Source organism: Rhipicephalus microplus, chromosome 9, assembly GCF_043290135.1.
Source record: "Rhipicephalus microplus isolate Deutch F79 chromosome 9, USDA_Rmic, whole genome shotgun sequence".
Taxonomy (NCBI): Eukaryota; Metazoa; Arthropoda; class Arachnida; order Ixodida; family Ixodidae; genus Rhipicephalus; species Rhipicephalus microplus.
Genome location: NC_134708.1, coordinates 3379823 through 3668180, shown reverse-complemented (window position 1 = coordinate 3668180; position 288358 = coordinate 3379823). Strand labels below are relative to the sequence as shown.

At 46.0% G+C, this 288358-nt stretch overlaps 6 protein-coding genes, 1 long non-coding RNA gene and 1 pseudogene across 9 annotated transcripts in view; 5 read left to right on the top strand and 3 right to left on the bottom strand.

The window, feature by feature from the left end:
* The window catches only part of LOC119163335 (transforming growth factor-beta-induced protein ig-h3), a 42088-nt gene extending 30288 nt beyond the window's left edge, over window positions 1-11800 (top strand). Inside the window, exons 7-11 of the mRNA XM_037415314.2 lie at window positions 3395-3686; window positions 7122-7471; window positions 9865-10134; window positions 10204-10438; window positions 11401-11800. Coding sequence (XP_037271211.2) covers window positions 3395-3686; window positions 7122-7471; window positions 9865-10134; window positions 10204-10438; window positions 11401-11663 — 1410 coding nt within the window. The 3' untranslated portion in view covers window positions 11664-11800. The remainder of the gene's footprint in view (window positions 1-3394; window positions 3687-7121; window positions 7472-9864; window positions 10135-10203; window positions 10439-11400) is intronic.
* A 125-nt stretch (window positions 11801-11925) lies between these two features.
* Window positions 11926-28274, top strand: LOC142771491 (uncharacterized). The gene is made up of 3 exons (XM_075872991.1): window positions 11926-14052; window positions 18881-19148; window positions 28131-28274. Exons 1-3 carry the CDS (start codon window positions 13983-13985, stop codon window positions 28249-28251), a joined length of 459 nt encoding a protein of 152 aa, XP_075729106.1. The 5' UTR covers window positions 11926-13982; the 3' UTR covers window positions 28252-28274.
* A 4530-nt stretch (window positions 28275-32804) lies between these two features.
* Window positions 32805-116975, bottom strand: LOC119164818 (chorion peroxidase-like). Its single transcript, XM_075872990.1, has 14 exons — window positions 116821-116975; window positions 100753-100891; window positions 96270-96484; window positions 95375-95572; window positions 88657-88812; window positions 87540-87641; window positions 86796-86909; window positions 70750-70885; window positions 69779-69988; window positions 67909-68037; window positions 52395-52613; window positions 38937-39106; window positions 34394-34496; window positions 32805-32932 (listed from the first exon to the last, which is right to left on the bottom strand). The coding sequence occupies exons 1-14, from the start codon at window positions 116840-116842 to the stop codon at window positions 32875-32877; spliced, it is 1971 nt and encodes a 656-aa protein (XP_075729105.1). The 5' UTR covers window positions 116843-116975; the 3' UTR covers window positions 32805-32874.
* Window positions 116976-133103: 16128 nt separating this feature from the next.
* LOC142772355 (U2 spliceosomal RNA) lies at window positions 133104-133285 on the top strand (annotated as a pseudogene).
* Window positions 133286-137485: 4200 nt separating this feature from the next.
* Window positions 137486-150538, top strand: LOC119163334 (uncharacterized). Its single transcript, XR_005108697.2, has 2 exons — window positions 137486-139171; window positions 150407-150538. It is a non-coding gene; the product is annotated as an uncharacterized LOC119163334 (long non-coding RNA).
* Window positions 150307-207727, bottom strand: LOC119163333 (putative phytanoyl-CoA dioxygenase). 3 transcript variants are annotated; one of them, XM_037415312.2, is made up of 10 exons: window positions 207466-207727; window positions 197072-197167; window positions 184188-184282; window positions 179133-179296; window positions 173630-173792; window positions 162415-162496; window positions 160703-160884; window positions 156383-156538; window positions 154947-155081; window positions 150307-152465 (listed from the first exon to the last, which is right to left on the bottom strand). In XM_037415312.2, the coding sequence occupies exons 2-10, from the start codon at window positions 197121-197123 to the stop codon at window positions 152412-152414; spliced, it is 1083 nt and encodes a 360-aa protein (XP_037271209.2). In that variant the 5' UTR covers window positions 197124-197167; window positions 207466-207727; the 3' UTR covers window positions 150307-152411. The 3 variants fall into 3 exon arrangements, with proteins under 3 accessions (XP_037271209.2, XP_075729104.1, XP_037271210.2); XM_075872989.1 differs by lacking the exon at window positions 197072-197167 and adding an exon at window positions 189596-189777; XM_037415313.2 differs by lacking the exon at window positions 197072-197167 and having other exon boundaries at window positions 207466-207720.
* A 4504-nt stretch (window positions 207728-212231) lies between these two features.
* Window positions 212232-215051, top strand: Sec63 (translocation protein Sec63). The gene has a single exon (XM_037415310.2). The coding sequence runs from the start codon at window positions 212293-212295 to the stop codon at window positions 214594-214596; it is 2304 nt and encodes a 767-aa protein (XP_037271207.2). The 5' UTR covers window positions 212232-212292; the 3' UTR covers window positions 214597-215051.
* Window positions 215052-220956: 5905 nt separating this feature from the next.
* LOC119163331 (protein SHQ1 homolog) lies at window positions 220957-285896 on the bottom strand. The gene is made up of 14 exons (XM_075874269.1): window positions 285550-285896; window positions 285388-285455; window positions 279298-279362; window positions 276677-276802; window positions 276171-276316; window positions 275918-276030; window positions 257661-257758; window positions 252445-252557; window positions 247857-248120; window positions 247492-247545; window positions 241080-241203; window positions 240549-240669; window positions 230407-230446; window positions 220957-227472 (listed from the first exon to the last, which is right to left on the bottom strand). Exons 1-14 carry the CDS (start codon window positions 285622-285624, stop codon window positions 227005-227007), a joined length of 1875 nt encoding a protein of 624 aa, XP_075730384.1. The 5' UTR covers window positions 285625-285896; the 3' UTR covers window positions 220957-227004.
* Window positions 285897-288358: the final 2462 nt, after the last annotated feature.

Sequence of the window (288358 nt, the reverse complement as noted above, 5' to 3'; positions counted from 1 at the left end):
GCACGTTAACCGGCACCAGACTACTTTGATCGTCGTCGATAACATCGCAACATGAAAGATGCGTCTGGATAGCAGTCAAGCCCGAGGGCACAGGTTCGATTCTTGCCGACACCAGTCGTAAAAACGAAATGCAATAATACCTGTATGTGGAACCCCAGAAATCACCTTAATCGCCCGTTGTCCGAGTGAGCCAGTAACTGCTGGTTGGATCATTGTCATCGACTGTAAATACATACGCTCACGTGCTTTACAAACCACTTCGCTCACTTCAAGTGATTTAAAGCAAGCAATGCATCCTTTTACCCAATAATAATAGAAACAAAATGTAGGTGTATAGGTCGTTATGCTTGCTTCAAAATTCTTTGTATTTGCGTAAGATCTGCTGTTTTACCTAAAGCACCCTTTAGGAGCAAAGGGTGCTATGCCTTATTGGAACATCTGTAACCTTTTTGACTCAGTGCCAGCTGATAGTTCTGTCTGTCTGTCTGTCTGTCTGTCCTTTTTTAATGCGAGTAAAAACCGAAGTAAAAACTGACTCTGGTAATATAAATGCGAGAGCCTCAAGCAAAACCGATACTTGTAATTTCAATTGATAGCCCCGAGAAAAACTGACACTCGTAATTTGAATGCGAGAACTCCGAGAAAGACTGACACTCTCATTTAAATGCGAGAGCCTCACGACAGACTGACACCATTAATTTAAAAGTGATAGCCTCGAGAAAGATTGACACTGGTATATTAATTGCGAGAGCCTCGAGAAAAGCTGACACTGGTATAATAATTGCTCGTGATATAATAATCATGAGCGTAGCACGTAGTCATGTTGTTACATCACACGCATGTCATGATTATCATGTCTGGATGTGTCATCATGTCTGGATGTGTCGCGTTGCGTAATACCGAGTTTGGTACATGTGAAGCTAGCGAAACGGCCGCGAGAGCGTCATAAGCGTAGCGTGTAGTCATGTTGCTACATGACACGCATCTCATGTTTATCATGTTTGCACCAGTATCATACTTTCGTCATCCATTCACGTCCCGTAATACCAAAGTTGGTATAAGTGAAGCAAGCATAAAGGCCGCGAGCGCATTATGAGCGTGGCATGTAGTCATGTTGTTACATGACACGCATGTCATGATTTTCATGTTAGGGTTCGTCGCTTGTGTTTGCCATGCCATCATGCCATACCATACCAGTTTTGCAACATGCCATGTGAACGAGACCACCGCAAGAGCTGCAGGACCATGAAATATAAATCGTGACATTCATGACATACACGTCGTGATTTTCATGTTATGACTAGTCAAATATGTTCTTCAGACAGTCAAATTATGCCATACCAAGTTTGGTATCGATACTATTATCGAAACGGCCAGGAGAGTTAAAAGTCGTAGGCGGCTAAATAGATGAATAGATAGACGGATAGATACGCTCAAAGCCGCCGAAATTCGCTAAAGAATGCTCCACATTTAAAAACTGACAATATTTTTTAAATACGAGAACCTTAAGAAAAAGCTAGGTTTGCCACAAAGACGAAGCAATGAATGTGATAGCAACAAATTGGAATGTCACGTGAAGAAAGGCAAGCAGATTGAAACGTGCCCCGCGTTGCTCACGCGAAAAGGTGTCTCAGTTTTTACTTCGCTGTGTCTGAAAAGTGCGCCTTTTTCGAAAACGGAGACTAACCATACAACAGAATTGTTTCGGTGAAAGTCCAAGGCGCATCATTTTCCCCACTGCGAGATAAACGCGAGCATGCGTGGGCTTCCACCCTCTCTCCTATGCGCTGGGCAAATTACAAGTTGGAGATGAAAGCGCGCGCCGCCGCGTCGCGACAATCTGGCGACGCGCGCTCATCGCGCCATCTCTCTTGTGATGCTGAAAATGCGATAGTTCCCCCGAGATGGGCATCGCCAGCGGTAAATGGTAGATATTTTCTTGCCGTTTGAACGTCGAATGAGGTGCTCCTTTGCATCTCGGTGTAACGCCTCTCACTCACAAGCAAGAGCTCGGGCGTTCGATTCCACGCGCCGGAGTTGGATAATTCGATAGCAGGTGCGGATGGACAGACAACCGATTGACAGTTTACCGATAAAACCCCCCGACGCTTCGCTCCACTCATCATCATTCACTCCACGGATATGCTGTGATTTTTTCTTTCTCTCGTTTTCATATATATAGATACGTATACATATACGGTGAATGAGCCCCGCCGCGGTGGTCTAGTGTCTAAGGTACTCGGCTGCTGATCCGCAGGTCGCGGGTTCGATTCCCGGCTGCGGCGGCTGCATTTCCGATGGAGGCGGAAATGTTGTAGGCCCGTGTACTCAGATTTGGGTGCACGTTAAAGAACCCCAGGTGGTCGAAATTTCCGGAGCCGTCCACTTCGGCGTCTCTCATAATCAAATGGTGGTTTTTGGACGTTAAACCCCACAAATCAATCAATATACGGTGAATGACTTCGACGCCGATGCTGGCGGCAAATGCCAGCCGAGAGTGTCCATATAATTGTTATCGCAATAAAACTGACATCGGCAGCGTTGAACTGATGAATGCAAGGAATCATTGTTATAGTCTCAGAAATCCAAGCCAAGCATTCTGCGTGGCAATCAAGTATACTACCACATAGCCACGCCAGGTATATGAACTGCTTTAGAAATAGAGCCTATGCAGTTGTAATGTTTGTGAAACGTCAATTGTGCTTGCAGTGCTGGCTGTACAATTTCATAAACATTACATATATCCTCCTATGATACAGCTGTCAAGGTGGGTCGACATATATTGTAGTTAAGAACCATCCACTGAAGTTATTTAGCGGTGTTGAGGTCTACCATCCTCTCGATATCTGCCTACAGCTTCTAGTGTTGCTAATACCCATGTAGTTGTAAGCAACTGGTTATTTACAAACAGTTGTTTCGTCTGCTTAAAGTGTGTTTGTCCACGCATTTAATGGCACATCGTATTGCCGTGCACAATAAAACAACTACAGCCTCCCATCCGCATGCTTTGCATAGCATCGATTCCCAAGGTATCTGCTGAACTTTTTTTTTTCAAATTTGTTTAATGTGCGAATCTCCACCAGAACTGAACGGCGTGTGATGATATCATCGTTATACGCGCCAGATGGTCTGTGTATGACTGTATTGTGCTTTCATGTGGTGCTTTATGATACGTTTGCTTGTATGGTTGGACACACATGTGTGCCTTCTATGGTGATGTAATTCCTGACTGCCATATTCCTTTTTTTTCTGTTTAGAAACCCCCCTTTTTGTCTTGGTTCGCGAAAATGCCCCTTTCTAAGAGTGTAAGGCTTATAGGCGCGGGAAAGCTCTATAATCATTGATAGAATGGATCGAGTCAACAACGCTGTCTTCTCTCGGCATGTGTGTGCAGCTGATGACCGCCAACTGCGTGCCCATCGTGTCGGCCAACAACCCAGCGACCAGTGGCGTGGTGCACGTAGTGGACGAGACCCTTCCATCGCCCAACCGCACCCTGTACGAGATCGTGTCCGAAGACCCTCGCTTCAGCACGCTGCGCTCGCTCCTCTCCGTGGGCGACCTCGAGGAGACCCTGAAGGACCCCCAGGGACACTTGACCCTGTTGGCGCCCAGCGACGAAGCCTTCGCCAAGGTGCACAAAGACACGCTGGCCAAGTGGAAGAGTGGCGACGCCTGCATCGCCAGTGAGTATTGTCTCGTCCTCAACCGCGGCGGGCAGCCCCCACCGTGATTTCTGTCTGCACCACTCGCACGAACTCCGAGTCCGAGCGAAGCTGCAAAGCATCCTTTGTCTCTCCCTCCGCGCCCCTCCCGCTTAAGCACCAACCAGTATAAAAACTCCTTTCACTGGAAGAAGAAATAAGAAGAAGTAAAACACAGAATCAAGTTTAATATTTGGCAAATAAAACTCGTAAAAATTACACCATTTCTCGCTAAAGGGAACCATGGGTAGATGGGAAGCTGCGGGCACTAACGCTTACACTGGCGGCGGCATTGCCCAGAAAACCTGGGGAGGCTGAAAGCACGCCGTGATGGACAGACGTGTTTCGTACTGGAACATGCCAATCGCTAATAATTGACAATGAGAGACTTCGATTTCACAGAGAGACCCGCAGTCCACTTTTAGTACGAGCACGCCGCGAATTTGTATTGTTCAACAACGCACATATAACTCTCCCACTAGCACTACATTGGAGGCGCGGTGTAAGATTCAAAGTGTTTGTACCTGACACCGTGCCCCGGGCGCACGCCTCTGCACGGCCGGAGACGCACACTCCACGTGCAGTGGAATAGCCTCGGGTTCTGCATCGTCGACACGCGTTGCTCAAACATATCTAACAAGAGTTGTTAATCACGTGCTTCTTTTCGCGCGTCTTCCATTTGGTGTGTGGGATGCCGTGTCGATAGGACGTATCCCAGCATAACGACGTGGTAGCAGCAGCGGGGCGAGCGTGCCGACGCTGCGCTCGAAAAGACGAGTGATAAAACCGAGCTTGGCTTTTATCGCCACCAGTGGTGACGCAAGCCTTCGGTGAAGCTGCGATGGTGCTGTCGGAAGCGAGTTGCAGCAAGTGGCCGTGTCACGCCCGGCTAACCAGTGACGGAGGCTGCGCAGGTTTGCGCGCGGTGGTCACCACAGGTGCAACTATCGAGCTGCTCTTCATTCTTTGTGCATTGAACTTTTTGCTATTGCATTTTCCCGCCGGGGTGGTTATAGTGGCTGAGGCGGGCCCCGGAAACTCGGTGCTAGTTTCGGTTTCAAAGAACATGCACGCTCGTAGCGGTTGCCGGGCATCCTAAGATCTTCTTGAATGGAGTGAGGTGGATGTGAATGTTCGTATTTTTTTTTTTGCTTTCACAAGTTTTTGCAAATTAAAAAATCAAAACACCTTTAAAGATCTTCTCTTTTGTTTATATGTCTTTTTTATCATTTCTTGTTTTGTGAATTTTAAATCAGGCGAAGCGCGGAAGGAGACTGGCTTGCGTTCCTAGCGCTTGTCTCCGCTCCTTCTTGCCCCTCGCTCAGCGATATTAAAGGTTGGATCGCGCTCGGTTATCTCTCTCTGCGGGCGCGTCAACTACGGGAAAGATAGACAGTAGGTTGTGGCGGGCAGGGAAGCCACAGTAAGCTGCGCCGAACAAGTCAACCATGCATTCGTCGAAGACGGCTCAATCGAGCAGCACATGTTTTGCGCGGCACTGCGGTGTGCTAACTAGGGAATTTCTACTTCCGCGAAGGTTTTTCAGCATTTCCTACAGGCACCTGGTGAACACCTCAACTTCGGGTGAGCACAAGAATAAGAGCAGGTATTGATTCTGCATGAGTAAATACGAGTAAACTCGGTTCTCGGCAAGCCTATCTCGACTGACAAAACTACAGTGTCGCTTGACTAATTGGTGAAGACTGCAGCCTAGCTCCTGTCGGGAAAATGCGTTTATTGAAAGGCTTAAATTTGAGTAGGCTTGGCTAGATAGTTTTACTTTCGTTTACTTTCGGCGTGTAGTTCAATTGATGTCAAGTAATTATAGGCTGCTTCCTACTCGTGAAATTCTTGTAGCCGCGTTCAGAAAATTTGTCAGACTTTACTTCCAATAGTATCTCTCAAGTGTACGTGATGGACTAAATGCTTCTAAAGATTATTATAGAGAATGTTGATGAAGCCAACGTTTTGACAAGTGAACTTTCCTTCGGCAACGCTGTTCTCTGATGAAGGCAAGTGAACTTGCCGAAACACTGTTTCCAGCGACGTTCCTTCTCGAAGAACGTCTGATCGCTTCGTGCCTTTGAACTTCAGTCTCATTTGGTAATCGAGTTATGTAAGAAAGCTATATACGCGCGCAGTCGTAACAGACGTGATCCAGTCAAATATGACGTGTCTTACTTGCTATTGATAATTCTGGCATTGGCTCGGATATTCTGTGTTCAACGCTTGCTCATTAAATACATATGTCAATTGTGAATTAAAGATGCATTCATAAATTCACATTCACTCTACGTGTATCTGTTTTTTAAATACAAAACGTGGAATAAGGAGTTCACTTTATTTGTGCCGGTTGAGTTTATTCTTACCGAGGAATCAGTAAGCTCAACGTTCCCGTCTTTAGAAAACACGAACAAAACAAAGAACAAAGAAAAATAAAATCAACGAAATTTCATGAATGGCCCAAGCGGACCTGAAAGAAGGCACGAGCAAATTCCGCTTGCATGCGAAGTGGGAAATGTGGGCTTCAGCGGCAACGATCCTCCTCTCGATTTTTCGTTCCTTTCCCTATACTTGGCGACCTCATCAGTGACGCCACTATTTATTTTTAGTAGGATGCCCGTCAACCGCCAGTGGTGCATGCGGCGCTCCCACTGCCAAGAGCGAATACATGGGAGGTGTAGGGAGTTTCCGCCCCTGGCTGACGTATTCGGCCGCTGTTCGAATCCCGGCTGCGGCGGCTGCATTTTCGATGGAGGCGGAAATGCTGTAGGCCGTATGCTCAAATTTGGGTGCGTGTTAAAGAAACCCAGGTGTTGGACAATTCCGGAGCCCTCCACTACGGCGTCTCTCATAATCGCATGGTGGTTTTGGGACGTTAAACTGCACATACAAATCTACCATTGCTTCGCCGTTACGACGAAACTGAGTTTGTTGTTTAAGACCCCTGGCCCTTGCTGCTTGTACTTTCGAGATTTGCTTATCATGCCGACTTCGTAAGTGAACCAACTCCCTAAACCGTCTACGATAATTTTTTAACATTTCAAGTTAACGTGCACATCGTATTCAAAATGCCGTCGCGATCAACAATTCCGAACATGGGAGTGCCACGGCCGGCTCACAAGTTTCGAGAAACCGTCCTGGCCATCTCCTCTCTGCTTCTTTCGGTAGTGTTCGTGCCTCGTGTGTTGGCCGTGACTTGATCGTGCATTTCATCTACAGGCCTCTTTGTCCGCTCGCTGACTCAAACAGGAGCAGAGACAATGAAGGAAAGAGCGAGGTTCTCATTTGTATCATCAAATGCTCCGCTATTTTGGCACCGTTTCGAAAAACTCTCATGGCTACGCGTTTGTTTTAGAGCCACGCACCGTACTAAATTTCGAGCTCGCTTAGGGGTATTTTTATCACTATACGCAGAGCTTCTTCGGGGCCACTTGCTGAGCCACGTGATCTGCACCACCGCCGTGCCCGGGTCGGCGCGGGTGCGCAGCGTCAATGGCGACGCGGTGACGCTGAGCCGTGATGGTGACCGGCTGCTGGCCGACGGCAGCCCCGTGTCAGTGCGCGACCTGATGGCCACCAACGGGGTGCTGCACGTGCTCGACCACATTCTCATGTCACAGGACAGCAAGCCGCTCATGCAGACGCTGCGAGACGCCAAGATGAACGACCTGGTGCACCTAATCGAGACGGCCAACCTGACCGAGTCGTTCGAGGCGCTCGACAACTTCACCTTCTTCGCGCCGTCCGAGGAAGCTCTCAAGCAGGTGAGTACCAAGTAGGTGAAAGGGCGCCGGGCTGTCGTCATTTGGCCTAATTACGCGCCAAATAGAGGTCCCTCTTCTTCTTTTTCGAGCGCCTTGATGATTATTACCAAAATAGGAGAACAAAAAGAAACCAAGTGCGAAATGAAGAAAAATAACCAGATTAAGAAGAGAAACAAAGTCTGCCCAGCTTCCTTCTGACTTTAGGTATTTTTTTGTTTCGTATGAGAGAAAACCAACAGATAAAAATGCAAGGAAAGCATAGCTTACATTATCTGTCGTTTCTTGATTGCAGTGTAATGATTTGTGCCCAAGTTGAAAGGAATTGAAGTAGATGAAAAATCCACTTTCCGTGGGTGGGATCCTAACGCACAACCTTCGAATTACGCGAATAGGTCACTTCAAGTAGACGAGCTGCCACTTCTGGCGTGCCCGTGACGCCCTCTGGCAAGAAGGGTTTTACTAGGCCACGAGTGGCACTGCCTAACACTGCCAGGTATTGAGCGCTCATAAGTACCCTATATAACTTTCACTGATTACGGGAAGGAATTGCATTCGGTCCAGATAATTAGCAGTCATTCAGGCACTACAGAATCAGATCATCGACGAAGCCCACTGTAAGAAACCCACAGTGGATGTAATGCATAGTTCCCATAGTTCTTCATAAGGAAAGCGATAGAATCCCAATAAAGAAAGGTGTAAGGCAGGAAGACGATGTCTCTAATGCTATTCACCGCGTGTTTGCAGGAGGTCTTCAGTGCCCTAAATTGAAAAGAGTTTAGGATAAGAGTCGATGGCGAGTATTTTAGTAACCTGCGATTTGGAGAATTGATGAGTGACTCAGGGAAAGAGTCTAGGCTCATGATTACTGAACTGGACATGGAAAGCAGAAGAGTAGGTATGAAAATTAGTATGCATAAAACTTACGTGCAACAGTCTCGGTAGACAACAACGCTTTGCGATAGGTGGTGAGACGCTGCAAGTTGTAAACTAACATGTCTACGTAGGACAGGTAGTAACCGTGCAGCTGCACCATGAGTGAGATAACTAGAAGAATAAGAATGGGGTAAATCGCATTCGCCAAGCATTCTCAAATCGTGAAGGATAATCTACCCTTGATTCTTAAAAAAAGTATATAACTTTGGTGTCGGGGTTTCGGTTCCGATTTGGAAACCAGTTGTTTGACCCGCCAGAGGGCGTTGTACATATGTATTTAATAGCATGCTTGGGTACATAAAGGAGCCCTGCTTGGCTACCGGCTGCTGCGTACCTCATGTCGGCCGGCGCTTCAGCGTCGTGCCCTGTGTTCTCCGTGCAGCGCGTCCACCGCACGATACAAACCGGAACCGAAACCCCGACACCACATCAATAACAGCTGCACGTTGCCTGTACTTACCCGTGGAGCAGAAACCTAGTGGCTTACAAAGAGGTTTCAGATTAAATTGAGGATGACACAGTGAGGGATGGCAAGGAAGATGATAGGTGTAACCTTTAGGAGAAAGCAGAGGGGGTCGGGGAACGAGCGGGCGTTAAGGGTATTACATATTAAGTCAAGCGGAAGAAATGGACATGAGCCGGCCACGTAGTGCGTAGACAGCTGCATAACCGCTGGTCATTAAGGGTAATTGACTGGATTCTAAGAAAAGACAAACGCATGAGATTGAGACAGAAAATAACGTGAGCATATGAGATAACGAAGTTTGGAGGTAAATCGTGGCAGCAGAAAGCACATGACCGGGTTTGTTGTTGGAACATCAAAGAGGCCTTTGTCCTGGAGTGGGCGTAGTTAGGCTGATGATGATGATGGTGGTGGCCATGAAGTATCCTACAAAAAGTGTTGTAGTGAATGCGAAAGAGAACAGACACAGCGCCTGTGTGCCAGGCCGGCTGTTCTTATTCTGCTCTCTTTTCTGCTTCGCGCTAGTCGATCTCGGGACAGTCCCAAAGCGCCGCTCTTGTTTCTTACTCTGCCGTGACTGTGACGTAGCAAGGTGAGCTGTGGAATTGTTTCTGGCAGGCGACACTGGCTCTGCCTTCTTCTGCACGCCATGATGTTTCTTGAATAGGTGCAGGAGACTCTTAAAGAAACTAAGAGCTTGCACAAAAGTAGAAGCTACGACGGAGCACCCTCGGTCGTTGGTTTAAGACATCGGATGGTAAATGGAAGATTGTGACTTCGAATTGCACCCATTAAAAGGCTGATTTTTTGTCCACTTTAGCACCTTTAAACTTAAGTAGGTGTCGTTAGGCTATACGATGAAGAGCCCACAAATGTCCCCTAAGGTTTTCTTGCCCTAATTGAGAATCATTTTCATTGGTTGCGTATAATTAAGGAGATAAGGTCGTCTGACCCTAGCAGAGTCCCATAATGGTCACAGAGCTGTTCTTTGCGGCAGGTGTCCTTGACCGAGTGGGAGGACCTGAAGAAGAGTGAGCGGCTGGCCGAGACCCTGCGCTACCACACCGTGCCGGGCCAGATGCTCTCCCCTCGGAGCTTCTTTAACAACATGCTGGTTGGCACCGCCCTGGGCGAGGAGCGCCCAATCCGGCTTAATATTTTCCCGCGCCTCTTCTCCTTCGAGCGGCCCACCGTGACGGCGCAGTGCGCCCGCCTGCTCAGCGCTTCCAGCCCCGTCTGCGGAGGGGCCGTCTACGTCGTCGACAAGGTGAGCTCAGCTCGCACTCTGTTACGCGCAGAGCACCGACAAACGAGAGGAATCCCTCCACTTCTGCAGGTTATGCGGCCGCCGGCCGGCAGCGTGCTGGAGCTGATCGAGTCTGACCCGGAAGTAAGCACGTTCGCGCGGCTGGTCCGCGAGACCGGCATGTCCGAGCAGCTTCGCTCCAACGCGGGTCCCTTCACGGTGCTGGCGCCAACGGACAGCGCGTTTGCGCGGCTGCCTCGGGGAACACTGGACTCTCTGCAGCCGGAACAGGTTCAGGCTCTGGTCAAGCAGCACATCCTGCCAGGTGGGTGCCCGTTCTTCCACCATATCTATGTTCACCCAAGTGGATTCTGACCTCATTTTCATAATACTAACGAACACGTACTAGGACTACACAGAAAGACAAAATAGCTAGCACACAATTTTTTCAAGTACTTGACAGCTACTAGTGCACAATGGCTAAAGAAACGCAGGACATCTACTATTACAAGGACTATAAAGATAGACACGGTACACAGCACACAGGGACAATAGCAGAGACTGACGGGACAACAGCTAACGCAAGACGATCACACAGAAAGACACAGGACAGTAGGCAGTGTACAAATACAGTGATTGCAGAGACAGACAAGATAACTGCTAGTGGACGAGGATAACAGAAAGTGACAAAGGGCAGCTGCTAGCACACAAGTGCTACAGAGACACAGAACAGCCACTAGTGCGCATAGAGAGATGCAAGACAATAGCTAAAGCACAAGTACAATGACTACAGAGAAACACAGGACAACCTCTAGCACAGAAATACTACAGAGAAAGATACAGGACAGCCACTAGCCCACAAGTACTACAGAGAAAGACTCGGGTCAATAAGTAACACTAGTACAAGTACTACTGAGAAACACGCGGCATAACCTGTAGTGCACAAGGACTACAGAGAAAGACACAGGACAGCCTGTAGCACCGAAGGACTACAGAGAAAGACACAGGGCAACCTGTAGGGCACAAGGAGTACACAGAAAGGCACATGACCACCTGTAGCGCACAAGGACTACAGAAAAACCCACAGGACAACCGCTAGCGCACAATGACTACCGAAACAGACGGGACAACCGCTAGAGCATAAGGGCTACTTAGAAAGACGCAAGACAACAGCTAGTGTAGGACAGTGACAACAAGATAACCGATAAGCACAAGTGAAATGGCAGCATGCAGTGAGTGCCAACTAACCCAGGTAAATGCACTTTCTGGCCCTACCTTTTTACGCAGAGACTGCGTGCTCCAGTGGTGTGGGCCACAGCGGTTTCCTGAGTCGGCTGGAGTACCGCAACCTGGACGGCACTGCCGTGCCGACCCAGCGCAGCCTGCGTGGCAACGTCTACTTCGGAGGCGCTCGCGTATCGCGTCCTGACCTCGCCGCCCGCAATGGTCTCGTGCACCACGTGGAGCGCGTGCTGAGCATGCGCACTGCCGACGAAGACACCGGCTTCAACTTCGGCTTCGACTTGCACCCTTTCTTCCGCTCGCTTTAGAACTGGGTTGTGTGCATGGCTGTAGAATGGCAGCCTCCCTCGCTATTGTAGCGGATTATTTATCTGCTGGTCTCAGTGTGATCCTCCCACCGAGTGTAGATTGTTTCTTTTGGTATGAATAAACATTTTTTTGTTACTGTTCTGCCCATTGTTGCTTTTTTGTCCGCTTGTTTACAAGCCGTCGGAGCCTCAGGGATGAGATTTTTGCTTAAGACATGCAGTAGCAACCTGCACGACGCTGAATCTACTGCATCCAAAGTCTATCGCAGAGGCCGAGAGTGTCAACCTAAACAATGTCGACTGTGTTGGGAAATTTGCTTTTGGTCAACCCTGATCGACCCCATGGTTTCTTACGGTCTCTCCAATTGCCTCAAAATATCGAAATTCGACAAGATGATCCCAATCCTCATCATTTCTTGTGCGGTTTATTTTGTAGGACATCCTGTGTAACCTGAGCTATCAGTGGCTGGAACAGAAGCCTCTGCAGAGATCAATGTGGTGGGCGCATGCGCCATGGTATCGTGAAAGAATGCGTGGAAGTCTTGGCTCACGCAAAGGATTGTGGTCTGCGTTGACCTCCGGTTCGAGATGCTGTACGGGAATTCTCCAGTTTGTCGCGCTTTCTGCCGTGTTCCTCCCAGCACTCGCGGTGCCTGTTTCTCACAAATTCCTGCATAATACTTTTGAGAACTATGCAGTTTAGTTGAACAAAAAAAAGTGTGGTCACTACGAGATAGTTATAAAAGTGTGGGTGGTCATTTCTTCAAGTAATATGAACATACGGAAATGCTTGTTGTTTTGCCGCAAATGGTGTCATCATGCATGTTTTGTCACACACAACGATTTTCTGGACATCACAGCATCACGAAATACCGATTCATTTGTTTTCATGTGGCTTACCCGTAAAATTTATGTTTTTGTGTTACAAAGACACCATCTCTGATTTGATATAGTGAATGGCTATAGTAAACTCTGAAAACAAAATGTTCTCGTGCTCTTATGACTTTTTGACGCCTTTCCATTTTCCTTTACGCGAGATGTCGTTCCTTTATGCGCTCGAACAACGCGTTTGAATAAATGCGAAATGCTCCGCATGCAAAATCCATAACAGAGCCTATCGGCACTTCACGCTTGCAAGTTCCATGATATCGTGAACAGGGGGGCCCGTGTGCCTTTTACGCGATGAGTGGTTTTCATAAATTTGACAGAGTACGCGTACTTGTGTTGTCATCGAACGTCATCTGGCAGCATGTGCCCATATATATGTGTGACTTAGTCATTGTTTGTGCTCAGAAATACTAAATCGAGATGGTCCGAGGAACTATGAGTGCATGTTTCAAAGCATAATCGCATTGTGTTCGAAAACCACCTCTTACCGTTCTGAGTCCACTTCAACTTCGTTCTATGAAATGCGTGAAATATCGTCTATTCTCTCGCAAATAACAACGAGAACCTACTAACCTGACAAGGGCTAACGAACGCGCCGCAGAATTGCTCGTGTTTCCTTCCCGATAACAATGCGCCGCAGTCTCCTTGAAGCAGCGAAAAGCCTCGAACTGGAAGCACCGTAGCAGACGACACGCCGTTTTGTTGCCCGCTGGAGGTTAGGTTAGGTTAGGTTAGGTCTTGGTGCACACGAATTCATGACACTACGCCGATACAGTATTCTTCTTATATGAGCTAGTGAAAATATATTACGACCTCTTTGTGGGTTTTTTCAAATGGCAACGTTAGCTGACAATTTCTTGAAACTCGCTCAACGCCTTCCCGTTCCAACCTTATTCGTTGTCCTGGCCCTTGCGGGACTGCGTTTAGTGACTGCAGTGACGTAAATTGTGGAAAAGAGTTGCTAAGCCCCCCCCCCCCCCCCTGTGCTCACGTCAAATGGGGAAACCTCTTGTAATTTGTACTTCAAACTCATACATCTGAATGGCCTGGCTGATAAATATATCATGTTCAACTTCATCTCTTTTCTTTTTCGAGTGTACCGGTGTTCAGTGGCCCCAGCCGAGGGAGAATATTGAAATTGCAGCTGCAGCTCCGTCGGTTCCAAAGAAGCGTCAACAAAATACTGTCACGTGAGCTTGGTGCCCAAGTTTTTTTTTTTTTTTTTGAGGTAGATTTCAAGGCTTGGTATTAATTTTTCATGTGGATTGAAAAATCCTACGTTATGGCCGCCATAGCAAGATGCGATTTATTCACGCCACTGGTCACGGTGCAAACAACAGAATGACTCATTAAGCACCACGAGCCACTGGTGGCCGAGGAAGAGGAAAACGTCAGCGTGAGGCACGATCGAGTGAGGCGCCCGAGTCGCCGATGCTGGCTGGAAAGATGCTTCTGGCCGTCCTCTTGTCCGCGGCCTTTGCGACGGCCACGGCGCACAACAGTGAGTGTCGTTTGATAAAGCTCTGTTTGCGCGCAGACATCGCTCTTTGTAACCGCTTGCGTAAAGAGACCTTTCGCTACAGTTGGAATATATTTTACTGGTAGCCGTCACAACAGCCTCGTGCTGAAAGTGACGCCAACGCTAAAAAAGGAAAGCGGCAGGCTTTCTTCGGAGCATTCGTCGACAATCGTGAACCAGCGTGCGCTTATAACCACAGATCTCTGCTTGTGCCGCGCGTTAGTCGCTTTTTTTTTTTTTTACCGTTGCAAAATGGTTTTGACATGTGCGAGTTTGGACATTCTGAAAGAGTTGCCATATTGTAATCGCAGCTGGTGTATCGTAACTGCGGAGCAGAAACCTGCAGGATTACAAGAAGGGTTCCACCCTTATTGTGGATGATGCAGAGAACAACTAAAAGAAAAATGATAGGGGCAATCTCAGGAGATGAGAAGAAAGCAGATCTTGGTCATGAAACGAAATGTGTTAATTGATAAAATTATGTTGAAATAAAGAGAAAGACATGGGCAAGGCACGCTGGTCATTAAAGCGGCCACACTTTTTGGGCATGGTCAGAAAGCGTGCGGTAGCCCAGGCTGAACACGTGTGCCAAATATTATCGCGCAGCACGTGGTTCGAATCAAGAATATATTCTCAAACAGCTAGAAATCTCTTTTGCTTCTCTCGAAAAATTACGGTGCAGGCTCAAAATCACTACGTACCATGCCTAGTGTCAGCCATCGACTCATTTGAACACGTATAGGTGCCTAGTGCCGCGGTAGACCCCCAGAAGGCGCTCAATCTCACTGAAGCTGCGCATTCGTAGAAAATATTGGCCCCGTATCTGCATGTTTCACTGCAAGTATCGTCGAAAGACGATGGTCTTGAGAGGGCGAACAAAACATTTATTTGGTGCTCTGTGCGAGAAAGTCGGTGTACTGCCCCGCCGCGGTGGTCTAGTGGCTAAGGTACTCGGCTGCTGACCCGCAGGTCGCGGGTTCAAATCCCGGCTGCGGCGGCTGCATTTCCGATGGAGGCGGAAATGTTGTAGGCCCGTTGTGCTCAGATTTGGGTGCACGTTAAAGAACCCCAGGTGGTCAAAATTTCCGGAGCCCTCCACTACGGCGTCTCTCATAATCATATGGTGGTTTTGGGACGTTAAACCCCACATATCAATCAAAGTCGGTGTACTGTATTCTGAAGGCGCTGCGTTATTTTGCAGCGAAGGCGAACGAGTGCATCGAGGCACGTGAGGCACGAGCGCTATCTGGCAGTTATCTTCCAAAACAAAGGAAGGCATACGCGCCTGTCTCGGAGGCGATATGGTGTAGAACCCAAAGCGTCGGGCAGGTTCCACCACCATGTCGCTTTAGAAAAGCGTTGGACACTTGCCTTTTTGTGCGTTGAGTTGCATCGTCAGCGCAGCGCGATAAATGCTATGGTCCTCACTTATGTACATGCCTTCTCTAGTATAAAGACACGCATAGAAAATATTGACGTTTTTTTATTGTGCATCAGATATGCGCAAAAATGGCTTTTTAATGGACCATCGCTCAAGTATGAACGCTGAAACTTGAGCAATATTGGTGGCCGCGGCGAATGGGGTTCGATTTTGATCACTTGAAGTATCGCTTCGGTGGACCAACAGACAAACGTACAGACAAACCAAAATTTTTGCGTCGAAGTAGCCCACGAAAGATTATCGTTTTTAAAAAACAACGAAGCGATCGAGGTCAGGAGGCGTGCGTAGCGAATTTTCTTCCCCCGTGCCATTCCCCCTGCTTTCGTAGGAACGAGAGGAGAATGCGAATGCAGTCTGCGACAAATCTCCACCCGACTCCGCTCGAACCGTGCGGATTCTGAAAATTCTTGTGGGCGTGAATACGTGAGCTAATAAGTTCGTTTAGTGAATCCCTTGCCTATAGCTACTTAGAAACGTCTTTAAGGGCAATTGACCGCATTGTACGAGAAGGCGATCGCCTGAGAGGAAAACAAAGTTAGGTTGGCAGATGAGATTAAGAGGTTTGCTGGTATAACGTGGCAGCAGCAGGCACAGGAACGAGTTGATTAGAGGAACATGGAAGCCTTGTTTTGCTTAGCAGGCTGATTATGATGATCACAATGACGTGTAACGTCGTACTCTTTGGCTCTGTCGAGGTGGAATTACGTCGTAGACACAATATTGAGAACCAACAGATAATGATGCCAACAGAAGTATAGGGGGTGTTTTCAGAAGTAAATGCAATATAAATGTGAAGAAAGAAAAATAGGCGAAAATAGATCTTGCCACCTGCAAGATCCAAAGCTGTGACCCTCGAAGGTCAGAAGCTCGCATCTTGCGGGTGGCAAGATATCTTTCCGTCCACTTTTTATTCTTCCCATTTAAATTAAGATTACTTCTAATAACACCCCCTATACTTCTCTTGGAATCATTGTCTGTTGGTTTTCATTAATATTGTGTCTAGCAAAGAAAACAAGCCCTTTGATTTACATCACTTTTCTTAATTGAAGTTTTTTATTTTTATTTATATCCTCAAAGGTTCCATATAGCACCTGCATGAGGGGTGGGCGACATAATTAGGCGGTATCAAAAATAATGGTTAAGATACAGCAGAGTAAGCTTCTTGTATGGTATTCTTGAGGCGCGCAGAATCACGGATGCCTCTTCCGTAAGGCCATTACAGTCTCGGGCGGTGCGCAAGAAGAATGACTGCTGAAATGATGTGATGTAAGCATGTGGCGGAATCACAATGTTTGGATGACTTGTGCGATGACTTCAATGGACTGGTCGGATGAGCTGGTTGTCACGTGTGGCTGAATGAAAGAACTTGTGGAAAAGACGTGCAATGTGAAAACGAAGAGCGAGGGTAGGAACTAGGATGCTTCAACTGATGTTTTAAAACATCCTGGAATAACGGGAGTAATCTGAAGCAATGAATTTGGCTGCTTGGTTCTGGACAGACTGCAGAATTATAACATGGTTATGTTGGTGGGGGTTAAGGACGGCACATGCATATTCAAGTTTAGACCTGACAATGACGATAAAAGCGAGTAGTTTAACAGAAGGTGGTGCCATGAAAATATTACGGCGTATGTAACGAAGGACACGGTTAGCGGAGGGAGCTATGTGGTCACCCCTTCATAGGTCGCTCGAAAAAAATGGCACCTAGGTATTTGATCGAGTTGGTAGCAGCTGTTGTTGATGGAGTAAGTAGCCGGTGTGTAGTTTCGATGACAATGATAAAAAATGTTTTATTCGCATTGAGTGACATCAACAATGGTGCTACACCACTGCTCAATGCGTTGATGCTGTAGGGAAGGGGTAAAGGACACAATCAAAGGCCAATGTTAGATTCAACTTATGTCGTTGATCAAGAATAAGGGAGGCCCAAGGACGGGGCACGCCAGACAGGGAGAGGTTGGAGGAAATGCTATTATCAAATTGTTTGCCATTTGTGCTTTCATTTGTTGAAAACATGCTGGTGAAGGCTTATAAGTTTAGTAGGAGGCGAGAACGGGGCACCTTGTCAAAGACGTTTTTGAAATCTAGAAGCAGTGTATCGACTGGGATCTATGTGAAGGTGAATGTCATGCAGGGTAATGTTAGTTAAGGGACCTTCACGAAAGTCATCTTGGTTTGTGCAAAAAAAAAAAAACTTTAAGATGCTAAAAAGCTGGCAACATGAGAGATTACGTGTTCCACTATCTTAGAACAAAGACTAGTGAGGCAGATGGGGTGGTAGTTACCTGCAGATAAGCGTTCGTCCTTCTTCGAGACCGGGGGATCTTCCCAATTCGCAAGTCTAATGAACACTTGAAAAACGATGGATAGTATAGAACCACAGACATGTTTGTTATATTTATTATTTTGACCGTGATGCCAACAATACCACACATTTTTTTGTTCATTACATTACTAATTTCATTTGAGGTCAACTCAGTCTCCGGCACTGAGGAAAAAGCAAAATGCGGACATTCAGGAAGTTCGCCGCTAGCTTAGTACTAACGGAACAAAATGTGGAGTTGAATACAGATGGAACGTCGCAATCGGCATTAGGGTATCCAGAACTGTCACAAAAAGAAAGCGTAGTTCCATCGTCCGGTTTCATTGTTTTCCATAAGCGGCGTGGGTTGTCTCTATGCATGTTAGGTAGGGTGGTTGAGAAAAAATTTCTTTGCTACTAATGCCATGTATTTTTTTGCCTATCCTTCTATACTTGTCCTAGGCTAGTTGAGAGTTCGACTGCCTGGCAGAATGAAACTGTCGCCTTTTTATTTTTTATACGTTCTAGACTGGCATTATACCAGGGAGAACGAGATCTTTCACATATTGTGATTGTTGGAATGTAAGGCTTGACCAAGTCCTGCATCTTGGACTTAAATATAGCCCAATTACATTCGGTGGATTGTTGATCGTAAGTTGGGGAAAATTCGCTCTAAAAGGCTGCTAAGTCGTTGTTCATAGCGACATAGTCGACTCTGTCATAAAGAGTCAGTAATTTCTCCGATTTCTGGCTTTTGTTAGTCACGTTATAGGGGAGCGTAGTGTGAATCTTGGTGTGATCAGTGTGATCAATAATATAAGAAAGAAAAGAAAAGCTACCAGGATGTGGCGTAAGCAGAAGGTCAATAATGTTGCTTGAATGTCCAATTGTGCGGGTAGGTTAAGTGACAAACTATGGTAGACCGAACGTGTGTAAGAATTCATTGGATACATTATCTGTGTTTTGACCGGCGGACAACTTGGACCAGTCAATGGGGGGGGGGGTATTGAAAATCACCAAAAAGCAGGCTGTGTCATGAAAATCAGTCGGTGCTTGATGCGCTGCAGCGTTCGTGTGCCTGCCGAAGCCGGTCAAGTTCGACACGTGCACCAGCATCCGGCTGCTGAGTCCGTGCCAGACGGACCAGGACTGCGACACGCGCGTCTGCTGCAAGGATTGGTGCGGCAACTACTGCGCCTTCAAGCAGCGTAGCTTCGCTGTGGCCAAGCCGCCCCCGGTGGACGAAGATGCGCCGCCTACCGACGACGACAGCGACGGTCGTCGCGGAGATGAGGAGCCGCCGCGCCGCAACAACGCCCGCAGGCGATACAAGAAGTGAGCGACCTATTGATGTCTCTCGTGCTAGGAAAACAGGTCGTGGCTGTGTAAATATTCCGAAGCTTGGCTATTGCAATGCCTCGTCATGGCTCGTATGTTTCACACGCGTGGCTGCATTCGTCTAGTGGCATGTTCTTACGCATATGTCATCGGTCACTCGTATTTCGGGTGCATGATGTGGTGAAGACGGACGACATTCTTTTGTTACCTCCCACTATGTAACCGGCACGCTCTTTCTGGAAATGCACAGCAGGAGTATCCACAGGATGTGGCATGTCTGCAGAACGCCAGCTGACTTCAGTGGCTGAAATGTCTAACCTGTTTATTGTGATGGTGTTACAATTAAGAATATTGTTACGGTAAAGAATGTGCACCAACATCCAAGAATTTCACGAACACGCGGAGCCACGTAACATTATAGAATCATCCCGAACATGTTAGTGACGATGTCGTATGCTACTTGAGCGCTACATGAACTGGAGTGATATAATTAAGAAACTGCATGATTAAGAACAGTTGCACCTGAAACTAGTTCGTCGAGCCTATTGGGATAAAATGAACGCAGACCATAAATGGGCACACAAAAGCAGAACGTTTCAGTGTCCGCATGAGAGCCTCGTTCTCAATGAAAAATGAATGTGCAAATACAGTTCGACTATGTATATTTTAAAATGGGGCTATGAATTGTCAGAGAGTCAAGATATAGCCCGGAAGTCCAGTTCCTTTCCCTTTGTTTTCGTTAATTTTACCCTATACGTGTCTATTTGTAGCCAGTTGCTTCTGCGTGTTCGGCCAGCGCTTTCAGCGAAACCTTCTTTCTTACACCATAAATGTATCGCTTTGCTGAAGCTCATTTTTTCTCGCCACGGTAACTTTTACCACAGCCTGTGCCACCACCATCCTCCTCCCCGGGCGTGTATATCCAACCACGTGGGTCTGCGTAGCCAGGGGTGGCACCACAGAACACATAATGGCACACCGAGCCCCCTCCTCCCAAATTTTCCTATGGCATAACGGTCACCCGCACCTGCCTGCCTGGCCCCTAATCAAGGTGGTGCCCCATCCGAAAAAAAAAAAAATTTGTCAACGTGCCTGCCGTCCGCCACTTCAGCTCACGGGGTTCTTTGCTCATAGTTTGTAGAATGAACTCATAGCCACTGTCACTTACTCTCAATGTTTTTTTGGTCTACAGGCGGAAACAGGGTCAGCTTCGAAAAATGATTCGTCTCCGAAGAGCTGCAGCGATATACCACACAGCTTGTGAATGAAACTAAAAAACAAAAACCTGAACACTGTCAATTACACTGAAACATGAAATTGCCGTTGAGATCACAGTATACGCAAAACCTCGCGGCATGCTTAAGGGCGCAAAAGGATACGGCTGGCTTATCGCATTTTTAAATCACGATTTTGTAGAAGCTCTAGAACCGAACCAATCATTCATAATTTCCACCATGTTTGGCTAGGTGGCGATCAAAATGTGCAACGTGTGACCACCATAGAAATTTCGCGCAATAAATATCAGGGGCGTGCCACAGAGAATAGTAACAAATCTGAATGAAGCACACGAGTGCGTGATTCTCGGGTTTGCCAGCAATCATTTATCAGAAAGGTTGCCGCTGTAAGAATGCTGTGTTGCTTCCCACAAAGTGTACGCCCGCTTAAGCTCTGCTTCGTAGGGTTCTGTGTGCTAAACATAAGCTTAATTTTTGCATCCTTGTCATGTGAACCACGGCCCGTCTTTAGATGCAAACCTACGATGAATTAGGTAGCGTGGTTGCTCGCGTTTCTATAAGCAAAAATAACTCTCTTTGCTACCCATTTGATGCTTCGATGCGACATAGAATGAGTCGTTACCTTTCACAAAAGCAGCGCGCTCGGCCCCCGCGGTTTTCATACGGGTGGCCACAGCAGACGGCCCTGGCAGTCGGGCATCATGAGAAGCGTAAACCTTTTCCGGAAAAGTTCTTTACCACTTTATACAGTCAGTGAAGAAGCTGCTGCAGTAATTTAGTGATTTTATTGAGGGAAGTGGAATATAATAATAATAATAATAATAATAATAATAATAATAATAATAATAATAATAATAATTAAAAAACGGAGACGCGGCTGCGGCCTGTGCGCGAGGGGACGGCGGAGCAATCCAACCACGTACGTCAGAGGGATGCCTCCGCGTGGTGGCGCCACGGTATGTCCTCGCGCCTCCTGAGGGTTAGTGGTGGATTACACTTTATAATAAGGAACTGAGACAGTCAGAACTGTTATTTGAGACCAGATAGGAGCGTAGGCCTAGCCAGCGAAAGCAGCGACAACGACCGGGCCGAGCGTCTCGTGCTTAGCACCGACGATGTGTTTGCCGAGCTATGGATGACCCACTTCTTGTTCATTACATCCGGCTTATCTCCCTCGCAAGATACCGTCCTCCTCTCGCAGATCAAAGATTTTGTGCGCGAAGAAGTTGCCCGCCAACTCTCGCTCATCTACAGCCTACCGGGGCGCAGTGCACCGTTTAGCCCCACACTACGGACTATTATACAAGACCAAGTGTTTGAGGTCCTTCCCCCGCAGCTCGCGCCACCAGTCAATGTACCATTGACGTACGCCGAAGCAGCAGCACGACCTCGACCACAGACGTTCCGAGCGCCGCTTCCACTGCCTGCTCCTGTTTATACCGTCCAGCCGCCACGACCTCCAGTCCACCGAGTCCCCAATTCGTGGCGCACTGCCGACAACCGACCGATCTGCTTTTCGAGTGGTCTACCCTGACACGTCGCACGTCTGTGCCGCCGCCGCCCACTCCACTCACGTGGAAACCCACGTTCATATTGTAACGAATGTGGCAGCCTCACAACAAGGATGTTCTATTTACACGGTTTATTAAGGGCGAACTTGTGCCCAAAGTGAACGACGCACAGCAATCAAGAAGATCCGATAGTCGGTAGTCCTCGTGAGCCTCTGCCTCGAGCACCCTCGTTCTCTTCTTCTTCACGCGCGTTGGCTGTTCGGCGCAGTACCGTGAGCATGCAGGGCCGGCTCGTGCATTGCGGCTGGCTTCGTCGCTCGTAGTCGTGCCGTTAGCGGTTCTCTGGTTCCTGACGTCCGCGTTGCGCGGAGCAATGGTAATTTCCTGCGGCAATATCAGTACGACCACACACACGTGCGCTCCGTACACTCCAGACCCCGAATGGCACCCTCCTCGACCAAGCCACCGACCAGCTTCTGATCGCCGATCTCCTTCTCCACGTCGTCGCTCAGTCTCACCGATGTGCCGACGCCCCCTCTACAATCGACGCGGAAAACTAAATGACGCAGTTCCCGAGGCAAGAACTGCGTCCTCGTCGCAAAGCACAATCCCTCTTCGTTCACCGCCGAATGTAATTGATGCCATTCTTGAAGGTGTACCTGTACTTGCCCTTATTGATACTGGTGCCACCATTTCTGTCATTGCCGAAAAAGTTTGCCGAGCTAGGCATGACCCACTACTTCTTCATTACACATTCATGATTTGAGAATGCTTGCTGCATGTGATCCGCCCCGTCCTTATTCGTCTAGTTATTTCACTTTCATGGTTCTCTTCCACTGTTACTACCTGTCCTAAGAAGACTTATTCCTTTACAACTTCCAGCATCTCTCCACCTATCGCAAAGTGCTGTTTTCTGCTGAGACTGTTGCACATTATTTTAGTTTTGTGCATATTTATTTTCAGGCCTGCCTTGTGCGTCCAGTTCTGTAATCATGAGCTGTATTTTCCCCCCTGAGTTACTCAAGGCCATGCAATCAACGAATACCAAGTTATATGACGCTTTCCATACACTCTTATCTATAACTATAGGGTCCTGAAAACCTCCTGTAAACACGCGGTGAATACCATTGGAAAGATCGCGTCTACCTGCCTTACGCCCTTCTTTATTGGTATTCTGTCCCTTTCTTTATGGAGAACTATAGTGGCTGTGGATCCAGTGTAAATTTCTTCCAGTATCGTTTATGTAGGGTTCTTCATTGTCCTGATACCGTAGTGCCTGCATTTCTGCTGATCTTTCGACTGAGCCAAATGCCTTCTCGTAATCTACGAAAGCTATCTATAGGGGTTGGTTGTATTCCGCATATTTCTCTACTACCTGATTGATAGTATGAGTATGGTCTATTGTAGAGTAGCCAGTGCGAAGTCCTGCTTGGTCCTTTGGTTGATTTAACTTTAATAACGCCTTAACTAAATTAGCTATTATTTTTGTAAATAGTTTGCAGAGAACGGACAGTAAGCTGATCGGCCTTTAATATTCAAGTCCTTGACGTTTTCTTTCTCATAGATGATGTTGGCATTATTTCATGATTATGGTACCCTTCCTGTCAAGAGACACTTCGTATATAAGGTAGCCAGTTTTTCTAACACCATTTCTTCACCATCTTTGAGGAGGTCCGTCGTTACCTTATCCTCACCAGCGGCTGTGCTTATTTGTATTTGTTTTAGAGCTTTCTCTACTTCTCCTGTCGTTACTAGTAGGATGTCAAATTCCTCTGGACTTTTATTGTTTCTCACGATATTGTCCTGTTGTTTTGGATTCCGTACAGTTCTCAGTAAAACTCCTCCGCCACCTCGACTATCCTACCAATATTGATTATGACCTTGCCTTCCTTCTTCCTTAATTCATACATATGATTTTCGCCTATGCAAAAGTTTGCCTTTGGAGCTTTCAGGTTTCTGCCGCTTTTTACAACCTGCTCAATTCTCTCCATGTTATGCCTTCTGACGCCGGGTACCTTACGTCGATTGATTAACTTGGAAAGCTCCACTAGCTCTATTTTGTCGGTTGGATTTGAGGCTTTCATGGTTTGTCGTCCCTTGATAAGATTTTTTTGTCTCCTGAAATAGTTTGCCACTGTCCTCTTTAGTGACAGTACCTCCGACTCCCATTGCACACTCTTTGATGATACTAGTACGATTATCGTTCATTCGGTCAACGCTAACGTTACTTCGTTTAGTGCCTCGAATCTATTCTGGAGCGACTTAGAATCCCTCTACTTTCACTCTCAGTGCTAGTTCATTCATTGGCTTGTTGCGTATCAGTTTTAAGTGCGAAGCATTTCTTAGCAAACATCGGCGACTTTGAGCGTATCTATCTATCTATCTATCTATCTATCTATCTATCTATCTATCTATCTATCTATCTATCTATCTATCTATCTATCTATCTATCTATCTATCTATCTATCTATCTATCTATCCGCTTAAGTTTGGGAGCTCTCGTGGTCACCCCCTTAACTTGGCGTGAACCAAAATTAGCATGGAAGGGTAACATGGTTTGACGAATGTGATACGCTGGTCGAGACATGAATAATGTCACAATCCCGCCGCGTACGTCGTCAAACACTTCCCGACACTTCCCGCCAGATAGTGGCACATACTCACGGGCGGGTATGTGCCGCTGGTAAGCGGGTATGTGCCACAGGTGATGGACATCCCAGGAGCGACCCAGGAGGATACCCAGGAGCGACCAGAAAACAGATGGGCAAATTTAACGCGTGAGCGTTAACCAATACCTGACATCGGTAGCATCGACCCAACGAAAGCATAGAATAAATGTCAGTGCTAAGAACAACCGGACATAAGCAGCATTGGCCACCCGACGAATGCAAATAATAAATTTCTGGGTCCCAGTAGGAATCGAACCCAAGCATTCTGCGTGGCATTCACGCATTCTACCAAAGAACTACGCCCGGTCTCGGAACTACTTTTCAAATAGACATTGATCTTCGTGAAACGTCAATAGTGGTTACAGTGCTGCCTGCCCAATTTTATAGACATTACATATGTACCTTTTTCATGAAGCCGTCACGTCGGGTTAACGTCAGTCGTGGTGAGGCGCCATGTGCTGAAATTGATTTATGTAGCAGTGTCAAGGGCCAGCGTATTCGTGAGCATCAGCGCTTCATATAGCAGCTTCTGGTGTCGCTAAAACACATTTCCAGCTGACATCGTTGTGCAAGTGGAAAACTGGTTATATGAACATGTCCAACTCTTCAACATATGTCTCTGCGTGCAACATCTGTACATATATTTAGCGCCATGTCATCACGTGTCGCTCAATAGAAGAAAAATGCTACCACGGCCCCCTTTTCTCCACGTGCTTCGCATAAAGTTGATTCTCATATACGTGGGATCTGCCAAATTTTTGTGTTGTTCGTTTGTATTGTAATATATTCTATCTAAATGATTAGCTTTCCTACGCGAACGACTTTTAATTCATCAAGCTTACTGAATTTATTTCTCACGACCCAACCAGATAAAGTTTCGTCCGTTTCTAGTCCGAACAGCTTCAGTGATCATGCCGTCATTCATGCCACTTTTCAATGCAACTTGCCCAATCCAAAAAAAGTAAAAAAGACGATAACCCTATACAACAAAGCAGATTATCAAGGAATGAATGATGAACTAGCTTCCTTTTCCGATTGGTTCCTCGTGGATTTTTCCAAACGTTCTGTTGACGAGAACTGGGAGCTCTTCAAAAACAAAATGCAACAATTAATAAACATGTACATCCCCACAGTTACCATCACAGAACAGCCTACTTCGCCATGGTACAATAATACTTTGAAACGACTTAGCAACAAAAGGAAAAGACAATTTCGGTCAGCCAAAAAATCAAAATCCAGTAACGCTTGGGAAAAATATCGTGAGACTGAAAAACTTTACGCATCCATGATCTCGGACGCTAAGCGGACGTTCTTCTCGTCAACCCTACCAGACATGCTACGCACAAGCCCCAAAAAGTTCTGGAACACTATCAACCCAACCCATGCTAAACCCATTTCTTTACTAGATGAAGATAATATTCCAATCCCGGAGTTCAAGGTCGCCGAAACACTAAACTCCACGTTTTGCTCAGTGTTTACTGATGAACCTGACGATGCATTTTCATGTGTTCCCGATGTATCTCCATGTGTGCCGTCCCATGATTGCCCTGCTATGCCCAGTGTCGTTTTCGAACCAAATGGCATCATACAAGCCATTGATTCCTTAAAAGTGACGTCATCAGCTGGTATTGATTGTATAAATTCTAAAGTTTTAAAAAATACCAAACATCTCTGTGCTGTCATATTGTCGCACATCTTCCAGCAATCACTGTCATCTGGAGTGGTGCCACGGGACTGGAAGGTTGGCAAGGTCATTCCGATACCCAAAAAAGGTCCGTCATCCTCACCTTCAAACTACCGGCCCATATCACTAACATGCGTGTGCTGTAAAATAATGGAACATATAATTTATTCTCAAACAGTCAAATTCCTGATCTCTGTAAACTTTTTCCATCCCAGTCAGCACGGATTTCAGAAAGGCCTCTCCTGTGACACACAACTAGCGCTCTTTATTAACGACATCAGCTCAAGTATAGATCAGAATGTTCCTGTAGATGCCCTTTTCCTAGATTTTGAAAAAGCTTTCGATAAAGTACCCCATAAACGCCTTTTTTTAAAACTTTCCCGCTTAAACATTGACCCAACAGTTCTAGAATGGATACGAAATTTTTTGTCAAACCGGGAACAGTTCGTTTACTCCAACCAGACATCATCTACCATGCGTCCTGTCCTTTCAGGTGTACCTCAGGGTACGGTGCTCGGTCCCCTTCTATTTTTAATTTATGTTAACGACCTACCTAGCAATATATCGTCCCAAATCCGTCTATTCGCTGACGATTGCGTGATTTATCGTCCTATTAACTGCCCTAATGACTCCCAGATCCTTCAAAATGATCTAATAACTATAGAAACCTGGTGCAAAAAATGGCTCATGACTTTGAACATTAGGAAAACCTCCGTCATCTCTTTTCATCGCAGGAAATCTCACCCGGCTACTTCATACTTTTTTTCTGGTTGCGAAATATCCCTGGTGAATTCCTACAAATATTTAGGTATAAACATTACGCCAGATCTTACTTGGTCCTCCCCCATAACAAACATTTCTAACGAAGCAAACAAAGTCCTTGGTTACCTAAGAAGAAATTTACGACTTGCACCCCCTTCTGTTAAACTTTTAGCATATCAAACACTAGTCCGTCCAAAGCTTGAATACGCTTGTGCCGTCTGGGATCCCCACCAACCTAATCTATCCAAAACATTAGAATCTGTCCAAAATAGAGCATCTAGGTTTATATATTCCGATTACTCGCGCCACACAAGCGTTACTAACTTAAAGATTAAAGCACATCTTCCCAGCCTTGAACTGCGACGCAAAGTCGCTAGATTAGCTCTTTTTCATAAATTTTTTCACTCACTGTCCGACGCATCTGTTATCATGCCCGCGCATCGCATATCTTCCCGCACTAACCACAACAACCCAGTTTACCCTGTGCATGCCCGTACAACTGCTCACCTTCGGTCATTCTTCGTTCAGACAGCGAAGGATTGGAATGACCTTCCGTCCCACGTCGTGCGCCACACTCCAGCCCCATTCTTTTCAAAGCGCACATGGAAGAAACCCTGTATTGCCCACCCCTCATGTAACACCCCTCCCTGGGGTTTTTGAGGTATAATAAATAAATAAATAAATAAATAAATAAATATTGATCTTAGCACCCCGTGTGAAGTTTAACCGGAAATAAAAAAAAAATCGGCGTGACTCAGTGGGAGAATACTGGTATGGCATGCCGCGAACCCGGGTTTGAACAACAGTGCTGTTTTTTTTATTTACTGAATGTTTTTTTCTCATTTCGTGCGATAGTGCTTGCGGACACCAGCGGCTGCGGACAACAATGGCGCCGCGCAGGACCCTTGTTGTGATCTCATAACAGCTCTCGCTGTTAAAGAGGTTGGTAAGTAGAGGGGGGAGGGCTGCGCGAAAAATTTCGGGAAAAATTTTGCCCCCCCCCCCTCTCCTGGCTACGCCACTGTACTGTGAACGCGGTACTTTCCGCGGCAGATGACTTTGGTATTAAACGAAGCATTGACGAAAGAAATCATCAATCCGACGTGTTTTTTGTGCAGTCGTGGGGGCCGGCGTCGCCGTCGCTTGGACGCTGCGGACCCCGAGAGCCCGGTGATGCATGGACCCGGTTTGGACGACGCAGGCCAGCCCGCGCACGAGTACTTCGACGTTAGGAAATAAAGACCTGCTTAGCACAAAGGGAAGACTGCATCTCTCTTGCGAATACCTCGCTGGCGTGTAGAACACGTTTTGCGAACGCCCCGAACTCTGTATTTCCGCTAACTCGAAACTGCGGAGGAAGATGGCTGGCTTCTTCGCAGGGAAGCACTTTTTTTTGCTTTAAGGCGCTTTTAACGTCGTGTCTGATTATTTTAAAATTGAATGTTCTATATGTACTGTACAATTAACGCCAGCATTGTTATCGGCCGTTTCGGCGTCATTGCAAAACGTTCGTCTAAAATCTCAAACAAAAGCTGGGGATCCTTAAAGGACCAGATTTGGAAACTCGAGATGCTTGTGTTGTTTGATAGTCCGACACGCGGGGCCACTTCTGACCGATTATTAGTGGCGAGCGTCATCCAGAAGATTTTTTAATGTGGTTTTGAAGTAAGGGTGCGTGCGTCTCCGATTATTCGGGTACAATCTGTGGTTTCACGTAGATAGGGGATCCCCTTGTGACATTGCAGAGGTCAAGAACATTTGCGGGGCGCGCAAATGCTGGCACCCGGCGAGGCATTCGCCACCCTTCTGTTGTCGGCTGCGCTCGGGGTGGTTTGGTCGGTTACGCCAGGAATACTTTTCTTTTAAAGACGATAGTCTTTCTTCGGGCCCTTCGACGCAAAACATTTGGTCTGTCTGTCTGTCTGTCTGTCTGTCTGTCTGTCTGTCTGTCTGTCTGTCTGTCTGTCTGTCTGTCTGTCTGTCTGTCTGTCTGTCTGTCTGTCTGTCTGTCTGTCTGTCCACCCTTAACGATACCTTAAACGGTACCACAGTGACCAAATGATACTCCAAACAGCCGACCCCATCCACAGCATCCACCAATATTGCTCAAGGTTCAGCGTTCATACTTCTGCGATTGTAAATTAAAAAGCAATTATTGCGCTTATCTGAAGCACCATAACAACACGTCAATATTATGTATGTGCACTTTTTTTTCTACAAAAGGCATACATAAGTGATTTTAAGGATCGTAGCAATGCTGCGCTGGCCATGCAACGCTTGCACAAAACGGCAAGTGTTTCCAACGGTTTGCTAAGACTACACGGTGCACGGTGGCACCTACCGGTCGCCTTGCGTTCTACACCTTATCACCTCAGAGATTGGCGCGCCCCGTTTTCCGGGATAACTGCCAGGCATAGACCACCGCGGCGGGGCTCTATTACCTGGTTGATAGTATGAATGTGGCCGATTGTTGAGTGGCCTGTTCGAAATCCTGCTTGTTCCTTTGGTTGATTGAAGTCTAATGTTGTAATTCTGTTAGCAATTACCGTTGCAAATAGCTTTTATACTACGGAAAGCAAGCTGATCGGCCTGTAATTCTTCAAGTCTTTGTCATCTCCTATCTTATGTATTAGGATGATGTTAGCATTCTTCCAATATTCCGGTACTCTTCCCGTCAGGAGACACCTCATAAACAGGGTGGCTAGTTTTTATAACACAATCTGTCCTCCATCTTTCAGCAGATCTGATGTCACCTGATCCTCACCAGCTTTGCCTCTTTGCATGCTGTCCAAGGCTTTTCTGACTGCTTCTATTATTACTGGTGGGGTGTCGTCCGGGTTACTGCTAGTTCTAATATTAAGGTCGACGTTGTGCTGGCTACTGTACAGATCTTTGTAAAACTGATCCGCTGATTTTACTATCCTATCCATATTAGTAGTTACTTTGCCTTCCTTCTCCCCAAGTTCATACATCTGGTTTTTGCCTATTCCAAGTTTTCTCCTCACTGCTTTGACGCTTCCTCCGTTCTTCAGAGCGTTGAATTCTCTCCATGTTATACATTGTTACATTGGATACATTATGCTGATTAATCAACTTCGAAAGCTGATCACCTAATCAAAAAAGCTAATCACCTACTACATAATCACAAACAATATTTATGCCTTCAACCTCTTACTTCACGCCCCACCACGGTGGTTTAATGGCTAAGGTACTCGGATGCTGACCCGCAGGTCGCGGAATCGAATCCAAGCTGCGGTGGCTGCATTTGATGGAGATGAAACTTCTGTGGGCCCGGGTGCTCAGATTCGAATGCACGTTAAAGATTCACAGGTTGTCCGAATTTCCTGAGCCCTCCACTACGGCGTCTCCCCTAATCATATGGTGGTTTTTGGAGGTTAAAGCCCACCTATCAATCAATATCAACCTCTTCCTTTACGCAGACCACAAAAATCGAGCCTTATCGTTGAATAATAGGCTGCATAATGTTTAGTTAAACCATCTTATCTAGCCATGGCAGTAGCCGAGATGTTGTGATCGTTTCATAATCGGGACGGTGGTGGTTCGAATCCTGCAGTCAGCCTCATCGTTTGCTCTGATCCTGTGTGTGTTGTTTTCGTGCGTCATTTGTGCGCGATCAGTGCTCTGCACGTTTCTATCTGGTTGAGGTTTCTTTTACGAAAAAAAACACCCACCATAATTTCACAAGCACTTTAGGGGGCCGGGATTCGGTGTGTCGTCTAACGCTGCGATCGCGGGCTGTGGTCGTCGCTTTGGCGGACTCACGCGAAACCACGCAAAGCACTGTCAGCATAGCGAGGTGGAGTCCTCCTCTTCTTCGAGTGTCTTGATGATTGTAAGTGCATTCACCACAACACACAGCACGCATCAATACTGAAAGCAAGCGAGAAATGAAGGAAGAAGCAAACAGAAAAAAAACGGAAAAGGAAAGATAAAAATGGGGCAAGGAAGGCTCCGCACTTTCCTGCCACCAGGGCGAAACTGCCTCAAAACACCGAATAATAATATGGCACATTAATAGAGACGTGTTCGAAAAGCTGCATCTACACTCAAGTGGCAGGATATAAAGCATTTGGAAGAAAAGTGGCCATTTGCAAACTCGGTCTGCTACACAGAGAATCCTATTTTTTAACGATGGCTATTTGTGAACCGGATGGCGATGTAAATCAGGAGTATCACTCAATTGTTAGTGCGAATACGTCTCACCGGCTGTCAACACAGGTGAGCTCCTTTTCCCGACTACGGGTCCCGTCTTACTAATCATCATCATCATCAGCCTGACTACATTCACTGCAGGACAAAAGCCTCTCCCATGTTCCGCCAGTTAAGCCAGTCCTGTGCTTGTTGCTGCCAATTTATACCCGCAAACTTCCTAATCTCATCTGCCCACCTAACCCTCTGTATCCGCCTAACCCGCTTCCCTTCTCTGGGAATCCAGTTAGTTACCCTTAACGACCAGTGGTTAACCTGTCTACGCGCTACATGCCCGGCCCATGTCCATTTCTTCTTCTTCTTGATTTCAGCTATGATATCCTTAACCCCCGTTTGTTCCCTAATCCACTCTACTCTCTTTTTGTTTCTTAAGGCTACATCTACCATTTTTCTTTCTATTGCTCGCTGCGTCGTCCTCAATTTAAGCTGAACCCTCTTTGTAAGTCTCCAGGTTTCTGCTCCGTAGCTAAGTACCGGCAAGATACAGCTGTTATATACCTTCCTCTTGAGGGATAGTGGCAATCTGCCTGTCATAATTTGAGAGTGCTTGCCAAATGTGTTCGAAGCACTGCTCTTTTCCGAGGTTGTTGTACATTACTTTCGTTTTCTGCAGACTAATTTTAAGACCCACCTTTCTGCTCTCCTTGTATAACTCCGTAACCATGAGTTGCAATTCGTCCCCTGAGTTACTCAGCAATGCAATGTCATCGGCGAAGCGCAGGTTACTGAGGTATTCTCCATTAACTCTTATCCCTAACTGTTCCCATTCTAGGCTTCTGAAAAACCTCGTGTAAGCATGCGGTAAATAGCATTGAGGAGATTGTGTCCCCCTGCCTTACACCCTTCTTGATTGGTATAATGTTGCTTTCTTTATGAAGCACTATGGTAGCAGTTGATCCTCTGTAGATTTCTTCTAGGATGTTTATATATACTTGATCGACGCCCTGATACCGCAGTGTCTGCATGGCGGCTGTTATTTCTACTGTATCAAACGCTTTCTCGTAATCTATGAAGGCTATGCATAGTGGTTGCTTATATTTTGAGAATTTCTCTATTACCTGATTGATTGTATGAATCTGGTCGATTGTTGAGTAGCCTGGTCGAAATCCTGCTTGTTTCTTTGGTTGATTGAATTCTAATGTTGTAATTCTGTTAGCAATTACCTTTGTAAATAGGTTCTATACTACAGAGAGCATGCTGATCGACCTGTAAAATCTTCAAGTCCTCGTCATCTCCTTTCTTACGCATTATGATGATGTTAGCATTCTTCCAAGATTCTGGTACTTTTCCCGTCAGGAGACACCTCGTAAACAGGGTGGCCAGTTTTTATAACACAATCTGTCCTCCATCTTTCAGCAGATCTGATGTCACCTGATCCTCACCATCAGCTTTGCCTCTTTGCATGCTCTCCAGAGCTTTTCTGACTTCTTCTATCATTACTGGTGGGGTGTCATCTGGGTTACTGCTAGTTCTTATAGTATTAGGGTCGTGGTTGTCCCGGCTACTGTACAGATCTCTGTAAAACTCCTCGCTATTTTAACTATCCTATCCATACTTACTAATAACCGTTTTCAAAACGTTTATTCCATCATATAATACAACTGGTCGTGTACGTTTCTATTATTGAAGTTTTTACGCCCATAATGCGTAGTTCGTGTCTCGGAGGAAAAAACACGCCGTCTCCTGGTTTCTGAAAAAAAAAATGTCACGATTACTGCAATGGGACTTTTTTTAAAGAGTTACTGTATATGCTACCTTTAGCTACCTAAAGGTAGCATATACAGTAACTCTATTTTCCTAGTCCGAACAGCACACCAAGTGGAGGTCGCCGAAATCAAGACTGAAGGCTCTCGGACTCCGAATTGTCCGCCGCATGCCGGTATAGCCAATCTCGGAGGCCTCAATTTGCGCCTGTTTTTCGGGCCAACATTTGCATGTTTGTGGCGCCAGATGTCGCTTGGTCGTCGCGTTTCAGCCACCAAAAATTATGGCGCGTGCGCACACTACCTACCCGGAAAAGGCCTTCTAACTGAAACAAGCTGACAGCTTCACTCATTCCTCGTGGTTGATGAAACAAGTGAACCCCGCTTTGAGCACAACTTTCCTTAGAAGAGACCACGCGGGATGCACCTATTAAGATTGAAAGAAACACATTCGACAGCGAGACACGAGCAATGCACCGCAGTTTAGGCTCATTCACAGCTGCTGCTGGAACCCTTTGTCGCTGGCGACCAAAAAGTGACTCGTGAGGGCCGGTTCACGCTAGCCGCAAGCATGCCCTGACGGCGCGGCGCCGCCTTCAGGACAACTGTTCAAAGAGCACGGCAAGCTTCGCCGGCGAGGCATTTCAGCCTCTGGCAAACATGGCTGCCCTTCCGAATGCAGTCGTCGATAACCTCGAATCTATCAAGCAGCCGCTGGGCGCTCTGTAGTTCGTAAGCTCCGAACTGATGTCCCCATTCGCTTTATGCTAATGTCCTTTAGCTTCGAAAACTCAGTACTCGAATCGATTCGGCAGCGTATTCGAGAGCCATACTCCAATATTTGACGTAGGCTTAAGCAAGCCTTCGCAAATTTCAGAGGGCATACATTACACGTTTGTCAGTTGTTGCTAAGGCTGTTAGCTGGCGCCACTTGTTCATAAGCCTTCATTGGGAACGTCATATTGAATTGTTGTAAGCGGTTTAACTATCGGACAGGCTAAAATACTCCATTCACTGCTGGAACGTAGTCTGGGAACAATACGTACGACATAGCGTGAAAACCACGGAGCAAGAATGGGTCTCGGACGGATTTTTTTCGAATGGCAAAGAACGCCAGATGCGCGCGAAGTAAACAGCCGCGCACGAGAGCGTCAAACGGCGAAGCATGCTTGCGTGAACCGGCCCTGACGCACCCGTCGCCGCACCAAATGCGCGGCTGCCCCTCGGATACTAAGCCTTGTTTCTGCACATCTGATTGGTTCGGTGGCAGTTGAGGATGGTGCAACTGTAGCTTTTCGACCAAAGTGTCCATTTGCGACTAACTTGGTCAAGCTAAATGTGCTTGTCGCAGGTGTGAATACACTATCAGCGCTACAGCGGTTGAAACAAACCTCAGCGTTTATGAAGCCATTGTAACACTCGAACAAGACACGTCGAGTGCCACTCACCCAACACCACTAGGTCGAAACACGTTCGGAGGGACCCAGGACACGCCCGTATTCTCGCAGATGATCTTTGCGAAGGTGATTTGTCGTATCTCATCCAGTTGCCCTGTGTTGATAAGACAGAAATACAAAGTTGTCCTAGTTAGATCTCTATGAAAAATCACTCCTGGTTTGTTGACTGCTTCATTACACCTCTAAGCGGCTCAGGCTGTGAAAAACGCCGTTCTTGAGTGTCCTCAACAATTGCGACAGTGAGGTTTGCGCGCTCTGACATATAGCACACAAGTCGTCATAAAATTTCGCCTCCATCGAAACGCGACTACCCCGATCGAATGCGCACCTAACACGCAAACCGCTATACATGCGTAATACCACAAGGCGGAGGTATGGAACATTGACATCCGCCCTTCCATAACCAAAGGAAATATACAGCGCCGCATAGGCGATCATCCTAATTTCGATACCCGCACCAGGAAGACTGTTTTGTCAATTAGAAAGCTTTACTGTATGAGAAACATGGGTGCATTTATTTGTATCGTGGCCCATTGCCACTTTTTCTTTTCATTTGTTGCACCGTGCTTGTCGCACACTGATTGATTGATTGATATGTGGGGTTTAACGTCCCAAAACCACTATATGATTATGAGAGACGCCGTAGTGGATGGCTCCGCAAATTTAGACCACCTGGGGTTCTTTAACGTGCACCCAAATCTGAGCACACGAGCCTACACTGTCGCACACTTTACCACCCGTGTTAACAACTGTAGTTAGTAATGATAGCGTTAGTGACAAATTGCTAAAATTTGCGCAGCCTTTACTAATAGTGCCCCCTGCAGCTTCAAAATCTTGGAAGCGCTGTGAAAGATAATGCCATACAACTTTATGAAAGTGAGCAGCTGTCAACCACGGCGCCGGTGTTAAATCCCTTCAACTTAAACGCAAAATGAATTCATACGGCCGAAGTGATATTGCAGGTTAATATTAGACACATATTAGAACGTATTTGTCAAGTAGCTTGCTATACAGAAGTATACGACATAATAGAGATATAATACAATCATAATGCCAGAGAAGCTATTAGCAGAGTTTGCAGAGCGTAATAATTTACGGATCTCGAATACTTTCTTCAGAAAACGGGCTAACCGTAAGTGGACGTGGCGAAGCCCTAACGGCGAAACTACAAATGAAATAGACTTCATTCTGTGTGCACACCCAGGCATAGTACAAGATGTAGACGTAGTTAGAAAGATCCGCCCCGCCGCGGTGGTCTAGTAGCTAAGGTACTCGGCTGCTGACCCGCAGGTCGCCGGATAGAATTCCGGCTGCGAATTTTCGATCAAGGTGAAAATGCTATAGGCCCGTGGGCTCAGATTTGGGTGCACGTTAAAGAGCCCCAGGTGGTCGAAATTTCCGGAGCCCTCCACTACGGCGTCTCTCATAATCATATGGTTTTCTTGGGACGCCAAACCCCGTATTTTTTTCTTTTTTAGTTGGCAAGATCCGATGCAGTCACCATAGAATGGTTAGAGCTCGTATTCACCTGGATTTTAAAAAGCAAAGTCAAAAACTGATACGCAAGTAAGTAATTAATGAACTAGCGGTGAGATCGAAAATGCAGAGAGTCAGAGTTTAGCTTCCGAACATTTTCGAGGCACTAAACGAGGTAACCGAAGTTAGCGTTGACACAATGAACGATAATCTTTCTAGAATCATCAAATTGTGTGCAATGGAAGTCGTAAGTACAGCCACTGAACAGGCCACTGGCAAACTATCTCAAGAGACGAAGAATCTTATTAAGACAGGACAAACCATGAAAGCCTCAAACGCAACCGAACAAATTAGAGCTGGTGGAGCTTTCGAAGTTAATCAGTAGACGTAAGGTAGCTGGTTGAGAAGGTATAAGATGGAGAGAATTGAACAGGCTGTAAAAAGTTGCAGAAAACTATAAGCTGCAAAGGCATACTTGCGCATTTGCAAAGATCGCATGCATGAATTAAGGAACAAGGAAGGCGATGTGATAACCAATATGGATAGAATAGTCCAGGTGGCGGAGGAGTTCTACAGAGAGCTGTACGGAATCCAAAACAACAGGATAATATTGTGAGAAACAGTAATAGTACAGAGGAATTTGACATCCTACTAGTAACGACCGGAGAAGTAGAGAAAGCTCTAGAATAAATGCAAAGAGGCAAAGCCGCTGGTGAGAATAAGGTAACAACGGTCCTCCTGAAAGATGGCGGAGAAATTGTGATAAAAAAATTAGCCACCTTATATACGAAGTATCGCTTGACTGGAAGGGTACCATAATCTTGGAATAACGTGAACATCATCTTAGTTCATAAGAAAAGACGCCAAGGACTTGAAAAATTACACGCCTACCAGATTATAGTCCTTTCTCTACAAACTATTTACGGATATAATAGCTAATCTAATTAAGGCGATATTAGAGTTCAATCAACCAAAGGACTAAGCAGGATTTAATACCGTCTACTCCACAATAAACCATATTCCTATATACTGTCAATCAGGCAATAGAGAAATGCGCAGAATACAACCAACCCCTATAAATAGCCATCATAGATTACGAGAAGGCGTATGACTCAGTCGAGACCATAGTGCCTGCAATAATGCAGGCACTACGGAATCAGGGGCATCGAAGGACCCGACATAAATATACTGGAATAAATCTACAGTGGATCCACAGCCACCATAGTTGTCCATGAAGAAAGTGACAGAACCCCAATAAAGAAGGGTGTAAGACAGGGAGGCACGACCTCTCCAATGTTACTTACCGCGTGTTTACAGGAGGTTTTCAGTACCCTAGATTGGGGAGAGTTATGGATAAGAGTTAAGGAAGAGTGTCTTAGTAACATGCAATTTTATGATGACATTGCCTTGATGAGTAACTCAGGGGTCGAATTACAGTTCATGATTACAGAACTAGACACGGAAAACAGAAACCTATGTTTGAAAATAAATATGCACAAAACATGAGTATTGGGCTACAGTTTCGGCAGAAAACAGCACTTTGCGATAGGTGGAGAGACGCTGAAAGTTGTGAAGGAATATGTCTACTTAGAACAGGCAGTAACCGCGGATCCAAACCACGAGAGTGAAATAACTAGAAGATTAAAGACGAGGTGGCTCACATTTGGCAAGCATTCGCAAATCATAAGTGTTTATCCACCACTAACCCCCCCCCCCCCCCCCGTGTAAGATATATAACAGCTGCATCTTGACACTACTTACTTATACGGAGCAGACGCCTGGAGGCTTACAAAGAGGGTTCACCTTAAATTGACGGCGCAGCGGGCGATGTAAAATAAAAAGATAGGTGTAACCTTACGAGACGAGAGGAGAGAACAATGGGTCACGGAACAAACCAGGGTTAAGGGTATCGTAGTAGAAATGAAGAAGAAGAAATAGACATGGGCCGGGAACGTAGTGTGTAGGCAGGGTAAACGCTGGTCATTAAGGGCAACTGACTGGATTTCCTGAAAAGGCGGGTACAGAAAGCTAGATTAGCTGATGAGATTTAAAAAGTTTGCTGTTATAACGTGGCAACAGAATGCACAAGACGGGGTTGATTGGCGGATCATGAGACAGGCGTTTGCTCTGCAGTTGGCGTATAGTCAGGGTGGTGATGGTAACAATCTGACAAGTAATTTCGGCGCATTTCACAGGTGCTGGCGTAGATATGCATTCAAAGATATCCGTTGTCTATAACGTGTCTTAGCACTAAGGAGCTGCCTGTCAGAGTGACGGTGACAAACTTTCTGTATGTCTTAACAAGGATTTCGCCAACTTATTTCACAGTTTTCACCGTGTTATTCTAAATGTGGGCGCTGTTTGCACATGGAGGATTTTCGGATTTTCACAGTGAAGCTGTTCCGCTGACACTACCATCATCCTGAATGGGCACACACTTTCCTCTTCTTCTTAATTTTCTGCTTGATGCAATATTTTCTTGATGATAGAACGAGCAAGAAACAAGGAAATAGATGATGAAAGACACGAGAGAAAGACAACTTCTTTCCGCGTTTTACTTTAAGCGATTTCGTTGCAAAGCATAGTACGGACCCCATATTGCTGCAAAGTTTGCAAAGTTGCCCACACATTTAGCACTGCGCCTTGGCATGAGTGCATGCACACCAATGCACCACGTATCAATAACGCTACCATACAATGCAGATATGGTATAATCAAGCATCAAGGGAGATAGTGGAGATATTCAGTGTTGCGAGGCTAGAAGAAAAGTGAGTTCTTTTTTGCTGTTTCTTTGCGCTGCTTGGGAAAGAAGATTCGTTTCAGTCACATGTGACCATGTGTTGTTTTACGTGCGCAGTTGAAGAATTTTGATCAGTTGGCGCAAATAGAAGGTTTTTTGGGTGAATGCTTTCTGAAAATAAAGCAAATTTTAGGTTGGACTCGTATTTGTGTTGCTTTTCCTAGGCCCAGTGTTTTTATTATTTTTTGTGCAAGTTCGTTAACATGGTAACTCTACTGAGTCGTCAACATGAAGGCGTGAAACACTGGAGTTGTGTACCTGAGGTAAGCGATCCGGCCTGCAATGCGTGCTCGTAGTAAAAGCGGTCGCCGTATTTGAGCCTCTGGAACATGTGGCCCAGAATGCAGGAGAACGTGGGACCCACTATTCCGCCCGGCACCGGGAACTCCGATATGCCGGCGCTGAAGAGGTCCACGTCCCGGACGTCTCTGCGAACGAAGGGAGGCTCGACCTGAGCGCTGGCGTGAAAAAACACTTAAAAGGCGGCTCCGGAAAACACCGCCATCGTGGCGTCTTGCAATGAATTTATCCCCAAAAACAACGCCCCTGATTCACGACGTGCCTCCAGGTCTCGCCAAATCACTTGACTCGTGCGACATGCAAGTCCTCAAAGGCTGTTCACACTAAATAAAGGAGTAACGTTTCTTGTATCAGTAAATTTCTCTTTGATAACAGCTGAAACATCGCGCTTGTCGCGAGAAGACGCTCGGAAAGTTACAAAATGGCCACAAGGATATGCTGGTGGCGACGCCATTTTTAATTTCCGGCACTGAACATCACGTCATCAATTTTGACGGTGTCTACGTAGTTTCTAATCAGTAAAAATTAACTAACTCTCAGGAGGCCATAGATTTGACATGCCAACATTACGAAAACTTTGTTGAGCCATTGGTGCGACATGCGAAAAGTACACTTGGAAGTCCACGACATGGAGCGCCTCGAAATTTAAAAAATTCGGCAGATCCCATGTACATGGATATCGACGTTATGCGAAGCATGCGAAGGGAAGGTGACCATGTTACAACTTCCTTTATTGAGCGACGCGTCATGAAATGACGCTTAATATATGTAGAAATGTTGCACGCATAGACATTTGTTGAAGAGTTGCAGATGTTTATATAACCAGTTGTTTGCACTTTCGGAACGATGTCAACGGGAACATGCGTGTTAGTAACACCAGATGGGGATACGAAGTGCTTATGCTCGCGAAGATGCTGGCCCTGGACACTGCTACATAAATTAAATTCAGCGTATGGCAACTACAACATCAATTGACATTAACCCGATGTGACGGCTGTGTCAAAGGAAAACATATGTAATGTTCATAAAATTGGGTAGGCAGCACTGCAAGAACTATTTACGTTTCACGAAGATTATTGTGTATTTGAAAAGTAGTTTTGAGACCGGGCGTAGCTGTGTGGTAGAATGCTTAACTGCCACACAAAATGATTGGGTTCGATGCCTCCTGGGACCATGAATTTAATTATTTGCATTCGTAGGGGGGGGGGGGGCAACGCTGCCCAAGTAAGATTTTTCTTAACAGCGACATTTATTCTATGCCTTCCTTGGATTGACGCTACCGATGTTGGGTATTGCTTAACGCTCACGCGTTCAAATTGCCCATGTGTGTTCTCGTCGTTCGTCACTCGCTCGCTGGAGTCCGTGCCGACCGGTTGTGCCCTCGCGATCTCCGACGTCAGCGTAGCTCTGGCCGACTGGGCTCGCCCTATGTCATCTCCTGACGCTGACCTCCGACGACAGTGTAGCTATGACCGACTGGACTTGCTCTACGCTATCTCCTGACGCCGACAAGAGCTCTCGCAAATGGTGCCCCGTCCTCGGACGCCTGTGACCATGTTTCCATCTTTCCTATCTCTCCTACACCCTTGATATGTCGTCGCTCTCTGGCTTACCACCTCACGCCTTTTTCTCTCTCTCTACACCTTTATTCCTATCCTTTTAGTCTCTCCTCACCCCCATCCCTTGTGAGCTACTGTTGATGAGTCGCTCACTGAAGCAAACAGTTACGGGGCTCACGTTTCTCTTCCTTTCGCTCTTAGAACCACTTTGTGTGTGTCGTTCCTGGGTATAAACTTAGTGTCAATTACCTGTGGTTCAAACCCGCCTACCAGCGGCACATACCCACTGACAAGTATGTGCCACTGTCTGGCGGGAAGTATTTGATGATGTACGCGACGGGAGCGTTACATTATTCATGTCTTGACCAGCGCGTCATATTCGTCAAACCATCTTACTCTCCCATGCTAATTTTGCTTCACGCCAAGTTAAGGGGGTGACCACGAGAGCACCCAAACGTAAGTGGATAGATAGACAGACAGACAGACAGACAGACAGACAGACAGACAGACAGACAGACAGACAGACAGACAGACAGACAGACAGACAGACAGATAGATAGATAGATAGATAGATAGATAGATAGATAGATAGATAGATAGATAGATAGATAGATAGATAGATAGATAGATAGACAGATAGACAGATAGATAGATAGATAGATAGATAGATAGATAGATAGATAGATAGATAGATAGACAGACAGACAGACAGACAGACAGACAGACAGACAGACAGACAGACAGACAGACAGACAGACAGACAGACAGACAGATAGATAGATAGATAGATAGATAGATAGACAGACAGACAGACAGACAGACAGACAGACAGACAGACAGACAGACAGACAGACAGACAGACAGACAGACAGACAGACAGACAGACAGACAGACAGACAGACAGATAGATAGATAGATAGATAGACAGACAGACAGACAGACAGACAGACAGACAGACAGACAGACAGACAGACAGACAGACAGACAGACAGACAGACAGACAGACAGACAGACAGACAGACAGATAGATAGATAGATAGATAGATAGATAGATAGATAGATAGATAGATAGATAGATAGATAGATAGATAGATAGATAGATAGATAGATAGATAGATAGATAGATAGACAGACAGACAGACAGACAGACAGACAGACAGACAGACAGACAGACAGACAGATAGATAGATAGATAGATAGATAGATAGATAGATAGATAGATAGATAGATAGATAGATAGATAGATAGATAGATAGATAGATAGATAGATAGATAGATAGATAGATAGATAGATAGATAGATAGATAGATAGATAGATAGATATGCTCAAAGTCACCAAAGTTCGTTAAGATTTGGTTTGGTTTGGTTTGGAAAAACTTTATTGGGTTTGGAAAAACTTTATTGAAAGTTCGTTAAGAAATGCTTCGCATTTAAAATAAAGCTTTTACCTTAATTTTCTCCCCTAATTATATACCTATGATGGTGAAATTAGGAGTGTTAGAATCTTAAGAGCACAATTTATAATTTAAACCAATTCATTGTTCAACTTAAGTGTCCGTTTAACCATAAGGTTTTCTAACGATACACTAGGGAGCTGCAATCTACAGCACTTCATCGAGCATGAGAATGACGGGTAACACACGGATTAGTCTAAACTTCATTATTTTGGCTCCATGCGGCCCGTATCTTCATTTTCGCAAGACGAAGTTCAACAAACGTCTGGCAGATACACTTCACCGCTATTAAGGCTCACCATGCAGTTCAAATTGGCTCACGAAGTTGACAATGGTTCATTTTCTTTTATCCAGAACAAACGCCAAAGCTGAACAATAAACAAAGTCAAAAGCACGCAGATTACTATGTAAACCACTTGGCACCTTTAAGGAGTTTTCAAGCAAGCAAAGCACCCTTTTGCCTAACTAAAGCTCGACAAAATTAGATTGTAGTAGAGTTTTTTCTTCCTCAAATAGCCTCTAAGGGATGATGTTTTAACTAAAAGACTCTTTAAAGGAGTTAAGGGTGTAAGGGCTTAGTGAAACACTCATGGCTCATGCCACAGCGTGCCTGATGATAAAAGACCGTCTGATAAAATTTTTTTAATATAGACGAGTGTGGACTAAATATATGTCATTTTTACGGCAGTTCACCATAGCGTACCATAAATGTATGCTTATTATCTTAGTGTTTAATGTTCACTTACAAAGAATAGCAATACACCACCCGCATTGAACGGTGGTTTTAGAATAAAATGGCTACGTATACACAGTAAGCCAGTTTACACCCCTAAATGAGTTTTGCCTTGTCTATAACTAACACAGTTACACTGAAGGATATTTTCGAGAAGAAGGATATTTTCGCGAATCGAAACAACCATAACAATGAGTGTGGCCATCCTTGTCATGGGTGTTTCTAGTGCCTAAATGCCCTAGTTATTAAGAAAACGTGACGAATATTCATATTTAAAGATGATGTAAGCATAAAAGATGCACACCCACTCTAAACTGCACACACAACAGCGCGTATTGTAAAACACCCAAAAGATGGGGCATTCGCGCAACACAGCCTTTAAGCGACCATCTGATATACGTAGCCATAGTATCCTTAAGGGGCTCTGGAACACCTAAGAGAGAGAGAGAGAGAGAGAGAAAACTTTATTTGCGCATAACGCGGGGCATTCCAAATGGTTGGGCCCCTATTCCAGGGCTCCGTTGGCCCTAGCCATCATCTCTACCCGTTGGACCAGCCAGCGCTGATCAACAATGGCCGAGCTGGACAGCAGTGCCTCCCATGGTTTTCATTTCATTTCATTTCACTTTATTTTCAATTACAGCATGATAGATAAAATAACTGTGTTCTTCCGTGTTGTTCATGTTGTGTCCTAAGAGGCCATAGAAGGAATTCACTTAAGGAACCTATCGCCTCATGATTTAACCAGCGCAAAACTGCTCAGTATCTGTCCTGTACGAGCGAAGTCGGACACGGCAATCGCATTCTCTCGTTCCCACTAAAGCGCTGGAAGCTAAGCAGCGAGGGATGGCACGGGAGAAAAAAAAAATGCCCCACGCGCGCCTTGTGAAATCGATCACTTCCTTTTCTTTCTTCGAATGCGCGACTGCTCAGTGCGACCACCCGCGCACGCGTGGACAAGTCCTGACCTCCCGTGGTGGCCCCAGTAACGACCGCGCGACCATGCGCATTTGAGCCAATGGTTGACACTAGACCTAGAACGTAGTGATTTTGGGCCGTCATTTGTCGATAGAAGAGAAAGCGAGTTTAGCTTAATTTGAGAGCTTATTGTTGATTCGAGGTCGCAAGCTGCGCTACGAAATTTGGCACGCGTGTTCTCGGGAGCGTCGACTACCGATAGACCGTGTTTTCTGACCATGCTCAAAATGTTTGCGCCCTTTTAAGACACCGTTCAGTACTGGTGCGGATATTCCTGTTCTATATAAATCAAGAACAACAAAGATTAAACAAAAAAAGTGTAAATTTATGGCATGCTTGTAGATAGTCCCAAAGAAGACACATCTTTCAATGTAAGTTCGCCTAAGATCCAACGACTTTTTAATCTGCGATTTCAAGTGATTTGCTCATGGTTTCCACTCATGGGTAATGGGTGTTTTGATAACTTAAACATCCTTAACTCCTGAAGGGTGTTCTAGCTAGAACATCGGAAGAAACACACCTTAACACTTTTATTTGTGCAAATTTTGGTTAGGCGGAAGGGTGTTTTGTTTGCTCGAAAGCCCCTTAAGGTGCCAGGGGGTTTATAGTGTACGAGATGGTCAGTGTATAGCACGAGCGCTCTATTCATGAGTTAAATTACAATATGTGCGCACGGTTGGCACTAATGTGCACCAGCAATGTGATGTCATCCGTAATCGCATGTTCCGTGAATTTAGATATCTTTTCTTAATGTTTTTCAGGGATATGGTGATCTTACAATTGGAAACTCCCAATGACAAGGACGTTATAGCCGGTGGCAACACCCTCTGGTATCGATGTTTCGGAAGCACTCCTTTCCTAAGGTGTAATAGTGTTAGTTATACACTCTAAAAAGAGGGAGCGAAAATGGAGAAACGGGCTCCGTTTGTCTTTCGGCGCAGTAAATTTCACCCTTTTGGGAGCCTTACCTGTAGCTCCCTCTCCCGGCGAGGACCAAAGGAGCAAAGTTTCTCCATGGCCTCCGAGATGGTGAGCGCGCGGCAGGTATCACGCCGCGCCCCATGGTTTGTCCTCAACCACGGGGTCTTGCACGCGCGCATGCGCAAGCTGAGCCTAGCCGGCCGCACCCAGTCGATTGCAATTACTTTTACCTACGATTGATGCAACCGATGCAGGAACGACGTTTATTGTTTTGTTTTATTGATATACAGTAAAGTTCTTTTCTATTTTTTTTCGCCAGGCACTCGCGCGATGCTCCCCAAACTTCCGCGTGTGTCTCGTGTTATTTTATATTACCAATTTGTCGCGAGGAGCTCTGCTTCCGCAAACAGTCTTGCTTTATCGTATACCTTGGACTGCACACAAATAATGGATTTTTTCAGTGTTGACATACTTGGTAAGCATACGCGTTTGAGTGTCGCACGGCGCTGATAGCCATCATCAATTCAATGAGGCGCATAAAGAAGCATTACATTCTAGCAAACGTGATACAGTCCATGCGTCAAAGCACGGTCATGTACAACTGCGGCAGTTCTACGTGCCGCAACCACCATGTGATAATCAGGCACGCCGTGGTGGGGTCTGCGGATAAATTTCGACTGACTGAAGTTCTTTACCGTGAATCCAAACATGAGCACACGGGTGTTTGCATGTTGCCTCAATCCAAATACGGCCTCCGTGGCCGGGAGTGGGGCCTGCGCCCCCGAGCATAGTCACACGACAGCCAATGCGGCTAAGCTACCACGGCAGGCGACAGCACAAAGGAAAGCCGGTGCAATACTAAATTCGTGTAATCGAGCTGCCGCGACGCCAACAGCAACTGACATCGCTCCCGATAGAAAACAGTCTGGTGCGAGATCATCTCTCACTCGACCCGCGTTGTTACGTACGTATAGCCCGCTGAGACGGCTGTTACCGCATCAAAAACATTCTCATCGAAGGGCTAGCAGTGTACTGTATCCATGGGTAACGATCACACTCGTGGAAGGCGCCTAAATAGAATGTAAACAAAAGTTAACGCGTGACAACTAAACCAAATCGATGCAACGACAGAAACAACAGTTTGTCTGCACGCTGCGCCCTCTCCGAGTGGAAAGGGGAAGAGTAAAAAACATGACCTCCAAAATGGCAAGTGCGCGGCCAGCGTTTGCTTTATCTGAGGCCACAAGAAAAAAATAACATTTATCTGTGGCAGTAGTCGAGAGGTGGCGCATCCTTCAAAATGTCGTTGGCATTTTATGCATTGGCTGAGCCCTGGGGCCATCGTTTTTGCGGAAACTTGATAAGCTCTAGTAATTATTCCTTCATTATTGTGAAAACGTTGATATACTTCTGATCGTCTAAGGATCAGATATAGTATACTTATGTGTGCGCATTTTGTGGTGCGGTAATAAAACGTAAAAAAAAAAAAATGTGGACCAAAGATTGCTTGTCGCATTTGCCACTATGATCAGTCACAATTCATTGCTAATAAGCTTGTGCGTTTACGTAGCCTGTGTGAGTAAACACATCTATGCGTGCGCCGCTGTGGCGAATTGTTGATAAAACTCTGTACGTTCAATTGAACTGTTCAGTGAGTTCCCCCTATAGACCCTTTCACTGTTTACAAACACAGCCCCTTGATGACACCCGGTTTCACCCACCGATGTGCCAAAAAACATCGGTGGGCAAGAAGAGCATTAGAAAATAGCCCGCTGATTTTCTACACTTTCTTTCCCATGTTTGGCAAAATATATTCAAATAAATGTTTTTCGAGCTATAGAAAAATATAAGAGATTACCTAGAGCATTTACGCACGTTCTTCTAATCTGAAAAGCTAAAGAAAGACATTTCTTACATTTAAAAGGAACTTGAAAACGCGCTTTCAGTTTCTACGTTAGAAGCTGGTAAATGAGGTCACCGGAAGTTTTCTTAGGTACACCACCTGTGACCTTGAAACCATTTATATGAATGTATGTGTACTATGAGTCTGAATGTGCCTCTACTTGCCTCAGCATACAACAGCCGTTCGGTGTCAGTGAGTAATCTAGAATGGGCTGACTTGCCAACTATCCGCTAAGGATCCGTGCGGGTGTGTCAACAAAGATCACCGCTAGAAGCTTCTTTTTCTAGTGTCATTTATTCCCGTTTTATGGCGCCAGCTACCACCTACTTTAAGCCTATGGCGCTCTCATACCTCCAGCTACGCTTATAACATTGAACATCTATCTATCGAAGCTACCCACTGCTGAAAGAGCCTTAAAGAGCGGATACTCCACGGAGGAAGGAAAGGTAAGAAGAGGACCTGACGTCACTCGTTGTGAAGCCAGGATGAAGCCGGAAGTCGGCCATATTGACTAGGCAAATTCTCCTCGCTTGTTTACATCCGAATGTAAAGCAGAAGGCACGACTCTCTCTCCGGCTCGGAAAGCACGTGGGCTGCGCAGCGCGTGTGTCGTGACGATTCGAAACTAATGGAACGGGGCTCATTACTCTGAGCCTGCGGGACACCTTCAGCGAAATCGCTTCGTCCGAGTAATAACAGGGAGTAACAGCTCGCCGACAATGAAGCAACTACGAGAGAACGCGCGCTAGATGCACTGACAACAGCGAGCCCTATCGGAAAAATTGCCATGGTGGATACTGGAAAACATGGTGGGCGTAGTGGAAATAATAGTGGGCATGGTGGAAATAATAGTGGGCATGGTGGAAATTATGATGGCTATGGTGGGACGTAGTGGAAAATATGGTGGTTATGCTGGGACATACCGGGTGGTGTGGTGTACAGATGATGGGTAAAGTGGAAATGATGGTGGAAAGCAGAGGCTAGATAGTGGGCAATAATGGGACACTCTGCCCACTATTGCGATAATGCTAGGAAGCCCTAAGCATATGGTGGGTGGTGCTTATTATGGTGGGCTACATGGTGTACCAAGCTCAGAAACTCTTCCCACCATTGCGATAATGCTGGGAAGCACTAAGCAGATGATGGGTGCTGCGTGTTATGGTGGGCCACATGGTGTACCAAGCTGAGAAGCTCTGCCCACCATCACGATAATGCTGGGAAGCAGTAAGCAGATGATTGGTGGGCTTATAATGGCGGGCAACTTATATAGTGTACCAAGCTGGGATCTGTACACTACAAGTTCTACCACCATGATTTCCACCAAAGGTTAGGCCTGCTGACCGAGCCCGTACAATTGTGTTATCCGTGCTTCCGGGTTTCAGAATACGCGATTACGACGATTAAGTATGACAATACAGCGCAGCCATATGGCATCAATTAACCTAAATGAAGCATTTTTCATTGCGTATTGTGTCCGCTCAAGAAGCAACAAACATCGATGCGACGCGATTAAAGCACTCCCAGAGAACGTAATTAAGTGTCTTCTCACCGACAGCCGCCGGTCGCACTCACCGGCACTTCTCTTGCTTTTGTACGAGAACTCAGACGTGGCAATTCGTGTGCTTGGTGAACCAATATGATAGCGTATAATGTTTCCGGCACACTGCATTCGTTTTGGCCAAGCCGTTATGTAGTTGTTGCTTTAGCGAAAGAGCTACAGCGTTGCGCTGGCGCGACCGCCCTCTACATTGCGCGAAAAGCATCCCAATACTCAATCAAATAAATTAGGCGGGCGTATCTATGGAATGAGCCTAGAAGCGTCATAAAGCGTGAGCAGATGTCGCCCTTTAGAACGAGCGCGAAACGGATATTAAACTTGGCAGACCCTGCCGGTAAACTGTTGCTGCTCCCCAGTCCGCTTGGTTTCTTTTTCTTGAAGTTGTGAATTGTAAAAAAAAGCACTAGTGCCATTAACATATAGTGGCAATCGTTACAGGCCGCAGTTGTTTGTGTTTAATAAATGTGCAATTTTTAGTAGCAGGTGTAGATCTTGTCTACGTTGTGTACACGACAAACATAACTTAAGTTGAACCTTAAGTTTGTATGCCAACTAAGTATTTAACACACAATCAACGTCATGTTGGCGTGGCGTAGTGGTTAGCGTCTTCGAGTGAGAATCCGCAGGTTGCACGTTCAATCCTCCGTGGCGCCTTGTTTTTTTTTTACAGGACGGGTGTTTTTTATACCGTTTTTATAGAATTCTTTTTTATTTTTTGTGGCAGCTCGTCACGGTGATTCTGACGTCATTTCGCGCTCAAGTGTTGCCGGCACTGCAGCACCCACCATACCCACCATGTGCCATGGTGGGCGTTTCCCACCATTCACCCACTACATTAATCCACTATAATGGTGGGTGGTGGTTTCCACCATGCCCACCATTCGTTTTTTTTTCCGATAGGGAGTGCTTTCACGTCATTAATTCAGCAACTGTACAGACAACATGATCGGTCGTGCGCCTTCTACGGTTGCATTTCACCACGCGGCCGACGCAGCGTCCTGCCACTGTGTCCGTGTTCCGCGTGAAACTCACCGGCGCCCGCATTCTGCGACCGTGGTGACTTTGAGCACGTTGCTAGTGACAGTTAACGCGGTTGCTGTTCCGTTGAGACTACATGCAATGCTGGTGGAGAGTGTACCAAGCGGAACAGAAAAGGTGTTTTAATACGCACACGCAAGTTGTTACTGTACACACACAACACGAAACTACGTATGTGCACATGGTCTTCATGGCGTCTTGCTGGGCCCAACAGCGTCGTCCGTTGTCACAAGCAGGAGCATTGCTCAACCGTCACTGACCTGCAAGGCGTTCATCGTCATTCAGCTTCGTCATCGTGCCCAACGCAATTTCGCTGAACACTAACTGCTTCATCCGCGTCATCGGCCGCACGACACATGGATATGCACTTGTTCTACGCACTGTTGAAACCCCGTGATGGACAAGAATTTGTAAACGTTGCTAAGAGTAATGTAACTGCCAGGAAAACACTGCGTAACCAATAACGCGGCGCAGAGCACAGATATTGTCCGCCACGGCTCAGCAGGAGACCTGGGGAGGCACACATTCCGCCGCCAGCCGCGGCCGCTCACTGCGAGACCAGCTCCACTGCGCAACACGTAACCATAGCAACGCCGCCATTGTGCCTAGTGAATATGGTCGCCATGATGTCATTTCCGCCACACTTTTCACGCCCTGCGCCGGCTGGGCATGCCCTCTCCTTACCTTTCCTTCCTCCGTGGGATACTCTGTGAAATCTGGCCTTAAGCAGTACGTCACGACTACGTAACAAATTAGTGCTCCCACCAGAGGACGCATGTGCAAAAAGCAAACGTTATCATAAATCCAATGGAATGTTTTTTTTACGAAATAAGAATTACACGCTCATACTTGGCATCTTTTATACATAAAAACAATCTATATTCAGCACACTTTACGTGGTATTGTGATAGAAATCATATGGAGACTCTTGGCTGGATATTGCCGCGGGCGCCAACTCAGGCGCACGAAATCGAACTTGGAACCTATAGTGTGTCGCGAGTGCAAGACGTTAGCTACTGAGCCCCCGGCGCCACATACCCATCACTGCAACAGACTACGAAATTGACTTCCGCGTAAGACTCAACGTCTTCGTGTTTTGCTGTGTCGTGCACGGTGAGCAGTGTTTTCTCCCTCGCCATGGGCTGAACTGGGCGTGCCTCTTCCCCCTTTCGTGGGTTAGGAAGGAGGCGGCGTTTCACCTTCCCCCTTCGTAGGCGGAGGTGAAGATGACAAACTTCATTGGACTGTCCTGGCTTCCATTGTTTTTTTTTTTCCTGCAGGGAATCCTGGGAAGGCCAGGGCATAAAATGTGAGCGCCGAGGCGCTCCTGTCAAGTTCTCACAAGCTCGCAGAAGCTCCCATCATGCTTCCGTCGAGAGCTTCCATGATGCTAACACCACCATGTAACACGCTACCTGCAAATATCGTAATTAAATGTTACTGTTAACAGCTCCGGGCTCTCCACCTCGACATCTCTCCGAGACTCTGGCTGGCTCCGTTCCTCTGGGCAGAATCCCGGTTACATTGCCACTTGCTCAGTGCATCATACTCCTCCAGCTTGTCGGCAAGTGCCAACTCTAGCGATATGCACATTCTCAGATTTCTCGCTCTATTTGTTAGAATTACTTTGCAGGCCTAGATGCATTTGATGTCCACTTTGCATTTCTGTTCGACGCTCTTCTCATTTTGTCCTTTTTATACGCTCAGCCACTCCATTGCCCTTAAATAAAGACATTGTGGATACTCTGTCTCTTTGAGAGATGTATAAACTGACCGCTTGTTATAAAAGAAAACAAGCGCGATGAAAAATGACATAGTTAATCATGATTACCTGCATCTTTTTCTAACTTAGTCGAAATAAAAATTCGTCATGACCTCAATGCGCACGAACAATTTTGAGCGAGAGAAAATAAGAAATCACTGAATCAGAACGACAAACATTAGCCTTGAGTTTTGGCTGAAAAAAAAAAGTGCCTTAAAATCGTTACCTTTCGCCACAGCCAAACGATGGTCGCGCACAGTAATCCGAAATTCGTGCTCGTGAAACCGAAACAGGAAGCGCAGGTCAGTTGCTCTCACGAACCACTGGGTGTGCTATGGTCGATTGGGCCACCGGGGTCTAAGGAGTGTCCGCTCTTAAATGTTTTATTTCTCTGCGCTGCTGAGCCGGAATATTGTTTCATTGCGATCGAGTCTACGGTTTGGAGGCAGATTTCGTGACCTGTGGCCCCGTAAACGCGCGGATAACGTAGATACACTGTGTGAATCTTCGAGAAATAAATACAGCAAGCCTAGCATGTAGTCTCCGGGTGAGAACTTTTCGGTATCCGTCTTTTTTAAAGTGAACGCAGTCTCGCTGGACGAGCGAAACATACTAGCTCCGTCGTTGTCTTTCGCGATGTTTTCATTACCGCAGGTTAGTCTGTTTGATTGTATGGTCATTCGTTCGATATAAAGCTCAGTGGGACTGTTTTTTGTGATTGTCAGTGCCGTGTACTCTTTGTCAGTCGAGAATCGATGCATTCGCTAGGCCTAGTCGTTTCGCTAACCCGGAGGTCAGCCATGTTGATTCTGAAGGGGAGAAATGGTTTCTCCGTGAAGGAAAGTTTCTATATTCACACCACCGTTTCTCCCTAAATGTAGAAACAAACGGTGGTGTCACGGCGAGTGTAGACTCAGTGAAACCCCGATATAGTTGTAAACGGGTTCACTGTGTCGGCAAATTCGTGCACTACCCATTACTTTTCTGTTGGCTGAACAACCACAGCGCCAGAATTTCCTTTAACAGAACTTGTTTTGAGCGAGCTGGCTCATGGTGAAGCTTTTTGGGTTGCACCGTTATATGAACAGTAGACACGACAAGCGTGGAACTAGGATGAGTGAATTGTGGCCCATCAGTGACCCCTGCAGCGATTTCTGGGATTCGGGCTGCATGCAGACTGGGCGATCTCAGTGAAACAGCGTTGACTCATCGGGATAATGTCAATAACGGTGGGGCTGTCTTGTAGATGCTCAGTGACGAAAACATTTACATAAAAGTAGAATATTTCATACGTGTTTTCAGACTCTAGTGTCGAGTGAGCGTTCACTTTTCTCTATTTGTTAAAGTCGTACGTGTCAGTACTCATTCAAGTACTTTGCGCTGTCAAACTTTGCACAGTATAAAATGCCTGTTAAACGTGCCACGCAAAAGCTGGCTTTTTGTTCGTCAGAATGCGACGTGGAATCAGAAGTATCGCAAACGAAGTGATCGGAAAATGGCATTCGCTTACTTGTAGAGAATCTTGTACTTCTCGACCGAGGCACTGTCCATGTACTGCTTGAGCGCATCGAACGACGTCAGATCGATGCCCGTGCAGAAGCGGAAGTAGTCGACGTAGGGTCGGATGCCATGTTCCCGAGCCCGCTGCAGGTTCAGTGCGACGAGGTCCAGGCCGAAGCTCTCGTTGCGCAATCGGTACAGGTGATTGGTCACGCCATCCGTCACGTCTCTGCGTCACATCCGTCACGATAGTTGCGCTTGCTGCGTTCTGGCATTGCTCAAGTGCACAGAGTTTCATACAATAATACCTAGAGGGGAATCTGGCGCTAGTGTCTGCGCGGACTCCTTCAGCGGTGCTTGTACCACTATGGAAATTATGGGAAGTACAGGCTTTGGATCAGCTTCGGATGGATCACGTTTTTTGATATTTGCGACGCTTCTTTGCTGAGTGTAAATCAAAGTGAGATAAAGTTATGCCTAATTGAAATTTGCTTCATTTTTTGTACGCAAGCTTTATGCAAAAGGTTTTTGTGACTATGCGGTAGAAGTGAAACCCGGACAAATTTAACCACCACGGTATGCATTGCTCTTCCATTGCGTTGCAGATTTGGCATCGATATGTAAATAATTATTACTTGCAGCATTTCAAAACAAAGATTCTTGTTTTGCCCTCTAAAGTACGCAATATCTATTCATGGAAATAACAGCACAGTATTAAGATAGAAACAACGTTTAGTCTGCTGCGATGCCAGGTGCGTCTGTTCAAGTGCTCTGCCCCCAACACACCTCTCGTTCTGCCATGAAATTGAGGCAGAAGAGCGTGGCGGTGCGTACACCTCGCGTCGCCGTCGTTTTGCAGTTGATTTCAACGAGTTTCGGCAAGGCGCACTAACGACAAACGTGAACTCGATGTAATATCCCGCACTGGCATGGCACGCTACATCTATGCACAGCGGTGAGTGGACGACGCTTCGCTTAAACTGTCAAACACGACTTATACAGCGCCAGCGTTGCAGTAAATTGAGAGGATGATGATGATGATGATGATGATGATGATGCCTCCACTATGGCTCTTGCCCACTCAAGGGGATATGCCAAGAATTGAAGATATGAATTTTAAGGCCTTTCGAATGATACCTAATCCTTACAGAAGGGGGATAAAGCACACGTAAATACAGAAAGAGTGCAAGATTTTTTTTGCCATTTCGATCAGACAGAATAAAATATATATTGAATTGAAATTGCAGTAATCTCGAACACGTTTAAAATTGATGTTTAGAATTTGCTTAATAATATATTATAATAACAAATATGCAAACTGCAATTCAGAGGCGCATTCGTTTTGTTTCATGGAGATAATTGCATACGGCAATAAAGGCATTCCTGTGGCTGTAGCCCAGAACCGAAGCACCAAAGGATAGTATATTCTCAATGGTGAAGGGCAGCCCAAGGTTAGTGAATGGGATGACAAGGAGACGTTTTCTTAATAGACTGTAACGGCAACATGACAAAAAATAATGGTCTATTGATTCCAGATCTGTACAAAAGCTGCATAGGGGAGATATTGCCAGACCAGCCCTGTGTGAATATAGATTTAAAGGGGGCACACGACATCGCAGTCTTGTTAGCATGACTTCCATTTGTCTAGTATAACACCCAACCAGATTTCCATCAATATTTCAAATGTCTTAATTCAGTGCAAGGTGTTACTGATTCTATGGCATCAGCCCTGAGTGAAAATTTTTGATATCTTATCGCTGTCATAGTGGACAGCACCGGAAGCACAGAAAGTATTAAGCCATTTAATGTCATTCGAGCTAACGAGTCCGCCATTTCATTTAACTCTAACCCGCAATGTCCAGGTACACATAATAATTTTAAGAGCTTAAGCTGTGGAGGAATCAGCGTAAGGAATGTCCGTAAGGCATCTGATTGAAATTAAGTTGTCAGTTACGTACATACGGACAGGGAGTCAGTAATTATTATAGCAGCGTGGGTATCCAAAGTTAGTTTTCATAGTGCTAGAACAATTGCCAGGAGTTCAGCTCCAAAAATAGGTGTGAAGTCTCGTAGTCTAATGAAAACGACCAGTCAAGTGAGGAAGAGTAAATACCTACTCCTGCTTTCTCATCTATTACTGAAGCATCAGTGGCTATTACATTATTTGTTCCCACGTGAGCAAGGTAATCTTGCAAGTGGCTATTTAGGACCCTGTGTGATTGAAATTTAGGCTTACCGGGAAAAATTTCGTCCTATTTTATGATGAGATTTTGATTTGGCACGTTTGCTGCTGGCATATCTCAAATTTTACGTTTATTCTGTCTATGGTTGCTTCCGAACAAAATTAATTTGTGGTGTAGGAAAGCGTGGCCAATGATCAAGAAAAAAAAAGAGTCTGAATCATTGATGAATACATATTATGATCGTCTTACCGCATAGCTATAAAATTTTAGATAAGCCTGAACCGTCAGGATACGGGATCGACAAGGCAAGGTTGGTAAGCGCGTTTCCTGATACAAAACATTGTTCGCAACAAACTTAGGGAGCCCTAGGCATAGTCGCAGGGCCTCATGCTCCAAAACAAATTTATAAGCTAAGTTTATAAGTTAAGTTTATAAGCTGGGCCACCTGAGAATAACACACATCCAAATTCTAGTATGGGATGCATATACATTTTGTGAATCATAACCAGAGTGTCCCTGCGTAAACCCTATAGCGTCTGCTGGTCAATCTGCGAATCATGCCTAAGGCACGTTGTGCCTTACATGCCATACTCTCTTTGTGAGGAGTCCAGTTTAATTTATTATTATAAGTCATTCCCAAATATTTAAGCGACTCAACTTGCGGAATAGGCTCTTCTTTAAAACAAATATTAATTGAGATAGGATCTGTTAAAGGAAATAGCAACATTGCACTTTTGTTTACATTTAGTGATATGCATATTGTCTCTGACCATCCCTCCAGCAAATTCATATACCTCTGCAGTTTTCGATATAAGGAATGAATGTCAATGTCTGCTGCAAAAAAGGCAATGTCATCAGCATACACATATACATGCACATCCTGGCTGTAACGGATTGAACTCGTTAAGATGTCGAATAATATTGGAGACAAAACAGCCCCTTGGGGAACTCAGCAAGTTTGTTAAATTGAGAAGCCTAGCAGTTTTCAGATTCTTCGAACAACAAAGGCGCTGCTTTAGCCCTTTGCACCCACCTCACTACCCACTGTACGCAGAGAATGAAACTGTAGAAAAAGATCCGTAGAGTGTTCACTGGCAAACGCGATCCGATCCGGAGCCTGCGCTTCCCATAATTCCCACGAGGGTACACGATCGCAGCGCCAGATTCCTTTCTAGGTATTATTGTATGAAACTCTATGCTCAAGTGTAAGCCCACCTGCTGATGCTTTTATGCCAACGTTTTCGCTTTCTCGCAATAAAGGGGTCGTGAAACGCTCGCTCTAAAACGACAATGCGAAACCACTAGCATCGACGCGGACTAACCATGGGACGTCATCATAAGCAAAGCTTTGCCTATCGAGGAACGCAGAACTGTTTGGTACTTGCGAGTGCGTGGACACCCATCAGCGTCTTTGCCGCAATCGGCGCTAACTTGAACTCTGACGTCATAATAAGCAGAGTTCTTGCGGGACACGGATCGCGTGCGGCAGATGCCTCTTGCGCGCGCTCGATGTGCCGTTCCGCGTTCCTCGACCGTCTATGCAGGGCCACTCCGGCTGATGATATAGTTAGCTCGTGTGGCTGCCAATGGTGCCGCATTGTCGCTGTACAGCGATCGTTTCACGTCCCCTTTAAATCTTTAGTCATCAAAACAAACCACGAATAAAAAAATGCCCCCACCACCCCGAAGTGAAACGTAAGGAAATGCAATGCGTAGCGTCCATAATGGCGTTTCGCACGTGAACACCCAGCGTTAGAAGAACAATGTTTTCTTTTTTTCTAATAACGCTTTTTTTTTTCTTACATAGTGTGGCCAATAGCACCATTCGCCGCACATGGAGTTTTTCTGTCACGAGAAACGCGGTATCCGTTTCCAGCTCTAGTAGCTATACTCGGCTACAACTTTTCTTTGCATTGAAGGGAAAGCCTTCCTATTATACACTAAAGGGAACTCTGACACTAGTGTCTACGAGATCTGTAACGCACGGCCCTTCAGCGAGCATGGGAATGATGGGTAGTACGTACATTTGTCTAATATTCACTTCTGGCCTGCTTTTGGCACCATGTGTGTTCGTGTGGCTTGGAACTGTTTTTTCACGAAACAAAATCAGCAAAATTTCAACGATTGCGCCTCACCACCTTATTATTTTAGACTTACCTTTCCAAATCAGGTCGCGAAGCTCAAAAGTGTTGAATCTTTTTTCCAAACAAAACCGAAACACAACAATAAACAAAGCCGTAAGTACAATGCGTCGTCCACAAGTACGAAGACTAGGCAAATGTCTGTACTACTCATCTTTCCTATCGTCGCTGAACGATCGCAGCGACAGAGCCCCCTCTTGTTAATTTTAGTAAACTCTACGGGAAAAGCTACAGAGGCGGAGCTTCTACACGTGTAGCACTACGCAAAGTAGTCCGTTTTGGCGCGCGTCTCGTAACGCTGTGGAAAGTGACGGAGGTGCTCCTTCAGCGTTTCATGTAGAAGCAGACGCTGCTTAGCGTTTGAGATGCACGTTAAGAGGCGGGAATTTCTCAAGCGCGGATGGTCGAAAAATCTCCGGAGTTGGCCTTTAAAGAAACGGCTTGCTCTAGACAACATTCGACCGATTTTGTTAACATTCAATTTTGTAAAATTGATTTAGAGACTATTACATGCTAAGATAACTAAGTTTGTTTGTGTTAATAAATTATTAGGTCCCTGTCAAATTGGTTTCAGAACAGGAATGTCTATCTGGTGTGCTCACGTTGATTTGGAGAGCAGTATCCAGCTAGCACGGTGACAGAAACCGTATGCAGCATTAGTTATCTCTTAAGCCTAGGATAGTGTCGAATACCCAATTTTACTAAGAAGGATTAGATTGGCTCGCCTGACTTTTTTATTGCGTGGACGACTGAGTTCTTGCTCACAGAGAGTTTTACTGTGTACAGGGTGGGATATTAACAGAGAAATTCAGACGGACACGAGGTGTTCCCCAAGGAGCGGTTTTGTCCCCGCTATTGTTTAATATCTTGCTTAGCTCCATTCCTCGTCATCAAAGAGTGAACACGTATGCTTACGTGGATAAGATAGCATTATTTGGATCTGCGGATGACATTCAATCACTCTATACCCTTTTACAAGGATTTTTATCTACCTTGAAAGCTTGGCTAGACCGCATTTGTTTGACGCTTACTGTACAGAATTGTGCAGATCTAGCGTTCTCCCCGCAAGAATATGTAAATATATCACTCTCATTCCACCAAGCAGACATTCCCCTAGTGCAAACCCTCAACTATCTCGGAATCATCTATGGTGGAAAGCTCCATTGACGGATGCATATATTGAACATACAGCGACCAAAGCGTCACTTGCGTTAGGCCTACGCAGAATGATTGGTAACTGTCGATGGGACATGCGGGCAGACGCCTTGATAATGATTTATCGGATGTACATAAGCCATATACTGGAGTTTGGGTGTGCCTTATTTTCTGGCGTACCAGCATGGAAGATGCGACCGTTAGTTCTAATTGAGTGCCAAGCACTTCGCTGGTGCTTGGGGTTACTCAAATTTATAGAAAACTCTGTTCTATATAATGAATCGCGAATTCCTTCTTTACCTGTTAGATTCAAATTATTAACAATTCAAACATTTTTAAGAGTCTATGACTCGCCAAGAAGACGAGAAGAATATACATTTATCAGTGATCCAGCTCTGTTTTTCTTCATATATAACATGACCTCGCTTTCATAACCCTCTTATACCGTATATTATCGGCCTCTCCTCCCTTAGCTGTTTTTTAACTCTTCCCACATTCAGCCTCTTACTGCCACCCTGCATGTTAATAACCCTACATCTGAATTGGCTCGGCCCTCGTGGCTACGTCTATTTCTGCCCCGGACTCTACTTGTCTTAGGTATTGGTGCCACTTTGAAATCGTATCTGTCCATACCACCTGCCAAAAAGTCTCCCTGGTTGTTTTCCTCGTTACTAGCTATCCTACACCCCAAAGGGCCCGCGTGCTCCACAAAAAAAAAACTACTGCGCGTCCTGCAAGTCGCCAACCCACCTCATGACCTAGCCGTCCATTGAAGTGAATTCTGTCTCGTTGAAAACCACCCCACCTATGCACCTCTCTGTTTATTTCCACCACCTCAAAGCCTTTCTCTCGACTTATCCGCCCTATTTCTTGGTTTACCTTGACAAAAGCTCTTTGCAGGTTGCCGTCGCGCACCGGTACCTCCGGTATCGTGCATATCACTACCTGTACCGGAGAAGAAGTGGCGCGCATGTCATCGACCTCTTTCGCCAGTGTGGTGGTCGTAGTCCTGCCGTATCTTCATTTAAGACATCGTTTAAAGCACCTGAACTAATCCCGAGGTTTCGTCCATCAGCTGTAGTTTTGGGTTTTGCGCTCGCTTGCCTCATGGCTTCTTCCAGCTTGCGCCCTGGGAATGTCCCTACTGCAACCCTCTTGTCACCTTTTACCATCTCTTTGATTGCTTCTGCACATCGATTTAAATTGGAGTCTTCGCCGATTATTACATGCTGCGACTTTCTAGCTGGAGCGTTCTGCACCTAGGGGTTACTTGCACCTGTGACGCCGGCTGCTTTGTCCCCTCCCAGCCCCACCACTACTTCGCTGAAGTTGAGTCTTGCGACCATTGAACCGGCTGAACCTGTTTTTTCCAAACTTGCTTGCTCTTTCTTCTCTGCCGTTCTGGTTGCCGGTGCCCTACTGTTCCCTCTGTCGGTTGCTCCTTTCTTCACCTTCACTAGTTCCTCCTCGGTGAACTTCAGGCTTTCCCCTATAGCCCTCGTTTTCTCTTGCGCTGTCGCCAACGCAGTCTCCAGCTCGGTGGTTCTCATGAGCAGTTCGCTCTGGGCAACCATCATTTTCTCCATTTTTTTCCTCGACCTCGCATTGCCTACACTTAGCGTCATCCTCCTCTACATTTACTTCTGCACTTGGGTCTATTTTCAAACCCACCCCGCATCCTAAACACTTTACAGTTTTTTAGTCTTTCTGACGCTATTTGTCCTTAGGAATTGTCTCACTCGATAATTACAAAACACGAACCCTGCTTTACGACACTATTTGTCCTTATGAACTGTCTCACTCGATAATTAAAAAACACGAACCCTGCCCTACGAAAAAGAGAAAGTATAAGCTCTACTACAAAAATTTGCGTGTTCAATGTACGTGCACCTCCCCCACAAGGTGGCAAGAGAAAAACACACAACGAAACAAACACACACTCACAAACTAGTAGATACCTGGTGACTGACCCCCGAAAAAGCCGTACAATGTAATAAGTGCTACAAAGGTTTTAACTGCTGCCTTATTAATTATAAAGGCAAGCTCGAAAGATGCCAAACCACTTATCTGCGCATACAATCGGGAGCGCTAAAAAAACACCTCCATCAACCGTGCCAGTCTGAACTAAAGTTCACATCCAGCTAGTTTTAGCGTCATCTAGAAAGGCACCGCTGAAGCTGCTGGATAACTGATAACGGCCCGAACATTATCTGGACGCACTGGTAGTGCGCTTTTTAAGGCGCTGCGGGGAGAGCGTCAGCACCTGTTTATTATTACACCATAATCGAGAGTGAAGCACGAGCGGATGGGAAAGAGGAGCGCAGGGAGGAGACAGCGAACGACGAAAGAAGGAGTGGTAAAGCACTGCACCTACACTCTCTCGCAACCACATGCTCCGGTTGCTAATGGGGAGGGTAAACGCACGCGCCTGCTGCTGTGGCTATGATAGATGGACTGTAGCGGAGAGAAAACACCTGCCAGCGTGAGGACCCGTCGCAGACAACGCCGAATGCCTGACGTAGCGCGACTACGAAATCCATTCGCATTAAAAAGAAAAAAAAGTACGTTATTTTTGTTCTCAGACAAGGGCCGGGTGCTGTGCTCTGTTAAGAATTGAGAATGATACCCGTTTGCAGCATGAAGCCAGAAGGAAATTCACGCGGAATGCTGAAATAGAAGGCTTCTCAGTTCGGTGATCGAGCGCGGTAGCACCTGGAGATGCGAAATGCGGAAAGAAACAGGGAAATTCTGGGAGAAAACTGTTGTTTTTTTGGGTGTTTTTTTGACACAGTATAAAAGTTTTGGCCAGAATTCCCACGGGGTAGAACGTATAGAGACAATGCTCAGACAACACCCAGCGTTGAACGTGAACTAAAACGCAGAATGCGAAACCAAAATATCGCACCTAATACTAAAACACCCAACGACGGCTGGCCACTTGCCGCATAATGAGTGACAGGGTGTGGTCATGGTTTTGGCGCCCATGTTTGCTCAGTTTGGGTTCTCCCTCGTACACTTATTGCGTGTTGTAGCCAATTCTGCAATTTTAGGGTCAATTTCCGACGTGTCGATGCACTTCAAGGTCAGGAGGACCGTTTGCGGAAAACGGGGACCAGTTGTCTGTAAGCACTGCTACGGCAGCTACACTTTTCAAGACGTGACATCTCAACATGAAAAAAAAAGCTACAGAAGAAGCCAGTGATACTTACTCTGAGTAAGAGGTATAAGTTCATCTTTTCAACATCTTGATCAATATTTCTATAGTCGAAGCCGTGTCGAAATAGACATCTTTGTTCTAACGGCCGTAACAGTTCTAAGAGTCGCACCAATTCGCAGAGAACTGAATGAGCTTGCGTTGATGTTTCTGTCATGTCATCGATCTGTTAATTGCTGTATTCGTTTGTGAAACGACCGAAAACATTTTATCTATTGTTTACATATTGAAAACTATTGCTTATGTACTGAAGAAGAGGAGCTTCAGTGGCATTTCTCGGCGCATCAGGGGCATCGCCATCAGCATAAGCTCGTGCTTGCTGCGCTTGGCCGGACGCTGCTGACTGCTTCGCTTTCTGCGTTCTGCGCTGCAAATAAACCCCGTTACAAGTGGTGGATTCTGCTGGGTTTCGACCACCCTGGAGCTTCGGAATCGCATTTTACCATCCATTATGCCTACCGACGCAAGCGCCGCTCCAACTCCTCCACCGGCACCGCCTACTGTTCTCTGCGCCGGTTCTCTGCGTCTGCGAGATCCCCCTGTTTTCTCAGGCACAAAAGACAAAGACGTTGACGACTGGATTTCAATGTACGAGCGAGTGAGTACTCACAACAAATGGGATGACGCCGCCAAGTTGGCCTACGTCTCCTTCTACCTGTCGAACGTGGCCAAGCTGTGGTTTATAAACCACGAAGCGGAACTCCCTACATGGTCGGTCTTCAAAACGAGCCTCACATAAGTTTTCGGGCGGCCTGAGGTACGCAAACGCCGTGCCAAACAGCGCTTACATACTCGGTCCCAGCAGCTTGGTGAGAATTTCACAAGCTATATTGAGGACGTTCTGGACCTTTGCAAGCGAGTCAACGAGTCGATGTCCGAAGAGCTTAAGATCAAGCATATCATGAAGGGCATTGAGGACGACGCTTTCCAAATGTTGCTTTCTAAGAGTCCTCGCACTGTCCTAGAACTGACCGAGTTATGCCAGAGTTTTGACGAGTTGCGCAGGCAACGTCTTTCCACCCGATGTCCCTCGGTGCTCGACGACTCTTCGTCCAGCCTTTCCACCCTTGGCATAGGAGAAGACCATGCCCCTCTTCTCTCCAAGATCCAAGAGTTCATCCGCGCTGAGGTCGCTCGTCAGCTCTCTTTGATGTCTTGCGTACCCGATCAACCACGCATATTGACATCTACACTCCGCGACTTCATTCAAGACCAGGTCGCACAAGTTCTTCCTCCCGCCTGTGAACCGCCCCCAGTCGCCGCACCTCTCACGTACGCCGAGGCCGTTGCTCGACCTCGTCAGCCTGCGTTCCAGCCAGCGCCAATGTATTCACCACCGCCCTTTTCGCCGCCGACCTATTCACCGCTGCCTATGCCGATACCACCTCGGCCGCAGTTTTCTGCCCCCCAACCGCAAGTCGGAGTCTACTCCGACCAATGGCGGACCTATGACAACCGTCCCATATGTTTTGCTTGTGGTGGTGTTGGCCACGTGGCACGTTATTGTGGTCGTCGCCAGGCTGCTCAGAACATTCGACGAATGCCCTCTTTCGACCCCCAGTTTTCTTCTACGCCTTCAAGCCCTCCTTCCTCTTCCTTTCCTTCTGATCATCCACACGGCCCGACCCGCCGCTCCCCATCTCCACGTCGACGTTCGCTTTCCCCTATGTGTCGCTGTTCCAAACCCACCGACCAGGAAAACTAACGGCCGCAGTTCCCGAGGCACGAACTGCGTCCCCGTCGCCATGCACAAGTCCTCGCCCCTGTCCAGCTAACGTCATTGAAGTGTCAGTCGATGGTATCGTCGTCATGGCGCTTGTCGACACCGGAGCCGCTCTATCCGTCCTTTCCATCAACCTGTGCCGCAAACTCCGCAAAGTTCTGACGCCATTATCTAGCCTCTCTTTTAGAACGGCTAATGCACAAAGTGTAACACCTCTCGCAGCCTGTACCACACAAGTCGTCATCGAAGGGATTGTGTATATCGTCGAATTCGTAGTGCTGCCCTCGTGTTCCCATGACATGATACTCGGCTGGGACTTCCTTGCGAATAATAATGCCGTCATTGACTGCTGTCGCGCTGAACTTGAGCTATCTGCACTTCCTGATGTAGACGCTGTCGAAGCCTCCATGCCGTGTTATAAACTGTTTGTTTCCGACGACACCATCGTACCACCGCGCTCTTCTCTGCTGGTGACTGTGTCGTGTGACGCTATTTCCGACGGCGATGTTTTATTTACGCCCTCTGCCCTGTTCATTCAATGCAAATGTTCTCCACTGCCCATTGCTCTCCTTACTCTCCACCATGGCGTCACGAAGACGCTCGTGTACAATACGCTAGAAGGGCCGTTACCTTTATTCTATGATGAATGTCTCGGTCACGTGCATCTGATCGACGCCCGTCGCATTTTTGACGCTCCATCTAGTTTACTTTCTACGAACCACAGCGCACTCATTTCTGACTCTGTTGTTGGCCAGTCACTCCTTGACGCTTTCCACCGCTCCATTCTTCAGAACGAAGCCAGTTAGTGAACCTGCTGCAAAAGTTTCGTACTTCTTTTGACAGCCACGCTTCGGGCCCCAGTCGCACATCGAACATATCTCACAAGATTGACACAGGAAGCCATACGCCTCTACGGCAGCACCCCTACCGAGTCTCAGCGTCGGATCGCCGTGTTATTGACGACCAGGTTGCTGACATGCTCCAGCGGGGTATTGTACAGCCTTCTAACAGTCCCTGGGCGTCACCGGTCGTTCTTGTTAAGAAGAAGGACGGCTCCATTCGGTTCTGTGTGGACTATCGACGTTTAAACAAGATCACCCGCAAGGACGTTTACCCGTTACCGCGAATAGACGACGCCCTTGACTGTTTGCAGGGAGCAGAATACTTCTCTTCGCTGGATTTACGGTCTGGATACTGGCAAGTTCCTATGGAAGCATCTGACCGACCGAAAACAGCATTTGTCACACCTGATGGGTTATACGAGTTTACCGTTATGCCTTTCGGCCTTTGTAACGCTCCAGCCACTTTCGAAAGAATGATGGACACTATTTTACGAGGCCTCAAGTGGAACACATGTTTATGCTACCTCGATGACGTAGTTGTCTTTTCCACCGGTTTCGACACCCATTTAAATCGTCTCGAGCACGTACTCACACGTCTCACCGACGCCGGCCTTCAACTCAACCTTAAGAAGTGTCGTTTTGGTGCCTGGCAGCTCACCATTCTTGGCCACGTCGTATCGCGGGACGGCATACTTCCTGACCCCGCCAAGCTCCGAGCAGTCGCCGATTTTCCGAAGCCAAAGAACTTGAAGGAACTGAGAAGTTTTGTCGGTTTGTCGTCATACTTCCGACGCTTTATTAGAAATTTTGCTTCTGTATGTGCGCCCCTTACGGACCTTCTTAGCGGCGACAAGGACCTTTCCCCGTGGTCACCAGCATGCGACGATGCATTCACCAAATTACGCCACCTGCTGACTTCACCACCCATCCTCCACCACTACGATCCACTACGATCCTGCCGCTCCCACGGAGGTTCATTCTCATGCCAGCGGTGTTGGACTTGGCGCTGTGCTCGCGCAACGAAAGGCAGGGTTTGATGAATATGTCGTCGCCTACGCAAGCCGAACTTTAACGAAAACCGAGGCTAACTACTCCGTGACCGAGAAGGAGTGTTTAGCTATTATTTGGGCCCTTGGAAAAATTCGCCCCTACCTGTATGGTCACGCATTCGACGTCGTCACTGACCACCACGCCCTTTGTGGCTATCCACACTTAAAGAACCTTCCGGACGACTTGCTCGCTGGGCGCTCAAACTTCAGGAATACGACATCCGCGTTATTTACAGATCTGGTCGTAAGCACACGGACGCCGACGCCCTTTCTCGCTCACCCATATCGGATGAAGGTGTTTGCCTCTCTTCCCTCGAGCCTGCACTTGCGTCATCCGCCTTGCGCAACATGACGGTGGAACAACGAAAGGATCCCTGGATCAGTGGCCTCATAAGCATTCTTTCTGATCCCCTCACTCTTTTGCCGTCTCGCGCTCTCCGCCGCCAGGCTAGCAACTTTTGCCTAAGGGATGATCTTCTTTATCGACGCAACTACCTTTCTGACGGTCGCAAGTGTCTCCTTGTGATACCCCGCCATCTTCGAGCTGCTATCTGCGAAGCTTTTCACGCGGACCCACAGTGCGCCCACGCAGGCCTCTTCAAGACATACGCTAGGCTTCGACTCAGATTTTATTGGCGTGGCATGTATAACTACGTGCGGAAATTCATTCGCTCGTGTGCTCAGTGCCAACGACAAAAGTTACCTCCCGGGCAAGTCTACCCGTCACAACCTCTTCCTTGTCCTAGTCGACCTTTTGATCGCGTCGGCATTGCCATTTACGGACCACTACCATGAACTCTAGCTGGTAATCGCTGGATTATTGTTGCGATAGACCATCTGACACGCTATGCCGAAACAGCCGCGCTGCCGACTGCCACAGCCCGTGACGTTGGGACGTTTCTGTTGCAACGTTTCGTTCTGCGTCACGGTGCCCCTCGCGAGCTCTTAAGTGACAGAGGCCGTGCCTTCCTTTTTGACGCCTTGAAGGCATTACTCAACGAATGCCGAATCGTGCACCGCCCAAGTACAGCGTACCACTCTCAGACGAATGGCATGACGGAGCGCTTCAACCGTACTCTTGGCAGTATGCTGTCGATGTACGTCGCCTCTGATCATTCAAATTGGGACCAAGTTCTCCCGTTCGTCACTTACGCGTATAATACTGCCGTACAAGCTACTACTGGGTTTTCGCCATACTTTCTTTTGTACGGACGAGAACCTTCAATTACAGTAGACAATATATTCTTCCATATAAACCTTATGAGTCCGAAAGTACAACTTTGTCCGAAGCTGCCCGACATGCTGAAAAATGCCGCCAGCTTGCCCGCTCTTTTTCTACCGAGGACCAGTGGAAGCAGCAATCCCGCCAGACTGGGGACCGTTCGGCTCCAAACTTTCCACCTGGTTCATTGGTATGGCTTCGGGCACCTGCTACCGCGCCTGGCCGCTCCGCAAAACTTCTTCCCAAATACATCGGGCCATACCGTGTTGTAGAGCAAACGTCACTCGTCAACTATATCGTGGAGCCCATCATCCCATCCACAGACCTACGCTACCGCAGCCGCGACACTGTCCACGTCTCTCGTCTCAAGCCATATGACGACCCATTAGTCGTTTGTTTTCCCTAATCCGCCAGGATGGCGTCTTTTTGTTCGGAGGGCGATTGTAGTGAAGAAGGGGAGCTTCAGCGGCATTTCTCGGCGCATCAGGGGCATCGCCATCAGCATAAGCTCGTGCTTGCTGCGCTTGGCCGGACGCTGCTGACTGCTTCGCTTTCTGCGTTCTGCGCTGCAAATAAACCCCGTTACACTTATAACATTTGTTAATAAAGTATTGCCGTATGCCAAAGAACATTAGTTTTCCATTTTTTCCAAAAGCTGGGGGGAGGACGTGAAAAAAAAAGATGTTTTTTTTTCAATTGCACACAATTTCTGAAAATTCCGCATCTATGGTAGCAACGCTTTTCCGCCACTGTCGCTCTATCAATTTGGGCAGAGTGATCACCTCCAAGAAGCGTTGGACAACGCCGGAACGGCGAGATTAGTCAAGGCGGTAATGTGGTTAGTTGGTTGATTGGTTGTGATCACTGGCATTGATTTCGGTAGCGTAAAAAATTAATGACACGAGATATTCTTTTGATTGATATGTGGCGTTTAACGTCCCAGAACCACCATATGATTATGAGAGACGCCGTAGTTGAGGGCTCCGTAAATTTCGACCACCTGGGGCTCGTGCACCCGAATCTGAGCAGACGGGCCTTTTCACCTCCATGGAAAATGCAGCCGCCACAGCCGGGATTCGATACCGCGACCTGCGGGTCAGCAGCCGAGTACCTTGGCCCACCGCTTGCGGGGCTACCAGAAAGGACGCATAGACAGGGCGATACACAACTGAGCGCAAGGACAACATGTCCGTCGCAGAGGCACGCAACGTACGAGGGGCAGGAACTAAATATCAGGCTCTTTCTGTGAAAGAGATGCAATGAAGATGCTTTTATTCAAGCCTGCTTCTTCGAAGCACCGTAGTAGCACACCTGCTTTGCAAAACACAGCTATGCACGCACGCCAACACAGGACGCCCTGCCGCTGCGGGTCCTCTTTCGTGCCCTTAGAATGTTTGCATTACCGAAAGAAATGCCGGCGTTCAGGATCACAGCAAATCCGGTGTCTGTGTCATAGGCGATGCTCTCACACGAAAATCCCGCAACGAATGCATTTCTTAAGTGGACGTAATGTCTTCCACAGCAAGGACCTCCCAGGCCCCACCAGCGGGTGGTGTCGTATATATATATATATATATATATATATATATATATATATATATATATATATATATATATATATATATATATATATATATATATATATATATATATATATATATATATATATATATATATATATATATATATATATATATGGCCAAGGCATCTATCATCTATAGGACCGTTTGGTACTTGCCCACTGTGTACAAGTGACGCGTGTGCGGCTGCAATCAGACACTTGTCATGTCCCGGCCTGACCCAGATATGGGGGCGACCGAAGAATAGTGGGCCTTCATCCGACGAGAGCACCGAACGATGATTTGTGGTGCCGCACCATAGCGGAAAACAGCCTCCAACTCTACCGCTATATAGGCAAGCTTTCGGAATTAAAAGAAAAACTTGGAACCTGACGCAAGCATCCACTCCAACGCTCGAAGATGCTGATTCACCCACCTGTCGAACGCTTGTGCCCGCTGTTGCATAAGGCCACGCAGGACTGGCTCAAGGAAGCCGTCGTAGAACTCGAAGGGGAAGAAGTAGTTGTCTTGCAGTTCAAACGTAGTTCTGCCCAAGAGATAATTCCTGTAAGAATAGGTGATTAATCTGATTCATTTATTTGTGGGATTTAACGTCCCGAAACCACCATATGATTATGAGGGACGCCGTAGTGGAGGGCTCCGGAAATTCCGACCACCTGGGGTTCTTTAACGTGCACCCATATCTGAGCACACGGGCCTACAGCATGTCCGCCTCTATCGGAAATGCAGCCGCCGCAGCCGGCATTCGATCCCGCGACCAACGGGTCAGTAGCCGAGTACCTTAGCCACTAGACCACCGCGGCGGGGTGTAATAACAAGCATCATTCGGATCAAAACGTGGCCTGCCAAGAATTCGGAATGTGCCAAGAGCGCTCGTGTTTCGTTTGTTGTGACAAAGAAGAATTTTTGTTTTCTTGCCTTCGAAGCAAAAACCGGCCATGAGTAGAGCTAGCGTGTTACTCGGTCGCCTAGTATGCTGTACAGCAATGAAAATGATCGTTATAAACAAAGCCTGCGAACGGATACGCAGTCTTTAGAAGACGGGCTTCATGGTTCTAGCAAATGCAGCAAACTTGACCAAATCTCGGTCATACGAATCTCGCGGGGTCACGAAAAATATTAGTCCGAAATTCGTATCACCAGAAGCACGAAAAATTAGTATGTGACAAAAGAGGGTTGGCATCTCTAGGTTTTTAATGATTGCAGGGAGTCATGAATAGCTCTCAATGATTGCCAGTCAAGTTTTTAGGCGTCAAAGGCCATGCCTGTACTTGTGAACATATGTTGCGTGGACCAGGTGTGTTGTGCCCGCTAGTAGCCCGTTTCTGATGTTGCTACGCTTTTCCGCATGACAAAAAAGTGCTGTTGCAAAAGTGAAGAAGAGCGACGAGCTGACGACAAAGTCATATGTAAACTAAACACGAATGCACATTAAGGCCTTCGACCTTGGTGCGCGCAATCTCGGGAGCAATGACGCACCGCTTGTGGTAGCGCAGCGTGCATGCCCGCACTTGATGGCGGCGCCTCGGTGAAAGTGCGGCCAGCACCTGTTCGTACCTGTGCGTACGTTCGTATCGAACATCGCGGGGTTCGCAACAACCAAATACACTGCGCGCTAATGGGCCTTCACTGGGAGCACAGGAAATTTCGTATTACCCGAAATTTGCACGAGCCATCAACCGAAGTTTCACTAAAATATTATACCTGCTGGGGTTTAACGTCCCAAAACCACGATATGACTATGAGGGCCATCAATCAAGCGAAGCCCTCGGTATGTCGCTAGCATTATTCGGATTGCTGAATGCGGAAATGTCCCTAGCTATAGGCACCACTTGGAATTTTTGAGAGCTCACAATCGCTATCACGTTTAGGATGTCCTAATTATGAATAGAAATAATAATGAAAAAGTGTAAAGTAAGCGATGACTTTTTTTTCTATTTTTCAACGGTCCGCCACGCAGGGGTTATAGTGCTCAGCCGCTGATCGCTTTTCAGTGGAGACGCATTGCAGGAACAAGATGGTTCCGGAGCCCACCACTATACGGCGTCTCTCGTCAACGCAAAAGCCAAGATATTATTATTACCGTGTGAAACGCTTCCCTTATGATCTCAGCCATGCCAGCTTCAAAAAACGAAAAAAATAAGAATGACGCTCTCTCAAAGGAAAATAGCCAATAGATTAGTTGTTCCAGAGGTAACAACAACAACTCATGCTCAGGGTGACCGTGCAGCCAACACACACACACCCACATATATATTTGGGTGCGTTGTTCGTAGCAGACTTACGCTTGGAAGGTTCCGTCGATGAGCGTGTGCCCGAGGCGGAAGGCGGCCGTGGCGAACTCGTTGAGCATGGTGGCGTCCACGCTGTCGTTGTAGGCGGTGAAGCCACTGTAGCGGGGCGTGAGCCCAAAGCGAGTCATCGTCTGCGGCCCCACCACGACGGGCAGCCACTCCGAGTACACGATGTGCTGGAACTGGCACTCCACGATCCGCCTGCCGCAGCGACAAGCTCGGGTCATCACTTGAAAGTATCTGGTCCTTCATCACCACCAACCGGGCTTGCTGACTCATTATGTTAAAGCGTGACGAGAACGAAGAAAAAAAACAATCCACACAGGTGACAGGACACAACACTGTCAAATGATTTTTTTTTTATTCAAGAGACGTGTTTTTATATGGAGAGCCAAACTTGGCCGCCTACGCACAGTTAACCACGACACACGTGGTTGCAAGAATGACAAACTTAAAATGTTATGAACGGTTCCCACACGTCAGCCTTCTTGCTCCTCTCCGAAACTTATTGAGAAAACTGAAAAGAAAAAAAGAAATAATAATAAAATGAGAGAGGCTGAAATGAGGCCGAACGTAAGGTGGCCGCAGTTTTCGTAACAGTCGGCCCACTTCTCGACAATACCTCCGCTTTATTTCCAACGAACGTCACTATACTCGCAGGTGGGTCACTAACCGTTGTATGATTCATTTCGTCTTCACCCATTGGCTTCTCAGCGTGTGTGATTATAGGAAAGCGGCTCGTTCTCGTTAATACCTGAGATTAAATGTTTTTACTACTGTGATGCAAAGCCACTCGATTTATCGAGTGTGGATAGCAGCAAAATAGCTGACGTCATGAATAAAAGTTCTCGATGACTTTAGTGGCGCAATCGGTGAAACTGCTTCGAAGCGATGCCTCAATGAGAGAGCCCTGACGTGACAACCTCCGCCAGGTGGCGGTGAAAATGTGGAATGAGTCTCACTTGGCCCTTTGGAATATCTGCTCGTCACTGAGTCGGAAGTTGAGCAGGCCCAGATAGCCTGCGATGCGGTTGTGCTGGCGGAGGAACGCTGTGTGCATGGCGGTCAAGCCTGGGTGCTCGTTCACGCGCGCATCGCCTGCAAAAAATAAAATAGGGGGGGCAAGATGAATTTTCGTGGTCAGCATTCGTTGCGTTGTAACAATAATAGAATGGTCATTCTTTCCCACATCATTACTGTATGAGACGTCGTACTGAAACACGTGTGACCATGGTTGGTTAGTTAGTTAGTTAGTTTGTTTGTTTGTTTGTTTGTTTGTTATGTCTATGAGCACAAAATAAACTAAGGATATACTCTGTGCCAGCCACAGCGTGATTATAAGTTTCGCTGGAAAATGAAGCATACGATGCTTTACTTCGAGTTTTATTCAAAACACTGTCTCTCACATAAAAACTGGTCACGTCGATCAGAAGTACAACTTCATTATCTATAAAAGTAGAATCAGGTGGAGTATATAGTACACATACCTTACACAATATGCCGATAGAAACGACAGACAATAAAGCTGCGGGAAGCGTGAGGGATGTTATCTTGTGCTAATTCTTATCTCAATGGGAAGTGGACGAACATATAAGTTGTCGCTGGCCACTTGAGCTGTCCTCCTCCCGTGCACCTTATCGGGTGCGTTTAAACCGCTGCGCGTCAGAAAGACACACGAGCCCTTCTGCCTCTGTGCATTCACTGATGTTCTGGAAGACCCTGAAATAGTGACGAGAGATATCCCCTAAAAGGACCACGTTGCACCAGTAGGACAAAACAAAATCACCACGAAAGCACAAATGGTTAACCAGTGAAGGCTGAAACGTGCGGCCCAGGTGTTTAGCAGTGGGTACTACCCGATGTGGCACTGAAACTTTTCACAATTACTGCTGACATGTTCGTGCTTCCTAATGACACCAGTTTGGTTTGGGTTTACCACAACATTTATTTCACATGCCGCACATCGTGCCTCGTGTTATCACGGTCACGGAGTAGTGTTTCAAATGCGCTTCGCAATACGTTAATCACATTGGTTGTTCTAGAACCACAAGCGGTCACAGTCGTCGCAGTCGAAGCCAATGTGCCGCTGCAGAAACTCCCGGCGAAGCCAATGTGCCGCTGGAGAAACTCCCGGCGAACGCGCTTCCGCAATCATCGCGTTGACGCTGCAACGCCGTTTGACATGGCGAGCTGGCATGGTTTGCAAGATCCGCTCACCGCAGGCATTCCTTTTCTCTATTTAACGCGGCTTGGAAGGCTCTTTGAAACCAAAAATTCAATGAGGCAAAAAGTCAAATTTCAATGAGGCAGAAAGAAGTTAGGGGAAAATAAGCGCGTGAAGAAGGGTTTATCCAGGGCACTAAGCCGGTCTAAGCTCGCAAGGTCAGAAGTTTGAAACCATGCCGGGCGATTTTATTTTTTTTTAAGGAAAAATGAACTTTACCACACAATCAAGAAAAGAAGGCCAGGCGAGCTACGAGTCAGATCAAGTTTAGCACTGATAAGTGGCTATGTTTTAGACTGTGAGTTTTAGACTCTGCTAAGAAAGTGCAACAGAACCCCCTGCTAGGAGATAGCGCAGCAGCCTATAGCATGCAATGACAAAATGTGGTTTGAATGCAGATGCCGGACCATTCCCAATCGTACATATACTCAAAACGCGTGAGAAAGGAATCGTTTAAATAAAACAAGTGGTCTGGTGAGTGGCGTCACTGCCAGTGATACACTTCCTCAACAGAGCAGGATTGGCCTCCCATGACTACAGCAATTAGCCATTGGCCCTCTGTTCTCAGCGGTTGCGAAGCAACTGTCCAAGGCGGTGGCCAAACCTGTGACGCAGCGGAAGGTGCTAAGAATCTCTCGGTCCGGACAGGCCGCCATTGGAATCTGAACTTGGCTACTTTCAGCGCTAGAACGCTACCTAGTGAGGCTATAGTCTAGATGTGCTATTCGAAGGATTAGAGGGTTTTAAATGGGATGTAATACGGCTCAGCGAAGTTAGGGGAACACGTGAGGCTTATACAGTGATGCAGAATGAACACGTCCTATACTACCGTGGATTAGTTCACAGAAAAAAAACTAGGGGCGGGGTTTCTCATACACAAGAGAGTGAGAGAGAAGAAATACATATAACAAAGGTAGGGAGGTTAACTAGATTAAGTCCAGTTTGCTACCCAACACGGGAGAGAGGGGAATGAAGAAGAACAGGAGAGGGAGGAGGAAATACACATTGTACACTCACACACACACTCACACACACACACACACACACACACACACACACACACACACACAAACACACGAATATCGCCGGTAACATAGAGGAGTATACTATAGCATCAGTGAGAGGATGGCAAGTATCATAATTAAGTTCAACAAAAGGTACAAGATGAAAGTGGTACAGGCCTACGTGCCTAAGTTGAGCCATGAGGATCATTCGGTTGAACGCTTCTATGAAGACGTAAAGTCAGCCATAAATAACGTCACAATATACTATTCTGATGGCCGACTTTAGTGCCAGAGTAGGCTTGAAACAGGCCAGAGACCATGGCATCGGCTCTAGAAATGCCAGAGGGGAGTTTAGTAGAGTTCGTAGAACGTAATATATTACGGATCTTGAATACCATTTTCATAAAACATGCTAACCGTAAGTGGACGTGGCGAAGTCATAACGGCGAAACTAAAAATGAAATATACCTCATTATGTGTGCAAACCCTGGCATTGTACTGGATGTAGAAGTACTTGGCAAGATCCGAGGTATGTCACCATAAAATGGTGAAAGCTCATATTCACCAAGATTTAAAAAAGCAAAGACAAAAACTTATACGCAAGAAGTAAATTAATGAACTGGCGGTGAGAGGACAAATACAGGAATTCAAAGTTTCGCTTCAGAATAGATTCGAGGCACTAAACGAGCTAACCGACGTTGTAGCGTTTGCACAATGAACAATGATCTACTAGAATCATCAAAGAGTGCGCCATTCAAGTTGCAGGTACAGTCACTAGACAGGAAACTGGCAAACTATCTCAGGAGACGAAAAATCTTATTAGGAGACAACAAACGACGAAAGCATAAAATGCAACCCACAAAATAGAGCTAGTGGAGCTTCCAAAGTTACTCAATAGACGAAAAGTTGCCGAGATCAGGGTGTATAACATGGAAAGAATTGAGCAGGTTGTAAAAAACGGCAGAAGCCTAAAAGCTGCGAAGGCAGACTTGTGCATAGGCAAAAATCGGATGTATGCATGAGGAACAAGGAAGGCGATGTCATAACCAATATGAATAGAATACACTCTAAAAAAATATCGAGTAAAAAGGGCGTCTTTTTATCCCACAACAATAATCGTCATCAGGCTTGCGTGCGCTTCCTTTCTTGAAAACTCGGCGCTGGCCACTTTCCTATCGAGAATGCAATGTAACCCTGATAATGGGCATGTCGATCGTGACAGGAATGTACCGGGCGTGGGGCGATAGCGCAAGGATGGAACGCAATATAGATGACGATTATTGTTGTGGGACAAAAAGACACCCTTTTTACTCGCTCTTTTTTTAGAGTGTAGTCGAGGTGGCGGAGAAGTTCTACTGGGAGCTGTACAGAAGCCAAAACAACCAGGATGATATCGCGAGAAACAATAATAGTCCAGAGAAATTCGACATCCTAACAGTAACGACAAGCGAAGTAGAGAAAGCTCTAAAAGAAATGTAAAAAGGCAAAGCCGCTGGTGAGGATAAGGTAACAATGGAAAACCTGAAAGGTGGCGGAGAAATTGAGTTAAAAAAAAAATTAGCCACTATATATACGAAGTGTCGCTTGACTGGAAGGGTACCAGAATCTTGGAAGAATGTCAAAATCATCTTAATCTGTGAGGAAGGATACGTCAAGGACTTGAAAATTACAGGCCAATCAGCTTGCTGTCCGTTCTATAAACCATTCGTGAGGCGAACTTTATGTACCTTATTTAGTCGAGCTTTTCAGGAAGGGATGCGGCGCGTTGAGACATTGACTACATCGTTTGTGTCGTCGTGTGTTTCTTTTAGGGGCGAAACTCCTTATAGTGGCACCCGTTCGTCCCCCGTAGATGTAACGAGTATAACATTTTGACCTCCAAGGTGGTGCCGGTGAGAGACTTCTTCTGTGCGTTGTCGAACAATAAAAAATAGTGCTCAATGTACATGCCAATGGCTGCTAATGGGGAATGAGAGACAGGAGCATTCGGCTTTTAGTTAACGCGCAGGCTGCGATCACCATTAGCAGCCATTGGCATGTACATTGAGCACTGTCTGACAAGAAAGGGTTGCTACGTTATACTCGCTGGGTGTAACCTCCTTAGCTTTAGAAAGATTTAGCGAGCGTTGAGCCGCAGTGCCATGAATACAATAAACTTGTATATACCATGAATGAACTCGAGGTGGTTAAAAATGGGAAGTAGATACGAAGCGCAAGCCATAAGAAAGTAAAAGCCGAATTCTCCGCCTCTCATTTCCCATTAGCAGCCATTGGCATGTACATTGAGCACTATCTGACTGAAAAAGTTTGCTACGTCACACTCGCTGGGCGTAACCTCCTTGGTTTTCGAAAGGTTTAGCGAGCGTTCGGCCGCAGTGCCATGAATACAGTGAATTAGTATATACCATGAACTCGAGGTGGTTAAAGGTGGGAAGTGGACCCGAGCGCAAGCCGTAAGAAAGTGTGCGTGTGCCACCTCTCGTTTAGTCCTTGGAATGTCCGCTGGATGGCGGTGCTTCTATATGGGGAATATATGATGAAAAGATGCGAGATGGTGGTACTTGGAGTGTTGAATTGATGGACGAACGGACACATAGACAGATGCATGGATGGACGCATGAACGGACGCAGGGGCGGCTGCATGGACGAACGCAGGGACGGACGCACGAACAGACGCATGCACGGACGGGCTGATGGACGCATGGACGGTCACACTGACAGACGCATGGACGAACGGAAGCAAGAACGAATGGACGGACGAATTCTTCGCCCCACTCTCCATCATTCACTCCGTGGATATGCTGCCATTTTTTTTATATTGGCGTACCATTGTATTGTTGCAGTCACTTTCTTTATGTGCCCTGCGTCGAACGTCGCGAGTGTCTAAATCCTGTGTTATAATTTCGTGTAGTGGTTGTTGTACGCAGGCAGCATGCGTGTACGAGGTTTGCAATTGATAATAAATGGAATGCGTCAGTAAACAGGAACAGGTCGTAGCGTCTCCCATTTCCCGGCCCCGGCACAAATTCCTGTGTGTGGAAAGTGGTTGAGACGCATTGCCAAGAGGGAACCGAGAAAACGGGTTGAGTGTTCTTTCCTCTTCTTGGTGATCGGTGGCGTAGCGGGGACATCTGACGTCTCTGGCAATCTCTACATGTCCTCACATAATGCTGTACAGCATCCAGTAACTTCCAGGAGAACGGTGCGCGTTGGAAAGGCAGCCACGGTCGGTCAGCCTGTGTGAACTGGTTCAGTTACCGACGCCATTGGAAGCCGGGCTCGTCCCTTCGGACTCTTTCGGACGGTGGTTTGGCTGAGCTTTGGGTGAATTTGACCTGTTGAAACTAGCTGACGTTGCATATTACTTCTTTAAGCAATCGAATTAGTGCTAATGTCTAATTCATCTCCTGGCCAAGGGCACAGCCCTTGGTCAGCCTCCTTGCCTAATGATGAATTGCCATTGGAATATTTTTTCAGCAGTCGTGTTGGCAGCATCCCTGTTGCGCTGGTGCCCTCGAGTGGTGGATTTATTAGGCTCAACAACCCGAAGGCGATCCAGGTGGAGTTGCAGGCCACGACGCCGCACTTTCAGCTGATAAGTGATGTTCGTCAGTTCGGAAGAGGTGGTTTGGTATGCAGATCGTCAGATCCTTCGTGCGTTTCTGACATCCTAAAATGCAAGACATTCGCTTCGGTCCCGGTGAGTGCATTTATCCCGCCTCATTTAGCGTGCACTAAGGGAATTGTACGAGGAGTCGACTCTACATTAACGCCCGCTGGGACTCTGGAAAAGCTGTCTGATGCTGGGGTCATAGCTGTGTACCGATGCAACCGATTAGTTAACGGTGAGAAAGTCCCCACTGAGTCGGTTATTGCTACCTTTGCCGGCACATCCTGTCCATCTGAGTTGAAAATATGGCCGCTCATTTTCAGAGTCGAACGTCTCGCTTCTCGTCCTCTTCAATGTCAAAACTGTTGGCGTTTTGGTCACAGTGCAGGGGGCTGTAAATCTAATTCACGTTGCTCCATCTGTGGCGATACCCACCCATCGAAGGAGTGCAACGCCGAAACCGAAAAGTGCTGCCTCTGTGCAGGAAATCAAGCGGCCGATTATCTGAACTGCACCGCAAGGTCTAATGAAAGGCAACTTCTAGAAAACATGGACAGACGTCGTTGCTCGCGGCGAGAAGCAATAACAGTTGTGAAGGATAGGGCCTTTGGATATGCCGGAGTCGCGTCGAGGCACGAACAACTAAGTGAGACGAAGATTCTTAATCTTATTGAGGCTGCAGTAGAAAAGGCGATTTCGAAAGCGCTGGAACACATAGTTACGAGCGTAAGTGAGTGCATCTCTCAAGTGTTTTGCTCACAGATGACACAGCTGGCTTCTGCAGTAGCAGTACCGATGGCCAAGTCGGCACCTTGTGCAGTGGAAGAGATACCGAATTTAGCCCCACGGCGGCAATCCCGAGAGGAGAAAACCCCAATTTCGTCCGTACCTTCTACGTCGACCCACGCGGAGGATCAGAATGAAATGAACGTATGCCAAGATTTCAGGCGTCAGAAGCGCACTGGATCTCCTTTAAAATCTCCTTGCCCAAACACAAAGCCCAAAAAGGGCAGCGAAAATGCCAGTGCACTTATTAAGGAGAGTATTTTAGAAGCTTCTGTTGCCGAAGTGTTTCGCTCGTCAACATAGATACCTTGAAAGTACTACAGTGGAATTTTAGGTCTTTGATTTCTGCTTCCACTGACTTACTTTGTTAATTAATCAGTTATATCCAGATATAATCTTATTACAAGAAACCTGGCTTAACCCTGTTAAGAATGATCATTTAAGCAATTTTAGAGCATTTCGGTTAGACCGTCCATCACTAGGAGGTGGTCTAATTATACTAGTCTCGAATACATTTTGCCGCACAGCGAGCATAGCTTTCCAGCTTATGTCCACAGACTGTGAAATTTTGGCAATAGACCTCTGTCTGCCAAGGCACCACCCTTTTTCACTTATAAACACAGATTTTCCAACGGGTTTGCATAATACTCAACAATTAGATACTGCCTTAGCTAATTGCAAGAATGATTTCCTTCTGACTGGTGATTTCAACTCACATCATGTTTCATGAGGATATCGAACAGACCCTTCTGGTACTCTTCTGTGGGATTGGATGATTATTAAAAACCTTACCTGCCTAAACGATAGACAGCCTACATTTATTCGCGGACGGACACGATCGGTATTAGATCTCACGTTTTGCAGCCCAAGTGTTTCAATAAAGTCTTGGAAAACAATTGCTTTCTCTTCAAACAGTGACCATCTTCCTGTATACTTTGAAATCTCATGTGCTGTGAAATCTATTGAAAGGACAGAGAAAACATTGATCAATTGCAAAAAAATTTTAAGACTGCTTGCGTTCCAACATTAGGGCATTGTCCAGTGGTCAAAATGAAGACCTCGGAAGAAATCTCTGTTCTGCTTTAAAAATCTCCAAGAACACTTCAGAATTTGTAATTGCTTCGTCGTCATCCAAAAGTGCCCAACCTAGTATATGATGGAATAATGAGTGCACACGAGATTATAGAAGAAGAAAAGCTGCATGGGAAAGACTTATATGTAATCAGAGTAAAAAAAAATTGGAAGGATTATCAGTTCATTGCGACAACATTTAAACGCACTGTATCGCGAGCGAAAGAGCAATATGACCAAGAACATTTCGAGTACCTGTCTAAATCAAATAACAAACGTGCTTTATTCAATTTACTTCGTGGTAGGAAGAAGACCCCTATACCAGGACACGTTGACTCAGTAGTTCACACCTCACAGGAACTACAGGAATCATTGAATCAGTTGGCTAAAAATTAGAAAACAGGTTCTCAACGCATCTTCCTAATTCGGCTTACACAACAACCATCTATGACTACACAGAAATATCGACTTCCGAATTAAATCAGGCTATGGAAAGATTGCCAAATGCAGCACCAGGCCCCGATGATATAACAAATACAACGCTAAAAATACTTCACAGGGAATATCCGAATGATCTGTTAGGTCTCGTCAATTATTCCCTTAGAAGAGCATGGATCCCTTCTGAATGGAAGATTGCGAAAATTATACCATTGCTTAAAAAACAGGGGCAGGCTATAATTTAGACAACATACGACCGATAGCCTTAACATCTAATGAAGTAAAATTTATTGAAAGGGTACTTCATGGTCAGTCATATAATTAGGTTTATTAACGAGAAACAACTGTTGAGTTCTTCCCAAATTGGCTTTAGATCTGGATATTCCATATGGCATGCACATGTAGATCTGGAAAGTCGTATTCATATTGCCCGTCACAAAAAGCACTTTGCGACTTTAGTAACGTTAGACATACGTAAAGCATATGATAGTGTAGAGTATTCTATCTTGACTAATAAGTTATGAAGTTATGGACTTCCACCTTATATAGTAGCATGGGTGACGGAATTTTTAAGTAGAAGAGAATTCTATTGTTATCAAGGCGGTTTCTCTTCCTGTAAGCACAAGCAAACCCGAGGTGTACCTCAGGGGTCAGTACTTTCCCCGGTTTTATTCAACATATTGCTTAGTATCATCCCCGTTCATCCATATATGAAAACCTAAGTTTATGCCGATGACATTGCTTTCTTTGCTATGGCACATGACTTCCGCTGTCTCTACACTATCTTGCAAGCATATCTTAATGAAATAGAACATTGGCTGGATGGATTGATGTTGAACCTGAGTACCGGTAAATTTGCTATTCTCGTTTTTCCAATCAAAGATCCCGTGCACATATCTATTAATCACAAGCTTCAAGATATCCCACAAGTACAATCATTGAAATACCTTGGAGTTATTTATAAAGAACATCTAAATTGGCGCCCTCACATTGAATACATCGCGATAAAAGCAGTACGCGCGATGGGCGTATTGCGGATGTTGAGCAATTGTAGATCAGGTATGAGAAGAAAGGCACTTTTGATTATATATAAAATGTATGTGCGACCTGTGTTGAAGTTTGGCTGCATTCTTTTTTCTGGTGTGCCAGCCTACAAACTTCGGCTGCTCGTTCTGTTAGAAAGAGAGGCTTTACGGCTCTGCTTAGGACTTCCAAAGTATACTGCACCTTGAAGCAATAATACCAACCTTATTATGTCGCTTTAACATTCTTACTGTGCAGACCGTTTTACGACTATATGAAGCACCGTTTAACCCTGAACAAATTATTTTTATTTTGAATCCTGACCTATTCTTCTCCGTGCATTGGCCCAGATTTCACAAACCACAAATAGTATTTGTTCAATCGTTACTTGAGCCTCTAAATGTACGCGTTCGTGATCTGATTCCTTTAACTGAGCAACAAAATTCTCCAGAAATTGTTTACCATGATATCTTCCCAACTCATGCTAAGCTATTACCTACAGGCATTTTAAATGGTTTATTGCAGGACCATTTAAGTACTCTGCCAACAAATGTCATTATAGCAACGGACGCATCTCAATCACATGAAAAATCAGGCGTTGGAATATATTGCCCCGTACTTGATTGGTCATTTTCACTTCGCTTACCGGATTTTCTTCCTGTCTTTCTGGCTGAATTTATGGCAATAATGTTAGCTTTGTGAAAGGTAAATATTTCCATTCCAGTCGTAGCAGTCATAACTGATTCATTATATGTGTGCTCTTCTCTGTCCGCATCTGGTCACTCACCTATAGTGAAACTTTTTACATCATTGATCCCCTGTCATCTCCGAAGTATTCATTTAATCTGGACACCAGGGCACAAAGGTTTGTTGTTAAACAAAATAGCTGATTTTCTTGCGAAGGCATCCCTTTCGACACCAATTATTCCTATTTTCCCTCATACAGTATACATTACGGTGGCGCGATTTCGCACACTTAAAATCAGGCAAAATTTATCTGACCCTGTACTGACGGCTTCTCCAGAGTACAAACACTTGTTATTTCCCTGGCGCAGTGAACTGACTAATTCAAAGATGATGGAAGTTGTCATCATGAAATTTCGTTGCCGCGTTACCTCCCTCAATTTTTACTTGCATAGATCAGGCATATTGAATTCCCCTATGTGCATTTACTGTAATCAAGAGGAAACGATCAGTCATTTTTTATTACATTGTCGCCATTTCGATTTATTTAGGCAAAGCATACTAGCAGCACCTCTTCAAATACTGGGCTTGCAACTATCACAATCTGATCTTCTTTCATTTGGAGCCTCTACACTGGGTTTCAGCCACAGGGATGTTTTATTCGCCGTCCAAGAATACATCACTGCGACTAAACGATTTTCTTGCTAAATTACTGTCTCACTATTTCACTTCTTTTTTTCTGCAAACTTGATATCGGTATTTCAAATCGAAAATTAAGTTACAAAAAATTTGTAGGAATGACGCAATGCTGAAAGTTTAGGGCAAATTCACCTTATAATCGGCCAATCCCCTTCTTTGGGTACGCGCCATTTGCACAGGGAAACAACAACAACAACAACAACTTTGACCAGTAGTGCTTGGTACGGATGCGAGCTAATGTTCTACTCCCTCCGAGGTGTCCTGTTGCTGGATCATCGTGGCAGGCTTCCAGGATTTCGGATCACAAGGCCAAAGAAACGATGAGTAGGAATTTCTTCCTGCTGTGCTCGAAGTTTCTCTTGTATAGAACATTGTGTCTCATCAGGTACGACGACAATCCCCGGACGAAAACTCGAGGAACACGCATGGGTTGCCTTTGCAGATTCTTGATCAACTGAAGCAACACCGCGTCAGATCGTTGATATTCAGTCATGTCTGCAGTGCTTCAAGAAACAGAAAGTCGTATCCGTCTTCCACAGGTGCAGATTCCACTGGTGCGCGTGACAGGCAATCAGAATCGCTGTGCTTGCGACCCGACTTGTACAGGACTGTTATGTCGTAATCTTGCAACCTGAGGCTCCATCTAGCAAGTCACCCAGAAGGGTCCTTTAGGCCTGCGAGCCAGCACAGTGAGTGATGGTCTGCTTGAAACTGCTTGAAATGCTTGAAATGGTCTACCATATAAGTACGGTCGGAATTATTGTATGGCCCATATCACCGCCATTCTCTTTCCGTCGCCAAATAATTCATTTCAGCTCTCGAAAGAGTGCGAATAGCATATGTGACCCCTCGTTCCTCGTCGTTTTTCAGCTGCACGAGGATGGCACCTAGTCCCAAATCGCTTGCGTCTATGTGAATCTCTACATGTTGCGGCTTCTTCGTGGAAATGTGCAAGGACGGGCTGGTTTAGAAGTCGTCGTCGTAGCTCATTGAACGCGTCTTCTTGCTTTATTGTACAGGTGAAAGGTGTGTCTTCTTTCGTCAGTCGGGTTAGTGGTCCCACAATCTTCGAAAAATATTTCATGAATCATCTGTAATAAAGTGCAAAGTCCCAAGAATCGTCTTTTAGCCTTTTTATCCATTGGCCTGGGAAAATTTTTACAGCTGCCGTCTTTTCGGGGTCAGGTTGAATGCCTTCAGAGCTAACCGCATGACCGAGGAAAAGCTCATGAAAACCAAAATGACACTTTTGGGGTTTTATCGTCAGCCCTGCTGAACTAATCGCTTCGAGCACAGTCCGTAGTCGTTCCACATGCTGATCGAAGGTGGCGGAAAAGATGAGGACGTCATCAAGATAAACAAGGCAGGACTGCCATTTTAAGCCGAACAGCACAGTGTCCATCATCCGCTGAAATGTGGCAGGTGCGGAACACAGTCCAAATGGGAGTACCTTGAACTCGTATAACCCAGCTGGGGTGACGGAAGCAGCTTTCCCGCGATCTCGTTCGTCCACCTCTATCTGCCAGTATCCACTCTCGAGGTCTAGAGAGGAAAAGAATTTCGCGCCTCGTAGTCTGTCAAGGGTGTCATCGATCCTTGGAAGTGGATAGACATCCCGCTTTGTGACGACGTTCAATTTTCGGTAGTCAACGCCGTAGCGCAAAGTCTGGTCCTTTTTCTTTACCAGCACTACAGGTGAGGCCCATGGGCTGGCCAATGGTTGAATTAAGTCGTCTCTAAGCATTTCTTCAGCGTGGCCTCTGATGACTTCTCTCTCTCTTTTGGTGACACTCGGTACGGAGGCTGGCAAATAGGTTTAACAGATCCATCGATTATGATGCGGTGTTTGGTGATGGATGTTTTTCGCACTTTCAATGACGTGGAAAAACACGAGGCGTACTCCCGTATAAGGCTCTCAATTTTCTGTTTCTGGTTCGGTGATAGGGCTGCTCCGATGTGGATAGATGCGAGTATAGAATCTATTCCGTCAGGGTGTAGTGGTGCAGTCTGGGAAGAATTCAAATCCATAATCGAAAGTAATCGTGAAGGTGACCAACAACACTTCCCTTCGCAAGATGTTGCACCTCATTTCGGAAATTTGTCAAGACGACATTTGCACACCCATCATGCAGCCGTACAATATCTCTTGCTGCACAGATACCTTTCTCAAGTAATAGCCCAGTATTGCTTCCTGCCATTCCTTCATAGTCGTTGTATAGATTGCTTCTTACGGTGACAATAATCTTGCAGGTACTGTTACATCGTCGTCTGCAATCTGGAGTGCATCCAATCGTTTTTCACTCTCGAATGTCGCGATGTCGTGTTTCGTCGAGAAGGAGACGCACGTCTCCTGCAAGTTTATCATTGCGCCATTGGCCTGCAAAAAGTCCATTCCAATAATTACATCTCTTGAACACTCAGAAAAAAAAATGAAACTGGCGACTTAGGTGAAGCCGCGTATTCCGACTCTAGAGGGACACATGCCTGCCGGATCGATAAAGTGTCCCCGGTGGTTTGCACTTGCAGTCCTATTCAAGGGATCAGCACTTATTTCAGCGTTCTAGCAAGTCCCCTGCTCATGACGGAATAGTCTGCGCCTGTGTCTACCTAAGCATTCGTTTCGTAGCCGTCTATAAGCACCGACAAATCAGAAGCGACATTACCGTTTCCTCACGTAGTCTCGTGTCCACATCATCACATTTCGAAATTGGCACTGAAGGTTGTTTTCTTGCGTCGGCAGCAGCCTTACCTCCACAGGTCGCCGATCCTAGTTTTCCCGAAGCGGGCTTTGGGGAAGGCGCCTTGGAGAGTTTGAAGATGAGCGCGGACTTAGTCACCGATACCTCAGTGGTGCTGTCGACCGAGACTGATGCTGCTGAGAGGAGGTATACCTTGACGCGCTGACAACTACTCCTCGATTTCGAAAGGTCATTCCCCATTCCTAGGACAAGCAGTGCTTATGGAAAAACCCCGAAGTCCAGCTCGGCAATATTCACACATTCGGAAAAGATGGCCAGCTTCGCCACAGTGATAACAAAGCGGAATTCGATCAGGAGTGCGCCATATATCAGCTTTCCGGATCCTCGTCTCGGCTGGGGACGGCGTGAATCGAGTTTTCGGCAGATGGATGGTTGCTGCGGTGAAATGGGGTCAAAAGGCGACGAAAGGAAGTACAGGGGCGCCTCTCAGCCCCTCGTAGTACGAGACTGCGGGCTGCATCGGAACCGACGCTTGAACCGGCTGTGCTTGTGGCTGCTGCTCACGGATTGCCTATCTCACTTTCTCCCAAACAACTTCCGCTAACGACGACACCGTTGAGAAGTTGCCGTTGAGCTTCTGGGGCTCTTCTCGAAGCACTGATCGAATGAGCTTTCGTAACACGTTGATGCCATTCCCGAAAACTTCTTACACCGCGTCTACAGATGCGACGTTTACACCCCGATTTTAGTGCCTCGCTTGCTGTTGCAGAGTGTTTTCAACCGCTGTCACCTCGGTGCGAAATTCGGCGACGTTCCATGAGGGGAATCAGAGCAAACCATCAAAAATTTCCAGCTTCACCCCACGTATCATGTGCCGAAGTTTATTGCCCTCGCTCATATTTTGGTCAGACCAGCGAAATAAGCGGCAGATGTCTTCGAAATACCTTGCGACGCTTTCATTGTTACGCTGGTTTCTTGCCTGCAAGGCAGCTTCATCTCTTTCCTTGCAGTCTGTGCTTGGGTATGAGGCCAGTAGCTTTCATCGGAAGTCATCCCACGAGTGAATGGCTTCTTCATGGTTTTCGAACCACGTTCTTGCGCTGTCCTGCAACGCGAAATAAACGCGGCGGAGCTTCCGTTCTTCGGTCCATTCGTTGCACTGGGCGACGCGCTCATAACCCTCCCGTCAATCCTCGGCGTCTTCATGAGGACCACCACGAAAAGGGGCGGGCGTCCGTGGCTCATCGACAACGACGTGCGTGGCAGCGGTTGGAAGCGACATTTTGGTACTCTCACCGGAGACAGCTGGATACACTCTATAGGTTCTGGTGGCAGGAGAAATTCCGACGGCTCACCACGTAAACGACAGCTGGCGCGCTGATGAACTGGCGTGGGCTCGGTTGGTTCGAGTGGTCGTAGTTCCGGGCTGCTTCCTCGCTGAAGTTCCGGGCTGAAGGTGCTGGGATCATCACCCAGCACCTTCACCAGAATTGTTATCCAGATGGTTTAAGAATAACTATTTGTTGGGGCTAACTTGTGTCGGAAAAGTAAAGGAAAAAATGGCAGCATATCCACGGAGTGAATGATGGAGAGTGGGGCGAAGAATTCGTCCGTCCATTCGTTCTTGCTTCCGTCCGTTCCTGCGTACGTCTGTGTAACCGTCCAGGCGTCCATCCACCCGTCCGTGCGTGCGTTTGTTCGTGCATCCGTCCCTGCGTTCGTCCATGCATCCGCGCCTGCGTCCGTTCATGCATCCATCCATGCATCTGTCTGTGTGTCCGTTCGTCCATCTATTCGGCACTCCAAGTACCACCATCTCGCATCTTTTAATCATATATTCTCCATATAGAAGCACCGCCATCCAGCGGACATTTCAAGGACTAAACGGGAGGTGGCACATGCACACTTTCTTACGGCGTGCGCTTCGGGTTTACTTCCCACCTTTAACCACCTCGAGTTCATGGTACATACTAGTTCACTGCATTCATGGCTATGTGGCCCAACGCTCGCTAAACCTTTCTAAAACCAAGGAGGTTACACCCAGTGAGTATAACGTAGCAACCCTTTCTTGTCAGATCGTGCTCAATGTACATGCCAATAGCTGCTAATGGGGATCGCAGCGTGCGCGTTACCTAAAAGCCGAATGCTCCTGTCTCTCATTCCCCCTTAGCAGCCATTAACATGTGCATTGAGCACTATCTTTTATTGTTCGACAACGCACAGAAGAAGTCTCTCACCGGCACCACCTTGGAGGTCAAAATGTTATACTTGTTACATACTACGGGGGACGAACGGGTGCCGCTATAAGGAGTTTTGCCCCTAAAATGTAGCAGCGTTCCTGTTAGGAACGCTGCTACAATACGCTGCTACAATACGCTGCTACATGCTAATCAATCTCCGAGAAGACCTCGAGCGGTGCCCCACTTCTTTTTCGTCAAAATCGCGCGCTGAGGAGGCGCGCGTTGTCGCGGCCTTTTCTGTCTCATCATCGGGCCGCTGGTCTCATGGGGGGGCACACACGTACTGATGACGCGCGTAGTTCGAATACTGTGTCTGTATTTCGTCAATATATATATATATATATATATATATATATATATATATATATATATATATATATATATATATATATATATATATATATGTGTGTGTGTGTGTGTGTGTGTGCTAGATGATGCGAGAGCAGCCTTCTCTCGACATGAAAGAAAGCGAAATAGCGAGAGCTTCAAGATACATACATTTCACGCGTAAAGCTGGGCGAGCCACTCACCTGCCATGAAGCAGTACTGTCCCTGCGACGGATTGCTGCAGCGGTCCTCGTTGACGTGGAAGCTCCGGGGAAGCAGCTCGCCCGCGAACAGGTCGTACTGGTGCTTCATAAATCCTGCAATTAATCGCGGCACATCCGTCGGCAATAATGATGTCACAAGGTGGCAGGTCACGCACTCCCATCATCTATATCGCATGCGACTGAAAGTTCCCATCTAGAGCTTTTTTTAGGGAAGCACGCTGCATGGTTGTAAAAAACATTGTGACAGAAAACTCGTGAGATTCTGCGATAACTTCGAGAGGTGCTTCAGAGCCTTGAAAACACTGTGCCAGCATCTTGGTCAAGCGTAAAATGGAAGAAACGTGTCTACAATCATGTCCACAGATATGCGTCTTGCGCTACTGGCATGGTTTGCGCAATTTTATTGTCATGCGGCTGTGAACGCGTAGGCCAAACGGGGCGTAGCCTAAATGTGCGCTTACGAGAGGTTGAGCTGACGCTTTCAGGTGCTGCAGCCACGTCTCATTTGGCAGCTCATTGTAGATCATGCGGGTGTGCGCCCCACTTGCAGAAACCTACTATCAAATATAGACATGTTCATCTGCACACGCGTGAAATGGGTGGCGCATTCCTAATTAGATCTAATAACAAATGCATAAGTAATCCATCTATTACTCTTCTAGACGAAGAATACAGCTATCATTGAGGCAAAACATGAATAATGCTTCACACATTTCAGCTTACCGTTGCTCATCGTCCGAAGTCTCGCGGTGTCTCCCGCAGAACTGCCGTAGATTTGAGAGGCGTCAATGTAGGACGTCAGAATGTCCTGTTGCTGTCGCTGTCCTGAAAGTCGAGACGGTGTTTCGTGGAATTTCATTCCAAGAGCTAAAAAGGCGCCCGAGGCACGTGGAACCTTGGGATGAGAACTCTCAGAGTGAGCCAGTTCTCAAACAGTTAAGGAACGGAAACGCGCCAAGGTTTTACAGCGAGAGTCGCTCATGAGCGGGTACTAAGAACAAGTTAGTTTTCGTATTGATTGCAATACCGAACCATTCTTGCTGCGACGAGACGCTTGGCAAGCGAGAAAACGCACAGAAATAAATTACGCTGACGCCACCTTTAGTTCTGCACCATGACGTCCGTATGTAGGGGTATACTAGCTAAAGAAAAAAATTGCCCGCAGCTTCCCTCGGGGGAACACTGAGGAGGATGCGGAGCATATAATTGGTTAACGGGGTGTTAAAGTGCGACTTACTTGGGTCGATGGCTAAATTGGTTAACGTGGTTGTGAAATGGGGTGTTAAATTGCGACTTACTTGGGTCGATGGCTAAATTGGTTAACGTGGTTGTAGGAGGGGGTGTTAAATGAGTGAACACGTACACACGTATGCGAAAGGGCGGCGCTGGTCGAAGGGACGTCGATCATTGTGTTTGTGGATTCGTTGGAATTCATTTCACCGCGACCTTGGACGTCGACGCACCGTACAAACCAACCGACGAGCGGCAACTGAGCGAGCGAGCGCCGACCTTGAGTATATATACAGCACGACGGCGCATGCACTGTCAGCTGTTGAATGTTCTCGAAGCGCGACGCCACATGCGCGTCCACTGGAGAATCAGGAGAATTGTAGATGTCGAACGCGGTGTGTAGAGGAGGAAGGATGCACAGATGGTGGAGGAGTGAAGCGCGCGCGGTGTGTAGAGGAGGAAGGGATGCACAGATGGTGGAAGAGTGGGCGACGGCGCGATGGCGCATGCGCGCGCGTCAGCTGTCGAATGTTCGAGAAGCGGTGCGGACGGCGCACTACAAGGCGCGAGTATAAGATGCTCCGCATCTAAAACATTCAAATGTTGTTACCCAGCGTGCAACGAGTGCAGGGAGCGGAGCGTGGAAGGTTCATACAGGTCTGGTTGAAACGAGCGAAGAAAGGGTCGTCCGAAGGAATCTCGATAGAGAAGCAGTCGGGCGCGTTGCGTCTTCCCGGAGAGCAGCAGTCGACGACGTTGTTGGGGTCTGCAAGATTGCATAAATATTCTAGCTAAACTGGCTTTAAGTGATGGCATCCCATCACTGTCACGTTTGAAATGACAAAGTGTAACAAAAGTAGGCTCCATCATTCTAGGTATTAGGAGCTAAACCGAAATGGGGCAAAATTACTCATAAAAAATGACTCAGTTAGATTAAAAATTACACCTGTCGAAAATGAATGGCAGTGCAGAACTTGATATTCGATGAAATTACTTGATAACAGAAAGCAGCGTTTCTCCTAAAAGTTTCGCCAGCCGAAACAAAATAAGTATTTCTTTTATTTTCAATAGTGCAGCACTTTCCAAGTTTTGTACAAGTTTTGTTACAGTAGTCAGAAGTTTCTTTTATCAAGTACGTGAATATAAAGTAGTTTCTACGTCTAGTCTACATACGCAGCTATAACGAAGAACGAAAGCCAAGCGGCTTCACTCAGTACACTATACTGCCGCGAACCATGCATTGGGTTTGTTTATTTGTGTTTTTTTTCGGCCTGGCTGCGCCGGCCTGTGCTATCGCTGTTTTCACAGTGTTTCGAACAAACGCTACCACAGCGTTTCGGACAAACGCTATCGAACAACGCTTCAAGCGTTGTTCGATAGAAACAACGCTTCAAGCGTTGTTTGTTGGAAGCGCTGTTCGAACGAACAGCGTTTCTAACAAACGCTATCACGGCGTTCTCGATACAATTCAACTATTCGAGAAACCCTCGCGCCGAGGGATATAAATTCCCGCGCAGCCGATGCCGCGTCATTCGATCGCCGACGCTCACTAGCGTGCCCGTCGTTTTGCTGGCCGCTGCTTCGCCGCCTGTGTATTTTTTTCAGTTGTTAGGGGAGCACAGGTTCGCTTCAATAAACTTGTTTTCCTCATAGACAACTGCGTCGTCCTTTGCTGCGTGACATCTGGTGGAGGGGCGGGGTACATGAACCCTAAGCCATTGCCAAGCCGACAAGCACGCTCAGCTCGTGTCAGCCGCCGACAGCAAGGCCTTCAGCCAGAGTTTGGACTGCTCCCGGATAAAAAAGGAAAGAAGACGTAAAAACCACGATGATCAACGCAGGCACCATGACCAGCGCTGCCAACCCTCCCGTCGTTCTGCAACAACCTCGTTAGCCCCCATCATTCCGAGGATCTCCTGGTGAAGACCCGGAAGAGTGGCTGGAGAAGCTGGAGCGCATCCGCATCTTTAACAGGTGGGATGACGAAGAAACGTTTCGTCATCTTTTCTTCTATTTGGAGGATGCAGCTCGAACGTGGTTTGAGAACCATGAAGGCTCCCTAACCGACTGGACTGTCTTTAAGAGCGAATTCCTCAAAACATTCGCTACGGTTGTACGGAAAGAACGAGCCGCCCTTTTGTTGGAGACGCGAATGCAACACCCTAACGAAGGTGTTGTACTGTTCGCCGAGGAGATGAAGATGCTGTTCCGGAGAGCTGACCCCGAAATGGCAGAAGAGAAGAAGGTGCGCTTTCTGATGCGGGGAGTTAAACAAGAGCTCTTCGCTGGACTCATCCGCAACCCCCCTAAGACCGTCGCTGAGTTCGTCACCGAGGCTTCGATGATCGAGAGGACCTTGGATATGCGTTCGCGGCAATACGATAGACCACTCAACACCCTTTCGGTGAACCCGGTAAACGCCCCTGGATTGGCGACGGAAGACTTGCGGGAGACCATCCGCGCCGTCGTTCGCGAGGAACTGAGGAAATTGTTCCCAGCAACGCCGCAGCCCCAAGTCGCCTCCCTCACTGACGTCGCCCGCGAGGAGGTTCAGCAAGCACTGGGGAATTCCACGCCGTCGGAAGCATCTTGCGAACCACAAGCAATGATCTACTCCACTGCTGCTCGTCGACCCCGACCCGTTCCAACCCATTATCAAGAGGCCCCGCCGTACCGCCGCCCAATGTCGACCGCCCGAACCCCTGTAACCCGAAACCAGGCGCCCAGGAAGACCGAGGTGTGGCGAACGCCAGATAATCATCCGCTGTGCTACCACTGCGGAGAGGCCGACCACGTCTACCGCCGCTGCCCGTACAAGAGGCTGGGTTTGCGTGGGTTCTCCGTCGACGCACCCCGCCCGCGAGCCGACCAGCGCCCATTTGAGATCGAAGAATACCTGTCGAACACCATCCGTGGACCATCCCGTTTCAACCGTTCGCCGTCGCCCTACCCGTACCAATCCCCCAACCGTCGCAGCCATGCTGACTTCGCCCGTGGAAGGTCCCCCAGCCCACGAGGAGGAAACTAAAAGCAGCAACTTCTGGAGGTGAAGTTGCACAACGGCGAGAAAATGAAAACCCTCCAACGACGCAAGACCGTGATTCACGACTTGCCCTCATCCCGACGACCCGACGACACCCTGACGAGACCCCCGAAAACGACGACAGCTACGCTGCGCGACGCGTACCCGAAATGACGAAGCCTGCCGCTGAGAAGACGACGATGACGACGCATAGTGCCCGACCATCAACACGTGCAAGCCACGATACGACGCCCCGACGCACCCGAAATTCGAGGAAAGCGGCATCCGACGTCCAGTTGTCCATCGACGGCCTTGACGTAGTCGCCCTCATCGACACGGGAGCCGACTACTCGGTCATGAGCGGGTTATTCGTGTCCAAGCTAAAGAAAGTTACGACCAGATGGGACGGTCCGCACATACGCACAGCAGGAGGCCACCTCGTGACCCCAAGTGGAATGTGCACATCGCGCGTCACCATAGACGGCACTACGTACCCTTCGGAGTTCGTCATTTTGCCTAACTGCTCCCGCGACGTAATTCTCGGAATGGACTTTTTGACGGACAATGGCGCAATAATTGATCTGCAGACCAGGTCGATAACGTTTTCTTCCGATCACTCCACGACGCCGCAGTCGAACCTCGGACACCGTGCTGCTGTAAGGATCGCCGACGATCACGTCACCCTGCCACCTCGCGCAAGCTTGATGATCGCCGTCTATTGTAAAGGTGCTGCTCCTGACGTCGACGCTATCGTGGAGACTGACCAAAGGTTGCTTCTAGACCGCGGTGTGTCTGTCGCAAGAGGCATTGCGCGGTTTAAGCAACGCAGATCCCACGTTTTGGTCACCAATTTCACCGAGGAGTACCAGCATCTAAACAAGGGCGCTGCAATTGCGTTCCTCGAAGAAACGCAAGAAGCGAGTCAAGTGATCGCGGTCGCCACCTTTGAACGCGCACGCGCAGATGCTTCCAGGCTGCCACATCCTTTCGACGTGAACCCGGCGCTGTCGCAAGAAAATCGGGACAGATTACTGGAGTTGCTCCGTCACTACAGCGAGTGTTTTTCCTCGAACTCGAAGTTACGTCAGACACCTTTGGTGAAGCACCGGGTAATAACCGAAGATGGAGCCCGACCTACCAGTCACCGTACCGCGTTTCTTCACACGAGCGCGAAGCCATCCGGACTCAAGTTGATGACATGCTCAGCGACGACATAATACAGCCATCAAAAAGTCCGTGGGCTGCGCCGGTTGTACTCGTGAAGAAAAAAGATGGCACTTTAAGATTCTGCGTTGACTACCGGAGACTAAACAAAATCACCAAAAAGGACGTGTACCCCCTGCCACGAATCGACGACGCCCTCGACCACCTCTGCCACGCCAAGTACTTCTCATCCATGGATCTGAAGATCGGCTACTGGCAAATTGAAGTGGACGAGAGAGACCGAGAGAAGACTGCATTTATAACCCCGGACGGTCTATACGAGTTCAAGGTGATGCCGTTTGGGCTGTGCACGGCGCCTGCAACGTTTCAGAGAGTCGTGGACACTGTGCTAGCAGGCCTGAAGTGGCACACTTGCCTCGTATACCTCGACGACGTTGTCGTATTCGCCCGGACTTTCGACGAACACCTCACAAGGTTGGAATCTGTACTCGAGGCCATTCGTACGTCGGGGTTAACGCTGAAGCCTGAGAAGTGCCGTTTCGCGTACAAGGAACTCAAGTTCTTGGGTCACGTCGTGAACGCCGCGGGAGTCCTACCTGACCCGGCAAAAACATCAGCCATTGCGAACTTCCCAAGGCCGAAAGATAAGAAGGGTGTGCGAAGGTTTCTCGGACTGTGCGCATACTACCGGCACTTCGTCGCAAACTTCGCACGCATTGCAGAGCCACTCACGCGCTTGACGAAAGAAAGCACCCCTTTCAGCTGGGAAAACGACCAAGAAAAGGCATTCTGCGAGCTGCAACAACGCCTGCAAAACCCGCCCGTGCTTGCTCATTTAGACGAAAACGCCGAAACAGAAATGCACACGGACGCCAGTGATATCGGTTTGGGTGCCGTCCTCGTCCAAAAGCTAAGCGGTTACGAAAAGGTAATCGCCTATGCAAGCCGTGGTCTGTCGAAGGAGGAGAGAAACTACTCTGCCTCCGAGAAAGAATGCCTGGCTATCATATGGGCCATTTCAAAATTTCGCCCATACGTCTATGGTAGACTGTTTAAGGTTGTGACAGATCATCATGCGCTGTGTTGGCTCGCCAATTTGAAGGACCCCTCTGGCCGTCTTGGGCGGTGGAGCTTGCGCCTGCAAGAGTTTGACGTTACAATATTCTACAAATCCGGCAGGAAACATTCCGACGCCGACTGCCTGTCCCGCGCCCCCGTCGACCCACCACCACAGGACTCCGATGAAGACAGCGCGTTCTTCGGAGTCGTGACAGAGAGCGACCTAGCCGCCCAGCAGCGTGCCGACCCTGACCTCCGTGCCATGATCGACTACCGCGAAGGACGCAACGTCGCCGTGCCCAGGGCGTTCAAGCGCAACTTACCAGCATTCAGCCTCAAAAACTCCATCCTAGTGAAGAAGAATTTCAACCCCGGAACGAGAACGAATTATATACTTGCCATCCCCGCAGACCTTCGTGACGAAATTTTGGAAGCGTGCCACGACGACCCGTCTTCCGGACATCTCGGAACAGCTCGCACGATTACAAAAATCAAGGCGAAATACTTCTGGCCCCGCTTTACATCCGATGTCACCCACTACGTCCGGAGCTGCCGTGACTGCCAGCGACGAAAAGCACCACCGACGAGACCAGCCGGACTTCTGCAGCCGATCGCCATCCCAACGAGGCCCTTCCAACAGATCGGAATGGACCTTCTGGGCCCGTTCCCTACATCCCGATCCGCGAACAAATGGATTGTCGTAGCGACAGACTACATGACGCGCTACGCAGAGACCACCGCTCTCCCTACGGGAACTGCACAAGAAGTTGCAAAGTTCTTTATTAACCAAATTGTGCTGCGACATGGAGCACCTGAGGTCCTAATCACGGACCGCGGAACGACCTTCACTGCGGAGCTCATGCAAGGAATCTTACGCTACAGCAACACAGATCACCGAAGAACGACGGCGTACCACCCCCAAACGAATGGACTAGCGGAACGGCTCAATAAGACAATCGCGGATATGCTGTCTATGTACGTCGACGTTGAACATAAGACGTGGGACGAAATCCTCCCGTACGTCACGTTTGCGTACAACGCGGCTATTCAAAAAACCACGCAGATGACACCATTCGAGCTCGTCTACGGAAGACGACCGACTACGATGCTCGACGCCATGCTTCCGCACGTAGAAGACGACGACCTCAACGCCGACGTCCAAGGATACCGCCAACGTGCGGAGGAGGCCCGCCAGCTCGCTCGAGCTCGTATAACGGACCAGCAACTGGTGGATGCCGGACGCTACAATCTCCGACGCCGAGACGCCGAATACCATCCAGGATATCGTGTGTGGGTTTGGACTCCCATTCGACGACGTGGACTCAGTGAGAAACTTCTACGACGCTATTTCGGACCCTACCAGATTCTACGACGTGTTGGCGAACTAACGTACGAGGTGATCCCCGATGGAGACTCCCGTACATCACGACGACGCACGCGGCCCGAAGTCGTCCATGTGGTTCGCTTAAAGCCTTTCTACGGACGATGACGAACTTTTATTTTAATTTGTGTGGACTGTCCCTTATGTTAGCATCGGGTCGATGCACTCTTAGAGGAAGGGTAATGCCGCGAACCATGCGTTGGGTTTGTTTATTTGTGTTTTGTTTTTTTTCGGCCTGGCTGCGCCGGCCTGTGCTATCGCTGTTTTCACAGCGTTTCGAACAAACGCTACCACAGTGTTTCGAACAAACGCTATCGAACAACGCTTCAAGCGTTGTTCGATAGAAACAACGCTTCAAGCGTTGTTTGTTGGAAGCGCTGTTCGAACGAACAGCGTTTCTAACAAACGCTATCACGGCGTTCTCGATACAATTCGACTATTCGAGAAACCCTCGCGCCGAGGGATATAAATTCCCGCACAGCCGATGCCGCGTCATTCGATCGCCGACGCTCACTAGCGTGCCCGTCGTTTTGCTGGCCGCTGCTTCGCCGCCTGTGTATTTTTTTCAGTTGTTAGGGGAGCACAGGTTCGCTTCAATAAACTTGTTTTCCTCATAGACAACTGCGTCGTCCTTTGCTGCGTGACAATACTATATATTCAATACAACGAAAGTAACGAATTAGGGCAGTTCCATCAACTCACTTCCGAGGTCGACGATCTCTCCGGGGTCGGCCATGAGGGGCGCCAAGGCGAAGTCGTGGTCGATGAACTGTCCCAGCTGCATCACCATATGCGTGATGTTGGTGGCCGAGTTTCTCACGTTCGGGTGAACCATGTACGAGATCTTGCGAGCGTTGGGCAACGGACTGCCATCGACAGCCACACGCGGGGAACTGACACCTGCGCCGAACATTTTGAGCAGAAGGGACACCGTTTCACGTCAAGGGCAATGAATGCGATAGCAGCAAACTGGTACGCTCGATGCAAATAAAACACATGCCACGTCTCTGATTCTGGTGATGTAGGGCTAACTTTAGGATCCTATCTGGCGCAACTCTATAAAGAACGCAGTAGTAAGGAAATACGGCCGCTCTATGGATTGGAGGGATTTTCACGTTGTCTACCACTTCGGCGAAAAGTATGCCGTAAAAACACAGCACGTACTGTACTCAGATCTAGTTGACAAAGAGCGCCCACTTTCTAAAATCAAGGGTCGCAGTAGCAACCCAAGCGACGCAACCCCCCCCCCCCTTCCCATTCCAGTGCTTCCAGTGCACTTTCACGCAGTTAAACATCTTTGCGCGATGGAGTATGCAACTACATGAACAGTAGCTGCAGCTTTTCGAGTTCATCATGCACATGGTTGAGACTTGAATAGCTGCGCATGTTGGCCTTCGTTCAATATGGGCAGTTACTAAACGCGCTGAATGCATGGGGATACAATTATTTATGATGAAGCACGTTTTAGAGATAAACTCTGCAATTTAGCAGCCCACATGCATTTGCGGATAGAGTGGCGCCATGATCGAAACGTGAAAGTTTGTAAAATTTCTCTCTTTGCCAGCGTGCTGTGGTTGGCCGTGTAAGACACGCTCACCGTCCTGGTAGGCCGGGGGAAGCAGGCGATTCATGCAGGAATTTGCCGATCCCCATGCCGGGTTCTGGAGGTTGTTGCACGTCCCGTCGGCATCGCGGTATCTCTTGGCCGGGTTGCAGGTGACATTCGTGAGCGGGCAGTAGCCGGACAGCGCTGTCGAGCTGAGGTCCACCGCTTCCAGCCTCTCGACAGCATCGTCGCTCCAGTTTTCGGAGCTGCGTCGAGCATTCAGTGATCACACGACGTTTATTTATTTATTTATTTATTTATTTATTTATTTATTTATTTATTTATTTATTTTGAAGCCTTGGGTGCCCGAGAAAACGCGAAAATTGACACGTGTGGTGCGAAAATACAAGAAAGGATCATCACGGGATAACGTCAACATGGTGCAACAAATCGCCAAAATCTGAGACGTAATCATGACGTCACGCGATGGTGTCATCGACATCTTTGCTTCGTCCATGGTGGGCCGATCATGGAGGCAACCGGGAGAGGCGACTCCGATCTTGGAGTCAGCTGTGCAGAAGGCTTTCGAAGGAGAAACAGCGCTTTCCAAGCGAGAACGCTAGGTGCCTCTTTAATTGTGGTTCGCCAATTCCGCCTCAGTGAGCTTTAACAGGTGTCAGGTTTGATTGGTCGATGAGCTTTCAGAGCGACTGAGACACGCCGTAGTGAAGAGCTCCAGATAGACGGGTCCCTGGAATTTCGTCTCGCATGAATTGCAGCCAGAATCGAACGTTTGGGTCAGCAGCCGAAACGCAGCCAAGCACGATAGCCAGAAAACCATTGTGGTGGCTAAATTTCATACTGATGCTATTTTGCTAGGCTTATTAGAATAGCGCTCTGTGAATGCGTGTGAGGTGAAAAGCTCAAATATAGCCATCTTAAGGAACAAAATTTTTATTCTTGGCATGAAGATTTCAATAGTTAGTAATAACATCTGCGGTTTTACTCCATACTCCAGAAATTTCGTTCATTCGGTGTTTTTTAATATGCCCTGACAGCACACGACACCTTCGAATCAGCAGCCGAACAGCGTAACCGCCATGGCGTCACAAATAGTTAAACTCGGTTTCTTTTTGCCTCGTACAAAAGAACAGGCATCACCTAAAACGGATAAATTTTGTGAGCGGATCTACAATTACGGAAAAATATATGCGAGTGTCACTCCGCTTGGGAGTTGCGTCATTACAAGTAACTCAAGCGACGTAATTTTTATAGTTAAACAACAGAAGAGTAAATTTTGCAGCTTTACAGAAATTGAGGACGCATAAAACATGCGCATTCTTTCTATTTTTATTCATTCTTTTCAGCATAGCGGACACTCCAGGCACCCTTTTTTCTCCTTTTCTCTTGAAGCACGTGAGCCCCACGGGTTGGATTTTGAATGATACCTATTTTGACTAACTATTTTACTATTTTAACATCCCAAAACCACCATCTGATTATGAGAGACGCCATAGTGGAGGCCTTCGGAAAATTCGATCTCCTGGGGTTCTTTAACATGCACCCAAATGTGAGCACACGTTCCGACAAAATAAAGCCTTATTCTGCAAATAGCTCTGACAGCATACGCTCTTACGTGTTAAATGCTTGCTCTGGTGTAATTCGCCCACCACCTTGTTATAATCTTTGAGAAATCATTGCGTGCCTGTTTACCTGGAGAATGGAAAGTCGCGGAGGCCGATTTTCCTAACGAGCGTGTGTAGTAAGACAATAAAGCATATAGTCTACAGCGTCGTGAAGAAACGTATCTAGAGAGTAACAACTTTTTTACCGAATTTCAGCAAGGCTTTCGGTCTTTCCTTTCCAATGCAGCTCATGCTTAGAATCCAGTCACGATGTTTTTGATTTCTTTGAGCTTAGTGGGCGGACTGACTGCATATTCCTGGACTTTGAGAAAGCGTTTGATTCTCTGCCCCATGTTCTGCTGCTGCACAATCACTCGGTATTACTCCTGCATTGCTTGATTAGATAAGGTGTTATCTACAAGAGCGGATGCAACATGTCGTAATTAAATACGTTGCTGTTACTTTGGGAGTTCCTCTTTGTTGCTGATTTTGCTGTTTGTAGTCTACATTTCTCAGGAGGTCTCATGCAAAGAATGCGGATGATTGTGTAGTTTACCATTGTATACATCTGACCATCAGCAATTGTAATGTGACTGCATTATGCGCTGGTGGTGGCGTATGTCCTTGAACCCTAGGAAGCGCCAATGCGCCTCCCTCCCTCGTAAACGCGACCCATACATGTTTCATTTAACATTGCGTACCATCCAGCTAACTCGCGTAACTCAGTATAAATACCTTGGTGTTTACTTTTCATCAAGTTTTACCTGAAACTAAACACGTTGAATATGTCACAGCGAGATCCCGCAGAATGTTAAAGTTTGTTAGGCTGAACTTCCGGTTAGCTTCCCCCAAATTGTGAGTACTACTCTATAGTATACTTTTCGAATGTCTTGCGCATCTGTGAGTACACCTGTGGGGCTTGAGACCCACAAATAAAAACTCTGTATAATATGCTGGAGCTCGTACAGATCTCCACGCAGCTCGTTTGGCAAGTAGCAACTATAACTTAATGTCAGTGTCACTGCGCTTAAGGACAGGTTAAGGCGGCATTTGTTAATTTCGCGTAGGAAAAACTTGAGAATAAAAATGATCTTCAAAATATTTCATGGGGTAAATAAAATAGACGAAGAATCTTACCTTTCACCTCCCCATTTTTTTTATAGAAAATAACGGACCACCCTAAAAAGTTAAGAGAAAGTACTTGCAGAACAAACGTCTCCCAAACTCTTTTTTTTTTTTGTTCGCTCACGATCCCCCAGTTGAATCGGCTTCCGCAATTGATTGCTAACTCATTCAAAGACATGCTGCTACACTTACATTTTTGATGAACAACTGTTTTTGTGTTCATCTTGTTCTTTTTGAATAGTTTATTTTATGTAAGCCGATGCAACGCTGCGTGTTTGCCTCGTGTGAAAATGTCCTTGGGCGCTGCAGGTATTTTTGAATAAATAAAGAAAGAAATCATGAACTCTAATCGAATCTTCCATGTTTCGCACATTTCGGTGGCTGCATGCAACACAGCTTGCGAAAAAACCTGCGCCAGCGAATGTGCAAGAACAATAATAAGAATAACTACATTATTATTATTATTATTATTATTATTATTATTATTATTATTATTATTATTATTATTATTATTATTATTATTATTATTATTATTATTATTATTATTATTATTATTATTATTATTATTATTATTATTATTATACTATTCTCGTCCCACCACAAGGACAGATGTGGGAACCTACGAGGTGTACACTCTGCAGCGCGAGGACCAAATACGTTCCACGTACACGACTAATGTGCTTCGCGCTTATCCATCGAGTATAGCTCAGCTCAGGCACACTGAATAGCAAGTATGATCCTCCTCGATCAGCTGCCTTTTTGCATCGACTACGGCGCTGCTGATACAAGGGCAACATGCTGAAATTTTAGTGCAGCAGCAGAGGAGCTACTGTCTGAAAGACTGGGATGCGCATAGGAGGAAAGCGTACGTTTATTTAAAGGCACGCTTAAGAGAAACGTTTAGTTATTCTTGCTAAACTGTAAATAATTTCGCCCTTATAAGTTCCTCATGAGAACGCTAAGCGAACCGCAAAGTTCTATTTTCTAATTCCACGCCAAAACTGGAGCGCGTGAGCCTCACAACTCCGCAAAAATTTTCAAATTGATTGCGAACATGGGAGGCAGATTCTAGGCCACACCTGGCCATGGCTGAGGCACCTAAGTATTGCACCGAAAGAGCCGATTATGGTGTCTGTAACCGAGGAGCTGTAAGAAAAGAAAGGAACAATGGGATTTGAACAGCGGCCCTTTACGAGGCTGACGAGTATTTCACCACAGAGCCACGCTGGCGCTTAAAACTCCTTCGCAAAAAGACTTTACACAGGCGTCGTGTCGGGCAAGGTATGTAATATGACGTAATATGACGTCGTAAAAGAATAAAATAACAACCAGGCATCACACAATGCTAAGTGCACAACCTCTGGGACGTTGAATGCTTCCAATGCCTTATAAAAGAGAAACGCAAGAAGCAGAGCATCCGGTTTGCAAACACCTTATGAATAATAGGAAGGCAAACTTGCTCAGTCGTCATGAGCACATACAAGTGCGCATATCTCTAGCGGGCACCTCGCTTACTAACGAAGAACCCAGAAACTAGCGGGGGTTTATGGCGGGTATCTTGCACTTGCGTTGCCCGAGAGTTGCCCTTTCTTGGGTGAGGATTTGGTGTTTGAATCTCTCATAAATAGACGGGGATTCTGAGAATAAAGTTTTGTTTGCCCTCGCCTCGTGTCTTCGTACTTTTGCTATGCGTTTGTCTCCTACAGAGTTTCGGTATCCTATCAACACTCAAGGGTGTATTGCGCGTTCTCCCAGCGAATGGCAAGTTTACAAGAGAGAGGCACCTGAATGATCTGAGCAGCTCCCTGCTGGTCTCCTCGAAGAGCCGTGCCACCCGGGCGAGCTGTGCGGCCTCCTTGGTCGCCCTGCGGCTGTGCTGGTGACGAAGCGAGGCGTACGGGCAGCCCCCTGAAGCGCGGTCCTCTGCCGAAAACGTTAATAATTAGTGAATCCATTAAGTCCATAGATGCAGCCTATTCCGGGGGTCTGTGGCTTCTCGAGAAAAAAAATTCTGCTAAAAGTTGTTCGGATCCTTCTCTCACGTGTGTTGCAATTAACAACGCCTTGTTTGGGGGAAGTTACAGAGATTGGACTGTCCTGGTGCATTATTTTTTTCCTGAGGCACTTCCATGCGGTCACTGTTTCTGTTGAAGCATAACCGTAGAATAAATAGTTGTTTCTGAATTTCATCCTAATAACTTAGGAGTGAAGGCGGCGCCGATTCTGCCAATGACATAAAAGGGTGATAAAAAATCCGCAAACGTGGGCTCTGTGCGCGAGGCGACGTCTCGACAAGCGGACGAAATGCCCGCCCAAATGCCTCGGCAGTCTCCTTTCGTAGAATGTGGCTAGAAAAGGAGTCCTTCCCAGCGGAGCTAATTCAGGCTATCCGGAAGGCCCACGATACGGTCGGGAGCCGCCTGCGTCAACCTAAGGGTTGATCTTCATGATCTGAACAAGGTCGAACACACCATTCCACGCCAAGCGAAGCTGATACGTGTGGCCCTGCGGTGTTTGTATCACTGGGTTAATTCCCACGGTAATCTGTGTTTGCGCCCTTCTCTTTAATGGCCCAATTCGAGTGCATTTATTCCGGCGGACAAATTTTTCAGTGCTGAGCACTGGGGCGTGCCCAATTTCTGTGGCTCATGTGAGAGTTATGAGACCGATGACAACCTCTCTTAGAAATGCCGCATTGCTGCAATAAATACGCAGTTCGACGCTCGTCCAGCACCCCTATCGTGAGTTAATCATCATCCGACAAGTGGCCAACCAAAGGAACGCTCATTCTAACGTAATGCAACGTTGAGCTTGCCAGGTGTGCGCGCCGCGTCCATCCGAATCTCCTCCCGAGCTCTCTCCGTGGCGGCGTCCACCTCCCTGGAGCTCCACGAGGCCGCGGAGGCCACGGCGAACGTTGCCAGCAAGAATAAACTGAACGAAATACAAATTAGGAGACAACGGTGCGCTAATAACGTCCCAGGAAAATTTACGGAAAGGCTATGAGTATTTCAATAGGCGTGGATGAGCACAATTGCTTGGACTTGACTGTCATATCGTTTATCACAAAGAAATTCGTTTCATATCAAATTGCCAGAAGCAGCATTTCTAATAAGTAAATAAGATTATTCGTCATTTACTGCTAATACAGCAATAAATGGGCAATGAATTCGCAAATTTTCAGTTAAAGCTTAATGCATTGCACTATAGGTCTTGATCGCTCAGTCACTCGCGTCTCTCGGTAACGAAACAGCTTACCAGCAGGTCTCCATCACTAGCTGCTACTTTCAATGTTCGCAGAGCTCCTAATATAGCGAGCTGGTATACGTTTCTTTATGCTATGCTGAAATGTTGTAGGCCCGTGTGCTCAGATTTGGGTGCACGTTAAAGAACCCCAGGTGGTCTAAATTTCCGGAGCCCTCCACTACGGCGTCTCTCATAATCATATAGTGGTTTTGGGACGTTAAACCACACATATAAATCAATTTATGCTATGCTGAGCGCTTACTCCCTGTTTTTTTTTTTTTTCATGTAACGCGGCGGAAGCACGGCCGAAGATAAAACAAAGCAGAGCAAGTGCTGTAAATATTCCTCACACGTCATTCTATTGGAAAAAGGACTGCACATAGCGAGCTGGTATACGTTTCTTTATGCTATGCTGAGCGCTTACTCCCTGTTTTTTTTTTTTTTTTTCATGTAACGCGGCGGAAGCACGGCCGAAGATAAAACAAAGCAGAGCAAGTGCTGTAAATATTCCTCACACGTCATTATATTGGAAAAAGGACTGCACATAGCGAGCTGGTATACGTTTCTTTATGCTATGCTGAGCGCTTACTCCCTGTTTTTTTTTTTTTTTCATGTAACGCGGCGGAAGCACGGCCGAAGATAAAACAAAGCAGAGCAAGTGCTGTAAATATCCCTCACACGTCATTCTATTGGAAAAAGGACTGCACATCATCCGGTAGGTTTCGCGTGCACGAGTGAGCATCACTGAGCTGCGCGTGCAGTCAAGACGCACTGGATCATCTTAACAAGAAGGCGCACATAGCATTTGTCCTTTTAAGCCTGGTATGATTATCAGGGGAGTGGGTGGTACACCGGAAGCCTCAACCACTTGAGGTTTCTTTACCTTCCCCAAAGTACGCGGGCCTCAAGTATATTCCTTCAATTGAAAAAACGGCCACCGCAACCGGAGTTCGATCTCGCGACGATCTTCGGGTCGATGGTGACCACCATATCAGACCACTGTGGCAGCTAAGGACAACAAATCTTCAACGGCGTCCACTATACGTTCGGACATTCTGGCAGATATCATCTCAAGGTGCTGTGCACCATGCAAAGCTACTTTGAGACGCTGCACGAAACTGTTCTCTGGCTCGCAAATAGGACCACTAAACTCGAGGGAAGCATGCAGATCACCCCGGGTTCACGCAACACGTAACGGAGCGCAGCGACGCGGAACCGAGCACCCTTCCAGGGCATCCGGGAACTTAAACCCGCATCATGGCTAACGCTAATCAAGGGATAGTCATATGGATGTGGAATTGGCGTGGCTTAACCGAAAAAAAAAGGCAGTTCTACAGCAACACATCAGGCACTCAACACGAAAACCAGATGTAATATTACTTCAAGAAACGCTTACAAACGCGGCTACGAAGTGCACAGCAGCAAAATCGAGGGAAGGGGTTTATGCACGCTCGTAAGGAAGCGTCTCACGTTCGTTCACCACGAACTAAGCGGTGTCCAGATGGAACATGCTCTCATCGAACTAGTCCCCACTAAACGAAGGAAAGAAAGCACATTTCTATTGAATGTTTATAGTAGCCCGTCGAAGCAGCGTCAACGATTTAGGGCGTTGCTTCAGAAGACGCTCAAGATTGCTGGGTCTCAGACGCTTGTTGTGGGTGATTTCAATTTGGCAGACACGGCGTGGGGTTACGAATATAGTACGGTCAAGGGAAGACAACTAGGCCAAGACGCGCAAGAACTCGACTTCACTCTAATAACGGATCCGGCACACCCGACGAGAATAGGCAACTCCACCACCAGGGACACGACTCCAGACTTGACCTTCGTAAGAAATGCCGGGGCGGCAGCCACCACGTGGAAAAACACATCTGCTGACCCGGGTAGCGACCACATGATTATCGAAATTCACGTTCCGATGTCGCACAAAGCGCAGGACAGTAAACGCAGACTTCAATGGACTGATTGGCACGATTTCAGAAAGAAACGAGGGCAACAACAATCTATAAAAGATAAACTCACGGACATTAAAGCATAGACCCACTCACTGGTACACCAAAGCTTCAACCAAGACAACTGAAACGGCGATCGAAGTGGACAAGATGGACAGCCGCCTGGTGCATCTCATTGAGGCGAAGAACTCTATCTTAGCAAGATGGAAGGGACACAGGCTCAATTGAAGACTCAGATAGAAAATAGTGGACATCAACCACAACATCGAGGAACACTGCCACATTCTCAACCGCCAGCAATGGAATGAGTTGAATTCAGTGGACGGGAAACTACACAATGGTGAAGCGTGGCATCTGCTCTAGTACCTCCTGGACGAAACTAAGACCAAGTCACACCAGAGGGACTGTCTTGCCAGTCTATTACACAAGGAGATCGAAAAACATGGTAAAGATTCAGTGGCTGCCAGATTACGGGCGAAGTACCTACCACACCCTTCATCTGTGCCGCACCACCCGTACGAGGGGGACGCGAACGAAGAACTGGATAAGGACTTAAGCGTAGAAGAGATCAGGACTGCGGGTGGCGCTGCACAGTCTCAACAGCAGATTGGCGCCAGGTCTAGATAAGGTGTCGAATCGTGCTCTAAATAATCTCGACGACTGACCCGTGCAGCGGTTGACAGAATACTGGCCGCGTGGTTGCTTGCCGCAACAGCGGAAAACTGCGAGAATGCTTCTTATGCCAAAACCTGGTAAATTGCGCCAAGCCTCGACAATCTTTGCCCCATATCGCTGACGTCGTGTGTGGACAAGGCTATAAAGCACGCTCTACTTAACCGCTGACAAGCCTATCTAGAGCAAAAAGGGGTATATTCACCATCGATCATTAGATTCCGCCCACAGTTATCCACACAAGATTCAATGCTACAGTTGAAACACCACGTACTCGATGGCAACACGAAAGGGACCAGAGCAATTCTTGATGACCTCAAGAACGCGTTTGATAAAATTCAGCACTCGGTGATACTGCACCAAATGTCTCGACAATACCTCGGTCTACGTGCGTACAACTACGTAAAAGATTTTTGATAGACAGGCGAGCCGTTCTGGTGGCAGAAGACATCCAACTAGAAGAGCAAACGTTGGGAAGCACTGGCACACCGCAAGGATCGGTAATCTCGCCCATACTTTTTAACATAGTCATGATTGGGCTTGCTGAAAAACTGCAAGCGATTGAAGGCGTCCGGCACTCAATTTACGCCAACGACATTACTATCTGGATGCACCGAGGCAGCGATGGCCACATTGAAACGGCATTACAACTAGCAATCAACACAGTAGAGGAATATCTCGAGGGAACAGGGCTATACGATGTTCACCGAAAAAGTCCGAACTCCTGCTCTACCACTCTACGCACAGGGGTAGGCTACTCGGGCCTAAAGAAATGGCCGCGAGGACCAGACGGGAATACGTAGAGATCAATCTACGCACGAGTAACAGAGCAACGATCCCGATTGTAAAAAAGAATAAGGGTCCTCGGCATGATAATCGAGGCAAATGGAGCTAACGGCGAAACTATCACTAAACTAAAGCACAAGACTACTAACGCCATGAGAGTTCTCAAAAGGGTCACTATCAGAAGAAGCGGACTGAGAGAAGATAGTCTCATACGACTTATACGCTCTTTCGTCATGTGTCATATTGTGTACGTTGCGGCATTTCACAACTGGTACAAAGCAGAAGAAGCCAAGGTCAACGTCCTTATCCGCGGAGTGTACAAGGTGGCACTGGCTCCACCCCGAGTCCGCCAGCACGCGCCTGCTGCTTCAAATTGGACTTCACAACACGTTAAGCGATACAGCCGAGGCACAGCGCACTTCAACTGGAAAGACTATCGGGCACGACAGCGGGACGCCAGATCAGGGAAAGTCTCGGCATCCGTTACTACACCGAACAAAGACAGAAAGTCACTGTGCCATACGCGACACGACAAGCGATTAGGGTTGAGCCAATTCCACGCAACGTTCACCCGGAACACAACCCAGGCAGAAGAGTGGCTAGGGCAAGAGCTCTCCTGCGCACTTACGCCGACGAAATGGGAACGCAGTTCGTTGACGCCACTCAATACGCAAACCGCTCGTGATTCGCAGTCATGGTCGTCGATTGGAAAGGCGAAACGAGAATATCGGCAAGTATTCGATGTGACAACGCACAAGAAGCCGATGAAGTAGTGGTGGCGCTCGCGTTCACGGATCCGTCATGCACTACTGTCCTCTGTAAGTCGAGACAAGCTGTAAGAAATTTCGCCAAAGGGTGGATCTCGCAACGAGCGGCCAAAGTCATGTGCAATAGAAAATTTTATCAAGAGGCAGAGCTTCAAACCAGACTCCTGTGGTTTCCGGCTCACATAGGAGAAGTATCAGAGACACACCGCAACCTAAACGAGACGGCACACGCCAAGTACCGCAAGCTCGTGAACCGCGCCGGCGACCGTCCTCTATGGGGAAACACCAAAGACAGTTTGACGACCTATAACGGAATTACCAAGGCTTTCTACCTGGCCCACCGAATCTTTCGTCCACACAGCGAGAAGCTGAACAGGATGCAGGCGGTGGCTCTTCGACAGCTGCGGACGCACACGTATCCCAACCCATCACTGTTTAACGGACTATACCCCAATATATATCCGACGAATTTATGCCATATTGAGGTTTACACATTAAATCACATGCTCTGGGACTGCGCTAGAAATCCGCGAGGTGCTAAATCCGAAACCCTTCCGCCGTGGATGGCTGCTGCTCTGTGCAGCCCCAGCCTCGGTGACCAACTCTGGGCCGTCCAGCAGGCCTGCGAGGCGCCGGTCAGGCAAGGCCTTGACTCCCCACGCGGGAGACCTAAGGCCCGGTCGGCGAAAGCTCTGCCGGACTTCCAGTAATGTTGTTACCAACCAATCATCTTAAGGTGAATGTCAACGTTCACCAGAGCCACTGCGAATCGGCTGAACGAAGCGTATCTAGGACATAACTGAAAATACGAACAACGCAACCTGGTAGTAACTACAGTGTAACTACTGAAGCAAGAAACAGGAATAGTAAAAAGCGTCTGTCTGTCTGTCTGTCTGTCTGTCTGTCTGTCTGTCTGTCTGTCTGTCTGTCTGTCTGTCTGTCTGTGTCTGTCTGCCTGTCTAATGATATTGCCACGAACGTAATTACAGACAGCGACGAAACGACGTCTTGCTTGCCCTCAGACCAGGACGCAAAAGCCCTCTTCTTTCTTCACTTCCCAAGGATTCACCTACAGTTGATGACTCATACCCATTACCTGTGACATTACTCCCTCTCCTCGAAAAGCATCGGCTCGATGCTGGTAATGAGCGTTGAGAAAAAAAATTAGAAAGAAAAGATGCTACCATGGAACCCAACAACTCCGTCGTAAGGGGAAAAAAATGGGCTGGCGTCATGGAAGTACTCAATAAAGAAAGGAGTAAGTACACAAGACAATAGAAAAAAAACCAAAGTGACAAAAATAGTCATTGCATGGTAAGTTAGTCCACGTTCGATGTATGACGCGAGAAATATGGCTTGAGTCTTGACACGTGCACCACATCACTTTGTGGAAACCGACGGGAACGTCTTGAGGCGCCCTCAGGGAGAACTTCATACGTAACGTCACTGAGTCGGCGCAGAACTTTGTAAGGGCCGAAGTAGCGCCGAAGCAACTTCTGAGAGTGTCCACGCTGTCGGATGGGAGTCCACACCCAAACTTCATCGCCTGGTTTGAAGGTAACCTCTCGGTGTGTAAGGTTGTAGCGGCGTGCGTCGACAGTTTTGCGAGCCTGAATACGGCATCGGGCGAGTTGACGGGCCTCCTCGGCGCGTTGAGCGAACAATGCAGCGTCCGTGTTGAACATGCTCAAGTTGTTGGGAAGGAGCATTGCGTCGAGCATTGTAGTGACCTCTCGACCACTAAGCGAAATGGGGTGAAACCTGTACTCTCTTGGACTGCTGTATTGTAAGCAAAAGTTACGTAAGGGAGTACATCATCCCAGTTCTTGTGATCAACGGCCACATACATAGATAGCATATCTGCAATGGTCTTGTTCAACCATTCAGTGAGTCCATTTGTTTGGGGGTGATAACCCGTGGTTTTCCGATGTTCTGTACCACTTAGTCTCAGCACTTCTTGAAGCATCTCTGCGGTGAAAGCTGTACCACGATCAGTAATTATTACAGCTGGCGCTCCGTGACGAAGTACGATGCTGGTGACAAAAAACTGTGCGATTTCAGCTGCGGTAGCTTTGGGCAGGGCCTTTGTTTCACTGTAACGCGTTAAATAATCGGTGGCAACCACAATCCACCGGTTTCCAGATGAAGAGGTGGGAAATGAGCCGAGCAAGTCAACGCCAATTTGATGGAATGGTGTCTTCGGCGTGGCGATAGGCTGTAGTAGTCCTGCTGGTCGGACAGGTGGAGTCTTACGGCGTTGGCAGTCGTGGCATGTGCGGACGTACTGCTTGACTGTCTTCGCGAGGCGGGTCCAGTAGTATGAGCGGCGAATTCTTTCCAATGTGCGCGTGTAGCCAAGGTGTCCGGATGATGGTTCGTCGTGACAAGCATGTAAAATATCGTCCCGAAGCGAGGTCGGCGGAACCAGTAGGTAAGTAGCCTGGGTATGGTCGAAATTTTTCTTATAGAGGACTCCATCCCTGATGCAGAACGAGGCCAGCGAACGTGCGAAGTTTCGAGGAAGGCTGCGTTTTCGGCCTTCGAGGTAGTCAATCAGCGGGCTTAGCTCCATGTCGTCGCGTTGTTGTTGAGCCAAGTCGGTTGCTGACACAGAGGAAAGGAATGTATCGTCCTCTTCAACGTCCGCGTTCATACTTCCAATTGGTGCACGTGAGAGACAGTCAGCATCAGTGTGTTTGCGTCCTGACTTGTGAACGACTGTAACGTCAAATTCTTGCAGCCGAAGGCTCCAGCGTGCTAGACGACCGGAAGGGTCTTTGAGGTTGGCGAGCCAGCATAAAGAATGGTGGTCGCTAACTACCCTGAATGGTCGACCGTATAAATAAGGGCGAAACTTTGTTATAGCCCAAACAACGGCTAAGCATTCCTTTTCTGTTGCAGAGTAGTTTTTCTCTACAGATGATGGTGTTCGACTTGCATAGGCAATCACGCGCTCTACGCCATTTTGCCATTGAACCAGTACAGCTCCAAGTCCGACGTTGCTGGCATCCGTGTGTAGCTCTGTGGCAGCGTTATCGTCAAAGTGACCGAGTACAGGTGGGGCTTGGAGGTGGTTTCGTAGCGTGTCAAAGGCGTGATGCTGATCATGACCCCAAAGAAACGGTACGCCGTCTTTCGTAAGTTCATTTAGCGGTTCAGCGATTTTAGAAAAGCCTTTGACGAAGCGTCTGTAATATGCGCAGAGTCCCAGAAATCGGCGGAGGTCACGCTTGTTCGTTGGGACAGGAAATGCGGCAACAGCTTTCGTTTTTTCAGGGTCTGGATGTATACCGGCGTGGCTGACGACGTGACCAAGAAATTTCAGTTCCTCGAATGCAAAGTGGCATTTCTCAGGTTTGAGAGAAAGTCCAGCTGTTCGAATAGCCTGAAGAACTGCCTGTAAGCGCTGGACGTGCTGCTCAAATGTGTCCGAGAAGACGACCACATCGTCAAGGTAGACAAGACACGATTGCCATTTTAGCCCAGAAAGAACCGTGTCCATCATTCTTTGAAAAGTAGCTGGTGCCGAGCATAAGCCGAAGGGAAGGACCTTGAACTCGTAGAGTCCGTCAGGAGTAATGAAGGTGGTCTTTTCGCGGTCGCGCTCATCAACAGATATTTGCCAATAGCCGCTGCGTAGATCCATGGAAGAAAAGTAACGAGCATTGCGAATGCGGTCCAGCGAGTCGTCTATTCGTGGTAAAGGATACACGTCTTTCTTCATGATCTTATTCAACTTTCGGTAGTCAACGCAAAATCGCAGAGTACCATCTTTTTTCTTTACTAACACAACAGGGGACGCCCAGGGACTGGTCGATGGCTGGATGACATCGTCCTTGAGCATCTGCTGGACCTGTTGGCGTATAACGTCTTGTTCTTTTTGCGAGACTCTGTAGGCATGCTGTCGAATGGGTCTCTCGGTAGGCTCGGTGATGATACGATGCTTGGCAAGCGGTGTTTGGTTAACTTTCGAAGTCGTAGCGAAGCAGTCCCGAAATGATCCGAGTAGCTTCAAAAGACGTTCCCGTTGTGCAGACGGTAGACCCTGGTTTATGTCGAGAGTGCTTGCAAATATCATGGCGGAATCGTCGCACGACGAAAGAGCAGATAATGTTGAGGAACCAGGGACGTCGGCAATATCCTCAAGGTATGTGATCGCAGTGTGTTCGGTAAGATGGCGATACTCCTCGCTGAAATTCGTGACAAATAGGCAAGCCTGCTTTCTACTGGGCTGAACAATACCTCGGGCAACGCAGATTTGTTGTGCAAAAAGCAGGGACAAATTTCCTTCTGCAATTACAGCATCGGGGACGTCTTGGTCACATTCAACGTTGATAAAAAGGCTGCTGCGGGGAGGCAGAGTAACAGATTCGGAGGATACACGTAACGCAGCCTTCGATGAGCGGGCGTTTTCCGGTTCAGGATGAAACGGGTCCGCGAACGACACCTGCAAGTCTCGTAGGTCAATAATTGCACCATGTTCGCGAAGAAAGTCCGGCCCCAGAATGAGTGGACGGGAGCACACAGGTAACACGAGGAAAGACCCTATGAACGTCGAAGCACGGACTCGAACACGGGCTGTGCACATTCCAGTCGGCGTGACGAGGTGGCCCCCTGCCGTGCGCAACGGCGGTCCTTGCCAAGGGATAGTTACCTTCCTCAGTTGGGATGCTAGCGCGCTGCTCATAACCGAATAATCGGCGCCGGTGTCGACGAGGGCAGTGACGACGTGATTATCAACGTGTACGGTGATGTCGGCGGAAACAGTCTTATGACTTTCGGAAACGATTGGAAAGTCAGAACGGTCTTCGTCGGGTCTTTGCGTCGAAGGAGGCTCTTTGACAGTTCGTTGGGACGCGGCTTCACCCCCAGGAGCCGCGGTTTCTAGTTTCCCCTGTGGGGACTCGGTGACCGGCCTCTGAAAGGAGCATAAGATGACGAGGGAATGCTAGGTGACGTGGGGCGGCGAGGTGATGGTGATCGTGATTGGGGGCGTTGACCAAGGCGAGGAGCTTGCTGGCCCGTAAGGTACGCTTCGATGCCGCGAGGACGCTCACCGTAACGCGGGCACCGAGCATCACGGTGAAAGCCACGGAGACCAAGTTGGCGGTACTGGCAGTTACGGTAGACGTGACCCGCTTCGCCACAGTGGTAGCAGAGTGGACGGTTATCGGACGTACGCCACACGCTGGCCTTTGTGGCGTTCTGCCGCGATCCAGACGGACGATAAGTTGGTGCACTCGGAAACCTTGAGGCGGGTGGCGGAGTCGAATAGGTGCCCTGGAATCGATGGCTAGCCTGATCCATTCTCCCCATGGTGGGATCAGGGCCATGTGGTGCAGGAGATCGCAGAGCCGCCGCATAAGTCAGCACAGGGGCCTCAGGCCTTGTTGGCGCGAGTGGGGTGACCACCTGTCGGATCTCATTTCGGATTAAGTCTGTGAGATCACTTACGGGTGGTTGGGGTCCCGCTGCTTGGAGTTGGCGCAGCTCGTCCCGCACGACGCTTCTTATGAACTCAGCGAGGGCATGCCTCTCGCTGTCAGCCCCGATAAAGCATGCAGCAGGGGTCACGTCGTGGCGTTCATACTGTGACGACCTATACTGGAGAGTACGCTCCATTGTGGTTGCCTCATTTATGAACTCTGCCACAGTCGTCGGTGGATTGCGCACGAGTCCGGCGAGGAGCTGCTCTTTTACCCCACGCATTAAATGCCGCACCTTCTTTTCCTCGGACATTTCAGGGTCAGCACGCTTGAAGAGTCGAAGCATGTCCTCGACAAACATCGAAACTCTCTCGTTGGGTCGTTGGTTCCGAGACGAGATTGCCTGCTCCGCTCTCTCTTTCCTTTCAGTGCTGCGGTACGCATCACGAAACTGTCGGCTGAACTCTTGCCACGTCGCAAAGGAACCCTCGTGATTCTCGTACCACGTTTTGGCAGAATCTTCTAACGCAAAGTAAACTCTCCGCAGCTTGCGAGATTCATCCCATTCGTTGATGTTGGCAACTCGATTGAAGTGGTCAAGCCAGTCGTCAACATCTTCATAAATGTCTCCATGGAATGAGCGTGGTGTTCGTGGCGCATGAAAAACATGCGGGAGAAAAGAATAGGCGTCGTTGGTTTGACTCGCCTGGTTGTTAGTTGAAGTTGCCATCTCGTCTTGAGAGAGGGGACCGTACTCGGGAGATAGTCCTCGCAGGCGGCGGCTCCTTCTTGCCGTGGGAGCTGTAGCTGTCTCCAAGTAGCTCGGTGTGTCGGCTGAAAATCTGCAGCCGAGGCGCATTTACCCAGCACCTCCACCAGTGCCACGAACGTAATTACAGACAGCGACGAAACGACGTCTTGCTTGCCCTCAGACCAGGACGCAAAAGCCCTCTTCTTTCTTCACTTCCCAAGGATTCACCTACAGTTGATGGCTCATACCCATTACCTGTGACAATATGTTCAATTTACGGAAGGATTGATCATGGCTGCTGAATCCTTTGAAAATATCCGTACTTTCTCTCACGCAGCCACGCTGGCGTTCACATTCAAGGTAGAAATTTGAGATTAATATCTCACTACACAGTACTCGTAATTTCCTTTTTCCATCACTACTCCCGAATACACACACACAAGCAAAAATGCTGACAACGGTGGCAACACGTTTTTACGAGTTCAGCTTTCCTGACAGTCTGTTTCCTCCACCGCATTCATGAGTTGTAAATGAACTCCCCATGAATAACTATTTGAATAGTTCATGACCATGCGACAGACAAACATTTCATAAATGTCATTGTACGCTTGTAAAAATGAAAGAGGTGCGTATTCAGTGCGAGTGTCCGCCGGATGAGCGTACTTTCAGGCCTCGTAATTTTATAGTCGGGGAACATTATGCATCGTACATAGGCAAGTCATTGTTTTTTTTTATTATTGCATCGATACTACGTCAAGAACTATAAAGGAGTCTGCATTACTGATGTGGCTGCAGACAAAAAAAGTACATTTGACAAGCAGTACGTATAATCTATCGAAACGCGAAACGTTTAACAAACGAAAGTAATATTAGGTTTTATTAGTATACATCTATGAATCACCCTTTTGCTGCTAGAATGCTTTTTTATGATGATTCCGTGGTTGACACCCGAACCCACACACGTGGCAAAACAGACCATAAAAAACATCCGTTCGTCCTAGCAATCGGTATTTCACGATTCAGAGAAGTAATTAAATGTTTATTGTGCTCTGGGATATCAGCGTTTGCAGGACGTGCTCTGGTGTTTGAAGTGGAGGCACCCACCTGGCGGCACATTGACGATGACTAACGCCAAAGCAAGGAGCAGCTTAGCTGGTATTCCGTCTCTTAAGCAGCTCAAGCGCAAAAAGAAAACTACAGGCGCTCACTTCCAGCTAGTATTTCATTGCAGTGAACCAAGAACCTGTCACATGACGTCACAATAAATTCAATGAATGCACAAAGACAAAAAACTAAGCAGTAGTAAATTTACATATAAAACCTCGTGCCGGTGAACCCAAGTATTCTAGTTCTTTTTTTTTTTCTTAGTGCAACAGATGGTTTGCGGGTGCAGCTTCGATTTGCTATCGCCGCCGCCTCAATGACGAACCTTACACTCTGGTTAGAGTGAGTAGCCAACAAAGTTGTTTTATCGAACACCGGCTTGCATTCTGCGCAACTTGTGAACCATCAGACCTTTTACTTTCTGGTTATGTTCAAGTAATCGCACATTGAGACATCTGCCTGACTGTCCACGGTATCTTGGACTGCAGGTGCAGGGTACTTCATATGTACTGCATTCTTCACACATTGAACAAATTCATTCCGGTGCTTAAGTTTACAATCGTTAGGATGCCTTTTTAAAGAATTAGTTGTTGCACACAACTGTGTCAACTTACTCGGCGCAGAAAATACCACCAAGACCCCCGCCCTTTGAGCGATCTTCTTTAAATTGTGAGAACTTCCATGCAAGTATGGGATCACAGCCACCTTCTTGCTCACGCCTGCCTGAGAATCAGTGCAGGTGGCACTGACTTTATAGTCTTTTCGAAGTTTTTCTGATGCGGATACGAGCAAGCGGTATTGATACCCAGCTGCCCTGAAACGGTATATATCTACCCTTTGAAACTTTCCTGCATTGAATGATGGCGTGACTTCGTCAGTGCGTTGTGGAAACAAGCACGAACAGTACCGCGCTTGAGCAGCTTGCTATGTGCCGAGACGAAAGGCAACAAAGATTTTTTTTTTTTTTTTAGAACGAGGCTCGTAGCTCCAACATACAGGGTGTCCCACGTATGCCAGAACACGTAATTAAGACGCGACTAAATGCATGTTGCTCAACGTTGCCTGGAGTTAGTCAGACTATTTTTTATGTTTTCAAATATTGTTTACTTAGACCTGTTTAATTAACTAATTTTTGAAGCAACAAGGATGGATGAAAATTTCAATGAGAAAGTTTTAGATAAGTTTGCAGAACGTCGAAATAGATAGTTTTAAACTTTATGTCTTTCAAGTATTAGTGTTTTTCTGCTGATTACAAATGCCCGCGAAATAAAAAAAAAGTACCACGTTGCAAACGCACTCCCGCGTCAGTGCGCACGATGATTCTAGTGCTCCCTAACGTAACCTGCGGCCCCGTAAACGCATGGATAACGTCGCTACACTATGTGAATATACGAGAAATAAACACAGCAAGCCTAGCATGCACTCTTCAGGTGAGGACTCTGCAGTATCCGTGTCTTTCAAAGTGAACGCCGCCTCGCTGGCCGAACGAAACCTACTTGCTCCGTCGTTCTCTTTCGCGATGTTTTCATCACCACAGATTCCTCTGCTTGTTTTTATAATCATTTCGTTCGATATCAAGCTCAGCGGGACCGTTTTTTTTTTAACTTTCAGTGCCTTGTACTCCTTATCAGTCGAACATTGAGGCATTTGCTAAGCCTACTCACTTCGCTAACCTGGGGTCAGTCATGTTGATTGTCATAGGGAGGAACACGTTTCCCCGTGGCAAAGGGAGCAACGTTTCTCTATTTAAAGACGAACATTGGGGACGTCGCCGTTCCTCCCTTAATGGAGAGAGCGTCACTCCATTTTTAAGAGTGTAGCCAATTTTGCGTGAGTCACCGAACATCCTATATTAAAGGGCCTGTTGATAAGACCACCACCAGGAGCAAGTCAGGCTGACGGGAGGCCGATGAGGAGGCGCAAACGTTAAAACAATACATGCGCGAACAAATAAAAAGAAAAAGTAACAAAGTCTGCAATAACGCTCGAACCAACGACCTCACCAGTTCTTTTTGTGCCGCTCTAACTTACAACGCCACAGCTGCCAATCGGTCCGGAACGATTAACAAGCCGGTATTGTATTGTCACGCTGGACGTAACTAACATTTTCTTTTTTACTTTTACGTTTGGACGTAACTTTTACTGCTTCTATCGTTACGTCTAGGCGTAACGCTAAGCACCCTGACTATCCAAACGAAGCGCTAAACCGGAAAAGTGTATGACGTAAGTTCCGTGCAGCGCAGCAGCCGTTTCCTTGTGGGGGTGGGTCGTGCGCCGCGCGGCGCAGCAGTGAAGAAAACGTTTATACACCAGAACACAGCAAGCTCAGTGCTTGCTGCCATATTGAAAAGCGCGTGGCACCGTCTGTTGCAAGCGCGGCGAAACAACACTCTCAACTGCCAGGTGAGCAGACGCTCTGCAAATCAAGCGCGAAACTTCACAACTCGAGTCCGGCTGTAAGCATGTTTCGCGCTGTTCCTGAGCTGGAAGTTTATGCTGATGTCGTGTGAAACGTCGAGGAGACCTTCCTCGGCAGTCCGGAATGTCTGCAGCACGTGCATTGCTGACTACGAAGGCAGCTGCATCAGATTGAAAGAAACGCGAAACAGCGGAAAGCGTTAATTGATTTCGACTCAGCCTAACTGCGGTGTGCCTTGGCTGTGACAAGGCAGAACTTGTGCTGTAAACCGGCGTTAACGTAGCGTTAGAATCTGGTTCCAACTTACGCTCATGCGCCGCATGTGTATCGATTTCCAGTCCTGCCGGGCACTCGGAACACACGCGGGGTGCAAAAGGGCCAGCCAGAACAAGATTTTAAAATGCTACGGTGACGCCGGCCGACAGCACGTGTAGCTTCGCCTAGTGGCAGTCAAGGCATGTCGCAGTTCGACCAGGTCGAAAGTCATGCTTTCCGCGCCGTTCACGCATCGCGAAAGTACGCCGTTACGGTTGTACTAACCATGCGTGGTGCGTGCATCCACGCGTGAGTCGTAATATGTATATCTAGCTGTTATTGGCATGCGGCCAGCGAAAGAGTACGGCAATAGTTTTGTGCCTCATACTACAGGCAAACTGCACGCAAATCGCTGCTGTAAAGTGAAACAGCTGGAGTCACGCTTGAATAAACACAATAATCAAGTTTACTTACTCGTACACTTCTCAGGGCTCATAGTTTTTCCTGCCGATTGCGATTATATCTCAAGGCGGTGGAGCTCGGCGTTTTTCGTTGTGGACGGAAATCTGTGCAATCGCAAAACACCGCACCGGCACGATTTCCGCGATGCGCTGTGAACTTAACAGTCAGTGCTCAGCAATCTCTTCCTCTTGCGCTGCTTGTTGTCGCATCAGATGACAGCGCAGTGGTAACCAGATGACGTTTCATAAGCGGGTGCAGCGTGAACAGGCGCTTTTTCGCATTTAAAACTCCCAGAGCCACTGCATTCCATGCTAGCGAGGCGCACCTTGGCAGTTGCAAACAAACTATGGCGTCTCTAAGAGCGAGGGTACAGCAAGTTTTATCGCCCATAGGGGGCGCACAGGGTGGTTTAATATTAGGGTGCCTTGATGCCCGCGCGCTCCGCTGAGGGTGAGGACAGCCGCGTCGTCTGCTACGACGGCCGCCATTACGGCTCCTGCCGTAGTGGGGCAGCATGCGAAGCGCATTACCGCTTGCGGTGCTCGCGTATGGTAGGAAAGAAGTACTCGTTGGCGAGCTTTTTTTTGGTGCAACTTGGACACCTCTTAGTGCTGTTGTTGCCTAATTGTTAAATGGAACAACGCACGTCATACAAACTGGTGGCCTGTGCTTGTACAATGCGCCAGGGGCTGACATAGACTGAATGAAATGAGCCACGAACTCCCACACCAGAAAGATTCGCGTTAAACCGTTGTCGTCGTTAAGACGGAGGGGCGCATGAACTTTTATTACTACGCTTGCTGAAAGGAATGCAATATTTGGGTCTTTGTGAATCAGCCGAATAGCAAAGGCAGGAATCGCTGTACTTTATATACTTGCGTGTGCGTGTATATATAACACACACACACACACACGCACACACACACACACACACATTATCTGACATTCGGTACCACCTTCCCCTGCCTCACCATTTCATGCACTGTGCAGGCAGCATACCCGAGAGTAACATGCTTTACCAGTGTACCTTTATGAAACGACACCCACGTTTTCAGTGAACAGGCCATTTATTTGTGCGCCTTAATGCTGCGTTGTCCCACTAGTGAAAATCAAAGTCAGATACAAGACAAACCAAATGCAGTACGAAATGAAATGTTTAAAAATAAAAAATGCAAGAGTCAAAAGCGTGCCCACGTGAGCCGAAACCTTTTAAGCATACAGCTTATCTTGGCGTGTCCATTTCTCATGAGAGGTTGACACCGGCACATGTTTTGCTTGCATGTCCATTGCAACTCCCGACTGGAACCTGCCGAAGGTGAATGCGCAGCCTTATTCTTGCGTACCTCTCTGTGAGCAGTCGGTATATACTGTCCTCGTGCTCCGCGCATACACACAAGCTGCGGCGGTGCACCTTGTTTAGGTATGCGGTGAGTGAACGAAGCGGCGACTTCATCGTGACTACTTTGTCCGTGCACCAAGAGTTTATGGCAGCAAAATGCTCCTCATAGTCTATCAAGGCTTTCATAACTCCCTTGCTGGGGTAGATGAGGTTGCCTCCATCTGAAACGTACTCTTTCAGTGCTGTCAGCGAAGCATGCTCGTCGTTGGAACTAGCAGCAACTTTGAAGCACAAAAAGAAGGAAACTAATTGAGCTCACGCGCGCTTTCACGTAAGCCACTTCAGTGAGCGCGATCATAGACCCAGCCTGCTGTTATAATAACCCTTTCAATTTTCGCACTGAAAATCTGTAAGGATTCCTGAATTCATGTGAATAAAATATTAGTCTATTGTGCCGACAAAGAACCAGGTCTGATTTTATAGCGAGCGTTACAGATTTCGTTCTATCGAAAGCTTTGTACCCAAGCCTCCAAGTTCCCAATGCAATCGAATTTATTTGTCAGGTAAAAATGACAACACTCCGTAACAGCGCTTGTTTTGTTCGTCACTGAAGTGTTCCTGATTCCCAAGTATACATACGACGATACACACAAGACGGGCAGAAGTCCGGCCTCGTAATATTACGAGTTTTTCGCAGGAACAGCATGTTTATGTTCAAACGGCTTGATTTCACAAGAGGCGTTCAAATTTCGACCGATCAGTGCCAACGCGTGCGCGAATAAACATGGGCAGGCTTCGTAAGCGTTGTGAAATCCCCCTACCACGCACCCGAGCCTATGTTAATTCCCTGCGAGGCCATATGCGCGCATTTCACGTCCAATTTCCTCTTATGTGAATTACGTGAACTCTACGTGCCGTACTCTTGAAGTTCGGCAGCAGTCAGGCGCCGTCAGATTTCCGTACTCGCTCGCCGGCACGCGGCCTGAACTCACTCCCCGTTTTCTGCCCTTGCATATAATTTTCTCCCTCCTCCACTTTCTAAATTCTCATCTGTTTAACTACACCTCCTGCGTCCCCATCTCTTGCCTACTTTTCGTTCAGCTCAACTCCGCCAGCACCCGGTCGACGCGTACGCTGTCGGGGCGAGTTGGCGAGCGAGTACGGCAATTTCACGAAGTCTGTCTTCGGGCTGCGAGGCGGACGGTCACGACAGCGGCAGCCAGTCTCGCGAGCAAAATAGCTGCGAAGCGCAGTGCACGAAATTAACAGCCTCGGGTAGGGGGTGGGAAGGATTTCACAACGCTGCTGCCAAGGCAACACTTTCCCGTGCAAGGGCGCTGAAACTAGTCGCAATTCCTATGAATGTAGTAGCACACTCGAGGCCCCTGAACCAGCATGAAATGTTATCGACACGGGGGCTTCCGAAGCCCCCGTACTTGACGCATTTTCTTAAAGCGTGATCTTTTAACACGAGCACGCCGCACAGTACCCTGCACGACGTTTGGCTGTCCTGCGTTTACATTGCGCACCTAAATAAAAAACAACGGCGCCCTAAATAATGCTGACCAGTCAGAATACGACGCACTAAAAAAAAATGTTTACTTACGCTGCATACGTGCGACGTATTAGTCGGTTGCCACTTGTCTCGTTTGATTTTAACGGTCCAAAGAAGCCTTCTTTTTGGGTCTCTTGGAAACCGGTACAACTTCCATCCGTTTCTCGAGTGATTCGAGCACTGCGGCACGCAGCAGCCGGGCATGGTGATGCGGAGAAGGGTGCATAAAACTGTAAGGGAATGAACACTGCCCAACAACACCTCACACGCCAAGCACGAACTACCGGCCGGAGGCGCCAAAATGGCGGTCGCGCTGGCGCCGAAGCCGAGGCGGCGGCATCTGCCCTTGCAAAAGCTGACACCACTCTAAGCGGGGGCGCGCGCATCGAGGCACTCTATTTAATATGGCGCCCACAGAGAGTATCGGTTAAGGTCGGAGTCGCTGAGCACATATGCAGCATGCACAGTTTTTTTTTTTTTCTATGCGATGGCTTTACCCTTTTTGCAGCCGCATATTATGCGCAACTTAGATGCTTTAGACACTCGGATACGATGCCTTCAAGAGTTCCTGAATTCCAAACACATCACTTGTTGTAGCAGGAAGATCTGTAGCCGATATTTTTGACGCATTTTGTAAAAACGTCACAGCTTTACTGCAAAGGCGAAGCAATGAACGCGATAGCAACAAATCGGAAGATCAGTGCCGAATGGCAAGTAGATCAAAATGTGCCCCGCGTTTCTCGCGCAAAGTTAGGCACGAAACGTACTTACAGGTACAGATGAACGCGAATAAGCGTCTCAGTTGTTATTTCGCTGTGTCTAAAAAACGCACCCTTTTCGCAAACGAAGACTGTGCAACGAGTGCAGTGACCTTTGTGCGTCCAGTAACTACAACAGAAACGATCTAGTGAAAGCCCAACGCCAGCCAAGACGTACATACACATGCTAAGAACGCCGCTGCCCCCCCCCCCCCCCCACTGCTCCAAGACTTCTTTGAACAAATTAGGCTGGCGGCCGCGGAATGGCGTGACAGTCTACCTAACTTGCGATTAGGAAAGTGCGAGTGGCAAGCGGCGCCTGCGAAGCGCCACTGCCGCCAGGATCGGGGCGCGCGGCGGTCGCTCCGGCCGTCCCATTCGGCGCGCGCGCCTTTGAAAAAAATGTAATAGAGGTAGTTCGGCCACGTGCCGCGCCGCGGTGCTGTTCTCCCACTGTAGACTCCCACTCGGCAATGCGGTCTTGTGCATGAGATCAGAAGTTCAAGCAAGATTAGAAATTAAGCAACGTGGAATAGGTAGGCTTGCTTTAGGAGCTCACGGGAATACACCAAATCAGGGAGTACAAGGTGATATGGGGTGGACATCATTTGAGAGCATGGAAGCTAGCAGCAAGATAAAATTTTAGAAGCGATTGAGAGAAATGGGGGAAGAGCGTTGGGCTAGGAAGGTTTTCAGCTACTTGTACATGAAGAATGTCGATACAAAATGGAGGAAGCGAACCAGGAAGTTGACTGGTAAATACTTAGAAAACAGCAGGTGGCCAAACCAAAAAAAACTATCGGTTAAGAAGAAAGTGAAGGAAACGGAGACTGACATGTGGAGAATGGGCATGATTAAGAAGTCCGCACTAGAGATCTATCGAACTTTTAAGCAGGAAATTGCCAAGGAAAGGATCTATGATAATACTCGGGGTAGTTCTCTACTGTTTGAGGCCAGGACGGGAGTACTACGAACCAAGACATATCGGGCCAAATACGAAGGGGTAGACACAGTATGCAGTGCGTGTGGAGAGGAAGAAGAAACTGCCGAACACTTGATAATGTTCTGTAAAGGGCTTCACCCTATAGTTCAGGATGATGGCGCAGAGTTTTTCAAATCACTGGGGTTTAGGGACAGGGAGAGTAAAATAGACATTAAGCGGGTAGACTTAACTAGATGGAGGTTATCTGATTGGTGGCTAAAGTCAAGGCACGAGTGAAAATTAAACCCTTCACTGCAAAGTACCCGTCCAACCTTACTTTATTATTTAAAGCAAAAACAAGATAAATCTAGTGGTTATATAGTTCACTATGTATTACAGCTAGGTGGCGTTAGCCGCCACCCGATCTAAAGTGTACAGCCACATCCATCCATCCACTCATCCATCCATCCATCCATCCATCCATCCATCCATCCATCCATCCATCCATCCATCCATCCATCCATCCGTCCATCCATCCATTCATCCATCCATTCATCCATCCATTCATCCATCCATCCATCCATTCATCCATCCATCCTTCCATCCATCCATCGGGTAACTTTGCGAGGGAAACAAATGAGACGGCACGCGCTGCTCTCCACAAAAATTGATCTTATGCTGTGTGGTGGTGACCCGTTTTCGGTAAAATAATTTTGGTCGAGCAAATGTATGGCAGTACATGGCACTTAAGCCCTTTAAAGTGTCATCTCTGAAAACCGTTCTTGAAAAGGCCCACGAGCAAGACTATATGCCAACTCTCGTGGAGGTAAAGGCCAATTCCGGCGATTTTTCGACCATACCGAAGTAATGGTGTTTCTATGTTCCTGAGATAGTCTTGTCACGAGAGCAATAGCTGAAATGCTCAGGAAATTCGCAAATGATTTTAATAAGCCAAACGGTGGGAAACTAAAACCCGACCGGGCGCATTTTCTGCATATGACTTATTATTTGGTAAGAACCGGAGGCCGTATACTGGTCCCGCCGGCGCGTAGTGTGAAAACTGTGAAAGCCAGACGAGTGAAGCACCGGCCAAACAGCACTCAGGAAGGAAGAAAGCTTTCCTCTGCAATAGCCGTGCCAAACACTTCCACTGTCGCCTTGTGGCCACCACAATTAACGCTGTAGCGGCCAAAGTAGCGTTGGCATCAGCTGCGTCAATTTCGTTGACATGCCAAACATGACGTCACCATGAAGTCGTGATACATATGTATTCCCTCGCTCTCTACTTTAGGAGCTTTGTTTCATATTTTTTGTATTCGTACTTGATGTCATTTAATACTTGTAAAGTTTATTTTTTATTCTACATGTATGAATGTCTGTCGTGTAATGCTGCTTTGCCAACTTGTGACTGGGTCGGTACATTGTCAATCCCTCGAGCTTTTAGTCCCGTGCTCTTCGACCTATTGAATGAAAAGAAATGAAGTCTCTGACCAAAATAACTATATCTAATTTAGGTGAATTAAACTTGGAAATTTGCACAAGATGTCGGAGGCATAACACAGTAGCCTAATGTGCACCGGAGAGTTGCGTGTGATGGCATATAACCTCGTGGCCGATGTTAAATCCAGCCGAAATATTATTTCACTGTCAACTCTTTCCGAAAAGATATGATCACTGACCTCAAAAAAATTGCATTAATTCTGGCAGCTTGCATCTGCTAACGGATCATAATCGCAGCTATTTGCAGTGTACAATATTTGCAGTGTAAACAAATTTTGCCCCTTTAACCTACACAGAGGCCGCTAGAATTGCAGCTGCTTATGGAAACGTCAGCCTTACTTTTACAGGTACTGCAAACTTACTGCTCCTCGACCTGCGCTATCAGCAGAAGCAAATTTTATTTAGTAAGCAAAACTGATAAATAGTGCTACCGTGTTGCAGGAACGACTTGCTGACAACTACAACTCTACAAACAGAGAGACTCCTCCACTAAGTGATCCGCGTTGCCACCCTTGGGTCTCTTCAAGACAGGGGCGGTGCCAGGATGTTTTTACTGGGGGGGCAACCACGAAAAGTGAGTTCCTCCGGGGGGGGGGGGGGGGGGGGGGGCAAGCTAGCTCCGCTCCTACTAGGTTTTCAATATATGCTTCCGGGCACTTGGGTGGGCATAGGGGGGGCAGGCGAGAATTTTGGGAAGGCTCCAGCCCACCCTTGCCCCCCCCCCCCCCCCCCCTGGCGCCGCCCCTGCTTCAAGAGCATAATGCTGCGACGCTCAATCTACTTTTTATTCGTCGTTGACACCTTCGGGCATTTCAGAGAAACCCAGCGCAAGCACCGATTGACGAAGTACTTGTAAAGCAGCTACCACCTGGAAAACATGTTGTGTTCTGGGTTTTCGGTTTCGGTTTTGGAATGACATGCGAGGATGCCAGGGAAGCCGCTCTGGCATCTAGGATTTCAAGGCGACTGTGAAATAAAAAGAGTGTGTGTTGGGTACCGTGGAGTGCGGTTGTTTTTTCCTTCGGCGCTTCGCGCCAATCCACGTGTTCGGGCTGGTCGGCGTCACCGCCGGCCACGTACGTCTCCGTCGGCCGTCTTCTTCTTCTGCTTCGTCGGGACCAGCCAGCCCCCAACACAGCAATGGCGACGAGGATGGGATAAGAAACCATTTCGTTCTCTGTGTTCGTCTTTTTCTTGCTTCTAATGGACCTACCCTGCTAACCCTAGACACTCTTTGTTCCCAGCAAGGTGGCTACTGCGTGCTGCGTCGCTTCATTCCTTCTTCATTCAGCTACGCCACCTTTGTCGTCTTCTTCAAACAGTGTACTGGCGTTATTTTCTTCTCGTCTGCACCTCTCCATTCTTCTTGCTTGAAATGGCGTCTCCTATTCCACCTCCCCTATTTCTTCATTCGCCCGGAGACCCGCCACTTCCGTGGGCGGACTGGTGTTTCAGGCCTACGCAGACGCGGCCGGGGAGGACGCCAGCAAGCCCGAGCGTCGCAAGGCCCTGCTGCTCAATGCGTTGGGCCCTGCCGGGTTAAAGCTCGATTGCGCGAGAGGACGAGCTTATTCGCTCCCAGTTGGAGCAATTCGCTCCGCATTAAGTGCAGCAACTTTCTGCTGCGGGGGGGCCAAGGCGGTGGCTCTTTGTTTCACGGGACGCGTCAACATGGCGGCCCTTCATCTTCGTCTCGGCGCGGCGGCCAACATGGACGCCAGCCTGCACAGTCCTTCCGTGGTGGCCAACATGGCGGCCTCTCTGCGTCGCGGGGGCGAGGAAGCCGGCAATATGGCGACCCCATTCCGCCAAATTCTGGTTTTCAGGAACAACACCGAGCTCCTAACTCGCGTTCGCAATTTTCTTCTTCAAGCGCAACCGCGCATTGCTTTCGTTGCGGATCGGCTGGGCATTTAGCCAATTTTGCGCAGTGTCCCGCGAGAAACCGCACTTGTCTTGCATGCGGAAAAATCGGACATTTTCAGTCCGTATGCAATTCCCGTCCAGCAAATCTTCCTGAACCAGTTTCTTCGTTCGCTCCTTTGAGCACTGCACAAACCAATACGGTCACTGTTTTAAATGTGGATGACCTCCACACTACGCCCGAGCTCAGCATCGTAGCTTCAGTGGGCCATGTGCCCTTGTCATTTCTCGTGGACACTGGTGCCTCAGTCTCTTTAATCAGTGCCGCTGACTTACATAGTCATTTTTCCAACATTCGGCTTTTGCCTTCACACGTCGTTCTAGAAACATATTTCAAGGAAACGATTGATAATATGGGTCAATTTACAGCTCAGGTCTCCTATCGCAGTCGCACTGCTTCCATTACTTTTTATGTAAATGCCAATGGCAGCTCGCTTTTGGGGCGTGATGCCAACAGGGCTTTGTCCATCAACATCGTCGGTACGTCTATGACGTGTGCTCAAGTCGACGTCCAAGATGATCTTCCGGCCAACGCGCCTTCTGAATTCCACCACCTGTTCACCCGTGAACTGGGTTGTGTGCGCGGTTTTGTGCATAAAGTGATGCGTGGACCAGATGTGTGCCCTGTGCGTGCCAAGCTGCGCCGCATTCATCTTCTTCTCCGTGAGCAAGTCTCTGCGGAACTGTCTCGCCTTCAAGCCAGCGGAATCATCAAGCCTGTCTCTGCTTCCGACTGGGTTTCTCCACTGGTCGTCGTCAAGAAAAAAGATGTATCCCTTCGACTACGCGTCGACTTACGAGAACCGAACAAGGCGATAGTCGTAGATGGTTTTCCACTTCCTCACATTGAAGAACTGCTTCATCAGCTCTCCGGAGCGGTATGTTTCTCCAAGCTGGACCTCGCGTCCGCTTATCACCAAGTTGAACTTTCTGAGTGCAGTAGAGATTTAACCACATTTGTATCGCACGAAGGCTTGTTTCGGTTTCGCCGCGTGTGTTTTGGGCTTGCATCTGCCCCTGCAGTGTTTCAGAAAATGATGTCAATTATTCTTAAGGGTTGTAATGGCGCCCTTTGTTACTTGGATGACATTTTGGTGTGGGGACGTACTCCCGAAGAGCACGATGCTAACTTGCATACTGTTCTCAACCGCATCAGTGAACGTGGTATGAAACTTAATAACAAGTGCATTTTTTCTGTGAATGAGTTACAATTTCTAGGACATATTGTCAGTTCCCGCGGCTTGACACCTGTTGAATCTAAAGTTCGGGCCATTGTCATCAATGCCCCACGGCCTACTGATGCCAAAACCTTGCACTCTTTTTTAGGTCTTGTTGGTTATTATGCCAAGTTTGTTCCTCACTATGCTGATATTGTTGAACCACTGCGTACTCTGCTTCGTCAAGCACAGCCTTTTAACTGGTCAGCTGAAGCTGAGCAGAGCTTCATTCGAGTTAAGTCAATACTGGCCTCAAAGCCAGCTGTTAGTATTTTCAATGAGAAGCTTCCCATCGTCATCACAACGGATGCGTCCCATGTTGGACTGGGAGCAGTGTTTCAACAACTCAGAGGTGATCAGCTGATCACTATTGCTTTTGCATCTCGTACGTTGACCCCTGCTGAACGCAGATATTCAGTAGGAGAGCGTGAAGCTCTCGCGTGTCTTTTTGCCTGTGAGAAATGGCATGTTTACTTGTGGGGCCGGCACTTCACATTACGTACAGATCACCAAGCACTAGTTGCTCTTCTTTCTGCAGGATCCGAAGGCCGCCGCCCCATTCGCATTTCCCGTTGGTGTGCCAAACTCATGTATTATAATTTCAGTGTTCAATATTGTAAGGGTTCTAATAACGTGGTTGCTGATGCACTGTCGCGCCTTCCTCTTCAGATACCGGTTACTGAAAAGCGGGATGAGGAAGTTGTTTCATTAGTTACTTCCTGCATTACTAAAACAGAGCTTCAGGCAGCTACAGCTGCAGATTCCACTTTGTCTCAAGTTCTCAAATATTTACGTGAAGGATGGCCTTCCAAATGTGCTCTTGCTTCTGAATTCTTGCCTTACTTCGCAGTCTGACAGGAACTGTCTTGTGTCGAGGACTTGCTTTTCGCGAAGAACGCGTGATTCCCCCTGCTTCTTTCCGTAACAAGCTAATACAGCTTGCCCATGAGGCCCATCCAGGCATTGTCCGCACCAAACAGAATCTCCGAGACAGGTACTGGTGGCCAGCCTTAGACAAGCAGGTGGAGCATGCAGTTTACAACTGCCATATATGTCAGGCAGCTGACAACTCTGCCAAACCTGCATTTTCTCCGTTGCAGCCAGTCCAGTGGCCTGATCGGCCTTGGCAGAAACTCGGCATGGACATCATCGGTCCTTTGCATAATGTTCCGCAAAATGCCCGGTTCATTGTTTCTCTCATCAACTACCATTCCAAATGGCCAGAGCTTTGTTTCACACATACGGTTACTTCTGAGGTCATCATTGAGTTTCTATCTTCAATCTTCAGCTGGGAAGGTTTTCCTGATGCTATAGTTACGGACAATGGTCCACAGTTTCAGTCCCAACATTTCGAGGCTTTTCTTTCACAACGAGGAATTCAGCACTTGAGGTCATCAGTTTTCTATCCCCAATCAAATGGGCAAATCGAGCGCTTTAGTCGCGTTTTGAAGGAACATATCCAGATCGCCCAATTAGAGAGAGAGAGAGAGAGAATAAACTTTATTGGGTTCCAGCATGCGGGATTCCCTACGGCCGCGCAGGGCGTGGGGTTCACCCTATCTCACGTTACACTAGAAGTCCTAATGTCACGCGGGCCTAGACCTCAAGGCCTTCGTGCCCCGTCGCCGCTCGGGTTACTGAGGGTGTCCCCCTTTCGCCTTTGCAGCTTCTCGGCCTTTTGGCTAAGATCAAAGTGTAGGGTGGTGTCGAGGCGGCTGAGGCGACCGGCGGACACGGACGACACCGAGGCCTACCTCTCAGGCGAAACGGAGGGCGACTTCCGGCAGACTGCGACCCAGCTGCAGTCTGTCTGGACGGAGGCACGCAAAGCCTCCCGTCGCCTGTCCGTCGCCTGGGAGCTACTGGACCAGGGCGCCCGCATCACCTGCGGAGAGGCCACGGTGTCAGCGCGGAACCGGAACAAGCTGATCAAGATCCTTCGGGCCATCCTCAACCAGGACCGGGACCGTTCTCTCCAGGAGAAGCCGTCCCAGGGCAAGGCGATGGCGTGTGTAGCGGCGGACCCCGCCAGTTTCCACTTCATGAGGTCCGGCCGCTACACTCGCTTCAAGGAGTGGCGCTTCATTCATCGAGCCCGGCTGAATCTCCTCCCCCTGAACGGCACAAGAACGTGGGTGCCCGCAGCTGACAAGAGGTGCCGACGCTGCGGGTACGGGGAGGAGACCCTGCCGCACGTCCTCTGCCACTGCATGCGGCAGAGCCGGGCCATGACAGAGCGCCACAACGCCATCGTTGCGCGCCTCAAGAAGGCGGCCCTGGAGCGGTTCACCGTCATCGGGGAGAACCAGCAGGTCGGCGTCCCCGGCTTGCGACCCAACCTCGTCCTGGCCCGTGGTGAGGAAGCCCTGATCCTGGACGTCTGCTGTCCCTTCGACAACCGCATGCAGGCGTTCCAGGAGGCTCGGAGGGTCAAGGAGGAGAAGTACGCCCCTCTACAGCGTCATCTCCTCCAGCGGTTCCAGCGCGTCTCCGTCGACGCCATCGTCGTAGGCTGTCTCGGCTCGTGGGATCCGGCCAACGATCGTGTCTGCCGCAGGTTCTGCTCCAGGAGCTACCTGCGCACCATGAAAAGACTTTGCGTTTCAGACACGATCGCTGCCTCTACGGACATTTATCGTGGCCATATAGGCGTTTTGTAAATAGTTTTTTATTCGAGAAGCGATACCGCGTTTTTTATTGTTATATGCTTTTATTCATACTAACACCACTAACTCTTTTTTAGCCTTTTTGTTACCTGATTTTATTATATACACCTTTTATTACCGTTTCTTGTTCTGTTATATAACCATGTATGATGTTTGTGTACTAAGCATAATAAAAATTTCTGTTCTTATCAGCTTAATATCTGATACGGATCCTATTTGGATCCAGGATCCAAGGCCTTTTGGCTAAGATCAAAGTGTAGTGGTGGCTTGACCGCCCTGCACTCCCTGATCTTCGTAGAGGCAACCGGATACCCGCCCGGTTACAGCGGAGTCTTTCTCCCTCGCTCCCACCCACCCCTTGTCCACTGCTGCTACTCGGATTCGGCCGCCTCCTGCTGCCTGCTTGCTGCCCTGGTGTTGCTGCCCTGGTTTTGCTGCCGTGGTCCTGCTGCCCCAGGACCTGCTGCCCTGCCGTCTGGTCGTGCCTGCTGCTTGGTCCTGCCTGCTGCTTGCCGGTGCTGCGCCTGCCGTCCTGGTCCTGCCGCAGCCGCACTCGGGGGCCTCCCTGGCCCCGCCATGGTCGCCGTCGACCACCCTGTCCTCGCCGAGGCCCCCTGGCCCTCACGCCTAGCGTGGCAATAGGGTCATGGCCTCCGGGGGTCCAACCCTGGACTCCAGCGAGGATGACGGCGACCCCCCTTGGCAGGAGCGCCAGCCAGTGCGCGACGGGAGTACACTTGTAGTGTACTTCCCCGTGCCTCCTGCCATCGAGTGCTGCGAGCTCGGCTGCGGGGCCACCTACAACCCGGCCACATGGACCTCTCGGCGGCAGTCCCTGGAGCGGCACCTGGAGGCGGAGCACGGAGCCAGAATTACGAGCACCTCCTACATCTGCTCGTTATGCGGCGCGTCCTGGGCCAAAGACCAATGGCCCATGTCAACAAATGCCTGGCCAACGTTCCCACCGCCGCCCGTCCCCCGCGTTTCCGGCACCAATGCGATAAGTGCCCAAGGTCCTTCCCCGCAAGGAAGGGCCTTCACAACCATCAACAGTGGCACTTGAGGGAGGAGGCGAAGCAGGCCAGGCAAAACGTCGCCGCAGGTGCTCCGCCCCGACAGCCGCCCACCAGCGCCACCGGTTCCACCAGTCCCCACCAGCAGGCCTCGCCCGGACGTGCCGCCACTCCGGGGACACCCTCAGTGGTGGCCCCCTCTCCCTCGCAGAGTGGCGCCGGCTCTTCACCGGGCGAGACGGACCAGCAGCAGCGGGCCACCGCTTCACCCACCCAAAGCGCCGCCGCAGGACCCTCTCCACAGGAGGTCCTGCCTACCCCCCTGCCAGGCGGCGTCGAGGATGCGGCGGGCAGCCCAGCTGACCACCAGGCAGCACGACCGAGTTCCCCCTCGGACGAGTACTGCAGTCCTGCAGAGGGGGAGCTTCCAGAGCAGACTGCGGGGCGAGCCATCGGGAGTCCACCACCACCTTCTCCCGAGGCGATGACACCCCGCAGAGTCAACCGACACAGCGCCAGCACATACGGCACCCAGGAGGAGATGGCCGACACCGCCGGACCAGAGAGTGCCTGGGTCCTAGCTGAGATGACGGCGGAGCTGCGGGCACTAAGCCGGTTGCCCGTATCTGAGGAGGAGTGGGCGCGGTTCGAAACCATCCTGGACCGCGCAGAGGCAGCCATTACTGACCACCTGAGGCTGCCCAATCGGGACTCGCGCCAAACACCACCTCGGCGCGAGATTAATCCCGATAACCCCTCCCAGATACAGGCTCTTTACAGGAGGAACCGGCGCCGGGCCCTCCGGCTGATTGCGGAGGGCCCTTCGCAGCTCTGCCCCATTGACCCAGGCACGCTTCAAAGCTACTACACCCGCCTCTGGTCTCCGGCAGCAGTGGACACAACAATTCTCAGGACGCGAGCCCCCACCAACGAGGAACTGGACCTCTGCCCCTTCTTGGACGACGAGGTCGCAGCCAAGCTCCGAAGGTGCGAGAGTACAGCTCCGGGAGAGGACCGCCTCACTTACCACCACTGGAGGCAGGTGGACCCTGAAGGGCGGTACCTTGCGGCGGTATTCAACGTCTGCCTCAAATATCGCCGCACACCCCGGAGCTGGAAGTCGACGAGGACGATCCTCATTCACAAGAAGGGCGACCGCGAGGACCCCACAAACTGGCGACCCATTGCCCTTGGTCGAACGATCGCCAAACTGTATGCCGGGTGTCTCACCACGCGGCTGCAGCGGTGGTTGGGCGACCATGCGGTACTGTCCAGGTGTCAGAAGGGCTTCCTGCCGCACGATGGGGTGTTCGAACACAACTTCGTGCTGCAGGGACGCCTGGACGACGCCAGGACGGGAGGTGGGGAGCTGTGCGTGGGGTTCCTCGACTACGCCAACGCCTTCGGCTCGGTCGCCCATGAGGCCCTCGTCGACGCTGTCCGCGGCGCCGGCGCGGGGGAGCCCTTCGCGGAGATCGTGGAGGAACTCTACCGCGCCAACACCACCTGCGTCGTGGCAGCTGACGGCACCACGGAGCCAATCGCCATCGGAGCGGGCCTACGCCAAGGCTGTCCCCTGAGCGGCCTGCTGTTCAACCTGGTGGTGGACCCCATCATTAGAGCGGTGCAGGGAGGCGATAGGCAACACAACATCCTTGCCTACGCCGATGATCTGACGCTGCTCGCCGGGGATCCCGCCACCTTGCAGCGCCGCCTCAACGTGGTGACGGCCCTTTCGGACCCGCTCGGGCTGCGACTGAAGCCTGCCAAGTGCCGCACCCTCCACCTGTCCGGGCGCTACCCGGTGGGCACACGGCCCACCACTTTCACCGTGGGGAGCGTCCCGGTCCCGGCACTGGCGGACTTCGAGGGGCACCGGTTCCTGGGGCGTCCTGTGGGGTTTCGGGTGCTACCGGACCAGACAACGGTCGACGAGGCCATCCATCTCGGCAGACGGCTGCTCTCCTCCATGCTCACCCCATGGCAGAGGCTGGATTCTATTAAAACATTTCTATATCCAGCCCTCAACTTCGCCATGCGGGTGGGCCTTGCCAGCAAAGGAGAGTGACATCGCTTGGACGAGGAGCTTCGCCCGCTGATCAAGAAGACCCTGTACGTGCCGGCCAGAGCGTCAAACGAGTATGTGTACGGGAGCGCACATGCCGGCACTGCAGGGATCCCTCTTGCGGCGGAGCTCAGCGACATCTGCCGAGTGGACGGGGCCTTCAAGCTCCTGTCGTCGACTGATCTGGAGGTCCGGGAGCGAGCGAGGGAGGAGCTCAACCGGGTGGTGTCGAGGCGGCTGAGGCGACCGGCGGACACGGACGACACCGAGGCCTACCTCTCAGGCGAAACGGAGGGCGACTTCCGGCAGACTGCGACCCAGCTGCAGTCTGTCTGGACGGAGGCACGCAAAGCCTCCCGTCGCCTGTCCGTCGCCTGGGAGCTACTGGACCAGGGCGCCCGCATCACCTGCGGAGAGGCCACGGTGTCAGCGCGGAACCGGAACAAGCTGATCAAGATCCTTCGGGCCATCCTCAACCAGGACCGGGACCGTTCTCTCCAGGAGAAGCCGTCCCAGGGCAAGGCGATGGCGTGTGTAGCGGCGGACCCCGCCAGTTTCCACTTCATGAGGTCCGGCCGCTACACTCGCTTCAAGGAGTGGCGCTTCATTCATCGAGCCCGGCTGAATCTCCTCCCCCTGAACGGCACAAGAACGTGGGTGCCCGCAGCTGACAAGAGGTGCCGACGCTGCGGGTACGGGGAGGAGACCCTGCCGCACGTCCTCTGCCACTGCATGCGGCAGAGCCGGGCCATGACAGAGCGCCACAACGCCATCGTTGCGCGCCTCAAGAAGGCGGCCCTGGAGCGGTTCACCGTCATCGGGGAGAACCAGCAGGTCGGCGTCCCCGGCTTGCGACCCGACCTCGTCCTGGCCCGTGGTGAGGAAGCCCTGATCCTGGACGTCTGCTGTCCCTTCGACAACCGCATGCAGGCGTTCCAGGAGGCTCGGAGGGTCAAGGAGGAGAAGTACGCCCCTCTACAGCGTCATCTCCTCCAGCGGTTCCAGCGCGTCTCCGTCGACGCCATCGTCGTAGGCTGCCTCGGCTCGTGGGATCCGGCCAACGATCGTGTCTGCCGCAGGTTCTGCTCCAGGAGCTACCTGCGCACCATGAAAAGACTTTGCGTTTCAGACACGATCGCTGCCTCTACGGACATTTATCGTGGCCATATAGGCGTCTTGTAAATAGTTTTTTATTCGAGAAGCGATACCGCGTTTTTTATTGTTATACGCTTTTATTCATACTAACACCACTAACTCTTTTTTAGCCTTTTTGTTACCTGATTTTATTATATACACCTTTTATTACCGTTTCTTGTTCTGTTATATAACCATGTATGATGTTTGTGTACTAAGCATAATAAAAAAATCTGTTCTTATCAGCTTAATATCTGATACGGATCCTATTTGGATCCAAGATATTAAACTTATTTTTGTGATGCGGCGGAGTGCTTGAAGCTTGCTTCACCTCCGCCACGGGTTGGCCCGGTATTGCACATCGCCCAATTAGAGCACCGTCCCCTCAAGCAAGTCTTGACTGAATGTTTAGCTTCGTACAGCTTCACACCACAAGGCACCACTGGAGTGTCTCCTGCTCAACTTCTCCACGGTAGGCAACCGCGAGTTGCTCTCGACATAGTCTCTTTGTCTCGTAACATAGCAGTGTCTTCTCCTGATCAAATCCGTACCAGGGTTTTCGCTCATCAACAAGCAATGAAAAAGTGTGTCGACACCCGTCGAGGTGCAAAGCAGTCCAAGGTTCGCACTGGCGATCTAGTCAAGGTTCGTGTGGCAGGCAAGCGCCCCAAGTATCGGGGTCCTTACAAAGTCTTGAGCCAGGTTAGCCCCACTTCGTTTTACTTAGGTGATGGTAACATCTGGAATGCTTAGCGCCTTGTTATATTTCATACTGATTCGCCGTCAACACCTAAAAGTCTTCCCCATCACGTTCCGTCCACGCCTTTCAACTAAGCATCAGACTATTACATGTGGCCTCCATGTACAGGCATTTCTTCTTCAAGGGGGGGGGGAGTTACCAGTCGGCGTCGCTGGTTCAAGTACACCAAATCTTACGGTTCACTTCGAACCTTCAAATACGGCTGAGACCGTTGAACCGGACTCCGGTCCGCAAAATTCTTCCGAAGCTCATGCTGCGAGCTCTGATGAGACCGCGAATTTTAACGGTCGTTCAGAGCCTTCACAACCTTCTACTGCTCTTGATGTGTCACATCAGAGCACAAGTGACCATGGTGCAGAGACACCTGATTCTACACCCAAGAATGCCCGCCCTAAGCGGAAGCGGCAGAAGCCGCGTCGGTTCGAAGACTACGTGATGTAGAACTCTTGTTCATTACTGTTGTGAACGTTATTATTCTGTGCGAAGGTCCAATACATCCAAATCTATATTGCACTGAGTTGTATACAATTTTTAGTGCATTTTTCAGGACTTCCAATGTACATTTTTTCAGTGCATTTTCAGGACTCCTAGTGTGTGAGTTCGGTGTGCCGTGCTCTGATTTTTCATGTGTTCTAATGTACATACCTTGTAAAATATGTTGGTATCGATCATGTATAAATATAAACAGTGTATAGGTGAACTTTTTTTGAGGGGGGGATGGTTGTTGTGTTCTGGGTTTTCGGTTTCGGAATGACATGCGAGGATGCCAGGGGGCACCGCTCTGGCATCTAGGATTTCAAGGTGACTGTGAAATAAAGAAAGTGTGTATTGGGTAACCATGGAGTGCGGTTGTAGTTCTTCTCTTCGGCGCTTTGCGCCAACCCGCGTGTTCGGGCTGGTCGGCGTCCCCGCCGGCCGCGTACGTCTCCGTCGGCCGTCTTCTTCTTCTGCTTCGTCGGGACCAGCCAGCCCCAACACAGCAAAACAAAACAAGAAAGGTCCGGAAATGGTAGTGTATAGGTGTTCTGTGAGATGGCCGGAAACCAGCATTTCAGACTGGTAAGTGTTCTGTGGACTGTGGTATAGTGTACAAGAAGGGGGCAGTGGAGTGAACGAGGTGGCCGCGCCACGTCTCAGATGATTCTCCGGCGGGTCACAGTAGCGGTGGCGCTGTAGTTCCACGGTACTGAAGATCGCGGGAGCGTCTGCATTGGGAGCACGCACGCCCTGGCCTGCGAAAGCGTGTAATTGCTCGTTTTCAGCGCGTTTAATGCGTTTCTGAGCCTTTATCAGTGGATGCACCTGCTACGCGCCCTGGTGCAGGAGTAAATATGCAGGCACGCCGATATTGCGTCGATACATTCACTGTTTCAAAAGCCTGCCGACCCAGAAAAAAAAATGTCAACCGAAATTTTCACGGATCCACCTAGCTCCTTACTCAATCAGCGCTTTGAGCTGCGTAACATAATCGGCGGCTACTGGCGAACAACAAAGAGAGGAGAAATATTAAAACTATGATTAAATCATGCACTCGTTTTGTCAGCAGTCTCTACAAAATCCAGAGCACAGTGTTCCTCATGCGAGCTTATGTGCGCTCGATTGTTTCATGAAAAACCCGAGTGTAAGTAACGTTGTCACAACATTAATTGGTGACGACTCTTTTTTATCATGCCAGTTTTGTGGAAGATCATATTTATTGCTTTCTGACAGGCTTATTACATATTAAACTTAATAAGAACAACACACAAACATATTAAAAAGTTTCAATTGTATATATAGCCCATCTGGTAATCTGCGTAAATTCATTGTAACCAGTTCGCATCTTGTATCGACAGGTTAAATTGTGCTACTTTCCAAATATTTTATTGGCGTAACACCATTAGAAGCCAGCAAGTTTATGAGAATGTTTTGTATTATAGGTGTAGTTCTATTATTAAGTGTTGAAAGTATAGGGAGGCCAGGGTGCATCTTGTTTTGAAAAATTTAAGTTTTAAATGTACACAGCACACCGCACACACACACACACACACATTATATATATATATATATATATATATATATATATATATATATATATATTCAATAACCCTTAGCACAGCTACTATTTTTAGGCAGCGCATTTCTCGATCAACTACGCAAGACTTGAACTACTTTCGAGATCTCATACTCCAAAGGATGAATTCTACAGTGCGCATTTGTAGAGACACGCTATGTTCCGCTTTGCCAACTGTATAATATTGGCACAGGTATACCCAGGATTTTTTTTTTAGGGGGTGTAGTGGGCAGCAGAACGCCTAACTTTGGCAATTGGTGGTCAGTGTGAATGGGTGTAAATATTTTAGTATACCCTAAAGAGTTAAATTACGAAAAAATTTTGCAGTGTAGTGGGTGCAGGTTCCCTTCCTCTTCCCTCTCTACTAACGGCCTCCTGGTTCTGCGTGTGTTTGAAATGGCATTTTTTGTAATCACACATCTTTCTGAGCGCAGCTAACTTCCAATAAATCAGCTCAGTTATTTTGAATATTGTAGACGCCTAACCAACGAAGAAAGAGTTAAGAAAGGATAAATCAGTATAAGACACACCATTTCTGAATTATTTTCGATCTCTCACAATGGCTTTTATAGAGCTCAAATTCAGTAGACGGGCGTGTCATACTTCAAGGGCTATGGCATCATGTGCTAGACATGAATGATGGGCAGGTGCGAAGAAATCTGCATCAAGAAATTGCGACGGAGGAGCCGAAGCGCATAGCAGTTCCTGCGCGCGGCTCTTTTAGTACTATTCGACTGCAGCGCCGCTGCTGCGGGCAACGCGGAAGGAATTAGGTGGCGAGGCGTGGTCACGCCACTCAACACTTCTAGTACACTCTAATTGTGGTTGAAGTGGTGGTGTAGGTATGGTGGCTAGAAGGAGAGGTGTCAGCATCGTCCCAACCGCGCCTTGAAAGGAGGCGTGTTGATATTTCTTTTCGCCATGAAACGGCGCGCAAGTCGCCACCATGATCGGTCGAGAGCGCTCGCCAGCCGTAGCGCGGCACTTTCAGTCGCTTGCTCGAGTGCTCGCGAGTCGCAACGTCTGCGCTTTGCCTATTTGGACTTGCTCTGGATCAATACGTGCCAATGTGACCATGCCACAATGATGGGTAAACAGCAACGACACTGCTTTGCACCTAAATGCAATGCAGGATGTTTCGGCCCACAAACAAGGGAAGAAAACGTCTCTTCTCTGCTCCCGCCGACGATGAACGGCGCAAGGTCTGGGAGCGTGCGATTCGTCGCGCTGTCAAACCACTGGAAAATAACTGCGTTGTGGGCGAAGGTCATTTCGACTATAGATTCATCACCCGTAGCTACAAGCATGTTATCAACGGGTTCTTAGCAACTTGGGAAAAAGCTGTACCTAAGAAGGGTGGGTTCCCGAGTTTAACATCTAGCAAAGGACTCCGCGTCACTCTAACCAGCACTCTTTCCATCCGGCACTATGTCATGAAAACATTGGGCTACAAATACTAGATTTATTGGCCAAGACGCGCTTAAAATCTTTTTTGGAATTCTGAAGAAAATGTCTGGCTCGAATGATCCCCCTTCGCCGACACAATTTTTTATCTCTGTGAATTGCCTCAGTTTTTACAGCTTGGCAGTCACCCTCCAGTGCAAACATACCTTCTGGAGTTCTGAGCAGCCTTTTATGTCCGAACATCCACAATAATTTAATAAAATTGCAGAATGAGTTGCTAGTTGTGGGGCGCCTCAATGAGGTTCATGAAATGATTGTTGCTTGTGAAGCCCTTCCTGACCACACTGATCTCACTAGAGGCAAAAGTGACTCCCGGGTCACTGATTACGTCAGTGGCTATGTTGCCGGAAGACGGTGAAAAAGACGAAGTGCAACGAATGTAGCAGGTTGTTGCTTCACTCTGAGAATTCCAGCTTGCTTCCGGCAGAATCGTGCCTTTTTTACCAGTCCGAGTCCTTAAACGACCTGTTCAAAGCTACAGAAGATGCATTCACCTATTGCTTCAGTTTGAACAAGTTGAAAAGTGACAGCATAACAGACCTTGTCTCTTGCCTGTTTGTGAGGAGGTAAATATGGTCGTCTGTGAACACCACAAACTAAAAGCGACAAATCAGATAATCAGATTCTTTACACTGACCAGAATACTTTTTCTCGTTGCTGGAAAAAAAATGCGTCCAATCAAAAAAAAAAGAGAGAGAGAAAAATGAAGTTTCTTAAATTGAGACGTATGACTTAACTGTCATATGTTAACTCAGTGAACAAGGTTTTATTTCATGTTATCGTGCATTACTCACACTGTGCTGTTTCTTGTGATTTTACCATTGTCTAATTCTCATTGTTACGAATCTCCCATAAACAACTGTGATGTCACTGCCTGGCTGTGTCTTATATATGCAGAAATCGTTTCTTTTTTTTTCGTGAACTGTGTTGTGACTGTATCTATGTTTGCCTATCAAATCTCAATGTCATGTGCGTATGTATGCCCTTTGTATCATCGTATATTTACTGTTATTCTTAGTTGCTTTATTCACTTGCTTTAGCTAAGTTTCGTATAAGTTGCAGTTCTCTCCAACCTTAATGTATACATGTTGTTTATTTTTCATGTTGTTTTTCGCTTTCGTGAAAATAAATGTCTTGCTTGTAAAATTAGACCTTGACTGCGCAAGTCATAAAAATAATGGTTGCCGATACATTTACGTGCTATGAGACTTCACGGAGAACACTGAGGCATCAAAGTGAAAACTGCACGGACTTTGTCTTGAGTGTCAAGCTCACGGCAATCGAGTCACTTGATTCTCTATTTTCTAAGCTTCGTAGCTGATATACTACGAAGTGAATTGAAAACACTAGTTTTCAGTGCCAATACACGTTGCAGCGCGGCGCCGCCAGAATTGTGATAGGTAGACTTTGTTATAATCCACAGGGTAGCATGAAATATTTGCAACGAAAAAGGACTGATGCGCGGGCGCGAGGAGCGGCATCTCGAAAGCGACCGCAGCGCCGCCGCATCCGGATGAATTCTCGCTCGCTCTCCGGCGCGCCGATGCTGACACCTCTCCTCCTAGCCACCGTAGTATAGGTGTGCTGTGGTTCAAGTCTGTGGTAGGCATGGAAGAGGGAAAATAATGGTGGCAGGCATCTTTCTAGAAAAGGCGTTGATCAGGCAAACCGTGAGATCGCGCAAGATGGCAGGGTGTCGGAAAGCTCTCTGCTCTTTGTGGTCCCAATCTAGGCATACCAATGTAGCTTCCGCCGGGCAGCGTTTCTTGGCATCGGCGGCTCAAGGCCCGCCGAAGAACATTCCGGACGAAACGAAGAAGCCGCCACCAACCGCTTCGAAATCTGCTACTCCACCCGTGCCGCCGAATGTCAGCGGAGCGACTCAAGGTTACAAGGTTAAAGAATACTTCGAGCACAGCCCGTACTCCTTCTACGACATCCACGCCGACATGTTCAAGCTGCGGCTGCCACAACCGTCGAGTAGGAAATAAAAAGTGAGCAGTACTTTTGAAAGGGCACCCGATTCATGTACAATGTTTGTGGCCGATGTAGTTTCTGCCCCAGCCTAACTAAAAAAGGAAATAACGAAGTGCACAGAATCAAACCCGAATGTAACGTTGCTGTGTATGGTAGGCCCGTAGCCGGGGGGGGGGGGGGGGGGGGGGGAATGCCGAAGGACTCTCCCACTCCCCGAAATTCGAATGGCGGGCTGCTTTACCAAAAAATAAAGGGTTTTTCAAGGCCTTCAACAAGTGACACCCCCCTCACTAACCTAACCAACTTGGCAACAACTTTCGAAAGTGTCAAGTAGGTCGTCCTATCAAGTTGAATTTTTTAATTGTAATTTTTGAAGAATGTCGCGCGAGTATTGACCCCTGAACATGGTATATTCAATACATGGTGCAAGTGCATAGACATGCACCCTCTGCTTCGCTACACTGTTTGCTTAGAGATGCAGACACAGTATCCACAGTAGTTGGTGGGACCGTGGTATCGCTTATGTCGTTCCTGTTCCTTGTCTCTCATGTTACCGAATCTTGAGGTTGACGCTCGCGCTATATTGTTTAAAAACTGCAAACAAACTTGCATATTGTGCACCGCATAAATAGTGGGCAGTGAGAACAGAGGGAAAAAAGGGAACAAAAAAAGTACATCGAAATTATAATGAATAGAAAACAGAAATGTGCTGAAGCAAAAATATCACAATAGGTACTCGAACTACGAATGGCGATAATGTAAAAAAACTTCTCTTGGGTATTACCAAGTCAGAAAAATGCATCTAAATCTTACACAGTATGAAATCTAGAACTGCCCTAAGTAATGCAGAACTAAGAAAACAGTAGAATAAGATGAATGCATTTAAGACATATGAAAAAATAGTTCTGTTGCTGGTATTCCTTTCATGTTGTGTGTAAAAAGATGAGGGGTCATCCCACGGGCTTGGCAAGGGTACACATACTGTGGGAAGCAGGCGCTGCTGTCAACAGCACAACTGAATTGTGGACTGAAGCGCAGCAGGGAGGGCTTACAAGCAGAGCACAAAGTTGCTATTTTCTCGGGCACCCGCTTTTCGTACAGAGGCTCACTCTCTTCATAACTGTCTTTGCCTGCTGTTTGATGTTAAACAACAGAACACGCTATAGCCGACAAGAGCAATGTTTGGATCAGATGTGTTTGTGCCTCCACATGTTGGCACAGTGATTCTGCTAACGTTGCACGATATCACATACAGGAATATCAATGAGAGAGCATAATGGAATTCTATTACACGAGGTCAAGGTGACGAGGTGTACTGACATAACTTTTTTTATTTTCCATTGTTACCCTTCTCCGGGTAGCTCACCTTAAAGCGCCTAAAGCTTGAAAAGAACCCCTGTAACACCACTCAAGTCATTACTGAGTAATACATTCCATTAAGATATGTTATGTGAGGCCTGCTGGATAAGTAGCAAAAAAGTTGTAAATGTGGGCCGCTAATACTGAAAGTCTATGTAGAAAATCAAATGACCTAAGAGTGTCAAATGCTTTTGTCAGGTAAACGAAAATGGCCTCTACAACAGACCCTTCATCAATGAACTGTTCAATGCTACCAGCAAAATTAAACAATGCTGATTGGTCGAACAGCCATGCCTAACACTACACAAAAAGAAGGTTACATTTGTTTGGATAGTGCACAAAACAACTCTAAATAAGCTTCCCAGCAACTTTTGCTAAGAAATGCCAGAATGCAAATTTCACAGTAGGTATTATAGTTGTCAAGAGTGCCCCTTTTATTTTATTATCATCATTTTATCTAATGTGAAAGTGTTTTATGCCGGCTACACTGACGTATTTTTGTGAAATATACACTAACAGATGAAAAGAAGTAGAGAAAAAAATTCAAGCGGCCCCTCTCACTCCTGAATGCGTGGCGCGAAATGACTAGCCCACAAAGAACACATTCTCAAACGTACTAACAGAGAGCTATTTATATACATTATTTGCATTGGCGGCACTCTGTGCCCACTGGTTTCAGCGTGTTTTCGACATCATTAGCAAGAATGCGCGACAGGTTTGAAGAGCGCACTTTGGATGTTGCCTCACACGATGTGCACGCATGCTTATCTCACGATAGCAGCCGTAGATAGTGCTTTCAACATAAGTTAAAAAGAGGTTGAAGCTTACTGCAGTGGCAGTACCTACTTTTCAAAAGGAGCTCACATGAAGTTGTAACCTTTATTAGTTCCATTCGTCCTGTGTATACTTGTATGTTCGTTTTGTGCGTCCTCCTTTGTGTTTGAGCCGCACGTTTTAGGTGTCGAGCTGTGACATTTGTTAGTTGTTCTTTCTGTGCATCCTCTCTCATTGAGCAGAGCGTTTGGAGCTGCTTGCCGTTCTTTGCACGACGTTACAATTCTGTTGCGATATCACTCATTCCTTCGCTCTTGTGGAGAGACAATGCACGCTCAGCTAATGCTGTGAAGGCATATTCCACTTTCGTGTTATCCTGTGACAGAGCCATGTTTTTTTTTACTCTTGGACATTCAATTTGAAAAAAAACATTTCTCTTGTCAGACATAGTCACGAGGAAATGAGTCCACTGGTTTTGCTGAAGAAAGGTGAACGATTGAATGGCTGGTTTCTTCCGTAACCACTTTCACAGATTTTGTGGCTTTTTAATGACATGGTCACCCTAGGTCATAACTTACCACTAAGTTATTCCAACATGCTGCATACACCCTCTGTTACTGTGCATGTGTGGTATTTGAGAACATGGCTTTGGTATTTTGGGCAAAATTATGTGCTCATTCTAATCTCTTTTGCATGCTTCCATGTTCTACTACTATTTTTAGGAAGCTTTCAACCCCTGTGTGCTACTAAATAGGGCTTTATGACAGTATTGGTCCACAATAATGAAACCACAGAGTTTCTTACTCTATTTACTAGAGGGAAATCTGGCACTGCGATTGTTCATTGCACTGTGGCACAGTGCAAGAAAAATAATTTAGGTGTGCACACTCCGGCTCATGGCACGTTCAGATAATGTCGGTGCTTTTAGTCTCTCTAGACCCCTGCGGCGCAAGTACGTTGCACGCAACACTGCGTCCATATGCTGAGGAGGCAACTGGTGTTCACCACACATGGAGACTCCCAGATCGAGAACAGCCCTGTGTGCATTTGTAGCTCTAGTTGCAGTCGTGCATGGCATACTTGCCAACCTGGCAACAGAGAAATTCGTAAAACCCTCGTGTGGGGTAGAGGGGTTTTTTTAATTTGTAGCTGGGATGGATTTGCCTTTAGGGATAAGCATAATAATGTTTTGCCCCCATTAGTCAGATCGACATGCTGAATTTTCCCCCATTTTCGGCATCAAAAGAAAAAAACAAACATCGCGAAAAACAAGAGGGGGGGGGGGAGTTCCAAACACAAGCACAAACATCGATGTTGCGGTCTCATAATGACTTGGAGTGGTCGAACACACAACGGTAGGGTTTCCCAGTAAGGTGAGAGTCTCAAAGGGGGAGCACAAATGCTGCCGAAATTTTGCATTATCGAAACAAGCAAAAATTTGATTTCCGTCAAAACAACTCGCGTATGTCTTCACACGTGAACGGACAGGACGGCGCAGCTGGCTGTGGCAGAAGCGCGGGTCAAATCTTTGGCTTTTTTGTCTACTAGATTCTTTGGACAGGAAAGCCAAATGCTTCTAGCCTTTTTTAAGTCTTTGCTGCTTTTAATCTACCGCTGTGTCAGCCACGTGCCCTTGGAGCTCATAGATCGCTATCGCCGCGACCGTGGTTTTGTGCGCAGCGGTTGCAGCAAATGGTAGTTTTGTTTTCAATTCACGTGCTTTCAAAATTAAGTTGTTTTATGCTATCTATGATCGCAACTGCTGCGGTGTTTTTCACAGAGTTTGCGGAAAGCAGCATTGCTTTGACTGGTTGAGCGTTGGCCGCGCACACACCTTCAGAGTTCTGTCAACAACATTGTTACCATACATGATCATGTCGAACGACTGCAATTTCGTCCACAGCAGTTGTTGCAACGACAACAACATAGTGCGTGCGACCAGCAAACGCACTGTAATAGACAGTGCGTGCACTGGTCGCACGTGTACTTCCGATGCTTCGAGCACGCTGCTCTCGATCCACCTTCAATCGACGGTTTGGTACTAAAGTTCATATCGCATATAGTGAACTAGAATATACTGTAATATTACACGCCGCGATTAGGAAAGGTGTTTGGAACATTCGAATTTTGGCCCAAAGAAAACACGAATTTGGCTGAGAAGTTATATGAATTCGTATTGGCAGCGGTTTCGCATAACTGAAGCTCTACTGTACATTTAGATGAATGCCTCTCAAATTCGTTTACAACATGTGGTGGTGCTAGCAAAAAGCCTGGAACATACTGACCTGCATATTTGCCAATGTGGCCAGATCTCGCACACAAATTTGGATTTCGGGGAGATTTTCATGACAACATACAAACAGAAGAAACGGTCGAAATCTGGGAGTTTCCTGGACAATGTGGAAGACTTGGCAGATATGTGATAATGATAACACCAATACATATATGGTGACAGAATATAGCAGAACGCCGTTTTGTGGCCTCCGTGACTAGCTACGGTAATGTGCCATAGCCTATTGCGGAGGCCACACTATTTTACTAATTTTATATTTTTTCATAGGAAATGAAAGATGTTGTAAAACTTCAGGCAAGACTCATAAAATCGTAAGCGCGGCCAAAATTTGTACATTTTACGGGAAAATCGGTAGAGTTGGCAGGTATGTAGCACGGCAGAAATTGTGTGCTCATGTAGTTGCGCTCGGTCCCTTTAGGTCCCCACGTCTCAGCACCCCTCCGCTTTATACCACAAAACTGCTGCCAGTGCATGAACTAAAGCTGAGCATTATTTAGACGCACTTTATGTTTGAGGTAGGTGGAATGTGTCCACACCTAAATTGGTTTTCTAACACTCTGCACTGTGGGAATGATGGGCAATAGTACATGGATTTGCCTAGTCGTCATGCTTGCAGCTTTAAACACACCTGTGGCTTCGTTGTGAATTCAGTCGGCACATTTGAGCTGTCAGCATAAAAGGGGTCAAGGTAATGAAGTGCAACTGCTGAACTTTGCCTTGTGACGAAGCAGGTGACATGGAGCCAAATGAAGCTCGGACAAATTCATGCACGACCTATGCTGGCTGAAGCCCCAACACATTTCCTTCAAGTGTTAGGAATCTTGCGAATGTAACAACTTTTGGGGAGTGTAGCCACATTGCACAACTGATGCCTTCCTTGCTAAACAAGTTGTACCTACTGCTTGAAAAAAATAAGCATGAAAAATCAAAGGAAAATTCTGCAGCGTGTTATTGCCTCAAGTGCCACATCATTCTCCGACGATGCACCCTGCTTCCTGCATTTGTAAATGCCGCCAAACAAATAACAAGCAAAGCACGCAATGCACCGAGGTCTGCGCGTTCCACCACACCACGCGCTAGAAGAGGAAGACTAGTGGCTTATGGTGTGACCAGCTTGCAGCTGCGCAAGAGAAGAAGAGGTGGAAGATGTTCAAGTGGTTAGCAAGGAACATTTCGTGTGTAAGGTTGTCTTCTTAAGTTTTTGCACACAAGTTTGCCCTGAATAAATAGTCTTTACCACGACGCGTTCTATTTGTTGGTAACATGTGGTTGAGGTGCTAGGATTGTTTCCAAGCCCACCACAGGCCAGGGAGCTCAGTCCGTACCCGCCAACGTTGCAGCCAGTGGAAGTGACGCCTGTCCACCAACGTACGAGTCGCCGTCTACAAGGTGAGGAGCTCGAGTTTGGCCCCCTTTACGGTTCTAGTGCAGCGGAGATTGCAAATACCACCATGATGGCCGCTCAAGCGACACCGTCTCCGTCCCATATTCACCCCAGGTACCAGAGGTCTTCCACGGCGACACTTCTGAAGATGCCAAGGACTGGCATGCTGGCTTCGAACGTGTCGCCAGTTTGAACGGCTGGGCGCTCAGAGAACGTGGCGCTCAGAGGTTCTGTGCGTACTTGATTTGAAAACCATGAAGCGTCATTGTTGACATGGGACAACTCTTGAAGGGAGCTGCTCATTACCTACCCAAACACAGACCGCAGGGAGAAGGTAGAGGCCGCTCTTCGGGGAGAAACCAAAGGAACAATGAGAGCGTGGCTATGTACATCAAAGACACGTCGAGGCTCTTCCGCCGAGCCGACCCAAACATGGCCGAGGAGAAGAAGCTGCGGCACTTGATGCGCGGATTGAAGGAGATTTTTGCAGGCCTGGTGCGTAATCCTCTGTGGACTGTGTCAAAGTTTAGATCTGAGGTAATGACAATGGAGAGGACACTGCAGCAGCGTGCACGACAGTATAACAGGAACGTAAACGTCTGTCCAGCTGGCGCGTTGTCGGGAACCCTTACTGACAACATTGACGTTCTGTGGGAAGTGGTGAGGGCTGTCGTGAGGGAGGAGCTACAGAAAATGCAACTCGCCCTAAACCCTCCAGCGATGCCCTCACTTGCGGATGTAGTGCGTGAAGAAGTGCGGCAATCTATTCTTCAACCACAGCCCCAAGTGCTGCACCGAGCACAACCACAACCTCAGCTGTCGTATGCACAAATAGTGCGAGAGGACCTTGGACGCACAAGCTTTGCTCAAGCCGACGTTATGCCCTCGACATTTCCACGCAGCATGCCACCGCCCATACCTGAAGCCAGGCCCCATAAAAGCGATGTGTGGCACACTGCAGACCGGTGGCCCCTTTGCTACCACTGCAGAGAGGCAGGTCACCTTTATCGAGCACCTCATTATCGTCCAGTGGGACTGCGCGGCTTCCCAGTCAATGCACTCTGCCCGCGGAACGGTGAGCGCCCTTGCGAGATCCAAGACTTTTTGTCGCCGTGCCATACACTTCAGAACACTCGGCAACAGGAATTGTGATCAACATCTCCAATGCGCTACCGGTCGCCGAGCCCTAGAACATCATCCATTTTCCCGAAACCTCGATCACCTAGCCCGCGACGGGAAAACTAGAGCCAGCGACCTGTGGAGGCAAGACTGCTGATACTCAAAAAACAGATAAGCCTCCTCCGCTGGCTCGACTGAATGACTACAGTTACAAAGCGACATATAAGTGCAGTAATGGTGACGTTATCTCCGAACTGTTAGTCACCATTGACGACCTGAAAGCTATTGCGCTAATAGACACTGGGGCGGACTACTCCACGGTCAGTAGCCTCCTAGCAAAGAAGTTGATAAAGGTACTGACTAGTGGACCGGACTGCAAATATGTATGGCCAGAGGGCACTTAGTCAGCCCCGTGGGACTGTGCACAGCAAGAATAGGAATCGGGGAATTCGTCTACGTCGGCAGCTTCAACGTTCTTCCCGAGTGTTCCTGTGAGCTGATTATAGGCATGAACTTCTTGCTGGCAAATAGCGCAATCATTGACTTACAAGAATCTAACGTCTTCTTTTCTACAGAGAACGCTGTCGCAATGTGTCAAACGGATAAACCAGTCGTGTCTTCTCTCCGGGTTGTGGATGAAGGCGTGACACTGCCGCCACGTTTAAGTGTGACAGTTCCCGTGAAAAATGACATATTTAGTGATTATGAGGTGCTAGCAGACGGAAACGTCGGGTTGATCATCGAAAAAGGAATATGCATGGCAGGAGGTTTGGTGAACCTTCGTAATAGATGTGCAGACGTCCCATTGACCAACTTTGGCAGTGAGGCGCAGCATGTGGCGAAGGGAACAGCTATAGCAACTCTGCACGAATATTTTCAAGTTGCGAATGTTTGTGCTCTTGATTGGGACCCGCTAGATTCTGCACCAATGGGCAGCGTCCTTGAATCGATAGACATCAACAGCGAGCTCTCATCACCACAGAGGAAGCATATTGTTGATCAGATCAAAAACTTTGCTGAGTGCTTTTCCATTTCATCGAAAGTCGTACGCACTCCAGTCACCAAGCATCGCATCGTGGTCGAAGAAAATGTTAAACCGGCGCATCAAAGTCCATATCGAGTAGCTCCAAAAAAAAAAAAAACAGAAGCTATAAGAAAACAAGTACAGGAAATGCTGAAAGACGATGTAATACAGCCATCACATAGTTCTTGGGCGTCACCGGTGGTATTAGTCAAAAAGAAGGACAACTCTCCGAGGTTTTGTGTTAACTACCAAAAGCTGAACCTCGTCACGAAGCGGCACTTTTATCCACTACCATATATTGACGATACTCTGAACAAGCTACGAAATGCTCATTTCGTTTTGTCATTGGATTTAAAAAGTGGATACTGGCAAATCAAAGTAGATGAACGAGATCGTGAGAAGATGGCGTTTGTGACGCCCGATGGTCTAAGAGTTCAAAGTACTTTCTTTTGGCTTGTGCTCTGCTCCCGCAACCTTCCAAAGAATGACGGACATTGTCCTCTCCGGACTTAAATGGCAATTATGCCTCGTCTATCTAGATGATGTAGTAGTTTTTTCTTCGACTTTCAAGCATCACATCCACCATCCGAGGACAGTACTAAATGTCATTCGCGCAGCAGCACTGACTATCAAACCGCAAAAATGTCACTTCGGATTTTGCGAGCTTCGGTTCCTCGGGTACATTTTTAGTGCTGAAGGTGTCCGCCCAGATCTTGAAAAGATACCTGTTGAAAACTTTCCGAAGCCACGGGACAAGAAGGCCTCGAGATGATTCCTGGGACTCTGTGCCTGCTACAGACGCTTCACTGAAAATTTCGCCAAGCTCGCTGAACTATTGACACGGCTTACAAAAGAAGGTGTGCCATTCGCCTGACAGGAAGAACAAGAAGGTGCTTTCTCTAAGTTGCGATGCCGTTTGCACTCTCCTCTTATTCTTGCTCATTTTGATGAAGACGCCGAAGCAGACATCCATACCAACACCAGTAACGTTGGGCTTGGCGCCTTTCTCATTTAATGGCAGAATGTACCAGAAAGAGTTATTGCATACCCAAGCCACACTCAATCGAATGACGAGTCCAATTACTCAGCTACAGAGCAGGAATACTTGGCAGTTATATGGGCCATCTTTCAAGTTCCGTCCATGCCTATGCGGCAGACCTTTTAGGGCGATCAGCGACCATCACTCATTGTGTTGGCAAATTGAAAGGACCCTTCAGGAAGACTTGCTAGATGGAGCCTACTTCTGCAGGAATATGACTTCACGGCTGTGTACAAATATGACCTCAAGCACAATGACTCAGATTGCCTGCCACGTAAACCAGTTGAGCATTCATCCTCTGAACATGAAGATTTCTCGTTTCTTGGAGCTTTCAACGCATCCGATATGGCCCTTCATCACCGTACGGATCCAGTGCTGCTCCTGCTTATCCAGTACTTGGAAAGTCGGCAAGCAAAGGGGCCGCAAGTTTTCGTTCGAGGGCTAAGTTTCCATGTTCTCCGGAATGGCGTCCTCTACTAGCGAAACTTTGAACACGGTGACGAGACGTTTCTGCTTCTCGTACCATCATCACTGCGAGCGGAAATATTAGAAGCATGTCACGATGACCCTTAAGCTGGGCATATGGGTGTCAGCCGGACTTCAGCCAGAATCTACCACAGGTATTATTGGCCGAAGTTAATGAATTCTGTACAGCACTATGTGAAGTCGTGCCAATAGTGTCAAAGGCGCAAAGTACCACCTTTAAATTAAAACCAGCATGTCTTTTGAAGCCAATAGAGCCACCAAAAGTACTATTTGAGCAAGTGGAAATGAATTTACTTGGACCATTTACTGTCTCATCGTACGAGAAACGGTAGATTATTGTAGCGACAAACCCGCTATGCTGAGACGTCGTCTCTCGCAGAAGGAGCTGCGAATAAAAAGGCTTAATTCTTTGTCAGCCAGATAGTGCTATGGCATGGCACTCATAAGGTTGTCATAACCGACAAATAGACAGTGTAAATTGACAGCGTTCACCGCTCGTTTGACGTAGTCTATCATGAAACTGACGTGTACCGACCACAGAAGTACAGCTAACCATCCCCAGACAAACGGCTTAACTGAAAGGCTCAATAGAATGCTGGCTGACATGCTCTCCATGTATGTGGATGTCGAACATTGTTCATGGGACAGCATAACACTGCAGTACAGGAGACGACACGCTTCACGCCATTCCAGCTTGTTTTTGGTAGGACAGTAACAACGACCTTAGACGCTATGTTACCTGTCAGCATTATGAACAAAGATAATGCTGATATCAGCAAATACATAGAGAGAGCTGAAGAGGCCCGACAGTGGGCAAGGCACTGCATAATTCAACAGCAGGCTTTGACTCAGGTCGCTATAACCTGAAGCGAAGAGATGTCCAGTATGATCCCGGAGACAAAGTGCGGGTATGGACACCTGTATATGCATTGGGTCATTCCGAAAAGCTGATGTGGCACCACTTCGGCCCATACAAGGTACCTCGTTGGTTGAGCACCTTAAACTACAAGGTCATCCCCGTAGGCCAAGTGGGCTCGACTCGATGAGGAAATCACCCAGAAGTCGTACATGTGGTACGCATGAAACCCTACTACGAAAGGCAATGAACATCACTGATACACGTGCTTAGCCATCAAGTCAAACCCTGCATTTCAAAACTTTTGGCCCTCTCAGCACATCGAGACGATGCGTTTTAGGAGGAGAATTAATGCCACAAGTTGCTCGTCATCCTCCGATGACACACCACGCTTCCTGCATTTGTAAATGCTGCCAAAAAAATAACAAGCAAAGCGTGCAATGCACCGGCGGTCTGCGCATACCACCGCACCCACGCTAAAAGAAGACTAATGGCTTATGGTGTGACCAGTTCGCAGCTGCGCGAGAGAAGAAGAGGCGGAAGAGGTTCATGTGGCTAGCGAGGAACATCTTGTGTCTAAGGTTGTCTTCTTAAGTTCTCGGGCACAAGTTCGCTCTGAATAAATAGTCTTTACCAAATCGCGTTCTATTTGTTGCTAACATCATACTGTCTCTTAAAATTGAAAGCCTGCCATACACTTCGTACGAATGATGTCAACTGCTGGCATTGCACAATGTGACGTCATGTGGTGGCACATGAACCGTGCTTTGCTTCATTCTTGCTGTGTTTCACTTGGTTTTCAAAAGAAAGGATCTTGCTTCAATGTGGCAAGTGACTTTGTTTAATGCATAAGATAACTGCAATAAAGACCTAAACAATCTGTAAAGTGGAAATACATATTTTTTTTTCTTTTTACAGGTTTATCCCCGGGCAAGGGCACTCCATAAATGCCTGCACCCAACAATTTAGAAACATCAAGCTGCTTTATTGTTCAAATTAAAGATGGTTACTTATTGCACATGGTATCATATAAAAGCACTTTGAGAGGTTGTCATGACTTATTCTTGGCTTTTAGTACAAAGAAAGTTTGGCTAAATTTTATACCTTCCACAAAAGTGTTCATGAACTGAAGAACAAGGATAGCGTGGAAGATGAAAATAGGTGAAAAACATTTTTTTTCATACAATGTTAATGTTAATGTAAGTACATTACCAGTTACAGTTCCGAAAAGGCAACAATTATGTTACTAAATTCGCGAGAAAAGTAACATGTCCCCACAAACACTGCAAAAAACACCATATGCTCTAGTTGTTCTTCAGCTCTATTGTGTTGTCATTCAAAACAAAAAAGGGGGGGGGGGGGACAAAAGGCAATGCCATCAGTGAAGTCTTGCCAAGATGATGCTTCTTTGAAAAAGTACTCTTTCCGAAGTTGTAGAAGCTCAACTCCACACATGTCATAGCTAAGAAATACTCGAATATTTTGAACAGGTGTCATAGGAATCACTAGAACAAATAGAGTTTGTATCACATGGCATCATGATGCATACAATTCTTGGGTTTATCGATGCAGGCTTCATCGTAAATCATCTGGTGGTGCTTCAGGTACGTATCTGTAAGGCTTCTAGGGTTTGCTATTTTATTTTAAAAAAATTGAAAAGCAGTTGAAAGAGCCATAAATCCACATGTCCAATGGCAAGACATTTTCTCTCATACTTGCATAAATATGACAGACTGCAGCAGTATGAGCATCCATAAAAAACTTTCTATCTGACTGTGTACAAATAGAAATAACACAAGTTCTGTAAAAGGCTTTAAAAAATGAAAGAAAAAAATCCTTGAACATAAAATTTCACTAAAGCCAACATTTTTACAAGGAGACTTGATGAAAGCAAGTCCCCCTGTCAAAACTTTGGCTCTAGTGACATTTCGTGTTCAAAAATTTCTTGTTTCATCAATGTGTATAAGCTCGCATACTAATCTCCCAGGTACTAAGGTACTGTAAGTTGTCACAAAAGCATTTTGGACAACTGCAAAGGAAATTTCAGGAAATTTAGCTAAAAAATAAAGTCAGTGACGGCTCATCACAGTCTGCGACTGCTTCCATAGTGACCTACTCCAGACATAAGCTTCAATAGAGATACCTAGGGTGTGCCGCAATGCAGCCCCAGTGTTTACCCCTTCTACCGGTGCCACCCTTTGGGCACAGGATACGCACTATTATTCAAGTACACTGTGCAGGGAAGCTCTCAGTTGGCCGAGAATTATTTGAACAAGACTGAGTTCCTTATTTTCTCATAAGAAAGCTGCATTAATGGTGGGACGATCGCGTATACAGTCCCGATGATGAAATGTTGCTGCTGATTGTCTATCTATGGTACTAATTACCCTTACTTGGTTCAATTACGGAGGCTGCAAAGTTGCGATGCCACAGTCTGCCTTGCAAGCACAGCAGATTTTCATGTGGCGATATTACGTAGGAAGAACTCTCAATAGACTGGTCATTGGCAAGATAAGGCCCCATGCTGCCACACCATTCATTCACAGTAGCATGCCTCGGAGGACATATTATAATTGTTGGCGTTTAACATACCAAAACCACGGTACCATTATGAGGGATGCCGCAGTGAAGGGCTCCGGACCCATCGGCCACCTGGGGTTGTTTAATGTGCACCTAAATCTAAGCACACGGGCCTCGAGAATTCTTGCCTACACTGCAAATGCAGCTGCCAATCTCCGAGGATGAACAGCAGTGACCCAAGTACTATGTGGTCTAAATGAGCGTACATCAACAGATGCCCTTGTTATGTCCATATTGCCTTCTAGAGTCACAATACTACTTAGACAGAACAGATTAAAGCAATTGGGCCTCGCATAAGGAGGTCTTGAGCCACACTTGGCCCATGCAGCAAGCACGCACGTGCTTAAAGGTTCCCCTCCAGGCCTCGAACTTGGCGGGCTCTCAGCTTCCAGACATCCTGAAAGGGAGACGAGGTTACTTATGGCCTGTGCACACACTGGAAGGCCCATGTCATCTTCTGGTCTGCAAACCTCACGTAGATGACAAAACTACATGTAGTGCTTATTCAGACGTTTTTCTCTTTTTATGTGTGCCTATGCATATGTGAGTGTGTTGTATACAGAGCACTTTTTTTTTAAAGACAATACAGATATTAAAAGAAATTTGATCACAGCAGGCTCCTGTCGTTCTTGCCCGTGAATTCGACGTCAAAGTGAAAGTCTTTTCCTACAGGTGAAATGACGTGACTAACGAAAACTTGTCAGTTTTTCAATTATTTACCTGAGTCAGTTGTCTATGTCAGGGCATGATAATTTATCACATACCCATTTTTTTACAACTCACGAAAATTGCACATATATCAAGATATTTAAACACAAAATTCAAGGGCGAAATTGAGCGCACTGGCATGCACAACGTGCAGAACATTTGATCACAGTTTGAAATGAGCACCACACACTAAAGTAAGGCAACACACTGGCATAATTGATATGACTTGCAGCTTTTCTTGAAAACATATGGCCACAGTGCACCTTCATTCAAATTTTCTCACTCCCTTGTAACAGGTAGGTCCAGTTAGACAGCAAAACCATTGCGTTTCATGCACGCTGAGGTTTCAATTTTGCTCTTGGAGTTTCGTGACGAATACAGTCAAACCCCTTTATAAGAGGCACTGATATAAAAGACAAATGGTTATAAGAGACACCAGCGTGCCTACAGTAAATTACGAGTTGATAAGGAAATGCATACGAGGTACCCTGCTTATAAGAGACATCTCATATAAAGGACAAAAACTGCTGCCTGGAGTATGCCTCTCATAAAGGGGTTCAACTGTATCTTGAATGGCATGCAACTTTTGCCATTTCTAAAAAATGGGTATGGCATAAAGTGGCATGCACTATGAATTCGTAATTAAACACCTGCTCTCAAGTGAATAACTAAAATGTAAACTAATTTTTTATTAGTCATGACAGTGGCACTTTAAATGTGGCAAAGTAGTTCCACATCTGTGTGGGGTTCATGCACAATAACGACAGTAGCCTGTCATAGGATTTTTATAAAAAATCTGTGTTGCCTAAAATATCCTCTATGTACATAAAATTTGAGGAGAAAGTTGCCCTCCTTCCTGGATGACTATGCCAATGTGAAACAGCAGCCTCTTGTGTCGTTCCTTTGGTCAGTCTGGTTGTTTTGTGGAGCACTGTTTCACTGAAGTACGAAGCGCTAACAAGTGGCCCTGTATAGTACTGCATCTGGACTACCTGGTGATCTTGTGTGTCGAGTGGTTGCAGCAAAAACTAGGAACGCAATGGCACACGGATGCAAAAGTGTCTTGGCGTTTTTCTTTGTGCGCAAGTCTAATTTTTGCTTAACCACTCGACATGTGTTTCTATACAACACTAAGATTATGCTTTGTTCTGGGATGCCATTTTACTTTTCTGTTCGGCTCCCAGTAAAGTAGTGAAACGAACATCCCAATGCCTAGGATCGGTGCTGATGATGTGTTTTAATAAAAAGTTGGCTTTATTGTAGCGTTAGAGAGCCTTTTTCACGGATCGATGCTGGAAAGAAGCCTCGCTGTATTTACAAAACAATAAGGCCTGAAGTTGGGCTGAGTGCCCAAGGTATCACACATTTCTAAAATATGTGGCTAGTAGGAGGCACAATCTCTGCCTATTGTTTTTCCGGGCTGCATAAAATGGCTGGCTTTCGCTCATGCACCTCAAGGTCCCCAAGGAAACCGGCACGCGGAAAAAAATACCTTATGCCACACATGCTGTAGGCATTGTGAGTGAAACTGCACTCATTAGAGAAAAGCTTTGCAATGAAAAAACTGGCTGATAAAACAACACCAATCTTCTGTTGATGCTTCTTTTCATTGGCCTAGGCATTGTCAGGCCTGTGAACCAATACTTAACAGGATGAGAACACAGGCTAGCATTTTTATTTCGGCACATCAGTGTTGAAGGAATACTGACACGATTTTGAGGCTGCTCAAAAGGGACATGTTTAGTCTTTGTGGTGTGCACTATGAACACTGTTGGCGCACCGAAGCCAGACAACACGTATAACACAATTCCACCCAGCATTTGCAAGCCAGCTCCACCGGGATAAACATTACAAGGCAACACACTTCACTGCGTTTGTGAAATCTGCGACTGAATCGCGGTCCGACAGGCACACCACGTGCAACTGAACCGACAGCTGTTGCTAGTATTTGGCAAGTTACAGTTCTCCCATGACATGTGTTGACACGACTAAGCCGCTACTTCTATATCAAAACCAAAACTGGTGTTTTAAGGTATCAAGAATATATGCCGTGCATTTATAAGCGCTACGACATTTTTGAAATCTGCGTGTTAAGTTATATCAACCTGAAAAAGTTTCGAATTCGTGTCAGTACTCCTTTAACCTACAAACCAAGTGTGGAGCCACTCACCGCATAGTTTTTCACCGCAATATTGGGAAAGCGCTTGTGGAAGATCTCGAGCACTTCTTCAGCAATAGGATCCTGGACAGAGCCTTGCACGTCAATGTACTCACACTCGGAAGCTGCATAGTGGCATGATATGGCCTGGGCAGCAACAAAAAACACTCAAATTACGGTTTCAAGAGAAATAAGATTTTAACACAAAAGTATTAAAGAGCTCGTTTCACAGAAATTTCGGTGTCGGCGGCATTGGTTATCAGCCAAAAATTATCATCTTGCGCGAGATAAAAAAATAATGAAGAAGATGCAAACAAAATAAACAAATAATAAAAAAGTTCTGGGTCCCAGTGGGGATCGAACTTGGGTCGTTTGAGAAGCAAGCGGGTGTTCTACCACACAGTCACGCATCTGCTTGTGAATACAGCAAAAATAACTTTTTCTGCTTGGAAATGCAGTGAAGGTCACTCGCGTGCTTCGCAAACACATGCGTCCTGTATACATGCTTCACTATACAACATTAAATATTGCAGTAATAATGCGTAGTACAAGGGTACACTGCCATCGAGTATCAGAACTTGTGGTTATCATGATGACTTCATGGTTTAAAGCCGGTCACCCACTACACAAGTCTACAAGTCTCGCACATTACTGCACCTATTCTCATAACGCCACATAGGCGGTGCATAGCAAGTTTGCAAAGATTTCATGCACTAAGTGTTTGAAGTACGCGCTAGGGACAGGATATCGCTATTGCGTTCAACTCTTAAAGATGAAGCTTGAGGGTCCCTTGATTTTCATTTTGTTTCCGTTCTACAACTTGAGTTCCCCATTCCAATTAAACACTCGAGTACTCTCATGATACATACATTGAACCACTTTAAACCGTTTTTCCTTTGGCTAGAAAATTGTAGTAAATCTCAAAAACAACTTCTTGAAGCTTTTCTGTGAAGGCTGAACAATGGGAAACTTAACTATTACAGCAGGGAGCTTGAAACATCTATGTTAAAACAAAAACAGATATCACAAAGACTAAACAACATATACTGCACAAATATATTCATCAACAGCAAATAATTCGGTTTTTAGAGCAATGCCCAGCACAAGAGGAATGCTGGGTTATGCGAATATGATGCAGTGTCTTCAGCCAGTGATGTTTTTCTAAACTTGGCAGACCCACAGCATGTGGAGAGTACTTGATTATCTTGCATATTTTCAGAGATGTAATTCGTGAAAAGCACAGCAGTTGTTACTTCGTCTGCCTTCGTACTTTCTGAGCATCAACTGCAAGTAACAGGCACCTGTTTGGCCCGTGCTCACATTGTAGCTCTTGCAGTGAATGCAAGAAGAGTGAAGCTCACACTTGGGCAGTGCCTTTCACTGTCATTCCTTGTATAATGCTGTCAAGAAATTCTTTGTGTCACTGCAGCAGTAGTGATCATGCATACCTTGCGAAAGCCCTTTGTCCTGTTGGCACCCGACCCATGGATGAGGAGCGGGTGGAAAAACACCGTGTCACCCGCTTCCATCTCCAGGTGGACACGCTTGTCAAACACAGAGTCTGCCAGGCCCTTGACTCCATGGTACATCTTGTTCACACCACCCTTGGAAACAAGACTTTCTCTCATTTCAGACCGTCATGCTAACTACACCCTCTGTAGGGCGGAAGCTCCAATTAAACTGGTCCCGTTAATTAATCCCGACAGATCCATTCTGCACACTCCCTGCCTCATGCTAGCCTTTTCTTGGAGCCTATTGATGACTGGCAACTATCTTGCCTTTGCGCTCAGCCCATTTCTCCTCTGCTAATGCCCATGTCACACGGCACGTGTAATGTCAAGTCTACCCAGCTATATGAAATGACATTCACAATTGATGTCAACGTTTATCAGCAGGCTGTCAAGACACCAAAAAGTTGCAAATAGTAGATTTCATTTGCATAGCATTGTTCAGCTAGTTCAAAATATACCGCAGATGATCAGTGCAAACGAACATTACTTGCTCTCCAGCTGCTGCGAATGAAGCCTCCGAAACGGCTGAAGTGCCTCAGTCTTGCTATTGAAAAAAAGATGACAGACAATGAGAAATTCGGAGCTGTACCTACACACCAATTCATTTCCTTTGGCTGCTCTTTGGGCTTTGACTTCACCAGTGATTAACAGAGTGCATGAGAATTTTAACTTGAGCGAGTTGGTACGGATTCATCTTGATTTTAACAGCGCAGTGGGGAACAGAGACTAGAAGAAAAGTAAGGGCACGACCCGGGTGTTGTGCTCTTACTTTTCTTCTAGTTCCCGTTCTTGAGTGCGCTGTTAAACTGAAGATGTTTAACAGAGAACTGTGATGCTCTCCAAAAAAGGATAAGTGGTTTGAAAATGTTCTCCATAAACTGGTGTCCCACACGTGCCTGCGTAATCCAATGCAGCGACCCAAAACAACAGTGAGCATGTGTAAACATGATTGACAGAAGGTGCTATAGTGTCAAGTCTGAGCCTCGGAACATAGCTGCACAAATCGCTTCCACTATCGTGTTGCACGTTCAAAGATTACCAAAACGTTAACCACAACTTTTAATAAACACCTGAACATTGTTTACACTTGCTTTAAGATGTCGATTTTGTAATCTCTTGTCAAGTGCCTGCTGACGAGAGTACACATGTGGTGCTTCCATTAGTTCAATGAACACATTCAACGGGTGAATGTCATTCACTATGCCAGTGTAGCAGCAACAAAAACGACATTAATTAGGCTTGTGCGAATAGTGAATTCCAGGTTCGAAGCGTATAGTGAAATTTAGGTTCAAAGCGAATTAGCAGCAACAAAAACGACATTAATTAGGCTTGTGCGAATAGTGAATTTCAGGTTCGAAGCGTATAGTGAAATTTAGGTTCAAAGCGAATAGTAATTTTATCAAATAATTTCGAATTGAATTCGGATAACATGTATGAAACAAAAGGGGAATATTTATCATGACCTAACTACCCTGCACAATATTTCTTTTGAATTGAAATAGGAACTGTATGCAAACGCCATTTTTTTTTCGTTCAAAGGAAGTCAAAACAACCTTGAGTAGTAGTTTTGATAGGATGCGAGTGATAACCTGTAAGATGCTTAAAGTTTTAAAATTTATTATACTTGGAGCATGTAAGCCATCATAACAAGCTTAATAAAATGAAGAATCGATTTGAGAGTAACATGTTCCTTTAAAGGGGCCCTGCAACACTTCTTAAAGTAGCCATGGAGCCACTAAACATGCTTGTTGCCTCACAATGTTACCACCGCAAATTTTCTAGAATCGGTCCAGTAAGAGCGGAGTTTCAAAAATTTGTCGCACGCCGCAATTGAATTCTCTCTTCTCAACCCGGCAAAATAGCTGGAAGCTAAGCAGGGAAGAATGGCACGGTGAAATAGAATACGTCACGCACATCTCGTGCCCTTGAGCACCTCTTTATTTTTTTTATTTTTCGAATATGCGGCTTTTCAGTGCAATAGCGCTTGCACTCGTGGACAAGCAGCGGTCTCCCGCGGCGGCCCCGGTAACGACGAGCGCGCCATGTTCAAATCAGCCAATGCCTGTGACCAGAGCCTTATATTCCTTCTTGGCTGTGACAAGTGATTTCTGAGCTTGTCGTGTCATTTGCCGAGGGAAGAAAATAATTTTTAGCTTTGAAACTTTATTGTGAATTACAGGCCACGTGCTGCGCTATAATGTTTGCCTCGCGTGTGCTCAGTAGCCTCGACTGCCGATCAGCAGCGTTTTCTAAACATGCTCAGTAAGTTTTGCAGGGCCCCTTTAAATTTGAAGGGGGCTTCGCGGCAAAACAAATTTCTCCTGGGTAGATGCTTTCACGGCTTAGCACCTCTACATTGCAGTGACACCACCTTTACAGGCAATTACATGCGGATTAATATTTATTTGTTTGTTCATTGCGAATACTTCGAAAATATTCGAAAATTTAAATTCTAATCAAAGCAAATTCGAATACTCAACTATTAGTTCAAATATTCGAAGCATTTGATTATTCGCACAAGCTTAACATTAACGTCTAATGTCATTACAGGTGCCGTGCGACAGGGGTGCAAGATGTCCTTGGCGTCTGTTTGTTCCATTACCCACACTGCTCTCTTCTATCCTCCGAATGTTACACCTGTCGTTTTTTTTTTTATGACTCACTGCATCATCCTTTTTAACACCACTGTGCTACACTATTAACAAATGCAGTGCAATCTCTACAAAGGGGCTCTGCAGCATTTCTCAATGCAACCATCACATGACCTCACTACTATCTCACAGTTCATTGCCTCACAAAGTTGCATGATTCAAGTGTGCTTCCTCCCTTACATGTGTGCTGAAAACTACACAACGGGGAGGGGCTGGCAATGCCAGCACGCATCACTGTCTGGAGCCTTTTCCATTATTTTAACGCGTTTGCAGACTTCCGGTATAATTTAAAAGAATTTTATGTAGCGCAAGGCAAAATACAGGAACAGGAAGGCACAGATGGACAGAACAGAGAACTACTATTTTCAAACTTGGACTACTAATTGTCAGGCAGACATGTAAGCACACGGGAACATGCAGATAAATGCGCAACAATGTCATCTACCTGAAACAAATCATAACAGATAATACGGTGTGTCACCGCGTACTCAGGAAACCAAACTCCTTAGGTGACAACGCTTTCGAAGGCTTGCTGATACAAACATTGCCAAGAGCATCAATAAGCTCGGCTTCCACAATCACAAATGAATAATCTCATCTTTATGTCGACCAACAATGAGTGTGTTATGGGACAAAGGCCGGCAACCGCATGCATGAATGTGAAGAGCGTGAGAACCTTCCAGCGGCAGTTTATTTGGCTTGTAACTGTGCTTTCTCTAAGTCGCTCATTCGCACAACTGCTGGTTTGGCCGACATATTGTTTTCCACAACGAGAATGAAACACGATAAATAACAAACTATTTGTACTCAACAAATTTGTGTGTATTCCTTTTTGTGCACAACTCTTTCCTCTCAAGATGGATTTGTCAGGACACACAATCTCCCAAATTTATCAGGCACTGAAAATATCACCATAATATTGCCCCAAAACACCGCCTTCTTTACAGCTGGCTAACATATAGAATTATGGCCGGATATGGACTTTTGCATGTGTAACATGTTAGTTTATTCAGGTGTCATGTGAATGAATGCACAAAGAAGGTGCCCACAGCTTGCCATCATCTCCTGGGACACAACTTGAGCCACTTGTACAAAAAATAAATTGTTAGCAGGATGTGCGGGCGTACAACGACTGCCTGCGAATGAAAAGGCCAGTGCTTATGAAGTGGGTGTGTGGTTTGAAAGCGTGCAGTGTCGGCACACTATTTCAATGCACACGATCAAATGGGGGAGTGCTAGGATTGTGCAAGTACAACAGTTCGCCAAGAGTGAGTTTCAGCTATTTTTGGAAGCGAATTTCAGCTTTCCTAGTGCTTGCTGTGCAATAGTACTTTTGAACTCTGTTCATAAAATGGCTCCTTTAAAAGGAATATGTCAAACTGAACAGGCGATGTACAGCAATTAAATACAAAAGTAAACTAATTAGAGGAAGTTATTCCATTTGAGACAGAGCATTTACCAAAGTTTCAAATCTGTTCAAAAAGTGGCCCCTTTAAAAGGATTATGTCAAACTTAACAGGCGGTGTACAGCAATCAAATACAAAAGTTACTGATTAGAGGAAGTTATTCCATTTGAGACAGAGCATTTACCAAAGTGCTAACACACCTCCCACTCCGGGTAGCCATGCTCCATCAGCTCTCCGTGGTGCGATCCAGGAATGGCGACGAGGCAACCGTTCTCACGTGTCACTTTCTCCAGGGCCGTCCACGCACACACAATACGGTCTGCTGGCCGAAATGGGAAGTAGTACAGATCCTGGTGCAGCGGATGACGGGACGTTAGGGCCCCTGTAACAGAACAGCACATCTAGATGGCTGAGCTGTAAATGTGCCAGGTAACAGCAGAAACACGATCATTTAAAACATTCACTGAGACAGTGTGTCTGCTGGTATCTCGCAAGGTGCAAATGGAAGCGACTAGGCAGGAAAGATACGCACTTCAAACTGACTTTATTACCACATCCAAAGGACTTTATCATTACTCGAGAAGAGGAGATGCATACTGTCAGGCTACAAAAGAACTTGAATTACAAATACACAAAACACATTAAATTCTAAAGATAAAGGTCATGGCAGAGATGCCGCACTGTTCTGACATCTGGCAGAAAGGAACACCAATTCGTCGTCCATCAACTGCACCGGTGCTGAACACACATGCACACATACATGCATCACCATCAACCTCCATATAAAGGGTTTAGTGCAGCCACCAAACCACTCATTTAGTATTGTATGTTTTTTCTATTAGCTATCCGACTTCCCTTGTAATGCAACTGCACTTGCATCAGAACCTTGGCGGGCGATATAAATCTCAAGGGTGGGCGGAATTTGAAATTACAATCAGTGTATCTTGGCAAAGCTGCAGGGTAGATAACTAAGTTGCCAGATGCTAACAAGAAAATTAACATAAAATATGTCCCCAAAAAAGTGGCACGACTTTTTCGAGGAAGCAAAAATTTATTTGCTTTTCTGTTCTAGAAAATATGTTAAATTACAATAACTATAAATATAACAACAAAATGTCACTCAAATACAAAGGGAAGTTGAAAACATCACATCATTTTTTATAGCAATATGTGCACCTATAAACAAGTGCACATATCTACTTTTTAACAATGTCTCCAGAATTGTCTCCATTCTGTTTAATGGGATGCTCAACTACTGAGTCAGTGACAGACGCTATTGGTGAGCGTGATAAAAAAAACTACATTTGTTGAAAAAATACAGATATAAAAAAATACAACAGGCAACTTGTAAACTCTATAATAATAAATATTGGGATTTAACGTTCCAAAACCACCATAAGATTACGAGAGACACTGTACTGGAGGGCTCCAGAAATTTCCGAGCTCCTGGTGTTCTTTAAAGTACACCTAAATTTAAGCACATGGGTCTCAAGCATTTCCGCCTTCATCGAAAATGCGACTGCCACAGACCAGCGGGTCAGCAAACTTATAAACTCTACAAGTAACTGGATAGGGAAGGAGCAAGCAGAACTGGCTGCTATGGTTGTGGACCCCTAGTGTCCCACAAACTGCATGCACCTGCTCATCTTTCACTGCTGCAGGCAGCTGCTGTCCAACGTTTTGCATTTTGCAACCTTACAATATTGATGACATGCCTATCATCTTAATCATTTGAAACATTTTTAGTACAACGGTGCCTAGTTCATCCACTACTTGAAACGAGCCTAAATTTCAAGCTGTTTCTAGTGACAGCACATAACACAAACACCCAAGGAGCGTGGTCACATTTGGCACTTATAATTGTGTGGCATTTTGTTACAGCAACAAGCATAGACTAGCTGACGGACAGTACCTGTATCTGGTGGCTTGTTGATGAGCATTGTGTGCATGGCTGTCAAATTAGGCCCACAGAATGAGCTTGCATAGTCCAGAATCTGCAACATTCAAGGCACATTAGTCAAGTTGTGCAACTAGAGCATGACAATCGAGCAAAATGAGGTAATTTGTGTAAACTTCACCAAAACAAGTGCAAAATCAGCGGTCTAGAGGGAGATGTGAGTCGAGGACCACAAGTTCATTTTAAAATTAAAAATTTTTGTTTTTATTTGCTTTCACAAGTTTCTCTACTTTCACAGCAAAAAAAAACTCACGGTTGTAACTAAACTCAAAATAGGTTAAAATCACTTTTAAAGAGCACAAGGTGGCTGCTAAAAACTAAAAGGAGCTCATTCTGTAGAGTCCTTTGAAAATTGTCACCTGGCTGCTTGCCATTGCGTTTCGCATTAGGAGTTCACTAAAACACATGCTCAAAATAACCATGATTGCCAAGCTCTCATGATGGAATAAATCATCTTGAAAGACACATCTTTTCCACAGAGGTTAGCTTTCACATATACCTTTAAGATGCGTTTTTTTTTCTAGATCCATTTTTTGGCAACTTCTCGAGTTCAGGCATAATGTTTTTTTTACTTCTGATAGCTCGATCGGGATGAAATTTTGCACATATATTCCTTACCATATGAAGTGTGCAAGTATCTCTAAAATTTGATATTGCCTGTGTAATTATTATGAACAGTAAGCAATTAGTATAGTCTGAGGATTCTAAGAATTCTCAGATTAAACTCTTTTTTTGTCCATTAAAATGTCATATAAGCACTTTCTTGATACTTATTTGCATTCTACATTTATGTGGAGCAATATGGGCCATTAATGGCTCAGAACCATAAAAGTTTAGTGGCATAAAAGGTTTGTCTAAAATGAACTACAGCTAAACCTGTGTATAACGAAACAAAAAAAGTTAGTTATGAAGAAGATTTTGTTACATGCAGGTTCAGTACAAAAATTCAAACATAAGTGCACAAATTAAGTGAAAGGACAACTAGAGGCAGAGTTCACCCAGAACATTTATTTAGGGGTAAAAAACTGCATTATTATTGCGGGAGTAATTATGTGGACACTCCCCTCGCCTCCATGTTGCGTAACCAGTTCAAATTGATAACATGCTCCTGCGCATCGTAACTTTTACGAGTGAGCGCTGCTGAAACAGATCAAATGAGCCGGCCCATCTTTATCGCCTGGTCGCCGCATACAACGACATCCCCCGCATGTTAGAACTGCCTTCAAATGCTCAAACAGAAATAAAACCACCCGTCTTGAACGAGCATGAGAAAATGTAAGGGGGTCGTTTGAGGTAGCAACAGTGATTTTAAGGATACGGTTCCGATTGCTGGCACACATGCTATCTTGAAAAGCATTGGTCTGCTTTCAAAGCCAAGAGACGGTGCGAGAAGAGCACTTCTCTCTGGAGTATTTGCCACCACCAGCGTTTTGTAGGACAGGGGTGTAACAGGCCAAATGGGACCAGGCAAAAGTGATTTTTGTAGCAGGCTTGGAGCAGCCATAAAGACGTGTCGAGACGGTGTCGAGCTGCCAGCATGGCCTTTTCAGGTAAGTTTACAGCACTAAGAACATTCAGAGCAGATGTAGCTCTGTTCAAAACACTTTTCAAGCAACATCTATTGAATGCTGAATTTTTCAAGTACTTGGCTAAATTGTGCGACTGCCTTATTATTGCGATAAAAACTATATGGACACCCTCGACGAGTTTCGGACGTCAAATACTGCGGACACATAATCCAAGCAGGGAGGACAATGAAATGGTACAACAGTGAACATGTTAAAAATTAAAACAAAAAACAAAACAAGAACAGTAATTCAGAAATAGAGTCAATATGTTTGGTGAAATGCTATACTGACAAATTAATAATCTGCATTATGGTGCCTATTCGATTACACAATTCCGTTCAGTTATTGTACGAGGAAAAAAAAAAACTCTTAAATGTGTTTGTTCTCGTGAAGTAGGGTGTTAATGGATTTTGTCTACAGTGAAGAGTGGTTTGGGTTAATAGGGGCGATGGATATAGAGATGAGCCTAGTGGTGAATTGTTCGTGTAAAGTAGTTTAAGGAATTCTAGTCTCTGAAAGTACGAACAGCGCAACCTAGAAGTAGTTGCAGCGTAACTACGAAAGTGGAAAAAACAAAACAAAAGCAGAAAAACAAATAAAAGAGCGCTGTTTTTATTCTTTTTATCAGCCCTTTTTTATATCCTTGTTTCTTCACTTCCGTAGTTACGCTGTAACTACTTTTAGGTTGCGCTGTTCGCATTTTCAGTTATGTCCTACCAACTCGCCCAAGTTTCCACGCTCCAGTCTCTGCTTCTGTCTCATCATCTTGAGTGGTTTAATGTGGTTAGCTTTCATAAGCTCTGTGCGTGAATCCTGTCTTGAGAATTTTTTAACTATAAACCTAAGTGCCTTTCGCTGCACTCTCTCGAGGTTATTGATGCACCATTCAAAAATATTATTTAAACTACTATGTAAGCTAATTTGATCATTGATAGAATTAATGTCCTTAAATAGCACGCAATCATTGGCAAATAATCGAATCTGGACACCACAATCAACCATATTAACAATGTCGTTAATGTGTATAATAAAAAAGAGAGGGCCGAGGACATTGCCCTGCGGCAAACCTGATGTGGCTAGAAGTGAGCCCGATTTTTCAGTATTAATTTCCACCAATTAATGCCGGTTTGTCAGATATGCAACAACCCAAGAAATTAAAGATCCTGAGATTCCCGCATTTTCAAGTTTCAGAACTAATTTATCGCGAGAGACAGTGTCAAAAGCTTTTTGAAATCTAGAAAAATTATGTCAATTTGTCCGTTTTTGTCGAGTTGACGCAAAAAAATGAACAACAGTGATCAGCTGTACGACAGTCGAATGCTTTCCTAAACCCATGCTGACAATTAGTAGAAACGGAATGCTTTTCTAAATATGTAGGTATGCTGTTTGCGATCATATGTTCGATAAGTTTGCAGCATGATGATGTTAAAGAAATAGGATCATAATTTTCTATGAGAAGACGATCTCCCTTCTTATGACTGATGATTTATTGATATGTGGGGTTTAACTTCCTAAAACCCCCCATACAATTATGAGGGACGCCGTAGTGGAGGGCTCGGGAAATTTTGACCGCCTAGGGTTCCTCAATGTGCACCCAAATCTCAGCACACAAGCCTACCACGTTTTTTCCTCCATTCAAAATGCAACCGCCGCAGCCGGGATTCAATCCCGTGACCTGCGGGTCAGCAGCAGAGTACCTTAGCCACTAGATCCAACGCGGGACTTCCGCAATGTGGGCTGTCCTCCAGTCACTCGGTAATTCGAACAACAGTGACGTACGAAATATTGTAACAAGAAATTTTGATAAAATTAGTGCATATCTACAAATAAATGAATTAGGCATATTGTCAGGTCCACTAAAACATTTGGGTTTGAGGTTAATGATTGATTGATTTGTGGGGTTTAAGGTCCCAAAAGGGTTTTAGGTTGAGCAGCATAGCAAGTACACCCAGCTCCAATGTAAAATTTGCATGAGAAAGTTGTGGCACCGCACAGTTGTGTGAACAATCACTAGAATTAGAAAAAATACTGTGAAAAAACGTATTAAAGTGGTTGGCAAGTTGCAGATTTTCAGTAAGAAGCTGTTCATTCATTTTCATTTGTGATATGGGTTTTTTCTTATCACCAATGCAATTCTAAAACTTACTTCGATAATTTTTAATGAAATTGGCCAGAGACGTGGTAAAGCAATAGTCCTTCGAATTACTCACTGCAAGTGCAAGCTCGCCTTGTAATTCATACATCAAGTATAACTGCGCATGTGCCCTGTATCGATTCCAAATTGATAACCTGCCCTCGCATTTCGTATGCTCTATCCACGGGTAAAAGCGCGCAAGCTGGGGCGACGAATGAGGTTATATAAAAAGAGCCAACCTATTCTTTGCACTGAGGGCAGTAGCAATAACATTTCCTCCCCCACCCCCTCCTCATGCAACAATTGTGAACTTTTGCTCCCAAGAGTGTGGTCGCTATCACAGCCGCGCATGCTAGCTCGGGAGCCACCAGCACTTTAACGTGCTGCACTCTCAATGCTAAGAGACTGTTCAAAAAGTATTGCTCTCCTTGAGGTGGCTGTAATCTCGTACGCCAGCGTTTTTACAGTTACGCGAAATAGGATAGTTGGCTGCCAGGCTCACTTCGTATGAGTTTCCAGTTTGCTGCTGTCGCATTCATTGCTTCGCCCTTGTGGTACAACTGTAACTTTTTTATTCATGTACAGCCACCCAATTTTTTAAAACCTGACCGTGCAAGTGTCAACCGCCGAATCGGTAAGTGTGAAGCACAGCGGCCATATAAATGAGAATACGCGCATGTGTTCTTGAGCAGTCATGTGCACCTGTCTTCACCAAGCTGTTCCGGGAACTGGACACCACCTTGCTTATTTTGAGCAATGTCACTGCCTTATTATTTTTTTTTCTGTTCCGAACGCTGCTACCACATTATAAAGAAACAGTTTCCTCAGAAGGCCAAAGCAACAGATGCAATTGTGAAAAATTGTATAGCTGGCAGCCAACTTCTTTAGATCTGATATCGCATAACTCTAAAAAACACTGGTGTATGAGAGAACAGCTGCGCCATGGAGAGATCCTCTTCTCACAGCATGCATTCGAGCTGATGCCTGTTGTGATTGCAACCATGACCTTAGCACCAAAGTTCACGGCTGCTGCTGGGGTGATCGCTGCTTTTACAAAACCGAAACTATAACCGTTTTGATGAAACCAAAACGACAATGTTTCATCCACATTTACGAGCACAATGCCTTACGGCCTTCCCATCTAGCTGCTAAATTCCGTTGCTGCGGCACATTACGGCACTTAGAAAGAGAGTTAGGTGCAGCAGGGGTGGTTATGCACAGGATAGCGCAGGTGAACAAGTTTGGTGAACAATGGCACGAATGGCGCAGCTGTTCCACCCCTGCTCCAAGATAGAGTTCCGTGATATCAGATACAGGAGAGTTGGCTGACATCCTTAGTTAATATAATATGACCATTTGTTGCTATTGCACCTATTGCACTACTTTTACCCATCGTGTTGCCAGAGCTAATTGGCTAATCGTGAAGGCTACGGTCTCGCGAAATCGTGGCGCGGCCCAAGACAGCAAAATGCGTGACGAGCCGACCTACGAAGATCCGTCGGTGTCATCATACGTGGTCTCGGAAAGTTTCCATCAGTGCCTATCTGACATCTCCTTGATAGTAATGACAGTCTGTTTGCATTATCAATAAAAAAAAGCTGAACATCGTCAAAAGCCATTTCATGCACGGAGTCGAAAACGAAGAACGAATGACACGGATACTGCAGAAACTATTCGGTAAAGCTAGGCAGCCTTTATGTGCGCACCGCCTCGGAGGCGCACATGAAGGCTTCCTAGGTAACGGGTTCTTCGTATGCAGCACGGCCCCACATATTTAGCGCAAACTAAACGCGTAACTACACAAAGTGGCATCACCTATGCCACTTAAAGTGCAGTTCAGACTTCTGCAGCTATTAGTGACACTGCCAACATAAAAACAATTTTCTTTTTTTGTTTTGTTCTTGGTTTGAAAGGAGGGGGAGAGCACATTCATGCATGCACCCGCGGTAGCAAGAATGGCAGCAACGCCAGCTCAAGGGGCGCAGGCCGGCCTCACGTAGGCCCGCACACAATAATGGGCGCTCGCTTTCACCTGGGGGTCACCAGGGCCACGAGCTCGCCATCACCACTTAGTCAGCGACGGGGCAATCGCGGAAGATGCATGCTCGTGCCAACATCACAAAATCCGGGGCAAAATTCCTAGATTGTCCGAGGCGAAAACTCATATCAAGGATGTCTCCCGCCGTTACTTTGTTACATAGAGGTTGCAAATACAGGTGCTTCTATGGAGTAATGGCGGGGAATAGAAAAGTTTGGCGATTTAAAGAAATTGGTTATATGAAGGTTCATTATAAGCAGGTTTAACTATACTTTACACATAATCATGGCACAATGTGAAAACTGTACAACTTACTGTGAAACTGATTGCATACTTGATATCATCATACATATACAGCAAAAATTAGATTAACACAACTTTTCTTTTTCGAATTGCATCTCCCCTTAATCATGCTGTTAGGAAGACAGCACGTGTAGATTGCAATCCACGACATCAATGCACGCACTCAGGCTGCCTCCAGCCTATGTTAAGCTTGTTTCTTGCTTGTAAAGTTACGCACTCAGTGCATTGGGTAAAAGCCACATTTCTTCAGTATAAGTTAGCAAAAGACCAATGACTCAACTCGATGAATTCTGTCACACGCCAAACACTAAACAGAAGATTGAGCTACGAGCCTGGCTTGCAAGGCTGAAGACCGATCTCGACGTGATAACCTGTTATTTTATGTCTTACCAAACGTTTCACACAAAAACTTGCACCAATCTGAAAAAAAAAAAAAAGTTTCACAATGGCTCCTGACAGGCGGAATGTTCGCTTATCATCCGAAGACATAGCACGGGCACACGTAGTGGACAGATACGTGGCAGGCAAGAATAGATCGTTCATTGCTAAATTTTGCAATTCCAAGTCCAAAATGCTTCTAACTTGCAAGAAATCAATCTGACGGGCTGGTAGCATTTCAGAAGACTTCTCTGCATCAACTCACCATGCTCTTTACAAGCTGACAGAGCTTGGCATTGGTTTAGCGCACTTCGATCTGCGTGTTTGATGCTCACTGTTCATAAAGCCATTGCCACTACCCAAGGGCGACCAGATTAGGTCGTCCTCATTCTGCCACTCGATGGGAGAGTGCGAGGGCTCACCCTCAGTGCTTTCGATCCTTTATGCCAACATTCTTATTCCAAAAAGAGACAGCCTGAGTGTTTTAGTTAATGAAATGGATGCTGATACAATTCTTTCACCACACCACACCTATTAGATTTGATACTAATGTGATCACCAGATCACATTAGTATCATTAGTATCATCAGAAATCACTCATTTGGCCAGACCCAATGACCATGACGTGCTACATTTTTCAATTTCTGTACCGAAGACTAAAATGGAGCAATTGCTTTAAACTTACATTAAAGTTAGGCCAACTTTGACGCTATCAACACAGAGCTTTTTTTCCCTTACTCGACAGCTTTTGTCTTTCATACACCGACGCTTCGATCGAAGAATTGTGGGTGCGTTTCAAAAGACAAAGCAGTGCGTTTAATTAAAAAAAAAACATATCCCAGCAAGGAAGGTTTATCAGTTATACAACGGGCCTGGGTACACAAGGCACCTTAACCAGCTATATCTAACCAAGACAGTAGGCTTTTTGATACTGCAAAGAAACAGTCATCTGCTGAGAAGTTGTTAATTTATGCTGCCACACCTAAAGCATACTCTAGAGCTTTGAGAGAAACCAAGCTTTATTTACATAATAATAATACACTTGTGGTATTACTCCAAACCAACCCAAGACGCTTTTAGAACGTCGTGAAAAGCTGGAATAATCAAACTATAGCTCTTATTGATGAATCTGGTGAAACAATCCCAAGCTATACTTAACATCATTACTTCCCATTAATTTTGCTCCATTCACCCTGGCATCCGTCTACGATTCACTGTGTCTAGCTACTTTTCAACGAAACCCATTTTACGCGGCTCATCTGGTATCCGCTCCATCATTAACAATTGAGAGAGATCATCCTCTTGCACTATCGATGGCATTACACCCGAATTTCAACAGGTTACTGTCAAATATAGGTCCAGTACACTAAAACTTATTTTTCCAAAAACACTGAACAACAGTTCCTTACCTAAAGACTGCAAAAGAGGCAAGGTGATTCGACTTCATAAATCCAGTGACATACACACCAGATTCATGAAGTATAGACCTATTTTTTTTACTTCTATGCCTTGTAAAAGATTTGAACATATCATTTTCTCACATAAAGTCGATTTCTTGAAATAGAATAAGTTTTTTTTTATAATAGTCAACATGGCTTCCAGAAGTTCTCCTCATGCGAAATGCAATTACTAACATTTTGCAATGATTTTCACACATTTCTAGAAGTCGACTTTATAGCACACTGTAGATTGCTAGATTTCACGAAGAATTTTGACCGAGTCTAGCACCACTGACTCTTACTGAAACTCAGCCAGTGAAACACTGTTTTTTTGGTCTTCAATTTGATTGGGGCCAAGAAATCAATGTTTAATTGGCTGAACAACATTTGTAAATAACATCTAAATAACATTTCAACATAGTGTAAGCTCTGGGTGATACCAGATGTTAAGGGGAGGAGAGATTCGAAAAAAAAAAAAAAAAGTTGCATTATTCTGTAGCCTAGGGCCAGTGTTGCCCCTGACTTTCGAGTGAAATTCGCCAAACGACGAGTGAAAAGTCGCCATTTTTCTTTAAATTTAGCAAAAAAAAATGTCACCACTTTGCATATGTGTGGCGTGCCAAGTAATAGAGATGGCCAATTATGTACAGCCCTGTGGACAACAATAACGTCCGTCACTTCTAATTTATATTGCCGTTTTTTAATGCCAGTTGCATCACCCGCACTTGACCATGGTAGCACTCGGAAAAAGCATGCATGCACCATAAGCGTCCCTGAATGCTACCGCCTCAGTTCGCCACTGTTTTAGTTGTAGTGGATACAGGATGAAGCATTCACTACAACAAAAGAGGGATGGCGTGGAAAGTTTCTTTACAAATTTATCATGGTCTCAAATTTCAAGAATTTCATCGAGTGGGATGGTGTGTTTGATAAGCGAACAACTTAATTACAAAACAAAGGTAATAAATTCGAAAGTAGGGCGTAACCTTCGCAATGCACGCAACACGTTTTCTGTGCAGTCATGCATACGCTGAACATTAGCCTCAGTGCAGTTTCTGAAGGCTGTTCAAGGAAGCCGACTTTTTGGCCTGCCCTAAAAGAATGTTAATAAAAAATGCAAACTCTACATAAAAAGTTAGGGGGTACTACAGCCGAGAAGAAGTGGACAATCTATTTAGAACAGTTGGAGCTGTGGTCTGAACACATGGCCTAACCTTCACCTAGCCACTTCAGAAGCCAAACTTTAAAGAAGCCTAAAGCTCTTAAAGGCCCTAAAGAACTTAGTATCCACCACCACCTCGCGGCACGTGAGGAGTCCGCTGACCTAAATTGTGCTTGGAGGTTGCTGGTGGATGCACCAGTGCCTCAACTCGAAGAACAGGACAGACGTACTGAACTGCACGTAACGTTGACCTCCTAAGGGCGAGTCTAAAACTACGAAAAATAGAAAAAATGTTGTCACCCATTCATTTTGAAGATGCTGAGAATAGAATACATAACTTAGTAGAGACTTAAGCCGAAAATAGCCAAAAGCCCGCCATGTCGCCGATCAGGATTTTAAGAGGTTCAAATTCGCAAATTTGGCAAAAACTAGCCACCATTGGCAACCTTGCTTAGGGAAATGAAATTTTTACCATATATATAGACTTTTATGCCAATTTAAATATGTAATTAGTTTTATAGTAAACAGTGCAGTTTTCCTTTTATGCCATGGCATTGTGTTGTATGCCATGACATTAAGTTTGATATATTTAATGAGATTAGCTGCACTGGGGATGTGAATAGCTTGGTGTCTTACTTTGAAAACATTGTTACTGCAAGTGCACCACGAGCATGGCATGTAAATCACACTGTACATGACCTCCCTGTCGCGATTTTCATGTTACAATCTGTCATTGTTGTTCGTGATACAGTCACGTCACGTGAGACCAATTTTGGTGTATATCAAGCTAGCGAAATGGCTGCAAGCACACCATGAGCATGGCATGTAAATCGCATTGCACATGACCTCCATGTCACGATTTTCATGGTACAATCTGTCATTGCTGTTGGTCATACAGTCATGTCAGGCAGACCAACTTTGATGTACATCAAGCTAGCAAAATGGCTGCGAGCACACTATGAACATGGAATGTACGTATATCATATTGTACTTGAGATCCATGTCATAATTTTCATGTTGCAATCTGTCATTGCTGTTCGTCATATAGTCACATCCCGCAAGACCGATTTTGGTATATATCAAGCTAGCGAAATGGCTGCAAGCACACCATGAGCATGGAATGTATATCATATTGTACTTGAGATCCATGTCATGATTTTCATGTTACAATCTGTCATTGCTGTTCGTCATACAGTCACATCAAGCGACACCAATTTTCGTGTACATAAAGCTAGCGAAATGGCTGCAAGCGCACTACAAGCATGGCATGTAAATCACATGGTACATGAACTCCATGTCGCGGTTTTCATGTTACAATCTGTCATTGCTGTTCTTGATACAGTCACATCACGCGAGACCAATTTTGGTGTATATCAAGCTAGCTGAGGCGCACAATGAATGTGGCATGTAAATCACATTGTACATAACATCCATGTCATGACTGTCATCGTACCATCTGTCATTGCTGTTTGCCATACAGTCACATCGAGCGAGACCAATTTTGGTGTATGTGAGATTAGTGAAATGGCTGCAGCACACCATGAGCATGGCATGTAAATCATATTGTACATGACTTCCATGTCAAGATTTTCATGGTACAATCTGTCATTGCTGGTCGTCATACAATCAAGTCGCATGAGACCAATTTTGGTGTATATCAAGCTAGCAAACTGCACTAGGCTGCAACTGAATACTCACATTGGGCTATCTCATCCGGCTGAGTGTTTTTTTGAATAGTTCTGTTAATTCCACACATCAAGTGTCATGTTACAGAGCGAGTATATTGGCACATGCCACATTCACCAGAAACTTTTCAGATTGCGTGTAAGAGGTTGGAAGTTCCTTCGCTTATGTGGGAACCAGTGTTCTGAAAAGCTATTTGAGCGTAGAAACAAATGTTGCACAAAAGTAATTCTAATGACAGAAACACACACACTGGAATTTCTTGCAACTCGTTATATTGGCTTTGCCTTCGCTTGCTGTTAATTCGACCACCATGACACGTGCCCTAAATTGACAAGCAGACAACCTGGCAGTCCGAATAGCGAATGCACACTGAATGGTAGGAGTTACATCACCCTCTACAGTTCTTGTTTTTGGGTGTTGCCTTAACGAATGTAGTCTAGGTAATATTTTGAGTGAACTGACCTGTGGCAAGGTGCAATAGGAGAAGAGCACGTCGTCCATGTATAGTTCTTGCAACTTGTTGACCACGTGCTCGCTGTGGTCGGCATCCACCTTGGAGATGTCCTTCATGACCACCAGACCAGGAACCTTGACCTTAGCATCAGCAATATCCTGGAAGCGCTTCCTGGGTAGTGCACACAGGCTGCTACTTGAAAGCTGCTCTCACTTAACGCAGCCACGTTTGCAAATGAAAAATTTGTCGTTTCTTAATCGTAGTGCAGTGGTCAGATTTTTAAGGTTGACACCCAACTGAACACCATTTAAAGAGTTTTACAACTAAAGATGTTATGAGATCACAGCACAGTGTCGTAGTTGTCCGCCACCGCCGATGTCCGCAACTACATCGTGCGAAATTAGAGAAAAGACCTAGTACCAATGACACAGTGAGGCTCGAAACCGAATCCGCTGGGTGCCAGCCCAGTATTCTACCATTGAGACATGCCGGTGCTTGGGCCTTATTGGCAAAGTTGCCATAGGCAGGCTTGATGTCGGGAAAGCAATCGCGTTAATACGACTTATAAAGCATTTTAGCATTTTACAACAGCAAATGAACAAGCAGTCGTCGCACAATGCCAATAGCGTAATGAGTGGGTCGTCCAATGCTCCAACCCATAACAAAAGCTTGTTTTTGTTCAGTAATAACTGTGGCGCATAGCTACTTCAGGCATAATTTCTCATCTTCATCAGCAATGAACAATTGGCACAAAATTCCTTGCAATAGTCTAGCGGAAACCACGCTTCTCAGAAGCACGACAAAAAAATAGCACAGCGAATGCTGGCCTACTACTACCCTAACATGTTTATTATTAATGGCATAGTGGGCATCAAGCAAGTGTGCTTGCAGCATTTACCCAATGAGTGTTAAAAAAAAGGCTCTGAAAGGTCGCTCTCCTAAGTTTTGCCGTGACTGTCTTGCGCCTGTGGCGTATGCCTGGCGTTTTTTTAAACAGTAAGGCAAGCATTTCCAAAACAGCCCGAGAATTCTATCATATTATTTGAGACAAATATTCACAAGATTTAAGAAAGAAATGTAACCATTACATTCAACAAATTTTTGTAAACTAATGTAGAGTAGCAGGCTAGAGCGAACTAGCTCAGGCCGACCTCTGTGCCTTCTAATAAATTCTCACACTATAAACTAATGTATACTCATGTACAGTACAGCCATAGCAAAATTTGTGAGTGTAGGATGAATTGAAACGTTCAGTATTCAATGTGGTACAGTCGAATCTTTTTAATTTGAACACGCTTAATTCGAACTTCCAGTTAATTCGAACTCACGATGAGGTCCCGTCAAAGCTATGTATATTCCAATAAGGGAAAACGCCCGGTAATTCGAGTGCCCGAGCACTTCTGACTGTTAATTTGAACATACCACGCTTCGAAAATGCTCTCAGCCTCCCGCCCAATCTCGTGGCGGCACCTGCGACACCTCCACGCTCCGCGCGAAGGAAATGAAAAGGAAAGAGGAGGCTGTGGTGGAATGTGCTCTTTCTGAAATGCCGATCTGCGACGTGCCCGTTGCTTCTCCCTTTTCCGTCCCTGCCACGTAAAGAGCCTTCTCCTTCCAACGCCGCGCGCGAAGAGAGGAAAAAAAAAAACTGCTGTCGCTGGCTGAACGAATGTATGGTTGAAGGAAAGGAAAAAGACACTATCTTCTGCAGCCCTTGCCCTTGTGGGGGCACGGCTCTGCGCCTTGAGGAGGGGGTCTCTCAAGCGCCGGTGCCACGCTTCCCCTTTTCCCATCCCTGCCACGTAACCCTTTTCTTTTCAACAACGCGCGCGAAGAGAGCAAAAAAAAAAAAATCTGCTGTGGAGTGTTGGTTTTTCTCTCAAACGCCATCCTGCTTCTCTCTGCGTGGAGACGCTTCTCTTTTCTCATCACGTGCTGGCCATGCTGCGGCTGTGTAGCGGAGAGCGGGAGGCTCTCTTTCGCAGTCATTGTTGTCGTCATCTTTAGAAAGTGTCGGCGCTCGACATTTTCGCGCGCAACTTCTCTTGCCGGGAGGCCCCGCCGCGGTGGTCTAGTGGCTAAGGCACTTGGCTGCTGACCCGCAGGTCGCGAGATCGAATCCCGGCTGCGGCTGCATTTCTGATGGAGGCGGAAATGTTGTAGGCCAGTGTGCTCAGATTTGGGTGCGTGTCAAAGAACCCCAGGTGGTCGAAATTTCCGGAGCCCTCCACTACAGTGTCTCTCCTAATCATATGGTGGTTTGGGGATGTTAAAGCCCACATATCAATCAATCTCTTGCCAGGAGAATGCTGAAGCCGAAGTATAAATGCTTTGCAAGCTGTGTGCAAAATTTATTGACTCGCTGCAAGACAAACGCGTGCAGATGTGCATCACCGATTACTTCAATTAATAACAAATGTCCTCTGATTTGTGAATAATGAAACTTTCCCCTCGTGTGTTAGCTTAATGCCCATGCACCACTGAATGAAGAGCCCTCCGTTTATTTAGCTTTCATTAATTCGAACAAATTTTCGAGTCACTTTGAGTTCGAATCATCGAGATTCAACTGTATGTCGTCATCTCCTCCTAAATATATCAGATAAAAAAAATTTAAGCAATAGTATTTCACCAATCAATATAGTCACAAATATGAAAATGCCGAGAGTGAATAAAGGATACTGCTACACTGCAGTTTTAAGCGGAAACACTTTGTAGCTTTGTAGTCCAGTACAAACACACACACGTCTTGGCGATTCTAATTAAAGAAAATGATCTCTTTTCTTACGAAGCACATGAGCTGACCAAGAAGACAATACCTGGAGATCTGCAAAAACAAGATTCTCACGATGAATGAACGAAAGGAAATTTTTGAGGGCTCTTAATCGGTGTTGTGGAGTTGTCACGCCATAATTCCTCATGCAAAATGCAATGGCAAGCAGCCAGGTGACAATTTCCAGGGGAGCTGCAAACAATGAGCTCTGTTTAGTTTTTGGTGGCCACTTTATGATCTTTAAAAGCGATTTTAACCTACTCCCAGTTTAATTAAAATCTTGTGAAAGCAAAGAATTAGAAACTTGTGAAAGCAAATAAAAGCGAAAAATGAAGCAATGAACTTGACAGCAACAAATTAGAATGTCACACGAACAATGGCAAACAGCTAGAAACGTGCCTCGCATTGCTCACGCACAAATGATGAACGAAACGCACTCACAGGTACAGATGAACGCAAATCAGCATCTCAGTTCTTACTTCACTCTGTCTGAAAAGCACTCCCTTTTCGCAAACGGTGATTGTGCAGCGAGTGCAGTGACCTTTGTACACCGGTAACTACAACAAAATCATTACGGCAAAAGCCCAAGGCATGCAATTCCCCCCACCGTGGGATAAGCGCGCATGCGTTTGTGTGAACCCCCCTGCTCTTCGTGGGGCAAAGTATGCGTGGGAGATCAAAGTGCGCACCGCCTCTACAGTGCACTAGATGAGAGCAGTGGGCTCACTTTCCGGCGAAGGCTATGTGGTTGAGTGGCTCCGCAAACGTCACCAATTCGTGCTTCTCTCTACACCTGGGCGGGGCGCTGACTGTCATCAATACAACTTGGGAGGGGTGTTGAGGCTGGAAGAGCCGGCCAGCTCTTCCAGATCAGCAGTTGTCAAGCCAAGTTTTATTGCGGTAGAGGCTGTAGTGCCAAGTTTTTTCTCTTTTTTTTTTTTCAGCAGCGTTCAGACGCGCATGCACCATGCATGAAACTAGTGAGCCTTTTTTTGTGCCTTACCCACGCCGCAACATTTCAATAAACTCGTGCTATGCATTAAAGTGCCAAACAGACTACGTGTACGTGAAGGGCAAATCGAAGCTGTCATTTTGCATTCCGAAAAACTGGAACAGGCACAGAGAGTGCAAGAAGGACTTATCAGAGCGGGCAAGCCCGTGGAATCCAACAGCGCAGTACACGAGCTGCGTCACGTGCTATGTGCACATTACCGATGGAAAAGAAGCATGGATACATCGTGGGAGACCACGGCGATGCTGTGCCGGGATTCTTCTCGATCTGTGAGCCTACCTTAGTAAAAAAACCGATTGAGAGATCAGAAACTTCAGACAGGCAATCATAAAATCATAAGTGTTCGCAGGGTTTTCCTTTGCCCTTTGCAGGGCAAAGGTCCATTGCAGCGCTCTCCCCCATCTCTCTTAGCAAATGATGATTAAAATAATGATGGTTAGTAATAACCCCCAGGAAACTACTATCTTTTGTGCAACAACCAAAGTGGAGAAAAAATAATTAGGCTACGATATTTCATTATAGCATAGCAAAGGCACAAACCCAGTAAGCATACGTGCATGTTTAAGCTCGGCAAAGAAGTGGGCGTGCTCTATTTTCCAATTCCAAGCTTGAAGGCGAAATTTAGGCATAGTATTGATACAAAGGTTAGGTCTACACGACATGAAACCACATGTTTTGAGGGGCACTACATTGTCCTTTTCTGCGAGGTGCCATAGAGGACAAATGCGATGTGGTCTAAAAAGATAGTGAAAATGCAATCAACTCAAGCGCACAAAAAAAACATTAACTGTGACGCATGAAAAAAAAAAAAGAAAGCCATGAGTTGCGTTGGCTGCCACCAGGCTGACTTTCAGCAAATTCTATTGCAAAAGAAAATAGAAAAAAGACAAAGCAAGAGCAACATACGCTCTCAATATAGCCAGATAGCAGTAAAATACAAGCAAGATTATTTTAAATATAAAAGAACCGCGCGTTGCAACTCACACGCAGCCAGCAGCCAGCAGCTTCTGTAAGTGAAGCTGCTGTTGAAGTTGCCTGTGGCGCTACCTATCCTGTGCGACGCCAACTGCGTCAGAGGATCGGCGGAGTGAGCCCACTGCCCTCTTCTATTACACTGTACCACCACGTCGTGACAATTTGGCGACGCGTGCTCATTGCGCCATATTACTGGTAATGCTGAAAACATGACAGTTCCTGCAAGATGGCCATCGCCAGTGGTAAGTGGTAAATATAAATAGCTTGCCGCTTCAACATTGAAAGAGGTGCTCCTTGGTGGCTTATTGGCTAATGCTTCGCACTTACAAGCAAGAGGTCGGACGTTTCATTCGACTAACCGGAGTCTTTTTCTGGTCATTTTTCTTTTTTGTGTTTTCATACATATACAGCGGCAATATTCGGACGAGTGTCCATATAATTGCTATCATAATGAAAAATCGACTCGCATCTCCCCTCATTATTCACTCCTCAACATATTCTGTTTGTCATCCATTTGGTTATGCTATGGCGATCCATTTATCAAGGCTTTTGTCAACTTACAGAGAAGCTTTATTTGTGCAGCCATTTCCACGTTTTAGGCCAAAGCCTTGCAGACACATATACTACTATTCCCATAGCAGCACAGCATCTCTTGGGAAAATAGCATAGACAGCGGTGCCACATTTAGCTACAGGTATTTCGGCGTGACCTTTAAACATCACAAAGCAAAATCTGTTCAAGCTGATTGGCATACCTGTAGACCTCGAGGTCTCGCAAAGGAACCAAATCGCGGATAATAATGAAGCCATTGTCCTCGTAGAAGCGCCGCTGCTCGTCCGACAGTCGAAAGCTGTCGAGGGTGAAGCGGAAGCCTCCTTTTGACTGTGTAGCCGCAATCTTCTTGTTGACTTCTTCCAGCTGCACAGCACAAACGAGTCGGCAAAAGAGGGCCCCCAATTATTACAGACAAAAGCAGTAAAATCTTCGCTCTCTAGATTCAGCTAAAGGTGCTGGGAACAGCAAGCGTCTATGCAATTCACAAAACAAGATATTCAATAGACATAAAAACTTAGGACCACCCCCGATTGCTTTAATGTCCTGCATATTGATTTCGGGAGAAAAACAGAACTCAATTCAATATAGCAAGGCTCCAACCATGTACACTTTACAATTCAGCGTACTATAGAAGCCAGAGCACTGCGACTACCAAATGACTTGGCTTGAGCTCATAATATCGAGCCTTGGCCCAGCACAACCTAAGCATTCACTAGTGCCATGAGCGTCTTGGAACATCTTGTCAATGTCACTTGTCATTATATGTGCTTAATCTTAGCCAAAGACCCCATGTACACAGGTCAAACTCAAGCACACAGGAGGTAATCGTTTGTGATGATTATCATTGTATGGTGTCTTGTTAATTGTGGGAAGTCAGCCTGAAAACTCTGTGCATGCATGTGTTTAAAATCTGTTTTACCCATTCATTTTAAAAGTCAGGGCATGAAAGCATGGACACAGGAAGTCAATATTTTACGCACAGAGCGGTTTATGCTGTTCAGCTCTAAGATGCAGCTTTCATTGCCAGGCACATTTTGATTGGGGCAATGTGAACACATATACAATAAAGAAGTCCTAACTGTAGAAATCAAATTAGTACTCAATACGTTCAGAGTGAAATTAAATCATTGTTTTAGCTTGCAATACCCTAAAACATAATTGAACTATGGTTCATGTGCTGTATGAAAAGTCATTACAGTACAAATATAGCAATAAAACATGGCAATAAAGGTTGTGAAACAGGGTTCCATGTTTAATTTATTTTCGCTTATGTCGAAACTTCTTTTTTGTAAACGAAGATAACAGAATTTCTGGGGCTCTACAAACTAAAACCATGAGCCCAGGTTGCAGTGGAAGGCTTCAGAAATTTTGCCCGCTTTGGTTTCCTTCATGTACTTGGGAAAACAATGCAAAATTTGAAAAGGACTCAGTCCTTGCCTCTATTGTTACACTGTTTTTACCCCCAAATAGCCCAACTTTCGCTTCTTCTGCATCGGGCTCTGCTGTCTATCACAATGTTCTTTCTTCATGATGGCTTCTACCATAACCGTACGTATTTGCAGAGCTAAGGTTTCTTCTTGGTATATCCAACAGAGCTTGTGCCCGCCCAAAAGGAATGTGTGGTTTCCTTTTGGTAGGACACACCAGAAGGATGCTCCCATTAGTGGGTTCGTTTTTTTTCCCAACACTGCTAGGCTTGCTCCGATACAGACAACGGTGCAAGCGGCACTTCCTACCAAGAAATAGAAAGGACTGACTCAAGTTTAAGTGCACCAGTGATTGTTCTATCCCAAAGGACGTCAACGAGGTTTTAAAACTGGAAAACCAACTCAAGTTGAAGTGCACCGGCGATTGTTCTATCCCAAAGGACGTCAACAAGGTTTTAAAACTGGAACACAAGTTCGCATTTGGACCTGATGTTCCACTGGCGGAAAAGGTTGCTTTTTCAAGAAACATTTCCTGGTATGTGCCTCATGGTGAGCGAATATGATGCCTGTCTGATTGTATCGATGTGTTCACTCAAACATTGTTGGCTAGGCAAAGGCCCTCGCCTGACAGGTTTGTCATAGAATTTTTGGAGCAGAATAGTCTTAAGGATTGCTCGTCTGATAAAAAGGGAATGTTTGTGGTCATGAAAGAGGGCATCTTTAATTAAAAATTTGAGACAGCTGTTTTGAAGAATTTCTAAAGAGTAGATGCTAAAACAGGGAAGGTGAAACAGCAGGCTAATGCGATGCTGAAAGATAGGTATCTGTCCAGTTTCGATGGTAGAGTGAAAAAGGCAAAAGAATCAAACTCGCAGGTTTTCCCACAGTAAAAACCCATTAACTGACTTCCCCGTTCAGAGTCATTATATCAGAAAAAGAGATTTGGATGTCTAAGATATCGGCTTACTTGCAGTTGCACCTAGAAGTTCTCAATGTAGTCTATTCGTTTATAGTTAAGAACTCGGAATGTGTAGTAGATTTTCTCAAAACTAGTAACCCAGGTTCATGTTCAACTTTTAGCATTGACATCAAGGACATGTTTTGATCCTTACTGCTTGGTGAACTTCTGCACAGTTAAGTTTTGTATTGTTGAGTACAATGATGAAGCTAAGTTCATTAACAGTTCTGGTGTTTCTTGGAACGCTTTTTACAACTGCTGATGTTTTACTTGCCGTCGATGTTTGTGGAATGAAAAGGGGGCATCTATGTCCAAAAATCTGGGGTTTGCAATGAATCTAGGGTGCCACCGATTTTAAGCAATATTTTACTGGGTCAAGTCGACAGATCTGTTGCCAAAAAGTTACACAACCTGTCCTGCCACATTTTTCAGTATGTCGATGATCTTTTGGTTGTAATTGAATCTGGCAGTAAGCATAGCACAACAACTGATATATTAAAAATTCTTAAGAATTCACCTACGAGCTACCTGAAAAAGGAGAGCTTCAGTTTCTAGATATTAGACTGTGCTTTCATGAGGACCATTTGTGTTGGCTGTCAAGCCCCGATCCGTAAAGAGTACCTTGTCATTTAACTCAAGCCATTCCAAGATACTCTAGTCGGGCATTATTTATGCTGCACTGCGAGCTGCACTCCAGAAAACGTGCGCACATGCGATAAAGGAAAGTTTCCCGAGCTAAGTTGAAAGGCTGAAGTCGGCAGGCTACCCTAATACAGAAATATTGAGGAGCTGTCAAAGGCTAATTAAGTGGGTCAAGCATTAATGCTTCGCATAGAAGAACAGAGCGTGTGCACTATGAAAAGAGATTGGTTGTGGTCCTCTATGTGCATAAGTTTTCACATTGCTTGAAAAATAGGGCCACTGGGTAGGGGGTACATGTTGTGATGTCAGCTCCCAATAAGATGCTCTCTATTTGCTCCCGCCTGCATAGAAGAAGTTTGGGTTCGCGCAAGACTTGCTCATTCTGTCCGGAGAAGAGGAAGAACAGATATGTTCCATATAAATTGCGTGTTGTATATAAGGTGTCACTGCCATGCGGGGGAGTTTATATAGGACAAACTGGGCGATGCGAGACTAAGGGAACAGTTAACCTCATTAACGGCTTTTGGTAATTTACACTCGCCAGCTCATTGTAAGGAGTGTGGCTGCCAGCTGATGGCAGAAAGAACCACTTGTTTGTTCGGCCATCTGGACAAATGCACCTGGGAGGTCACTTAAAGGGAGGCGTCAATCTGTGGCCCTCTTTAGTGAAAAAAAGGTTCGATAGCTGGGTGCAGTGCTGACATGTTAAAGTTTTTCATGGACACCTACTTTTGCCAGAAGCAAGTTTCTTCTTTTTATTTATTTTTCTCAGGTGATTACACGTGTCACTTTTCAGCACGATTATATTTTTGTACCCTGTTTGCTCTGCTATGCAGACGCCATGGTGTTCCACGGGATTAGGTCGACTGCATGTGCCTTCTAATAAATTTTAGTTGCGATTATCAGCACCCTGTCATCTATTCCTCAGTCCTCGTTCTTGCGCTGTTTTTACATCCCAAGCATGAACCACCAACTAGCCCAACTTTCACTTCCAAAGTCCTTTATGTACACTGAACATTGCACAGTACACAGGGCTCCACATTTCCGCTCCATCAAAATGCAACTGCCACAACTGTGATCAAATCCCCAACCTCTGGTGGAAAAGACAGAATTACAAACACATTTGCTGTCTTTTTTTTTTTTCTCTATTTGCTGTCCAGAGGTATATATTGTACGCGCCAGCTTTTTGCAGCTGTCACAGCAGCTTGGTGCAGAATGTCTTGTACCACGCAAAGGCCTGACTTAAACTGCGAAAAAAAAGCGCTTCGGACAGCCTGACCAGGCTCAAGCTTTTGGGTCAACCTGTGCAGTGCTCTAATAGGGACTGTAAATGCAATGATAAAGACAGTAAATGATTAGTAAAACGAACATCAAGGACGCAATACCTGAAAAAAAGGTAAGCAAGACAGTTGGGTACATATTGGACAAAGGAGTCCATCCACCAGTTGTTTTACAGCACAAGGCGATCACAACATTCTGAGAATTTGACTGAACTTCACATAAATTGCAGTCAACAAAAAGAAAAATATCACCTAGTTTGAAAAGCATTTGACTTTTTGCAAATTTCGTGGTCTTGCCTACAGACCAGAATGTAATACTTAGAGAAATCTCCACAGCAAAAATTGCCACCTGGATTGCTTGTGTTACCTTTCTCACAAATTCGCTACTTTTCTATCAGTGACACACTGATGGCTAACTAGGAAGTACTAAGTATGTGGTGGCAGAAGGGACCCTGATAACTCTTTTAAAAAGTAAACCAATGCTGGCACCCCTTCCTTTTGTCGCTACTAGTGATGACAGCCTACTTCAAATATCAAGCTCCATGAATGCACCAATTAAAGTACCCGAGTCTTTGGGAAAACATTTCGCACCAAGTTCTTGAATAACAAGCTATCAGCAGTGCTGATGGTATAGAAATAATTGACTTCTAGCAAAAAAAAGGTATTCGGATGTGCCTCTGTAACACCTCGGAACAAACTCCAAAACTTCTATGGAGCAAGAAGTAGGTTTCCTAAGCCAGATTCGTTCAAAATTTTGTAAAAGAACAAACAATGCAATGCACTTTTGACAGGACTTGTTTCATGAGTCATCAGCATTTGTCTTATCACAAGAAGCGATCAGGCTTGAAAAGGCAGCCTAACTCTCACAGCAATTTTTACAACAAGGTGCATTTCATTCACTACACAGCATAAAGAATGTCAAAGAAAAAATTGCAAAGCAGGCTTACGATGTTCTTGTCTTCAAACATGCTGATGACATTATTAATGCCACCACCTTTGAGGTGGCCTACAATGGTTTTCAGTCGCTCCTGGGCCATCACGCCTAGAAAAAATGAAGAGATGTGAAAAGTCTCCTTCCTCAGAAATAGTACTCAGAATCTGACTGCACAAGTAAGACAAGCAATGCCAGAGCAAATTTAGGACGAATGTCCTAATCCCAATTTTAATCAAAGAAATAATTCAATGACATCTTCACTTGCTTTGTACTCCTTTTGTTGCAAATCGGAGTTATGTCATTCAACACACATTTGTTTGAAGAAGCACGGAACGTGCCGGTTGATGACAATAATCATTCCTGTGTACCCATCAAACTTGCAAGCTGTAACAGCTCCACAATCAAGTTTAACAGGCAGATATCTGCAAATTTCTTGCAAATGTCTAACTTCTATTGAGCATTTTTTATGAATAAGCAATACTTTTAAAGGTGTTATATATCATTGCCTAATTTTCTGTGCACTAAACTTGACTTGTTCCACTTCGACCTGTGATATATTTAGTTTGATAAGTATGTGTACATACGTCATCGAAAACATTTACGTGACAAGACATTAACACCAGCGTCCCTGTTTTGCACTGCTGCTATTTCCACCAACTACAACACTTGTCAGAGTTTAATCACAATATAGATGAAACACATCGCTAGAGGTTGCAGGTTCATGCACAAGTAAAGGTAGGTCTGCTTCTGGGTGAAAAGACAGAGGAGCAGAGGCACTTGCGTAGGAAACAAGAGTGGAGCTGCTGCCTCACTACAAGGCCCCGACACCTTTACTGCTGAGAAAGGAGAAATGAATAGAAATGCTGACAAGAGGCTGCTTTCACAAATTTAAAACAGAAGGTTTTTTTCCTAACAAAAACAAGGTCCCTCCTTATCAGCAATTATACTTGTCGGATTTATACGAGTGCAGAAAAGAGTGTGATGTCTATTGAAAAGTAAAAAACAGGTCTCCCACAAGGGCAAGGAAAAGGCAGGAGTGGATCACTGAGAGTGAAAAGGCGAGGGAAGGCAGTATCTACAGCGGCCTCTCCTCAACACTGCACGAATGAGATAGGCTAGTTTCACATGGCTGCAAGACATTGTCTTAGAACATAAAAGACTGATGGCGCTTGTCTGCTTGAGAACTCACACAAGTATGTTAATAAAGCTCCATCCCCACAGAACTGTAGCACTTCCTCATCATGATAATGGCTGAAAGGTGCATTCTGCACCTAAAATGTCTGGCCAAAAGACAACATGAAGAGCTGCCTCAAAACGCAGAAATGAGTCAAGCTCAAAGTTCTCATGGTCACCACACATGTCATTGACCTGTGCCAATATGGCCACTCATCACACACACCTGACCAGTCCATTGCCAACCGTCTGTGCATAGTGTAGAGAACCTGTAGATCCGTGCACCCCTACTGCAAAGTATGTGTCGCTATCTTGTGATGCGTGCAATTTCCACAAGCCTCATCTCAACAAATGCCACCTTTTCATTATTCCAATTCTAGAAAACAGGACAAGTATAAACAGGTCACCCATGAATCTTGGGTGGATGCACTCAACTATTTCGTTACCACGCCTGTTCAAATCAATCACCGGTGATTGACACTTTTAGATCGTCGATTTTGGCATGTTGAGCTTGTTTCTTGTGCACTCAGCAATTTCTAGCAGTTAGCCCAGTCACTTAACTTTCCGAATCAATTTGAATTCGCCCGCTTAGGCAACATAGTGATTTTGACAGATGTTTGCGCAAACCAATGTGTGTGTGTTGTTAAGAAGATGCACTTGGCTGGCGAACTTGACAGAAGTGCGCGTCCCTCGCGGCCATGCTACAGTAACATCAAAGCTTTGTTATCAAAAGAACCTTTGCAAATCAAATACCAAACAATGGAGTCAGCTTCCTAATCTGACAGTGTTGAGTAGCATTAATTGCCAGAAACTTATGCATGCTATTCAATACACAGCTGTTGCTAGGAGTGGCGGAAATATATTCTACAGAAAACATTCCTGAAGGTTCGCCGCATATGTAACCTGTGGAGGTCGCCTTCTCAGCCGGTTTCAAGTAGCTTCGGCTTCGCTTGTATCGTTATATCAGACGCAGGGCCACATCTAATGTCACTAGTCGCTCCAATGGCGTCGTCATTACGCGAGCATAGGTGCACATCTTGCTGCAAAAAACACACCCGCCACTTTGAACTGTCCTGCAACCTCACCTGAAGTGAACGATGACGAGCTTAGAGTCTGAGGATGACAGCACCTCAGCTTTGAATTTTGTGGCGGCAATGTTTTGCGTCAGCCTGAGATCCGCGCAGCAATTCATGGATTTGTTTTGTCTACGGCCTCAAATTGTCTCCTCCACTGCAAGTGCGTAGCTGCTGACCTTTTTGCAGAATCTTATAGCTACTCTAGTTACAGTGCGAGGTCCCCACGTTGTTGGGGCGCGGTGTGCTGGCACCGGCTACAGAGCTTCTTCTCACTACAAGAAGGCAACCGGAGCACATCTTGATCCCGACTACGGAGTATTGTGAAACCTTTTAGGACTGCACAAAATATTGTTCTTTGCTTTAATGCGATGTGCAAAAATGCGAAGAATTATGCTTGGATGCATATATTGGAACGCCAACTTATGCATAGTGAAGTGGCTCACGGAAAGAGGTGACGTTAGACAAAATAGCGGAGCTCATTGCATGTCCGATTATAGAGGAATTGTTCACATCACGAGCATTCATCTACAGTGGAACACCTACAGGCCGTTATCATAAAAAAAAAACATTACTGAGAAAAGTGTGCAAGTTCACTTGTGCCTCGCTAAAAACCAAGCAATGCTTCACCGCATGGCACAAGCAGCGAAGCAGTATCTCAGTTCTGACTTTGTCTACGTGAATAGAAACATTTTGTACTAAATTTATTATTTCTATAGTGTTCCTATTTCTCTTCTCAATGTACATTTTGAATTTTCTTTGCTTTGAATATTTTTGCATATATAGCATTTTTTTATTGCACTGTTTACCAACTGAAAGATAAAAACTTCACACTTTTATTCATCCCAAAATATTTATGTCGCTTGAAAGCATATATTTTTTGGAAAGAGCATTTCATGGTGGAAAATTTGGTATGCTGCAATGCGTGCTAGAGTACTTTTCATGCTAGCAAAAAATATTTTGCCAAGACATATGAAAACTAGCCATTTTCACGTGTTAACCAAAAAGCCAAGCGAACCAGAAATGGCACTAGAAATTGTTTTGTCACAATAGGGACAGCGAAGAGTCAATACAAGTGTGTGCCACTGAACTACTGTGATGAAAAATTTCAAATGGAAAATCAGTGGTCCTTGAAAGGACACTGTATCAACAAAGTGGCCTCCTCCAATTAACAAAAGCCGAATAAGCTGAGACTGTTCTGTACAAGTGCATGGCCTTTTGTTGTTTCAAGTCCACTGGACTATCTATCCTGCCTTTAAATCTCTGACAGGCCCAGAAATGCTTCCTGCTTGCTGCATCGGCCAGGACAAAGTATGTAGCCATGTCTTGAGAGTTTACAAGCTCGCTCACATAACCATCCGAACAGTTCATACAGTAGTAGAGGCACACCCATGTATGACGCAAAGTAATGTAGTGTTAGCTTGCATCTTCTGCATTACAATGAAGCAAGTTACTCGCCACAGTTTCTGCCACATAAGGGCCTGTCAATAAAAGATGCTTTTAAATGCGAAAAATAGAAGCAGTACACACGGCTACAAGTAAACAGAATGATGGGATGAAAGTCGGAATAAATGATATCAAGTGCGTCGGGCAATACCTACAAATACTATTTTTCCCCAGTCTACCATATAAAAATTAGACGCATAATAGACGAATAAAATCATCCTCAATAGACAAGCAAAGCTTGGCGTGCATTATAAAAATGTTTCATTTTAAGAACTCAATGACGCTGAGAATTTCAATGATATGAGTACTTTATTAACAACTGAGTTAGGGAGCTGAAGACCTATTGTCTTTTGTTGTTCGAAATGACGGTTGTAACTGTACCCCCCCTCAGTCCACTCTTTCCCCCCTCTCGTTAGCTGCACCGTCCAGTCCAACAAGAAGCAGTCTGGTCCAGTCAATAATCCTGTTCCCTGAACATATGCTCGAGGGTTCTAATCACCCAACCTTTCCATGGGAAGGCAAGGGTCAGTCTGCATTCCTTCAGGTCAAAGGGAACATTTTTAATGTGCACGTGCCTGATTTACTGCGTTTTTTTTTTCTTTCCCGACGATTTCTGCAATACTCTCATCTAACTTTTTCCTTCCTCCCCGCAGGGAATCCGACCTTCACCCACAGTGGCTCTTGAGTAGTTTACAAGTTCATCCTCTTCCGGCTATTGTTAATCTTGGCGAGAATGGATCAATTGGATTAGCACTGACATCGATGGGTTCTGTAAAGGTTGTCACCCGGAATCGAGCCTCAAGTAATTGGATGGCATCCTGCATCAAGATTGTGTTCTCGTAGCTCGTGTTTATATTCCCTGTCTTGGCTTTGCACTTCACAGTGCCTCTGCAGCCCAATCCTCGGGACTGGTCCACTGACTTTGTAGGGAAGCACATGCACCCATAGTTCCTTTCTCTTTCATAGTTTCGAGGACATGTCTGTCCTTTCGAGAATTGAGACAATGAAGCCTCTTTCAAAGGGACCAGTCACCTCGCGGCCGGCGCACCTTATTCCCCTTTCCTGGCTTGCAAAACGGGTTACGCAGGCGGCGGAACTAGCTCTAATTGGGGAGAGGGAAACTGGGATGGTGGAGAAAACGGGCGGGACGCTCTCTCTAGCACCGGTGACGAGACTGAGGACAACACCTGGATACCCCCCTGCGAGCCAAGGACCTCGATGACCAAAGGCATAAGCGTATACCCTTTGTGAACTTCTATTGCTAATGTAGCAATAAAGTGTTGTTTTGGTTGATCTAGCCTGTTGCCTTATTTTCCCAATTTCGAAAAGTTAATTCGAGCACGAAAACTTGACACGATCACTCACACACGCACACACCCATGCATCAAACACACAGCGCTCACTTCCAATAGATATATTCATAGCTCGAAGGCTTGAATATAAACAGGACACATTGTGCGCACACACACCAAAGAAGGCCAACGGCATACATTATCAAAACGTACAGTTAATCAATGTCATAGCCTTGAATTAACTTTCCGAAATGCTCTACCAACTAGCCCAACAACAAGTTCTCTTAGAATTATTTGCCCAAACTCGTGTAGCTGCGATGATTTGAGCTACAGAAAGCGTACGTTAATAAGTGCACGGTATGACTGTGTTCGACTAAAACATTAGCTAGGCTTCTGCATCAGCCGTGCATAGCATAGGCCCCCCTCCAGCTTTTCACCTGAAAGCCCGTCTTTCAAACTCCTAGAGCCGTCCTGCATTGTCTCTGCACTTCTGCCATGACAGTTGTCAAGGGCTCATTCCCTTCTGCACGCCCCATGTGGGTGAGGAAAGGATCCTGCCGGCACATAGTTCGCTTCATTTTTAGTAGGCCCGTGGCAAGGAGTGGGGCCAGCCCGATTTCTGTGAGCACCACAACACAAGTAAGGCAGACACAAGTAAAGCAATACAAACTCCGTTTGAAAAAGCTTTGCCTTCAAGAGTAGAACTCGGTAACAAAATTGAACCCTGTCGGCTTTTCTCCTCAGAAGACACAGCTCTCAGCCATGCCGTAATGAAAGGAACATTTGTGCACATGCAACTGGCCACATCAAATACTACTAAAACACCTACTGTAGGTACAGTTGCTAAGTGCACACTAAACCTCAATTCTTCCTTCTGTGAATTTGCAAACTACCTACTACACATTCATCAGGCAACACATGCACCTGCACACTTTTTTGATAATAGTGCCCAAGAGCTTTGTGCCCAAGGGCCTTTAAAACGCCCACTCAGTTAATCCTACACTCCTGCCACACATTATTACCACGTGCATCAGGGAGACTGCTCACACAACATGACAATCGTGCGAGGCTTTTGCCCTACAACAAATTAAGCACAGACCTGGCTGTGTGGTAGAACACCTGCTCACCACACAAAAGGCCGGGGTTTGATTTCCATTCAAAATCCAATTTTAGTTCACAACGAACAATGCCAACACCAGAATTTTTACAAAATGAGCTAGCTCTTTAATGCTATCCCATTAAAATGAAACAATCTGCCCATGCTTGCATGAATGTCGAATTCATTGAGGCATTCACCACTAAAATTTAACAAATCGTTTTTGTTTTTTGTAACGCGAAATTGCTATATTGCTAGATTGCCAATTTAGTTGCTGTCCATCATGTTATGTATGTCTAACACTGAGTCATTAGAACACAAATTTTCCTAGTTTGACTAAATACGTAGGCAACTTTGTTGTATAAAACATAGTGGCAAAGTGTTAAAGATAGCGCACCCATGGTCCCGGCATAGCGCACTCATGGTCCTTATCCCCGACAGAGGTACGGCATTCACCCCAGACCTCACGCAGTAGACTCTACACTTAAGCCCTGTTCATCGCAAAAGTACAGCCTACCACCCAGAGACAAATGGCCCAACAGAGCGTTTGAAAAAGACCTCCGCCGACATGCTCGCAATGGACGTTGACATTTGGCACAAGACTTGGGATGAAGTCCTCCCATACGTCACAATCGCAAACAACACCGCATCAGAGAAGACAACGCAAATGACTCCTTTCGAGCTCGTGTTCGGCCACCCAGTCACAACCATGCTGGATGCGATGTTGCCCCACGTCGACGACGGGAACATCCACACGGATGTGGCTTCCTTCAACGTGCCACGGAAGCTTGTCAGCTTGCTTGAATTCGTATCCTACGGCAGCAGTACATGGACGGCCGACTCTACCCACGGCACCAACAGTAACCACCCAGTGACTGCGTTATGGTGAGGTCACCGATTCACCGTCGCAGTCTCAGCGAAAAACATTTGCGATGGTATTTTAGACCATATATGATTACCCGACAACTGGGGCCTAGTATACAAAGTTGTGCCTGATGGAGTGACCCAGCCGCAGCGACGACGCCCACGACCTGAAGTAGTTCATATTGTGCGCCTCGAAAAGCTTTTTTGAGCGTTAGCAGATTCATTTTTCATAGCTTTGGTTTTACTACGTTTGTTTCTAGTAGACTCTTTCAGCATTAGCATGATGCTCTTTTTCAAGGGGGGGACAATACCACGTGCATTTAGAAAAAAGAAGCAGACTGGGCTATCTTATTTAGTTCTCTACCAGCGCCACGTAGATGATCGAGTGCAGCTGTGTGGAATACTGATGGCGATGTAGCGCGACGTAACGAACTGATAAGAGAGCAATGCATTCACCACTGGCCAGTCTGGTAGTCATCTTTCAGGCCCGCTGTCCAGTATTTTTCGCCCTCGCCGAGCGGTGCGTGTTAGCTTTTTTTTGGGGCGCAAGTCAGCCCAATAAATTACTTTTCATTTCATTCTGGTTGTGGTCTCCCTCTCTACTGGTCTGTGCATCGTGTTGCGTAAAGTCCCCTACGTGAATATATAGTAAAGGTCAGTGCAAATTAAAAATAAAGACTGACATGTAGTCTGGCCGAAGAGAGCGCTCCACGCTACAATTTTCATGTATCATGGTTTCTCCATAAACAAAACGATAACTTCGTCAACACCGACTTGTATCCAGTGAATGGACATTAGGACGAGACCATCAAGCCACTCCTCAGCCGTCCAGTTCCTCAAATACATTTTTGCTCTTTTAACTCTTGGTGAGAAGCTGCATTCTGCAGCAGCTGTACGCACTAGAAGCGTTGCTAACATATTGAGAAGTGTATGAATGTTTGGAAAGAGGGCTTTGTTGCATTCAGCTAAAGCATCCGTCGCAAAATGGGGAACTTTGTCCTCTTGCATGGCTTGCCATTTAGTTTTCAAGATTTCCCATTCACCTTTTAGTGTAAAAATATGAGCTGTTGTCATATTTCTCACGTGAAAATCGAACGCCGGCTGCAAAGATTCAAACTTGCCTTTGGACGTTTGCTTTGGCAACACAAATTGCAAACTTTGCATTGTTTTGCGATGGTTTGCAAAGTGCTGTTTGAGGGAAGCTTTCATGTCATCTACCTATGTAAGGAATGAACAAGGCTCACCTGTAGTACTCTTCCGCAAAACTACAACTGTAGTTTAACCGATATCTCCGTGTTCCTACCGCCCATCGAATCTCTCCCTTCACTCTGAACTCTGTCTTGAAATAGAGAAAATATTTTGGGGAATTCTGCCTTCGTGTTAATTCCCATTTCTTTCAGCTTAGTCAGCACCAAGTACACTTGCTACAAGGTGATGCCCATGTCAATATTTGGGCTCTGCAGATACACAGACAAGTGGAATGTCTTACTAACAGTGAGGCATATAAGAAAGTTTAGGAACAGAGTCACCGATGGAGGCAATAACCAGTGGACGCTGTTGCTTTGTCACAGAAGGTGTCCATCAACCATCTCGGAAAGCGCTTCTACAAACATTGCAGCTGAATCGCAACGTTCCACCCACCTTGTTTCACAATAACGGCACAGCTGGCCAAATGACATTGTAGATGTTTCTAAATGCTTTTTCAGGACTTGGGTCCTTTTGGGCGGCACCCGAAAGAAAGTGCACACTTCACTAATTGTCCCAAAGACCCGTCGAATGTCTTGGACAGCTGAGGCATCATTCAAACAAAGCTTCAGGTAGCGATGAGCAATGCGTGTAAAAAGCCATTGAGAAGTCACTCCGGATGAGCGCTTGCATCCCTGGAAGTCAATGACACTCTTCCCTTCCCTTTCACCCTGTCAGACTCTCATCCTTGCCGCTGGGTTGTCGAGCCATCTGACTGGCGGGAGTGGAGGAGACCGGGTGCCTAGGGGTTGTTCGATGGCTGGCTATATAAGTCGAAAACTGTTGTACACTACTCTACGCCTCTTCGATTCTTCTTCCTCTCCTTTTCTATCGTCACGAGATGTAAATTAACATTCGTCTATCCTGCAAGAGTAAATCTCCTCACTGCAAAGAACGGGTCCGGTGACGAGGACCAGTTACCAGTTGAGACCGGCCGGACCCGGTCCGAACAAACTGGAGGCACTGGTGGGATCTCCCCAACTCTCAAGCTCCAACACCGCGCAAGATTGAGAGAACTCAAGAAATCGAAGTGGCACCATCTGATTCCACAAGTGAACCTGTGAGAAGGACGTGGTTCTTTCGCTTTGCTACACATACACGAATCATGCAGAAGCTTCCCTGGCTTCCCACCCCAGGCCCAAGCAAGCGACGACGGAGGCTCGGTGAGCCAGTCAGTGGGACGTTATTTAGTGAAGTCTGTTGCTCAAGGGATAGCATGTTTCACTCGACCAGAAATGACGTGCTTAATGTAGTGCGGTCAGTCAGACTATTGAAAATATCAATAGGTGACGTGGTGGGAGCAATGACAAGTTTTGAAGACGGTCGCCGAGGAGACATGTAATCACCTCCTACTGTGAAGGAGAACCAACCGTCCATGCTGCTGTCTAGGTGGAGTGAATCGTCAAATCGGTAAATATGATAGGAGCTTCACGCAGACAGCGTAGCAAGACCCAGATATGAGGTGGAGCTCGTCGTGAATATCCAATTTTTTTTGATTACAAGTGCACCGCTCAAATCACAAAATTTTTTTTCTGAAGCGCCCCATCGCCTACATGCCCGATTCAGACTATAAAATAGTTTAAAGTTTTTAGTTTAGAGATTTCTCTATAGTGGAGGTCTTGATGTTTGTAACATGTACCACAATCTCTAACAGTGAATCGAACGGCTTAGTTCTGGATAGAATCAAGGTTATTGATTAGATAAGTTTAACAAGTCAACCAAATGGGCACAGCATACTGAAACAGAGTGCCAACATGCATTCGATATGCTAGCTTTCCAGTAAATTGAGCTGCCTCAAAGATTGCGCTTCAGATGCATGCATGCAACCAAGTGCATGTGAAGTTTTCGCTACAAATGCACTGATATGAGGCAACAATGCCGGAGCAAGATGGACACCTTGGTATTTACACAAGAATGCAGTGTAAAAAGAATGGTTTTTAACCATGCAGTTAAAAAAGAATTTATATATTTATGAGTTAATGTGGAGTACCACTGGGAGATATTCTTGACTAGTTTCCTTCTGGTCTATTGATAATTATATCTGAGTACTTATTGCTCACTTCTATAAGGGCCTACTAAGACTCACAGCATCCAATAAACAACTTTGGTTTATTCATGCGAATTAGTCTCAAACCACTTGGGGCTACTCGGACACTGTGTTGTCTACAAGGAGGCCATGAGGTCCTGTCATAAACACGTTATGATCATCTGTGTCTATACTTCACAAGACATGCCACTTGAAACAATTATTCTCTGTACCAATAGTGACAAAATATGTTACTATGCACGTCAGAATGTGCATCTCCAAAAGGAATATCATCTCGTTAGTGTACCCTCATATACAGATGGAAGATATAAAAAGAGATGCTGTTGGTGTACTTTGGCATGCAGACCTGACCAAAGTATACAAGTAACCTTTACACTCATTCTTGCATCACAGAAACAAAAAATTCCCATTTCTGTCTTCCCAACTATTTTTACGCAAAATAATCTGTATGTCAAAAAAGCACAGCTTCTTTCCAGAACGACGAGCTCATAAAACATAAAATGTGGGTACATTGTAATATTTGGATTCAATAAAAGAGCTTCTCTCAAAATACTCGCCTTACCTTTACAGTGGCATTCTGCACAATAACTTATTGTTGGGCGAGTTGGCAATTACATGGTGATTTTAGCGTAACAAAAGATGTCCGTCTCTCACACGTCTTTTGTAGGTCGCAATTTCAACTGCCATTTTTGGTGGAGAAGTAAACCGCACTGACAGTCATTTTTTTAGATATACAAGCACACCGTGTCTCATTAGCATTGGCGCTTTTTCATACGATAGAGCTTCTTTGGCATGCTACATCGATAATGCTACACTGTCAGCAGCATTATCAGAATGTCAAAACAGATTGCACAATGTATCGATGTGTAGTAATTACACTCAGTATGAACACACTACCCAGAAAACTTCACGGGGCCCTGCAACACTTTTTGAGCATGGTCAGAAAACGCTGCCGATCGGTAGTAGAGGCTCCCGAGAACACGCGAGCCAAATGTTATAGCGCAGCACGCGGCCTGTAATTCACAATAAATTATCAAAGCCAGCTAAAATTGCTTTCTTTTCCCTCGACAAATGTCTGAAGATGCTCAAAAATCACACGTAGGTTGCCCAACTATCAGCCATTGGCTGATTTGAACACTGCGCGCTCGGTCGTTACAGAGATAGCTGCGAAAGGCCGTCATTTGTTTACGTGTGCGCACGCGATCGCACTGAAAGAGCCGTGTATTCGAAGAAAAAAAAGAAAAAAGTACTCAAGGTCACAAGGCGCGTGTGAAGTTTTTTGTTTCCCCTCCTATCCCTCCCTGCTTCGCTTCCAGCACTTTCGTCGAGATGAGAGAGGAGAGAATGCAACTGCAGCATGCAACAAATCTTTTGTAACTCCGCTCGTACTGAACAGATTCTTAAAATTTTTGTGGCGTTGAATTTGTGAGGCAATACGCTTTTCCAGTGAATTAGTTCCATGGTTACTCAAAGAAGTGTTTCAAGGCCTCTTTAAAGGTGATGTGCACATATGGCCACTGCAGCAATTGCAGGAATCAAGGTGCATTCTCTGAACTCGTTTGTATCTTAGTTAATTGCTCATGGCCTTTACTGGTACATTTTGCTACCGTTTCAAACATTTCTGTCTCTATTCTGCTATAAAAACTCATGCCAATTTCAAAACAAGAAGAAATTCCAGAAAAACATAGCCAAAGTAGAGTAAATATTTTGCATGCAGTTGGACTAAGATATAGTGAACCTCGATATAATAAACCGAGCCAGAAATTCCTTTCAGCAGAATGAGCACATAAGCAATACATGTGAATTCAAAAAAAGTTTTCACAATAAATTCAGGTTTGCTGAAACGAGGTTAGGCTTAAAAATACTGCACCCCAAGTTGTTTCATAGATACTGCTCAAATTAGCAGAGAAATAATCTCACGTGATCCCGCTATAATGGGCCTTTTCATTACCTTATTGTATCCTATTTTCTGTCTATCCCTAATATGGTACTCATTGTATATATCTTGCAAGAAAACACTCTGCTACGAGGAGCGTCAAGGCACACAAGACATCCTTGCTGGTGATGGTAGGTGGTCACTATATTTCTCATTGATTTGCACAGAGTGATGGACAACAAAAGAATCTCAAGACATGTTCTTTTTCATTAATATGAGTAACCCACCTAATGCACTGAAAAAAAGAAAAAGACACAACACTTGCTGCTGCCGTATATCATCAAAACTTGTGAATGGAGTGCAAGTTTAAGGGCTCAATTTCCTTTATTAGACACAATAATAATGTGAACTAAGAGACAATTATGCCAAGAAAAGTATATAGGAATGTTATCAATAATAATTGTAATGTAAATGTAGAAAAAATGGACAAAAAGATAACTTGTCATTGGCAGGGACCACACCTGCAACTTTTGGATAACGTGCCTGATGCTCTATACCAACTGAACTACAGTGGCTGTCCCCCCCCCCCCCCCCCTCTCCACTTTATGGGGTACATATGTGCATTTAAACCTGGCAGTGTTGTTCAAGAACTGCCAGCGACAAGTTATTGTTTCGTCCACTTTTATTTCTTCACAGTATAATTACTTTTAATAACATCCCTATATTTTCCCTGGTCTGTTAGTTTTCATCCAAACATTTACTGTAAGAGAATGCAGAGCACCTACCGCGCCTAAACACGACCGCTGATCGACTCAGGGCAGCTGGGACAAACCACATTGTAGAGCCACCACCAAGAGAATGGAATACAGAAAATTCACAGTCTGTACAAGGAAACAAGGTTGCTGGTTAAGGAAGTGTGAAATGTTAAAGCATAAATAGGCTTTATTGTATACAAACTTTGTTGGGGTGAAAGATGCCTCATCAGGCAAAAAACTTGGCATGATCACAAAATGGTACGCTATTATACCATGGCTCCAGGCACACAAGCTACACATTCTCTTCATGGTATTCGCATGACTAAAAAAAAAAGAAGAAAACTGCATTTCTTTGTGGTCCACCTTGAGGTGCACAAGCTGTTCATTCACTGCGTCTTTATGGCAGTTGCTTTCCTAAGAAATAAGAATGGTAAAAATATTTGGGTTCACGCACCAAAACCCCGATGTGATAATGAGGAACACTGAAGTGAAAGGCTCCAGAAATTTTAATTTTCTGAAGTTTTTTTTAACATGCACTGAGATCGCACAATACAAGAACCTCTACAGTTGACAAAAAGTACTTTTTTTAAATAAAAAAAGCCAAGCCTAGTTACATTAGTTGACAGGGATTCATCTTGAGCTTAATTACAGTACAACAGTAAACAAGAATAAAAAAAGAAACGAACAAAGACGGCACTGTTTTCTATTTTTTATCCTTGTTTAATATTGTGCTGATAGGCACAGGGGGGTGGACTCCTAAGAGGGGGGGAGAGGGGGACTCATACACTAGCTTAATAGGGAGCAGAAGCATTACAATAAATCCCCACTGCCGAAAGGAAATACAGCACACAAATATAGTTGCACTGCAACAAAGTGGTCTTCCTCCAATGTGTGCTTCAAACCATCTTGACATGGGAGCAATCTGAAGCACACGTGTGTAACCTAGCCTCTCAGCTTGAAATGCAAAGTTCTGAACTTTCTGGTAGTATCTCGAGAACACATAGGTTGGGCACTTTTTCAGCCACAAAAATGCGACCCATCATCGTCAGGTTTTCTTCTTCCAAAGTGAGGGACCGCGTCCTTTCACGAAAAGCCAAACTTAAAAGCTCAGGCGTGTCAGTGGGGGAGGACTTTTGCCGAACCACTCGACAGTCGCGCAAGAAGCTAATTGAATTTGGCAATGCAAGCGGTCAGCGTTTTTCACTGCGTAGCAGCAAACTTGTAATGAACAAGAAAAAGTACGTATACTGCACGGCGACCGATGAGGTTTGTGACGTCACTCCTAACCAAGTGTTGCATGCATCGAGCGGTAGCGCGTCAGTGCATACTCCCCGCGCCAGTCCCCATCCATAGCTATCTTCATCGCAGCCACATGTCCAGCACGTGTCTGTACTTTTCACAAATACACGGAGCATGATGAACAAGCGGGTGCAGTTATCTTCTACAATTGATTCATGTTCAGCAGATATTATTGTTTGTACAGAGACTTGGCTGTACAAACAATAATAAAGAACAGCCAAAATAAAGAACAGTGAAATATTTGAATGCGAAAAATCGTACAACATTTATCGTTACGACCGTGACGTACGTTCTGGGGGAGGTGTATTGATTGGTGTCAGCAGTGCTCTGAAATCTTATGTGGTTAACGTATCTTCCGGCCTAGAACTTATCTGTGTACGAATCTGTCTGCCAAGCCAAGATTTCATTCTCTGCGCATGTTACCGGTCGCCCACCGCCTCGCCATAGTTTTCTGACGAACTACATGATGTTTTAAACAGTGTCGTTATTAGTTACCCGAATTTGCCCTTATTTCTTTTGGGAGACTTCAACCTACCAAACATAAAGTGGCAAAGCGATATTGTAACCCTTACTCAAAATTCGTCTGAGTGTGTTGACTTCATAAACGTATGTTCTGACTTCAATCTAACCCAACTTGTACATAAACCCACACGCACTACAGCTACTTGTTCCAACACCTTAGACTTGATCCTAACAAACAAGCCAGACTTGGTTACTTCCCTTAGTTACCTTCAAGGAATAAGTGATCATTCCATGTTACACTTTAATCTAAAGGCACGTGTTTCTTCTAACAGAAGTGTTAAAACCATCCGGGATTACTCTAGAGCAGACATCAGGTCAATTACAGAAGAAATGGAGCGATTCGTCGATGAATTCATGGCGAACTTTGAAGAACAATCAATAGAAGAAAACTGGTCTATTTTTAGAAATAAACTTTTATATTTAGCTGACCGTTACGTTCCACAAAGAAATGTCCGCACTAATCCCCGTTCGCCATGGTTCAATGCTACACTTCGACGCTTACGCAACAAAAAGAAGCGATTGTTTCGCTCTGCCAAGAGAGTAGACAGACCCAGCCGTTGGTCCGAGTACCAAAACGCTAACGCCGAATACCTCCATGAAGTTGCTAATGCAAAAAATGCTTACTTTAAGGTTACTCTTCCCTCTTATCTACAAAACAATCCACGAAAATTTTGGTCTCTTGTGAAGGGTAAGAAAAACAAGATAGTGCAATTAACACACTGTGGCGAACCTGTTCCAAATAATGAATGTTGCAAGCTTTTAAATGATGCATTTTGTTCAGTTTTTCTGCGCAGTTTTTCGTCTTCTGTTCCAACAGCCCCTAGCCATAATTTTTTTCCTATGGACTATATTGTAATAGATTGGGTAGGAGTTAGAAAACTGATCAACAACTTGAATATGTCTTCTTCTGCGGGTCCGGATGCCATAAATTCCAAAATATTGAAATGTACAGAGCTGTACTCATCACTAATTCTTTCGAAGATTTTTCATCAGTCTTTGCAGTGTTCATCCCTACCTGGCGACTGGAAAAAGGGCAAGGTGGTTCCGGTTCACAAATCAGGTAACACTAATTCACCGGAGAACTACCGTCCCATTTCATTGACAAGCATTCCATGTAAAATGTTAGAGCACATAATATATTCACATTTAGTTAGTTTTCTCGAAGAAAATTCCTTTTTCAACAACTGTCAACACGGCTTCAGGAAGATGGTGTCATGCGACACCCAGCTTTTGTCCTTTACTAACGACCTGTTTGTTAACGCTGATCAAGGTTTCGATACTGACTGCATTTTTCTTGATTTTGCGAAAGAATTTGACACTGTATCTCACGACTTACTAATTCTGAAGCTTACCAAACTCAACATTGACCCTAATGTCCTCTCTTGGATTAATGACTTTCTTTCTAACCGAACCCAGTACGTAACCGCTAATGACTGTTTATCCCCCTCTTCTGCTGTAACGTCTGGCGTACCTCAAGGGTCAGTACTGGGGCCGTTGCTCTTTCTTATTTACATTAACGATCTTCCCGCCTGCATCACTTTTTCAACCATTAAACTCTTTGCTGATGATTGTGTATTGTATCTGAAAATTTCTACCCCAGCCGACACCTCCAAACTTCAAACCGATCTTAACAACCTATCCGAGTGGTGCAATAAATGGCTCATGCGTCTTAACGCGTCCAAATGCAAATACATGCGAATTTCGCGTCGTGATAATACTGCTAACACGCGCACGTATAGTCTTCATGCCGTTTCTTTAACACACGTCGATTCATATAAATACCTCGGTCTTCATATCACAAATAATCTGTCTTGGCAGATGCATGTTGACTATGTAACTAACAACCCTAACCGCATGCTCGGATATTTACGTCGCAATTTTTCATCTGCACCTTCATCACTAAAACTAACTCTTTACAAAACGCTAGTACGTCCGAAATTAGAATACGCATGCGCCATCTGGGATCCTTCCAAACATACTCTAATCCTCGCCCTCGAATCGATTCAAAACCGCGCAGCTCGTTTTGTATTTTCTAACTACTCCCGCCATTCTAGCGTAACTGCAATGAAGATGTCTCTAAACTTGCCTGATCTGTCGTTGCGTCGTAAATGTTCTCGGCTTTCACTTTTTCACAAAATATTTCATCACAACCCCATTTTAAAAGAACAGCTTTTCACAAACCCCTCCTACATTTCATCCCGTTTGGATCATGGTTTAAAAGTTGGTGTGCCATCTAGTCGAACTAATCTTTATTATGACTCTTTCATTCCACGAACAAGCAGGGACTGGAACCACCTTCCCGCCGCCATCGCCTCCATCACAGATGTAAATAACTTCAAGGTCATCGCCCATCAAGAAGTGCTTTGAATGTATTGTTGCGCGTTTTAGTTGTGAAACCCCACTCCTTTCTGTAATGCCCTCGGGCCCTGAAAGTAAATAAATGAAATGAAATCTTACAAGATGGTTAGCCTTGTAAAACGGTCATCCAAAAGGCTCACAACCATTGTGTATCAGAAGCCGACCCACATGGGCAGACACCTAAAGTTTGACTCTGAGCATCCTACAGGGCAAGAATGCTCCGTTGCCGCTGCTATTTTTGCTTGCACAATGTTATCTGCTCTGAGCTTGGTCCGCGCAAGCAAGAGCTCTGCAGCAACAGCTACCCCTCACAACTCCAGAGGACGCAACAATTGCGATCTTCAGTTGCTTGCCCTGAAAAGGTCTGTGAAGCTGATAGGACAAGAGGTGCTGTACCCCATGCACAAGGCGTTAGCGAGGCAAGAGCGTTTGGCACATATGGCATTTAAATCACAGATGTGCCCACCAAAGCAGAAATTCGGGCACCTTAGAGACAGCCTGGAAAGTTGAAGATTTACAGGGGTTATCTACAAAACACCATGCAAAAAATCGCCACACATCCAACTGGAAGTTTTACAACAATCCAGCAGCACCAGAACGATGTCAAAAAAGGCAATGCAAGCTCGAACACCTTGGCGGATCATCATATGAACAGTAACCACATCATCAACTGGGATTCTCCAAGCATAATTGTAACAGAAAAGCGCCTATCGATATGGCTACTCTTAGAATCACTGCACATTCAAACGAATGCAAACCCATTTAACCGATGACGCGTAATCTCCTAGAGCTATACATCTGCACTCTGCACCACCCGTCCCATAAATAATCACGCCTTTCTGCATGATCTTCATTGTGAACAAGGCACCCATGGCACGCCCAAAACGGCAATACAGGTTGTTTCAGCTAGAAAGCACTAAGCAACAAAAGTATGAGACTGGAGGCAGCACAGGCTTTTTTGTTTCTTTTCTTCTCAGGCCAATGATAAGCATGACGGTGAGGAAGAGGGCGACATTTTAATAAAGGAAGGAAATTCGTCGAAGTTTATTCTATCGGTTTCTTTCTTTTTTGAACAGCTCTCCATCGTAGTCTGTTCAAGCGACCTTCGCGCGTGAGAAGCCTTTACTAATTCGTCCAACTTACATTTAAGGGCACTAAAAGTGCTGTGCAGCAATCACGTGGTATTTTTTAAAATTTCGCACACTTTGAACAAATACTAAGAAAAATTAACCAGCATTGTTATTTTACTGTAAAAAATAATTCTGTTATTTATGGATAAGGGCTACAAGTTTTATATCGGAATCTTTTCTAGAGTCACTATCTAAAAAGTTGAGTAGGCACTTTTTTTTTTAATTACTGTAATTTGGCAGATAAAAAAAAAATATTCCAACGCGCTACATACAGCTAAGAACAGTACTGTGCTAGTTGGAAAAGCATAGCCCTGATTTTTAAATTTTTTATTGCTTGGTGCTTTTCAGCTGAAACACCCTGTATATGTTTGTTTTGTCTTCAGTCAAGGTGAGTGCCTCTATTATTCCTTCCAATGAACCCCCCTCACCTGACGAGTTTTCGTTGAACCTTGGACTAAGTATTTAATCGTATAAACACGGGTGATTATGTTATTGTTCACATTGTATGCATAGGGAAGTGGGGCTTTTTTCTACATGTCTTTGCGGAGTTGAATGTTATCTCCATGTATGACACCAATAAATTATAGCCATTGAATAGTTGTTTAGAGCGGCTTGATCTTCAATTGCCTCAATATTATGATAGATGATGCAGTCGTTTGCAAAGAAACGGCTGCAAACAGGAGAGTCAATGGCAAAGCCATTCCGATAAATGAGAAAAAAAAAGGGGGGGGGGGGGGGGGACCCAGTACTAGGCCTTGAGGTACCCTGAAGAGCTCCTGTGCTGTTTTAGACTTCAATTTCGCTATTTAGACATATTGATGGCATTTTCACAGATAAAGAATCAAACCAACTTAACATGTTAATTGCTGTTTAAAAGGAGTTGGTCGAATGCACACTGATGGCAGACACCGGTGGTGTCCACAACTTGTAGTTTAGCAAGTTCTTCTTAAACCACTCGTCTTATAACCAAAGAGATGTCGTCCTGTGATGGAAGCTTGGCACTTCCAATCGAGGGCACATTGTCAAGACGTGCGAATTTCGGTAGGATTCTCATCCTCTTTAGCGCTTCAAATGCTCGACAGTGTCTCCTCAGGTCAGAAGGTGTGCGTAGGTCTTTCGTAGCGATAAGAAAATTGTACACGTCTTCCGGGATTCCCTTGAGGAGATGACCTACCTTATCTTCGTCAGACATTGTCACACTCACGATTCCGCAAAGCTTAAAAACAGCCTCTATGTAGGTGGTGCACGTTTCACAAAATAACTGAGCTCTGCGTGAAAGAGTTTGTTCCGCCTGCTTGACCTTAGCAGTCAAGTCACCAAAACACCTCTTCAGCTCGTCCACAAAAATGTCCCATGAGGTCAACGCACTCTCGTGATTGTCGAACCAAAGAGACGCAGTGCCAACAAGAAAAAAACACCACGTTCTCGAGCTGCTTAGCAGTGCTCCAGCGATTGCTGCGACTCCCTCTTTGGTAGTGCTTGAGCCAATCCTCATTATCGTCATCCAGCTTCCCCGAGAAGGTCCTTTGTTGACGTTCCGGCATACCGTAGCGAGCTTGTCCTGTCGGGTGAGCGTGTTGCTGATCAGCGGCGCGGTTGTTATGGCCTGCTCCTGTGTCCTCCATGTCTGGTAGCTGTGGTGGCAAGCCTGCCAAGCATCTGCTCTGTCGCAAAATTCGTAGAACTGGGTCGTCCAGATCGATGTGCCCAGCACCTTCCACCAAACTGTTAAAAGTGAATGTGTTTATTTACAGATGAGGTGAAATGGCGTTGGGAAAGAGCAGCGTACTTCAGAGACAGGCCTAGTCCAGTTCCCTCAACCACACAGTCCAAGTGCCGGCTCCACTACACTTTTTAAGCATCCCGTATGCTCATACATCTTCGTTGCAATAACAACCCAGCCCCCTATTGTGTAGCTATCCAGGCAAACCATCTCACGCGAACGTGGCATGACGTCATTATCAGACATGTTCTCGTGAAGTTAAGTTTCGGTGAGGATAGAAACATTTGAGTCATACATGTGAGGAGACCCTTCAAATTCATCGCACTTTCTGACGATACTCATTATGAGACATTATGATACAATTATGAGACATTCACATTAAAAGTCAACTCCGGCAATTTTTTACCATGTCAGGGTAATAGTGTTTTTATGGTCGTGAGACACTCTTGTCATGTGCCCGAAAGCTGAAATGCTCAACGAATTCGAAAATAATATTTAATTAGCAAAATACTGCAATACTGAAACCCAACTGAGTGCACTTCTACATATGACGAAATCTTTTGCCAGAACCTGCATAGTTGCGCATAACGCCACTAGATGAAACTGCTTGTCCAGGTCGTCCAACTTTATGCCTGTGGCGATTGGTTGAAACGCTTATGCTGTTACAGTGAATATGTGGCGAATTGTGTTCAGCCCACATCGCAACACGACTTGCCACCCATCATGCGCCCATTGAAAGAGGAAAGGAAATCGCACGCTCAACCAAGAAAGTGCCAGCCAAAACCCCAAAATCCACAGCAGACAAGCAGATGTTGCTGTACAGTGGCTACGTCAGTTCCGTTGTTGAGAACTATAGAATAATTTTGCCACCTGGTTTCTTAAAGGTGCACCTGAATCAAAACACGCTGGTTCTTGCATTTCACTGCGCTCGGCATATAGTTTTTGTTCCCTAAACGCGTTACTCGTAGCCTATAATAAGCATAATGTTGCGACGAGTCTACCAAACGACACACAACACAACTTATGAATTGAAATCTGTGCACAATTACTTTATAGCTGAGCTGTAAGTCATATTAACATGGTGACTAAAGTAATTGGGAATTTCTAGTCTGCTGGGCTGCTATGTGCACGAATCCTACGTGGACAAAAGAAAATTAGGGGACCTTAAAGCTTCACCTTTAGAAGTTCAACGTGATAGCTACATCTTGTTCCTAGTGCGTACTTCAAACACTTAGTGCATGAAACCTTTTCGAATTTGTTATGCACTCACTACGCGGCCTTAAGGGAATAGGAGCAACAGCATATGTAGTGGGGTACTGGCTTTCAATCGCGGAGCCATTATAATAGTCGCATATTCTGATGCCAGTTGGCAATGGATGCTTGTACCACACATTATTACTGTAATATTCCATGTTGCATTGTGAACCATAAATACAGAACGCATGTGTGAAGCATGAAAGCTACTTTCGCTGCATTTTCAAGGAGAGGAAGTTCTTTTCACTGTTTTCACAAGCAGAGGCGTGGCCGTGTGATAGCACATCCACATGCCAAGCAAACGACCAGGGTTCGATCCCTACTTGAAACCAAACAACGCTCATTCGGCCCCCACTCTGCTCCAGAATTTGTTATTTTTTATTTTATTTGCATCATTCTCGATTTTTCGGTCATGCATAGGATGACGATTTCTCGCTCACAACCAACGATGCCGACATTGATGCCGGAATTTCTGGGAAACAAGCTCTTTAATGCTATCGCGTTAAAATCGCCGGAGTCTGCCTTTAAAAACATTGAGCTCGCCCATGGACGAGCTGCACTTTTGGGTTGGACGGACCGTACTATCTGCACAGTTTCATTTCTATCTTCATCCCACTGAAATTGTTTCCCACTGATTTTAATTCTGTTGAAAAAAAAAAGCTTAACTTGATCCCCCTTAACAATGTGCATTCTTGCGCTATCCTAAAGCTTTCTTTCGAATTTGTTGTACAGGAGGTACACTTTTCATTTGTTCCTGTGTTAAGATTGAGTATGGGGGTAGGGGGGGCTAAAACTCCTTTAACCTTTCCGATGGCTATACCAGGCTTGACTTTGGTAGATTACTTGGCTGCTACGCAGAGGACCCGGGTTCAATGTCCTTTCATCCTGAATAATTTAATTCGTCTCATTTCATTTTCTTTATTTTTTTTTCTCTATTTCGGGCGTAGCGGTTACGGACACCGGCGGCACCGGACAACTACGGCACCAGAAAAATCTGTTGCTGTGACCCCATAACAGCTTAATTTCACTGTGAAAGCACCGTTTTTAAAAGGCCTTGACGTCGGCTGAAGTTTATAGGGAGGACCCTGTGTGTGTGTTCTAAGCCCGGAGACACCGAGTGAATGGTATTAAATTATGCTGCGATTCTTAGAAATAGTTCTTGCATGTTCTGCTCAATGTATGCGCTAAATAAATCGACGGTAATATAAGTGTATACTTGGATAAAGGTGCGTATTCTGGCCGCTAGCATCATCAAAAGAGTCTTGCAGTAGAAAGGATTAGAGCCGGACCATTTGAATTGCGAAGCACTTAATGACAGTCGCCATGAACAAACGCGGGAAAAAAGTGGCAGCAGACGAGCTGGCAAACAATGCTCCGCACGCAGAAGGAAGCGCAAAAATGAGGCGTCCCCTTAATCGCCGCACCAGCGGTTGCTTTTCTTTCTGTTCAAGAAAACAATGACGTAGTCGGGCTCGCAAAAACTTGCAGAACACGCATATTTTGTACCTCGATTGGATACTGCAGTGTCGCACGTGCATATGCTGCGCATATCGCTAGCTCGCGCATGACACGCGCAACTTGATTGATTGATTTGTGGGGTTTAACGTCCCAAAACCACCATATGATTATGAGAGACGCCGTAGTGGAGGGCTCCAGAAATTTCGACCACCTGGGGTTCTTTAACGTGCACCAAAATCTGAGCACACGGAACTACAACATTTCCGCCTCCATCGGAAATGCAGCCGGAATTTGATCCCGCGACCTGCGGGTCAGCAGCCGAGTACCTTAGCCACTAGACCACCGTGGCGGGGCGACACGCGCAACTTTGAGAGAGGCGATCGTTAGACGGGACTTCTGCGTAAGTGACCATCGCTGCCAAATACCAGATCGCGTTAATTCAGAAGCAGCAGAATGACTTTACGTGGCTACAGAAACATCCAGGTGAGGAATGCTTTTCATAAAGCGACACTAGATGCGCCTGCACTTGCGTATATAGCGCTGTCAAAGTCTTTTGTATCCCACAGATATCGTTTCCTCCTTCTCGCGCGACGCAGTGACCCACAGACCCCGATTGCGGAGGCCTTCCTCATAACACCGCGCCCGGTTTCGTCAACGCAAGAAGGTGAACGAAGTCTTACCGATGTCACAAGGTATCAGCAGAGCGCTGGCAGACTCTCGACGGTTACGGACGCTCTAAGGGGCAACAGCACGTCCTCGAACGTCCTCACAAGCAGCAGCGTCAGCGAACACGCAGCAGCCAGAGTACACCTACCACTTCAGCAGCGCAGTGACAGTCACGAGCGTCGAGGAAGAGTCGCGCTTTTACGCGACTTTAAGCAGACGATAATGCTGATGATGATGCCTCTTTCACCGTCAAAAGTAATGAAGGTGCGAAAACAAAATAGATTTTCTCGTGCGCTAATCACCTGTGCGGCTAAAGCAGCCACAACAATGAAATCACAGAGAGCATTAGACGAATAAATAAATAAATAAATAAATGAATAGATGCATACGAATAGTAAGGGTCTTTGTACTTGGCCTTCAAAATTGGTATTTTTGGCTTTTGCTATTAATTTCAGAGGCTATGCCTTGCGTCGAAGGAGCTGCCTGCTGAACGAGCGCAAAACGCCTGTCATCTATATTGACGTCACTTACGTAGGGTTTTTTATAATTACGTTTACGTCTTTTTAAGACTTTTTACGTTATCTTTGTTGCATATAAGCTTCAAAAACGCAAAAACTTATTTGAAGACACCCCTGCTTAGATGGCGCCACCACCAAAGTTTCGACCATAGAGTTTTCCACAATACTTACTAGAGGGAACTCTGGCGCTAGTGTCTATGGGGGTTGCAACACACGGCTAAAGCTCACTTTAACACGGCGCTTCAGTGAGCATGAGAATGATGGGTAGACTGGTAGTACACACATTTGTCTAATTTTCATACTTCTGGCTCCGTGTGTTTGTGTGGCTTGGAGCTGCTTTTTTGAGAAAACAAAAATTAGCAAATATTCACCGTTTGCGCTTCACAACCTTATTTTTTTAAGCTTACAATTTCAATTCAAGTCTTTAAGGTCAAAAATATTTGTTTGTTTTTTTCAAAACAAAACCGTAACCAGTAATAAACGAAGCCGCAAGTACGATTCGCCGCCCGCAAGTACGAAGACTAGGCAAATGTGTGTACTACCCATCATTCCCATGGTCGCTGAACGATCGCAGCGCCAGAGTGCCCTCTAGTTAATTTTGGAAACTCTACGGTTTCGACGACGGCTGCTTTCCAAGTGCCCGCCGATAATCCGGCAGGCAAGAGAAATCTAGGAGGCTATGTGATAGGTGTTCGGGTACAGTGGCTAGAATATTCTAGCCACTGTAGTTTGGGTGTTCTGTGGTGTTACCACAGAACACTACCATTTGTGTTACAGTGTACTAGCGAGACGGCTTTTGCTTTGTGCCAAATTGTAACAGCGGCTACCGCTCGTGTAAAGAGGCGCACTCCTTATTTCGGATGCCGTTAAAGCCGACCTTAGAAGTGTGACAACTTGGGCTAGTTGATATGGCATGGCGATAGTTATAGCACGAGAACAAAACAACGACACAAAAACAAGAATGACACGAAGGACACAGGGAAGAATGTCGATCGAGAAGGCATTATGTGTCGCCGTTTTGTTCTCGCGCTATAACTATCGTAATGCCATACCAACTAGCCCAAGCTGCCACACTGCTAACTTCCAACTGAGTTTATTGCGCAGAGCGCGAAAATATATAGAGGAGACAGTAACCATGTGGCAAAAACCATATGGCACAAAGAGCAAAACACGAGTAAGAGAAAAAAACAAAAACACAGAAAAGGGCAAAGAAAGTTTGTAAGGAAACAAAACAGAAAAGTGAAGGTAATATAACTGCTTGCACTCACCAGAACCTTCGAGGAACCTTAGTTCCTTCTCGCACAGAGACACGGAGGGCTTGCTAACGCATGACACCTATCTGTTCACGTGCCATCTGCGCGGACTCGACGATGACTCGGGTGCGCTCATCCTTGTGCTTGTACAGTGTCGCTGTGTCCTTGAAAAGGGGCACGCAGTCGCTCAGTGCAGTGCTGAAGAAGAAAACCATCTTTCCCGTTTATAACATTGTTAGCGTGTTCTCTCAGTCAATCGTTCTCCTTCTTGTCTCTGTGTCATCGTTTTGTTCTCGCGCTATAACTATCGTTATCGTAAAGCTGACCACCGGGAAAAATGGTTGCGACACATCAAGAGAGGTGATCGAGTCCTCGACAAGAGCAGCGCTGTTTGTGACCGACACTTCGAAGCAAGGTTGATACAGCGAACTTTCAAGACGACTATCAACGCTAAGGTTACTGAGGTCCCACAGAGACCTGCCACTCTTATCAAAAGATGCCATTTTTACAATTTTTTCTGATGCTTCCACGTACCTTTCAAAATCGCTGCCGAAAAAACGGAAGGATCACAACCTTAACGATCACATTCTCCCTAAACTGAAGCGAAGGCGTGAGAGCAACACGTCGTCAGAAGTTCAGTCGAATGACGTTGATCAAGGCAGTTCGATGATATTCCTGAACAGAAATGACAAAGAATGTCGAATGATGTTGGCCGAGACTGTGCCGCTGATAAAGCTCGTGACCAAGAATTTCAAGAACTATCATTTTCAAAGCTCACCATTCCAAATGAGTGGTAGGAAATTTTCCTGCCGTGTGTCGGGGACTGATTTCTTTATGCCAAGTTTGAAGCCGACGCTGTTGAACATGGCAAGGTAGCATAGAAAAAACTCATTCAGATTGAGAAGAAAGCTGCTGAAAGTGCTGCAACCACCGAAGTTCTCCTAAGAGGAAAGAAGTGGCCCAAGAGGAACTCGTAGCACGAGAAGAGGCAGAGTTGCTGATAAACAATGTGAGCAAACCGACTTTGTGTCCCGTCGTCGGAATGGAGCCTTTAGCTAGTAAATGCCCATCGTTCAATGGGGTGTTCTCCTCGATGAACTGCACGCTTGTAGTAAACGAAATTGGTGCTTGTGTTCACTGCAAATATCAGAGAGAGCTGATACTCAACCAGCTTTCCAGAAGACGATGTCAGATGTTTAAGAAAAAAAAAAACGTCCTTGAAGTATACGACATAACCTTCGGAGAACGAAAGCCAAGTTTAGCAGCGCAAAAATTAGCTAGAGCCGAATGGAAACAAAATATGAGCAGTTATCTGAAGAAGCAGTATCTGAAAAAATTAAATGCCTTCGATTGACGCTTCCCGACCATTTAGTATGCGAAGCAACATAAAAAATATAAATCACACACGACCAAAAATTTTTTATGAAAAAAAAATAGATACTTAAGCTCTTTAAGTTCATACGTTGAAATTCACCCAATACTATTTGAAAGTACCTCACAACTATATAAAATTTAGTAACTTCAAAAAGAAACGAGTTTGGCTGCCTGCTGTAAACGACCTCGCCGAATTGTAGTCGGGCGTTATTGTGTACGCTCGTTATAGCGAAAGAACGGCTAGTACCTACGCGGAAGGGCCAAATTTCATCATTAGGTAGTATTTATCGCATAAAAAGCCACGACAACAACTCAGAACAATACACTAATCGGCCACACAGCCTGCTCACAGAGCGTTAGAAGTGTGGCAGATTGGGCTAGTTGGTATGACATGACGATAGTTATAGCGCGAGAACAGAACGACGACACAGAGACAAGAAGGCTCGTGTCCTTCTTGTCTCTGTGTCGTCGTTCTGTTCTCGCAATATCGTCATATCCTCACAGAGCCATCACCACGGTATGGTGGCTACCATACCACGGCAGCGAACAAAGCGCTCTTTTAGCCAGCAGCGCCCTCTAGTCGCGCGTGGAGCGGTCATTGCTAGAGGGACCTTCTTCCTGGCGCCGCAAGGCACACTTTTTCCTTGTAGTACGGAAGCGAACCTGAAAATTGACGGGTAAATACTTAGAAAACAGCAGGGGGCCAAACCAAAACGGAGACTGACATGTGGAGAATTAGCATGATTAAGAAGTCCGCACTAGAGATCTATCAAACTTTTAAGCAGGGAATTGCCAAAGAAAGAATCTATGATAATACCCGGGGTAGTTCTCTACTGTTTGAGGCCAGGACAGGAGTATTGCGAACCAAGACATATCGGGCCAAATACGAAGGGGTAGACACGGTATGCAGTGCATGTGGAGAGGAAAAGGAAACTGCCGAACACTTGATAATGTTCTGTGAAGGGCTTCACCCTATAGTTCAGGTTGATAGCGCAGAGTTTTTCAAAGCACTGGGGTTTAGGGACAGGGAGGGCAAAATAAATTAGGTTTCCCAAAATTAACTAGAGGGTACTCTGGCACTGCGATCGTTCAGCGACCATGGGAATGATGGGTAGTACAAACATTTACCTAGCCTTTGTACTTGCGGGCGGCGAATCGTACTTGCGGCTTTGTTTATTACTGGTTACGGTTTTGTTTTGAAAGAAAGAACAAATCCTTTTGAACTTGGGGACTTGATTCAAAATAGTAAGCTTAAAAGAATAAGGTTGTCAAGCGCAAACGGTGAACATTTGCTAATTTATGTTTTCGTAAAAAAAACAGCTTCAAGCCACACGAACACACACGGAGCCAGAAGCAGGCCAGAAGTATAAAAATTAGACTCTATGGCAAAATAGACTTTAAGCGAGTAGAATTAACTAGAAGAAGGTTATTTGATTGGTGGCTAAAGTCACGGCAAAAGTGAGAATTAATCCTTTCACTGAAAAATACCAGTTTTCAACTTCACAATTTAAAGGAAAAAATAAAGATAAATCTAACTGTTGGTTCACTAAATATTACAGCTAGATGGCGCTAGCCGCCGCTCAATCTAAAGGGTGCAGCCATTATAATTCATCTATCTATTCACTGTAGTAGTGTCATCTTTTGACGGAAACGCTGAATACGTGGTGCTCCTTTCGGTTGTGTCGGTGAGTGCAACATGGCCGGTGCGAAGTTTCAGTACGACGAGAGCGGCGGCACGTTTTTCTACTTCCTACTATCGTTTCTCGCGCTCGTGGTGATTCCTTGCACGTACTACTTCTGGCCGAAGGATGAGCGCGCCGCGGACTCCGAGAAAAAAGGTGGCCGCAGCTGCCGCTGCCCGCAGTGTGTGGACAAGAGCCGGCGTCTGCGCGTCAACCAGCCGTGGCGCCGCACCAAACAAAACATTGTCCGAGTTCTGCTCGTACTCGGATGGGTGGCCATGGCCGCAACCGCGTACAAAGTGGCCCACCTAGAGCATGACTTTGTCAAGTGGGACCCGTACGAGATCCTCGAGATCGACCCGTCCTCGTCGGAACGGGCCATACGTAAGGCGTACCACAAGCTCAGCTTAGTCTACCACCCCGACAAGGACACGGGCGACGAGCAGAAGTTCATGATGATCGCCAAGGCGTATGCGGCGCTTACCGACGAGGAGGCGCGCAAGAATTGGGAGACGTACGGCAACCCCGACGGGCCTGGGGCCACGTCTTTCGGAATCGCTCTTCCCTCGTGGATCGTCGAGAAGGAGAACTCGCTCTGGGTGCTGGGCTTGTACGCGGCCGTCTTCATGATAGCGCTACCCGTGGCCGTCGGTGTCTGGTGGTACCGCTCGGCCAAGTACGGCGAAGACCAGGTCCTTCTGGACACTTCGCACCTGTACTTGTACTTCATCAACAAGTGTCACCTGCTCATCCTGCGCCGTGTCATCATGGTCTTGGCAGCCTCCCTGGAATTCGAAAAGAGCCACAACCCGGAGATCGTGCTCCGACCAGCGGACGACGTCGAGATCCCTGCGCTTATCAAAATGTTGCCCAACTTCAACGAGAAAAACCGCGAGCGGCCGCTCTGCTACGAGTACAGCATCAAGGCACGCGCCCTGCTGTACGCGCACATGCTTCGCATACCCCTGAGCCCCGGTCTGGACGAGGACAGGTGTTACATCCTCCGAAAGTGCCCGGCCCTGCTGGCCGAGTTTGTCCACTGTGCATCGCAGCTCACCATGCTCGGCCTGGCAGGTCGCATTTCCAGAATCCCCAGTCTGGAGACGCTCGAATCGGCCATGCGACTGAGCGCGCTGCTGGTGCAAGCACAGTGGGAGCACAGCCACCCATTCCTGCAACTGCCACACGTCACGGAGGAGCTGCTAAAACACCTGAGCGGGAAGCGCAGGTCCATACGGAGCCTGAACCAATTGTGCGCTCTTCCGGCAGCCGACAGGCGGGCTCTCTTTCGAAACCTCAGCGATGCTCAGTATGAGGACATCCTCACCTGTCTCGAAAACATGCCTCTCATCGTGCTCAGCGTAAGCACAGAAGTGTTGGACGACGAAGACGAAGGTGTCATCACGGCAGAGTCGATCGTAACAGTCACGGCGACGCTAACCAGGAGGCCCCTGCTGTCCAATGCGGTAGAGGAAGCCAGCCAGCCAGAGGTGGAGGAGGCATCTGGTACGGAAGAAGTGGATGCTGCCGCTGGAGATCTCAAGGACAACTCGCCTCAGGTGCGGAGCACTGCCAACAACAAGCACAAGGGTTGGGACAAGTCTCGTAAGAAGAAAGGAGCAAAAGGCGGAAAGGGAAAGAAGAAGAATGCCGCACAGAACAAAGGCAAAAAGCAACAACAGGTGGCAGAGACGAAGGAAGAGGCACACCCTCAGCCAGCTCGAGACGAAGAACAGCACGATGCAGCAGACGTCGACGAGGACAGCGACTCTGAGGACAGCGAGGACGAAAGGCATAGTGAGAAGCAGCCGAGCCGACGGAACAGTGCGGCGAACCGTAACGCTTCTTCAGCAGCCGCAGAGGAGGACGACGACTGGCAAAGCATCCAGCACAAGGTCTCAAAAAAGGACAAGAATCTCGAGAAGAAATCCCGACGGTCACACAGTGTTCACTGCCCACTGTTCCCTGATGACAAACAGGAGTTCTGGTGGGTCTACCTGGTCGACAAGAAACAGAGGAGCCTGTCCACAGTGCCCTTCCTGGTAACAAACTTGATCGATACGGAGGAGGTGGTTCTAAAGTTCACTGCTCCATCTCGGCCTGGCATCTATCATTACACACTACATGTACGCAGTGACTCGTATCGTGACCTGGACGTCATGCAGAACCTACGGCTTGATGTGAAGCCTGCACAAAAGGTGCAAGAAACGCACCCACAGTGGGACATCTCTGAAGACGAGGAGGACAGGGCAGATGAAGAAGACAGTGCAGTGGAGGACTCGGATCTTGCAGCAAGTGAGGGTTCTGATGACGACTGAGGTGTTTACGAGATTGTTTTTCTTTTTGTACAGCTGCGGGTGCCCTCGAATACTGCGTGATGCCTTGGGGGAAAGTGAAGCTGCAACGAATTTTGCGCACTTGTTGCACTGTGAGAAACTATGTTGGGCTCTCTGGACGAAGGCCTTTGGTGCGAAGGCAAGCTTTGGCATGGGTTCCTTGTTGTGAATTTCTTTTATAAATGCGAAGTCCAGCGTCTGTTTTAATTCGTGCAAGTATTTTTCCTGGTGGTGGCATTACTTGCTTTTTAAGATCAACTATAGTGGAACAGCAAAATTGCAGTGATGGAAGTGATTGTCATTGAGGCCTGACCTCTTCTTACTTGCATTGAAATGGCTACAAATATTTCCTTTTACTACCAGTCACACTGAAAGGGATTTTCGTCAATGAACCGTCGGCATTATTTTTCTATTAAAAGTGGTCTTTCAGAGTTTTACACTTGTTTGCACATTTATAACGCTTTGCCTTTTTTTTTTTTCTCGGAACTCTAATTAGAAAAGCTTGCAGTCATGAAGAGCATTGATGCACACAAGGCAGGTGCAGTGTTGCTTGCAACAACAGGACTGTGTATAGCGGAAGCACGGAAGACAAACACATCAGAGATGACTTATGTCATACACAGCTTGGCCAGATGATTCTAAATGTGATGTAGGTGCAGTTTTATTTGGGGCACTGATGTACAAAAAGCATAAATCACCCTTGTCTAGGAAAAAAACATTTGCGACAAAAACATGCAGTAGTAATGAGATGATGTCAGGATAAGAACTTTAGCACAATTGACAATTGCATGAACCGGGCAGCTTTCATAGAAAGCTCAGCTCTCTCATATGCACGACATACTTAAAAAAACTGCAGGAAAGGGAAGATGAAAGCTTGTAATGTAAAATTTGGTAGATGGGACTCGTGTGCCTGATCTGACATTTCGACACGTAAACTCGTCTTCAGGGCTGGAACTGGTCCCAGCCTTGAAGAAGAGCAAATACTTTTTTATGTTATATTCTTGGTCCTTCTGGCATTCATCTCTTTCTCATTCTTTAAATGTTAGTTTACTCTCTCCCTTTCACCTCAGTCTCTCTTACTTACTCTTGATTTCCCTTTCCAACCCCTTGCTAGACGATTCAATGTATTCAAGGCTACGCTATGTTCTATGAGCATGCCTGTATGGTGGAAATGTTCTGATGCTCGCCTTTGTGTCATGGATTCGCAGGTTGCGACGTGAGAATTTTTCTTTCTCCTTTCCACATATTTCTCTCGCCCCACTGGACAAATTGGCACACAAGCCAAGAAGAAAAGGACAGAGAGAGTGCATGCCAGTTAGTGAGGATGATGACAGTTTTGGGTCATCACTCACATTTTAAACAAAGATCTAGAACAGCTTCACTACTGAGAGAAAAGCATTCCTGAAGTGAGCAGCCAAAAACCACCTTGAAAGTAGTTCAACAACAGAACGGGCGATGCGAAGAATAGCTCGTCAGGTGCCAGTAGCAGTTTCGTGTGTGCCCCACGAGTGTTCTGCAATGTCAGCTAAACTCCTTTTTTTTTTGAGGAACATCACACTAATGGGGATGTTGCCAAGTGCAGTAAACTTGGATGAGCACTTGCTTCAAAATTGCTTTATAGGCACCGTTTGCCACTAGAAATAAATCAGACGACTTATCCACGTATACGGGACAATCTAACTACTTTTAAATAGAAAATATGCCTATGGGCAAATTTTAGAAAAAAAAACTACACACCGATTTTGGTGGCCTTTGAAATACAAGCACACAAATGTTTTCACTTCATGATTAGGCCAGGACTCTGCACCTTATGTGCCAAGCTAGAGTCGCAAGAACCGACAAGTGTAACGCTGCTTAGTGAAAATTCTGAGTGCAAGGCCAACTTTAATGTTTTGGCTTTCGACAAAGTATCAGGTGACACACTCACAATGCCATTATTCTTTCTGCAGACAGGTGAGTAAGGTATTGTGCGTGCTTTGTTGATGCTGCATGTGGCTGAGGACTTGGCCGTGGGTGGGAAGCAATATGAATTGTGTGGTGACTGATTGTTGTTTCACTCTTCTGACAAGCTATATTACATACATTAATGAGATTCCTTGCCCGATTTTACACCTGTGTAACATCTTAGTGCAAATCAATTTTGAGGACCAGCATGCCATGCAGAGGAGCCTGGTTAAATCCCATTCGATTTTGGACATTTTTTTTTTTTCCACGTCTATCGCTTACACTGGAGCCACGGTTTAATGCGGGTACAGGCACCTTACTTAGAACTACTTTCTTATTAAGGCATGGATAACTATACGGTCATCAGTTTGCTTTTGTTAAAATACACAAAAAATTTGCATTGTTAGCTTGCAAAGGTATGATGTTCAAAATCTAAACTGAGAAAGTATCATAGCAGGGCTAAAAGTGTATATGCAAAAGATGGCAATAATGTTTAAAGGTACTGACAACCAATTTTTATGCTGCCATTTTTTTTAGTGGAATGGAAAGCCTACTGGTTAGCAAGTCTAATCACAGAATGGCAAAGTGTAATCTGAATCATTCTATTTGCAGTGAACATGAAGCCGTATACTCGCATGCTGCGAAAAGTGATTGCAAGAGTGATTCGTGGCTGAGCGTTTACTGCGCTTGCGTGCATGTGCTGTGGCTTGACTTGGTCCACTGGCAGCTGCTTCTCACCGTGCAACTCCTTTTACGTCGCAAGCAGCACAGAATTAAGCCCAGGACTGGATAATAATATATATACTCCAATTTTGAGGACTGGCGCATAACAGCATCGGGCTACTGGACTACGCGCAACAAAGTGATCGACACCACATTTCATAATCAACTTCAATTCTCTGCCGCTAGGCTGCGCCACATGATGGTTTTTGTTACTTTTAAATAACACTTAAAATATAGATGCTACTCACAGTGCGAAAATAATGCGGCAATCTGTGGCTATATATAATGGTCCTTCTCATTTCTACAAGGATCTAATCTCGCCTTATGGACAGTTGCCAGTCCCTTAAATAGCTTTGTGATTGGAAACCACTTGAGTACGTTCAAGATAACTGGGTAGTGTACTCATCAAAAGGGAACTCTCTAGAGAATAATAATGAGAGGCAACTTGGCACTGTCCCTACAGCAAAAAGGATAAATCGTTTGAATATCACCAGTTCCAACATAATCAGCTAGAAAAAGTTGTTTACAGTAGAACCTCATCATAGTGATGTAGCATTGGGACCACAAAATTAGTTCCTTGTATTCAATAATCATTCAACAGTGGAGATGAAAATCGGTTTCAGCAAACCGGTAGTATATTGGCAGACACAAAAATTCTAGAGTCTGAAACGTGTTATTCTAGGCTTCAAACCTACTATAAAGCAGGTAATCCTTGACAGTCCCCTTGTGACATTCAGAAATGCAACATGAGAAGTGTAAATTGGAACAGAAGAAAGGTGACATGGCAGGGCATCTCTGGATGTGGCATTCTTCAGATAACTTTTACACATACTTTTTGAGCTATTAGAGTCAGCTCGTTTCATTGCCACCACTGTCACTCCCACAGTGAGAATTTGCACTTTTGCTCCCCTGAACAATAGCCCCTTGGCAATACACTTTCCCCTACATACCCACAATTTCGTTGATGGTTTTAAATCAAAGAGGTGAATTTCTTCAGGGAGTCTGACATCGCTACTCAGTTAAAGGTAATGTTTCAGGAAGCAAAGACAAACCTTAAACTCTTCATATCACCTTCCAGCAGTAGCGGCGGCTACCTTTGTGTACACAACTTGTTTGTATCGACCTGTGGCCGAAAGAGAAAATGGTACTATATTTCTCAGCTTTATATGAACTGAACCTCCTCCTGCAGAGTATATATGACTTGACCACAATCGCTTTGCTGAAGGCAATACGATCTTTGATGGGTCGTTAAACGTTCTGCGTTCCAGAGCCAACGTCAGAAGTATTGCTTTTCTTTTTGTGAAATGAATGGAACCAAAAACTAATTGTGCACCTATTTGGAGTCTACGATTTCATTCTTTTTATGTCAATATAGACCATGACTTACTGTGCAATGAAGAAGTATTTAATTACATGCTGATTGCAGTAAACTCATTGCTTCAATTTCTTGTAATATTGGGTGCCATGAAATTATGGTACGTGAATTTCACACATTCGTGGACACTGCATCACAATTCATGCCTGAAGAATATTTGAGGCATTTACATCAGCTAAGACAGTTTTTTCACAGGTGAAGAGCATGTACGCAGTTAGCGACGGAGTTGACATAGTCTTTCAGTTTTTTCTCGTCCAGTGCAGTAGCTTCTCAGCCAGTTGTCTGAAACATCCACACTGCTCATCATTAGTCTGCCAAGTTTACAGTTATGTACACTGTAGCGGCCTTTCAGATGTTTTAACCAAATTGTAAGAAAATGTGCTCACCAATTTTCTCTCAATATTTATTATGCTATTATGTAGGCTTCGAGCAGTTTGAATATTTGATTGATTATTACAGTATTCGAAAGCACGTCAATTAACATTTAAGGCAATGCAAACTTGGAAGTATTTGATATGAATGAATAGATGCATATCAATCCGCATGCAACCCCCTGTAAAGGTGGTTTCACCGTACTGGAGGGGTGCTACACCGTGAATTTATTAACCCAAGAGAAATCTGCACTGCCGCAAAGCTCCACTTCAAGGTTAAATGAACTTTTTGCCACAGTACTTCAACACTATTGCTACGATATTACCCTTGCATTGGTTTGCCATTTTTAAAATTTAAAAGTCTATTATACCAACTTATATACTGTAAATATAGCAAATTTAAAGCATTACATATTTTACAGGTTATCACTTGCATTCTACCGAAAATGGAATGCAGCTACTATTGAAAGCTGCTTTTACCACCTTCAAACCAAAAAGAGTAACGCTGTACATGCCTTGTTTCAATTTAAAAAAAAGAATATTTTGCAGGTTAGTTGGGTCAAGACTCATTTTTCTTTATACTTACCAATTTACTAGTCACTTTGAACCAAAAAGTTATTATTTGCACAAGCTTACTTTCATGCAACCTTTCAAGTTTTGATGTTGAACGTTTTCTGGCATTTAAAAAGAGCCCACGAAATATGAAATAAAAGCATGTGACTGAGCGGACAACTTTTCTTGGCTATGGGGACAGCACACCTCCGCCAAGCAGTCCGCTTTGGCTCGCACTTCGAATGATGGCGGTGCTCGAACAACAACACTGCATTCAATTTCCTACGTCTGCTGAGAGAGTGAAAGCTCCTTCGGCGAGTCATCTAAATAGCTGGATGGTGACGAGCGCTCACCCAAAGACGAAGTCGCCGTTTTAACAGTACGGTGTACATAAAAAGAGCGAGGTTTCCACAAGTACAAGAACACAAAATGACACTTCATGTAAAAGAATTATGAATATGTCTCTGGTGTGTGCTGTGTCTCCTTGTAAACAACATCACATGAAAAATAAAGTGATTTTCACATGAAAATAATCTTCAGTGGTGGCACATGGCTCCGTAGCCTTCATTGACAAGAAAAGTTGTCTGCGACTATATTATGTACAATATTGCAGGAACTGTGCTCGCAGCGACACAGTCAGCCGCGCGGACTGTGACGAAATCAGCGGCTGCGAGTCTTGACACTAGATTCAAAGCATATCAGTGTTTTTGATGGCGCCACACGAAAAGGGACTGCCCTGATAAGCATTAGGTTGATGGTTGACGCACAATATCTAAAAAATAAGTTTCATTCAGTTGCAGTCACCCTTTTTTTTTAATCCTTGGTACACGAACAACCTTTTTCGAGTGCCCGAATGTTTCAGTTGGGAACTCTGATGGGGTTTTCGTTCTCTTTGAAAGACGTGCTTTATGCCAGCAATGGCTGAGCATATCCACATGCAGAGTGAACCGTCACTGACTCATCAGTTGGACCTTTCAGAAGAATCACGTGGTTTTTAAATGTAAATTTTGTACTGCAAATTGCCATGCGACCCTTAACAATCACCTAATCATAACGGACATATTAGTCATCACTTCATTTCTACAGGCCTATTTGAAATATGTTTGCACATGTGGAATCGACATTCAATGACCGTGCAAATTTTCATTAATGTAGGGCCATAAATAGAAAAGCTTCCTTCAGGACCCTCATCCCCTTGAAGTAAAATGAAAAGACCAATTTTACATCTAACTCTACCTTTTCAAATTAAAACGAATGCAACATTTTTCGTTGCCTTGAAGCAAAATGTTCACTAACGGGGCATTGCAGAGTTGTTCCTGGAGCTAGGAACACCTTAACACCGTGTGCACTATTGTCAACACACTTGATGACATCAGAAAATGGGAATAAGTGCTTTATTGCACCAATATGACACAAGACGCTCATTTTGTTGAAACAGTGAGTAACTATTTTCCCAAGAAAAAATCTGCAGAACCTGGCCAAGTGAACGTTGTGCTGCAAGTGCACAATGTGGCGTGCAGCTCACAATTAATCAAACAAGTGCTGATATAATTTTTTTGTGTGTTGGCTGTCATTACATGAAGAGCCCTGGCAAAGAACTCTGGTTAATCTCAGTGACAAGTACTACATGAAACAACATCACTTAAGTACTCGCAAGCCTTTTGAAAATGCCATTGCACAATTTTGTCTTGAAAAACTGTTCATAGCATATTGGCTTGTTTTATGCATAATAACATTCTTACAAAACAATGTGGTTAGGATAGTATTCTGCACACAGTTCCAGGTAAAAAGCATGACCACCATATAGCATATTCAACACAAGAAAAACAAATGCAAGCATCTTACAGCGAGACAATGTACAGATGAGTCCACCGCCAAGGGGAATATCGGAGCGCGTGTCGTCTGCTTGGCGCCACCGGCTGCGGCAGCTAGTTTCGTGCAGGAGCAGTGAGCGCTGTGGGCGGCGCTCGTTTGCCGTGCTGCAGTTGAGGCCGCTCTTCAGCTTGTAGCGAAGGGCAGCCTATGACGCAAAATCTTAAAAATAGTCGCTTTCTTTCAAGCTAGAAGAAAATGACAAGAATTATCCATAATCAGATAAATGTCACTTGACACATCAGCTGGATAGCCTCCTTTCGTTCAACTTCTCGTTACATAAAGAATTGCCCACTTCAAGAAAGTTTTCTTGTGCCGTCACTTGAAGGCGCTAGTAAATGCTTGTAAATGTAAATGCTGTAGTGTGCTTGTGTTTTTGTTCTCACCTCCAGTCCGTGTTTCAAACCGAGCCCCATTTCTATCTTCCATAATGTAAATGATTTGTTGAGCTAACGCACTGTAGCAGCTAAAATCTGAGTTAGTGTGCACCGAATATGCGCTCCACAAGTAAAAATACCCTTTAATATAGTTATGCTAGTAAAAGACATCTGTAAAGAAGTAGCTATGCTTCATTAACCACGAAAAGTATCAATGAGGTAGTATTTTACACAATCTAACTTTTTTTGAGCTTTGCCACAGCTTTCCATCCGAATGTGGCCAACTGCTGATGCAGCCTGCAGACTCATTTCAAAGCGCGAGAACGGCTGGCTTTGCTACGAGCTGAAGCGCAACCGTAACTGTAGCAGACGACAAACGAGCGCCGCCCACAGAGCTCACTGCTGCGGCGCCAAACTAGTTACCGCAGTGGGTTGGTGGTGGCGCCGAGCAGAAGATGCGCTATGGTGTTCCCTTTAACAGTGGACACCCGCCTCTATACAAAATAGGACCCATTAGGTAAACAAGTACCAGTGCCATGGCCAACTGTCTTTAAACAATCAGTGTAAGTAAACAGAACTGTGAAACACTGTAACACACGAGTGAAATTATATAAACATTCCAGTACGCACTCAGAGTACTGAACCACTTTTTCAAGTAAACATCAAAAGAGCTCAGTTTATTGCCTTACAAATCAATAACCAAAGAAATACCCCGAATCTGCCAAGAGCGAGTGAGGAGATTTGTTGCACACTTTGAATTCTTTCTTAATAGTGCAACTAGGTCATTCCTCGAAAAGACTCTCACAACGCACCCCACACTCTTTCTTGAGTAGAAGTGAGTTTTTTTACAGGTCCTGGAAACAAGTTCTTCTTAGAAACTTCAAGGCTACAATATTATACAGTCCCCCTCACACTTGAAGTTTATTAAACATGTTTTATACTACCGTATAAACCGCAATATAAGTCGAGATATTTTCAATAAAACAACAAGCTACAGTCGCCCCTCGTCTTACATAGCGGTGTCTAGCCGACAGTGCACCGCTGTCTAGCGACATGTGGCTTGCATGTGCATGAGAAGCTGGACACGGCCATATCAAATCCAATAGCAGGTTGTTGTTTTTTCTCTCTTGTCTGTTTTTTTTTTTGTGTTCGTGATTTGCCTCCGATCTGTTCTAAGTTCTCGTTCCGCTTGACATTGTGTTTCATTTTTAGTGGTCTTTTTTTCATTCACTAAATATGAGTAGCGGTACGAGAAGGCAGTACTCAGCTGTGTTTAAACTAGAGGTTGTTGAGTTCGCAGAAGCAAATGGGAATATGGCTGCTCAGTACCACTTCGGTGTATCAGAAAAAAGCGTGCGCTATTGGAAGGTGCAGAAAGGGAAGCTGCAGATGTGCAATCCTCCAAAAATGTCACTTCATGGGCGACGTGCGGTTCATTCGCAGCTGGAGGATACGCTAGGGAACTTTGCGTGGGAAGTTCATGCGTGCTCACTGCCAGGAACCGTGGATACCATTTGCAAGAAAGCTGTGGAACTCGCTCGAGAAGCTGGGCTCATGAGAGAAGAGTTTCGTGCACCAAACTCTTGGGTGCGTCGATTCATGAGACGCAAAGGATTTTCTTTTTCGGTGGCGCACATCCATCTGTCAGAAGTTTCCAGACGAGTTCGAGGAAAAGCTTATAAACTTTTAGGGCTTCATGAACCAGCTTCCGGAGCAAAACAACTACATGATGGGGCAGATTGACAATACCGATTTGACCCCCGTGTGGTTTGACATGCCTTCATCCACCATGATCATGCAGCGTGGCACCAAGGATATGAAGCTGTTGTCCACTGGCAATGAGCACTCGCGCTTCACCGTCATGCTGGCATGCATGGCAGCTGGAGTACGAAAAGTGGATGTCTGGCGACAACCCAATGACACCAATGGGCCGCCTACAGAGGCCTCCGCTTGCGACTGTTTGTGGCTGGGTGCTTTCCGCCTGGCATTTCTTGCCAGATTCCAAGGTGGAAAATGCTTTTAAGAAATGTTCCATCAGCAACTCGCTGTATGGCACGGAAGACAACGCACTGTGGGAGGCGGCCAGCGACAAACTCTCGTCTTCAGAAGACAGTGGTGCTCCGTCTGATGAATAGTGGTTGAGGAATGGTGGTTGAGGGGAGCTCCTACGATCGTGGTGCAGTGCGCCCAATTGACAAATAAATGTCGTTCGACAATTTCGGGTTGTTTTCCTTTTTTTTTTCTTTTTCGGTAACCTGAACTTGGGGGTCAACCTATATTCCCACTCAACCTATAGTCCGGTTTATACGGTACATGTTCTGATCCACTGCCTAAATACTCCGGTTGGATGCTGACAGTGGAGTGGTGTGCGTGCTCTCATATTCTTTATCACGGAAGGCATTGACCTGAAAACATACATGGGATGTATGTTGAAATTTTAAGTGAGTTTGTAGTACTTCATAGGTGCTTCACACAACACATTTGTCTTGACCAAATTGGATTTCCATAGACTACTATACTCAAGAAAAACTTTCTGTGGAAATGAAGGAAAAGCTACGGGGGCAGAGCTACAGCAGATATATTCTCCTGCAAAGATGTCTGGCTCGACTCAATGCCGGCCGTGTTCGAATAATACCACAGCACAGAATTCGCTACGTCTGTTTACACAGATATTTGTGAGTGAGAATCGACACAAGCTTCCTCGGCGAGTCATAGGAATAGCTGGAGGCCGACGAGCATTAACCTAAATGACAAAGACGCCATTTTCAATGTGAGGTGCACCTAAAACGTACGACGTTGTCAGACATGCAAAAACGTGAAATGACACTTCACAAAGCAAAACAAATATTATATCTCGTTGGTTCATGTACCGCCTCTTTTATAAACAGCATCCTGTAGAAAAATAATGTTTTCTTTAATATGTTCACCTGGAAAACACGGGCACCTTAGTGGGACTATATTCTCCAGTGATGGCACACACCCACTTTGGTTCTGTAGCCTTAATTCTCTTCATTGCCACAGAAAGTTGTCTTAGAGTATATAAGTAGTGCTCTTTGAACTGCTTCCATTCAGTCCTCCATGCATGCGACTTTATATCAAAGATCATTTCCGTGTGTAACTGCTTCTGTGTTAATTCTGAGAACTTAATGTGGCTGACTGGACTATTTTGTGTTCATGGGCAAGTGTGACGCTTTCTGTGGCCTTTTATTTGTTTTCTTTTGGCACTGTTTATTGAATTCTGAAAAGGCACAGACAAAAAGTAGCGTACTGAATACCATGCAATCAGGGGACGGTAGAGTATACATATATGTATTTATGTATGGAAAGCTCTGCATAAGGTAACATGATGCTTCTGATGTTAATTTTACTCAACAGTTCAACAAAATGCCTCGATTATTATGAGCTGCAACATAAACTCCCAGAGCTTGCTGGGCAGCAGAAAGAAAATGCAGCACCCAGTTCGGTCACTGCTCAGCTTTAAAAAGTTGCCAAATGTACTCAGCTATGATCGCACATAGTTGCCAAAAAAATGAAGACAAAGGCCTCTTTTAGGTCCGATTAATATGACTTGGACAGCCACGGGGCAGACTGTTTGCGTACAACAAACAAATGTAAATAATGTAGTAATGCAAGGATGAGATGAGATAGGTTCAATAGAAAATTGTTCGAGAGGTGATGGAAATTAGCAACAGCACTCCTTGGGATGAGAAACGTGCATTATGGGAAAATGAAGGGAAGTCTGGTTTTTGCACAAGTGTATATGCCATGCAGGATCAATCCCACAATCTGAGATACAGGTTTCTCACCAACTGCACATTTTTTTTTAGCTCAACACAACTGCAAGAAAGCTCCAAGGTCTCTCGCTTGGTTGAGAGCGCTGCAATATCATAGTTTCAGGAGCACGGTAATATACTATTTCATTTCGAATTTCTTGGGCTTTCTATAAATGCCAACAAAAAACCACCATGCAACAAGTACATTACCGCACACAAAAAAAATAGATCAGTCTTTCCTAAATCTCCACTGAAAAATGCACACTTTTCTTTTAAGTGAACATCAAGAATTTCGCATAATTTATCTTAGATAGACAACTAATTAAAAGGCCTCCGCGATGCTTTTTGAGCATGGCCAGAAAATGCTGTCGATTGGTGAGAACACGCGAGTCAAACATTAAAGTGCAGCCTGAAAGTCAGATATAAATCACTCTATCTTCTTGCTAAAAAGAATGCCATGTACTCAAATGCCATTGGATTTTTAGCTGACCTACTGAAAGCAAGTTGAGCATTAAAAATGAAAAAAATAAAGCGGTCATTACAAGAGCATGCTCTACTCATACCCGACAGATTCTAAAACTTTTTGCAGCAGTTCATTCACGACACGATAATCCTTTGATGATTACTCATGTTGCAGGGCCTTTAGATTATGAAACGTGCTCAGACACATTGTGGCAAATGATGTTGGTTTTACCCAGTATATCTTCGGTTGTAATCGTGTGAAAGACCCAACATGGGTCATGCTTTGGCACGTCATGAGAGAATATCCTCCACTCACAGAAACTAATGTGACCATTATGTTAGGCACTAGCTATGCTTGCATTTTTTTAGGAGATTTATTTTCCTGGAAAGATTGATTGTTTTGATGCACTGTGAGAGCAGCACATACCACCGCAGCCAATGCGTTTGTCAGCCATCATTCTGAGCCACATTTCAAAAAGCACAACATCAGTGCTTGCCACTCTCGTGGAAGTGCTGCAAAAGCTCACTGACATTCATGGTGAACTCGGCCAGTGCAGATCACATCACTGCACCCCTTGGACATTAATTTACAATACTGCTGCACTGCTCTTGATGCTAGGAGTCTGATAGAATCCCGTTTGGTCGGGAGGGAGGAGGCATTTTCAGTTTAAATTGAACGCTCATCAAAACAAAACAAACAAAAACATACTGGTTTTGACACAGGAACCAAATGTCCTTGTCAGCTTTGCATGGTTTTCAGGAAATCGGTTTATAGCTACCTTTGCCATATTCACGCACTGTTTCAAGTTGCAAACTCTATCCATGCGCCACTCCCCACAGCCCAGTTCGACGAGCACTTGCAGCTCGACTCTGTGGAACTGATTTTCCACTCAAGACACCACGCTTCAGCAGCTAGCGTTCTTCCGCCCCAGACGTGGAAATCACGAGCGGCATTTCTCTGGCTCAGTGTCCTTGACCAACAGCAGGTCAACACCCTCTGAGCTGCTCCCATCGTCACTGTCGGAATCACTGTTTGAGGTCACAGACAAACTCTCACAGCCAGGAGCAGCTCCTCCACGGCAACTCGCACCGACTGCGACAATTTCGTCATCGTCAGAGTCCAGCTCCGAGCTTGAGTCGCTTGTCGAGTCTGATGAGTCACTTTCATCGTCACTCCACGAGCTGTTGTCACTGCTTGTGCTATCATTGTCATCAGTGCATTGGTTCTGTGGTTTGGCAATGATGTTATCGGCACTTGGGGCATCGCCTGTTGAAGCTAAAGGATTGGAGATGCACAGTGCACGCAAGCCGCTGGCAGCTTCCTCTGTGCCTGCCTCTGCAATGGCGAGCTTGGCTCCCTGCTCGAGCTCCGGAATGTCCAGGTCAAGGTCGGCTTTTCTAACCTTAACCTGCACAAGATTTTTGCATAATGTGTCTCACAAAGGCACAATATTTATTCCTCATTCACTCCTTTTTTAACGAAGTGCAGTAACCGTTAAAATATGCAACTCTTACTGAGTATTTGGGCCAGAAAAATTGTACTTATAACGTGTGACAATAAATAATTTCTGTGTCCGTAGAGTCCTTACCATTTATGTTGTTATGGGTAAACAAAGACGTATACCTAAAGGCCAACAGTGATAGCTGATAATGCGTAACATAACCAGAAACTACAGTGATCTTACTTAAAGTGGTCATGACACCCAACCTTCCATCATAATCTGCATTACGGGGGTTAATCCTTAGACTTTCACAAGTAAGCCTGCAAAATTTCAGCACATTTGGTCGAGCACATTTGGTCGAGGTTCACTTAAAATAGAATGCTTTATATGCACGCAAATGGCCAGAGAATCGGGCAACACTGTTGCACTTGCTAGCCATGACATAACAAGCTGCTCGCAGTGTGCATCTCAGTTAAACACATTCTTCCATGGTGAGCTGCGCGTGAAACATTTTAGCCCTCTTCAATTTGCCACTGAAATTGAACGGTGACTGAAACTTTGGACAATAGCTCTGTTCCATGCAGCACACGACATGGCCGCAAAATGTCTACGGCTTGTTTCCATATGTATGTCTAGGCATGATAGACCCTCTGTTTTTCTGTGGGTGACCATGTCATGGCCTCTTGAACTGCTTTTGTAAAGCAGTGCTCATCAGGTAATGATTTAACTTGTCATTATTTTGTTTCAGTCAGAAGAGTGACGCAACCGGAAATTTTCGCGATAGCATTGTAGTTGGACGAAACACCACAAGATGATGCCATCAAATCTGCCACTGCCAACGAAAAAAATTTTCTATCTGTAAAAGCACTATGCATCAATGTTTCTATTTTAAAAATATTGCCCTGGCATAAAATGGTCCAGTCTGGGGTTTACTTTTCAAATGACATTTGAACTTCTTGACAGCTAGCACACACACTGTGAAACCAACTTTGAAATCTTGAACCCTTTCAATGAACAGGCGCGAGCTACGTATGTGAAAGCTGCCAGTAGTTTCATAAAGCACTCTTGCAGAGGATGAGCTTTCTTCAATGCTATGGGTTACCACCAATGTCCCGCAGATGTTTGTTACAGTGACCTTTCAAATGAAAACTAAAAAGTAATCCAACATTTACCTTCACTTATGTGGACAATTTGTTAAAAGCCATTCAAAACCAAGTATAAATTCAAATGATCGACTATGACTGTCTCACTTAATAAAAACTACCAGTGAGCATAACAATGGCTAACAAGGAAGTTTCTGGGGTAAAATCGTAGGAGGTGTGCACAATGTAAAAACAAAAGCTGCGCTAGCATATGCCTTTCATGGCTCAACCAGAGGGATGTTAAGCAGCCTAGAAAAACTTGTGCGAACACGGGGGAAAGGCAGAGAGAAGTTCTGGAACTGTGGTAAAGTTGCAACTTGAGTTCCTTTTTATTTCATTTGAAAGTACTATTTTATTTTGACATAATAAACACTTTTGTAAAAACAAAGTGGCTGTCACTGCACGATGTGGGTCACCCCTCGTGTTTTACAGTGCTACTGAAAAAACAAATTCTGACTGACCAAACAGTGCAGCACTGTACACTAATATTGACCCAAGCCTCAAATTGCCCTATGCTTGCAGCGAAGTAAAGGTGTCAAGCAAACCAGAGTGCTACAAAACACACAATGTTCCTTCACCCATGCATCTCATACTATATCACGCTACTATACATAAAGAGAATAGGAACGTACCAACAGCATACATTGCACAAAGACCAAAAGGGCAGCAAATGACAGGAGGCATACACAGTAAACCTCAATTATCTCAAAGTTCTTTTGCTAATGTGAGTGGATTCCCATCTATGCACACTGTAATCAGAAACAGTATCCGAAAAGCTGCTTATAGGGGCATTTGTGAAAATAGGCTACAAGGCCTCTACACATGTATGTCATGACCTTGATGCAGTAACAGGCAATGACGACTTTTGTAACATTACAAAAAAAAATACTGTTCATAAGGCTATTCTCATTGTCATGATCAGAGACTAGTACATTCTGCACTTTGGAAAAAGCAGTAAATTGGGCAGTCATTTCCAGCGTCACTTTCAAATTTCATGTTGTAAACACAAATTACAGAGGTACATTCCAACCACGATTTGATGCAAGTGTTACAGTATGCCAATTAACTTAAGCTCACATAATGTCTTGCTTTGCTTTCTCATTAATAAACAGACCGTCACAAACTTTTATTTATACACTGACTGGGAAATAGCTTACGAATGATATTTGCACCTGCACGTATAGGTAGTACTATATGATAATTATTAGTGAAGGCAAATTACTTGGATCTATAATTACAAAAGGTAAGAGAACTAGCTTCTTATTTCGCATGTAGTTTCTAAAAGCCATGTTCAACTTTCATGCCCCAGTTCTTGGGCTAAGCAAAAATGTCTGCAATACTTTGTGGTCTTGTTCCCACAACACTTACTTGTGAAATGGTGGTTTGCTAGCAGTTTCATTAAAAATGTCGCTTGCACTACTCTGGCTTTCACCACATGCCTACGAATTTCAGTGAAGGATAAAAAATTGAACAGAACTAAAAATCACAATCAAAGAATAACAAGATAGACTGTGGGATTCATAAATACAATCACACCTTGCTATAACGAACCTGGATATAACAAACTATCGGTTATAATGAAGTAAATGAAGAATAGCTCAGTCACAGCTATAAATATATATAATAAAATTTTGGATATTACTAAGTATTTTCATGCCAGGTGTGATTTTTTTTATAATGCTGTTTGAGTGTACCACAAAGGTTGTTGTCCATGTACATCTGAGATATGATAGGTTACATTTAGAAGTAGGCAACATACCAGTTTCATGGCATCTGCTAGAGACTGCAGGTGTCTTGGACTGAAAAAGTAAGCCATAAATAACACCTCAGTCAGGACAACATCACTATTAAAAAACAAACTAAGAACGTTGCATTCAGAGTTCCACAGTATTGTATAATGCACTTTATAAGAGTATGTCCACAGGGGTAACCAGCTGACTAGCTTTGCAGGTAAATTAGTATTTTTCCATCCTATTTTCGTTCACTTGAGTGGGGCCACTGAGGCAAGTGAAGGCTCAGGTTTCACGGGGTATGCTTCTAACTCATGGGTGGCAAAAAATATTAATGGTGTCAACTAGTACTGCACGATTTGGCAGAGACAATGAGGTTTCACAATACCTGCTATTTAGAGCATGCAAGCGAGTGGATGCAACCTACCACAGGCAAGATTAAAGGGACACTAAAGAGAAACAATGAGTTATTTTGGATTGATAGATTGTACTCTGAAAATGTCATAAGTTTCATCGCCATAAGTTTACTGTTAGCGGAGAAAATCAAGGTTGAACATTCATTTTTAAATTCTGTGCTGTAACCTCCGAGTGAGACGTAACAAATTCTACCATCTATTTTCGGCGTTTTCGCAACATTGGCTCGATAAAATTTTCTTACACTTCGTATGCTAAGTCTATGGCACCCACAGACTACAATGTATTTAATTTTTATCAATTAAAAGCTTTGCAGGACCCAGTAGACGCCTTAAAAATTCTATGAAGTCACAGTATTTGGTGCGGAAATCTCAAGGTGGCGTCGCCACCCGCATTTTTTTTTCAAGCGTTTTCTCGCTTATGGAGAGTCGTGTCGCAGCAAGAGTGGTGTTTTTGGAGTCACGAAATTGTACTTCACTAATACGTGGAAAAGCGTTTTGCTCTTTAGTGTCCCTTTAAGCACTGACACAATCTGTTTGCAACATCAAGAAAGGTGGCCCATCGTTGCAGTGGAAACAATCTCTGCTTTCAAGAAGGCAATCATTGAGTGCAAGCAATATTTCCTCTAGGCATAATGTCATGCATTGCACCAGGAAGATGTGCATACGAGATAGCAGAAAACAAAACTACATCTGATCATTACGTGAAAATGCCTGTGGGTACTTGGCATCCCACTATAAGGGGTGCTGCCATCACCCCTTGTAAAATCATTTTTGCTTCATTATGCCAGTGCATCAGAGTTAAAGGGATACTAAAAAGCTAAACGACTTTTCGTGTAATAGTAAAGTACAATTTCCAGATACCGAACCATTCTTATTGCGATACGACGCTTTGTAAGCAAAAAAACACGCAAAAAGAAAATATGGGTGGAGCTACCACTTGAGATTCTCGCACCAAACACCGTGACGCCATAGAATTTTGAAGCCATCTATTGGGTCCTACGTAGCTTCAAATCAATAAAAACTTATTGCGATACGACGCTTTGTAAGCAAAAAAACACGCAAAAAGAAAATATGGGTGGAGCTACCACTTGAGATTCTCGCACCAAACACCGTGACGTCATAGAATTTTGAAGCCATCTATTGGGTCCTACGTAGCTTCAAGTCAATAAAATTGAAGTACATTATCATTTGTGGGTGCCACAGACCTAACATTAGCAGTTTCAGAAAATTTTATTGAGCCAGTGTCGTGAAAATACGAAAAGTACATTTTGAAATTTCTGACATCATGCAGAGAGATTTCAGCGAGAAATTTGAAAATAAATCTTCAATCTTGATTTTCTGTACTAATAATGATAGTACAAGGTATTTGAACTTTACAGCAGGTTGTAAATCAACACCAAGTGATTGCTCCTCTTTTTAAGCATTGTTAGTTGCCACCAAAAGAGAAGGTGCTGTGCTTGCACAGTGTCACCGCTTAGCAAGGGTTCCGCCGGTGCACGAGAAAAAGCTCATCTTTCATGCAAGGTACGTGGTGCGATTTTCGTGGCTTGGTCACATGGACTTGTGCAGTGATTGGAACATTGGCACAGCTGCATTCACGGTATGTGTTATGTTGCTTGTGCATTTCATTGGCACTAAATTGAATTATTTGTAACATTCATCTGGCACAAGTGCACCACTATGAAAAAAGCAGTTATAAATGTCCACATGTTCTACAGCATCCCCTGTTCCTAGCGGCTTCCCCACAACACAGAATGGCAGTTTCGCAAGCCCTGCAGAAGAACAAGTAACTTGGTATGCACAACAGCTAGCAATTATCAATAATATGCATTCAGAAAAAGAAAAAGATGGGGGCCCTTTACATTTCGCCTTTAATGCGAGACTGACATCCACCCCACATGTGCGCACACGTACACACACAAGGCATACCTTTACAAGAGGTAAATGTTGTCGCCAACAGCTTATTCCTAAAAACAGTGTTTCACGTGCCTAAAATAAGAGCAAGTTTTATAGTAAATTGGTGAACTGTTATGTGCTGTGCCCTGCACTTCTGTTCGTACACACTGAGTTCACTCGCTGACATTTTCGGTCACTGCAGTCTAAATGACTGCAAATGCACAGAATCTATTCCAAGTTTGTCAACAGATCGGTGGTGTGATCTATGCACGTGACATCTTTTTTGAGGTATTGATGATTGCAAGCACAAATGCATGTGACCTTTGTCCTAGTGATGCATCCACTACAGTCACGCCATCTTCCACAAGTGGAGCACACCATCGCATCACCTCCAAGAACTGGTGCAACCACACTGTGAACTTGTCTCTCTGAGGAAGTGATTGCGTATTGAGCCATCTTCATATCGCCTTCCCAAGCAATATCCCACTTCCGGTCCTTCGGGGAGACACGACTACAAGCAAAGTAGATGCTCATATCTTCATTTGCATCTTTCTCAAATTTTCGCTCACCACCAAAAACACTGCCACTGACACTGAATTTTCTGCCAAACAAGCTCTTTATGTGTTAAAAACTTACACCTGCATGTGCACTGTTTCTTTTGAAGAACGTTGACTCGAATCCGTTCACAAACAAGCCACTCGTTTCACACTATCAAACAAATCTACAGGCGACCTACAATTAAATAATAAAAGCTGCGGGGTGCGTGTAAGTCGAACTAGCTAGTTCAAAGTGCAGTGAAATTCATTCGGCTAATGTTTATACCAGGCATATTTGGATACAATTACACTTGGAGCAGTGACATTGCCAAGTGGCTATCCACAGACCCACACATGATTTTGGCATGCCCTCTAAAGCCATTGTTAAAGCCACATCCCATCTAGAAATCGTAGCAACAACCACACAACAAAGATGAAGTAAACAATCTCTTTGATGCATTCCACAAACCTCTTTGCGTGCTCCATCCTACACATCACGATGAAAGGGCCATCAACATTTACACAGTTGCAAAGAGACCCCAGCTTGCTTCTAGCCACAAATACAACTTTTCTCCACAATTCTTTTCAGGTGGAGCGATACATTGTGCACATATAGATATCCTTCGCTTTGACCTACCTTTAGGGCCACCATAGTCTTCTTTCTCTCCCTTCTTCAATTCATCAAGAAGTGACCCAGAGCAATGATGATGATGATATATGGTGTTTTTTGGCACGAGGGCCATTTGATGGCCAAAGAGCGCCAGTTCATGGGACAAGGAATGTGAATAATGATTGTGATTAGCAGCTGTATAAGGGCCATGAAATTCCTTGCAGTAAGGCGGGTAAAAACATACAAGTAATAAAATCATGATTATGCCGTGAAAGGTGTGTGTGGTGTGAATAGGTGACAAAAGTTGGTGATAATGTAAAACGATGGTGGATATGTATGGCATTAGCACAAGTACCTCACTCGTCTATACCCTTGCATCCAAGGGGCGTGAGGCAAGTGCTTTCCTGTGTAGCCACCGCAGCAAAAACCTCTCTGGAGAGGTCGTGCTACGGGATGCCCGGGTATATCATATGAAAATTATGAATTTCTTTTAAAAATGCTAACAATAATTTGTGACTAAAAAGCGGTTCCCTACCAACGAACATTGCAGGGTGTAAAGGTATATGTTGTCGGTAGGGTAATGGAAAATGCTGTTTTCTTAGAGTTTCTAAGTGTTTGCACTGAATTAACATGTGAAGGACTGTTAATGCTTCACCACATCTGTCACACAATGGTGGGTCGCCACCGCACAAAAGATATGTGTGTGTCGTGTATGTGTGTCCTATCCTGAGTCTCGTTAGTATTACCTCTGTATGACGCGATTTTGATACTGGCAGCCAATGACCAAGGTGTGGCTTAATAATGTGTGGTTTGTTTTGTGTGTGTGTATCCCACTTGCTCTGCCAGTAGTCCCTGAGGTTTCGTTTGAGAGACGGCTTAAGATCAAGGGCCGGGATTAATATAGGTGTAGGGGCAGTGCTTTTGTGGACGGATGCAGCGAGCTGATCCGCCCTCACGTTGCCTTGGATCTCACGGTGCCCTGGCACCCAGCACACTACAACATGTTGTTTGAGTGTGTAGAGTGTGCACAAAATGGAGTAAAGTGAGACAAGGACCGGTTTTTTTTTTGTTTTTTAAGACTGTGCAGAGCCGTTACCACACTGAGGGAGTCTGTATAAATTACTGCTTTTTGTATTTGTAATTGTTTGATGTGTTTAGCTGCCACAAGTATCGCGTAAGCTTCCGCTGTGAACATACTTGTGCCTGGATGTAGAGGGCCAGCATCCGAAAAGGATGGGCCGACAGCAGCGTAGGACACAGAGGAGTTAGACTTGGAGGCATCTGTAAAGAACTCAGGACGTGTGTATTTGTGTTGAAGTTCCAGGAAGTATGTTCGGATATGGGCAATAGGTGCATGTTTTGTAACTTCTAGGAAAGACACATCGCAGTCTATGGTCTGCCACTGCCACGGTGGCGGGTATGCTACAGGAGCCATTAAACTGTGTTCAAGTGACACTCCAGTTTCTTCAGCTAGACCCTTCAGGTGAACTGAGAAGGGCTGCCTTATCGAAAGCCTGCTTTGAAACAGAATGGAGCTCGACAGATCATTAATAGTAGAGTATGAGGGGTGCTTCTTGTCTGCTCTCACCTTAAGAAAATATACAAAGAACATGTAAGTTCTCTGTAGATGAAGCGACCATTCATTTGACTCAACGTAAAGGCTTTCTACAGGGCTGGTGCGAAAAGCACCCGTAGAAAGGCGGATGCCCAAATGGTGCACGGGGTCCAGCATCTTCAAAGCACTTTGAGTCGCAGACTGATAAACAACGGCCCCATAATCTAAGCGGGTGCGAACGAGGCTTCGATACAGATTCATGAGGCATTGCCTGTCACTACCCCACAATGTACGTGACAACACTTTTAAAACATTCATGGCTTTTAAACATTTTGTTTTTAAATACTTGATGTGTGGTACGAAGGTCAACTTGTTGTCCAAGATTAAGCCTAAGAATTTATGCTCCGCATTGACAGACAGACGTTGATCGTTCAGTTCAATGTCAGGCTCCGAGTGCATGCCTCTCTTTCGAGAGAACAAGACACACGTGCTCTTTAGTGGGTTAAGTCGAAATCCGTTTTCATCTGCCCATTTGGAGACCTTGTTTAAACCCAGATGAACCTGCCGCTCACACATTGCCAAGTTGCATGACTTGAAGCCAAGCTGAACGTCGTCGACATATGTACAATATAACATATTGCGGGGGATGGACAAGTGCAAAGAATTAATTTTGATAATAAAAAGTGTGCAACTAAGCACACCACCTTGTGGCACGCCTGTTTCCTGGACAAATGTTTGGGAGAGAACACTGCCCACACGGACACGGAATGTCCGGTTTGACAGGTAACTTTCGATTATGTGAAACATTCTTCCGCGCACACCAAGGTGGGACAGGTCTCTTAGAATTCCAAAATGCCATGTTGTATCATAAGCCTTTTCGATATCGAGGAACACAGAAAGAAAATATTGTTTATGGACGAAGGCGTCTCTGATCTGTGCCTCGATACGAACAAGGTGGTTTGTGGTGGATCTACTTTCTCGAAACCCGCACTGAAATGGGTCAAGCAAATTGTTTGTTTCAAGGATATATACAAGTCTGCAGTTTATCATTTTTTCGAAGACTTTGCACAAGCAGCTTGTAAGTGCAATAGGCCTATAGCTTGAAGCTAAAGAAGGGTCCTTGCCCTCTTTCAAAATGGGAATAATAATACCCTCTTTCCAGCAGGTAGGAATAGTGCCAGAAAACCAGATAGCATTGTACAAACAAAGTAAGGTTTTTCGTGTTTCGGCTGGTAGGTTCTTTAACATTTCATACACCACACGGTCAGAACCTGGGGCAGAAGTACTGCAGGAGTTTAGAGATGTTCGGAGCTCAGCTAGACTGAAGGCTTGGTTATATGCCTCGTACCTAGTGGATTTGTGTTCTAGTTTCTGCTTTTCTATTCTTGTTCTGTATTTTTGGAAAGTGTCAGTATAGTGGGACGAGCTGGATACCCGTTCAAAGTGTGCACCGAGGAAGTTTGCCTGATCTTCCAAGGTATCACCCTGAGTGTTTACGAGTGGAAGTGTGTGTACTTGTTTTCCTGCTATCCTACCGACCATGTTCCAGACTTTAGCCTCCTGTGTGTATGAATTGATCCCCGACAAAAACTTCTGCCAGCTTTCTCTTCTGGCCTGCCGACGCGTTCTCCTGCCTTGAGACTTTATTTTCTTGAAGGTGTCAAGATTTTCGTCAGTTGGTGAATTCCGAAGCAACCTCCATGCCCTGTTCTGTTCCTTTCGCGCATTCTGACACTCAGTGTTCCACCACGGGACGTGTCGTTTGCCGGGCAGTCCAGATGTTTGTGGAATGCACTTGGCTGCTGCGTCAGTAAGAAAGGCCGTGAAGTACTGCACAGCTTCATCTATGCCTAATCTGCATATGTCAGTCCAATTTAAGTGAGTAAGCTTTTGAAATTGTTCCCAGTCGGCTTTGTTTACCAGCCATTTCGGAACATGTGGAGGACATTCTTATATTATTGGTGTACTCAAAACTAAAGGAAAATGGTCACTTTCGTATGGATTATTTATGACTTTCCACTGAAGTAATGGTACAAGTGAAGGAGATGCGATACTGAGGTCTATGAAGAGTAAGTTTTGTTGGCAAGGTTATAGTATGTTGCCTCTTTCCTATTCAACAGACAAGCACCTGATGAAATGAGGAATTGTTCAATGAGATGACCTCGTGCATCACAGCGAGAGTCACCCCACAGACCATTATGTGCGTTCAGGTCCCCAAGAACCAGATAAGGTTCAGGTAGTTTGTCTATTAAAGACTGGAATTGAAGTTTTTCAAGACGGTGGTGCGGAGGTATGTACAAAGAGCAGACAGTGACGAGTTTGTTTAGAATAACTGCTCGGACAGCCACTGCCTCGAGGGAAGTTTGAAGGGGTAGTTGTGTACATGCTATACCTTGACTAACTATAACCACTACACCACCGGATGGTGGCATGGCATCATCTCTATCCTTTCGGAAGATTACGTAGTTACGTAAAAAGTTTGTGTTTGTTCGTTTCAAGTATGTCTCTTGTACACACAGCACTCTAGGATTGTGTTCATGGAGGAGTTCTTGTAAGTCATCGAGGTTTCGAAGAAGGCCTCGGATGTTCCACTGTAATATTTCTGTCTGCATATTTAAACAAGAGAGATGCTGCTGTGTGTACAAAGAGTGTCCTGTGTTGCAGTGAGCTCGTTAATTCAGGTGGCAAGACGGTCATCCGGCCCCGTTATTGGTTTCTTATTTTTCTTGGCGAGCTCCAAGGAGCGGCGCCGCACTTTTGGTACCAAGGGTACCGTTGTATCCATTGCCTCCTCAAAGGCACTGGGTGCCCGCACATGCGAGCTGGTGGTTCGGATTTTAGGCCTCGATTGGTGAGGGGAGGCCTTGAGACCAGAGGACCCTGGAGTCTCCGGCCTCAATTCGCTAGGAGGCGGAGTAGACTGAACTACTGCCGCCTTGGGGGCAGGCGCCACAGCCGACGGCTCGCTTCTGAAGGGGTGGCTGAAGGGGTGGCGAGGGCTGGTGCGGCGTTGCCCCCTGACGCGCCGCATCAGCATATGTAGCGCCGTAAAATGGCGACACTCTTCGTTTTGCTTCTTTGAATGTGATATTTTCTTTAATTTTCAATGTGATAATTTCTTTTTCTTTTTTCCAAAATGAGCAAGACCAAGAGTATGCGGCATGATTTCCGCCACAGTTCACACAGTGTGATGGTTCTTCGCAATTGTCAGAATTGTGGCCTGACACTCCACATTGTGCACAAGTTTGGTGACCACGACAGCTTTGTGAGCCGTGGCCATACTTCTGGCATTTAAAACAACGACGTGGGTTAGGTATGTATGGTCTGATCGACGTCTTCGTATAGCCTGTTTGAATACTTTCTGGCAGATTACTGGAAGCGAACGTGAGTATTAGGTGTTTCGTTGGTGTTACCTTGTTGTCTCTTCTAATGATGATTCTTTGTACATTGGTCACATTCTGACTCTTCCGCCCCTCCAGAAGTTCCTCTTCGGTCAAGCCGAGCAAATCAGCATCAGATACTACTCCACGTGTTGTGTTCATAGATCTGTGTGGCGTTACAGTGATGGGAGTGTCACCAAAAGTTGAAAGATTCTGTAGCTTTTCAAACTGTTCTTTTTCTCGAACTTCAAGGAGGAGGTCTCCGCTGGCCATTTTGGTAACTTCGTACCCGGCTCCAAGAGTTTTTGTGAGACATCTGGCTACTACAAAGGGGGATACAGTTCTGGCTTGCTTGCTGCTTATCTCACTAGTATGTATAACATGAAAATGGGGAAACTTTTCATTTGATCGATTGAAAAAGCCAAAGTCTTCGGCACGTACGCGCTTTAAGGTGGTACGATCACTTAACAAGGGAAACGCTCTATGCATTCCAGTTTAATTTTCTTCAGAAGCGTTGGCGGCCACCCACCACAGAGCCCAACGAGGGGACGCTACAAGTTTGCGGATGCTAAAACCTGCAGACGCCAGCCGTCCAACGCTACTATAACCCAATGCGCCTAGACCAAGGTAGGCTATTTGCACAGGGTTAACCCTAGCCGCCAGGAAGCTTGGAAGTAGGCAGAAGAGAGTAGAAGACAGGACAGATAAATAGTGAGAGATAAAGACGAAGATTTAGGGAGAGAGAGATAGGAAAAGGCGACTGCCGATTTCCCCTGGGTGGGTCAGCCCAGGGGTGCTGTCTACGTGAAGCCGGGGCCAAAGGGGTGTGTTGCCCCTGCCGGGGGGCCTTAAAGGTCCAATCACCCAGCGTCGGCTCAACCCCCAGGATCCCCTTTTCCCCGGACACGGCAAAGCCACGCACGGCTAGGCGTGGGAGGGAGTAGAAACTCCCTTATTAACTCGGGTCCGTGGGACCCAAAGCAAATGGCAAGGTCAGCCTACAGCATTAAATCAGTTAATCTAGTTATTAAAGCTGTTTTCTGCGTAGCAACAGCAGAGACCTTGAAAGTGATGTCATCAAGCATGGTTTTGCTATCACCCCACATAACAAGGTCGAGTGTGCAGCACTAAAGGAAGACCTCTTAGTTGTTTACAATGCAGGCCACTATGACGTACACAACATCGTAGGTAAGACTTTTAGGATTCTTTCTTTTAAAAACGATTAACCCTGAAACTGACGACCAGATTTCTTGAGAAAAGACACGCTCAGATTTTTAGACAGAGCTTTCCTTCTTCCCAAAATGTGCACCAGCCAAATGCACCTCACTCCAAGCAAAAGATAATAATAAAAGCCCTTCCTTTCTGAAATTGAGTCTCAATTTTCTATCGAAGGCCGGACAGGATCAGATGCCTTACTTTGCCTATCCTTTACATGTTGATTCCCTTAACAGCAGCAACACAATTAGATATACAATGTGGACATTCATATTCTGGAACTCAGTCATATAGTTCTGTAATGGCTACCATCTATGACAGCTTCTCTGAGGGTCAGTAGGTTATTTGATGCTGAAAAATGTTTAAACTTGCAAAGTATACTGTCATCCAGTAAATGTACAGGTGATTATGATGGCGATAGTTCCCGTTGTCTCTTGAGCTTTCACGCCTACTTTTGTTTATCATTCAGACATCGAGAACAGACCACTCGTTTTGCACAAGATTAAGCTTGCCACACAAAAAAACTCACCAAAAGATTAAGCTTGCAACACAAAAAAACTCACCTAATGGACTGTATCCAAACTGCGTAGTCTGTGATGTACAGGTCATTCAGGACATACCTGGAGTCGTGGTGGCCAAATATGCCATGGATTTCAAGAAGGCACCTGAGTACATACCGGGGACCTTGAAGAGGCATAATTGCATGCAAGGTACCCACCGATTAGCGCAACACATTTCTTGGTAATCAGAGGTGTCCTCTGCACCTATGCTCGAGTGACATTTTAAATCCGTACCGCATAAACAATATGCAAAAAGGTTCACAAATAAAAGTGCCCATTACTGCAGTACTAAATTTGAGAAAGATTTTACCTTTCAAGACAAATGATTGCTGTTAGATTGGTCATAGAAATAATACACTAATGCACAAGCCATCTGTGCTTGCACACCGTGCGACACTTGCCTGCATTAGGTACTAGCTTATGAAAATGAAGCTGTTATCTGTGCACCCCACACTATCGATGCAGTCCTATCTTAGCTTAGGAAGCAAATTCATTCCCAGTCACTCGTTTACAGCAGCAATGGTGTCTCCTCACCCAGTTGCATAATTTCAATGACATCTCCAAGCACGGCTTGAGCGAGAGCCCAGTGGCGGTAGAGTGGGTAGATGAGACACCGTCGAAAACAACTCCGAACCGTTTGCTCCAAGGACCAGAACTCCTGCGTGTCAAAGAGGCCCGGCAGTACTTTACCAAGTAATCATCAATATCGTCATCAGCCTCATTACGCCCATTACAGGGCCTCTCCCATGTTCCAGCAGTCAACTTAGTCATGTGCTTGCTACTGCCACTTTACGCCCCACAAGCTTGCTAATGTATCTGCCCAGCTAACCTATATGGTTGAGCCTTGTCCCTTTGATATCTGTTGTCCTGGCTTGCACATGCACCGATCATAGGTGGAAGAAGAGAATGATGATAGTGGGTGCACTCAAGGCACGCTGTTTCTCCCGCTGTAGCGCCCCAAGAGCTATAAAATGCGCTCGCTCTCTTTCTCTCACGGTCATGAAAGAAAGAAAGAAAGAAAGCTCCGATGATCTCCCGCAGCTTCGCCCACTCACTCTCATTGACTTCGCAGATATGCTGTGACATTTTTGTCCGTCTCCCTTCACCTGCTTGCATTCTCTTGGAATCCAGTCTGTGACCTTTGATTATCAGTGGTCATCTTGCTTTTGAGCTATGTGCCCTGCCCATTTCTTTTTGATTTTGACTATGATGTCCTTAACAGCCGTTTGTTCCCCGATACACTCTGCTCTCTTCTAGTACCTTAGGGTTGCATCGATCATTTTCTTTTCCAGTGCTCGCTGAGTTGTCCTCAACATAAGTTGAACCCTTTTTGTAATCCTCCAGATATATGCTTCGTAGGTAAGTGCCGGCGAGATGCAGCCGTTATAGAGATTCCTCTTGAGAGATAGTGGCCATCTAGCATTCATGATTTGAGAATGTTTGCCAAATGTGCTCCACCTCATTCTTATTCTTCTGGTTACTTCAATCTCGCGATTCGGCTTCGCGGCTCCATCTGTGTTTATTGCCTCACAAACAGACTACCACGATAATATATCGAATTCATCGAGTGTGAGCGGGGACGTCAGAGAGGTCAAGAAGCTACGTCTGTACATCAGCACACACATCGTGACCCTGAGCACTCGTTTTTCTCTTGAATAAGAGAAAGATGAGCTATTCATACTAAAAGATGGTTTGCAAACACAGACACAAAAAGCAAGTCAACAGCTGAAAAAAAAAAAAAAAGGCACGAAAGCTGCTTATCTGCCCATGCAATATTGGATTCATAGCTGCTTTTATAATGCTTTTCTTTTTTCCTTAGCCCACTGTGGGTTGTTAGCAAAACACAGTGCCTTCAACGCGGTGGTGCCTTGGCTCATGAGATGTTTATGTGCGCAATGTTGAGAGGGCTTGCATTGGACACAGAGGGATTTCAGCCACACAACCGCAGCCCTGCACAAATTCTGCGGCCATTCCCATTTTCCACAGGGAGATGCCTGCCGCTTCTGGGGTGTTTTTTGAGCTTTAGTTTATCTTGAGAAGAGTTACTGAACGAAGCTCAAAACTCAATAAAGTGGATGGAAAAGTGACTGCCAATGTAGCTCAATTGGTAGAGCATTGGACGCGCTATCTGACGGTTGTAGGCACAATCCCTAAATGCGGCAAGTTGATTTTTTCATCCACGGTGCACCGAGACAAAGCGTATCAGCTGTCCTTTTCTTGCATCAAATGAAAGGCCACAAGAGTCTTGAATATGTACTGCCAAGAGTGAGAACACTCTACAAAATTAATTACAGCATGTTTTTAATATCTTGTTCCAGTTCCCAGTGTACCCCGATGTGACAACCCAGTATCGAATTCTCATAATTCGCTCGCACAAAATATTCCAGAACTTCCACGGTCACTCTGCACCAGTGGCCATTTTGGAAGTTTGGTGACGTACAAGTGGTCGTATTGAATGTTCAGTACCTGGCTATGGAAACTTGACGCCATCACAACTAGCCAGGCAGGTACTTCATGGGGTCACCAGAATTAGTATTGAAGGCTGACATAATGCTGGTGTTCATGTGCACCATAAAAAATTCACTTTGACATCAAAATAAAATGAGCATTCGCTAAGCTTCACACTCGCTTCTCTGTATAACAGAGATCTGCATGACAGAGTAAACTTGCCTTTGCAAAAGGGTGTCAGCAGCCCTTTAATTCCTTTCCATTTTGTCATGCTTGATATACTACAGTTAAAAAGATATACGCAATGTCTTTATACCTTTACTGCCTACTCGTTTTATTGAATTGTGTCTAGTATAAAGCATAAGCCCCAATCAACTGCCTTCTTTTTTCCCACTCTGATGCTTTTCCCAGCATACACCACATGCACAAATCCCAGCACGTGTTGCATTGATGCCCATACTAATAAGTGTTCAGCAAAAGTGCTGCTTTTCAGACTTGACCCCAGTGGTTAGAGGGGGAAATGGTACCTGGGGTCATGTTGATCATTTTCTAGAAAGATTCGATTTAAAAGTGCAAATATGCATGTATTTTTCTCTGCTGATTTCAAAAGTGCAATAATATATTTATGCAATAAAATATTCATTGACAAATTAAGTGACTACTGTTCAGTGAGACAATAGATAATAATAAACAGGGGAAAAAGTTATCCTTAATGCATGAGTAAAAAGCAGAACGAATAAGGACTGAAATGCTGCAAGCAGTTTTTAAATCTTATATCAATTTGCAATATAGCTGCCAATTGAAACTCAGAATTTTTTCTTTTTTTTTCTTTATTCAATACTGCAGACCTTATACAGGTCCAAGCAGAGCGGAGAAAACAACAAAACAAAGCAAACTCAAATATAGTTAATACAATTATCAATATTCCTAATGTGATTAAATGCTACAATGAATAATTCAACTCCGTTACGGTGGACGGGAAAAAAAATTTGAATGAATCGGTTTTCGTAAAATAAAGTGTCAAAAAATTAGAATGATGATGGGGAGTAAGTCTTCATGTAGAAGATGAAAGATAGGGCGAGGGGTTAATTGCTAGTTTCTGATTCCAAAGGAAGTAAAGAAATTCTAAACGTGCAGCTTTCCGTCTCAGTGCAAGGTATGGAATGTTGTTAGCCTGCATTAGTTCAGTGGGTGAGTCATACGGACAAAATTTGGAATAAATAAACGACACTGCTTTTCTTTGCACATTCTCTAGGTGAGTAATGTTGTTTTTAGTAAATAGATTCCACACTACACATGCATATGCAAGTTTTGGCCTAATTAGTGTGTTATTAGCAAGTAATTTTATAGCTGGAGGAGACTGTTGGAGCTTATGTCTTAAAAATATAGTTTGAAGTATGCAAAAGAACAAATACTATTTATATGTGTATTCCACAATAAGCTATCAGTAAAAGTTATGCCTAAGTACTTGTATACCGTTTCCTCATGCAATGATAATGAGCCTAGCCTGTATTCAAAGGAAAGGGGAGCTTTTCGGCGAGAGAAACGAAGATAGACTGTTTTATCAATATTATGTTTCATAACACGTGTGTTACACCATTCGTAAATGTTAGCAGTGCTGATCGTTAGGTGAACTGATTCCATGGAACAACACGCAGTCATCTGCAAACAATCTAACTTCAATGATAGGACCAATGACAGTAACGATATCATTAATGTACAGCAGAAACAAGAATTGTCCTAATACACTCCACTGAGGGACTTTGGAGACAGCCGGAATATTGTTAGACCACTGCTCGTTAATAGATACCAGCAGTACAGATACTAATGATCAAAAACAAAGGCATAGTTTTGCGTCTGGAGAGAGCAAACAAAACGTTTATTTGATGTTCTGCGCAAGAAAATCGGTGAATGGTATTCTGAAGGCGCTGCGTTAGAGTGCCTCGATCCGTGTGGCGGAGACTAACAAGCGCATCTAGGCACGTTAGACACAAGCGCCATCTGGCAGTTATCTTTGAAAACGAAGGCGTGCGCTACCCCGGAGAAAGATGCGCGCCAGTCTCGGAGGTGATAAAATGTAGAATGTAAAGCGACGGGCAGGTGCCACCACCGTGCTGTCGTAGCAAAGCGTTGGAAACACTTTCTTGAGCATCGCGTTGCACTTTCAGCTCAGTGCGTTAAACGCTACAGTCCTTAGATTTACTTGTGTGTGCCTCTTATAGTATAAAGGCTGACATACAAAACATAGACATGTTGTTATGGCATCTCAGATATTCACAATATTTGTGTTTTTAATTGACAATCACACAACTATAAACGTTAAACCTTGAGCAATATTGGTGCGTGCTGTGGATGGGGTTGGCCGTTTGGTGCCGTTTGAGATATCATTAGGGCAGACAAATAGATAAATGTACAGACAGAGAGACAGACTAAAATTTTTCTGTAAAAGGTCCCCAAGAAAGACTATCGCTTTTAAAACAATCTGCTTGCAGCAGTTCAGGCTTCATTTATTTATTTTTATTTAGAATACCCTCAGGGCCAATGGCATTACAGAGGGGGGTGGGGCAAAAATACAAAAAATTGGAAATAGTTCAGAAAAAGGTCACAAGACAAAAAAGAACAAAAAATACAGAAAAAGAACTCACTACAATTCCCAAGTATATTTCAAAAAGATTACAAGTAGTTACACAAATTATAGTGGCAAAAAAAAAAAACGAAACAAAATACGAGATAGTTAAGTATAAACGAAAGTCAAAATTCGGTGTATCAACGAAAATACACGCATGATACAAGTATAAATGGCGGTGCCTAGTTTAAAAGAAAAAGAAAACTTAGAGAAAGATATCACGTACAGCTACTTCAAATTGGTTAGTATCCTTGATGGTGACATCTGGAGGAAGGTGATTCCACTCATCACTTGTGTGTGGCACAAATGAGGGAAGAAAAGAGGAGGACCTACAAGATTGAATGCCAACTTTGTGTTGGTGATCAATGCAAGATTATATGTAAGGCGATGCCGAAAGAAGTTGGTGTCATAAAAAGGGGTGGTGATATATCCTATGAAAAAGAGAGAGGCACGCGATTTTACGTTGTAAAGCTAGAGGTGGTAATTCTATACTAGCTTTCATTAAACTTATGCTAGCGGTCCTGTTATAGTTAGCCGAAATGAACCTTCATAAAACAAAAAGCCATCCGCATCTTCCCATGGGGGGAACTCGAGTAAATGCGCCACAGAATGGTGGGGGTATCATGTGAATGTTACGTAATTGCTATTTCATCTTTATTATTCTTATTTATTAAATGAAGGAGAAGCGCTGTTTTCAACGAGTGGTGGGACACGGTCACTGGGTTGTGCCCCACTACTGGTTGAAGGTACTGTTGCTTTTATCGCATGTATACACGAGCCAAGGAAAGCATCAAGTAAAGACACCCTTGACTGAATTCCGAACAAGCGATTCAGTGCCTACCTATGCACGAGGTGACCAGTGAACGATTGTGCAGCGTGAGCAGTCGGTTTTTTACCAGCAGACGTTGCCTGCATCGGCCTTGCAAGGTGAGAGAGGGGGAACGACAGTTGACAAGAGACGCGAGCATACGCCATGAGGGTGTGGATGACGCCGACGCCAAAGCAAGACATCGTGCGACTAAAAAATGTTCATATTAAAATAAATATGTTACAGCTGTAGCTATCTTCCATATTGTAGCCAGTTACAACAACTGTTTATTTAGGGCGAACCTGTGCCCCTTAACTCAAGCTACTCAACTTGCGAAAAAGTTCTATGCTCCCTCGTCCAAACTTCGTCGACGTCCTCTTCAACCATTTTTTGTCTCGTGCCGGTCATTCTAGGAGCTGCCAGTCTTCTTCAGCACGCGGTATGGTGACACGTACATTAGCGTTTAAGTACACGCTTTGCTTGCCTGGTGTGTGACGAAATATACAAAACAGGAACCGGCCTGTGAGTACAGAAGGTGCCAGACAACTTGGGGCAATATTGAGAAATTGCTACACCAGACAAGCAGGGCGAGTAAAAGCCTGTTTCGAGACAATCAAAGAACAAGCAGGGTAAGTAAAAGCCTGTTTTGAGACAATCAAAACAGATAAAGCTCATTTTGAGCCACATGTAACAGACTACGTTAAAATAGTTTTGTTAGATGATTAGTAGCCACAAGAGACATAACACGTAATCACCCCTGTCAGAGCATATATGATTTAAAAGCAGCATGTCATTAAAACAGCTTATTTTTTGTTGCTATCTTTTCTACTAAAGTATAGCTTGTACAGGTGATATTAATACCTGTTGGAGCTGAAATATCGGTCCAAGATGTAGGAAACTTGGTCAGCAGTTGGGGAAATATCTGTACGTTACAAAAATACTATAAATAGAAAATTGATTTTTCTTTGTAATTTTAAAACTGCGAGACCTAACACAACATTCAAGCAAAGTAACGACCCAGATAGATGCATGCAAGGTAAGACAACAACAATGAATCGGTTTACCTCAAACCAAGCGAGCGTTGCACTGAGCTTGCTTATGTTCCAACCAGACTCCACCTGAGTAAGAAGAGAAATCACAGGATGCTTTTCTTTTTTTGGTGGGGAGTGCAGGGTAAGAATATGACAGGTTAAGTGGACTAAGGAACAAATCCAGTGGCAAGCAAGGTAATGCTCACCAAATCAGGCGCCACACTGACAAATGTCCCCACACTTACTTTCACATGGTTTTTGAACAAAAAAGACCAGCATCACTAGGAAGTGAATTATAAGCTTGCTTCCTCTGTGAGAAAAGCAAACACTTATAGAAATAGTGTGGCCTTCGACACTTGAAAAAGTGCTGGCCTGCAAGAAGCCACCATTGCACTGACCATGTCTTCACCCTCAGTGACTCGCTTGTTGTAGGCGTAGGCAAACAAGATGTCCACAAGGCCCAGCTCAAGGGACACCACCAATTGCCTGTCCAGCAGATGTACAGGGCACAAGGTCAAGGTTATATTCATACAAAGCTCAATAATAATAACAGCAGAAATGTGCACAATCATGGGATGATAATTAGAGCTGTGTTTAGGCAAGAATAGCAAGTGGAAAAAGTTGCTTAGGCACGCAGCTATATGCCCATAATCCCTAATCAACTAGCCATTATAATTTAACTACTGTATTGCAGAGGAATCTGAGCTACACAGTTTTAAGTACTTCCAAAACATTTTAGAATTTGTGGGAATTGTAGCTAGACCATCGCCATCGCACGGGCTTTGTCGTCTATTTCTGCCATTCTCATGACCTTACATGACTCTTCCCTTATCCGTGGTCCGGCGCTGCTGGGAGAGCGGGAGTGATGTTAACCCCTCTCATCCTGCACTGGATCGTACTGGATGTCGACAATGGCGCTGAGCTCGAGTCTCTCGAGATGTTTTCGCGCGCACCCCTGGCGGGAGTAAGAAAGATTCCCTCTGGACATTGAAGAATGAGCACGCCTTTTCTTTCCGTTCACCGGCTCCCTTTTTTCTTGGAGCTGGCTCGGACTTGCCAATGGTGCCTTGCGCTTGCGGTGAACGCTTACCCTTCATTGCCCCTTTCCAAACACTAAGCCGAAGAGTGGTGCGATGTGTTCACGCAAGATCGTGCTACGCTGACTCGCACCTCTTGAAGCCAATGCGACCGGAGTTTGCCCTCGCTCAAAGGATCAGGCCCTGTAGTCTCTGATCGTAAGGGCGTGCAGCATAGTTGCGAGGGCTCGTTTACCTCAGCGGCGTGTCGCCATGAGCCCTTTTGCCCACGAAGACATGCTTGCGTCACCCTTTGTGTTTTACTTTCGCTGGTGTGGATAAGCCTCATTTGCTTTCGAAACCGCCACCCTCTTGCGACGGGCACTGTACTGTGTTCTTGGTGTTGCCGCAGGCAATAAAGTGTTGCTACTTGTTTGAGAGCAGTACTGGTAAACTTGCCACGCTGTGTTCAGCACCTTGGCTGTCCGAACGCACATATGCAGCTGTGGTGAACGCGGACCTGTTGCTCACTAAGACCAAACCCATGCTAGTGGCCGTACTCCTTCGGGATATGTGTACACTGGCACCCAATGTACACTACAAATTTCATTTCATTTGTTGCTCAGCTCAGTAAAGTAGTAATCTTTAGCCTTTTCTATCTTTATCGTATATTTGTTGCCAATCTACTTTAGTTTTTCACAATTGATTTGTTATTCTTGAATACACTAAATACCCAATTTCTTTTGTTAAGTGTCAATATATGTGTAGTTACCCATGGCTGTTTGTGCTTTCTTAGCCGTGAATAATGAACGTAGGGGATATGTGTACTTATTAACTTGAATAACATAGTCTTAAATTTGTCCCACATATCATGCACATTGCACTAATCACAGAGGCAATAAAAACAAAGATAGAAGAATGGAGCTTTTTTTAGAAATAGTATTGTAGTCACCCTTCTCATAAAAGTAGATCCTTCTACTCGAAGGTAACTTTGCACAAACTTTTTCCCTTCGAATACAAGCAACAACAGCAGAATGGTCACCAATGCCCGGAATTAAAGACGTGTTATTTACCAAAATTTCAAATCTGGAGTATTACAAGACAACAAGTCTAACACAGTGTCATTGCGAGTAGGGAAGGTAACGTACTGCGTCAAACCAAATTTGCCAACGATATTTGTCATCGCGAGGTTCATGCGCCTGCTCGAATTTATACGGGAGCAATTGTATCAAGACAATCCAGGCAAACTAAAATCACCCTCGAGAATCGCCGTCTTAGCTGAAGCTCTGCAAATAATTTTGTATAATGTTTGCACTGCGCTAATATTTAAGCTTGGCGAGCGATAAACCACTCTGACCAGAAATGCAAAGTTATCAGACAGAATTATCTTGCATTATACAGACACCAGTGCGTCGCACTTATAATCAATTTGCAATGACTGTAAGAAAGAACAAACAAGCAAAAAAAAAAAAAACCACACCACCTGCTGTGGGCCTACCTTTGCGATAGACAGCATAATTTTGCAAAAGCACTTACCTATCAGCAATAGATAGCTTTTACCGAGATTCTGTGTCAAGGACCATGTAAGCATCAAAACCTCCAATTAGGCCTGTAGAGCTCAGCAACTTCATTAGCTACGCATCTGCGATTCATGATGACTGCAACAAGTTCTCGACATCAGTATTTCTTTCTTTTTCTAGTTTGTCAATTCTTGCGACGACCTCTTCTTTTTCATCATCCCATCTGAAAGCCCTGCTGTTAATGATCTGTTTGTCAAAATTCAGCTCCGCTTTATTGTTCTTCAATCGCACTTGCCCAGCTGTTAGTTCTGCTACAGTCTACGCAAAGAATGACACAACAATTGAAAGATGCAATGCAATAGCCCAACAGGAGCATGCTACTAACATTATTGTCATCTGGCTCCTAAGTTGCTCACCTATGCATTAGATCGAGTGCTGAAACCATCTGGAGCTATGCTGTCAGAGGTGTGTATTTTTCTTCTGCCAAGACAGCCGATGGGAGCAAAAACACAGTTGTACAGCCAGCTTTTTTTCATTAAAGGGGCCATGACATGGTCACCCAACAATTAGTGGTTGTCAGCAAGAACTACAAGTAGAGGGTACTTAAGCCTCTACATGCATGAAAAGTGGACTGTAAAAGAATACTACAGCACAAAACAAGCCCTACAAGAAATAAACTGAACAAGCAGCAAAATCTGGGCTAATTCGTAATAGTTCATTTTCGATAACTTACAGCGCAAGAAAGATGCAAGCGAAGTACAAGACAACATGAGCGCTGTGTTGCCTTGTACTTCGTCTGCATCCTTCTTGTGCTGTGAATTATCCAAAACCCCTACAAGTCGTCAACTATAAGCCCCGCCCACCCCTGATGATCGCCATTTTGCCACAGCATCCGTGATGATCGTGTTGCATGAAGAGGAGCTGCCGTCTTCTACCAAATTGTTCAATTTCAATACAAAGCTGAAGGAAGCTAACATACCTTGATTTCACGTGCTCAGGTGAGCACAGAACAATATTGTTCCCTGGACACTTACACAGCAGGCTGCTTGTTAGGTCGCAAGCGCGTCAGCGTTGCCCCGACTCTCGGGCCGCTCGCATGTTCATACAAATATTCAATTATAGATTAAGAGGTCGACTAAATGCGCAAAACTCTTGCCAGCTTATTTGCACAAAGATTATCGTTGAAAACTGGGTGTCAGGGCCTTGTCATTTTCTCAAGCTGCTCAGCCCCACTGCATGTGTAATTATTTGTTCATGTCCTCGTGGCAAGCAATGCCCTTGAATCGGAATGTGTGTTCCTAGTGAAAGATTTTCTAGCTGCCTTTTGTATGATCACAATGCCTTAGGAACAGAAGCCATGCCTTGATTAAAAAGTTCATTCTAGTCTGTTTACAGCTAGTTCTACACACCCACATTGAGTTGTGTTCGTTGCACGCATCATGGTGCATCACTTCAAAAGGGTATGCGTCTTTTGCAACAGGACAAGAAAAGGATATATTCCTTGCGAGGAAGATTGCGCATCTTGTTTTTTTCTTCCTCGGTGAAACAAACTGCAAATAATGCATCAAGTACAAACAGTGGCCAGCAGAAGTCAGGAAATGGAAGTGAAACCACACCCACTTATAAAACAGAATTAAAACAGCCACAATGAAAGCTTTGAAAATCCCCTCCATTCTGGCCAATGCAATGCAAGCTCACTGAGTGAGAAGAAACAGACGAGGCACGCAACTAGGTTTGCCACATAAAAATCCATCAAAACGTCCAGACCAGTTTTACTGCCCATGGCACAGGTTTCTCAAGACAGGTCACAGATGGACTATGCATGTTACCAAAGAAATCACACTAAATGTTAACATGGTCCAAAACCATTCAGCACAGCCTACATCCAAGCTGCTCTGCACAGGCATCGCCAGTTTGGGCAATGCCTGTGCCTACAGCCACGAAATATTTAGTTTGTATGTTACATAAATAGAGCACGCATAAGCGCAACAGGAATAACATTCTGGCTAGGCACCACAAAGAGGGATTCGTGTTGTCCACTACAGCTCTCATAGAAAACTACTCTACTCATCTGAATAATACCAACCATCCTGTAACAGACATTTGGGGCACACGTGACACTGATGCCTATCTAGATAGACTACTGCATCAAATATAGTGATTGCAGGATGGCAACTTTTCATTCAGTTCATAAAACTGTATAAAAGACCCTTCAAAAGAGAGGACATTTAGGTGTGTTGACAGTTCACCATACATCAAACACAAAAACGATTGTCTTCGGCGCAAGAGGTGTGGTTTACAAAATTCCTTCACGTAGGTTTGAGAGACAGATGCCTCAACGCTTGAGCCCAACAATAAAATTCAGAATATAGACATATATACCCGGCGACAACTTTCTGTGGCAGCACGGCCAAGGCTACGTGGGCGGAGCCTATGCACATGTGCTACTGCGCCAAGTAGTCCGACCGCTTCGACGGGTGTTTCGGTTTCGATTTCACCAGCGCATACTTTATCCTTTGTGTGTCCGGCGTTGACCCAGGTTTCGTCAAGGTAGTATATGGGTCTGGAAGAATAAACAACAAAAATGAAGCATGTCATCTGCAGCGAAGCGCGGCGAATGCAGCGAAACTCGGCTCGTGTCACAATTATTAAAAATTGCTCGCGTTTCGGCTCACGTTTGCTCGCGTTTCGGCTCACGTTTGCTCGCGTTTCGCTGCAGGTTTCGCTGCTCGCGTTTCGCTGCGTTTGCTCGCGTTTCGCTGCTTTTCCTTACTTGCGCGTAAACGTTGTACGCCACCTTCTTGGCCTGTACGGACAGCTTTTGATTTGACAACGCCTGGTAAGGCTGCGCAGCTGGTGGACTCGCGGCACGCGGCGGTGTTTCCTCCGTAAGCGTCGTTGACGAGCTGTAACCGGCGGATGCCATCTTTGACAGTGAGGAATGCGGTGCGGTAAAAAGGCGACGGAAGCCAAAAAACCCCCAAAAAACCTGAGAGAGCGTGAAACGAAATTTTTTCTACTGCGCAACGTTTTTATTCACTAATTAAAAAATAAATCCGCGAAAAATGTAAGTGACGAATGGTAAAATCTTAGTTACCCAGAACAGTATACAAACGTTTTCGTTGAGGGACTACATGCTGTGGCGCAGTAAGACAAGCGTGCTTCGGCTCCGTAGCCTTGGCAGTGCTGCCACAGAAAGTTGTCGCCGGGTATAGTGCTGCCAATTGCGAGAAATGTGACACAGTGACATCATCCTTTGAATAGACTGTAGTTCTGTACTGTCACTGTGACAAGGCAACTAGAGAAATCGTAGAGGTGTCGGAGATAGCTAGGGCGCACAACGAATATGTCAGTGCAGCTTGTTTTGTTCAGTTATTTAGGTTATAGCTTGACTGTTAGGCATAGCCATCAAATGTTTATTTTCCTTCTTTTGTTTCTTTTTTCAGCTTTATGATATACAATAAAAAGTGAGCACACGTCTTGTCTGCTTATTGTCCTGAGTTATTCGTTATGGCACTACGGTATCTGATGTACGATGAACAAAAGAACACTGAAACCTGCAAAGTATGTTAAACTGAGCTTTACAATTTCCAACCACAGAACTGAACAAAGAAATATAATAATAGTCAGACAGTACCTAATAACAAAAAGGTATCCAATGTAAGAAGGTATAACATGGATAGAATTGAACACTCTCTGAAGAACAGAGGAAGCGTCAAAGCAGTGAAGAAGAAATTTTGAATAGGCAAAATCAAATGTATGCACTAAGGGACAAGGAAGGCAAAATAAATACCAATATGGATAGGATAGTTAAAATAGCGGAGGAGTTCTACAAAGATCTGTATAGTAGCCAGGGCAACCACGACCTTACTATAAGAACTAGCAGTAACCCTGATGACACCCCACCAGTAATGATAGAAGTCAGAAGTGCTTTGGAGAGCATGCAAAGAGACAAAGCTGCTGGTGAGGATCAGGTAACATCAGACCTGCTGAAAGATGGAGGACAGATTGTGTTAGAAAAACTAGCCACCCTGTTTACGAGGTGTCTCCTGACGGGAAGGGTACCAGAGTCTTGGAAGAACGCTAACATCATCTTAATACATAAGAAAGGAGATGACAAGGACTTGAAAAATTACAAGCCGATCAGCTTGCTCTCTGTAGTATACAAGATATTTACAAAGGTAATTGCTAACAGAATTACAGCATTAGAATTCAATCAACCAAAAAAACAAGCAGGATTTCGACCAGGCTATTCAACAATCGACCACATTCATACAATCAATCAGGTAATAGAGAAATTCTCAAAATACAGCCAACCACTATACATAGCCTTCATAGATTACGAGAAGGCGTTCGATTCAGTAGAAATACCAACAGTCATGCAGACACTGCGGAATCAGGGCGTCGACGAAGCATATATAAATATCCTGGAATAAATTCACAGGGGATCAGCTGCTACCATAGTGCTTCACAAAGAAAGCAACAGAATACCAATCAAGAAGGGTGTAAGGCAGGGGAATACAATCTCCGCAATGCTATTTAGCATGCGCTTATAAGAGGTTTCATAAATGTTAGCATAAAAGTTAGCAGAGAGTACCTTAATAATCTGCGCTTCACCGATGACATTACATTGCTGAATAACTCAGGGGACGAATTGCAACTCATGATTACCGAGTTAGACCAGGAGAGCAGAAAGGTAGGTCTTGAAATTAATCTACGGAAAACCAAAGTAATGTACAACAACCTCGGAAGAGAACAGCACTTTGAGATAGGTAATAGTACACTAGAAGTTGTGAAAGACTATGTCTACTTAAAACAGGTAATAACCACGGAGCCGAACCGCAACATTGAAGTAGCTAGAAGAATAAGAATGAGGTGGCGCACATTTGGCAAGCACTCTCAAATCTTGAAAGTGTAGATTGCCACTATCCCTCAAGAAGAAGGTATATAACAGCTGCATCTTCCTGGTACTTAGCTGATTGATTGATTTGTGGGGTTTAACGTCCCAAAACCACCATTTGATTATGAGAGACGCCGTAGTGGAGGGCTCCGGAAATTTTGACCACCTGGGGTTCTTTAACGTGCACCCAAATCTGAGTACACGGGCCTACAACATTTCCGCCTCCATCGGAAATGCAGCCGCCGCAGCCGGGAATCGAACCCGCGACCTACGGGTCAGCAGCCGAGTGCCTTAGCCACTAGACCACCGCGGCGGGGCTTCCTGGTACTTAGCTACGGAGCAACATTTATTGATTTGATTTGTGGGGTTTAGCGTCCCAAAACCACAATATGATTATGAGAGACGCCGTAGTGGAGGGCTCCGGAAATTTCGACCACCTGGGGTTCTTTAACGTGCACCCAAATCTGAGTACATGGGCCTACAACATTTCCGCCTCCATCGGAAATGCAGCCACTCCAGCCAAGATTCGATCCCACGACCTGCGGATTAGCAGCCGAGTACCTGAGCCACTAGACCACCATGGAATGTAACGCTGAGAATGGCAAGCAGATCGAAACAAGCAGCGCGGGGCTCACGCGTGAATGACGCACGAAAACAACATACACAGGCCGAGAGTGAACTAATAACGTTTGTTGCTTGACACCTAACGCGCTGTTCAAACAAAAACAAGGCATGAAACGTAATCACAGGTGCAGATATAAGTGCGAACTAACAAGTGCCCCAGTTGTTACTGCGCTGTGTTTGAAAAGTGAACTCTTTTCACAAATGACGCCTGCCCAGCGAGCGAAGAGATCTTTATGCGCTTGGCAACTAAACGCAATCCTTCCGGTCAAAGTCGAAGGCGCGCGTTTTTGCCTACCGCACGATAAGCACGCGCGCACACAAGCTTCAACCCACCCCACAACTTGTGGGGCAAAGTACCAACGCCCCCTAAATAAAGTACAGGTTGGAGATAAGCATGCGTCAGCGCATATCGTGACGAGCTTCAGGGCGCCTAGCGCGGGGGGCGGCTTTTTTTTTCTTTCATGCGAAAAATGACGATGGCGGAAAAAAAAAAAACAGCCAATACTGTTCTATAGTTATATTGCAATAATAAAAAAAAACTGAACGTCGTCGGGGTCATACCACGCACGCATGGCATTAAAAACGAAAAGCGAACGACACATGGACACAGACACAGATACCGCGGAAAACTATTCGGTAAAGCGCCCTGCATAGGCAACACGGCCCCACATATGTGACACTATGTACCAACAGGCCCAACACTAGGCTCTGCTTGAAGAGGGGCTTCACGAGGATTCCAATATCCCTCGAATACGCATTTTTCCGGCATAGCACCTTCACTCTGCAGTCAGACCACCTTGATGGGTAGTTGCATGTGGCATAATATACGCCCATTTGTTAATTTCAAATACTTCTTAATTTTGAACATTATACAGTAGACTCACGATAAGTCAAACTGATAATTCATACTTTTAGTTAATTCAAACAAAATGCAATTTTTTGTTTGGCCCTCTATCCTTTCAATGTACTTTTAATTAAAAGCCTCTTAATTAAAACTTTGTCATGCAGTTCATTCATACTTTGTGCAGTTCTATACCAGAAAATATATTTCCCCCTACTGTTTGAAAATGTGTATGCTTATATAATACTAACAATCTAAAAATGAGAAATAAGCACCTCAGGCCTCTCTAGTAAAGAAATGTTTGAAAGAAAGCTCACGAATGGTAAATCGTGATGCTTTTCAACTGGTATAGAGAGCTTTGTCCTGAAAGGACATACCTATAACAAAGAAGCAGTTGGCGATTCACGATTTCTTTAAAAAATCTGATTAAAAGTAAATGGCCAATAAACTTGTGGACCCTACACCTCTGCTTTCGCTTCATTGTGTGCAGTTAGAGTTTAAAAACACTTGAAAAATGTTTAAACATGATAAAATCAATGCTTAATCATGATGTGTGGTGTCACCTCACCCAGTGTAATCTATCTGAGAACTTCTGATAATTCAAACAAAATTCAGAGGCCCCTTTGAGTTTGAATTAACGAGAGTCTACTGTAAATTCTTTCTCTATAAATTCGAATATTGCAATATTTACTCAGATATTCGAAGCACTCAAATAATTATCACACATGCCTTTTCACTCATCAGCATCTTGTATGAATGAGCACCGGTGAAAAGGGGTGCTGCTTCAACTAGGGCATGCACATCTACAGAAGACTTGTGAGCAGCACCAGTAGAACATATATGAAAAAAAAAAAAATTACAGCCACCATACTGTGATTAAAAAAATGAAAACTGACACCCACCATTTGAAGTGTGAAGGAAAGCTATGTGGATCTTACACAACCAAAAGTTCAAATCTGGTACAGGAATCAAACCTAGAACCAATGCCTTACCGGGACACTCACTCTGCCAACTGAGCAAACCTCAATATTACTTTGTCCTCGCATAACTAATCACTAATATCATTATGATATGAGCCGTATATGAACCATTCATGCTATATTATCAAGAAAAAAAGAGCAGACTGTTGAACAATTTCTGAGAAATGTGCACTTGAAGTGGTTGTACCTTTGCACCACACCTCGATTGGATAACTTTAGAGGATTATTTCCTTTGCATGAGAGAATGTCCAGCCCCAACTGTGCAATAAAGGTGCAAAACAGTGTAGTTTTTTTGGCAGGGCTGCCCTGAAGAGAACTCACAGAGGTGGTCATCAGTGCTGCCCTCGGAGCACAGCTTCCGCCAGGGAGGCTCATAGGCCAGCACTTGCTCCACACCAGCAGGTTCGTAGCGGTCGGCTCTGTGTGTAGAAAATAGGGGCTTGTGTTATAGCAGCAAGCGTCTGCACTAGGCCATGTGTCACCCATTTCGCAAAGCAGGCACGATCTATTCTGCTGCCAGTGGGCCTGAGAGGACAACAGTTTCCAACCTGTTCGAAATGAATGCTGCTTCACTGTTCCCCCCATTCCCCCCAGGTGACACGTCAGAACCCCCATTAGCACTGAAACACGAGGCCTAAGGAGAATTTCGCAACTGGTATGACCACCGATTAGTTTTCATATAAAACTTTGACCACAAATAAACGACGCAGTACGAGACATAAACCACAAGTGCTTCTTTTGTGTTTTTGTTCTTTACGTTTACTGGCACTCCAATATGAACACGAGCCCACCTGATTATGCTGTCACCGATTGGTTTTACTTGACACCACATTTCATGGCAGCATGCTTCGTTTATGCAGTGGTCACACATAGCTGTGCACAGCACAGCTTGGTTTGAGCCAACGTAAGCACTCGTTAATTAGAAAAATCGGATAATTCACACGTTTTCCAATCGCAGCCATCATACACATTGTTTAATGAAAAACTCTCGATCATTCAGTCATGACGGGCCACAACCTGGGTAATTCATTCTTGCAAATGTGTAGGGGATAATAGAGCGAGAACAATGTTCGCCGACAGCCAAAATGCGGTCCTCACTGTCATGGTCATCGCAGCAAACCACACGGCAACATTCAGAAAGGCTGACCACCAATTTGCACTTACCTCCACGTGGGACATCTCCTGCCGGTCGAAGAGGCATAGTTGCCATTGACAAATGTGTTGTTGGCGACAAGGCTTAATTAAGCAGCTGTAGCAAAGGCCATGTTCTTTCAATTACCAGTGATATATATATATATATTGTAATGATGACAAATGCAGTACCTTCTCCTTTAGCCGGGTGTGCATATATATTGTAATGATGACAAATGCTCCTTCTCCTTTAGCCGGGTGTGCATGGGCGCACACCCGGCTAAAGGAGAAGGAGAACGAAGTCAGATAAAGAACAACGGGCGTTGTCTCCAAGTCTCATCCTTTACCATGGCGCAGCCGACGAAGAGGAAGTCTTACGTCCCGGCTTCGTCATCCAGGACAGCCGCCAACGTGCAGCCGCGGTAAGCGCCGCTTGAGGACGGCGTCAAGGCCTCCTCGGCAGCTCTTCACCTGCCGCCACTGCCACCACCGTTCGGGGACGGCCTCAAGGCCTCCTCGGCAGCTCCAGTACACGTTACCGGTACCATTTCACAACAAGAGACGCCGTCAAAGTGTCCTTGGCCATGGATTCTGCCGTTAGCGCAGGTCGACAAGTGAACTCTGTGAATCAAGCCACCTCTCTGTACCCTTGTGGATCATCGGTAGCGTGGTTCTCTCATCGTAGGAACGCGGTTCATGCTTCCTCGAACATAGAGTTCATGACCCGACAGCTGTTGCACCTAGCCACCGAATCAACTGCGGACGGCGTCCATGCCTCCTCAGTGGTTCCAAGGTACCACTTGACAGACGGCAGGCTACCACCTTCATCTAAGAATGCGCATGGGCTGCTATCATCAGAGAACGTCGCGCACGCTTTCTGCGGCCTGCATCCACTGAGCCGAACCACGAGATTGAAGTAATTAGAAGAATAAGAATGGGGTGGAGCTTATATGGCAAGCTTTCTCAAATCATGACTGGTAGACTGCCACTATCCCTCAAGAGGAAGGTATATAACAGCTGCATCTTGCCAGTACTTACCTACGGAGCAGAGACCTGGAGGCTTACCAAGAGGGTTCAGCTTAAATTGAGGATGACGCAGCGAGCGATGAAAAAAAAAAATGGTAAGTGTAACCTTTAGAGACAAGAAGAGAGCAGAGTGGAACAGGGAACAAACTGGGGTTGAGGTTTGATTGATTAATATGTGGTGTTTAATATCCCAAAACCACCATATGATTATGAGAGACTCAGTAGGGGGTAGCTCCCGAAATTTCGACCACCTGGGGTTCTTTAACGTGCACCCAAATCTGAGCACATGGACCTACAGCATTTTCGCCTCCATTCAAAATGCAGCCGCCGCAGCCGGGATTCGATCCTGCGACCTGCGGGTCAGCCGCCGAGTACCTTAGCCACTAGACCACCACGGTGGGGCAACGCGGTTTAAGGATATCATAGTTGAGATCAAGAAGAAATGGACATGGGTATAGGCAGGACAACAATTTGTCATTAAAATTAACTAGCTGAATTCCCATAGAAGGCAAGCGGGTGAGGGGAGACAAAGTTAGATGGAGAGATGAGATAAGCAAGTATGCGGGTATAAAGTGGCAGCAGCAAGCACAGGACCGAGTTGACTGGCGGAACATGGGAGAGGTTTTTGTCCCACAATGGGCGTAGTCAGGCTGATAATATATTGCCATGTGTACACAGTGACGGTGGTAGCGGTAGTAATTAGTGAAAGATGCAGATAATGCTTCAGACTAATTAATAATAAATATATCTATGTAGGGTCTTACATGCCATATCAGACAAATTAAAAAATGTGTCTTGCACCATGATTGCATTGTGAAAAAAGCCACAGGGTAACAAAAATTGCAGCTTCTACACTACTCTTATTTAAAACAAGTGCAGGATTAACACACTCAAGTGAAAGTGCATTGATGTAACACCTTTTATTTACACTTTAGATAATTGAAAATTTAGTTAATTCAGACATCTTTTCCAACCCCATTATATCTGAATTGATGAGCTTTCACTGTGCATTGTAGTAGCCACAATAGCTGCAGCTAATGTTACAGCACCTTGAGAGTGGACTTTTCATCAGTACATTTGACTCCAGTGACATAGAACGTCATGTTTGTGCGAGTTCTAAGATCCCCTGTAAAGTCGCTTACACCTCTAGGTGTACATGCTTCGCGCATAAGCCTCATTTGGAGTTCGTAACTATCGAGCGGTAGGTGGCAATGTGCTCGCGAGCGTTTACCACAGTCATTATCATGGTTAACGCAGCAGTGGCATCTGGTGGTAAGCCTGGGCGGCGGCACATAAAAGATGAGCGGTCCTCTTTGGCGTGTGGCGTTGGCGTGAATGATTGTCCACGGTGGATGGCACTGCAGGTCATCTGCCGTGGGCCCTTGTGGCGAGTCGAGCATTGGCGACGCTGCCTTTGCACTACTTCGTTTGTGTTTGCTATATTATTGGGTGTTGTGGAATACTGTGTAAGGTTGTTTTAGCACGTTGATCACAACTGATGTAATAATTCAGCTGGCAATATAGTCTTTCTAAATATAAATGAATAAATGTGTGTTTGGCTGGGTCCGACCGAGTCTGCTGTGTCTGTTCACTTCGAGAGCGCGTGCCTCACTCGCTAGACCCCACACTGGCTACCCAACACGAGGCTTTTGGAGCATCGGACGACAGTTTTTGCGGTTCATAATAGCCATTTTCTTTAGATGGGGTAGAGTAGGCCTAGGGGTGACTCTTATTGATAGCGTCGACGGTGTGCTTTGTTGAGAGCGAGGAGAGAGTTGTGGATAGATTGATTGATATGTGGGGTTTAACGTCCCAAAACCACTATAAGATTATGAGAGACGCCGTAGTGGAGGGCTCCGGAAATTTCGACTACATGGGGTTCTTTAACGTCCACCCAAATCTGAGCACACGGTCCTACAACATTTCCGCCTCCATCGGAAATGCAGCCGCCGCAGCCGGGATTTGAACCCGCGACCTGCGGGTCAGCAGCCGAGTACCTTAGCCACTAGACCACAATAGCGGGGCGAGAGATAGTTGTGGTGGCGTGTTTGAACTTGTTGGCACGTTGACGGTGAGCTTTTCTTTCTGCTCGCAAGTCGTTTTCTTTCTTTTTTTTTTTTTCAAGGAACGTTGTTGAGTTGCTTGTGAAGAGCCATGTGCTCTGCATCCTGGGGAAAGCAAAGCTTAGAGAACGTTGATTGTAGGCCAACATCAAAGCAAGTGAGTACCGAAGCCTCGTAGGTGGTCCGAGTTTCTGTAAATACCTTCTTCTATCTCTTTGGCTCAGAGAGTCGGGCATCGCTGCTTGCGAGCGTTTACCACTATCATCATCATCATGGTTAGATTGGCAGTGGCGCCTAGCGGCAACGTTTTTAGATATTGTCAGTTGCGTAAGCGCGCACAATCACAGTGGCGAGGAGCAACCTCCTCCCATATCCTGTGCAGCGGCCATGCTATTGTCGCTTTGGGATCGGTGAAGGAGCGTCGTCTGCTACCTCTGCATGCGAAACAGCGGGAAATTCGTCTCTGAATACACGGATTTTAGCTAAAGCAGTTAGATGAGGGCCGAGTGAATACTATTTAGTGATAAGTGATAAATGAGGGCCGCCCCTGTACCTATCAACTGTATAATTCTGTGCCTGCAATGAATCAGTGGGATGATCCTGGGGTGGCCCACAGGGCCTGTGCCATTCTTCCCCTCCCCCTCACCAAACTTTTTCCCGCTATTATTAATCGAGCAAAAAGTGACAGTCGACCACACTTGCTTGTCTGTCACCCATTTCATATCAAGGTGGTGCCCCTAGCCCCCGAAAAAAAATTCTGCCTGTGCCTTGGCAATAAATAGCATTCATCTGCGCCTTCAGGTTGTGTATGATTCTAAGCGAACGAGCCTGTTATAGTTACACACCGTATAAACTGTGTTTAAGAATTTATTTAGAAACGGTTGTGCTTCTTTTTGAAGAGCTAAGGAAAAATAGACAGGCCACACTGACAGTCTCGCGCGAATTAACGCCACAACCCTGCTATGCTTTATATCGGTGAGCTAGTAGGGCTTACAGCTGACATAAGTATAATTTTTATGCAGAGATGCCTTTCATACACAAACTCTTTAGATTGTAGCCAAAATTATCCAAGCAATTACGAGAAAGGCTTTGAAAGTGAAGGAAGAAGAATAAAAAAAATATAATGTAGTGCAAAAGATGGCACACAGATACTACTTAACTTTTATTTGGAAAAGCTTTTTCGCAAATTGTATTTTGCATTTGACAAGGCGATCAAGCATGCTTGAGTGAATTAACGATCTGCCATCTTGCGTCACTTTATCTGTTCATCTTTCAGCCGATGATTGCGTAATTTTTCGTGAAATAACTGGACCTAATGCCGTCGCCCTTCTTCAATCTGACCTCACTGCTGTCTTTAATTGTTGCAACACATGGCTCATGGAATTAAATATTATGTTAAGCGGTTTATTGGCGGACACTCAGCAATGATTAACGACAGCGACAGTCAATGCGGGGATCGACTCTCTGCGCGAGCTACTCTTCTCCTTATGAAAAGGGCGACCCACTAGAAGGCGCTGAAGAGGACGACCCACTGTTCAAAGGCTTTACCACAACTACCCTGGGTACGAAAAGGGAGCCGCCTGGTGACCTAACAGGTGGTTACAATGAGCGGGTCATGGTAGGCCTTCAGGCGCTCCACGTTAACAATGTCGCGTCTTCAACGACGCATGTCCGAAGATGGTTCGATGGGTTCAATCAAGTAGTTGACCGGGGAAGTGCATTTGACGACACGGTAGGGGCCTTCGTATTTGGGCAATAGTTTTGAAGATAGGCCAGTTGCAGTAGTAGGGATCGAGAGCCAGACGAGCGCTCCAGGAAGGAACGTGGGCGCAGTAGTGCTGGCGTCAGCGCGAATGACTTTTTGCCGCTCTTGATCATGCGCTGTAAAGGTCCTTGCAAGCTCTCGACACTCTTCAGCAAGCTTGGCTGTAGCAGAAATAGGCGCCCACTCGGACGGATCTGGCTTGTACGGAAGTATAGTGTCGATGGTGTGCGACGGGTGCCTTCCATATAATAAAAAGAAAGGTGAAAAGCCAGTAGTGCTTTGAGGGGCGGTGTTATATGCGTAGGTGACGAAGGGTAGAATGTCACCCCAATTTGTGTGATCGGCGGTGACGTACTTGGAAAGCATGTCGCCGAGCGTACGGTTGAAGCGTTCCGTGAGGCCATTCGTCTGCGGGTGGTAAGCAGCAGTTTTGCGGTGAACAACGTTGCACTCTTTGAGAATGGCTTCGACGACTTCAGACAGGAAGACGCGGCCTCGATCACTGAGCAGTTCCTGAGGTGGACCGTGTCGCAGCATGAATCGTTGGAGCAGGAAGGAGGCCACATCGCTCGCTGTAGCCGCGGGGAGAGCGGCAGTTTCAGTGTATCGTGTGAGGTGGTCCACAGCAACAATGGCCCAGCGGTTACCAGCTGACGTTAGTGGAAGTGGCCCATACAAATCGATGCCAACGCGCCCAAACGGCCTGGCAGGGCAAGGTAGAGGTTGCAGACCTACCGGTGACAGTTGCGTTGAAGTTTTGCGGCGCTGACATTCTATGCAGGAGCGAACGAATTTCTGCACGTAGCGCTACATGCCGCGCCAAAAGTACCGTTGGCGAATGCGGTGGTAAGTCTTCGATACCCCGGAGTGCGCACATTGCGGATCAGAATGAAAAAATTCGCATATGTCAGAGCGCAGACTGCGAGGTATGACTAGTAGCCACTGGCGGCCGTCACCGTTGTAATTGCGTCGGTGGAGGAGGTCGTCGCGAACGGCGAAATGGTGGGCTTGACGACGCAACGCGCGAGTGGATGAAGTGGATGGATCAGTCAGCAAGTCTATCAGTGAGGCAATCCATTGATCCTTGCGCTGTTCAGTAGCAATGGCATGAATGCTAATCGAAGAAATGGCAAGGTGAGACACTGAGTTGTTGGCATTGTCGTCAGGCAAGGGAGAGCGCGACAGGGCGTCGGCGTCAGCATGTTGCCTTCCATTGCGGTATAGCACGCGGATGTCATAGTCTTGCAGGCGAAGTGCCCACCGGGCGAGACGGCCTGAGGGATCTTTCAATGACGACAACCAGCATAGTGCGTGGTGGTCGGTGACGACATCAAATGGGCGACCATACAAATAAGGTCGGAACTTTGCAAGGGCCCAGACGATTGCCAAACATTCCTTCTCGGTGACTGTGTAATTAGTCTCGGCTTTAGTAAGCGCACGGCTCGCGTACGCCACGACATATTCCGGGAACCCTGGTTTGCGCTGCGCAAGGACAGCGCCGAGGCCGACACCACTGGCATCCGTGTGTACCTCTGTAGGGGCCGTAGGGTCGTAGTGGCGGAGTATGGGAGGCGACGTCAACAAACGACGAAGTGTTCTGAAAGCGTCGTCGCACTGTGATGACCACGAATGAAGAGGCCCGTTACTTCCGAGAAGCTTCGTCAGCGGCGATATGATAGTCGCGAAGTTTCGAATGAAGCGCCGAAAGTAGGAACACAGTCCTACGAAACTGCGCAGTTCCTTGACGGATGTCGGCTTGGGGAACTCGGTCACGGCCCGAAGCTTGGCTGGATCAGGGAGAATTCCGTCCTTGGACACGACGTAGCTGAGTATTGTCAGCTGCCGAGCTGCGAATTGGCACTTCTTTAGGTTCAGTTGCAGACTGGCGTTGCTCAGACGCGTTAAAACATGCCGAAGGCGTTGAAGATGCGTCGAGAAGTCAGGAGCGAAAACGACGACGTCATCGAGGTAGCACAGGCACGTGTGCCATTTTAGGTCACGCAGAACTGTATCCATCATGCGCTCAAAGGTGGCGGGCGCATTGCACAGCCCAAACGGCATAACGCTGAACTCGTACAAGCCGTCGGGAGTGACAAAAGCGGTCTTCGGTCGAGCGTCCTCAGCCATAGGTACTTGCCAGTACCCTGAGCGCAAATCGAGGGATGAAAAGAATTCTGCTCCTTGCAGGCTGTCAATCGCGTCATCTACCCGCGGTAGTGGATACACGTCCTTACGAGTGATCTTGTTGAGGCGTCGGTAGTCCACACAGAACCGCACAGAGCCGTCCTTCTTCGTGACGAGAACGACAGGAGATGCCCAGGGGCTGCTAGAGGGGCGAATAACATCGCGGCGAAGCATGTCGTTGACTTGCTCGTTCATTACACGGCGTTCTGTGGGAGATACGCGATATGGACGTTGCCGCAGCGGTGGCTGTGCGCCTGTGTCGATGCGATGCGTAACGGTGGATGTGCGGCCGAGAGAAGGTTGAGCGACATCGAAAGAAGAGCGGAATTCTTCCAACAGGCCCAAAAGCTGGGAACGCTGGCCCTGCGTAAGGTCGTCGGGTATGCAGGGACCGAATATATCATCGGATGATGAAGCAGATGTCGAAACAGCACCAAGCGTACAGGAACTTGAGCAGTGCATGTCATCGGGTTGATCCATAACTTGCGCGTCTTCGATGGGTTCCACGCTGCCGAGACATTCCCCGCGCACCAACGTAACGCTGTACGGAGATGAGTTCACAACAAAAATAGTGGTGCTGCCGCGAGTTATTTGCACGGTCGCGAAAGGAACCAGCAAACCTTTTCTGGTGAAAACACGGTGAGATGGTGAGAGGAGTGCAGCGGTGTCTGAAAGACTTGCACAGTAGACCGACACCGCCACGGACGAGTTTGCAGGCACTTGCGTGTCGTCTCTGACGAGTAACTTGCTTGCAGCGGATGGACTGTCGGCCGGCGTCAAAGAAGAGAATGGCGTGAGTTCTATTTCTGCTGGTGCGCAATGAATGACGGCGTCGTGGCGGGAGAGAAAATCCCATCCTAGGATGACGTCGTGAGAGCATGAAGAAATTATGATGAATTCGACCGCATACATCACGTCCTGAATCATAAGGCGGGCTGTGCACATCGCCGTAGGTTGAATACTTTGGGCGCTGGCTGTACGGAGGGAGAGCCCACAAAGCGGCGTGGTTACTTTGCGCAGTAGTCGGCTAAGTTTTTCGTCCATCACGGATACGGCGGCTCCAGTATCTACAAGGGCATATGCACGAACGCCATCCACAAGCACGTCTATCACGTTCGACGGGCTTTCCTGAGGGCTTCTGCAGTTCGACAGCGTCGCAGCCCTTGCCTCGTGGACTGCGACGACTAGTTTTCCTGGTCGCCCTCGAGTGGACGTGGTCGCATTGGCGACAGTGAGCGACGTCGTGGAGATGGTGAACGGCGGGTAGACGGAACGGGGCGGGACGACGGTGACATAGGCGGCGGTTGGTCATAAGAGCGGCTTGACTGGCTGGGAAAGTTGGAGGCGACCTGCGGTTGCTGCACACGATTGCAATAGCGTGCTACATGACCGACGCAACCACAAGCAAAGCAGATGGGGCGATTGTCAGCAGTGCGCCATTGGTTTGCGGGTCGCATCCATGTCGCAGAACGCGATTGGCGAGCCGACTGCTGATATGAGTGCATGGTAGGCGGCACTCGGGGCACGTGGGTGACGCCGGCGTATGTAGGCGAGACCGTTTCTCCAAAGGCCTGGGGCCTCGCGACGGTTTCAGTGTAATTTAGGGGAACAGTTGCAGAAATCGGTGGGGGCGGCCTTGCAACAACTTGGCCGTAGCTGAGTGGCACAGATGCAGGAGGCGGCTGGTGGTATTCAGGGACGACCTCCGCGATTTCCTGCTGAATGGCTCGGCGGAGCGGAGGTAGAAATGTACTTGATGGCTGTTGAGCATGTTGTGGGGAAGCAAAAGCCAGTAGAGAGACCTGGCGGGCAACTTCCTCACGCACAAACGACTTGATTTCGGCGAGCAAGGTTGCGTGGTCAGGAACTGCTGACAAGGCCGAGAGATCAGCATCACGTGGTGGCGGTCGACGGGTCATCAAGCGCTGCCGCCGCAGCTCGTCGTAACTTTGGCATAACATGATGACTTCTGCCACAGTGCGGGGGTTCTTTGCCAGGAGCATGGTGAAGGCATCGTCGGCGATGCCTTTTAGAACATGCGTGATTTTGTCAGCCTCTGACATGTTCAGGTCGACTTTCTTGCACAAGTCGAGGATGTCCTCGACATAACTTGTGAAGGACTCGCCTGTCTGCTGGGCTCGTTCACGTAAACGCTGTTCAGCTTGCAGCTTACGAACGGCCGGGCGGCCGAACACGTCGACGACAGCGGTTTTAAAAGCGGACCATGTCGGGAAATCAGATGCGTGGTTGTTGTACCACATGCCGGCCACACCCGCGAGATAGAAAAACAGCTTGCCCAGTTTACCTGCCTCGTCCCAATGGTTGGGGACGCTCACGCGTTCGTACATGGCCAGCCAGTCCTCGACGTCGGTGCCATCCGCTCCGGTGAAGACAGGAGGGTCGCGGATGCGGGGGACACCGGGACATGGCGTCGGCGTAGGAGGAAGCGTTTGCTGGGCGGCGTCTTGGTGCATGGTTGGAGGCACGGTACGGGATCGAAGCTCCAAGGGCATCGAATGCGGACCGAAGGTGTTTGAAGGGCACAGCACTCTCAGCACTCTCCACCAAATTGTTAAGCGGTTTATTGGCGGACACTCAGCGATGATTAACGACAGCGACAGTCAATGCGGGGATCGACTCTCTGCGCCAGCTGCTCTTCTCCTTATGAAAAGGGCGACCCACTAGAAGGCGCTGAAGAGGACGACCCACTGTTCAAAGGCTTTACCACAATTAAAACATGTAAATTCATGCGCGTGTCAAGAAAGATCACCACTTTACCTACTCATAACTAACTTAACACACAATCAGTGTCACCTCGTACAAGTACCTCGGAGTTCATATCAGTAACAACCTAACATGGAATACTCATATTAACTATGTTGTTTGTAACGCTAATCGCATGCTTGGATATCTTCGTCGTAACTTCATCAAATAACCTTCTTCTGTCAAGCTGATGTTGTATAAAACACTAGTTCGTACTAAACTTGAATATGCCGCATCTGTTTGGGATCCATACCACCATAATTTGGTGCATTCAGTAGAAATGATACAAAATAAATCTGTTCGCTTCATAAAAGCTAATTACGATCGAAACACGCGCATCACACTAATGAAATCTACCCTTAAATTACCTTCACTTGCTTCTCGTCGTACTACGATCCGCTTAACCCTTTTCGATAAAATATATCACCACTCATACTTCCGTGATTTACTAATCCTTCCGCCGCATTACGTTCCTCGTCGTTTAGATCACGCTCATAAAGTTGGCATACCATCGTCTCAAACAGAGTCATTTCGACAATCATACGTACCACGCACTTCACGCGATTGGAATTGCCTTCCCGAATCGTTTGTAACAATTTCAGATCGTGACGCATTTGTGACTATATTAACAAATTCTTTGACTACATGGTCGTAGTATTTCACCTTATACATTTCTAAAGATAAGATTTCACTGTTACCTGTTGAATTTGTTGTACCTGTTGCACTGAAGTGTAACAATGCTCATTGTATACTTAGAAACGTTATTTTTATTTTTTATAAGAACGTATCTTTCTATTTTCTTATATGCCATTTTGATATTTGTCATTTCTTTCTTTTGTTTTGTTTCAATCTGCTGTTGTATAACCTAAAACATTGCATTGCCTCTTGTACTTACAAACTTGTTTTGTTGTTTTTACCACTCCCTTCTGTAATGTCTGTTGACCCTGAGGGTACATAAATAAATAAATAAATTAGCAGTTTAACATAGTAAACATGCCGACCTGCAGCTCGCCGGGCTGTCAAAGTGGCTATGCCTCCGAGGGCAAACTCTTGCGATCAGCGGCACTTCTTCAAAGCCCCAAATGACCCTGTAGTTTGTGGGAATTGAGGCTAGCCCGCTTTGCACGGGCTTTGCCACCTTTTCTGCCGTTCTCATGTCCCGACATGACTCCCCTCCTCCGCTGTCTGCGGCGCTGGGAGAGCAAAAAATGACGTTTAACCTCTCTCACCCTGTAGCGGATGTCGACGGTGGCACCGCGCATGGAGTCTCCCGAGAAGTTTCGCGCGCGTGCGTCGGAAGTGGGTCAGACCTCAGACGACATGGAGGTAAGCACACTTTTCGTTTCCATCCGTCAGCTCCCTTTGGGGCTCGTTTGGACTTCACCAACAGCGCCTTTCGCTCGCGGCTAACGCTTACTTTATGTCGCCCCCCCCCCCTTCCGAACACTAGGCCAAAGAGTAGTGCGGTTCCTAGTATTCCTAGTGTGCGGCCAGGCTACGCCGAGGCGTATCTTTCCGAAGCCAACGTGAGCGCCTTTGCCCTCGCTCGAGCAACCAGCCTTGGTCCCGGTGTCTCCGTGAATCATTTTTACCATGGAGACGTGCTCGTGGCACCCTGTGTAGTACTTTTCGCCCGTGGCGTGGATAAGCCCATTTGCTTTCCCGCCGCGCCTTTGCAACGGGCTATGTACTGCGGTTTTGGTGTTGCCGCAGGCAATAAAGTGTTGCAACCTTGAGCAGTATCGTGTTCTCGCCATGGCGACGGCTAACACGTGCCCTGCGGCTCGCTAACACCAGACCCACGCTTGTGGCCGTACTCTTTCGGGATATGTGTCACTACACTGGCGCCCAACGCGGTATCAAAAGCTCTAAGCTTTTGACTGCTCTTAGCGAGTCAGTTCGCCTGCGCGATTTGGGCTCGTCGCAACATGCCTGCTTCGTGACATGCCGCGTTGCACAAAGAGGCCATCACCTCTATTGACGGGCCCCCTTCGGCACCCGTCCGTGTCGTCACCTCCTTTTGTCTGCCGAGAACCTGGATTTCGGTGCGACCGCCGTGCGCGGTGCCTTAGCACATGCAAGTGTCGGGAACGAAACAGCGGCGAAAAGGGGGAGTTCCAATGAGGACGACCTTGGCTGCATCCAGGTAAGCGGCGCACTGCGTAGCGGCCGAGCAAGGGAACGTTCAGAAGGCCACTGTGCCGAGGGCAAACCTGTAACGCCGTGCACGCGGCGGTTGCTGCGGTCCTGAGTGGACGCGATACCAGACTCCCCCTTTGGGAGAATGGGAATCGCTTTTGGCAGCAAAGGGCTACTGAAGGCTCACCAAAGTGATCCGTTTCGAGTCTCGGAGGGACGGAGCGCCGTATACGCTGCTTGCTCTGCGGCGGGTGCCAATAGACTGTCTCGAAGGGACGGAGCGTCGTTACACTGCTTGTTCTGCGGCAAGCGCGATTAGGGGGCTGAAACAGCGTGTGTCGCTAAGTCCATGGCGGATTCATTTTGCTGGACCATGACGGGCTCCTGCTGAGCTATATAGCCACTGGCGACGAGTCCATCGATTTGTTTAAGGTGGCTATGCCCAAAAAAAGTCTGAGAGCCGCACTGTTGCGATCCTCTCACAACGAACTTGTGGCCGGTCACCTGAGTGCCTCGAAAGTTTTTGCAAACTGAGCAACGTTGTGACCTGGCCCGGCACAAAGCATGACATTTATCGCTATGCCGTGCCTGCCACGTCTGACAAACGGTGGAACCAAGGGGTGGCAAGCCGCCCAGTCTTATGAACCGATTGTTCGTGAGCGTCCGTGGCACGTACCAGCTGAAAGATCCCCTTAGGGAAAACTCAGTCGTGCCCACATCGCAGACCTAAAGCTCTTTGTCACGGTCTGACGAGCTCGCGCCAGCCCCCTGCGGCACTTCACGCAAGCAACGGGCACACCCGGAGCGGCGGACCGCATTTGGACCCCGCACCGTTGTAATCTGTGGAAGGGGTCACTTGTGTGATTTCGTGCCGGATGGTGGACTTCTCCGCAACCGAAAGCCCTCAGTTTACTGCCTAACCTCAGTATAGGTTAGCTTGTTTATGGCCGTTTCTCGTAAAGAAAGAAGTTGACCCCACCAGTTTGCTGGCAGTGTTTTTTTTTTTAAGTGTTCATGAGTCTTTTATGTTTCTTTTGTCTAATATGTTATTTGTATATTATGTTTTTTTTGCCAGAGACTGAACATCATTTTGCTCTGTTTTACTCTTGTTTTGTCTTCATTTCGTCTACCACGAAAGGAGTTGTGACCTTGAGTATCGATGCTTATGCGTGGAGAGTGGGACGAAAAACACCTTGCGCCTTTTCTCGCGCAGCCGTCGGCGGTGTGTGTGTGCGTGCTTCTGTACGTGACGCTTCAGTGCGTGCCCGTGAAAAGTGCGCGTCGTGGCTTTGCCCTATCGACGTGGCCACTAGAGGTTCTCAGGGCCCTGACCCAGTGCCGTCAGACAGTCCGGCCGTGCCCTGCTTTCGGTTGTCGCCGAGAAGCCCTGCTGCCTTTTTCACCATGAATTTTGCGCGAGGCCAGCTGACAGCAGCTATATGCTGCCAGCCAACGCCAGGGCGCCTCGCAGCCCATTCCGGTTCGGACTCCCTAATCCCCGGCGAGGCCCGGCTTCCCGCAATGTTCCAGCTTCGTCATCGAGCCAAAAATGCGGGGCCTCCAAACCTCCATCGAAGCAGTGTTTGTCGAACTCGCGGCTAATCAAGAGCAGCAACAAGCCATCAGAGAGTCCCTTGCGTGCCTCTGACCTTGCACTCGGGCATCGCACCCAGGGGACATTGTCACACTCCTCCGCCCCTCCGTGTAGTGGACGCTATCCCTCCTAAGCACCACGAACACTAGTCCTACTTTCCTGTGCTCCCTTTTGCAATTATTTTTATAGTGTCATGTGTTTATTTTGTTATTAATGTTTTTTTCCCTTTCATCATTTTTTTAGCAGCAGTTACAGGGCTGAATTGAGATTAGCTGTCGCTCATAGCAGTGTCATTTTTACTGCATGGGTGACGTCTGGCTGCCTTTGCAGACCAGTAAAGGGCAAACTTATGAGAGGGAGATGTGGGAATTGAGTCTAGCCCGCTTTGCGCGGGCTTTGCCACCTTTTCTGCCGTTCTCATGTACCGACATGAGTCCCCTCCTCCACTGTCTGCCGCGCTGGGAGAGCAAGAAATGACATTTAAGCTCTCTCACCCAGTAGCAGATGGCGACGGTGGCGCCGCGCGTGGAGTCTCCCGAGAGGTTTTGCGCGCGTGTGTCGGGAGTGGGTCAGACCTCTCCGGGATGACATGGGGGTAAGCATGCTTTTCTTTTCTGTCAGCTCCCTTTAGGGATTCATCATTTTCACTGGTATAGCGCACCACGACAAGGACACACACAAAGGAGAGATTCACACACACACAGCGCTAACTTCAAATGCTTTTGTAGAAATAACGCGATACACTTTTGCCACGATTCATTCTCTGAGATGATCACTCTGAAAGGGCATTCAACTTTATGCGTCTTTGCCGTGAAAAAGATATCAAGATCCACTTTTTTTGTCTTCTCAATTGATCTAACCAGGCCTTCAAGATTCATCATTTTCACTGGTGCGCTATACCAGTGAAAATGATGAATCCCAACCAACTAGCCCGGCAACGTGCCTTAGCAAAGTCCCTTTAGGGCTCGTTCGGACTTCGCCAACAGTGCCTTCTGCCCGCGGCGAACGCTTACTTTATGTCGTCCCCCTTCCGAATGCTAGGCCGAAGAGTAGTGCGTGTTCCTAGTGCGTGGCCAGGCTACGGCGACTCATAACTCTCCGAAGCCAACGCTAGCGCCTTTGCCCTCGCTCGAGCAACCGGGCCTTGGTCCCGGTGTCTCCATGAATCATTTTTACCATGGAGACGTGCTCGTGGCACCCTGTGTAATACTTTTAGCCCGTGGCGTAGATAAGCCCATTTGTTTTCCTGCCGCGCCATTGCAACAGGCTGTACTGCGTTTTGGCATTGCCACAGATAATAAAGTGTAATAAAGCGACCTTGAGCAGTACCGTGTTCTCGCCATGGCGATGGTTAATGCGTGCCCTGCGGCTCACTAAGACCGGACCCACGCTAGTGGCCGTACTCCTTCGGGATACGTGTCACTTCAAGTTCTCAAGACCTGGAGAGTCGCAGTTCCACGAAAATCCTTCCAGGTGACAGTCAAGACCTACATTGGCGATCTAAATTTTGAATCCGAGGGTCTAATGACTTGCTACGAGCACATCGTAGGCGGAAATGTCACAATTCCACATGGTAGGTGGACACTTAAGCCTGGTGCCGTTCCTCAAATTTTCCTGAATACTCGTGCACACTCGTCTAAACCAGCAGCATTAAAGCGCGAAAGGAAGCCGCCGAAACTTAAGAGAAACCTTGAATTTCGAGAGCTGTGTGCCGGCAACTGTCGGCGATAAGTCTGACGTTAACACAAAGAAAAGCGATGCTGATGAAGCTACTGGCGTCCCCTCCAATACGGAGTTGTGCCCAGGGGTAGCCGCTTGGTTCCTTGCATTACAAGACCAAACAAAGTTTAAATCCTGGAATGTCAATCTTATCAAAGTTGTTTTTTTTTTTTTTTTTTTTCAAAGTTGTTCCAAACAAAAGCATTGTCAAAATCGGCAAAGCAATGGTGGTAACAAAGACTTCCCCGTTGTCCTCAGTTCTAGGGGGAAGCTTGTTCCCCTGTGCACGTACAGCGAAGCAAGCTGAAACTCATGAGCTTGTAGATGCTATCAGCTTTTCTCAGTTACGCTGATCACCTAAAATATGCACGGGCTGGCATAGCAGCTTATTCTTTTCCATTTCGACCGCAACATTGGCCCTGAAGATTCGGGACGTGTGGAGGAGCACTAAGTGTCCCGGGAAAACTTATGCCCACCATGCAAGAGCACTAGGTAGAATCAGCGAGCGTGGTAGAAGAAAAAAAGGAGGGAATTCTACGAAACCAATGACACTTCACCAAAAATTACGCTCAACTACTAAAAAACTAAGAAAGACTGTTATTAGGGCAACATTTTTTCGAGAAAAAGCGAAGAATGACATTTGGAAAACGAAAACAAAGCTATCAAAAGTGTCTACACGTCAAGTGGACGTACTCAAGACCGGCCTTCCTCCAGCAGAACAGCTTATGCTGCGGAGCAAAGCCTTATTGAACCCAAACTTAGAAGGCATTTCCTTACAATTAATGTAAGGCATGATGATGTCAGCAGAGGCAATATGTTCACCTTTGACATCAGCCTGTAGGCAGAAGGGCTCGATATTTTAAGGAGCAGGCAAGTAATCAGCCATTCGGTTTCCTAGCGCTACTCTCTCGCTGACTTCGCTTTTGAAACTGTCAATGCAAGACGAACAGCGAGATTAAAAAAAAAACTACGTCTTGCTGGATAAGCTCGCCATTCCAGGATTAAAACTTTGCTTGATCTTGTAATGCAGAAAACTTATTTGCCAGCCCTGGACACAACTCTGGATCGAAGGGGACGCCAGTAGCATCGTTAACATCGCTGTTCTCCATGTTAACGTCAGGCACATCGCCACCACTTCCCAGCTCACGACCCTCAGAATTTGTGCTTTCTCCAAGTTTCGGGGATTTCCTTTTGCACTTTAATGCCGTTGGTTTAGACAAGTATGCAAGAATATTCGGGAAAATTCTAGGAACAGCACCGAGCTTATGTGTCTACCTACCACATAAAATTTTTACGTTTCTATGTACGATGTGCTGCTTGTAGCAATTTATTATGTTCTCAGATTCGAAATGTAGATCGTGAATGTAGGTCTTGACTGTCACCTGCAAGGCTTTTCGTGAAATAGCAGCTGTACAGGTCTTGAGAGCTACAGGGTCATTCTGGACTTTGAAGAAGTGCCGCCAATCGCAAGTAATTTCCTAGGAGGCCTAGCCCCTTTGACTGCCCAGCCCACTGCAAGTCGGCATGCTTACTATGTTAAACTGGTAATTCACTCAAGTTGATCGTCATGTCACATGTAAAATACAATTTGCGACGACCAAAACATCGCCTTCAAGCTCCCCCGCTGTGGTCTAAGCAAGCTAACACACACAGAAAAAGAAAAAAACTTCAACGCTACCGCGAAAAGTGGTGAGTAGCTAGGGGCGGCAGCTGGATCTCAACGCTATGCCAGCGCCATCCTCAGAGCGGATACGAGTTGGTGCCGCCTCCGGAGTGGGCTTTTCCAACTGACGGTATCTAACAACATTGCCTGGCAGCTCATGAGAGAGGAACGGTCTTCTTTGGCGGTTGGTGTGCACAATTTTCTCTTGTGGTGGGTCCGTGGTGGACGGCACTGCGGGTCGTCTGCCATGGGCCCTCATGGTAAGTCGAGCGTTGGCGATGCTGCCTTCGCACTACCTCATGTTGTGGAATATTGTGTATGGTTGTTTCAGCGTGTTGATTACAGCTGATGCATTGATTCGGCTGGCGATATTGTCTCTTTAAATCTAATTAAATAAATGCGTGTTTGGTTGCGTCTATTCACTCCGAAAGCGCATGCCTCGCTCACAAGATTCCACATGTCTCAATGAGGAATGACTGGTCCAGGCCAACAATATGCATCACAGACAAAGAGAGAAAGCAATGCAATTACAGGTAGTGTTCAGCACTAAAGTGTTTCTCCTCTGCCTCGAGTCGCTCCTGCCGGGCTTGTTTGACGCTCTTGTGCTCAGGGTCAGCAATGTCTACCAGGTCAGGCACTTCCTCCTGCACGAGTCAGCAGAGAGTTATAACCATCTGAGCGCTGTAAAGGCCATGACATGCACAGAATTATGCCTCCAGACGGAATGAAGGAGCACAACTAACTAGCCCAAGTATCGGTCTTTCTTATTATAAATGGGAAGCACCTTGACGCGTGCAATGACGCCCGTCCTCTGTCTGTCAAAGCCATACTTGCGTCCATCAAGCAGGGAAACCTCGTCCTGAGGGGTCCAAGGTGTCTGCTCCACGTGCCAGTCCACTTCAGGTGGCTCATCACTGGCAGACCAGTTTTCTGCAGACAAACAAGGACACTTCTCTGCATCACCGTGTTGGTGAAACAACGATGAGAGGGCCATTCCCTGAGAGTAAACAAATCCCAACCCATCTGCACGGCAAAGCCGTGTCATGCTCCCTTCACGCTGACTAAATAAATGCGGAGCAGAATGATGCAGAACCTCTCACACCAACTATGGGACAGCTTAGCCTAGAAATACATTGGAACACACTCTGAATTTGTAAATGTGCAAAAGCAAATATACACGTCATACAAAAACATGTACAAGAACATGCAGTTTTAGTGCATTTTGTTAATACTGTGTGATTCAACATAAACAATAGTACGACATATAAAAACAGACAATCTAACCCATACCAAGAACTTCAATGACGGGTTGAGCTCGGACTGTCCTCGGATTCGGAGCTAGGAGTTTGGTCAAAAGATCTAAGCCAGTGAAAACCTGGCCCGGACTTTGCTTTGGCATGTGAACCACATATACACCTGGAAAATAAGAGCGTCCACAATGAATTTCTCCAAAAAGATAAAGCAAGAAAATTTAACTGTCAAGATTGCAAGAAATGTGCTTAATCCTAAATATCTTTCCTAACAAGAAACCGCCAAAGGCAAGCATTCAGTATCACTACAGCAGGACTCACTGAATGGTAGGTGGCGGGGGGCATGCCATTCATCGTTGTGGTTCACCACCTTACCGTTTTCCACAGACCACTTTGATTGACTCCTTTGAAATGCATGCCTGATAGCCCCAAATCATGTCATGTCCTCTTTCAATATGCCGGGCCACACATGTTATTTGACAATAACAACAGCCACAGTTATTGCACACAAAGATCAGTTTATTTCCCACCTAAATCCCTGAAAAGCCATTGCAAAAAGCAAGTCCCTGCTTCATTTACAGCTTTGCATTCAATGCACAGCTTCTTTCGGACGCGAGAGGGGAAAGACTATGGCAAAACCTGGTTACCCCTAGTGGGAAACTGTGAGAACCTTAATATGATGACATTTACGAAGATGAAGTAAGGTGGGACAAAAAATGAGTTTGCCATCATTGGAAACCTGGCTCTTTTAATTACACGTGCTTTTCAGAGTCAAAAAAAAAAAAGGAGCTCCCCAATCGTGTCATTAGGCCTATGTGTCAAAAGAGTACCCCTCTCCAGATAGACTGAAACCATCCAAAACTATGTGAAACCTACAGTCAGTTTGTATTCTTGTGCCAAGATGCCACATAACTACCAAGCTTAGCCCAAGCAGACACCACGATACATAGCTAGCCTTCCGTTTGAGAGATGTACTCAGGGGTGCAACAGCCAAAATAGAATTTAGAGCAATTTTTGAAGCTGCAAAATACTACTTTTGGAGCCCTAAAATCCAAATGTGGAGCAGGCTATGGGGAAAAACTTTTCTTATGAAAGATCAAATTTTGAGCAGTACGAAAAATAAGGCTAACTTTTAAAGAAATATATATACAAGCCAAAATATAATTTGGAGCAATTTTTGGAGCAGCAAAATGCTACTTTTGGAGCACTAAAATACAAATGTGCAGCAGGTTACGGGAAAAAACTTTTTTATGAAAGGTCAAATTTTGAGCAGTACGAAAAATAAGGCTAACTTTTAAAGAATGTAGAAACATTCAACCCATCTAAATTACGCATAGTGAACATTAGCACTGCTATGTCAATAAAGGTAGCATTCTGAATTACCCCACTGGGTAAACAACGGTTCGAAGTCCACATAAGCATTTGCCATGCCTGCGGAATCTTTCGACAGACTCTCCGAATTCAAATGCAGCTCTGCCAAGCTGGCACCCTTGAAATTAATGATATTCATGAAATCGAAGTGTAGGGATGGCAAAAGAAAAACTAGCGCACAAGGTTTTTTTTTTCTGTTTGGGGGAGGGGGGCAGCAGAAGTGTCATTCACTGCTCCAAATGATTGCCAGCCACTTTTAAATGCCACCCATCACCCCAAACTCATGATTATGGCCACATACACGCCTGAGTAATTTAACCAAATGTGCTGCGTTCCATGACTAGCACTAATTAACAGCCCCTTCAAAATCACAAGACACTTTTTCGTGGGACACATGTATACTGCGGCAAAGGTGGCTTAAGCAGCGTTCTGCGCGGTTTAGAACAAGGCCAAAAAATTTTCGAATCGCTACACTACCCCTCTCCCCCCCTTTGACCACACTTTTTCCTTGACGGAAGGGGGGGGGGGGGGGGGGGGGTTAGGTTTAGCGGGCCCAAATTCTCAGCTTGCTAAGGCACGTTTGACCAGATAAATTAACAATGGCATGCGCTCGTTGGCCCGGCAACTGATATTTATTGCTGGGACGACGCAACAGGAAGCCAGAAAAATGACTTATGTGTCGTTGCTATGGCAACAAAAATGGTGGCGGGCAATGACGGTGTTCACAAAATGTCGACCTAGTTCGCGAGGGGAAAACGTGGTATACATTCTTAACATGCTATACCCACGTTAGCCGATTTGGAAATTCATATTTCCCGCGAATGGCTGGTGGCTGCGGAAACACTTTTTTTTTTTGCTTGATGTTTCGTCAACCTGCTGAAGATATCCGCTATGGACCGTGGACCGAAGGACCCATTGGCGGGTCCGTGGATTGATGGGCGCACGGCATTGTTACTTCATCTTATATTTTATCTGGTCGATCGCGATTCGCGAGTGTGCTCACTTAACGAGTATATAACTTACACTGTTGTTTAAGGTTAGAGTCTGCCGCATGGTATGATTGATGATGTAAAGTGCAGGTGACCAATGTGGCCTTTATTTCTTGCTAAAATTAATGCACGTCCGTTAATTTTGAGACTGGTTGAGCATTTTCGCACAGCGTGGCGCAATTTCAGCAATGTTCGCGGTTTTGGCGCAGCTCGGTGCAACGAAGGGGAATTGTATCAAAGTGGTGCAATAGGCGCAGCTGTTGCACCCCTGTGTGCTACAGTGTCCAGTCAGGGTTCTCACCATTGTCAGAGATGTACTTGGCCATTTCATGCCCATTTTCGACCACTTTTCCAGGCAAATGAAGTCTGTAAGGGCAAAAAAAAAGGTATGTTTTGGTTCATGACCTCCTTCTGCACTTACGCATTTTTTTTTTCATTGTATTGTATTATTGTACTGAATATATTGAATTAAAAAGAAACATCGTGAAACCACCCCCCCCCCCCCCAAAAAAAAAAAATCAGCAGCATAGCTGCATGCATGGAGGTACGTTGGGTGTCAAATAGATACCGACATGCACGTTAGCTCCTTCATTTTTAAGTGAGTGGGCTCCACCCATAAGAAAACAGGTACCAAGTGGTAGACATGTGACAGTCATTTGTGAGAACATTGAGATAGTTTTAGACTGTCCCAATAAGAACACACACCAGAAGTGAGCCCTGTTTCTTATCTGGAGTTTATCCTGAGGCTAACAAGAGTACTAACTGTATTGCTGAAATTTCCCTTCTTTCATGCATAAAAGATGATGTTTTTTAACGAGAGATAATTGTGATCTGTGCACCTCAAGTGTTATTTATTTTGCTGGGCATAAGTTGGCCCCATAAAGAGTTCAATGATTTCAGTTTGAGTCCTGTCTATTTCGCTGTCAAACCCAGGTGACAATACTTTATGAAGACACCCTCTGCGTGCAAAAATGGTAAGTAGACCACTTAATAAATCTCTTCCCCCACCTCGCCCGGAGGAAACTGCCGGACTTCAAATAAAGTTTACTCATTAATCTCAATCTCTTATAATAGATGGCTAATGAACTACTTATCACGGCTGTAAAGCTGTTTCCATGAGCGCACGATGTTTATTTATCTGAAAACATCACAGCACATCTACATCACATCACATCTACAGCACTTCATCGCAGTTACAGTTTCAGAGAGCGCAGAGTGAGGTGGGACCCAGAGTAGTTTATGTATAAAAATAGCTATGTGCACACACAAAACTGCGTACACATGAGCATCATGTTGACAACACTTTACAATGAAAGCTTCCACTATAATTCTTTCTGAGGTGTTGTAAACATGTGTGAACCCCCCGAAAATGCAAAGACATCAGTGCAAGTGTGACCCCTGTTTCCGTTGGAGAAGTCTGCTTCCTGGGAGAGAGTGCTCATGGCAGTCGACACAAAACAACACAAAGAGTGGTCGCTCATAAGGATTGTGGAAGCCAACAAACTAATGACGCAGGGGGCGACTGGTTTACACAGAAAGAAAAGGCGCATTTCGCTTGTAGTGGCGTGTTGCACATGTTCTAGGCTATATCATTTGTCCATATTTTGTATATGATGTGCTTCTGTCTGCACAAATGAATCCCACAAGTTATCTCGCCCTCAAAGTTTGGTGTTACTGCTGTAAAAAAAGTGTGCTTGAAGCTACACACGACCAATACACATTTAAATCGGGTGACCAGACCACATTTTGTTTAGTTGGTTGGTTCATGAGGTTTAACGCCTCACGGCGACTCAGGCTACAAGATACATCATAACGAAGAGTTCCAAATAATTTGCACCATTTGAGGTTGATTGATTGATTGATTTGTGGGGTTTAACGTCCCAAAACCACCATTTGATTATAAAAGATGCCGTAGTGGAGGGCTCCGGAAATTTCGACCACCTGGGGTTCTTTAACGTGCACCCAAATCTGAGCACACGGGCCTACAACATTTCCGCCTCCATCGGAAATGCAGCCGCCGCAGCCGGGATTTGAACCCGCGGCCTGCGGGTCAGTAGCCGAGTACCTTAGCCACTAGACCACCGCAGCGGGGCTGCACCATTTGAGGGTCTTTGACATGCGCCAACTTTGCAAAGAACGGTCTCAAGCATTTCAATTTCTTGAACACACGACTGGCAGGGCCAGGATCGAGCCAGCATTTTTCAAAAAAAGAAGTTAAGCCGATGCAAGATGAACATGCAAATGAAATGAGATGCTTTCCTGGTTTATACTTTTAACACATGTCAACAGAGTCAAAGTAAGCTTTTTTTACATGGGCCAAAATTTGCTAGCGGTAGTGCCATGGCATCGGGGAATGTTTATAGACTCAAAGCAAGGGGGCTTTGTTGTGCAAGCATAGCGACTTGTTGGTGCATAGTGAAAAGGCAGTTTCTTAACGCTGGTGTGGACAAATAGCAAGAGACACGTCCATGCGTCTCTTCCCATTTGTACATACCAGAAACTGCCTTAGTGCAATACACTGAAATGCTGACTCAATACTTTGTCAGAAAATTTTTGGTGGCAGAGTTGTCTGCAATCTGATGTTTATGACAATCATTGTGCAAAATAGGAAAAAAAAAAAAAACTTAAAGGGGCCCTGAAACCCTTCTCGAGCCTGGTCTGAAAATGCTGCAGATCGGTAGTGGAGGCTCCCGAGAACATGTGAGCCAAGTATTATAGCGCAGAACGCAGCATGAGATTCACAACAAATTATCGAAGTTTGTTAAAAGTGCTTTCTCTTCTCTCAACAAATGACGGAGGTAACTAAAAAAATCCTCGTAGAAGGCCATCTATCAGCCATTGGCTGATTTAATACTTTCTTTACCCCGCCTATTCAAATCGATCACCGGTGATCGAAACTTTGGTTTGTTGATGTTGACAATTTTGAATTTGTCTCTGATGCACCTAGCACTTTCTAGTAGTCAGTTCAGTTACTTAACTTTCAGAATCGATTTGAATTTGGCCATTTTGACAACACAGTGATTTCTGACAGAGCTTCGCACAAACAGATTTGCGTATGTTCCTGAGAAAATGCACATGGCTGGCGAACTTGACAGAAGTGCGTGCCCCTAGTGCTTATGCTAGAGTAACATCAAAGTTCTGCAATCAAAAACACTTTTGTAAGTCAAATATTAAATTGAGGAGTCAGCTTTGCAATCTGACAGTGCTGAGAAGTAATAAATGCCAGAAATTTTTGCCAGCTATTTAATAGAGAGCTGTTGCTAGGATTAAAAAAAATATATATTCTACAGAAAACATTTCTGAAGGCCCGTCGCATGTATCAAGTGTGGAAGTGGCCTTCTCAGTCAGTTTCCAGCAGCTTTAGTTTCACTTGTATCGTTACATCAGACACAGGGCAGGATCTAGTTCCACTAGTCGCTCCTATGGCGGCGGCGTCACGCACGCATGGGTGCGCACCTGCACAGCAAAAAAGCTTGCGTTGCTAGAAACTGTCTTGCAACCACACCTGAAGTGAATGAGGACGAGCTTAGAGTCTGAGAATGACAGCACCTCAGCTTCAAATTTTACGGCGACGATGTTTTGCGTCAGCCTGAGACATCCGCAGCCGTTCGTGAACTTGTTTTGTTTACAGCCTGAAATTTCCTCCTCCGCCGCTAGTGCATAGCTTCTGACTTTTTTACAACATCTTATAGCAACTCTAGTTACGTGCCAGGCCCCACATCGCTGCAGAGCGGTGTCGGGGCGCCGGCTGCAGAGCTTCTCCTTGCAACAAGAAGGTGACCAGAGCACATCTTGGCCCTGACTGCAAAGCAGCTCGAAACGCTTTAGGACTGCAAGCGATATTGTTCTTTTCTTTAACATGATCTGCAAAAATGCAATAAATTATGCTTGGATGCATATTGTCACACGCTGAGAGCTCGAAGGAACGTACAAAGGGACGCGACTGTCAAAAATCTCAGAGACAAAGAAGGACGTCTCCGCTGGCACAGGTTGCTCGTCTTCGTCTTCCTCGTTTACCGGCACATAACTGACCCACTGTTCACTGGCACAGAACACCAGGTGGCAATATATTGAAACACCAACCCATGCGGAGTAAAGTGGCTAATGGAAAGAAGTGACACTAGATGAAATAGCGGAGCTCACTGCACGTCTAATTTATAGAGGGATCATTTACATCCCGGGCAGCAATCTATAGTGGAACACCTGCAGGCACTTACCACACACACACACACACACACACACACACGCACACGCACACGCACACGCACACGCACACACACACACACACACACACACACACACACACACACACACACACACACACACATTACTGGGAAAGTGTACGAGTTCACTTGCGTCTCACGAGAAACCAAGCAATCTTTCACCGCATGACACGAGGAATGAAGCAGCACCTCGGTTTTTATTTTGTCTATATGAATAAAGACATCTTGTACTAAATTTATCATTTTTGTTTACTGTTCCTGGGTCTTTTATTTTCAAAATTTATACCCCGAACTTTCTTTGTTCTGAATATTTTTGCATGCATTGTTTTTTTTATTGTTCTGTTTACCAGCTGTGTTCCCTTACACATGAGGCACCGCCCCGTTTGGCCAACATACACCAGTCCACACGACAGAGGTATCACAAACACAACGTTCTTTTGGCACCCAACGAAAAACGTGATGTGCTTTTTGGTGCTTGTCGGAGTCCTGTGTTCACGAGAGTTCACTTGGCGGCACATAGCTCCCTGCTTGTTTGGGGCACTGATTACTACACGAACACCTTAACGTCCTGCAATCTTTTTGATGCAATGCGAGACGCCGTGAAGATAAGAAATAACTGCAATCTTTGGGGTTGACACCTGTCCGTTGTCTTTCTCTGCAGCTTCTGTGCGTTTCATGCACAGAAGCATTGCAGCCAATTCACAAAGCATGTAAGAGGGAAAGCCGGCATCACTCAATCACTCCGTTTGGTTGACAAAGTTGTCCTGTACACTGTGGTGACGTGATTTCTCTGATGTGCAGACTGGTGTACGTTGGCCAAACAGGGCGGTGCTTCAACAAACGTCCAAGGGAACACAAGAATACGTTAAAGAGTGGTACTGGAAGCAACTTGGCTCTCCATTGCAGCAAGCAGTGCGCGTCAGGCCACTGCGCACATGAGCTTGAGAAGACGCAAGTACCAAAAAGTTATAAAAGGAAACAGGAGCGGCAAATATTTGAGGTATATGTCATCAAAAAGTTGGGCAGCAGATGCACCACTACACCATCTGTTGACTTGTTTTCTTGTGAAGTAGACTATCTAGACGATTAGAGTTGTAGGCAGCTTATAATTTGGTTTTAATCTTGTTTGACAACATGGCAGTGCTATCGTATCATGCGGTTTCTCGGCTTTATATGTGCAATGAACGCAAAAATAAAGCTTAGGTGCAAGTGCGCCTCTTTCCTGTCAACCAATTCTTCTTACAATTTTGTACGCGGCGCTACACCCAATTATTGCAATGAAGTACCAACAAACCTGCCTAGACATCCTAGTTTAGTACAATCAATGTCAGCATTCCCTCTTGCTACAAATGACCCAAATTTACAGCCACTGGCTGATTTGAGCATTGTGACCTGCATAGTCACTGCGGTCACCACGAGATGCCACCACATGCCTGATCATCATCATCACACTGAAAGTAAGCCTTGCGTTAAAAAAGCAAAGCACTCGAAGTTGCGAATCATTTCCATTCTCCCGTGCCCTTCGTCCCTGCATAGCTTCCAATCTGTCAGGATGAGCGAAAGCAATTAAGGCATCAAACTAATCGCTGTAACTTCACTCATACTTGATAGATTCAAAGAATTTTCGTCCGGTTGATTCGTAGGCAACAAACTCTTTTCATGACGCCATTTGATGGTTGCTTGGGAAAGTGTTGCAGAGCCCAGATGTAGCATAATGTGGTATGAAAGAAGAAAGACGCCGGGCGTCACACAATGCGAATCGCACATTAAGTGGGTAGTTTAGAGCTTCCCACCTGTTAGAAAATGCTTGGCCATAATTCATCATCGTCCGAGGAACTAACATGTAGCACGCTTTCCACAGAATGAACGATTGCACAGTGGGTACTTCCCTAGTTCGTAAAATTATGACTAATGGCGTCGTGGCCACCTAGCAACATACACTTGCAGCAGACGCCCCAAGAGCGTTTGCAATAAGCTCCAGAAAGGACGCTGTTCCCGTTTCGCTGCGAATGTGTTGCGTGTACCGCGCAGGCCTGTCTTTCTTCTTTTGAATGAAAATTGAGGATACTACCAGATATACAAACTGAGCACCTCTCCTTGAATTCACACTACAGTGCTCTTCGGTTCATGAACATACTCTACGTCCACTTGAAATAGAGACTTGTCACCTCAGGTAGTACGGCCTGGAGTAGAAGGTGAACTCTTCTTCGTGGAAGTAGACCTCTGCCTCCGATACCTTTCAGAGCGGCACGAAGGAAGGAAGACATTACGCCAAAATTAAAATGGTGCGAGCGAACAAACAACCACGGCAAGAATTTCACGTCGTTTACCTTGGAGTATGGTGCCTTGATCTCTATAATTAAGAAGTTTTCATCCTGCCTTAGCTCAAACGCTGGAGTCAACATAGTTGCGGTTGTTTCTCTGAAGCGTAGCCAGCAAGTTTCAGGGTGACACAGGACAGCTTCGTCACCGTATCAGAAACCCTTCTTGGAGCCTGCCTTTGTGCGCGATATATACTGTGGCTTCTGGAAAGTTCTCACGACGCCACATCTATCACACCACCAAATATTTCTGCAATTTTCATGTTGCTGTAGTAGCCAACGTTTCCAGACCTAGTTCTAGAAACGTTGGTAGTAGCCGACTCACAATACACCTTCCGAGGCCCCGGAAACTCTCAAGTTCAAGTGATCACCTGTAGGGGGCGATAAAATTCCTTACTAAATTTTAGATTCTGTAAGAAAAAATCAGCAGTCATGATTTTTAATCATAACGAAGGTAGTGAGCTTAGAATACCGGAGGTCACGCTAGCGATAACAGATAAATACAAATATCTTGGCGTATGACTAAGCAATGGGACCGGGTACCTAAGGAAACACGAAATATACGTGACGTCTAAAGGTAACAAGAATGCAGCAGTAATGAAAAAAAGGGCACTGTGGAATTACAATAGGTGTGATGTTGTGAGAGCAATATGTAAAGGGGTCATGGTTCCTGGGCTGACGTTCGGCAATGCGGTCTTGTGCATCAGATCAGAAGTTCAAGCAAGATTAGAAATTAAGCAACGTGGAATAGGTAGGCTTGCTTTAGGAGCTCACGGGAATACAACAAATCAGGGAGTACAAGGTGATATGGGATGGACATCATTTGAGGGCAGGGAAGCTAGCAGCAAGATAAATGAAAAATTGAATTGGTGCACAAACTTGAAGAAAAAAACAAGGGAGACAGGAAAGAGCGCAGTTTTTTTTTTCTCTTGTTTTTCTTCAATCCCTTGTTTCTTTCTTCAAGTTTGTGCAGCAATTCAATTTTTCAAGTATAAACCAACTAGTCTGCAAAGAAGTATTGCTTCAGCAAGATAAAATTTGAGAAGCGATTGAGAGAAATGGGGGAGGAGCGTTGGGCTAGGAAAGTTTTCAGCTACTTGTACATGAAGAATGTCGATACGAAATGGAGGAAACGAACCAGGAAATTGACTGGTAAGTACTTAGAAAACAGCAGGTGGCCAAACCAAAAAAAAAAAAAAAACAATCGGTTAAGAAGAAAGTGAAGGAAACGGAGACTGATATGTGGAGAATTGGCATGATTAAGAAGTCCGCACTAGAGATCTATCAAAATTTTAAGCAGAAATTGCCAAGGAAAGGATCTATGATAATACTCGGGGTAGTTCTCTACTGTTTGAGGCCAGGACGGGAGTATCGCGAACCAAGACATATCGGGACAAATACGAAGGGGTAGACACGTATGCAGTGCCTGTGGAGAGGAAGAAGAAACTGCCGAACACTTGATAATGTTCTGTAAAGGGCTTCACCCTATAGTTCAGGATGATGGCGCAGAGTTTTTCAAAGCACACTGGGGTTTAGGGACAGGGAGGGCAAAATAGACTTTAAGTGGGTAGACTTAACTAGAAGGAGGTTATCTGATTGGTGGCTAAAGTCAAGGCACAAGTGAAAATTAAACCCTTCACTGCAAAGTACCCGTCCAACTTTAATACTTAAGGGGAAAAAAAAGATAAATCTAGTGGTTAGTTCACTAAGCATTACGGCTAGGTGGCAATAGCCGCCGCCCGATCTAAAGGGTACAGCCACATCCATCGATCCAACGCCAAGAAAAGGATCTATGATAATACTCGGGGTAGTTCTCTACTGTTTGAGGCCAGGGCAGACCAAGACATATCGGGCCAAATACGTCGTGGTGGGTGGTAGTGGTTAGGAGATGAGAAAAGGCACCTAATTTCTGCAACCCGGTCGGGAGGACGGCGCAGTGCCTGGGCCAAATACGAAGGGGTAGACACGGTATGCAGTGCGTGTGGAGAGGAAAAGCAAACTGCCGAACACTTGATAATCTTCTGTAAAGGGCTTCACCTAATAGTTCAGGATGATGGCGCAGAGTTTTTCAAAGTACTGGAGTTTAAAGACAGCGAGGGCAAAATAGACTTTAAGCGAATAGAAGTAACTAGAAGGAGATTATCTGATTCGTGGCTAGTCAAGGCACAAGTGAAAATTAAACCATTCACTGCAAAGTACCAGTCCTATACTTCACTATTTGAAGGGGAAAAAAAATATAAATCTAGATGGTGGTTCAGGAAGTATTACAGCTAAGTGGCGATAGCCGCCGCCCGATCCAAAGGGTGCATTCTCGTCAAATCATCTATCTATTGCGCCTTTTTGCTTTGAACATCTAGAGTGGATTCACAACCTCTCTCACCAGTGTCACCACTCGCGCTAATGCTGGATAGATGGTACAGTGGCTAGAATAGCAAAGTGTGATGAACGCACTGGCTAGTGCGTAACGCCCTGAGAAGAAACCGCCAGATGACGCTGGCACACGTTTGCACGTCACCCAAGGTGGCGATGCGCTGAGCATATACGGCAATCAACCACGCGCGCGGGCAGCGTGAAACATTTAAAATGTATTTCTTTGCTCGTAAATCAGCTCAAATGGCGACCGAGAATTTATGGTAATTAGCATCTGGAAAACAAAATGCCTACGCGGTTGCACGACTGATCTGAAATATTGTCAGGTCGACAGGATGCCGAAAGTGAGCGCGTAACGGTACTGAAACATTTTATCGATGAGAAGTGGTAGAAGAGTGGAACGATGAACTCAGTTGTGAGTCATTGCTTGCAACACTTTTCACAGCGA

Bases quoted from the DNA above. Each gene is read 5' to 3' on its own strand.
- LOC119164818 (XM_075872990.1), bottom strand. From the start codon at position 116,842: ATGAGCCCTGAGAAGTGTACGA. The intron at 100,892-116,820 runs GTAAGTAAACTT...CGTTTTCGGCAG, and splicing joins GAGCCCTGAGAAGTGTACGA to AGGACCGCGCTTCAGGGGGC. The intron at 68,038-69,778 runs GTAAGTCTGCTA...CTATTCTTACAG, and splicing joins ATCGACGGAACCTTCCAAGC to GAATTATCTCTTGGGCAGAA.
- LOC119163333 (XM_037415312.2), bottom strand. From the start codon at position 197,123: ATGTGGTTTGTCCCAGCTGCCCTGAGTCGATCAGCGGTCGTGTTTAGG. The intron at 160,885-162,414 runs GTACTGTCCGTC...GTTCTGTTACAG, and splicing joins CAACAAGCCACCAGATACAG to GGGCCCTAACGTCCCGTCAT. The intron at 152,466-154,946 runs GTGAGTGGCTCC...TCTCCCTTTCAG, and splicing joins TTGCGGTGAAAAACTATGCG to GATGTCTGGAAGCTGAGAGC.
- Sec63 (XM_037415310.2), top strand. From the start codon at position 212,293: ATGGCCGGTGCGAAGTTTCAGTACGACGAGAGCGGCGGCACGTTTTTC.
- LOC119163331 (XM_075874269.1), bottom strand. From the start codon at position 285,624: ATGTTGACTCCAGCGTTTGAGCTAAGGCAGGATGAAAACTTCTTAATT. The intron at 248,121-252,444 runs CAGTAGCACATG...TATAATGGCTAG, and splicing joins AGCGGTCGGACTACTTGGCG to TTGATTAGGGATTATGGGCA. The intron at 241,204-247,491 runs GTAAACCGATTC...TTTGACACGCAG, and splicing joins CAACGCTCGCTTGGTTTGAG to GAGTTCTGGTCCTTGGAGCA.
- LOC142771491 (XM_075872991.1), top strand. From the start codon at position 13,983: ATGCTGGCTGGAAAGATGCTTCTGGCCGTCCTCTTGTCCGCGGCCTTT. The intron at 14,053-18,880 runs GTGAGTGTCGTT...GATGCGCTGCAG, and splicing joins GACGGCCACGGCGCACAACA to CGTTCGTGTGCCTGCCGAAG. The intron at 19,149-28,130 runs GTGAGCGACCTA...TTTTTTGTGCAG, and splicing joins GCCCGCAGGCGATACAAGAA to TCGTGGGGGCCGGCGTCGCC.